Source organism: Xenopus tropicalis, chromosome 7 (genome assembly GCF_000004195.4).
Source record: "Xenopus tropicalis strain Nigerian chromosome 7, UCB_Xtro_10.0, whole genome shotgun sequence".
NCBI lineage: Eukaryota > Metazoa > Chordata > Amphibia > Anura > Pipidae > Xenopus > Xenopus tropicalis.
The window spans coordinates 84114622-84384627 of NC_030683.2; the positions used below are offsets into that span (position 1 = coordinate 84114622).

At 39.0% G+C, this 270006-nt stretch overlaps 4 protein-coding genes across 5 annotated transcripts; 3 read left to right on the top strand and 1 right to left on the bottom strand.

The window, feature by feature from the left end:
* The first annotated feature begins 479 nt into the window (after positions 1-479).
* On the top strand, positions 480-28872 carry c7h11orf88 (chromosome 7 C11orf88 homolog). 2 transcript variants are annotated; one of them, XM_018095988.2, is made up of 6 exons: positions 482-721; positions 8488-8526; positions 12514-12584; positions 22815-22874; positions 24415-24467; positions 28706-28869. In XM_018095988.2, the coding sequence occupies exons 1-6, from the start codon at positions 544-546 to the stop codon at positions 28767-28769; spliced, it is 465 nt and encodes a 154-aa protein (XP_017951477.2). In that variant the 5' UTR covers positions 482-543; the 3' UTR covers positions 28770-28869. The 2 variants fall into 2 exon arrangements, with proteins under 2 accessions (XP_017951478.2, XP_017951477.2); XM_018095989.2 differs by lacking the exon at positions 22815-22874 and having other exon boundaries at positions 480-721; positions 28706-28872.
* A 3712-nt stretch (positions 28873-32584) lies between these two features.
* On the top strand, positions 32585-55024 carry layn (layilin). Its single transcript, XM_031906341.1, has 8 exons — positions 32585-34395; positions 38278-38298; positions 39713-40010; positions 47553-47710; positions 48927-48968; positions 49277-49345; positions 50177-50273; positions 54464-55024. Exons 1-8 carry the CDS (start codon positions 34320-34322, stop codon positions 54825-54827), a joined length of 1125 nt encoding a protein of 374 aa, XP_031762201.1. The 5' UTR covers positions 32585-34319; the 3' UTR covers positions 54828-55024.
* Positions 55025-76873: 21849 nt separating this feature from the next.
* sik2 (salt inducible kinase 2) lies at positions 76874-179937 on the top strand. The gene is made up of 15 exons (XM_002932916.5): positions 76874-78077; positions 106843-106959; positions 108944-109007; positions 134989-135150; positions 145162-145286; positions 145729-145852; positions 152828-153048; positions 154371-154523; positions 162636-162800; positions 169512-169755; positions 170250-170531; positions 170964-171121; positions 171326-171439; positions 172765-172856; positions 173800-179937. Exons 1-15 carry the CDS (start codon positions 77943-77945, stop codon positions 174341-174343), a joined length of 2700 nt encoding a protein of 899 aa, XP_002932962.2. The 5' UTR covers positions 76874-77942; the 3' UTR covers positions 174344-179937.
* Positions 179938-223297: 43360 nt separating this feature from the next.
* ppp2r1b (protein phosphatase 2 regulatory subunit A, beta) lies at positions 223298-246703 on the bottom strand. The gene is given in 15 exon segments (NM_001006774.1): positions 223298-224287; positions 225371-225462; positions 227408-227550; positions 227774-227928; positions 230241-230301; positions 231844-232017; positions 232271-232405; positions 233656-233726; positions 234223-234337; positions 234787-234942; positions 235173-235320; positions 235466-235698; positions 239145-239245; positions 241067-241157; positions 246568-246703. Coding segments are annotated over 15 exon segments (1770 nt in total). The 5' UTR covers positions 246646-246703; the 3' UTR covers positions 223298-224270.
* Between the last annotated feature and the right edge of the window lie 23303 nt (positions 246704-270006).

Sequence of the window (270006 nt, forward strand, 5' to 3'; positions counted from 1 at the left end):
AGAGATTTATTTGGATAGTTTAGAAGCAGACACACAGGAACAGAGCTGCCAATCAGTGGGGAAGCTGCCCAAAACATAATGGACTTTATGTGAAGTGCTTTGCAAACAATTTAAAAAAGTAGCTCAGACAGTGATTTGTATTTACCCACAATTTTGCATGTTGGGGGTCACCCTCTTTTGCGCAGGGGGAGCCAAAAATTTTTTTATAAGGGGGCCCTGAATCCAAAGATATGCCACTGTATCCATGCCCCACTTACTGCTCAATAATAAGCACTCACACACACAAACATACAAGCAGTCTCACACACACAGACACAAGTAGACTGAAGCCATATTCACCCTCCGTCTCACAATCCCACAATAAGACTGTGAGTCCCAAAAGAAAAGTTATAATGTACAAGTCCCAGGCAGCTGCCAGTGAGACCGGCATTGTTATCAGGAGAGAGCCCCCTCCTCTGGACACCCATGTGCACTGTTCATTCTGTCTCTGCTTCCCCAGCTGTATCCAGGGCAACCGCCTGTAAACAAGTGAACTTGCCAGCAATGGAGGATGTTTGGGAAGATGATTCTAGTTATACAGTGTTCTCAGGCTCCTGTGAGCGGGACGTGAGCCTCTGTAAGATATTCTGGAACTCGGTCACTCTGCAGCCGCCGCTGGAGTCCCGTCTTGTGTCTGGGGACATAGAGCAGCGACTGAGAGCGGCAGGAAGCACAAAGCAGAGTAAGTTCCTTAGTGGGGGCAGGGACAGTGAGAGGGAACCATTGACATGCCATTTATATAGGGATACATGTGCTGGGTTAAGTGGGCTCTTGGCATGGGTGTGCAGGGGGGGCAAAGGGGACATTTGCCCCCCTCAAATGCACCACGTTCCCTTGATGGTGTTTAAGGTCTCAGCAACTGCAGATTCTCTGACACTCCTGGTAACACCACGTCTCTGGGAAGGGAGGGTGAATGTGGGTCTGGGAAGAAGGGGGTTAAACTGCTTGATTTTCTGTGTGTGACTTCGTGTGTGTGAGTTTGTATTCATTGTTGTGCTGTAAGTGGGGGTCATGGCTACCTGTGGCTGGGGCACCAAGGAAAATCCCAGGAGGTGGTAGGCTTTATTGTCTTTATATCACTTCCCATAATGCATACCTTCCAACATTTTGAAAATGGAAAGAGGGACAGAAAGAAATGCCACATGCAGCATGGCAATTTTTTGACCAGGCCCATTTTTGCAACCACCCCCCTAAATACCACTCCCAATTGACTAATTTTGCCAGATTATTTAAAGTTTGAACACATTTCTGGGGGTTTTGGGGTCTTGGTTTATTTGTGATTACAGTTTTGTTAAAAAAGCTGAAACTGCCCTTTAAGCTGCAAGTCTCAGTTCCCCCAACAGACCTAGGACGGCACAAATTGTTAAACTTTTTCTCCCATACAGAGCAATGGGGACCTCTCCACCACTGCGAGTATAAAGCCCAGCGCAAGAGCATGTGCGGGGGGGGTGTGGAGTGCGCGCCGATCACGCGTATGCGCATGTGCGCGCGCGGGGGGGGCGACGGACAGGGGGTGGCCTTGGGGCACCCGGAATACAAATCCAGCACTGGGTATGGGATCCGTTACCCAGAAACCTGTTATCCAGAAAACTCCAAATTATGGGAAAGCCATCTCCCATAGACTCTGTAATAATAAAACAATACCTTGTACTAGAGTTCTAGTGTCCTTCAGTAGGTCGGATACCCGCGGAATACTCACAAAGCGGCGGGGGCTTGGTCGGAATCTACTTGATGTCCCCACCTTGCAGGGGCCTGCGGGTACCTGACGCACTGCAGCGCGATGGCCATTTAAGGGGATAACAAATGAAAATCTACTTTTCCCAATGTAAAAACGACCAGCATGTGACGTCACTTCCGGATGGCGCAATGCTTACTGTTCAGTTAGACTTGCATTGGGATAAGATGGTGGGTAAGTGGTTGTGGGTCGGGCAGGAAAGGGTAGTGGCGTTTTGTCTGCCACTGACATCCAGAAAATAAACAACAGAATCCAGTGCTGTTTTGTACGCCCATCACCACTCCTAATATTTAATGTTAAGCACCTTGGCTGATGCACATAGAGCGGTGATAGGTAGACACTTAAGAAAGATGTTCAATCGAGTATTTATGCCTGGAGGTATACCTGCAAATACTTCATGTGTCAGCCATTGCATTCATCTTTACAAAGGGAAAGAAGCACACCAGTGTGTCGGCAATGCCTTTAAATCATTTATTTGTAGAAATGAACAAACAGCATTGCATTCACCATTAAATAACATTAGGTGCTGTGATGGGGGACAAGCTTGTATTGACCACTGACTGTTTCTGCCTTGCACATACTTGTGCAAATGATAAAACCAAATAGAGTTGATTCACTAAAGTGCGATAAGCATTATTGCATGCTTTTTTGCGGTAAAATTGACGCCAAAAAAATGCGCGATCCGCTTAAGTATTATGACATGCGTTAAGTCGCATATCGCGTGCGTTAAATAGCGCACAACCAAATGTGTTCATTTTAATGCGTTAATTAGCGAACAGAAATAGTATTAACGCATGATTCACAAATACATATAAAGCGTTAAACGCGCTAAATATCGCATTAGTCTATGCGAAAATTAATACCTACTTGGGGCAGGCGGTAATTATAGAAAAGTACAGTTCATGAGCTTTTGGCAACACAATATGGACTTTGCAGTGTGATTTATTCAAGTATGTGTTGGCCCTAGAGTGATGTAGCCTCCAGTTTGCAGGAAATGGTCATTTTCAGAATAGTAGCTTTCTGAAAGTAATGGCGTGTATGGCTAATATGGCGTGTGTTTTTTCGCACGCGGTGACAATTTGTGCGCGCTGCATTAATTAGTGCACGTTAGGTCAAATACCGCATGAAAATAGTCTTCTCAACTTAAATAATGCAAACGGTATCGCGTCTAAATTAACGCAAGTATCCTTTTAGTGAATCGTGTGTTAAGACGCGAAAAATAAGACGCGATAACATTTTTAACGCATGCTATAGATAGTGCTCGTTTTAATACACCTTAGTGAATCAACCCTAATGTGTCTTTTCTCCTTTTACTGCTTACAGAGTTGGCTCTTTTATATTATATAGTGAATAAAGTACCCCACTATTGTCAGCTTACCTGATACCCCAGGCCAGTGCTGCTGAATGAAAAAGCCAGCTTATCAATTCTAAGTTCACCTTTCACTGTACTGCACATGCGCCTGCCCAGGACAGAATGAAAAGATGGAAGAAACTGAGCAAGATGGCGACGAGAATCTTATGCAGAAATAGCCTAGTCCGGTGTAGTTTTTAGTGAACAAGAGTACCGGCCCAGGGTAGCAGGTAACCGATTTTAATCATTGGGGGTATCTAAGTTTTTGACTCCCTCAGTGATTTAAACTTTAGTTCTCCTTTGAAGAAACAGATTTTAAAACTTTGACTCAGGTCACAAAAATAAATATCCTGCAGTATACCCAGACTGAACTTTAATAAATCTACCCCAGTGCTATATCCATTATATGCACATTATATGCAAGAACTATAATCCATTCTCCGCTTACTGTACAGTACATACATCAGCATGACTAACAGAATGCTGTTGCACGCAGAAAGCTGCCAATACTATGCATTTTTATCATGACTAAGTCATTTATTCTTTAATTATTACATTAAAAGGCTCTGGGTACACAAAAAATGACAAGCTAAAACAGCCTGATCAGGGAAACTTGAATAAAAAAGAAAATCAATACAAATATGCTTTTACATATTGAGCTTTCATGGTGAATTCATTTTGCATTTAGCTTTAAAATATTTATTATTGTGTATTTAACTTATATTAGTTTGTTGCAGTACTAGATGCTAAATACTGTGAGTTTGGTGGGAAGCAATGTGGCTAAAACATACTGTACATCAATGTTCATTTTCTAAACACATCCAGAAACATTTGAAAAGCTTATCTCTTCATATTCAATTCCAGATTTTTCAATAGGGCCAGATTCAGTGAGAAACATTTATTTCACTGTACATCATATGGACCTTAATTAGGAAAAAGGATTTGTTTTCCTCAAACTGAATCTTGCCCATAGGTTTTCCCATAAAATACTGGTTTGGAAATAAATGTCAGGGAATTAAATCTGGCCCATAGTGTATTATTTATTTGTGTCTTTAGATAAACATATGTGTAGGGACCCATAGGGTTAAATGGCCCCTATGGCTTTAAATCCCTACAGTACCCTTAGGCTGATGTCAGACGTGGCTGAAGTCTCGTGTTTTTACGCGTATTTCGGCTACATGTGGCTGCACCCGAGCATATCTTATTCATTCAGGTGCAGGCACAGGTAGGACGCATTTACAGTAGCGGGGCATATTCTCGGCAAACGTTTTTCGGCTTGCCAAGAATACGCCACGTCTGATATCAGCCTTAGTTGCTGGGCAGAGGGGAATGTAATTAATTAAGTTCATCTACATATGTGTGCTATTGGCTTGCAGGTATGGTGACCACTTCTTGCCTCACTTTGGTATAGTGCTGGGAAAGGAGTGGCACCTTCCGCTTTGATTCCACCTGAGGATCAGAGTGAATGTGTGCTGTGAGCCCGGGGAACAGGCCTAGCTAATGTTGGGGAACAGGGCCCCGTGAATAAGCTATTAGATAGTGGCAGGTGTAGCTCCCTTTATAGTACATTCTTGGAGTGTAAGGCAGTTAGGGTTGAGCTAGAAAGAGCAGTTCTGAGTTCCTACATAGAACTGGTAGTTTTGGAGGTATCTCTCCCAGGCCATATTGCCTGTAGTGTAGGGACCCAAGTGACTAGGGTATCAGGATAGAGAATTCCCTGAGGGGATCCACTACAGGGTGTGGGATAGGTGAAGTGAAATTCCTGCCAAGTCTGTCTGCAGGGGAGTGTTAGTCTGTATTACACTCTACATGTGGCGTTGCCTGTACCACTGGCCTCTGAGAAGCTGTATTGTGAGTAACCCTGTGGATGTTAAATAAACACTTATTATTTTGTCGTTTGCAAGAACCTCTGGCGCCCTCTGTTTTAATTTTTCTGCATAGCAGCAAGACAGGTGTAGTTGCACAATACCCTCACCATCCTTTTCCACTTAGCGAAGGCCCATTCTGGGGGAGAGAGTACAGTGTAACCCATGTTCTACTGGTACTAGTTCAGGTAGGCAGCTATTGAGCTGAAATAGAGGTTACATATGTTTATATTCTTTTAATGTGACCACACATGGCCTGATAAAAGTTGCCAAAACATGTTAGACAGATTTTTAAAACTATACCCCCCAAGCAGTGTAGGTCTCTATAAAATATATTGCATAAACAAGTTCATATGGAAAACCTTGCTTCATCTAAGTAAATCATTTACATAAAAATATACTTACGCCCCACTACTGTAAATGTGTCTTACCTGTGCCTGCAGCAGAATGAATGAGATATGCTCAGGTGCAGGCACATGTAGATGAAATGTCTTATTTTTCGCGACTTAACGCATGATTCACTAAAAGCATACTTGCGTTAATTTAGACGCGATACGGTTGGCGTTATTTAAGTCGAGAATTTTCGTGTGGTATTTGACGCAACACGCGCTAATTAATTCAGCGCGCACAAATTGTCACCACGTGCTGAAAATGACCATTTCCCTGCAAACTGGAGGCTACATCACTCTAGGGCCAACACAGACTTGAAAAAAATCACACTGCAAAATCCATATTGTGTTGCCAAAAGCTCATGAATTGTACTTTTCTATAATTACCGCCTGCCCCAAGTAGGTACAGGTATCGGACCCCTTATCTGGAAACCCGTTATCCAGAAAGCTCCGAATTACGGAATGCCCGTCTCCCATAGACTCCATTTTAATCAAATAATTCAGAATTTTAAAACTGATTTCCTTTTTCTATGTAGAAATAAAACAGAACCTTGTAATTGATTCCAACTAAGATATAATTAATCCTTATTGGATGCAAAACAATCCTATTGGGTTTAATTAATGTTTTATTGATTTTTGAGTAGACTTAAGGTATTGAGATCCAAATTACGGAAAGACCCCTTATCCGGAATATCCTTGGTCCCGAGCATTCTGGATAATGGATCCTATACCTGTATTAATTTTCGCATAGACTAATGCGATATTTAGCGCTTTTAACGCTTCATATGTATTTGTGAATCATCCGTTAATACTATTTCTATTCGCTAATTAACGCAATGCGTTAAAATTAATGCATTCGGTTGCGCGCTATTTAACGCACGTGATATGCGACTTAACACATGCGACAGTACTTTAGCAAATCGCGCAGGTTTTTTTGCGTCAATTCTAACACAAAAAAGCATGCGATAACGCTTATCGACCTTTAGTGAATCAACCCTTATGAGTGCTATAGAAAGTTTATTGAAAACCATGCGAGACATAAGATATTAAGTAATGATATATATGTGTGCCAGAAAATCTGCAATGATAGACGTACTTGAATTTTAGTACACCTGCTCTGGCGATTTTTCTGGCACAAGTCATTATCATTGTATATCACACTTTAAAGGAACAGTAACACCAAAAAATGAAAATGTAATGTAATGTATGTAAGTAATTAAACTATAATGTACTGTTGCCCTGCACTGGTAAAATTTGAGTGTTTGCTTCAGAAAGACTACTTTAGTATATTAATACCCTGCTGTGTAGCTATGGGGGCAGATATTCAAAAGGAGAAAATGCGCAGGTTACATAGCAGCTAACAGATAAACTCTGCAGAGTACAATGATATTTTATCTGTGAACTGCTATGTAACCTGTGCCTTTTCTCCTTTTTTTCCAGCTTGAATGGCTTCCCCCATGGCTACACAGCAGTTTATTTATATAAACTATAGTAGCATTTCTGTAGCAAACCCACCAGTTTAACAGGGCAGGGCACCAGTACATTATATTTTAATTACTTTATTATTTGGTTCCTTTAACAAATGGACCCCTCAGTGTGTTGTCCTTGTATGGGGTAGATATAGATTAATAAGTGTATTTTATAGTTTTGTTACATGCTCCAATCATTACATGGCAGCAATGGCTAGAGGATTCGCTCTAGAAGATTTTGGAAGCAAAATGGAGGGAATTGCCCTAGGAAGTCTATAAAAAGGGAGAGAGTACTGTACTCAAGCCATTTAAGCTGATGACAGGGAAGAACTGATGGTTACATGAATTAACTCAATTTCATAATTGCATGGCAGAGGTTAAGGGGTAACGGATATGGTATTTACTGTCCAAAATGCTAGGAACTTAGGTCTTTTAATAATCTGGCACACTATACATAAAATACATTTAAAGATTTCTAAGTTACTGAGTAATTTATAGTTAAAAGTGCCTTTCATTTTGCTCACCCATGCAATAGCTGTTGTCTCTTCAGTCTCATCTGATAAGGTTTCTAACTCCTTTTATGTTGTCATAGGTCTCTTAGTGGTCTCCCTCAATAGTCTCCTTGCACGATCAGTCCTTGGAGGACTGGCAATCTATACATTCTGGAAAATGCCAGAGGGGCTGCTGTAAGATGCCATAGACAGTCACTATTTAGTGGGCTGGTGTGGGACAGTTTGGGCCTCTGTGTACTTGAAATGCCAGGGACTATTTTGAATCCCAGTCCAGGACTGAACAGCAGGTTCTGGCAGATTTACAGGTGTGCTTTAGGAGAATGCAAGTCAAAATTTAAAAAGCATACTGCCCAATAGTCCTCCTATTGTTTAGTAAAAACGCCACACTTTTGGCTCACCTAATCAAATATTTACTCAGTCACACTTACTTCACATTTTCTAGAACAGGCAGCCATCCTTTCCCTCCTTGCCATACTGCACATGTGTTTCATTCCCTCCCCCCCTCCCCTCTGCCAGATCCGCTTCTGATTGGCTGGTGGGCATGTGTAGCTCAGAACAGGAGACAGGATCAAGTTACACACATGCTCAGAGAATAGGAAGGCTGCCGCTGGCTGCCTACAGGAAGGACAGAGAGATTTCAGTGATGTCACTGTAGTCTTCACACTGCTGTAGGCTGCCAGCACCATATCTCAGAGAAGCAAGCAGGGATCTGGGAATTTAGATATGCAGTAAGTACTTAAAAATAATGCCTTTAGACTTACTTTTAATTTATATTAACCTTTCATTGTCCTTTAACACATTTCTTGCCAGTGGATACTTATCTGTATCCTAAGTTTGCACATAGCTTTGACTGCCATTCTGTTCAGGAAGATAACAGTGATAGTTGAAAACTCATATCCCACATAGTGATGTAGGGATGAAATAAATGCAGCATATGCTTTGGGAAACAGCCCAATTCAGAATTTTATTGCAACATTCTCATTTGGCCATTCGGCATCAGTTTTTACCAGGTCAGAAACTGGTCAACTTAATGTAATGTAACACCTTTTAAATGTGTAAATTGTATTAAATTTTTGTATATTTGTGTTTATTGCTCTCATTTTACATATTTTTATTTGCATTAATAGATAAGAATATTGCACACCAGCAACCTGTGGATAATATAAGTAAGTCACTTTTTTGTCAAGTATTTTCTAGTTTTTGCTCCCAGAATGTCCAATGACCTCATATACTCTGCATGCATAATAAGGTAGCACTCAGTAGTCTGATGGCAGACCCAGAGGGTAAGCACCCTTGTACAGTGACTGTTAAATAGCACTGTGGGGCTGAAATGTTTACACAGAACAGATGTACATGCTGCCATGTAGAGCAGTTCTATGCAGTGCTATAATAAATTGTTATTCCTATATTTATTTCCTTAACACAGGCTTTAAATTTTGGACATAAGACATTGTGCTTATTACACATGGCAGTGTTTGTAATCTGTATACAATAGCTTCTGTATAAATACATAATATATTTCCTTAAAGGGGAACTCTACGCAAATAATTTAAGAAAATGTAATGTTCAGCATTTTTTTTCCACTTTCATAATTTTACCCTGGCCATTTCCATGTCAGCTACGTATGGGTTAGTGCCTTCCCTTTGGCCCCAGACAGAAGACCCCTATCTCCCCTATAAAAAAACTTCAAAGCCTTCCCACTCCCTTACATAGGTGTCAATCTCTCTAGATTATTTAATTGGTGTATAAATGCAGGGCATATCACTGCCATCTATTTATTGTTATAAATGGTTAGGGATGTCAAGAAATTCATTCTGGGGTACTTCTGCAGTATTACAATGGCACTTTGAAACTCTTCAGAAAGGTGACATCTGAAACTCACAGAGGTGTGAATGCTGTGGAGTTACTTACCAAAGTATCATGCAACTCTTCAAAACAGGTGTTACTTGTTAGAGTTGCATGAATGGATGTGTGAAGAGTTCTGAAACTGCCGGGGTACAGATGTTAGAACAGCATTGTATGTAGCAGACAGATGGTGTTGAAGTCCCCCGCCTCTGTTTAGGGATAGTTTCTCCACTTTAACATGAATGGCCTCTTTTACACCTCTTTCAAACCAGCAGTCTTCTTTGTCCAAAATTGGACGTTGCTATTTTCAAAGGAGTGTCCCTTGTCTTTTAGACACTCATTTCCATTCACGCAACTCTAACAAGTAACACCTGTTTTGAAGAGTTGCATGATACTTTGGTAATCCTTTCAAAGTAACTCCACAGCATTCACACCCTCTGTGGGTTTCAGATGTCACCTTTCTGAAGAGTTACAAAGTGCCATTGTGATTGGATTAGTGGAAGAGTATATATGCTGAGGACTTCCCATACCAGTCTGAAGAAGCTGCTCGGATGAGTAGTGAAACGTCTTCAATGATTACTTAACAAGTCCAGTTGCTTTAGATTTATTTATACTAGATATACCATGACCTGGATGAATAAAAATCTTCATAGTCATGTTCTCTCACCTAGTGTACCTATGCCTATGTGCTCCTTTCTGGCCCGTCTTGTGTACATACACAGAATCAGCCTGTGAGCATGTACACTGGTGCATTTTGGTGTGAAATATTTTGGAGTATCTAGTAGAATTAAATCTAAAGCAACTGGACTTTTTTTAAAAAAAAAAACGTTTCACTACTCATCCGGGTGGCTTCTTCAGTTCAACTAAGTTGTAGGGAATTCCCTGGCATTTAAACCTTTGAGGGTAGTACAGTCACAGACATCCAATCACAATGGTTCTATTGAACTTATTCAGTTAGGTGAGAAACAATAACAATTTACATTTTGAGTCATGTACATTGAAAGATTAACAATATGTCTATGAAGATTCTCATTCATCCAGGTCATGATATACAGTATCTAGTAGAATTAAGTCTAAAACAACTGGACTTTTCTGAGTTTTTCTTGAAAACGTTTCACCACTCATCCGAGTGGCTTCTTCAGTTCAAATGACTGGTAGGGAATTCCCCGGTATTTAAACTCTTGATGGTAGTAGAGTCACAGACATCCAATCACAATGGTTCCATTGAACTTGTTCAGTTAGGTGTTAGCTGAAACTGACAGGTGTAAGAAGGTATGATCCAATCACAATGGTACCAAGATTCTCATTGATGAAGGTGTTAATCCTTCAAAGTACATGACTGGAAGTGTGAACTGTTGTGAAACTGCCGGGGTAAGGATGTCAACGTGCCATTGTATGTTGGTGACAAGCGGTGTCTCAGGCCCCCTCCTCTGTTCAGGGATGGTTTTTCCAGGTTGGCATAAATGGCCTCTTTCACACCTCTTTCAAACCATCTGTCCTCTCGGTCCAAAATATGCACGTTACTGTCCTCAAAAGAGTGACCTTTTTCTTTGAGGTGTAGATATACTGCTGAGTCTTGGCCTGAGGAGTTCGCTCGCCTATGTTGGGCCATTCTCTTACAGAGAGGTTGTTTTGTCTCCCCAATGTATAAGTCAGAGCACTCTTCACTACACTGGACAGCATAGACCACATTACTCTTCATGTGCTTGGGTGTTGGGTCTTTCGGGTGCACCAGCTTCTGTCTCAGGGTGTTGCTGGGTTTGAAAAACACAGGAATGCGATGTTTGTTGAAAATTCTCCTAAGTTTTTCTGATGTTCCAGCAACATATGGAATTACTATGTTGTTTCGCCTGCTGTGTTCCTCCCTTCTGTTTGTAGGTCTGGTCTTTCTGTTGGTCTTTAATTTGGTTTTGATGAAGGCCCAGTCTGGGTACCCACAAGTTTTCAGAGCTCCTTTTAGATGTTTATATTCTTTCTCAGAGCTCCTTTTAGATGTTTATATTCTTTCTCCTATATTCTTTCTCTCCCGGCAGTTTCACAACAGTTCACACTTCCAGTCATGTACTTTGAAGGATTAACACCTTCATCAATGAGAATCTTGGTACCATTGTGATTGGATCATACCTTCTTACACCTGTCAGTTTCAGCTAACACCTAACTGAACAAGTTCAATGGAACCATTGTGATTGGATGTCTGTGACTCTACTACCATCAAGAGTTTAAATACCGGGGAATTCCCTACCAGTCATTTGAACTGAAGAAGCCACTCGGATGAGTGGTGAAACGTTTTCAAGAAAAACTCAGAAAAGTCCAGTTGTTTTAGACTTAATTCTACTAGATACTGAAAGATTAACACTTGCCTCACTGGTACCATTGTGGACTGGATCACCCTTTCACACTCGGTGAGGTTAAAGGAGAAGGAAAGGCTAATAAAGAGTTAATCTCAAACTGCAGGCATACCTTTAATTGTCTCAATAGTGCCCTTAAGTCTCCCCATATTTCTCCCATTCAGATGACCAGAAGCCAAACAGGAAGAAAAAACGCTGAGCTGTGTAAAGAAAGTTCCCATAATGCCTCACTCCTGCACAGACTCCCAGACCAAGTGAACATGCTCAGTTAGTAACTATGAGTCTGCTTCCTGCTGATTGGCTCAGATCCACATTCCTAAGGGGGGGAGTGAGTTCTTAGCATTCTTGAGGGAGGGGGAAGCAGAAAAAGACCAGAAAGCAAAGAGCTGCGTGTCCCTGCACAGGAAAACGGACACAACTAATCTTTTGATAGGGAGCTCAGTGCAGCGTTTATGTGAGTGCTTATGGCTGTATTTACATAGACCTTTCTGATAAAGCTTACTTAGTTTTTACCTTTCCTTCTCCTTTAAGCCAACACCTGCCTGAATAAGTTTAATGGAAACAATTAACTCAAGGGTTTAAAAGCTGTGGAATTCCCTACCACTCAGTTAAACTAAAGAAGCCACTCAGATGAGTGGTGAAACATTTTCAAGAAAACACAGATGTCCAATTGCTTTAGACTTAATTCTACTTGATACTGAAATACTGTATATCATGACCTGAATGAATGAGAATCTTCATAGTCAGTATTTTGGAGTGAAAATGCATTATGCAAAAATGCAAAATGCATGCATTTTCTATGCTAAAATCTGCCCCCCCTCTGTGCACTGATCCTTACCTGCATACACAAGATACGTTGAACAGGAGCAGATCAGCCAAGTGGAACGCGGCCCTTAGATTACTTTAGTCTAAGTTGTTAAAATAATTAGTTGAATCTTTTTTTTTAATTTGATTTTCTAGAAATGGAATCATTATTATTTGAAGCTCAGCAGAGACAATATCTAAAGGAGAAGGCGATTTACTTAAGCAAGGTATAGACGCTGTAGCTCCCTACTTATTATACACTAGAGTCATATATATCTTGTAAAATATATGTTTATGCATAAATGCTGCATTCTCATGTCTTATAACTCTGTGCTGCTCATTTTTTTTGTTTTCAACATTTTAACGACATTTTACTTTGATATGTGTGTGCTAGTGGAGCTAGACTGTAGACAGCATTTTATTAAAAACAGTCCATCTTATTAGAAAGAAAATCATTCCACATGGAGAGAGAGAGACATACAGTGTTGTAGATTTGACTTCTGAGATTGATTGTTGTCAGAGAAACTCCAGGGTCCATTAAGTACTGAAGCTATTAAAATTTGTTAAATGTAGCAAATGATTGTTGATTTGGGTAACTCTAAGTACATTACATTGAAGATTTAACACTTTGTTGAAAGGGCAACTAAATAAAATAATACAGTTTGAGCTTGCTCAAAACTCTGCTCCCGCAGTATCAGGAATGATAATGGTAACAAGGCACTATGGGTATTTTGGTTCCCATGATTATTATTAACTCAGTGGTGGCACCAAATTGCCATGGTAATCTTATAAACAGCTACAGTACAAGTGCTTGTCAGGTGATTGCAGCCTGATAATACTTGTCAATGCCCATGTTGCATTATCCTTAAAGGTCAATAAAAGACAAAGTCACTGGGAGTGGCAATTCCTACTACTTACTAACTCTAATTGCTAACCTGGGATGTGGAATGGTATAAGGGGGTGAATGAATAAAGGGGTTTTATGGGGATTATTTTTGCTATTGTGTTCAGCAAATTAGGGGTTTCATCTACAGGCTCTTTCCATAATATAACCCAAGCCTCGAAGCTACTAAAGCATATTTACTATTGACATATGGGTGATTGTGATGAAATCACACATAAGGCCACATGCACGTCTGCAATGCACAATTTTAAGTGCAATTGCCATATATTTTCCCATAAGGCCAAATGACTGAATTAGCCCGATATAGCCCACCCTAGGTGGGCATATAGAGAGAAGATCGTAGAGAGAAGATTTGGTGACCTCGCCATACGAGCTGATCTTACAGTGTACAGTCACCTTTACCAAAATAAACTCATCAGCAGAGGACAAAGAGAAAAATGTCTTTTCCTGCCTATGCTTGTACAGACATTTTAGATTTTAGAGTGCCAGAAAAAAGGATAGAAAGGAATGAAGTCCTTGTCTAATATAAGCCTTATATACAAACACATCTTCAAAGAAGTGCAAGTGTTCATAGAGACACAAGGGAACTCTGGTGGAATTAGTAAAAGGCTTTCTGTAACTTCAGACTTTTGTCAGTGGGTTTTGTCAATGGGTTCTGTCAATAGGTGCAACTCATTTGAACCAGGTGAATAAAACACTAATTAATACTCATGTCTATAAAGCTGATGCCACACCAGGCGTAGGGCTGATTTTTTTGGCAAGCGGAAAAACGCTTGCCGAAAATTCAGCCCTACTCCTGCTACTTGTGCCTGCACCTGAATGAATGGAATACGCTCGGGTGTAGGCACATGTAGCCGCATGAAAACGCGTGAGAATGCAAAGTCTCGCGTTTTCGTGCGTATATCGGCTACAGTGCACACATTTTCTTTACTTAGGCTAGAGCCACTGGGGGCTGATTCATGGCCTGAGAATCAGCCCCCAGTGGCTCTAGCCTAAGTAAAGAAAATGTGTGCACTGCAAGTTGTTCCCATTTAACAAAAACTGTCAATAATTTGAACCTTTATTGGTGCAATAAGCACAAGTTGCACTTGGGGATAGTGTAGCATCCCACAATTGGAAATTGCTGCATTATGGATAAAAAACATGGTGATTTTCATTTGAACTTTGTGCTGCGGTCAGAATGAAGCTTTTTGTGAGTGGGTATGAAGGCTTGACTAGCACTGAAAAAATGGGATAGTTGTGGGAATTGGACACATTTCTGGATTCCTAAATGCTGCATAAAATGTTTCATAAATGTTAAATATCAGCTGTTATCTCCATAAAGCCAGACAGACGTCTGATGGGTTTTCATATGAAAAATATGAGATTTATCTGTGGGGCTCAGATCATTTTGAAAGAACTTTTTAACACCCATAAATCAGAACTTCACAGCCACACATTTCATAGAATTTCACATAACTTATTTCTGATAAGACTTATTCAATTTTCTGTCACTTAAAGTGTCCCATTTACTTTATATTTTCTGTATTCAATTAGCTCCGCAATGAATTTCAAAAAGAGCATGCTCCGTGGAGCTGGCACATTTTCTGTCATTCCAGTAAAATTTTTTTGCTCTTTAAAGAAAAAAAAAAGTGTATTGGAAGCCCGGGAAAAAAGCCAGCCCAACAGATCTTTATAGCAGACTCTCCAAAATGCTGAGCTCTGCATTTGAACGTGTTTTGCAAGTCAGCAAAGGGATGCCTTCCAATTAATTGCAGAGTAGTGAGTCTTATCCATTAGGAGGCATTAAACCTTCCCTTTCCAAATCGGATCAGCTAAGAAGCAATCTTTCTGTATTTTGTCTCCTTAATTCATTTCACAGCCATTTGATGGGAGAAGAGCAGAAGTTCTGAACTTACCACATTTGTCAGTTGTTGCTTAAAAAATTAAAAATGCAGAATTGCAGTTTAGATCTAAGTGAATGAGCAATATGTGTTGATACTGTTCTGTAAAAGGGATGCATTCCTATTATTGCTGTATAATTTATCTAGCATAAATGCTTTGTATGCTGAACTTATTTGTACTGGTATGGGATCCATTATCCAGAAACCCATAATCTAGAAATCTCTGAATTACTGGAAGGCCAGCTTCCATAGACTCCATTATAATCAACTAATTCACATTTTTAAAAATTACCTTTTTCTCTATAATAATAAAACAGTACATTGTGTTTGATCCTAAGACATAATGATTCCTTACTGGAGGCAAAACAATTCTATTCAGTTTAATTAATGTTTAAATGATTTCCCTTCCCAATTCTCCTCTGTTCCACCACAGGCTAGTGCAGGAAGAAACACACCCAATTCTTTCTTATGGGGCTGTACTAACACAGGCGCATGTAAGTGCTGAATGCAGGTGGAACACAACATTCTGCATCCTACCTGTGTTAGGCCCTTATATGCATCTGTGTTAGTACAGCCCCATGGGGTGCAGGAAGAATCACTTATCTGTATGAGCTCTAAAAGCAAATATCTTTGTTTAAACATATTGCTAGACAAACATTATTTAGTAAACACAGGCAACAGTTATTCGGCAAACATTCTTAAGGGGGTACTATCATGAAAATGTAACATGAGCTTAAAGGAGAAGGAAAGGCTAATAAAGAGTTAATTTCAAGCTGCAGGCATACCTTCAGTTTACCTGTTTAGATGATCAGAAGCCAAACAGGAAGAAAAAATGCCCAGCTGTGTAAAGAAAGTTCCCATAATGCCTCACTCCTGCACAGACACCCAGATCAAGTGAACATGCTCAGTTAGTTAGACTATGAGTCAGCTTCCTGCTGATTAGCTCAGATCCACATTCCTAAGGGGGGGAATGAGCTCTTAGCATTCTTGAGGGAGGAGGGAGCAGCAGAGAGGAGACAGCAGAGAGCTGTGTGTCTCTGGCACATGAAGTCAGTGCAGCATTTCTGTTAGTGCTTATGGCTGTATTTACATAGACCTTTCTGATAAAGCTTACTTAGCTTTTACCTTTCTTTCTCCTTTAATCTTATGGAAATAATAAACCCATATATATATAAAATCAGTTTTGTAAAGTTTCTGATGTTTTCTTCCTTTCTTCCTATAGGAGTCACATTTTGACTGACATTAACATCAGATACTGTACATGACATGCTGCCTATGCCTAGACAATATATTAGAGCAGTGCTGTCCAACTGGCGACCCCCCTCTGTGTGGCCCCCCACCTGTCTGGCTGCTTTGATGGCTTACCTTTGGGATACCTGCCCCCCTGCATGGTTCTCACCTCAGATTCAGGCTGTAATCCCTCTGTATTGTTTAAACATGTAATCCCCTGTGTTTTTCACACCTTTTAATACCTGCATTGTTCACCCCCTGCAGTGTTCACACCTCAGGCTCAGGCTGTAATCATCCACATTGTTCACTTCTTCACACCTCAGACATAGGTACTGTAGGCAGAGTATGGCACATACAGCCAGCATAGGGCAGGTAGAGTATGGCACACATAGGCAGCATAGGTCAGGGAGGGTATGGCACATACAGGAAGGATAGGGCAGGCAGAGTATGGCACACACAGTCAGGGTAGGGCAGGCAGAGTATGGCACACACAGTCAGGGTAGGGCAGGCAGAGTATGGCACACACAGCCAGCATAGGGCAGGTAGAGTATGGCACACACAGGCAGGGTAGGGCAGGCAGAGTATGGCACACAGAGGCAGCATAGGGAAGGCAGAGTATGGCACACATAGGCAGGGTAGGACAGGCAGAGTATGGCGCACACACAGACAGCATAGGACAGGCAGAGTGCTGCCTGTGTGTGCCATACTCTGCTTGCCCTATGCTGCTTGTGGGAGGTGAACCCGGCAGGGGTTTGTTGTGGGAGTTTGTTAGCAGTTGGAAATAGTCATTAAATGGTCCCTAAGGTGTGTAATTATGTACTGGGGGTTGTTCTGCTATCCACAGGGAAGGAGGAGGCATATGGAATTTAAGGGTATATCTTAATATGACATAATTCTTTCACATATGAATGATGGTTGATATCCCCACAGTAAGGACCAAGCATTTGGGATTTTGCTGTGCTACCACCATTGTGATAAAATAGGTGTGGTTTGAAGTGGGTGTGGTTTCAGAAAGGGGAGTGGTCAAAACTGGCTTCCATTAGTGGCCCTCCACCACGTATGGTAGAAAAATTTCGGCCCTCGGCACCGTAGAAGTTGGACAGCACTGTATTAGAGCATCATGGGGAGAGAAAGAATGCAGGTGGGGGGAATCAGGACTTGTAACTTCTAATAATATTTAGAAATATTTATATTCTATGACATGAAGCTTATTTTAATTTAAAATATAGCTGAGTAGGCATGATCAAATAGAAGTAGAATCACTATGGTTCCGATATTCTCTGTACAGGACCTGAAAAATGGTGGGCAAGGTGTGGATGGATTGGGAATGAGTTTGGTATAACTGGGCATGGTCATGTCTGGAAAGGTGTCCTAATTTGTCCCACATTTGACAATTTAAATGTTGGAAGGTATTGAATGAGACGAAGAACTCTAAAAATGTGGCTTAAAATATACCTTTACATTTAAATTTATAAATATTACTTGGAAAAAACACAATTACAAAGGTAATGCTGACTTTTTTAAATAGTTGACAATTACTTTACACAAGTCAGCACCTTGGATTGGAGGTCCTCTTAGATTTTAAGATTAAATAGATAGCTTCCACGTTCCCTCTGGGTGGGACTATTGCTTCTTCAGGAAACTAAGGGTTTATCCCCAAGGACTAAGAGGCTTAACAACCGTACAACACTGAACTGATTGAACTGTCATTCTCTGAAATAACCATTTAAGCTAAGTAATTTGAAATTCTACTACTTTTGTGTGTACTTGCATGTGTGTATGTTCTTGCTTATTAGCAGTACATCAGAATGATCCTGTGTTTTCTACATATTGGACCAGATTCAAATTGATAAGAAAATCTTATCTCCTAATTCAGTTTCAGATGTTTCCATAAAGCCAGATGCATTAGATCCTATTAGATTGATAAGAAGCCCTATTTCAAAACCTGACTTTTTACAGTTAATTCCACAGAATGGCTAGTAACTATCCTATAGCTGGCTGTGATTAGAGAGCAAAATTTTCCTGACACAGAGGGAAACCCAAGGTGATCATATGCAGGCTGATAAAATGTACTATCTCAGCCCCTCCAGACTAAATCAACAGCTTATCGCTCTGAGTAGAAGGCCCTCCCAGTGGCCTGCCCCACTGATATCTGACCAAAATCATCCAGATAACTATCTGGCAGGTTTCAAAATTAGTTGGACAAGAACTGCAGTAACATGTTGATGTTGTCCTCCTCCAACTGATTTTGTTAGGCCTGCTGTATGATCTGAATGTTTAGCCCAATTGGACCCTCTGTGTTGGTTGTCATAATAGGCAAAGATCCACTTATTTAGCAACCTTACCAAACAAGTGTATCTTTAGGAATGAAGCCAGCTTTATAGATGAACTTTAGCCTCACTTATTGTGATATGTATCTATTGAGCCACTCCTATTGTAACTTTTTGCAGCCACTTGTAACCTTTTGGATACCAAAGGACCTTTTAATTCCTAATTTCTGCTGGGGGATAACTTGGGAGCTAAGCATCAGGCATCATCAATAAAATGTTTGATTTCAGGGACATGATGAAAGAACAAAGTCCTGCCTTGCTATTTTATGCAATTTTTTACCATGCCAGCAACCATGTTGCAACTTATACCTCTTGCTGTCCCTGCAAAGCTTCCATGCTTGATCTTTTCTACCATATATGGCAACTCCTTTACTAACAACACCGAATGGCAGTCTAAAATGTATTTACTCATAATGGTGTAAAAAAAATGTATACAAAAAGAGAGGCTCCAGGTTGAGTTTAAATATAAGAAATATTAAAGGACATGTAAAGCCTACATTTGCCTACAATGTATATAAGTTGGGCACGTCTCCAAATGGCTCCATTTGTACTGCATGGATCCCCTCCTCTTGCCAGCACCATCACATTTTCCTAAAGCAAATAGCAGCTTTCACCCGGTGGCCATTTTTCCTCTGATACATAATCAGTTACATTTAAATCTGCAAACAGCATAGACACACACAGACCCTTATTCAGCATACATTTCATCAAGAATACAGGCTCACACAGGTACAACTGTCTCTGATAAAAGTTATGCTTTGTTTGAGCACTGTAATGGTAAAGCTGAGCTCAGGAGAAAAAAAATTGAAGCAGCATGCCCACAAGCCAACAGCCAAAGCAAATTCCTGAGGGAGGGGGCTGAGTGGGTTACAGGAGGAATAGGAAATCTAAGTGATTAAGGAGATGTTGCAGCCTTATTTAACCTCTGGACAACCAGTGTGGCAGGTATTAAAAGATTTCAAAGAGGCTGTTCACTGATTAAATTTTTGTGTGTGGGGTTTACATGTCCTTTAAAGCCATTTGACAACAGAATATAGTATGACAGACACACTTGACTTCTAAATCATAACAAAGAGCAAGGAATCAGCACTGAGACATGACCAACCTTGCAGAGCCCAGTCATTCAAGCTGTACTTATTCCAGTGCAGCTAACTAAATTAATGTATTTTTTTTTAATTATTGCCTTTCAGCTTATTGCTTTAAAGTAATAGTTCAGTGTTAAAATGATAAAGCAGAGACTGTGCAAAATAAAAATTGTTTTTAATACAGTTATAGAGGGGAGTACAAGACAAAGCACAATAATGCTGCAAAAGTGCTTTTATTGCTATGCCATACACAACATTTTTATGGCCCCTTCCGTGCCCTTTATCAAGCACGAAAGGGGCCCGAATCATGTTGTGTATGGCATAGCAATAAAAGCGCTTTTGCAGCATTATTGCGCTTTGTCTTGTGCTCCCCTATATATACTTTTTGAATTGAAATCAGCTGAGAGTGCGGCTCTGTCATTTGGGGGTCGATGCACAAGGTCTGGAAGGCAGTGCACAGAGGACCTATCTAATCGAGTTTCAATATAGTTAGGCAAAAATGTAATCTATAAAGGCTGGAGTGGGCAGATGTCTAACATAATAGCAAGAACAGCTCTCTAAGCTGTTAGCAGTCTGTAACCAATCAGTGACTTGAGGGGGGCATATGGGACATAACAGTTCAGTTAGTTTGCTTCTGAATCTAACCTGCGTGCTCACACACTAACTGAACAGCTCTCTAAGCTGTTAGCAGTCAATAACCAATCAGTGGCTTAAGGGGGGCATATGGGTCATTACTGTTCAGTTAGTTTGCTTCTGAATCTGACCTGCGTGCTCACAAACTAACTGTACAGTTATGTCCCATGTGTCCCCGCCTAAAATCACTGACTGAGAGGTTAGAGAGCTGAAAGCAGGATGTAGAGTTCTGGCAGTTAGACATCTACTCACTCCAGCCTTTATAGATTACATTTTTGCCTAACTAACTGTATTACAAATATTTTTATTTTGTGCAGTCTGTCTGTTTTACCCAGTTTAATTTTTACACTGAACTGTTCCTTTAAACTAGGCCTCCATTCACTACTTCTTTGCTGTTTTGTGTGATAGAATTAAATTGTAGAAGGAGGGTTGGGGTAGCTTGGAAGTTTCTTGGGCTCTATAAATTAACAATTCCATAACCTCACTGTAAGAACAAAAGGCTGAGAAACACATAAGGGGTATTATCTTTATTATTATAATAAGGCACAAGGTTTTGTCTAGCACTCCTTTAAGCTCTAGCTGTTGCTGATTGTCATTGGTTCTTTGAACTGGAGCAAACTTTACACCCATTGTTACATTATCTCTACAGTATGTTAATACTCTAATTGTTATAGTAGACTGTTAGTTCAGAACTTAACCCATTAGGCCCTGGGGTCATGTGGTCATGAGAAAAAAAATGCATATGAAATAGCCACTAATTTGTATGCCTTCTTTTCATTGATTCAGCCCATCACTCAGGTTAATTAACTCAGCTCTTTAGCAGCCAGTAATGAGATGATTGCCCTGGTGGCAATGTTATGCTTACACATGTACTTTTCATTTCAAGATTGTTGAAAGAAAATATTGCTTCTGCCTCTTCTGTAAGAATATTCTGTAAGATAAGAAAATCAATCAGATTTGTGCATTTAGAAGGTTCATTATCAGCATATTGTAATCGACTGTATGTAAAGTAATAGCTAAGCATGCACTTGCCGTTTATGCCTGAGCAGGTATGTATGCTTAAAGGGAAAGATCAATGGTCTATATATCTGCAATATGAAGCAGCTTAAGGTGGCCATACACGCTAAGATCCATTTACTTGCCAAATGTCCCAAACAAGCAGATCTTCTCCCGATATCCCCACCTACGGGTGGGTGATATCGGGCTAATTCGGTCGTTTGGCCCTGGGGCCAAACAATCAAATTAGAATGGCGGGTAAAGTCGCCCGTCAGTTCAGGGACCACATCAACGAGCCAATGCGGTCCCCAATCCAACTGATTTTTAAACCTGTCAGGTCAATATCTGTCCAATTTCAGGCCCATACACGGGCCGATAAGCTGCCGAAGCTGCCTAAGGGACCGATCCAGGTCATGATATACAGTATCTAGTAGAATTAAGTGTAAAACAACTGGACTTTTCTGAGTTTTTTCTTGAAAATGTTTCACCACTCATCTGAGTGGCTTCTTCAGTTGAAAGATTTATGCATTTTTTTCTTGGTACACACAATGGGAATGCTCCCCTCTATACTTATATCTCATATGGTATTTTTTGTAGCACAGATTTTCCACTGGTGATGAATCTCCCTTGTGCCATCACCCTAAAGAGAACCTTCTTTAGAGCAGGCACATCAGAATGGTGGAAGCCTCCCCTTTTTCTATGTTGTAGCCCATCGTCATACATTTACTACAGTTTTTTTATACTGTATATATCTACGTATTTATTTATATAGCACCACAATGTACACAGTGCTTTACAAGGCATGAACACAAACAGGGGTATCCTTATAATAAATTAGACATTAAACTAAATCAAGTCAGTGCTTAGGTGATTTTATTAAACAGTTCTGACGAGGTCCCTGTGCCAAAAAGCTTACAATCTATTAGGAAAAGGAGACAGACAGAAACATAAAATGTGGGAATAATATCTATTACAGTATAAAATCATTAAGACAATCTGCGCCAAGACCATGTTAGCATTGATATACCAGAATGAAAAACCAGGCAGAACCGTGGTTTTACGTTTTCCAGGGGGCAGTGTCAAAACAGGATCAAATCCCGAAAACTGTAATATGCATGTATGTAAAATCGGGGTTCTACTGTCCAAAAGCATCGTATGGATATATGAGAAGTATGTCACGTTAATACAACTGGATTATCACAAAAAGTAATTCACATATTTTCAGAGGTGGGAAAAGAAGGAAAAGATAAGTAAGCAATGAATCACAGTGTTGTATCTAAACAGCTAAATTACTAAAATGTTCTCATTATAACTATAAACAAACCAGAACTATTGTTTTTTATCACAGTGATAGGTCCCCTTTATATTTGTATGTGTTTTATTTTCATATATTATAGGCTAAAAAGAGAGAGGAAATTATAGCACTTTTGAAAAAACAAAGAGAAGAGCGAATTAAGGTAATAATGTATTCAAGAAATCTAGTTATAGTACTTACACAGCTGTATTAGGGATGCTTTGTTCTATAGTTATTGCCCTGTAAAGCCAAAAATTGTATTTAACAATTCTTCATTCTAATTTGGCCAGTAGGTGAACTGCATTATTGGAGTCTATAAATGCTGCTTCACTGGAATTCGGCAGAGAAGCAACACAACTCACACATATGTCTAAATACAAATATGTATTTAAGTAACTCTATCTATCCTTAATACTTGTGACTGTGTGTTTTATCAACCATTATTTATATTTTTTTCAAGCACCCTATTACAGATCTCTTAGATGCAGTAAAATGTTGCAGTATCACTTTAACACTGAATTTACTGTATATAAATATCCCTGTGTTACTACAGATAAACTAATTTATCATGCTACTGCATAAACATTCTGTGCCTGGCATCTTTAGACTTATGGATCCCTGATTAAACTGAGTATTAATAATTGATTAAGGGCCATCCCAGTGCACAACTGCTGCTGCTGTCATTACTGCTCTGAGATTAAAATCCAAGATCGTTCTGAGAGGCATATAAATGCAATAAAAAATTAAAGTAGATATTTTACACAACAGCGAATGCCAGAAAGGTTAATGCCTGTGTAAAAGTGTAATACAGAATAAGGGTGTTTCTGGCCAGCCCCAATATCAATAATGTAAATAATAGCTATTAAAATGTTGCTTGGAATTAAAGGAAAACTATACCCCCAGAATAAATATTTAACTAACAGATAGCTTATTATTATGTTTAGTGACCTATTAAAGAAACTCACCAAACTGGAATATATCAGTAAATATTGCCCTTTTACATCCTTTCCCTTCATCCACCATTTAGTGATGGGCTGTGTGCTCCCTCAGAGATCACCTGACAGGAAATAATGCAGCTCTAACTGTAACAGGAAGAAGTGTGGAAGTACAAGGCAGAACTCTGACCATTAATTGGCTGATGGGGCCTAGCATGCACGTATGCCTTGGCTTGTTCGTGTGCTTTGTGAATCCTATGATCCCAGGAGGCAGCCCTTAATTCTTAAAATGATTTATGAAAATGAAACAGGGTTTTACAATATATACAATATATTTTTATAGAGACCCACATTGTTTGGGGGTATAGTTTTCCTATATATATGTGTTGTCTATAATTGTATTTATGGTATCTAAGGGTTACCTTAATTCCTTCCATTCACATTGGCCACAGATATATGGTTTAAGGTCTAACTTGGCAAATATTGGGCTTGTCTAATCCAGTATTTGGCCCGCTAGCTGTCTATCACATAGATTTCTCAGGAGACCCTCAGTTCAGTTTTCAGTTCAGATCTTTCATTGTCCTCTCGACTACATAAGAAACTTGCACTGTGGGACCCTGATGCTGTCCTCATGCAACTGGATTTTCCATCCTTATTGATGAATATCTGACCAAGCCCTGCCTTCTGCCTTATGTATTATAATGCTTAAATGACTAATAAAAAAAGTTCTGTGTATAAATTAACAAATCTTACATCTCTTTCATTCAGAAGGAAGACATTTCACGACCAAATAAACCACAAATTACTAAAAATAGGTCAAGGTAAGTTTTAGAAAATTAATTAATATTGTTATAGAACAAAGTATAAAATGGAACCTGTTGTTTTTTGCATGCCCACAGTAGGAAAAGAGTTTGTTCACTCACTCTATAATAAAAGGCCACCAAGAAAAGGGAATAAAATGGAATTTCAAAATTGCTGCAAAAGGTGTACATCCTGCTATCCATGAGTTTTTGTTTCTTAGCCTGTTATGAACCCTGGCCTGTCCTGTACTATTGCCTGGCTTTGTACCTTGTTAACCCTCTTTAAACTTCTTTTTCTTGGACTTGTATGTATCTATAATTTTATTTATAAAGCGCCACAAGGGTACGCAGCGCTGTACAATCTTACAAAATACAAAATTACACACAGGGAGGACAAGTGTTGTATGTATGTATATCTTTATTTATAAAGCACTACTTATGTACGCAGCGCTGTACAGTAGAATACATTAATACAAACAGGGTTATTAAGGTAATAGATAAATACACAGTATAACAATAAATACGAATAAATAACTACATGATATAGTTGCAATAAGTTAAGAGTCAAAGACACAAGAGGATGGAGGTCCCTGCCCCGTAGAGCTTACAATCTAGATAATAATAAATAAAAACAATGAATATACTGTATATAAATGCATGGGGAATAAGTGCCATGTGGTATTGGACACAGTAGGAAGGAGGTCCCTGGCCCATAGAGCTTACAATCTAAGTGGTTGGGTAACATACAGGCACAAATTTAAAGGTAAGAGATCACCAGGTATGGGCATTTGCAAAGGGGTAGGGCTAGGCAAAATAATGTTTTAGTGCTCCAGAAGGTAACAGCTGAGCTTTTTCTTAATCACAGTTAGTGAGTGTTCCCTACAGAGGGATTCAGGGATAGAGTTCCAGAGGTAAGGAGCAGCAAGATAGAAAGGTTTAAGACGAGAGTGAGCAGTGGGTGTGGATGGTGTAAAAAGACGGAGGCTCTAAAAGGACCAGGAACGTGCAGGGAGACCAGTGAAGAAATGTAGTGAGGAGCAGAGGAGTGAAGAGCTTTGAATGTTATCATAAAGATTTTGTATGCTATCCTTTGCTTAACAGGCAGCCATGCTAGAGAGCTTAAGTGAGGCTGAGCAGGTTCCCTCTTCGGAGAGAGCAGGAGGATCCTGGCAGCAGAGTTTAAGATTGATTGCAGGGGAGAGAGGTGGGAATCCAGGAGGCCGGTTAGTAGGAGATTGCAGTAATCTAAGCAGGAAAGGATAAGGGCATGGATTAGTGTTTTAGCTGTTACTTGTGAAAGAAAGGGGCCAGGGTCGGACTGGGCCACCGGGACACCTGGAAAAATCCCATAGGGCCCCGGCGGCCCAGACCTGAGAGGATCGGAGAAGCTGAGAAACTTCTGACTCTGTTACATGATTAAAGGAGCTGAATAAGGAAAGAGGAGATTTGGGAAGGTTGAGATTACCGTTATCTGGGAAAATTGTTTGCGGATAGAATTGACTTTGCTTTTAAAGAAGTCAGCAAAGTCCTGGGGTGTATGTTCAGATACGATTGATTCATTAGGTGAAGGACAAAATAGTGAGTTAAATATGGAAAATAAGCGCCGTTGGTTTGATTTATTATTATTTACAAGTGTGTATATACTTGCTTGACCTGGGATAGGGCAGTACTGAAACACACCATAAGAAATTTATAGTGGAGGAAATCTGCTTTCACACTAGATTTCCTCCAAATGCGCTCAGCAGATCATGAACAGGAGCGCAGAAATGATATTACAAATATAATATTTATTCTAGCCTATACTCCACGTGTCTGAGTATGACATGTTATGCCCAGGGTTACAGTGCAGCCATCCATTAGTTTTTCCACTTTATTACATCTTCAGATACATCTTTTCCTATTGTTCTATGGCAAATGCAGTGTGCTGACCCTAGGGTGTAGGATAGTGGTGCATCAAGATTATTGGCTTTCCAGGTTACCAGATACATATACAGTACATTACACCCTGATTTTGATATTGAGGGTCTCACCCAAGAAACACCAAAAGGCAGTGTTGCACTGGGGTGTGTGGGGCCCACCGGGGCTGCAACCTCAAGTGTCTGTAGGGGATCAGAGAACTCTGACCCCTGTTTCTCAGTCTGTGACATCATCCAGCCTAGCTACAGACTGGGGAGGGACGCGATTGGTTGGATGTCCCAGTGCACTTGTGGGAGGAGGTGTGCTTAAGTTTGGAGCCAAAAATCCAAGGGCGGACCCAGCAGTTGATAAAGGGAGCCCCTGTTGTTTTGCCAGTATGTTGAAAGAGAGATACAAAGTGAGCAGCCAGTACCACTTGCTGTGAGGTCAGACTGAAAAGAGTCTGTAGGGCTGCCAGTGATTATAAAGTCCTCTGTGGAATCTCCATGTGTTGTCCCCTGATGAAAACAGGTATTGCTCCTTTGCCTGCTACGTGGGAGCAGCCACCTTTCCATAGGGGAAGGTACTCTGGGCAGGTAGCGCTACCTGGAGGGACTTAAGAGCTCTTCGGGAAGGGACTGAACTGATTAAAGGGTTGTGGTCTATCCAGATCCAAGTTGGGAATGGGCACCTACAGAGACTGTGCCAGGAGTGGATAGACTGCACAGGTTTCTCAGAGCAGGAAAATTCAGTTGTTCTACATTCTATTTCAACAGTTCTATAAAGTTTGATATTTCTGCAAGTGTGTGTGATTATTTTCCTAGTGGAAAGTCCTTTGAGGTGTGCTCCTCAGTGTCCACTAGGTGGAGGCACTGCGCTAAAATACCAGTTCCCAGTATCTTTATCACTCAAAGAGAACAAATTCTCCTGTAAACAGCCAAATTAAGTGAGTGTGCCAAGAAAGGGTTACATGTCCATCTCCCGGCTTCTGCCCTGTGCCAGCGATGCACCTCCTTCTTAGTCCTTAACTTGCGGGTCTGGGTCGTGGGGCCTGCCAGTCCAGTCTGATCCTGCGAAAGGACTTAAATTTAAAAGATATATAAATTGTGAGTGTTAGTGGGGAAACAGCAGGCCTATTCCATAATAATAATAAGTATAGGCTGTATGTTTATTTGGGTGTTTGCTTTAATAGATAAGTACATATCAGTATGTGCTTATTTAAAACATTGTAGTGATTTATGGTCAGAGAATCATGAATAACCAAAAATAAACACTAATGGGACCTTATAAATGGGCAATAAAAACCTTAAAAAGTTATTCAGTTAGTGTTTTGTCAGGATAAACCTTTTTCAATTTATAATGAGTGTATATAATCACTACAGTGTATATAATTATAAGACAAATTAAAACATTATTTTTTTAGCTTATCATTAAAAGGAAAATTTGAGGTTTTAATATGCTTTGGGAAAGCTAGGGTAAACAAGCCTGTGCGGCTGTCTGAGCTTTGTGAGAAGCTATTGATTCCTTTCCTATTTAATCACCAAGGTTCAACAAGAATTCTGCTCTTGCACTTGTCATGTCAAATATATACATCAAAACAAGTACAAGGCTCATAAACACAGTCAATTGGGAAGCAAGTCTTTATCTAACAGTCATTTTAACAGGGAGCATCAAGATCTCATTTAGATTAGGCATGAATTGTGGTATAGGCCACAAAAAATATTTGGCATTAACATTCAGTGGTCTTCCTTCAGGAGCTATTGTGCTGTATAGGAGAGAAAACTGGATGTATCCCTTGAATACTATAAATTAGATTCATTGTTCACAGTTATAACACTTTATGGCTTTTAATATTTAAGTGATTACTAGTGATGAGCAAATCTGTCCCGTTTCACTTCGCAACTATTCTTTTGTCGCCCGCAGCTATTCTTTTGTCGCCCGCAGCTATTCTTTTGTCCTGCGGCTATTCTTTTGACAATTCTTTGCGACAATTTTTGGACATGCAGCGAATTTATCCGCAGCAAATTCTTTCATCCGTTTCGCAAAACAATCCACCACTGGCGAAATGTGGAAATTCGCCGCGAATCCATGCCTGGCGAAATATTTCGCCCATCACTAGTGATTACTTTTACTGCAAGTTATTGTTTGATAAATTATTAATTAGCCTTTATGCATAATTACATTACAAAATACATCTCCTAAATTCATATTTTTTCACATTCCAAATGGGTAATATATATGTTGTGGTATGATTGCTTTTCACACATTATGAAAACTGTCAACATTACAAACTATATTACATGCATTTCTTGCAACATGAAAGGATAACACAGTAAATGATGTCTGGATATTGTTTCCCATAGGTCAGATTCTTCGGGGTATAATGACGTACAGGAAGAAATACAGGCTGTTCAGCGACTGCAGTGATTTAATGTGATTAAATTTGTTAGAAAAGCTTTTATATTTTCTCCAAACATTACTTTGTTTTAAATAAATATTATTGTTGTTTTATAAACAAAAAGGGATGTGTGAATTTATAAATCTTCTCTAATACAGGTATAGGATCTGTTATCCGGAAACCCTTTATCCATAAAGCTCAGAATTATGGGAAGGCCATCTTCTAAAGACTCCATTATAATCAATTAATATTTTATATTGATTATAATCAATTATCATTTTTAAAATGATGACCTTTTTCTCTGTAGTAATCAAACAGTACCTTGTACTTGGTATTAACTAAGATATAATGAATCCTTATTGGAGGCAAAACATACATATTGGGTTTATTTAATGTTTAAATTATTTTTTTAGTACACATGGTTTTAGGTCCAAATTACAGAAAGATCTTATCTGAGCATTCTGGATAACAGGTCCCTTACCTGTACACTAATAATGTTTGTTGAACTACAGTATTATGTAGCATTGAACACTCAATTCTAGAATGGTCATCTTTATTTATTTGTTCCATCCATGCCTTGGTATCTCGTGTGTGCGTGCGTGCGTGCGTGCGTGTGTGTGTGCGTGCGTGTGTATATAAAAAAAGTGTCCCAAGAGAGGAGCACTGGCAAACAATTATACAGAAGGTCCGTGTGCCAGTAATTTCTAATAGTCATTAAAAAGGTCATAGTAAAAAACAGTAGTCCTTAAAAAGGACAAAAGAATGTGTGCACCAGCCCCAGACCCTCCGCACAGGAATCTGCAATCCGTCAGGAACAAATCATGGGGCATCCAGGCACTCAAGGATTCCACTGGGTCACCAAAAAGGTAAAAAGTAAAAAACTTTATTCAAACTACATTAAAAACCATCATTCACTTAAAGAGTTTTGTGCCTTCCAGGCACTAAGTCATAGGCCTGCTACTATGTCCTACTGTAAGGAAATGACACAACAGCACTGTGCCACAAAAGTAATTTAAGCAATTAAGAATTTAATTCACCATTAAGGTGTCTCTGTATCATCCACAAGTGTGAGTGCTTCATTTCTCAACAGATTATTTTGTAAAGTGCCACAATGTGAAAATAGCACATTCAGCTATCACTGGAATAATGTGGGTTTTTTTATTTTCTGTTACCTTTAATGCTTGATTTTTAGGCTTGGAAAGCAAAATAATGGATTTTGCCTCATTTTTCTACATTAATACTCTAGACACAGTCCCCCAAATCTGTGTGCCTTAGCCCACGTCTTATTGTAAGCCACAGGTCTGTCAATAGATTCAAAACCCACATTAAAGTGATTTTTTTCTGCATTTGTTTGAATTTTACATTTCAAGTGTTCTGATAATGTCATCTGCTCCAAATAATAGTGTTTGGGTTTCTGCATCTATTAAAGCACTGTATATTATATGAAAGATCATTATATTTATAGTTTTCTTGCAGAAAGCACTTTTCTTGCTAAATAATTGATGAGCTGGCAGGTTAGCAAGTAAATAATGCCTTGAGATGCAACATAAAGTATTTCATTGCAAAACTGGTTAATTCTTTTCGACTATGCATTGCCAAATGGCCTTTGAATGAAGATCCCCAGTGTTCATTTAGTAGCTAAAATAACAAACTGTGGTCTATGTTTAGGCAGTTTGGTGTCTGTGATGATGCATCTCGACTGAAAATGTGTCCATTAGGTCACTATCCTTATGAAAGAATAATGGCTGGTGTGTGACTAATCATTAGTCAGCTAATCCTTACATTATTTTATTCAGTAGGAAATGCTGCTCAGATAACCATTTTGGAATTTACCCAGCTGATGCCATTTGTTGATAATAGATAAGGCTAATGGCAGACGATTCGTAGAGCGGATATTTTCAGCAAACGGAAAAACGCTTGCTGAAAATTCCGCCCTACGCCTCCTACATGTGCCTGCACCCGAATGAATGAGATACGCTTGGGTGCAGGCACATGTAGCCGATATATGCATGAAAACGCGAGACTTTGCATTATCTCATGTTTTCATGCGTATATCGGCTACATGTTCCTGCACCCTAGCGTATCTCATTCATTAGGGTGCAGGCACATGTAGAAAACATAGGGTGGAATTTTCAGCAAGTGCTTTTCCACTTGCCGAAAATATCCGCCCTATACCTCGTCTGGCATTAGCCTTAATGGCATAAAATATTGCTTTGGTGGAGATGCATGCTTTAGGCCTGGATAGAGACAGAGGGACGCAAAGAACAAAAATTGGAACAATGAAAGGGTAGGTATATAGCATTTTAGACTCTATATTGAAGAATACAAGAGCAAAATCAGGGCAACAATAGAGAATGGAACTATAAAATAATTAATTTATCTTTATCTTATATTTTCTGAATACTTATCTGTATGTGTGTGTGTGTAGTGGTGACTTAAATCTGAGCTGAAACATTAAATTTGAAAAACCTGTGAGTGCTTGATTGTTTTGGGCATTATATATATATATATATATATATATACATACATACAGTATATATATATATTTATGTGACTTTTCCTCTAAATGTTGTTTACTGTTTTGGTTTCCTATTGTCCATTAAACAAAAAGAATCCAACCAAACAGGATTTCCTTTCACGTCAAGCCATTTGAAACAATATATTAACTGGACAGTATTCCGGAAATTCTGTGCATCATTCTTTCTCCAGCTTTTTCTACAGTAAATCACAGTCATTGTCAAATGAGCTGGGAGCTCAAGCAAATATACTCACCTACCAATGTTTTCTGCATAAAAGATATATGTTACATAATAAGACAAAACTTGTGTTTGCGCAGTGTTTGTTTTACAACATACACTGTAACAATAAATAGTGTAACAATACAGTGTAACAATAAATATTTTCTGATGTATTATGCCATAAGAAAATCACTTAAATGCTTAGTATCAAACACTACATAAAAAATATTGTTGTAGCGATATGTACAGCTAAAATGAGTGTCACACTTATATATAGTGAGAATTTAGAGAGAAGAATCCAATCCAACCTGCAGCTTCAATTACACTGGCCAGAATCAGTGAAAGTCACAGACTTTGTTAATGCTACTTGAGCTCTCTGGGATATTGCAATGTAATGTTTTGGCACATTCAGTATGCTCCAAGTATAAATAAACTAACCCCGTGTATGGGTACCAAGAAGAACAAATTATAAGATTTGCAGGTAGGCCTTATAGTTTATGAAATTTGATGACACTTAAATAGATACCTTGAGAGTATAAACTACCAAAGGCTGGCTACATTAAATCAGCAGTAAAGCTATAATTAATGAGCATCATTTTGCAATTTTTGGGGCCATAACTTGAATTTGCTAGTTATGTCACTGGTTCATCCTGTCAGATGTGGCATCCAGCAAACAAGGTATACATATGCAACATATGTGTACATAACAACCACAGTTGTGGTCAAGCAAAGATGGCCAAAGTCATTGCAGGAATCAGCACATTGATTAGAGGTACTTGTATGTAAAGCCATGCCATACACTTCCACATAGTTGTACTGAGCATCCATTTATTCATTACACCCCTTATGAAGAATCAGTAGGTGCACCAGACTTGTGCCAAAAGAATTACACAATAACACCATTTAATTTGCCGCAAGTGATGCCACACCCATTCGAAGAATTTAAGCAACTTGACCGGATTTTTATAAAGGGTGGGGATTACAGATTTTCCTTAGAAAGTAATGTCATTACATTGGATATTCGCTCCTGGTCTAGTAACCAATTAGGTGTTTTGTTTTTAAACAGTAAGCCAGTATATACTAGCTGCTCATTGGTAGCTCTGGGTTAATACACCTGTAGAAAACTTGCACCTGTTCTAATGTTTTGCATTAGGTTTTATTATTGCAACATCTGTTCCCCTTTACAGTATAAATTGTTGCTTTGGGATAAATAATGGGAGCATACAAAAAAAAAGCATACAAAATCTCACACACGTGAAGCATATTTTGATTTTGCTTCAGGGAATTCCTGGAAAAGTAAATGGCTTACAAAGAAGAGTTGAATGCTATCCATGGAAAATTTCTTCTCTCCTCCCTTCCATTTATAAACAGCAGGATCTGCTTGCTGGAGTTCAAGCGAAATCATGTCACTCACTGGCGCTTCAGCAAAGGAAAAGGAAACAGAGTGTATTCGCTTTCAGTCTACCTTGTTGTGGAGTTCAGGGATCGGGAGAGACTAGAATCTGCACAGCTAGAATCTGCACAGCAAGCAAAAGCAGAGGGGGAATCTTGTGATAAGCCTTGGTGGCTTAATAAACCTCACCCCACTAACTGACATTCCCAGAACCTGTCAGTGCATTTGGATTGTGGCCTAGAGACGTCAGTTTAGCAGCTAAACCCACTGAACATTATCTGCTGGAAAACTTTTTTGCTGCAACGCCTCTCCCTTCACATACTCTGGATTTCTATGCAGACTTGCTGAAACAGCTAGAAGCCAAGGGGCCAAAGAGGAAAAATAAGCAATAATTTCAGTTACTGTGGATTCACCTTTTCTTTAAGGCAGTGAGAACCATTGTTGCTTGCAGCTGACTGAATATAAGTTAGTGGTCTAATATTGATGTCTGGAACCTTTGTTTGCAAGTAAATTTCTTTACAATCTCAGACAAGAGCCAATGTCTGGGGACCTCCAGTCTGTAGATAATTTATGACAGCCTAAAAATATATATGCATGCTCATAAATACAAATAATTGCTGATGTGGAATACTTTCCACTATATATACTATATTGGTCCTGTAAAACAAAAGCAATATGCCTCAGTATATATCAATTTGTGATGTTAATGGTATAATATAGTAAAACAGGCAGTTGTTATAGAATGTCTATATTTTGCTTGTTTCAGGATGAACCATTATCTGGCTGTACAATAAGCATTTTGTCATTTTTACCAAGCAACTTCCCTAAGATGTCAGAGATGTGTTCTGGTCAGTATAGGACAGTAGGTTCATCTCTGCACATAGGAATCAACAGAAATGCTGCCATGATAACCAATGAATTTGTTCCTTTCTGTGAGTGAAGTATCCCTGCAGTATTGCTAAAGGAGGCTTAAACGGATATTTCTTTAAACGTCCAGCACAAATCATTGGCGATAAAGAAAACTTGATAGATGTGGGTTTAAATTATATGTCAGCTACTCCTGGATGCTTCCCTAACAGCCATGACAATTTATCAGGGAGGTTTTAAGAAGTCCCTGCTTTCAAGTAATTAAACTGACAGTGCACTGCTTTGGGACTCTCTGCAAGTCCTTACTTTAATGAAGCATTAAGAGAACAGCCGCTGCTATTGGTTTGGCTGAGGTAGATCCTTCGCCTCCAGAATGCCTCTGATAGATTTGTATTGATCAGCACAGGCTGAAGGCTTCGGAATTGTCTGTGTTCAGCAGAGAGCTGTGCTACGGCTCTCTGCACTCTCATACCCTGCTACCACATTCCTCGTTCAGAGAAGGGATTTCTGGATGATGCTTCTCCTGCTCTGCACATCTGGACTATAACCAGTGTATTTAAGTATCAGCAGAGAGCAACATCATGGATCTTATCGCCATTTTTTCAACAATTCTGGTCGTTTTTCTTAATTGCTGTAAAGGGACCAGTCTTGAGAGTGGTAAGTGCAATATTACTATGCTCTGTATACCAACATACTATGCAGTGTGCAATAGGAAATAACATGCACAATATGACAAATACTTTGGAGACTGTTGTCAGGTCTCATTCTGCAGCATCAGCAGAAACGCATGCGTGGTTCAAAAAATCATATTGTAAAACAGAATAGTTACTTCCCTGAATCAGTTTTAATTCAATCAGTGCCTCTTTACATGACACTATTTTAGTGATTTATTCTGCATACAATTAAATTGCAGCTTCTTAGTGCTCTGAACTCTGCCCTCCTAAGGGAATGTATAAATACAACACGTTCTATTAAGAAAACTCTGTGAGTTTAATTAAGAACTAAAATATCAATTAGATGTATTTTTAAAACTATGCATAATAATTTGAATATAGGAAAAGACATTGTTATTGATAGATCGCCATATACCTGTACTAATTATATAAAATATATTAGAATTTGGTCTTACTGTTACAGATCAAACTAATCACATGCACCTTCTTTTCTCTAATGGGGGGCTGCCAAAAAAATCCCTTTTACCAGAGAGTATTGTAGTAGATGGTGGGCAGTCAGCTTTAAGATAACTTGGCACTGATGACTGAGGAGTATGTGTTGGCAGCATACCCAAAATGTGTGCATGGAAGCGCAACCAGGGTATTGTAAAATTAGCCAACTAAATGTGAATGAGAAGTAAATATCAGTGTACCTGGATCATCCTATTCTAAGTATGCTGTTGCTTGTGGCTAGGTGCATGTACCAATGAATCATTCTTTGCTGTGTAAGTCTATGTATGTGACAGTATAAGGATACCTGGATTGGTCTATACTGTATATGTATGTGTATGGGCTACTTGTATGTATAATTTCAAGTATGTGAGCCGTGTGTGTGTGTGAATCTTTTCTTGAATGTTTTGTGAGTTATATCTCCACTGTGTGTGTGTTGGATTTCACTTAAATAGCAGGGGGGATAATACCATATTCAATGGAAGCAACAGCAATACCCAGGGTAAATTTAAGTAGGTATTCAGCTTTATTAATAGCCGTTTTTTTCACAAAACAAGGAGCTTCTCAGTTTTATATAGCCAGACCTGGAACTAGGGGTGGGCAGCATAGGTGACTGCCTAGGGTGCAACTGGTGGGAGCGCAAGCTTGAAAAGGAACCCTAAGTTAGTGAGTGGCAAAAGACCCGTGATTAAGCAGGCAAGTGACCAGTGGGAGCAGATATATGGTAGGAATAGGAAAGGGGGGAATCCAGCAATCAGATATGATGGCAGCGGAAGGAGGTGGCAATGCAAGGGGTGTTGGGGGGGCATGGGATAGGTGCCTTTGGTGCTAATAGAACTTGTCCTGGAACTGTATACAGCATATGCAACCAACAAAATAAATTGTTCATGCAAAAGTAGACTGAACAACTAACTGAATTTCTAAGGAATCTGCTTTGCATTGTGCCTTAGCCACTCAGTGAGAAAAGTGCAATGTCAAGCACATTTCCAACAATCCAGAATTCCGGTGTCATTGCGCTGCCCCCCAATTCAATTGTTTCCAATGTAAGAAAATGGACACGGATGCACATATACATTGGTGCTAGATCTTTTCTAAGTCTACCTGGCATAATTTCCATTGTTTGATAGCATAATTTCCAGCATTCCACTGTCTAAGCTTTTGGCACAACTGTGCTGCAGCAATTATCACAGGGCACGAGTGCTACCACCTGCACCTGATTCAGAACAGACTGCAATAAGGGCTGAGCAGTGCCAAGCAAAACTATACAGATGTGCAAGGAGCGCATTTTGATGCAAATTTGAGTTACAACTTTTGTGCAGAGAAAAGCGCAAGTTGCCCACTGCACTTGCGGGCGTAAACGAGACCTTAAGTTTTTAGATTATTCCTGGGAGTATGTGGACAATTCTATAGAATATAGAATTATCCACCTGTGTTTTTTCTTCTAAAACAGCAGTGAGGTGGAGATCAACAATGCAGTTTGCCAGCATCCCAACACCCTTTCTTTAACACTTTATTCGGTTGCTATTAAACTGTACTAGGCCTTATTTACAGAGCAAGGTGCCAAGTTAAAAAAACGGGAGCTAAGTACCTGCCCTGCTCTTTGCAGAATAGCAGCAGGTCTTGTACACCAAAATCTACCCCATAAGTACAGAACTGTCTTCCTTTAGTAGGTCTGTATTTATGAGGAGCAGGAATGTATGTTTAAAAGATCCTGTATGAACCCATTATTCAGATAATCTTTGCTGTGAATTGGAAAGAAATGTATCTGAAATGTTCTTCTTTGTGTGAATCCCAAAAACTAAGCCATAACAGCCATAGCATCCAATTTTCCTGGGGCAAGTCAGTTGTTTCGATGGGTCCACCCCTTAAGGGGAAACCTGGAGTACCTTTGTAAATTGAATAAATGCATGTCCTTTCAGGCTTTGTATTGTCTGGGTAAGGAAGGTTAAGGGGTTGTTTAGTTGTTTAGTTCTACAGATACCAAATATATTGAATTTATGAATCACACTTTAATAGGTAAAAGGAGGAAATGCCTGCCTTCACATTTACACACCCAAATATTCAAATAGCTGAGTAAGCCTCAGCATTCTCTGTGCCCCCAAAGGGAATAGCTGCAATGAGCAGGTCTTTATCCTGGACTATCAAAATGATTTTCCTAGGTACAGTCCCAACCTCTGGTGTAATATCTATGGATGCACTGATGCTCACCCCTCTTTATAGCAAACAAAAAAAGTCCATACACTCATAGTTCCCCTTTGTAAACTCAATATGTTATCCGTTGGTGCAAATCCTCCAAGTGCACCTGGCTAAGTGCATACAGCAATAGGCAAAAGAAAGGAAGAGGAAATGCACACAAAACAATTTGCTGGTGTAAAAAGTATGTATGTATGTATAACTTTATTTATAAAGCGCCACAAGGGTACGCAGCGCTGTACAATCTTACAGAATACAAAATTACACACAGGGAGGACAAGTGATATAAGTGCCATGTGGTATGAGACACAGTGGGAAGGAGGTCCCTGCCCGGTAGAGCTTACAATCTAAGTGAGAGCTTACAATCTAAGTACCTCCAAACTGTTTATTGAGGAGTGCACATACAGACCAAACGGTTCAAGGGCTTCATCAGTGGAAAAAGAGCACACCCCTCTTTATAAGCCTGTTGAATTTTTTAAAGATACTGGATGCATTTTCACTGAGTTCTGCAGTATTAGTTTTGTTCTGAAACCCAAAGCATATAAAACTGGGGTGAAGGGATTGTGAGGTTCCCACTTGATTAAGGAATTAGAGATTCATTAGAGTGGATCTGCAAGCCATTCCTGTTGTCTTATGGCTTTTTTTTTACAAGCAGCTTCCTCCAGCATATGACAATAAAATAAATAATAAATTAGATCTAATTCATTATAATATAAAGGAATCCAATTACAGCTGTAGAGCAGTGAATCAGGAGCACTATAAAGATGCCAATTTTAATGCAATACAGCTTTGTTACAACTGACCACTTACCTGACACGGTTTAGCACAATAACCGTACAGCAATAATAAAACGGCAGAACAATACTGAACTTACCATTTTATGCTTAAAAAAAATAGAACTACATACTAGTAAAACTGCAATTAAATTACTATGAAAGATATATATATGGTAGAGTCTTAATCTGTGTGCTCTTCTAATGCAGATAATGGTAATACTTAATGCATTTCATTCAATGTTGCCTTTCAATATTGTCTGTTGGGTTAATTGTGCCTTGATTTATGTCCAATGTGATGGTTTCTTTCTGACATCCTCAACTGCTATTGCTTTGCCAAGGTATAAAGTGGCAGACAAGCCATTTAATGAATGGTTTTTGTGTTTGTTTCTACTCCATTGCTTTCTTAGTGGATCAGATCCCTCGGGCAGGTATGTATTTTTTTTGTTATGTTAACAGTTTCACTTTACATAGGCGTGATAACAAATAACCAGTGTTGTGTTTCACAGAAAATAAATTGAGATTATGTAGGAATTTGTGCCATACCATTACACTGCCTGAGTGCCTAGCTGGCAGACTAATTGGCCCTGAACAGGTGGTCACACTCCGCCTGTGATTTTAATACATATAGAATTACTGTATGAACAGGACAGGATAATGCAATGATAATTATAAAAATCAGCAGCTCCCTTTCTAAAGCCTGTCAATATAAAGAATATTTATTGGTAACATAATGAAAAGTAAGTAACATCATAGATATTAACTATATCACTAAAATAATTTTGTTTTCATATTTGTTTACCCCACTGCCCAATCACCTGTACTTTTCTCTCCTGTTCTCTCCAAGTAATACAATAGGGCTCATGTACATCCACAAGTGCAGTTGCAGTTCCTGCAATTTCCCCACAGATGGTTACACATAAAACCACTTCCACTGAATTACTTGTGTCAAAATGTAACCAAGCTGCTACACCTATTGATTCAGGGGAAACCTGAAGCTACTGCCACCTCCTTACCAGGCGTTAGCTCCAGGGTTCCATTTACACCCAGCATTAATAATCACAGTACACTTGTGCCTAAATAATAGTGCTCAGACGTCACTTGTGGATGTAATTGTCGTTGGTGAGCACAATTGCACCAAGTGCATCTTCCCCTTAAAACCGCATTGACACAGGAATTCTAGGGAAAATGTTGCATTGTGGGGAAAAAACATGGCGATTGCACTCAAAATTGCACTTTGCACACTGCATTTGTGGCCATTCGACTTTGCCAGGACAAGGTTGAATGTTAAGCATTGAAACTACCCCTCTGGCTCATTGTCGCACAGCCACATGCCTCTCTCACTACTCTGTGGTACTCGGGTCGGACTGGGGGGTGCAGGGTCGACCAGGGCTTCTGCCTCAGGGGCCCCTGCACACCCCAATGGCCCCCTCCCCCTTCACACCCCCCCCCCCCCGCAGGAGCCCCCAACACCCTCCACTCCCTCCCCCGAGCGCGCCTAAATTGAACTCACCTGTGGCGCGTCGGGGGAGGTAGACCGGCGGATCGTGTGATTGGCCTGGGGGGTTCGGGTCTGGCCTGCCGGATTTTTTCCTGGTGCCCTGGCCGCCTAGTCTGACGCTGCTCAGTATTAAAACAGGCACTAAACCTAACTTTAAACCTAACATTGTCTTACTAATACTGATATATACCCATGGTATTCAACATTTCCAATATTTTAAAAATGAACTTTTAGTCATCCCCTAAATGTCTATTGGTTTCATGAGAGTGATCAGTAAAAGTGTTGACAAAAATGTTTCAGGTTATTGTAGTTTAGCATTCATATCTTGGTTGCCCTTTATTTAGGACAAATTGTCTGTAAAAATGGAAGAGAGAAGCCATGCTACAAGGTTATTTATTTCCACGATACTTCTCGGAGGGTAAATTTTGCAGAAGCCCAGGAACAGTGCAAACAGGATGGGGGTCACCTTATGACTATACTCACTGAAGCTGAACAGAGTTTCATAGAGAGTCTCATCCAGAGCATGCGTGTGCCGGAAGGGGACTTCTGGTTGGGCCTCTGGAGGACAGAAGATGAAACCCAAAACTCCAGCGACTGCAATAGCTTGTATAATTGGGTTGATGGCAGTAAGCCTACATTTTGGTAAGTACCCCTCATGTATGATACAGTGTGCAGAATGCAATTTCAGTTCTGATAGCAGTGAACAAATGGGTAGAGATGTTTTTTTTAAAGTACATAATGGTGCTATGCCCTAGAATTATAGACAAAGTAGTAAAAGTTTAATCAGCAGAAATACTTTGAGACCAACCAGAGTCGGACTGGGGGATACAGGGCCCACCAAGGCTGCTGCCTCAGTGAATTAGGTGGAAAATGAAACATTTTCTTTTGTTAATTATTGTTATTTCTTTCCATATTTTAGAAATTACTAGCATTATAAAGGAAAGCAAACATGTAAAGAGCTCATTTACATGACCTTCTCACATGATCACATGACCTGCAGGAAAATATGTTAGGAGAATAAAAATGGAGTGAGATTTTAAATTCCCCTTTCATAAATTTACAGATTTCTTTAGAATGCTAAGTTTATCAATCATCGGTACTAAAATTCTATTAAGGGCTTTTACTTACCAACGTCCGTAAGCTTTGAAACATCACATCCAGGGAGGCAGTAGCTTGAAAGTCCCACAGTGTCAATAGGTGAACTTGCACATGATTCGTGAGTAGAGGCAGAATGGACATTATGGCACTTGGTGCAGCTATGTAGAATCGTGTTTGGACACAAGTACAGCTATTAAATGGCGTCACTACATGCAATATATGTATATATATATTTACACAAGTTCACTCACACTTGTGATTTGTAAATAACCCTTTATTTGTGCACAAGAATAAATGACAATAGCAACAACTAATAAAAATGTGCAGCACTACAATTAGCACTATATATAAGTAGTATTTTTATTGCTATCTTTTATTTATTTTTTATTTCCTTTAATGAATTAATTTCCATAGTGGTTTCTAATCAATAAATGGTATTTTTTCTGCTTACTGGCACCACATGCCAACACCAAATGCATCTATACAGAACTGTGCTGGAAACCACAGAAGGGCGCAGTATTCAACCACTGTCTACTTTCATAATGGAACTTTCCCAGATACTTTTTCCCAAGGAATCTCAAATGCAGACAATTTATCACTGCCACATCTGGAAGACTGCCATGTGTAGCCACTGAGTCACTGGCAGTTTCCTCCCCCCAACAGCAGCGTGTTATTTACTAACACAGCTAAGCAATGCTCTGACTCCCTGCCCAATGACACACTGCTAAATAGTCTAGTTGCACTTGCTGAGTAGCCTATAAGATTACAGAATATCATAGTGATTTTTTTTTGCAGGGGAGTAACTTTGGGGGCCTGGTGTCCCCTGCAAAAAATGTTTTTCATTACCCCAATTTCCCACACAAAATCATGGGTGACCTGTGCAAAATGGCAGACGCCCCCATTATCTTTTCTTGAGGGTCACATGCTGCCCCGTGCCACCCCTTGGTTGTGGTCTCAGCCCTTTATATTTATGCCACTGGTTTCTTGCAGAACAACCAGCAACTTTTCATGAAATTCAAGGTTTATGTGTCCCTGTTCTCTTTTTCCCAGATACACTACTGTTGTATGTCTACACAGTTAGTTAAAGCTCCATTCTGTTCACTGATGTGGGCAGTACGGGCTTTAAAATTCTATTTTATTCCTACTCTCCAAAGTGCCTTATAGATTATCTTATATAAAATGGGCATATATATGGAGAATCCACAGAGGTGAGAGGAGAATAATGTAGTGTTATGTTAAAAACTATAGGATATATATATGTGTGTGTGTATGTGTCTGTGTACAGCATCAAACTAGAAAAGTTCCTTGGTATTTTCTGCTCTGGGCTCTCTCCTCTCTCCACTCTCCTACTCCCTCCTCCCATGGCAAATCTATTGGCAGTCAACTGTCAAAATGACTTTCCTTCTCCTTTAACATTATTTATTTGGTCCCCTGAAAATGTAAAATGGGCATTCTAATGTATATAATTTTAGTCTGTTCATTTGAATTAAAAAACACCTGACCTTCCTTCTTTTACCAATTGGGAAAAATTATTTTAAAAAAGTATTTACCTAGTTGGAACTTTACTAAACTGTTTGCTGAGTTCTTTGTTACTGGATGTGTTTGTAATTCCCAAAGCGCAAATAATAATGAGAGATGATGATATAATGTTGAGCAATTATTTTGTATAACTATGTCCTTTTAAGGCCCAGGCACTTAAATATACATGATGAGCAGTGCAATATGTATTGTGCTTTTTCAGCAGGATGCCTAAAATCATATACAAACATAATTTAGCTGAACTGGCATGCAATAAGCAATTATAATTTGTCATTCTGGACCAGGGCTGCAAAATAAATGACTGTCTGAGCAACTTACTGTGTGCGAATGCAAAACGGCTGGTTGGTAGTAAAAGCTGAAATCCAATCAATTCAGTTTGAGTTTATTGTTGGATTGTAATGATTTTGATTTGTAAGCAGCTTTAAGTAGCCAAAATAAATTGCGAAGAAGGGCACTATGCTCTTATTTAAAGTGCTTACCTGTGACATCACTAAAACTAACATCAGTGAGCAAGTGTTAAAAGGGCCAGCATTCATTTGAACAGAAAACAGGTACCCAAACCCTCGTGATTCATTCTGTACTACCTATCCAGCTCCTTTTGTGCAACTAAGTTTCCAAGAGGAAAATAACACACCCCACCTCCACACTTTTGCCATGGGAACCAAAATCTCCACTTACTTCAGCCAGATGGGGTTCCTAAAAATTGCCCCACACCCATTCTATCACCTCATTTGTCTGCAAGTCTGTATTGAAATTAAAAGCTCATACAAAGGTCTAAGCAATACAATATGGATACAAAATGTTCATGACTCCTGTCACAGAGGTGAAGGCCCTAAACATATGCACAATTACAAATAATTTTTTTAGGGCAGAGCATCATAACTGGCAATGTTATCACTGCTCTAGAATAGCTGCTCTAGACTGACAGCTGCTATTGCCTGTATAATTTGCCCAAGATCATTACTACCCAATTGGTAATAACTTATGTGAAGTGCATAGCTGCCCAGAGAGCTAATACACTAACTATTACTTACTACTTCATGTAGCCTTAGTCTGCTGCTAAAAGTTTAGTAAAAACAGATTATCAGCTTATTTGTCAAGAGAGACACAGTTGTATTTATCCAAGCTACCGCAGCACTGTATTATAAAGCTGTGTCAGTAGTGTTTCACCAGTGTTTCTAAAGCTTTGGTAGAGCTACAGTACACTCTGTTCAGGGCAAGGGTATCATCTCAGAGTACATGTATGGGATATGGTGTATATATCCAGCATCGACTGGGCCGCTGGGGCACAGGGAAAAAACCCGGTGGGCCCCAGCGGCCCAGACCCGTACCCCCCAGGGTTCTCCTCCCTCCCCCGATCGCCACAGGCAAGTTTCATTTAGGCACGCTTAGGGGAAGGGGTCGGAGGGCGTTGGGGGCTTCTGATGGGGGGGGGGTGTGAAGGAGGCGGCCATTGGGGGGTGCAGGGGCCCCTGAGGCAGAAGCCCCAGTGGGCCCTGAACCCCCCAGTCCGGCCCTGTGTATATCAGTCATAAGTCAGATTGCCAACTTCATTTAATGAATGAAGCAAAAGAAAGAGGCCACTTTTTCTGTTCTGAAGCAACTAATTGCAGTGAAAAGGCAAAATAGTCCTTTTAACTGGTCTGCATGATGCCTTTTTAGATTTCAACACCCTGTTCCCAGTACATCAATCAATATATTTGATTACCGTATATACTCGAGTATAAGCCGATCCAAGTATAAGCCGAGGTACCTAATTTTACCTAAGAAAACTGGAAAAACTTATTGACTTGAGTATAAGCCTAGGGTGGGAAATGCAGCAGTTACTGCTAAGTTTCAATAATCAAAATAAATACCAATAAAATAACATTAAATGAGACATCAGTGGGGTATATGGTTTATTTAAAAGAAAAACAGTAAACTCTGTTCTCTGTAAGTGGAGAAGAGGGTCAACAAAAACAATATGGTATCAACAATGATACCCCCTTAGCTCAATCAGCAAAAATTCTTCAAAACTATATATATTTTATATAGAATATAAAGTACAATGTCTAGTGCAAAATGGATGCAAAAGTGAGGATGGTAGATGAAGATGAATTTGGGAGTGGGCCAGGGTACTGGAGGGTCTGGTTGCAGGTGGCCGAATTTGCACACAAAGGACAGAGGGTGCTAGTCTGGAGGGACCCATGGCAACCGACTCGAGTATAAGCCAAGGGTGAATTTTTCAGCACATTTTGGGTGCTGAAAAACTAGGGTTATACTCGGGTATATACAGTATATCTTTTAGCTTGATAATTTCTATCTTTGCCTATTCCCAAAAGTTAAAATACACAAATCATAATATCCCTAAGATCATATACATTTTGTTGCTGGTAATTATTTACCTCTCTTTTCATTGCTATCATGCAAAAAAAATATATGGTTTGTTGCAAATTTCATTCTTTCTGTAAAGATGAACATGTTTATATAATGAGGGCCACAAATAACATTTAAGTCTAACATTGTTTTACTAAATTGCAAGTACAAATAGTGAACATGTCTGATGCATCTGTTCAAGTATAGTGCCATCTTGTGGACAGATTACTATCTGCAATAAGAGGAACACGTATCTGTACACAAACTAAATTAATTATCTGGTACAATAAGGGGACACAGCATGAAAGTATCACAAGATTGTTACAGGCTAATATGCCCCATGTGCTTTATTCTATGTTCCTTCTCAGCACCCCTTCTGCTGCTGGGAGCCCTGGGCAAATGAACTGCCCTAAAATCTCACTGAACTGCCCTAAAATCTAAAAAAAACAGTGATTTAATCAACTAATAATTGTACAGAATCATGTAATTTACTCATTCTCAGTTAAACCTGTGTGCTATGCCCCTGAATCTTTAATAGACTGTACACAGTTACTACATAGACACATTATTACAATGTGCCACAGAACTCTAATATAAATATATGTTATACAATGAGAGCTCAATAAAAACATCCTTTGATAAAACTCCTCTAAAATGTAAGAGAAACATGGAAGTCCAGAGTAAGTGAAATCAACAAGCTTGAATGGCTCATTTACTATGGGGTGGCAAGGTGCAAATTGCAATAAATAGATAAAAAAAAAAACATGTTATTTACCCACAATGCACCTTGCCACACCACGTTACACCTTGGGCCCTTAGAGGCAACTATTTTTACTACCATGAAAAAACACACAGAGTTGTACCTTTCCCAGTATGCTGCATTGCCTGTATCTGCCAGCACTGTGTATTGGAGGGGTAGCATATGGGAAGGATATAGATGTGTTTCTTGAGTGCCCCCAAATGTCAGGCACAAAGAAGCATTGCTTAGGTCACATGTTAAGTACAGGGTTCCCTAGCACATGTCGCTGCTGTGCACTATACCCTGTGCTAGATTATTAGCCCTGCAAAAGGAGCCCCTGGCCCTCATACACTAAAGCTTGCATCCATTTACAAAAAGTTCTTATTTCCAGATATTGTCCACAAGATCTCACTGTGCCATATAAAGCTATAATTGGGAGCAACATGTCTTTTATTGTTCTCCACCACTTACAGTCATTCAAATGTGTTGCCTCTGAAGGGACCTAATGATCTCCCAAACATAAGTCTGTCCCATAATTTGCAATGCCCCTTGTGCTGAGATTAAGCCTTTTGATGCACTACCAATGCCAGGAAAATATTGTATAAGGTTTCCAGTAATAATAGTAATTGCTTCCACCAGGCCTGGACTGGCAATATGTAAATTCTGACTAATGCCAGAGGGGCTGCAGTAAGATCTTATAGACAGTCACTATTTATTGGCCTAGCGTGGGTTCTGTTTGAGCCTAGTTTGAATCTCAGTCTGGACATGGCTGGCAGTGGACAGTCAGGGGTGATTATTGTCCAGAAAGATGGAAAACCTTATTTTCAGACAGTAATTGAGCATTTGTGATTATTCATATTGATTATCATCATAATTACCATGTTTTCTTGCACCCCATAAATCCATAAATGAAGTTAGTTCTTAAGGTACAGGTTTAATGTAGTCAAATGTCAATATTGAGAATTGTCTGCTGATTCCCTCCAGTCTGAAAGCATATGCATTAGCATACTTCATATTCATTAGTCTCTCCATAAAACCAATATATCTGGAGGCAGACAGAAGAAGCCTATTATGGTTTTAGGGAAGATTTCCCCGAATTATTTTTTGGAAGAGAAGAGAAGCACTTATTGCAAATTATCCTGTCCAACTGCAAACTACAAGTGCTCTCTAGTTTTTTATGCTTTGTTTTCCCAGTAGATTATATATATTAGGGGGATCTCTTTTACTGAATTAAAACAAGTCTTTAAAAATCCATTCTTTTAAATATAGTACTTCAGTAAGCAGAAACTGTTACATTACTTTATGTGCTAACGACTAACTTAGTTGCATTCAATATGGGGACTATAATTACAGGTGCTACATCTTGTAACCCATAGCACCCGCCAAGATATTTGTCTTTAAAAAACAGAAGAACTGAATGCATGAATGTATGTAAAACAACAGCAAGATGCTTTATTCAGCATTCTCATTGGTGAATTGGTCATTTGGAATTGGAATTCCCCAACCTCTATAGAGGCTTAGGAGACACAGTGGGAAATTTTTAGGGTTTACATCCCCTTTAATAAATCAACTCAAGTGGGAATGCAGTGCAGTTTTGGGCTCCAGTCCTTAAGAAGGATATTAATGAAACTATGAGGTTAGACTGTCGAGGTTGGGGTTGTTTTCTCTGGAAAAGAGTCGCTTGCGAGGGGACATGATTACTGTACAAATACGTTAGAGGGGATTATAGGGGATTATGTTCTTTTTTCCCATAAAAACAAGCAGCGCACTAGAGGCCCCCCCTTTAGATTAGGGGAGTGGAACTTCCATTTTAAGCAGCGTAGGTAGTTTTCACGGTGAGGGCAGTGAGGTTGGGGAATGTCCTACCTAGTGATGTTGTAATGGCAGATTCTGTTAGTGCCTTTAAGAGGGGCCTGGATGATTTCCTGAACAAGCATCTACTAAAATCAACAGTTAGTATTGATGTTGTTATATATGGTTTATGTATGTGAGTGTATAGATAGGTTAGTATATGTTTGTGTGTGCTGGTTTTATTTTGAAGGGTTGAACTTGATGGACTGGTTATTTTCCAACCTTATGTAACTATGTAACTCCATAGTCTAGGGCTTCTCATGAACAAGCACTAGTCATTAAAACATGTCAGGCCATGCTATAACAAGAGAACTATAAATAGTAAAATATTTTACTATATGGGGACTAACTAATCTCTGTTAGGAAACAATGGTATATCAAAAATCAAAACATTGTGGTTACTAAAGGTATAGGTGCTTTAGGCAACGTGTAGTGGGCCCTGCACCATACTTTGCACCACACGAGTCTCTGGCTACATCCCATGCAATACCTTTATCATATTCATTAGGTTTGTTCTGCATACCAAAACACATGTCTAGCAGTAGAAACCAGGACAGCACTATGTTCTTCAGGCTAACTAATATCACCTACTATCCCCCTAGGAATTGGTACGCAGATGAGCCCTCCTGTGGCAGTGAGGCATGCGTAGTGATGTACCACCAGCCTTCCGCCCTCCCTGGGGTTGGTGGACTCTACAGGTTCCAGTGGAACGATGATCGATGCAACATGCGCAACAACTTCATATGCAAATATTCATTAGGTTAGTGCTTTTTCTCTCTGAGCTCAGTTAGAAATGTTTTGGTTTAACATCATACACTTGATAGTACCTGAATACAGTTTGATACATTGGGCATATTCATGTGGGTGTCTCTAGTGTTTGGAATTATTCATCTGTACCTTGAGGGGAACAGGTTTAGCAGCCCTGTGTTAAAGCTAGATTTACAAAGGCAGGAGGAATTTAGAAAGCAATTTGACATACAGTACAGACTGCCCAAGGTGTGGGCAAAGTAGAGGAGTCAAATAGTATGGGTTAGGTACACAGAGGTGAATTAAATTACACCATGTTATATACTGCAAATTCTCTGTTCATACACAGTTATATTGCTGAATGCTACTGTTTATTAAAGAGATCCTTGTACATTCTGAATTCCCAAACGACAGCCCATATACTAATCCAAATCATACAGATTCAGCAGTTAGCTAAATGATGGGGCAACAGATAGGGCATGCTCTAAATCATTTAATCAATGGCTGGTAACAACAAATCTGTACAATTAATTTAAATCCTATTGTCTGACAGATTTTAACCTTCTGGTCAGCAACTTTAAGCCTCCCGTAATGTACAATGAATGGTCTATTTAGATGATTACATTGTGAAAGAACCATATTGGTTAGGTAGAGAAAAGGCACAATACCCTTTCTCAAATGCAAGACAAGCACTAAGAGCCTTCTTAAAACACAAGGTATTCACATGCCTCATGCAACACACATGGAACTGCCTTAAAACCAAAAGTGAAAGGCTTTGACCTTCACTTATTACCATATTCCAATATCTTGCACTGATGAGACCTAAGAAGACAGACTGTCTGCAAGTTTGGATATATGGCTGTGAACTATTAGGCTGCATCTGTGCTATTAAACCAGCGGTTCTGAATGCACAGTTGGCCATAGGGATTCTAAGGAGTAATTTGCTTGTCTATGCCTATAATGCCATAAGTGAAGGTCAAAACCTTTATGAATGCTCTCAGTGATGATCACATTCAAACACAACTCAGCCAGCAACACTGACCTGTGTGTGGCTATTGGGTGCACTGGAGACATGTCTACAGTGTAAAATGGGCTGCTGCAAATTATATATTAATAACAACATAGTATTTTAACCTATTTTAACCATTGTTTTCGTTTACAGCAACATGACACACATAATTTGAAATTAGTCATTAAATGTCTGTTCAATATGGTGTGTTTTATTCTAGAAAAAACAACAGTTCATTCCTCTACCAATGCTCCCAAAATAGGTGAGTATGGGAATTGCAATGAGATATGTAATTAGATATGTACATGTCTTCATATGGATTAAAGCTATTTGCTGCTTTGGCACAACAGTCTTCATTGTCTATATTAGAACATTGCAATATAAATGACTTTTGACCACAGCTGATATGTTCAGCATTAGTCTGTAGAGAATGGCTTAGGCCATTACTTTGTGATCTAGAATCTGTAGATTTGAGAATTTAGCCTTTACATTTCTTTTACTGGGTTTCACCCATTATTGAAAGTCATGACATTTTACTGTTATACTTCTGTTTTCCAAATGCTGAAACAGACACAGTGAACCCTCAAGATCCAGAGGAATCCGTTAAAAAAATAAATGGAACCGACCAGAAAATTGATGGTACTGTATCTATTCATATCAAAATTGTTGTAAAATATTTTGCATCATACAGACTAAATAAAAATGTTCTTTTATTTGAATGTTAAAGAGTAATTTACTAAAATGCACATTTCCTCTTCATTCATATTTGCTAGCTCTGTTCATGGTCCTCTTACAATGGGAGTTGTGATTTCAATGCCACACTTTTTCCTTTTTGCCAATGCAAAAATCCAATGTATGTGCTCTGAGTAATCACATCCATAGATTTGCCTTAAAATCACATATTCTAACTCTATGACTACTTCTAACTCCTATTTAGTACAATTTCAGTGTAGGTCTATGGATGCCACTCACATTCTACATATCTAATGTTATTATTGTTAGCTTTAGGCTATGAGCACACAGGGCTGATTCTCAGTCTGTGGATAAACGTAACCCAGAATCAGCCCCTATGCTCCAAACAACCTTTCTTTGTACCTGTACCCAGGGCCACTGCATGTGCCAACGTGGGTGCTTTAAGGCTTAAGCCACATGGGGCTGATTCTCAAATTGTTTTGTGTGATCACACCTGCAGTAGCAATAGTAATAGTAAATGAACCCTATAAAATGGACATGCACCATGGACAAAAAGAACAATAGTAGCACTATACTTCTAAGAGAAGCTCAAAAGGAGTGGCAAATTTGAATGAATGATGTTTAGCAATCAAAATAATCCATAAAAAGAAAGATTTTAGCCATTTGAAAGTGAACAATTTTGTCAAAAGAACTTGTAAAATGCATACTGCTATATTATATTTAATCTTATGGTATGTGATAAGATTATTCATTGTTCGTTCTTTTATGGCATTTCAGAGAATGTAGTCCATTACATCCTTATTGCTGCAATCCCGCTGCTAACATTATTCGTGATATTCATTGGAGTGGTTTGTTGCTGTATTGCAGAAAAGAGGCAAGTTTCTTACTATTCTTTTAACTATTTATAAGACACAGAAGCCATAATTATCCTGTAAATTACATCCTTATAAAGTGTCATCAGTAATAATCGGTGTTTAGTGATGTAATTTCTGTCGTGATGACTCACTGAAACTTGTGTATTATAATAAATAATAAATAAATAAAGTACCCCCTGTCAGTGCCAGATTTGCAATGAAGGCACCCAGAGCCTGTCCCCGTTCCCTGACCCCCCTCCACCCCCTGCAGGATCGCACATGGGCATCCATTTAGCGCACAAACTGAGCTCTTTCAACCCAGTTTTTTTCTTGTTTGTCATGGTTCTCTTTACCACCGCCAATGCATACCGTATCCCAGCATTGTTATTTTCTGTACATAAAGCAATGGGCAGACATAACAGTTGGTAAAACCAGCTGTACGATACTGAGAGCTGAAGTTCAGGTCCAGCAGGAGAACCAAAGGTTTAAAATAAAGCCAATTAATCATTTATTTATTATATGGATACACTTAGGGGCACGTTTATCAAAGTACGACAGGTCCGAAATACAAAAAATACATATTTTTTTTAAAGGTTACAACTTTTGCGTATTTTCTGCGACTTTTTCGTACTTTGCAACAAAAAGGGCGACCAAAGTGCGTGACAAAAAGGTGACCAAAAAGCGTGACCAAAAGGGCAACCAAAAGGTGTGCCATTGAGTCCTATGGGAGGCTTCCAAAATCATGCACAGATGGTTTTCCCGCCATTTACGATCATTCGGATACAAAAATTTTGTAACTGTCGGATCGCCAATACAATATTATCGTGACTAATATGATTTTTTCGTAAGCATTTTTGTGATATTTGCGATGATCAGAAATTATCATATCTAATCTGAATTTTACCCATTTCGGGATTCGAACTCGGACTTTGATGAATCAGCCCCTTAGTCTTTGAGTTATAGACAAGGCTTTATTCTTAAAATGGGGACATTTTATATGGTCTAATTCGTTTTCTTCACTATAAAGTTCAGTCCCTCTGTGACAATGTAATGGGTACCTGTCATCCACACATAAAAAGCTGTGTAATAAAAGTCCTTTAAAAATTGAACATGATACCAAATTATTTTTTAAATTACATTATCCATACCTGTTATAAATGAATTTAAAAATGTGAGGTGTCAATCATATATTACCTACAAATTGATTAAGGTGTGCTACACAATGGACAAACCGGCTAGTTGTAGCCCCAGGTGCAAGCTGAACCCTCAGCCAGGGTAAAACAATATCCAGGATAAAATGAAAAAACAGCAGCACTCCGGAAATGTTGTAGAAAAAAGTGACTTTACTCAAGAGCACACAGCAACGTTTCGGGCTTAAACCAGCCCTTTATCAAGCCTAATCATACAAATACAATCAAGTGTTATATACCCACAGGAAAGGGAGGGACCATCACTCCAGCCCTCCATTTAACCCATAGTGTTCAATATACAAATTTTCAATATATAAATTCTCAAATTGCACATATCAAGTTTTCAAATTGCAAAAAGACATATAAAACAGCACATGTGTATGTCATAGTAATACTTCCATAATATACTCTAGTGTATCAAGTGCATCAAAATTTAATAGTGATAAATATACTGCTAACGTATAGGAACAATAAATGTCTTACTTTAACGTATTTCATTAAAAATAATTTCTTTTTCCTTATTTCTTTTTCTTTTTGGCTCAGATGTCAAAACTCAGGGGACAAATCACCCCTGAATTGTTAGGAATCTGGAGCTTCCACATCTCTGAATCTTACTGTCCTATAACGAAAACAGTAATAAACAAATTTTTAGATAAAAACAAAACACAATATTTGTTAAAACACAGTATTTGTTAAAAACAAGCACTCGTAATCACTTACTTATATAAATAGCATAGGGGTATATTCCCTGTTAAGGCCACCTGGTGACAAAGTACCCAATATATTTATCCAGCGCATTTCTAATTTCTTCAGCATCCACTGTCTATTACCTCCCCTCCTGAGAGGACCAACAGTATCAATAACCTGATATCTGAGTGAAATAGAGTGCTTCATCTCATGAAAGTGTGCTGGTATAGGAAGATGCAGTAGATTGCAACGTATATTAGACTTATGCTGTTTAATCCTGTCCTTGACCTTCTGAGTTGTCTCCCCCACATATGCAAGGCCACAGGGACACTTAATCAAATAAACCACATAAGTGGAGTTACATGTAAAATAATTCTTGATTGAAATATTTTTACCTGTATGTGGATGTGTAAAAAATTCCCCCTTAGTGATGTTATTACACTGTGCACATGATAAACATGGAAATGTCCCCATTTTATGGGTACCAAGAAATCTCTGACTGTATTTCTTTTCTGAACCTATGTCAGCTTTGACCAAAAGATCTTTCAAGTTTTTATTCCGCTTATAGGCCATCAAAGGTGGTGTAGAAAATTCTGTGACAGTAGGAATACCCATCTGTAACACCTGCCAGTGTCTCCTAAGAATCCTCCCCACATGTTCACTTGCTATAGAGAATTGGCTAACAAATGCCAACCGTTTCTCTTTTTCTTTTGTCTTTCTCTGTGATGGGGTTCTAAGCTGCTCAGTTGTCTCCTCCCGAATCTTTTCCAAACTTTCCTGTAATTTCTTTTTTGGATAACCCCTCACCTGAAAACGCTCAGACATTTCCTCCAATCTTTTTTCACACTGTGTCCTGTTAGAAACAATCCTCTTAACTCTTTTAAATTGTGTAATAGGCAGAGACTCAAGCAGGGACCTTGAGTGAAAACTTGTATTATGTAACAGATTGTTTCTATCTGTATGTTTTTGATACAAATCTGTTTCTATGTGTGAACCTGTTTTCCGAATAATGACATCAAGGAAATTTACAGTGTGTGTATCATAAATTAATGTAAATTTAAGAGTGGGGATTACAGAATTAAGATACTGATGAAACTCAACCAATGTCCCTGGAGGTCCCTCCCAGAACAAAATGACATCGTCAATATAGCGATAGTAAAGGGGGCAAAACTGTTGAAATAATGCATTAGTATAAACAGAAGATTTCTCAAAATCTGCCATATACAAATTGGCATACGTAGGAGCAACATTACTCCCCATCGCCGTTCCCTGCAATTGTTTGTAAAAGTTGTCACCAAACATAAAATAACTGTCATAAAGCACAATCTGTAACAAATCCAAAAGAAAAGATTTTTCTCCATCAGTGTAATCAGTAACCTCCTGTAACCAATTGTTAACTGCTGTTAACCCAGCCACATGTGCTATGGAGGTATACAAACTGGTAACATCCAAACTGGCTAGCAGTGTTTGATCCGTAACTTTACAGCTGTTTAGAATCTCCAGCAATTGATTAGTAAAAAAGATCATATATTACCTGCTCCACCTCAGTGCTTGAGGCATAGAGGTGGGGCTGACAATATATAATTGACACCTCTCATTTTTAATTACAATTACTTTAACTTTCTATTTAGCACTTCCTAGCTTTTACCTAGATGGCAAATGCATAAGATTTTGGGGTGATACAAAGCTTGCATTAATAACAGTGCTCACAAAATGGCACCTTCCTGTTTGCTGTGATTGTAAATTCCAGGACTGATGGGTAAAAAAATTGAATCATTTATATAGTGTAACTAAAGTTTATTTTGCTCAACTAACATAATAGAAAGGGATTTGGTATTATTTTGTAGGCTACCAGGTCCCCTTTAAGCTTGTACGCAGGGTATGATGCAGTTGGCCAGTTTAGCCAATTTTTAAGCAAGTTGCTTATTTCTAGGGTGATCGTATGACCTGAACGAAAAGAGCCTGCTCTCTGCCAGGACCCAGGACACATATAGGCAAACTGGGGGGGAAACGGTCCTGATGAGCAGAGACACATTGGTTTCCTGTGGAATTGGATATTTTGGTGTAAAATATATATATAATATTTCTTTTTGGAAGTTCAGATAGTGTTTATGCACATTTTCTACAACTAAATGAGCTCATGTCAAAAACAGGGTTCTCTTTTCCCTTTAAACAATTAATAAATGAGAAGCCATCTTAAAACATTTTGAAATTCTGTGTCATGTCAATTTTTACTTAAAAAACACAATTATGAAATGTCCTTTTGGAGACTGGAGACTGTTAGATTCTTGATTTCCATAAATATACATTCATCTTCTTTGATGTTACTGCAGGAAAGAGAGAAGCAGTGAAACACCTGTAAAAGAACCAAGTTTCTGGATGTCTCCAAACCGAAGGAACAGTCCAAATTTGGAGGTTTACAGCGTCATAAAGAGGCAAAACGAGGCAGACTTGACTGGGACCAGGCCAGATATCCGCAATACTTCATTCCGAGTGCATTCAGGGGAAAATTCCCCACCAGACAACCTCTCTGGGGACTATGACAATTTGGAAAGGCACCACTCGGAGAGCGGTTTTGTGACACTAGCCAGTACAGAGAGCGGATTCGTCACCAATGAACTGTATGAACTGTCCAGTGAAAGATTCGGCAGGAGCACAGAATCAGGCTGGGTTGAAAATGAAATCTATGGATATTAAAATAAATAACAAAAAACTATACCAAAAATGAGCAGATGTCAGTGGACATGCTAACTATTTTTTCATCAAAAATATATTGTCTTAAATTTGATCCTGCTATTTCTGAATGGAATGCTAATCATCTTGGACTGAACTCTTTGCAGTTATTCTTCCTAGGATTCCATGGATTTGCATTAAAGAGAAAATATAGAACACAAGTTAGAATTTGGTGTTTATGGTATATTGGCTTAAATCAAGATATATTGGTGTGATTACACCAGTGCAGTTCTTCTTACATATTGAAATGGTTCTGTTATTTTTATTATATAGGCATATATTCACAACTAAAGTCTTATTTCAACTGACAACAGTGGTGCCAGGTCTGGACCACGATTCAAAATACACCCTGGAATTTAAAGTACACAGAGGACCAAAGAGCACCCCACAAGCCCATAGTGACTGTCTATAGCATCTTACAGCAGCCCCTTTTGCCATTTGCCAGAATCCATTGGCAGTCCAGGCCTGAGAGGTGCCAAGGCTGAATAGGCAGGTTTGTGTATACAACAGATTGAAAATTCCTGCACATATTTTTTGAAATAACTCATAATAAATTAATTTATTAAATCTAATCATTTTCCTAGATACAATCTTTCAAGGGTTTCCCCCCCTTTATTGTTTATTTTTTCACAACACAATGAGAATATCCTTGTTGGGTTGTAACACCAAGTGCAGAAAGAACTGCAGCCTGATCCATGGTTAGCAGTTGTAGATTTAAAGGAGAAGGAAAGGTAAAAACTAAGTAAGCTTTATCAGAGAGGTCTATGTAAGTACAGCCATAAGCACTCACAGAAACGCTGCACTCAATGAAAAGAAACACAGGATTTTATGTCTCCTTTTTTGTAAACATGTTCGGTATCTGACTTCCTCTCTCAGAAAAATCCTTCATTCCCACGGCCGGAGTCTACGCAGCTCTCTCCTCTCCCATCTTCTGCTCCCCCCCCCCAATAAGAATTTAGAAGAAATCACTCCCCCTTACCTTAGAGATGTGTTATCTGCGCTACCAACAGCTAGAGCTGCAGCAGGAAGCTACAAAGACCAGGCTAAAATGGCAGCTGCTATCTTAAACATATGGAGCTTCTAGGGCTGTTTACTCACGTATGGTAAAGCTTTCTGCAGAATAAATATAGCATTCTAGGTGGCGCTAATGTGCCTCAGCAGTGCTAAATCTGTAGGTATGATTATACAAAGATGGGATCTGTTATCCAGAAAGCTCCAAATTATGGGAAGGCCATCTCCTATAGACTTTATTTTAATAAGGTAATTCAAATTTTAAAAAATGATTTCCTTTTTCTCTGTATTTATAAAACAGTACCTTGTACTTGCTTAATATAATTAATCCTTAACTACCCTATTGGGCTAACTGACGCTTCAACATTTTTTAAGCAGACTTAAGGTAGGCAGATCCATATTATGGAAAGATCCCTTATCCGAAAAACCCCAGGTCCCGAGCATTCTGGATAACAGGTTCCTTAATCATATAGAAATTAAGAGGGAATAGAGTCAAATACATTTAGGCTTAAATAATTATTACATGTATAGGATCCCTTATGCAGGAACCAGCTATCCATAAAGTTCTAAATTATGGGAAGGCCATCTCTAATAGGCTTCCTTTTAAGCAAATAATTTTTATTTTTAAAAAATGATTTCCTTTTCCTCTGTTATAATAAAACAGTACATTTTACTTGGTCCCAACTAAGATATAATTAGTCCTTTTTAAAGGCAAAACAATCCTTTTGGGTTTATTTAGTGCTTAAATGATTTTAAGCAGACTTAAAGTGCCCATACACTACAGATTTAAATCGTCTTCTTGTTTAAATGCAATGATCTAAAACTAACATTCAGACTGAAATTGTAGCATAAAGCCCTTAAAAGTTACAACTCGGAGGAAACAAGTTTGAATATGAAATAGTTGGCCCCAATCATACGAAAGTGACTTCCTGGAAATGCAATGTATGGCTCCCAGGGATATTGTCAGATACACAATACATTTGCAGATGTTATCGTTGTCCGACAGAAATTTTCTAACCTGTCAGACTGACTAAATGACCAATCGCCATGGTAGGAATATCATCGGAAAGATAATTCTGAGCCCAAAATAGTACAAAACGTAGTTATATATATATTGGTTAGCTTTAAGGTATAGTAATGCTAATTATGGAAAAAAATCCCTTATCTGGAAAACCCCAGGTCCATAGCATTAAGGATAATACATCCTATACCTGTAATAATATGTATGGCAGCCAGAACAAAAGATAATATACAACATACTGGGACTAGTGTGCAACTCAGACAGATTTTAATTCTCTAGGGAATATAATTAGAACATGAAAAAAAAGACTCAGGCTCAACTCCCCACCCATATACACTCAGGTCAGTACTTAATGCTAATGTGCAACCATATTTTTCAATGCCATTGTCAAAAATCAGCGTTGATGGCATTATATCCATTCATACAGTAAGGGGAAGGTACCCTGCCGAGTTACATGGCGCACAAGACACTTCCAGGACTATGAGGGAGTCTGGAGCTTAGGATCCCCATTTACTAATAAAAGAAAATTTAAAGCAAACCTACTTGTGCCACAAAACTATATGAAGTGACTTCTTCATTTGCACACATGCATCAGGCTGGGTTTCCTGTGAGAAGCTGCAGTTTGTTTTTGTCGTGCCAGTTATTTTCTTTGTCCAACAACGGGAACATTGGCTCCATCATTCTCTTCTGCTATCACTTCTACTTATGGTGAAACTTGCACTGTAAAATGTTCCAAACGAAAATAATCCAGGAGCACATTGGAAAAACTGACTGGTGACAAAAGTGATTTATGTGTTCAGCCCTATATACATACAGTATTTTGCATTTGGTACAATATTGACCCCAGAGCAGAAAACTAGGGTTCTTCCAGCTTTGAGCTCTCCAATATTGCACATTGCACCATGAAATAGATTTCAGCACTCAATGATCTATCTGCTTAGCAATAATGCAATAAATGTACTAAACTAAACTATAAGTCACTATCTAATGCCATACCTCCTGGCAAAACACAAATTAAGAGCACACCAACATGAAGGGGGTTACACTGGTGATCACACAACACAATACAGACTGTGCCAGATAAAACCTTTATTATGTAGTTTATTAATATAAATAGTTTAATATAAATGAATGTGGATATTTACTCTGGCTATCTTTCAAATAAGGGGGATGTAAACCCAAATCTAGTTTGTCAGGCTGTGTCATAACTCTACTACTTTGTTTGCCTTCTTGCCTGACAATTTCTTCATCTGTAGAGCTTTCTAGAAGGCAAACTTAGCCTATGTGAAAAATGTTCTTGGAAGTTGGGAATCCTGTGAGCACACATTTTGACATCCCACACTGCTTGTTTACCAGGTCCAGTTATGAAAACGGACCCTCACTGTCTGAGCAGTGATTTATAAAGAAGCTGAATAGCACGCTCAAGCATCAATACCATCTAAGCCCTTTAGTAGCCTTCACAAAGAATAAAATACACTATTAAAGGTGCATTATACAGTACATGTACTCAAGTAGACTTGAGTGCTGGGTGAGGCATTCCTATGACCGGTAGGGATAGGTCCAGCTATAGAGTGTTCATTTTAGGACAACCTTTTGCTAATTTAGAGTGCCCTCTACCCCCCCCCCCCCCCCTTAGAATATGGAAGAGGCCTGAGCATGGCCGCCATCAGGAGGGAACAGGGGGGACAGTTGTCCTGGGCCTGGTGGGGTTTTGGGTCCTAAGGGGGCCCCAGCTGTGCTACACTTACTTGGATTTGTTGGGCCATAGGCTGGATAACCACAACCATAGGCTGCTCCACTCACTTTCCTGTTGTGAAGTGGCATGTTTGAACTCTATTGTAATAAAGGGCACATCTATATAATGCATGTTGCATTTAAATTTGGTTGCAATCAATGCATCCTTACTGTACAGCGCTGCATACAAATAAAGTATAAGTATAAATAAAGATATACATACATCCCTTCTAGCTTCCCTTCTTGGCTTATCACCAAGTATAACACATGGCTGTAATTTATTAATGTGCCACTAGATGTCACTATAATCCAAGAACAAAAGCACTATAGCAGTCATTTACAATTTAAAACTGCAATATGAGGTCCCTCAGGTTTTCTTCAGTCAGTTGTGCGTAAAACCCCATTCATTAAAGTTACCTGCATTAAAATGTTCTTCTTGCATGTCAACCTTACTCAGATGCAATGGCATCTGATTTGTGATGAAGTGCAAGGGCAGTTGCATTAATTTTGACCCATTGTTCGCAATTTCATCAGGCACAAGCAACAATCTTTCATTCTGGGAAAAACATTGGATTGAGGGGAAAAAACATGGCACTTGCACTCAAAATTACAATTTGCTCACTGCACTTGTGGTCATAAAATACGGAAAAAGTATGTATATACTTTCTTGTATAAAGATGGTTTTTTATATATTACCCTAAGCTTTATACTGGAGTAACAAAGTATGGTTAGATTTATTTGAAATCTTCACCTAAAACTACAAATTTACCAAGGGACGAAACCCACCTTTCACCTTTGCATAAACCTAAACCTGTTTTCTATTGAAGCAACATTACAATAACTGTAGCTGAAAGTCTATTATTCACATTACATGTCCAATATTTTTTTTAGATTGTACTGACTGAGTAAACTATGCACTGGATAAAATATGTAACATAGTACTCAGTGCATTTCTTGAAATGGGAAGCCCTTGATTTCTCATAATGTCTGCACCCTGTCATACCAGCAGACAGCAGAGACATTTTTGACAGGTGAAGGTGCTATGAGCCTAGCAGCACAGTGTAGCCCTGTTGTAGCAGAATAGGTGTTTTGCAGACTCTCCAAGTGACTCAAGAGGAGAGATATTGTGAATATAGCAATGTTTACCCTGACTAGACATCTTGGCTTAATTCTCAGCTAGTAGATAGAAATATTCCTAGTGAGGGTGCTGAGTCTGTAGACACTAGCTAGGGGCAGATTTATCAAAATGTTTAGATAAAAAATGTTTAGATTTTTAGAAAATGTTTAGAGTTTAGAGCTTAATACATAAAACTCATGATCAATTCATTCCTACGGGATATTTAGAAGTGTATTTATTAAATGTAAGTTTTAATTTTTACCCATTGATAAATACACTTCTAAAAGTTACATAGAAATGAATAGAGTGTGGAAGGGTTTTATGTCTTGAACTCTAAACTCACATTTTGATAAATCTGCCCCTAGGTCTGTGATGGTCAGCATCTTTGTTTGTGCTGCACTACCAGGAGTATTATGCTCAGTTGTTTGTGGCCCTGTTGGCATTTCTCTCATTCTCTCACTGCCATTGCAGCATTTTCTTTCATTATAGTTGTTTATAATGTTCTACAGCTATTTTAATTTCATCTCTTGTATTATTAATTAGTGTTTTCTCACTAGCACTCACTAGCACTCATTAGCACTGGAACAAAATGATCTGGTTTACCAGGTTATTGGAATCCTCTACCGTTACAGAAGGAGATAGATGGACAGTTCCAATATTCCTGTGTCCCAATTTCAAAGGCAGTCTATAGCATTCTCTCCCAGCCAGTGTCGGACTGGCCCACCAGGATACCAGGAAAACTCCCGGTGGGCCAAGGTGTCAGTGGGCCCTCCTTCTGACCCAACCATTTGCCCTGTATGCCTCCACCATGGCCATTACCAATTCTATATGACAGAAGAAATGGAGGAAAGGATAGATAATAGTATGTAAAAATAAGTAATTAAGAATTTAAAGAAATTAAATGAACAGGGAAGGAAAGGTGGTCTAGAGAGTGGGTCTAAGGTCTAAGGTTTTCTGGTTGGCCCTTAGCACCCCAGTCCGACACTGCTCCCAGCCAGCCCCAGCGACATACTCATCCTAATGTGCTCTACACTCACCAAAAGGATTATTAGGAACACCTGTTCAATTTCTCATTAATGCAATTATCTAATCAACCAATCACATGGCAGTTGCTTCAGTGCATTTAGGGGTGTGGTCCTGGTCAAGACAATCTCTTGAACTCCAAACTGAATGTCAGAATGGGAAAGAAAGGTGATTTAAGCAATTTTGAGCGTGGCATGGTTGTTGGTGCCAGACGGGCCGGTCTGACTATTTCACAATCTGCTCAGTTACTGGGATTTTCACGCACAACCATTTCTAGGGTTTACAAAGAATGGTGTGAAAAGGGAAAAACATCCAGTATGCGGCAGTCCTGAAGGCGAAAATGCCTTGTTGATGCTAGAGGTCAGAGGAGAATAGGCCGACTTATTCAAGCTGATAGAAGAGCAACTTTGACTGAAATAACCACTCGTTACAACCGAGGTATGCAGCAAAGCATTTGTGAAGCCACAACACGCACAACCTTGAGGCGGATGGGCTACAACAGCAGAAGACCCCACCGGGTACCACTCATCTCCACTATAAATAGGAAAAAGAGGCTACAATTTGCATGAGCCCACCAAAATTGGACAGGTGAAGACTGGAAAAATGTTGCCTGGTCTGATGAGTCTCGATTTCTGTTGAAACATTCAAATGGTAGAGTCAGAATTTGGCATAAACAGAATGAGAACATGGATCCATCATGCCTTGTTACCACTGTGCAGGCTGGTGGTGGTGGTGTAATGGTGTGGGGGATGTTTTCTTGGCACACTTTAGGCCCCTTAGTACCAATTGGGCATTATTTAATTGCCACGGCCTACCTGAGCATTGTTTCTGACCATGTCCATCCCTTTATGACCACCATGTACCCATCCTCTGATGGCTACTTCCAGCAGGATAATGCACCATGTCACAAAGCTCGAATCATTTCAAATTGGTTTCTTGAACATGACAATGAATTCACTGTACTAAAATGGCCCCCACAGTCACCAGATCTCAACCCAATAGAGCATCTTTGGGATGTGGTGGAACGGGAGCTTCGTGCCCTGGATGTGCATCCCACAAATCTCCATCAACTGCAAGATGCTATCCTATCAATATGGGCCAACATTTCTTTCAGCACCTTGTTGAATCAATGCCACGTAGAATTAAGGTAGTTCTGAAGGCGAAAGGGGTTCAAACACCATATTAGTATGGTGTTCCTAATAATCCTTTTGGTGAGTGTATGTAGCTTCAGTGATACATACCCTTACAGTACCTTCAGAACGATAACAGGTTTCCTGTACTTACAATTTCTGTTTTCTTTTCTCATGTGCAAAAGTGCACAAGAAATTTCAGAAAGTCTTGAAAAAAATGAATTAGCTTGGATGAGTCCACCCCCTCTAATAATAGGAATCCTTAATTAGCTAAGGTGTAATCAGTCACCTAGGAAATCCCACACTGAGTTAATTGGTCTCTGACTGTGTTAAATTGTGGTTATTCACATGATTTGAGTATACATTTACATTAAATGTGCTCTTCTGGAAAGTGCATCTCAGATACGCAGCTGTAAGGCACATTGGGGAACATGACTGAAATTGCTACTTTATCCAATAAGGGCCATTTGTTGGCAGGGTGATTTTCAGCTGGGTCATGTAGGGATGGTGACTCCACAGGGTAAGACTAGTCTGTCAGCTTACCAGAGGAGCCCCCCGGTGGATTATATAGGCACCCGAGGCCCGTCCCCCTAAGGCTGCTACCCTTAGTACAGGCCCGTGGGTGCCTATATATAGATCCGGCCCTGTCTCTCAATGACAGCTTTGGTCCTCCACTAGCATTTTTTAATGGTGCTGGCAAAGCAATATATTTGGCTTAAACCAATAATATACCCCTGCTTAGATCCATTCATATATCTACCATTGACATATACCCTGAACACATTTCTTTATTAAGTTTTATACGGTTGTGCAACTTCCCCTGCTCATTATTTCTGTACTGTGTGAAAATAAAAAAAACCTGATGTTGAAATAGAGAAATAGTTGCAAACTTAATTGCAAGTAATTAGGTTACAAGTAATAATTGCAAGTTCTATGACTGTGCAAACCTTTACTTACTCACTTAAAACAACATGATTTTAATAAATAATCTCAATGAAATACATATATATCCTAAATTACATTAACTTTCAGTTATTTGTATTTCTTTTCTCCTCCGAAGCATGGCACCATCCTAATAAATGTTGGCTCTGTGTTTATAAAGGCGTTTATCTACCCTTGCACAATGGTACACAAGACACGTGGACATGTAGTACTGTAATGTTCTTAGGATTAGCAATTAGCAATGAGTTAGCCAACACACTTATCCCAAGCAAATCATTATCACGTTTATCATTAGCAGTAATCTTGGAATTAACAAGGCACTCAGGACCAAGTAATGTCTGCTTGACCCAAAAAACCCTTTGTGAACAGTTAATATATTCCAATATATCATAGTGCTAGAGACGAAACACCTGACAACAATCTGAAGCAGTACATTTTATCAGTGCTTCAGCTTGCACCCAGTATTACTCTATATAGGAATCTGACTGATAGTGACAGAGAGCTTGGGGTGAAACACATTTATAAAAATATGAACAACCATGTGTAGTGGACAACCTACCCAAAAATGAAAGACTTTATTGCCAAGCCAAGGATGTGGGGGAGACAAAATGTGAAATCTGTGCATTGAGATATATAGTACCCTGGTAGAGTATTTAGACCCTTGACCAGTTTTCTATTTTACTAAACAACAAATCGTATGCTGAAATTTTGTTCCGTGTGATATTTTTATTTCATATTAAGAAACTCAAAGTTAGCTGTTTGTTTTCAGTTTAACCGAAAGGTGCCAAAGGAACATCCAACAGGAATCCTGTCTTGTGTGCGCCTGTCTTCTGTTTTTTCATTCATGTGTTTCCATCAGGAGAAGTACTGGAGTGCTGATACAAGGTCCTGAATTAAAATCCTACCTGGACACTGGGGTTGATTCACTAAAGTGCAATAATGCTTTTGTGTGTTAAAAAGCATGCGATAAATAACGACCAATTTGGCATAGTAATTTCGCATGCGTTAAATCGTGCGCTACTGCAATGCGTTGTTTTTAACACAGAAGAAAGAAATAATCCTAACGCATGATTCACAAACACTTATGAAGCGTTAAATTTTGACGTGTGTCCTTTTAGTGAATTGTGCGTTAAGTCGCAAAAAATAAGAAGTGATAAAATTTTTAGCATATGCTTTAAATATCGCTCGTTTTAACGCACTTTAATGAATCAACCCCACTGTCTCCTACTCTTTAAATATGCTCCCTGTGTTTTGGGTTTCCCCCTACACTATAACAACACACAGACAGGTTAATTAGCTTAGATAACAAGCTCTACTGGAACAAGGACTGATGCAAGGACTGGGTAAATGTTTATATTAATCCTATAATATATATATATATATATATATATATATATATATATATATATATATATAATAGAAAGAGTGCCGCACACACAGGGACTTGATGCAAAAGAAAAAGTGTTTTTATTGAAAAAATTGGAATTTTTTCAATAAAAACACTTTTTCTTTTGTATCAAGTCCCTGTGTGAGCGGCACTCTTTCTATTATATTTTTGTTTTTGACCTGCACCAAGGGCATTTGGACTTGTATAGGGTGTGCTCCTCCCTGTGTACTATATATATATATATATATATATATTGAACTCAAGAATTTGCACATGCGCAACTCTCAAACCTACATTGTTTGAGGATATAGTTTTCCTTTAAGTTACCTTCCCTGGCAGCTTTAAGCCAATCAGAGTGTGATGTCACACAGAGGTAATGCATGGTATCCCAGTAACTAGCAACCAATCATAATACTGTGATTGCACTTACTGATACACAGCAAATAAACTCCAAAACTAAGCCATAGAACTAGTGCCACTGTAAAACTGGCATGACCCCAGACTGGACTCCCCCTGTCCCCACTGATGATGGCCCTGCTTAGATCTCAAGTCTGGTGGCCCACTAACTATAACTGGTTTACAACTCATTGATTTAATTTATTTGCATGATTGATCTGTAGTCATGAGCACATTTTTTCACCAGGCATGGAGTTACAGCGAAATTCGCATTTTGCCATCTGCAAATTTTTTAGCAAAATGGGTGCAAAATTTTGCAGCAGAAAATTCGCTGGCACATCAAAAAAAGATGTGGTTGCATCAAAAAAGTTGCGAATTTTTCACAGTTTTGTGAATTTTTCCAATGTTTCGCAAATTTTTCCACAAATCAAAAATGGGACACATTCGCTAAAAAGTGGGCTGACAAAAGAGCTAGAGTGAATACAATCCTCTTGAAATATCACTTAGTTGTCATTAAGTAGGATTACCCTAGTTTATCCCCTGAATTTTCAGAACTATCACAAATAAAAAGGGGTACAAAACTTTGGCAGACAAGATCAGTTGTTCCAGAAACACAAGGCAAACATTTGTGTCCATGTGGTGGCACTATTTTAGTTCAACATTTTATTGACACAGGAGACACAAAACCTTACAGGGGTATCAGAAAGAGGCAGAACTTACAAGAAGCAACTGTTTCACTAAGAAAGTGAAGTCTGTCCTAGGACTGGCAGGTTGTTACTGCAGTTTTATCCCAAATTTCTCTAATTTAACAGCTTCTTTATATATCGATATATATCAATTTATTGTGTTTGTATTTTGGTATAAATGCTTTTTTCTATCTTTTCTATTGCTGGACAGCAAACATTTCTTTTTGTTCACTTTTTCTTTCTGCAAAACAATAAACTATGCCTCCACACCTTGTCACACTTTGTCAAGCATCAGAGAAATCACTAATATAATGCTTACCACTTGTGTCTGTTCCCATCTAATGTAATATGAGCAAAACCTAAGCACATGATGTGTGCAGGTTACACGTCCTGAGCTTCGGTGTGTGAGTGATGTCTGAGCTTGATTACACTAGCTCCCCATCTTCTTTTCTGCTGATTCACGACACATGCTCTGTGCTGCTTTCTAGCTTAGGGACCAATGCACAATATATATAGAATATAAATGTTACAATATAAGGCTGATTAGTGATTAATACAGATAATTACTATATGACAGGTCTAAAACCAGTGCAGTTGGCATCAGAATTTAATAATCAGCCATGCAGCGTTAGCTTATAAGAAAGACCAGCCTTATTTTCTGCTTGAGGTTTTGCAGCGACCCTTAAGCTCAGCTACTCAATGGCTGCCATGAGCACACTGAGCATGTATTTATAGGAGAAGGAAAGGCATTTTGGCATTTTCTGCCAATAGATTAGCCATATTAGTGCCACCTAGAACACTATACTTATTCTGCAGAAAGTTTTACCTTACCATATCTAAGTAAACAGCCCTAGAAGCTCCCTCTGTTTGTGTGAGATAGCAGCTGCCATTAAGGCTCAGTCTCAGTAGCTTCCGTGCTGCATAACACACATTCTGATGGGTGGGGGAGTGAATTCTTCTGAATTCTAATGGGAGGGGGGTGCAGGAGAAGGGAGATCGGAGAGAGCTGTGCAAAGTTTGGCCTCGGAAATGAAGGATTTTTCCGAGAGAGGAAGTCTCTTATCATGAGCCCTAAGACCATAAGAACATGTTTACACAAAAGAAGACAAGAAATCCTGTGCTTCTTTTGATAGAGGACACAGTGCAGCTTTTCTGCGAGTGCTTATGGCTGTATTTACATAGACCTTTCTTACTTAGTTTTTACCTTTCCTTCTCCTTTAACATGGCAAGCTCCTAGTTTGTTAACTTTAGACAGATTCGGTAGCTTATCTGCCAGTGCTTGGGAGCCCCCGATGGGCTTCCCTGGTCAATATCTGGCCAGAGATCAGGCAGATTTTTATTGAATAGGTTTGATTTTTCTGTCAGATCGAGGACCGCATCGGCCCATTGCATTGATTCCTTCCTCAATCTGATGGCGCCTATGCCCACCATTGTCAACCTAGGGCTAAATAATTGAATTAACCTTAGGTGGGCATATCGGGAGAAGATCTGCTTATTTGGTGACCTCACCAAATGAGCGGATCTTATAATGTATGGCCACTTTAAGTACCAAGGGCCTTGGGAACTATGAACAGTGTTGCAGAACATATTGGTGCTGTATAAATAAAGGATAAGAATATTACCCTTTTTCATAAATAAATCCTTTAAAAGACTTTGGGAAAGTACACAAATGTAGAAGAAGTGCTATATAAAACTTGTATTTTGCAACTGGTGGCATCAGCACAGGGTTGGACCAGATCCCCACTGCTCTCCCTCAGACTCCTGATTTCCCTTCCCCATCGCATCCGAAGGTAAATATATTGTACACATGGGTGAGGGCGCTGGATGGGCGGCCCTGCACCCCCCTGCAGTCCGACCCTGCATCAGCAACCCATGAGGAATACGGGAAGAGGGATGTATTCACAGGAAGGATGCTGAATGCAGGACTTAAATTAGAGTTAAAGGAACAGTAACACCAAAAAATGAAAGTGTATAAAAGTAACTAAAATATAATGTGCTGCTGCCCTGCACTGGTAAAAGTTGTGTGTTTACTTCAGAAAGTCTACTATAATTTATATAAATAAGCTGCTGTGTAGCCATGGAGGCAGCCATTCAAAGGAGAAAAGGCACAGGCACATAGCAGATAACAGATAAAACACTATTGTAATATACAGAACTTATCTGTTATCTGCTATGTAACCTGTGCCTTTTCTCCTTTTTTCCAGCTTGAATGGCTGCCCCCATGGCTACACAGCAGCTTATTATATAAATTATAGTAGTGTTACTGTAGCAAACACACCAGTTTTACCAGTGCAGGGCAACAGTGCATTATGTTTTTATTATTTTAAAGCTCTTTCATTTTTTAGTGTTACTGTTCCTTTAACACAAGCATATATAGAAAGACAATCTTTGTCCTGTTTTTTCAACAGGGCGGGGGGGGTCGTAATATTCCTTACCTTGGTCCTGCTTTATACAGCACATAGAGTGGAGCAAACACTTCTGGTTAAATATTTTTAAAGTTTCCATCATGTTGTAGAATTCATTATTTATTATCTGTTGGATGGGATTCTTGAAAGAATTTCTTTGGAAATGATACTAAAGTGACAGGAATTTGTCACTGGTTTCCAAGTGGGGGGCTGCTTTTCTTCAAAGGCAGCCTTGGTTGTAGGGCAATGTCCAACCTGAGGAACTGAAGTTAAAATTTGGGGAGAATTCATAGGAAACTTTGGGCTACTTCAGAAAACAAAGGGCCCCGTAGCCTTCCCACTGGCGATTCACTTATTGGTATTGGGAAGGCATTTCAGGGAGATTAGTTGCCCTAAATAGCCGAGATTTAACCGCAGGCAACTAATATCCCCATTTGCCATTGCCTAAGGAAAAAAGGTATGTTTTTCTCAAGATATGAGGTTGCAAATTTCAGTATAAACAGCTAGTCAGTTATTTAGCACAGAAAACTTTTTCTGAGAGTACTCAAGAATTCTTACATAATCCAACATTTGAAACCCTCTTATCTGGGCACACAGGGTAGATTTTACCCATAAAATGTACACTTGTGTGATTAATGTATATTAAAAATTACATATACCCTGTAGGTTGTGTTAATCATTATTCAATGATAGGTTTGCTTTTGTAACTATTTGTTACCTGAAGTTCCTAAACCTGACTGTTTTGCCAACCTGACTGTCCCTTCTTAACATGTCAGTTACAGCTTCTAAAGCTAATGGACTACTGCTGCAAAAATTCCCCCTCATAGAGGAACATGGAGGATCATATAGGTAATGTGAAAGCACTGGGCAAATACTTTTATGGCTAAATTATAAAAAGCATGCAAAGACAATGTTGTGATAGAAGTAAAATAAGGTTGCATTTCAAGTGTCAGTATTTCTTGAAGGCCCAAGGGTATGACATTTGGTCAAAATGCTTATTTGAAGTCTAATCTGAAGAACTGCCAGGGAGAGATTTCATCTACTTTTCTGTCTTGCTAAATGTGACAATGAAATGGGTCATAGGGGTGGAGGGGTTGGGCTGAAATTACAGGTGTCAGAATCCACCCCCATCCAACAAGACAAGAAAGACAGGATGTATTCTGTAGACTTTCCCAGGGGATATCAACTTTCTATTACCACTGTTAGCAGGTGATTTAATGGTGCTGTTATGTGTATCAATACTAGTGATAGTTTCCTCTTTAAGCTTTTGTTTTTTGCACCACTGGTGCAGGCAAATCAGTGGCAGGCAGCACAGGCAGTGAAGCTAGTGGACAAAAGTCTGCATGTTTATGTTATCAGCAAAAGCTGGAAGCTCCATGGTTTTTATTAGTAATTAGCTAATTTAAGGGATAGGTGCCAGATGATCAGTGACCACAGTGAACATAGTTTGGTGACTATTAGCACTGGCTGTCATAGTTAAAATAGTCTAATAACTCCAGAAAGGTTAGCTTTCTGAGCAGTCAGATCTCCTGTAAGATTGTATAAACAACCTTTGAGCGATGCACTCAAAGACTTTTTGACCAAGGGTTAGCCTTCGACTTTGGCTTTAGGGTTTAGGGTTTTTTCTTTAGTTTACCAGCCTTTTTTAAAACTGTGGCACACATGACTATTACAGAACTGTGGGGTAAAAATGCCTTTAATTGTCTGTTACCATTTCCCAAAGAACAGTATTGGAAATAATCTGCCAAAGGCACACACTGGTGGTGACAACTGGTACTTCTCAGATAGGTCACAAGTTAGAAGCCTGTGAAAAAAGGGAGATTAAGTGGTTTAGGCAAGTTTGCACATTTACTTTAATTTTTTAAGATTGCCTTTGCAGAGACATGACATGCTCACAGAATTGACACATTAAACAGACCATTCTGAGAGTGACTGTGCAAGACAGGCATTAAGTACAGGGCATTACGCCCTTATTACAAGTGCTCATTGGAGCACTTTTGTGCCCTTTAGGGCTCAAGCCTTTGAGGTTGGTAATTAAGACAAAAATTGAGTATAAGCTAATGGAATATGAAATCTATGCATATTTATTTAACTCATTTAGCACCAGAATAGTGAGGGGACAATAAGGCACCTAACAAGCAAAGGACAACATTTGATTCTCAAGTTTCTTTACAGCTTACATATAATAAGACTCACAAAGAGGTTTTCAGAATGCATTATGGAGTTCTTGGATGCAAATGTGATTAAAATGAAAAAGGGTTGTATATGGACCTTTCTCCAGACCAACTGAGTAACAAACTATTAAAAGTTACAATCCTGTTAAAAGTTTCAATCCTTTATCCGAAAAAAATCTGTTCTATATAATCAAATAGTAAATGGTCAAGACAATTGTATGCAAGCAATACAGAAGATTTCATTTTTTTCATATTGCATCTCAATATGTTGAATGTGGGTATGGTTCAAGTTACTCTCAGAGAAGAAAGAGAAGATCTTGTACAGAAAACTATAGAGTGCCCATTTAGACCTTTTTTTACTACAAGTGAATCCTATCAGGTTGTATTAGTAATTTCCCTTGCAAATCAGTGAGCTGTCAACCCCCGTAAGACTTGAAAACTACATTAAGTTTGTTTTTGACTATTTTTTATGCAATATTTTTGCAAATATCCTTCAAAGTTTGAAAAGTAAAGCAATTAAACACAGACATAGCTATACTGCACAAATGCTTTGAGTACATCAGAACAGCCAAATTAGTTACTGAATTTGCAGTACCAGGGTTATATTGGTGTTATGAATATAAATAAAGTGCAGGCACTCCTTATCTTAAATTAAGGATTATTAATATTTGCATTTCCACTTCTCACATCTTCTCACAAGCATAAAGATAGATATAGATAGATAGATAGATGATAGATAGATAGATAGATAGATAGATAGTTAGATAGATGATAGATAGATAGATAGATAGATAGATAGATAGATAGATAGATAGATAGATGATAGATAGATAGATGATAGATAGATGATAGATAGATAGATAGATAGATAGATAGATAGATAGATAGATAGATAGATAGATAGATAGATAGATTAGATAGATAGACAGATAGATAGATAGATGGTAGATAGATAGATAGATAGATAGATGGTAGATAGGTGATAGCACAGTGTAAGGGGCAATAAGAGATCTTCTGTTGTAAAGATCACGGTGCACTTTAATAGTAAAAATATATGTCTTGCGCCTACTGTCCAGGTGTGTGTTATCAGTTTAATAACAAAATGTGGGGCACTCGTTTATAACATTATAAAAAAAATGCCAGTAAAGGCAATGGCACACAGGAAGATTCCCAGGGAATTACCCCTCCATTGACATTAATGGTGATTGTCTGATCTCAGATAGGTCAGGCATTTATCATTTGAAAATAAAGCGCTGAGAGCCTTGCCTTGGTCTAAGAAATCTTCCTCAGCACAAAAAAACAAAATGATCCTATTGATTTCTAAAGAAACAAGGAAAGGTTTTGGATAACATGTAAAGCGTAGTTAAGCTTTTAAATAAATTTTACTGTTACATGGACAGTGATATTCTGAGACTATTTGTTTGAGCATTTTTTTTGTGGTTTTTAAATGAACTTTTTGTTCAGTGGCTCTCCAGGTTGGAATACAGTAGCTATTTGGTAGCTAAGGTACAATTTACAACAACCAGAAAGTGATTTAAACAATTGATGAATTTGAGATGGACTGAAAGATAAGAAATCAAAATTAACAATAACAATAAAATTGTAACCTCACAGAGCAATAATTTTTTTCACTTCTGGGGTCGGTCAGTGACCTCATTTGAAAGTGGGATATGTGTAGTGGGATTGAAAGTGGAATATGGTTTCAAAAACCATAACAAACAAAAAATAAAGACTAAATGAAAAGTTTCTAAGAATAGAACAGTCTATAACAACTATAACTATAAATTAACTTAAAGGTGAACATACCTTTAAAGTCTCTTACATTGCCCTTGTTTTTCCATGAATATATGTGTGGATATATATTGTTTTAGTCCAGAGGGGGTATCTGTTAATACCTTTTTGAAGGTATTGAGAACCACTGTTATAACAGGTCCAAAATGGTTGTACACAGTAAAGAGTCGTTGAAATGGCAGAATAATATCCTATTTTAGTCTGCAAAGAGGAGCACCATGAATATGTTTCAAGTTTCATAGCCTCGGGAACTGACGTTTGCATTAGGGCTTATCTTTGCTGGGACTAAATAACACATTAGTACCTTTTAAAGTATCAGTGAACCTTTTCACTCTGTGATTTTAGTTATTCTAGTTCATGGGTTTGCACTCAGTAGATTGAGCTTTTATTTGTCATCATAACCAAAGTAAACTTTGCAAAAACTTTGCTGGCAACCTTTTTGTTTGCACCTTAGCCTTTAAGGGCCTCCTACACTCTGATGTGACTGTGGATGGCCCTGTCTGATTTAATGAACACAAATTGGTGTATTCACCAGACAGAAGAGGTAAGTACCTTGTTCCCCCACAACTACCACCACCATTGCATAGGCAATAGGTTAAACATCCTGTGTGCCATTGCCCTTAAGGAACATAAACCATCTTATATCTAGTATAAATAAATTTTTTGTTAAATACTTTTTGACACATTTTGATAGGTGTTTCACCTTTTTAGTTATTTGTTATTAATTTTAATGTATGCTGAATTTGTTTAATTATGCTGAATTTGGGGCCACTTTGTGAACCCTGTGTGATGTATTCATAAAGGTTATATATAGTATGTGCTTGCTGCAGGGCTTTAATGGTGGCCCTGGAATATGTATAAAATTAACACCTTTAGGGTATAAAAAGGAAGTGACATGTTCACACCACACTTCCTCTGATGAAGCACCTAATGGTGCGAAACGCGTTAGGAAGGAGAGTGGGTACCATGAGGCACTGGGTTTTCCTTTCCACTGTGGTATAGTATGGCTTATGTTTTTTTGAATTTGTGTTAAATCTTCTGAGCCAATAAATGTCTGTTTTTTTTCACTAAAAAACTTTTGCGTTGATTTCAATTATTTAATATTCAGGACCTTTTGGTGAAATTAACTTAAGTTTTTCTGCTCAATTTATTTTTTTCTTAATTATAAATAAATTTAAAGCAACTGGACTTGTTTGGTAATCATTGAAGACGTTTCACTACTCATCTGAGCAGCTTCTTCAGTTGAACTGAAGAAGCTGCTCGGATGAGTAGTGAAACGTCTTCAATGATTACCAAACAAGTCCAGTTGCTTTAAATTTATTTATACTAGATATACCATGACCTGGATGAATGAAAATCTTCATAGACATAAACCATCTTAAAAACTGACTTTCAATGTCCCCTAGTTCTCCATAGCTAGCATTCCAAATAAATTATAGATGCAAAGGAATTGTCCAATAAGAATAAGAAATCAACTTTTATAGTATATTTTACCTCCCAAATCACCTTTTTCCAGATATTCTTATTTTCTTTTTCCAGGTTAGACTTCATAAATGCAGACACAGTGCTGTTTAGGTTATTAGAGCTACAAAAGAAAAATGATGATTTTGTTTGAGACCAGAAAGATAAAGTCAAGTGTAAAAAGAGCAGACAGGGTTCTCTTTTGAGGATCGTCTTGTTTTAACAGGGCTGCTGGCTGTTTAAAATTTGTTTATACATTTTTCCTTTAAGAATCCTTAAGTGTGGTGGCTGGACTATCATGATATTTGACAGTATTCTGATGAATGCTGGGAGTTGTAGTCCAGAAAAATTAGGTATAAGAACACCATTATTGAAGGTTTATGACCCCTTTCACTTCTATTCAGTTCTATCAGTTGTCCTCATAAAATTAATAATATATGGAATGTGTACCTAGCCTTTTGTAAGCTCCACTTGGGCAGAATATCTCTCTATGCAATCTGTAACATATTGGTTCTATATAAATAAAGGATAATCTCCTATCATAATGGAAATATATTTGTCATTGTCATTTTTGGAACTGACACAAAGTATCACGGATAAGATAATGACAACTGTATCTTAATATTAAGATAATTTGTATCAATATGACAACATTATTCAACTGTTAAAAGAATACGGAACTTGATTTATGTAACGTGAAATGTTTATTTTCTTGCTATAAAACAATAAAAAACTATAGGAAAAAATTAATAAATAAATAAAGGATAATAACAATAGCCTGATTATCAGTTCTGCAATTCATTCTGCACTCACCCTCTTTAAAGAGAATGTACAAAGTTCAAAAACCCTAGAAATACAAGCATTATGCACTCACAAATATATAAAGCTGAGGTTCCAAGTGACCTGGATATGATCTACAAAGAGTTTGTCTACCTGTGACTGTGTGGGTTTTATCCAGGATCTTTAGTTTCCTCCCAATCAGCTAAAACATAGAGCCAAGTTAATTGGCTAGTGGTCCTAGTGTGTGTGCTGAGTAAATGTGATATGCTCCATCAGTCCCTGCTCCATTTGGGCAGGGTCTGATGTGAATGATGCATAATATGTAAAAGCTGTGGAACATGTTGCTGCTATAACAATAAAAACTGATTATAGAAATATGCAAAATTAACTAACATACAATCACATATATTGCTACATTATCATGTATTCCTTAACCAAAAGAACACTTATTTAACGTAGACGTCTTCTAGCCTGTTGTAATCTGGCTTAATACCGTGTCTGCTGTTTCTTGATCTGATTCTTATAATGAGCTTCTCCTGTCTAAACGTGACCTCTCTGTTCCAGCGTCAGATTAAGACTATATTGGGCTGTACTCAACACACGAGTCTTCCAGACACCATGCCCTAGATTGAAATCAGTACACTTTGGCATTTCAAGTATACAGAAACCTAAACACACCCCATAGGCAGAATATAAAATCTATTCTAGCTATTGGCAGAATATCCAGATTTACTGTCCATTCCTGTTTTACACCTTTAAAATCCAACAGGGCAATGCTATGCCCACATATTTTTTTGTTTTTGCAGTCTTTGAAAAGCAGTATACAGCAGCTTTATATCAGAAAATGCCTTTATTGGACTTGGCCCGACCTCAGATAAAGGGGGCAGTCTTGCACAAGTGCCCCACCATGTCTTCATTTAGCAGAAAGCACAATTAAAAGATCATTTGCCCTTCACTTGAATTTATACACTGTCTTTTAAGTTCTATTTTAATTTAACGTTTCTATAAACGTTTAATTGAAATAATTAACTAAATTGATTTTTCTGTACACTCTTGTGTATCTACATATTTGTTTTGTATGAATGACAGCTCCCATATTTAGCCAAAACATGAAAATGGAAATATTCTTGCTTACATATACTATTAGTGACCTGGACTAAGCAGATCACATACATTACATTGTCCTTGTTTATTAAGAAACAAAAGTTATTTCTTTAAGTAATCAGGAATTCTGCAAAAAATGACTCAATTTTTGCCTCAGGTAAACATCTTTTAATTCAAGAGTACATCGCTACTCACTCTGCCTCCTGGGTGCTAAATACTGCAGCTTCTGTAGAAAAGAGCTATGGATCCATCCCAGGTTGTGTGTAAAATTGCAGGTCACCCCTTTATAGAGAAAGGAAACCTTTGTCACCCTACTATTGTAATGCCACTGGGTCCATCTCCCTCTTACAGTAATATGCACCTGAAACCAAACTTACACACTTCATTGAAATACATAGAGTCATCACCAGTCCTCTGATATAATCAGAAGCAGAGGAGCAGGAAGCATTGAATGGCCGATGGGTGAGACAGGGACAGTCAATATGCCCCTGGATCAATTTGGATTTGGGCTGGCATCTCGGTTATTAAGCTTTATTTTCACGTTGATCTTATTCTTTTCTATGGAATTAATAAGACTACTTGCCTTATAGAAAACAATGAAACCACTTCCAGGCTGTATGCAGTGGCTACTTATTTTCTTGCTCAATTTACAGCCCTGTGTGTACAAATAGCTGTATATAAATATAAAATGTGCTTACATAAATCACCACATAAGACACCAGTTTATGTGTGTTGGTATAAGAGCCAATAGTTATTTTGGGCATGAGCAGCAGTTTTTCAAGAGACAGCGGCGTATGTAGAAGTTACTGCGCTCTTTATAAAAAATCATTTTACAGTTTAACTAAATATTCAGGGGCCTATAGTGTTAACATTCCCAATAGCTTTAAACCCTACACTTCCTTATTTCACTATTACTGGGCGGAAGCCCATGTATCTATCTTGCTATAAGGATGTTTTGTATCTTTGGCCCATGAGACTTATGATTACTTGCTGCACACTGTAACATAGTGTTCAGCAGGAGGTGAGAACTTCTTATTTGGCCTGCATCTGTTGAAACAGGTACATGATCAACAAGGCCTCAGTAAAGCCATCTATCTCTAGAGAAGTCGGGGAGCAGGGACCCTGTGAACGAGGATTTAGTAAGTGCAGGATATATTCTCCTTTACAGTCTCCACTGCCTAATTGAAGGGGCCACAGTTATAACAAGGGTATCAGGCATAGCCTTCTCCCTCATATATGTCTGCTGTTTGGGATCTGGTCCATTAAGGTAAGAAACTTTAAGGAAAAAGATGCCCTACAGTGGTGCATCTTTACATTGCTTGCTCTGCATTTAACGTGCCAATCTGTTGCCCTGCATCTGCATTGTGAGTATTACTGCATTAACCTGTGGACCATTTGTCTTGGACAAATAAACTGAGTTCTGTTTGAGTTTGCTGCAAGAACCATCTGGTACCCTTTATTTCTTTATTTTTGCACACAGCATAAGTGAATTGTAGTTGCACAACTACATGTCCCCCTTGGTCCTTTCACATAACAAAGGCCCATCCTGTGTGTTAGTCAAGTGTACCCCATGCTCCATAGCCCATCTAGCTGGTCTTTGTTTTGCAGCCAAAAAGGGGTTGCAATTATAAGATAGTTTCATAAAATGTTCATTAGTCAGTGACCCACTAGGCACACAAGCGGTAGCAGAGTACCTATTCCCCTCAGCTGACAGCCCGGTTCGACAAGCCTCTAATCTCCACACCAGCCCTGGCACAGAGAGATAGAACAGCAGCCCTAAGAGAGCACAGCTAGGGCCAGGGTAATGTTGCCTGTCATGCCCCACAGATGCCGGTGGTGGCGCTGTCTCTCCAGGAGCACCGTGCCCAGGGAACACCATAAGAACAAAGTTACTGTGCGAGCTACTTATTATTATAATAATTAATTAAGACCAGTAACATGTGCATGCGTTAATAAAGAGTGCTGTGTAAATGCGGATGTATGCAGCCCCCCTGCTTCCAATTGTTCGCATGTTTCTCGTAGCTCTGATCAGGAACTCCCTGAGCCCCGGTGCAGCAGCAGGCCCGGGGCTGCCATCCTGCCTCTAAGCTATAGCTGCTATGTGCGAACAGGCAGCGCCTCAGCCACACACACATGTATACTCTCCCTGTGCTAGCCTTGACTGACAGCTTCAGCAGAGGGCTGCTGACGTCAGAGCTGGCTCCGGTTGTCAAGGGCAACCTATTTGGCAAGCGAGCTGTGAAAAAAAGACAGGGAATAAAGGGCCCGCCCAGGAGGCCTCCTGCTGCTCTGACGTCAATGGACGTTAACTGTGAGAACATGATGCCTTGTGCATAGAGCGGTACATTGGCTTCCTGCTGCACAGCTGCCTCCACTCCCTGTGTCTGGTCGCACGCGTGCTACAGCGACTAACAATACCTCTGTGCAAGTGAATGGGAGCTGCACAATGCTCGTTACTTTGCAACACTTTAGCCGTAAATCTGCCTGCAACGACTTGATGAGCTGACTTTATCGGACCTGTGAAAACTCAGCCCGATTGGTTGCGTTTTGTTTGCATGTTAATGTCAGACGTTCCCACCTTGCATGGATGTGTGAGAGCTCATTCGGGTATAACCGTGCTGAACACATGGCAGGAGCTGGACAATGCAAGCAGTAACGCGTTCCATTTGGGAATTCTTCGCCACCATCAACTTTACAGAAAAGTCTTGCGATTGTATGTAATGTGCGGGCGCTAGAAGCTGAATGTAGTTTGCGTTGGGTTGCACTTGCCTATAAGGAATGGCTAAGGTGAGCCCCCTGTGAGCGCCTGTAGGATCTGCCTGCGATTCCTTTCACTGCGACTTGTTGGGGGGTGTGAGCACTAATCGTGCCGGTTGATGTCTGTTTCCCGTTGGAGCTTCCTGGCCCGGCTCCCAGCATGGTCATGGCGGACTGTCAGAAGCCTGTACAGAGGGGTCCTGTCCGGGTCGGATTTTATGACATAGAACGCACTTTAGGGAAAGGGAATTTCGCGGTGGTGAAGCTGGCGAGGCACCGGATCACCAAAACCGAGGCAAGTACTGGCCAAATGTCTGGCTAATAACTTGTGTGAGCTTCACTGCATCCCTCTGCTGTTCTTGCACTACAACTCTTGGCGCAAAACTGCAGCGTGTTTTAGCGCAATAACAGCTGGGAAGCCGCTTCTTTTACATTTCAACTATTTCCATTTTCTATTATGCCAATAAGGGCATTTTCTGCCTATTGCCTTATCCCTGCAAAGTGCTGGGCACCCAAATGTGACAGTGCTGTGTTCTGGTAGGGAGTGTTGCTGCTGAGGACTTGCTGGGCACCAACTTACAGCATTACCTTTCCTTAGCAAGTGATAATGCTGGACATGTAATTATGGCATTGGTGTTACCTGGTAGGTGCTGGGCAGTGGCACCTATTTATGGCATTGTTTTACAATTGTGAGAGTGTTTGCAGTGCACCCATACTCCTTTACACTAGTGAGGTCTTATGTTAGACATCCAGACATGCCTTTGCATTACCTTTGTAAGTACCATTACTGGGCTTTTAAATATGGCATTGCTTTATCCTGGTAAAGGCTTTTGCTGGGTTCTCCTATATGGCATTTTTCCCTTTAATGGTTAAGCTTGTGGTGTCTAAGTATGGCATAGTTTACAGGGTAAGGTTATTGCTCTAACTTGGTAAGTGTTATTTTTGGGGATCCAAGTGTGCCATTGCTTTAGCCTGGTAAGGTCTGCTGGTGGCCACCTAAACGTGACATTTCTTTTCCCATTAACAACTGGTGTCAACTATGACACTGCCAAGTAAGGGTAAAGATAATAAATAGTAAAAATAAAAACATCTTGCCAACTGCAATAATAAAATTTTTATTTTTTATTGATGCCACATTATATAACTATAATTTCTTATTAATCCAGAGTCTTTAAAATCACAGTACAGACCTGCTTTGTGTGGCACCATGGAGACAATAAACATATTAATTGGCATAGAAATACTTTAGCAAACAAAGTTTGGGTACAAACAGCTTTTATTTTGCTAAATCTCATTACATTGCTTACTGTTTCGTGGCCCAAAGACAGCAAAGTCAAACATAAAGTACCAGCATCTTCTGTCTGGGAATACTAGGGGTTTGGGTTCAACAACCGCTAAGGTTTGCCAAACATGCTGTTGCTTTTCTCACTTACAGCCAGAGTTACAGGTGACTGGCAAAACCTACTCGGCCAAGTATCTTATGAACTGCACTAGTAACCAATTTGTTCCCTAGAATCCAAGAACACCGGTTCATGTTTACCTGCTGATTTATGAGCCACCTAGCAGGTTTAGCCCCTCACTTAATACCGCAGGTAAAGCTGTGCATTAATCCATAGTACCAATCAATTTTTCCTGCTTTTTCCAACTGCATCGCACTGATTAAAGGTATATCTCTGGCTGCTATTGGTTACTGCAGCATTTCAGTGAAGCATCTCTCTTAGAGAATGGGTTCATGGTTTGTTTGTTTGCCCAGTGTGTAGTTTTTATGATAAGTCATCTGAACAGAACATGAATTCTGCATTTTAGTTATGTTGCCATAAAATGCCTTGTAGTCACAATCTCAGGTATAGAAACCAACTCCAGTCACACTACCAAGATTGAGTGACACTCTATCTAAAAGGTGTACACTGTGGGTTTTTTACCTGTTTCTGGGTCATGTAGTTCAGCCGATCAAACTGATACAGCTAAGAAATTGATGTCATCTGATGGCCATTTATATTTTCCTGAGACCTGTAGTCTCTTAGTATCACTTACACCAAGGCAGATTAAATGTCACCCCTTGCATCTTGTCATCGGACCTCTGTATCCTGTGGCAATGAGATGCTCTTACAGTTAGAGAGCTGGCAAGGGCTGAATGAGTATTCACACAACATTATTTTTCTTCTATCTGTGATGCATTACTGTATTCTATACATAATACTTTTACTAAACGTTTAAACATGTCCTTGTGTCAAGAACTAGTTAAATTGTTATTAAAGGGGATATAAATCAGTGAATAAAAGTTTGCCAGATTTGAGAGATGGTAATCCTAAGCAATTTTCAACATGTATATGTGAATTGCCTATTTATAATAATTATAAAGTTATTTTGTAAATATATATGCTATGAATAATAGTATCTGTTTGGCCCTTTGTTATTAGGACTTTTGAAACAAGGTAGCTGAAGCCTGCAAGCCATGCAAGGCTGACTTCTGTTACCTTGTTTGAAATGACAAAACGAGCAGTGCAGAAATGGAAAGACAAGTGCTGCTTTCAGTTGCAAATTACTTTAGAACTAGTGAAAAATTTTATGAAATGTATATTGGAAGGTTCCTTAGAATTAGATTCTTTTATTAGAAATACTTTTTTTGGACTGTGGGGGAGATATTTTTATGTTTAAATTTTAACATTCTGCCTTATTGTGGCAAAAACAGATTCATTTGTAATTTTAATTTAGTGTGCTTTTGTATGTAAAAATAATATAAGCATTGTATTGGGGCCTATATAGAGTTAGCACAGTTCTAAGAGGCATTTTTTAGTCTCCAGTTACAACTATACCTCCATACATCTCTGCACATTTCTGCCTCAACTTATTCCTCATGCAGGTGAATATCTTGCGAGCCAGGTTTGCTGCCAACAATATCTGTTTAGTTTAGATATCAGTGATCATTTTTGTTTGTGACTTGCAGTAGCAAGCAGTATTGAAAGCTGCCCTTTATGTACTCTTTGCTTCCTGTTGATATAAGATCGAGGGCTTCGTCGGGTCCTGAGACAAGTACATTTTGTTGCTAAACTTTGCATATTGTGTAAGTTTGTTTGACCCTGAATTCAGGTCACGGAACACTGTTCAGTTTTTCAGTTCATTTTTTTTAATTGTTGCACTATTGAAGCTTTTTGTGCTCTGTTATACACTATCTTGCAACACAAAATGCACAACACTTCTAATCAGCCTTTCCACCTAAATTTGCTAATTTTTGTGACCTATAGAAATGATTGTTGGCAATGAATACATTCTTAAAGTTACATTTACTTATTTACATGTTTATATTTAATGATCACATAACAATTAATGCTTTGGTAAGCCAACAATTAAGTACAGAGTATCTAACAATATGTAATAGCTACATTTTTTTCTAACTTCATGTTGGCATATTTAATACAGTAGAATTTTTAACAAAGAAGTCGTTCTGTGTTAAAAATGTAAACCTTAAATAAAAATATGATCTTTTGGCAGTTAGTGTGTGCAGTTTAATAAAGTCTGCACTGACAGTTGTACTTAAAGGCCATCACATGCTGCCCCTGGGATGCAGGGAATTCTACCCAATTCTGTCCCTTTCAGTTTTGTTGTATCACTTACCATCTATCTGATATAAGGTATTAATGTCCAAATGTAGGCACAACTCCCAGCACCTTTCAGGCAGCTACTGTATGTAGTTGTAAAATACCCTGCAGATGTGTGATTACTTCTTAGCAGTTTGTAAATAATTAAAAATGTAAATTCCCCTCTCCATGCTCAACTAACACAAGAGTAGTCTGTTGCTTTGATCTAATGTAAAACAGCCTACCTATCAGCATGACACATTGGTACACTTACCAGACAGTGCAGAATCACTTGGAGATAATATTTATGGGCAGGCTCTATTGCCTTGAGTTTAGATCAGATCCTGTGAAGTCCAAGACCTAACATGCAGTAACAGTTTTATGTTAAAGGGGAACTCCAGCTTCCAAAGAAAAATTTGTTAAAGAGCTCTACACAACACAGAAACCCTTAATAAACCTATTACTGTAATCTGTTCCTTCAAAAAATATGAATAAATGCCATCTTTATATGTTAAAAGCCAGCTGCAAAACATGTTACAAATTGTATCCGTTTCTTCACAATTTACAAATAGACAAAAGGAATTCTGGGAATGAATTACAAACGCCTAAAAAAAAAAAAAAAAAAAAATCCCATTTACATGGGTTCATCCTATAGGCTATAGGATAAACCCATGTAAATGGGATTTTTTTTTAGGAGTTTGGAATTCATTCCCAGAATTCCTTTTGTTTATTTGTATCTGTATGAGGCAGTCTCCTCAACTATAATGTTCTTACAGACAGCATGCAGGAACTACAATGCAATGCTCTGTGATGTTCCTTTCCTTATTGACATCACGTGAGCAGGGGATTGTGGGGTTTAGAGGTTGCAGGCTAAGGACAGTGGAATACTATTACATTTTTAGTAGTCAGCCAGATCAGCAGGAGAACAGGGGGCCAAGCTTAGGTAACTGTTCCAAACCATATTATTACATTAAAAATCATGAAAACACTGCATATTTTTTAACTGATTGCATATTGCAAAGTTGCTTGAAATTAAGCTTTTTTTTTTTTTTTTTACAAAAAGGTAAGTTGTGTTTGGGTGGAGTTTCACTTTAAAATAAAGAGGCACAATTCAACAAACAGTCATATACACATCTATTATTTTTCATGGTCTAGCAACCAAACATTTTTTGTCGGGTAAATACTTTTCATAATGTATAAAGCTTACGGCTGTATTTACATAGACCTTTCTGATAAAGCTTACTTAGTTTTTACCTTTCTTTCTCCTTAAAGTTATTTTTAAAGGCCTCCCTACATGAGCTGAAATGGTAAGTTAAAAAAAAGCTGATAATAGTGCATTGGCAATGGAAATTTTCAAAACTGCTTATTCCCAGAACTGACCAATATCCATGGTGCATGGATATCAGTAGGGATCAGCAGGCCACCATACACAAACCAAAAATCTTCCAAAACTTTATTTATATGATATTATTGGTACGTGCATGCCCAGCTTTAATTGTAACTGCTATTTAAAGCAGTACCAGTCTATCCTTTTTATATTCTCCAGTTTGGTGGTTCTGACTCTTGAAGCAATGTATTGCATGTTGACGGATTTAATAGACCTGTGAAGATGCGTTCAAGACTTAATTAATTTCTTCCTTAAGTCATATTATCACCAAAAGGTTTAGTTAATGTTCCAGTGATTATAATTTCCAATAAACCAGTTATCACACCACTGTTTAGTTAATCTGGTCCTGTATCTCAAATGTAGAAAAAAAATACTGTTGTAGTATGTTGAGTATCTAGCACAAAGTTTGCATAAAGGTTAAAGTCGAAACAAATCATAATGATAGTCCAAGTGCTTCTTTCCTTCTGTCACTGTGAGTTCCCATTAAATCCCTTGTAAATGAAAACTCTTTCACGCAGGTGCTCAAATCTCTTTAGCTTGCTCACACACAGGAACACATACTGAATAATTAGACCTGTGTGGAAAATTCTCTGTTTGGTAAAACAAGCATGCTAATATAAATGGCAGAGTGTCTGATATGTTTTTTTATTTTTCATAAAGAAAATGTCAGTTGACTCCCCTCCCTCCTATTATTATGACTTGGATTTAGATTTAAGCCATCTTTAACCATCATATCAGCAAGATCAAGGGCTTTAACTAAATGGCAAGTCATATCATCCTGGTTCTGGTTTACTTCCTGATTAAGTCCAGATTGCCCATGAATTCACTGGTTAATATGTGTTAAAGCTTGCCCTTCAAGGCAAACAACTGAATTGTTTTGACTGTACGCATTTCACAACTAGCTTGCAAATAAGTCACACTCCTATTTAATGCTCCGTGGCATCAGCATGTCAAACTTTCTACTGTTTGCAACCCTACAGCCTTTAAACTAGTAAATCAATTAATATCTGCAGACAACCTCTAAGTAAGGGTGAGGACACACAGAGCTACTAGTAGCAGCTACTTTTTCACGGCTACTAAACTCTAGAAAATACCCTGCCATAGGCCACACTGAGAATTGCCTCTGCTAAAACACACACACAAACAATTATCAGTTTATGATCTGCATTGTCTATTTTAGTAGCCACAACAAGTAGCTGCTACTATTACTTCTAGTAGCAGCTACTTTTTCATGGCTACTAAACTCCAGAAAATTCCTTGCCATAGACAATGAGAATTGCCTCTGCTAAAACACATGTAGAGACTGTTATCAGTAAATGATCAGCATTGTCTATTTTAGTAGCCACGACAAGTAGCTGCTACTAGTAGCTCTGTGTGTCTTCACCGTAATAGAACATAGGGTAGCCCTTTTATTATATAGGTTATCTGTGCTGCAGATATAGATTGGTCAGGTTAAAACTTTATTTTAGCCAAAATCAACCTTAGCGTAATGCTTAGAAACTACCTTTATGATCTTAAATCAAGTGTTTGGTGATAAGAGAAGCCTGCTGACTTCTGGTTAGTTTCCAATCCCCAGTATCCGTCTCCTAACCAGTAAATGTACCATTATGCCATAAGTTAGTGAAGGACAACCTATAATTCTCCAGAAATAGCTGTCAGCAGGGCTAGATGTTGTATTTCAGCTTTCACATGTGGTAGTTGTGCTTCCAAGACATCTGCAAAACACCTTCTCTGTGCAGCTACCTTAAAGGAAGCAAATGTGCGACTGGATGCTCTTGGTTTTCATGCTAATGTTGCACCTATACATGTGCTGATGGCTGGGGCATAACCCCCTTGACAACCACTGTCATTTTGTATCTAATGCATTTTTATACAAGGATTTCCACCAAAAAACTGTTTTGTTTGATGAAAATAGATTTTTTTGTACTGCTTTCTAAGCTGCATGTAAATTGCATCTTTAAATATTTCAGATCAGCCATACAGCAGTTAAAAGAATTGAGCAGCCCAAAGTATGCTGAAAAGTTAAACTTTAGTAAACTACTGTTAACTATACGCGCTGTTATTTATTTGTTTTGTTCGTTACATTTTAAAGACTTAAAGAGAAGAGAGTCAAGAGACCTGGTTCGTGTGTATTACAGAAGCTTTGGTATCTGAGCACTTGTGTCATCTCAGTATTTAAAATGTGACTGCCCTTTTTTTCTTCTTTTTTCTGTATTGAATAAATACCCAAGAGAAAAGCCACCAGGTTACAGTTAGCTACTTTGTCAGTTACATGTAATCATAACAGTAACCTTTTTTGACTGCTGCCTTTTTTTCTCTGCTGGCTTCCTTCAGTGTTAAGGATTTAGAAACCACTGATGTGTGTTTGTGCAGTAGTTCTAACCTTTCAGGCAATGGCTAGTGCTTGGGACTGTGAAGATTTAGCTCCATCGGCTTCTGGACTGTGTGTGTTTTGTTTGCCAGTCACTGCAAAGTCTGGAAAAGCTCTGAACAGGGATAGTGCTCTGAGTATCCTTTCATGCATCTTTACCCTTGCTCTGTGTTACCCTCTTCTCTTCACATATTTGCCCCTGTCCCTGTTTGCACATAGGTTCATTTACATAAGTGTATTTATTACTTTCAGACTGTCAGACTTTTACCTACAGGGGTAACTCTTTCCTTCCAAGGCAAATTCTGATAACTGGATCATCTTACTCTATGCTTCACACTACACCAGTTAATAAATGTGTTTTATATTCCAAGAGCTTTATAGTTTCTTTTAAATTTCAGACCCAGACTTTAGGCATTAAGAAGTTTAACTATTTTACTTAACCTTTGTCATCTTTATTAAGTACAATGACTGATGACCCAGTTACCTTTACCTGTACCTTTTCTGCTTTTTCAGACTGAATGGCTTTTCCCATGGCTAAACAGCAGCCTATTTATATAAACTAAATTAGTGTTTCTGAAGTAAACTCAACAGGTTTACTAGTGCAGGGCACTATTCTATTATAATTTAATAGCTTTAAACCACTTTAATTTTTTGGTGTTACTGTTCCTTTAACAAAATTAGAATATGCACATAGATCTGGCATGTTAGTTCCATTAGCCTTATGGACAGGCTGCACATCCTTTATTCAGTAGGAACTTTCTACCTCAGAAACTTCTGTTTTGCCCTGTCAAAGTAATTTTATACACCCAAGGTAACAGGAGACAATAAAATCAAATTGAGGTTTTTAGTGCATGATGGGAGGTTGATGGCATCTTGACAGAGTTGCCAGTGTGTTCTTTATCACTTTGGGGCATTTGGTATTACTCTTTAGTCATCTCTGAATGACTGGAGTAAAGTTGATTGGGGCCCCTGCAGCACTGTACCCCTGTGGAATCCCTGATCACCACTATTCTCATAATCCTACATAATCTGTGTAGAGTGATGAACCTATTAATAGTCACTTATATAGGTTAAGAAATAAAGTACTGGATACAACATGTAGATGAACTAGGTTTAATGATTAGTTTATAAAAGGGTCTCGAAATATGTTCTGCTATTTACTCACTTTCACTTCTAAAGTTTTACTGTAGCTAAATCTTGAATTAGAAAAGAGTGCCTCTGAGAAAACTGGACACAATGCCTTGACCATTGGGCAGGTTTTAAAATTGCAGTTACAAGACACCATTCGTTATACCATCATTACAAGTACATTATACAAAATCCGGTTTTGACTTTTATCTTTATCCTTGGTTAGCAGATTTCCCTACATGAATTGTACAAATAGCACACAAAATTATTAATAATTAGAGCACTGCTTCCCCACATAAAGTATGCAATTTATTTGTACAACTATAATTATAAATTCATTATTTGTTGTAGAAATGTTTTAGAAATGCCAACTGGCACTTTACATACTGCATACTGTAAAGTATAATATGCCTACTACTTTGCTTTCTATGCAAAAAATGGCTTTTCTTTGCAACTGTGTGCTTGTTCAGCTCCCACTGTAACCTTGATCTGCGTCAGAGGTGTGTGTTCGGCACAAGAATGTACCACCAGCTAACAAAGAAGTAGAGCATTAAATCATTATCGTTATCGAAAGAAAGAAAGATATGAGGTTTGTTGATTGCTACGACTGCTACATCCATATTGAAGACTGGTAGCACTTGTAAGTACGGAAACCTCTTATCGACTTACGTTACATTTTAATCTTGGTGATAAGGGAACAATGCTCTTTTGTGAATAAGGTTGGAGGGAAAAAGCTTTATGAGGAACCAAGTGGTACTGCCTAGCATATTTTTCCTTTACAAAAAGGTATATTTACAATACATGTATGAAATGGAATACCAAGTGCTGCAATCTTTAAGGGCAAATAAAGGCTCCTGTAAACAGGCTTGTTTCTATTGTGTCAAAGTATAATGTTGCTGTACTGCTTTCCACAGACAACAGTGCTTCCTGCTTCCACCCTTTCAACATTGAGTTTTGTGTAGTCCTTTCCATTTAAAGTGATACTGTCCTGATTTTTATGGAGTACTATTTATTTCCAAATTACACTGCTTACATAGCAAATAATTCACAAATGTATTTTTTGTAGGCAGCAGTCTCAACTTTCAGAAAGAGCTAGCGCTACACATTAGAACTGCTTTCAGGTAACATTGATTTTCCTACTCCCATTTAAAGGAGAATGAAAGGGAAAAACTAAGTAAGCTTTATCACAAAAGGTCTATGTAAATACAGCCATAAGCACTCACAGAAAAGCTGCACTGAATCCAAAGAAACACTGTATTTCTTGTTTCCTTTTTTGTAAACATGTTCCTCCAGTATCTGACTTCCTCTCTCCCCTCTCCTGCTCCCCCTCTCCCAAAAGAATGGTAAGAACCGCCTCCCCCATCCCTTAGGAATGTGTGATCTAAGCTATAAGGGCTAGCACAATACAGCAGGAAGCTATGAAGACCAAGCTAAAATGGCAGATGCAATCATAACCAAACGGAGAAAGATTCTAGGGCTCTTTACTTATGTATGGTAATGCTTTCTGCAGAATAAATATAGTGTTTTTGGTGGCAATAATGTTGCAAATCTATTGGCAGTAAAATGCCAAAATGACTTTCCTGCAACTTTAACTGGAGGAGTTGCAAGCTAGACTTGGATTTCATGCTATTGAGTGCTACTCTGATATCTAATGGGAAGCTGCTGGGGGGGAAGGGAGGGGGTAATATCACTTCAGTCACACTTTACACCTGAGCTGCAAGTTTATTAGAGCACAGGTCACATGATTGTGGCACCCTGGGAAATGAAGAATATGGCTAGCACAATATGAAATTTCAATATTCGATATAAAAAAAAAAAATCTTTTTTTGAAAAAGGGATTTCAATGCAGGATTCTGCTGGAGAAGCTCTAGTAACGGATGCATTTTTAAAAAAACATGTATTCCCATAACTGTAATCCTTTAAAGGAGAAGTAAAGGCTAATAAAGAGTTAATCTCAAGCTGTAGGCATACCTTCAGTTGTCTCAATAGCGCCCTCAAGTCTCCCCATATTTCACCTGTTCAGATGATCAGAAGCCAAACAGGAAGAAAAAACGCTGAGCTGTGTAAAGAAAGTTTCCATAATGCCTCACTCCTGCATGGAGACCCAGACCAAGTGTACATACTCAGTAAGACTATGAGTCAGCTTCCTGCTGATTGGCTCAGATTCACAAGGGGAGGGGTGAGTTCTTAGCATTCTTGAGGGAGGGGGGAGCAGGAGAGAGCAGAGAGCTGCTTGTCTCTTTCTCTCTTTTGAATGAGAAGTCAGTGCAGCATTTCTGTGAGTGCTTATGGCTGTTTTTACTTAGACCTTTCTGATAAAGCTTACTTAGTTTTTACCTTTCTTTCTCCTTTAAGCTCCAGTTGTACTTTGGTGCAACGCTCTGTGGCACTGGTAAGCACATGCAGTTTTGTAGCCCATACAATTAGCAATATCTGCCAATTTGATATGGGTCCATGACCCACGCTTTTATTCACTGCCCAGTTGCCAGATAATTTTATTTTGCAATGGAGGTTTTCCCCCTACAAATATATATGTGAAACTGTAAAGCTTTCTAATTCACCCCTTAAGGCCAGTGCCTGTCTTTTATTATCTTTATTATAATTTCCTCTCTTGCTACTGGTCATACAAAGAGGACCTTTATCAAGACATCACAAACCGTTCCCCACACAGCGAATTTTAATTCTTTATGATGCAAAAAGAACCAATGGAACTCTGTGGGGAGGGTGTCGGGAACACTGTCCTGAAGACATCTAGGTAGTAAGCTCTGAGAGGGCTGAACGATTGGACTAAATACGGCAAGAGTGACTTTGTAAGCCATTCATATTTATCCTTCTGTCGCTGAAGTGCCTATAAAATGACTTGTGTATTGTGGAACAAGGGTAGTTCTGGAGGGTTTCTTTCTTGTTTCAGCACAGAATTTTTTTTTTTTCTCATCTGTAAATATTGGGAAAACTGATGGCATTAAATGTACATATTTTGCATATAGGTGTTTATAACTGCATCAGGCACTTGCACTCTCTAATTTTCAAGTATTCCCATTTTGTAATTGTATCAGATGTTGTCCATCAGCTAAATGGCAAGCTTATCAGCCAGTTTGATCCAACAGTATATAAGGTGAATGGCTGTTATTTTTAGCCAACATGCAGCATTTTTTTTCTTGTGTGAATGCAGCATTGACATGCATTTAGTCTGTTTTTCCATGCCAGAGTCACGCAGCATTCTCCTGTCTTTGTAGTGCAGTCATATCTAACATACAGCTCATACCTCACTGGAGTGAAATAAGCCTGAACGAGATTGTCCAACTAAACAATTCCAGCAGGCATTCCAATTAGCCCCCTGCTGCTGCTGCAGAAGCTTTTGGAAACAAGAGATGACATTTATGTATCCACTTCTCAGGCTGTGGTATAAAATGCTTTGAGCACACTGCAGCAAAATAAAGTGTAAAGCATGTCCTTTGGGGACAAAACACAATTGGGTATGTTTATCTTCACCCACTGCTCCCTGTTTGGCTTCTGATGTTGCAGAACTACAACTCCAGCATGCTAAGATCAGTTTATCTGCTGGATGAATGGTGTGAAATATAGTTTTGCAGCATCATTGTAACTTTATCAGAGTTTGTGGCCCAGTTAAGACAATTCATCAAAATTTTAGAATAATATAGAAAGCAATATTCTAGAAAATTAGTGTTGGCTTTTTTTTTGGAATATTAATGTCTTTTTATTCGGCAGCTCTAAGATTTTTAGGTTTAATTACTCTAGCAACGAGGTAGCAATTAGAAGGTCAGTATGGAATAGGAACAGAAGGGATATGCAATGAAAAATAAGAATAATAATACCATCAAGACATTACAGTTATTGTATATTTTTGTTGCCAGGGTCACTGACCCTGACAACCAGCTAGTAATTTCAGCTACAGTCTGTGGAAAGCAGGATAGAAACATTAGTAACTTAACATTCATGCAAAATAAAGGCCAGCAGAAAAGTAGCTTTAAACAGGTTTGCCTTTAATATACAGGTCCTTCTCAAAAAATTAGCATATTGTGATAAAGTTCATTATTTTCTGTAATGTACTGATAAACATTAGACTTTCATATATTTTAGATTCATTACACACAACTGAAGTAGTTCAAGCCTTTTATTGTTTTAATATTGATGATTGTGGCATACAGCTCATGAAAACCCAAAATTCCTATCTCAAAAAATTAGCATATCATGAAAAGGTTCTCTAAACGAGCTATTAATCTAATCATCTGAATCAACTAATTAACTCTAAACACCTGCAAAAGATTCCTGAGGCTTTTAAAAACTCCCAGCCTGGTTCATTACTCAAAACCGCAATCATGAATAAGACTGCCGACCTGACTGCTGTCCAGAAGGCCATCATTGACACCCTCAAGCAAGAGGGTAAGACACAGAAAGAAATTTCTGAACGAATAGGCTGTTCCCAGAGTGCTGTATCAAGGCACCTCAGTGGGAAGTCTGTGGGAAGGAAAAAGTGTGGCAGAAAACGCTGCACAACGAGAAGAGGTGACCGGGCCCTGAGGAAGATTGTGGAGAAGGACCGATTCCACCAGACCTTGGGGGACCTGCGGAAGCAGTGGACTGAGTCTGGAGTAGAAACATCCAGAGCCGGCGTGTGCAGGAAATGGGCTACAGGTGCCACATTCCCCAAGTCAAGCCACTTTTGAACCAGAAACAGCGGCAGAAGCGCCTGACCTGGGCTACAGAGAAGCAGCACTGGACTGTTGCTCAGTGGTCCAAATTACTTTTTTCGGATGAAAGCAAATTTTGCATGTCATTCAGAAATCAAGGTGCCAGAGTCTGGAGGAAGACTGGGGAGAGGGAAATGCCAAAATGCCTGAAGTCCAGTGTCAAGTACCCACAGTCAGTGATGGTCTGGGGTGCCATGTCAGCTGCTGGTGTTGGTCCACTGTGTTTTATCAAGGGCAGGGTCAATGCAGCTAGCTATCAGGAGATTTTGGAGCACTTCATGCTTCCATCTGCTGAAAAGCTTTATGGAGATGAAGATTTCATTTTTCAGCACGACCTAGCACCTGCTCACAGTGCCAAAACCACTGGTAAATGGTTTACTGACCATGGTATTTCTGTGCTCAATTGGCCTGCCAACTCTCCTGACCTGAACCCCATAGAGAATCTGTGGGATATTGTGAAGAGAAAGTTGAGAGACACAAGACCCAACACTCTGGATGAGCTTAAGGCCACTATTGAAGCATCCTGGGCCTCCATAACACCTCAGCATTGCCACAGGCTGATTGCCTCCATGCCACGCCGCATTGAAGCAGTCATTTCTGCAAAAGGATTCCCGACCAAGTATTGAGTGCATAACTGAACATAATTATTTGAAGGTTGATTTTTTTTGTATTAAAAACACTTTTCTTTTATTGGTCAGATGAAATATGCTAATTTTTTGAGATAGGAATTTTGGGTTTTCATGAGCTGTATGCCACAATCATCAATATTAAAACAATAAAAGGCTTGAACTACTTCAGTTCTGTGTAATGAATCTAAAATATATGAAAGTCTAATGTTTATCAGTACATTACAGAAAATAATGAACTTTATCACAATATGCTAATTTTTGGAGAAGGACCTGTACGTACAATTTATATAAATTACTGTCACCGGATTAATAACCTATTCTTTAATGGAAAGAACATGTAAAATAAAGCCTTTTTTATTAGTGCAGTATATTCTGCATTCTCCAAATTATGAATTATTGACATTAGTGTATTCATATTGTAAAGATTTATTGACTGCACATGCTATAATCTTGACGATATTGAATTTAAATCTCCCAATTAATAACATGTACAGGTATGGGACCCATTATCCAATAAGGGTTACTTATATCTTATTTGGGATCAGGTACAAGGTACAGTTTTATTATTACAGAGAAAAAGGAAACCATTATTAAAAATGTGAATTATTTAATGATTAAAATGGGGTCTATGGGAGATGGCCTTTCTGTAATTTTGAACTTCTGGATAATTGGTTTCTGAATAAGGGGTCCGATACCTTTTACATGTATTCTCTACTGGCCAGGCCAATAATACAACATGGAGCAACCTTGACCACTCCTGAGAAATAAAGTGCCATTCTATGTTGGCTGACCCATTGCTGCCCAGCACATATTGCAGAGAAAAATGATAACTAAATTCCTTCTCTTTTAAAGCCTTTGCCATTGATGCTTAGAATGCTTAGAATCTTGACTGACGTCAGTTACCTCTTGTTAGTAAATACCATTTCTTGTCTATCAAATGCTGTGCTGCTTTTTGACTGTATCACATTGATTTCTACATTTACTGATCTGCACATTCCAGAAATTCTTCTGGATGCTTAATAATGTTTACAGAGACATGGGCTGAGAAGCAGAAAACCTGCATTGCACGTAATACATGAGTTTCTGTAAATGTGGAGGACAAAGCGGTTAAGGAACAGTTGGTAGCTAAAAATAATTCCTTAAATCCCTTTGGTGCATAGGGTACTCCTAGGGTGCTGTGATAGGGATGCGGTCTGTGTTCTTATCCTTAGTTTGTTTTACAGAATACATCTCATGTAATTTTTGCTATATTCCTAAATCATAATCTGTTTATAGTTCCTTTTGCTCTCAGCAGATTAATACAACAGTATTTTTTGTTGCTGTGCTGAATTGAAACCAGTAGTTCCTTATACAAGCAAAAACACTTGGCACTTGTAAACATTACCCCAGCAATACAAACTTCTTAATATGGAAACACTGAGGGCTTTATTAGCTTTAATTATTATTATTATTATTATTATTATTATTATTATTATTAACATATATTTATAAAGCACCAACTTATTCTGCAGCTCTGTACAATAAGTGGGTTTATACATTAGACTTACAGAATTACATACAAAGCAACCAATAAGCTATACAAAAATTGTAGAGGGCCCTGCCCAAATGAGTTTACAGTCCAAGGAGAAAGGGTTGAGACACAAAGTGTGGACCTTAAAGGAGAAGTAAAGGTAAAAACTAAGTAAGCTTTATCAAAAAGGTTGATGTAAATACAGCCATAAGCACTTACAGTACAGAGTCCTCTATCAAAAGAAACACATGATTTCTTGTCTATTTTTTTTGTAAACATGATGTTCCACTGTCTGACTTCCTCTCTCAGAAACATCCTTAATTCCCTGGGCCAGAGTCTGCGCAGTTCTCTCCTCTTTCTTCCCTCTCCTGCTCCTGCCTCCCACCAGAATGCTAAGAACTCCCCCCCCCCCCCCTTAGGAATGTGTGATCTCAGCTATAATGGCTAGAGCTGTAGCAGAAAGCAACTTAAAATGACAGCTGTTATCTTAAGCAAAAGGAGAGAGCTTCTAAAGCTGTTTACTCAGGTATGTTAATGGTTTCTGCAGAATAAATATATTGTTCTCTGTGACACTAATGTGGCAAATCTATTGACATTAAAATGCTAAAATGACTTTCCTTCTCCTTTTAATAATTGTAAACCCTCTCTCGAGGGTGTGTGAACCAGTGGAAGCTTGAGCAAAAATTAATTCATCAGAAGGACAACAATCCCAAACACATGTCAATGTAAAGCTGGCCATACATTATAGGATCTGCTCGTTTGGCAACCACTTTCCGGGATACAGGCCATCTGGATGAGGACTACATAAATGAGCCAATACAGTTCTCGATCCAACTGGAAAATCAAACCCCCATAGAGGGCTTCATATGCAGGCAGATAAGCTGCTAAATTGATCTAAATTGGCCAAATCGTCAGCTTAAATCTGCCCATGTATGGCCACCTTAATATTGAACTGTCATCCGTGCTAACATGAATAGCATGGAGCTAATTTGCTTGAAACAATGGGCCAAAAGACTCCAGAACAGCGTACTTATGTATGTGCTCTAAAACATTTAAAACTGATATTGCTGCAAACGGTGGCTCAGCAGAATATTAGTGTGTGGACAGAAACCAGCAATTTTCAACCTGCCGCCATCCAGATTGCACATTATTCTGCTTAATCTTGCCACTCACCCCCTGCCTTTACCTTACTGGACAGCAAAACCCATCTTGGCAGGGCTGTTTTCTTAGTTTAAGGACAGCCACATGTAGGACTTTGTCACCCGCGAGTGTTTTACATAACAGCAATTCCAATTCTTCTAAAATAAAGGGTATTTTTGGACACTTTGTTGCCCATGGGAGAGGCGATCTCCTGTGGACAACAAAGCACTAGGTGTGCCATTGCTTTAAGGGTTAAACAATTATAAAACCTCCCAGTACCTCCCTGTTTGAACCCAGTGTGTAATAATCCAGGTGTCTGAGGACTTAGTATTAAAAGCACAACACGCTCAGCTTCCCCCATGGGAATGTATGAGCTCAGCAGTGGAATCTGTCCCTAGTAATTTGCTGTATGCATGTTGAAATGAGACCAAAGATAACAAGAAGGCGGTTGGTTACTCCCATAGAGGAGCCGTGCTCTCTCTATTAAGTATGATCATTTTTTTTCTTAGCCTCAAAGAGCTAAGTATGCACACAATTTTTTTTATATCCAGACAACACGTGTTCCTTAGTAGTAAAATAACTCAACTGCTGAAGTGATTATGGGATTTTTATGCCACTAAATAAGAAAAGTATAATACATGTATGGGACCCATTATCCAGAATGCTCGGGACCAAGGGCATTCCGGATAAGAGGTCTTTCCGTAATTTGGATCTCCATACCTTAAGTCTACTAAAAAAAATCAATAAAACATTAATCAAACCCAATAGGATTGTTTTGCATCCAATACTGATATTTTATATCTTAGTTGGGATCAATTACAAGGTACTGTTTTATTACTACAGAGAAAAAGAAAATCAGTTTCTGAATTATTTGATTAAAATGCAGTCTACAGGAGACTGGATTTCCATAATTCGGAGCTTTCTGGATAACGGGTTTCCAGATAAGGGATCCCATACCTGTAGTATACTTTGGTCTGCTTTATTTAAGGATTTAGTATTTGCGTTTGGTGACATTGATGTGTTGATCCTTAGAAATAGCGTTTTTTGTTTCTTTTAGAACAACGAGCCAATTTGTAAAGGGGATATTATGTCAACTATTATGTTCACCTAATTCTGCTTTTATATGTATATTCTTATTTTATCTTTTTTTATATTATCTTTAGTTTTTCTGTTGGGTAATGGTTAATTGTCTATAGAGGGTTGCTCTGATTAGAAATAGTATGGTAAATTCCACTTAATTAATATACAAATAGTCATCAGGCAATATAGCAGAATAACCTGTGCCAGTTTGTTTTATACACCTTATAAGCAAGGGTCTCATTTGTGCCCTATTAGGGGTATACATACAATTTGGGATACCATAGGTTCATTTTAGGTAGATATGAAAAATATCTTTCCAGCTTTTCAATGACTGAAAACATTGTGTGGAGAGTACACAAAAGGTTGACGTGATGGAGCTGTTTGTGGACATTGCTGGCTTGATTTTTACCCAGCTAGCTGCCCAGGATTGCATCACGCTTCCAAAAAAATAGTTCTCTGCTTAAGGGTTATGATATTTATATTTATACAGCATGTTAGCCAGTGCTTTAGTAGTAGTAGTAGTAGTAGTAGCCAGTACCAATGCATTGGTTGACAAGTTGTTGGCTTGCTTCCAACCCTATCTGTCTTGACACAACCTATACCTAATCTGACCCTACCATGCCTTCTTGTACAGGTATGGGGCCTATTATCCAGAATGCTCGGAACCTGGGGTTTTCCGGATAAGTGATCTTTCCGTAATTTTGATCACCATACCTTAAGACTACTAAAAAATAATTTAAATATTGAATAAACCCAAAAGGATTGTTTTGCCTTCAATAAGAAAAGATTATATCTTAGTTGGGATCAAGTACAATGTACTGTTTTATAATTACAGAAAAAAGGAAATCAATTTTAAAAATATTTTCTTATAATGGAGTTGTAACTGGTTTCCACATAAGGGATCCCATACCTGGTCCTGCCCGCTTCACATCGCTTATGTCACTAGAGGCTGTAGGCACAGCTATATAAATGAAAGCCAGTAGAGGGCGGAGTAAGAATGCCGAAGCTGGACTGAGTTTTGGGGTGGGAGGGACCATGGGTTTTGGATCAGCTCTCTTAGCACTACGCTAAAGAGATTATTTATCATTCACATCAGTCCTTATCCCAGGGGGGTTTATACAGGGTAACATAATAGAAGGCTCAAAGTTTGCCCTCATCTAGAAAGCCATAGACACCAATCATGTTTGTCTTCAGTCAGCTGATCAGTATATGTTACCTGCTGACTGGTTGTTATGGGTTACTAGTCCAATAGAAAACTTTGCACCTTTTGCATTGCTCCTTAACTCTTATACACAAGTTTACTATACAAAATATTAATTATCCAAACTAAGAGTGAGTGGCCTATTCTGTCTAAGCCAACAAATAATTTATATGATAGGGTTCAGCCAGCCACAGAAGAGATTCCTTTTGCAATAGCCAGTGACCTAATCATGTAGTTATCTGATCTTATAAAAAGCCTTTACCTTGCGTGAACTGTGGTTTCCTGGTGACATAACGCATTCAATAAGCAGTTTCATTTTGAATACAAACCAAACAAGCTCTTGAATAAAAAGAAAATAGGGAGGAGTAGAAATGTGTACAGTAAATGTCACATTACGTAAATAACACATTCCTTTAGCTGACAGCTTTTCTTGATTGGCATTAGAATATGCAATAGATGTGTGGCTGTAATTGAAAGAAAAGCTAATGCATGTAAGGATATTATTGGCAAACATTGACAAACCACAGCAGGTTTATCCTCTGAATATTTAGCAAATTTTTGAATCCTTCAGGTAAACTCCTGGAAAGCCACAGTTCTCCTTCTTTAGTTGGCCATTTTTTTTTGTTTTTTTAATGATAAAGCCCTGTGTAAGCCCCTAGCTCACTGTAATATGCTCTAGGAAAGCCAAGGAAGAGCGATGACAAAACTGCTCATATGAACATGTATAACTTTTTCTTACTATTGTATTTAAATATTATTTTGTTGTAAAATTCAAAATCTACTTGGCTTATAGATCCCGAATTTACACTTGCAGATGTGTGTATGGGAAGTCTCATGCAGTTCAATCCGTGCTCTTTTACTGTTTAGGCACAGGATTATCAACCTGTCCCTCTGTTGCTGAACTACGACTGTAGAGCAGTTCGTTTTGGGGAGTGATTTATCAACATTTTAATTCAAATTTTTTTCCATTACTATTTTTTTGAGCTAAAATTTCTAAAATTTCAATTATGGTTCAAAAGTGCAAAAAATCTGAAAATTTAAATGTAAAAATGCTTAAATGCTTTCGAGTTTCGAGATTTGAGTTTTTTTTTCCAAGATATTCAACCATTTTTTGTATTGGATATTTAATAAATGAATAAACTCACAATTTACAAAAAAAAAACAACTTAAATGTTTGCATATTTAAAGAAGAAAAAAATTTTGTTGCACCCTCATATTGCATTCAGCTTGTGTTTGGTGCTTACATGCACCTGTGTGAAGGCACATTTGAAAGTAAATTCTGTTTTGTCCTTCAGTTCCCTGAAGTGGAACGCAGGTGTGCTCCACTGCAGGGAAATGCAGGTCGAAATGCCCATGAAGATGAGCCCTAATGCAGCTCTAAATACTGGCCTGCTCATTCATGGACGTGTTCCTGTGGCTTGGAAGAGTAAACGTGCTTTATAGCAATTTCAGGGCATTGATGATTTACATAGTCTTTGCAGAGAGCACTTACATAGTTCCCTTTAATATATTGGTAATATTTTTAGCTAGCATAAATCTATGGGTAAATATTATATTTTTCCTTTATAATTTTGAAAGATGCCATATATTTCTAAACCTAAGGCTAATGGCACAAGGGTCATTTTCTCTGCTGGCATGTATATGACCTGTGTGCTTTTAGCCTAAAGCATAAGAATTTGCTTTGCATTCTGTGGGGACAGTTTACCTAAGATGTATAACACCAGATTTTATATGGATTTCCATTCAGTCCACTCTATAACCCGAATTTAGTTCCTGCAAATGTGTGTCTTTATTTGTACAAATACCACCTGGCAGGTTCTGGCATTTTTGCTTGCACTGGGGAAATATAGATGGCATTGCTACACTTTAATAAAGATTACCCCAGACTGGAGCCTTTTTTCTTTGAGATGGAACAGTGGAATTATGGAAAATAAAATTTCATAATGACAAATCATATAAAATTAAATGTTGGCATAAGCACAATAAAAAGCCGGTTCACCCATAGAAGTGTGCAATGCTTCGCATACCCATTAGTCACCAACCAATCAGGAGTTGGTTTTGACACTAGAAGCTGAGCCATACCGCATTCAGAGGGTTGAGTCTTGTTAATCTTGGCAGGACGGCCTGTGGTAGAATAAAAGCCGTGTTTACTTAGTTCAAATATTTCTCATTTTTTATATGTATTCCAAACTCCATGTTTATTTACTCACCCTCGTTTTATCTTCGTTCATCAGCAATTACATAAAGCCTATGTTGTTATGTAGCCAGATCCCTGGCTCAAACATTAACTCCATGGTTACCTGAGGCCTGCACTGTGTTGCTGTGGCAACTGCTCTGAAAAGACTTCTGCGGTCATGCTAATTTCTGCTAAAGTAGCTTATAAACTCTTGTTTTCAAATGTGTGTATAGAAACGCATTTATAGGAACCCAGATGTCTATCTCTATAAAGAGGAGCTTGGCACAAGGGATCTTACTTCCTCTGGCATCAGAAAATGACAAATGAGAGGATATTGTTCATGTTTTATAGCTTTTCAACTTCAAACTATCAGAGACAGCTGAGTCTTCAGAGGCTTCATATTGGGAGTTTTTCCTATAAATGCAAAAATAAACAACTTTTGTATTAAATTTAACTCCAAATTCCATACCTATATGCTCTGTATTATCTGGCTCATGCTGGGAAGGAAAGTCGCACAGAGATGGAAGAGCTTCCTCTCAAAATCAAAACCAGCATGTTATAAGGCCTATGGGACACTGAATTCTTTCTGCAGATATGGTCTGAAACCTTTCTGTATGTGTTTGAGAATCTGTAGGTCTTTGCGCACTTGAGACTATTTATTATGCTGTGTTATTGAAATTTGCTGAAAACCAGTGTAAAATAAACTGAATTTTAAGATGGGTTTTTTTTTTTATTATGCCATCCGAACACCAGATTTGCACTGTTTTTTTTTTTTTGTTTGTTTGTTTGTTTTTTTTTCAAATTGGCTTATTCACAAAGGGTCTATAAGTGTGAAATAAATTAAGGACCATAGCAAAATTTAGTATGCATTTGTGCCTCTCAAGTAAGTGCAGTATGCTGTGCGTTAACATCACATAATTGTTAAAATGTGCATAAATCATTGATGAAATGCGAGACCAGTACTGGTGCTTTCTACCTCACATATTTGTTGATAACACAAGTGCTCATTTACGTCAGCAAGTGCAGTGGGCAGCTTGCCCTTTTCCCCACAGGCAGTTGTATGTAAAATTACTTTCATTAAAAAGTGGTGTATTGTGGAGGTAGAAATAGTGATTGTGCTTGAAATTGCACTTTCCTCACTGCACTTGTGGACATAAAAGCCTTATGCTGTATTTCATAATGACTAGACTGCTTGGTGTGGCATAGACCTAAGCACGTATATATACCCCTGCTAGGACACCAAGAAATATGTACTAATTTGAAATAGTACTAATATACTAATTGTAACTGTGTAATGTTAATTATAGAATAAGATTATTTAATGTTAGAACCCAAGCTTGTCTGTGCATAGGATACATGTGTATAAAGCTAGGGGTGTCCCACAGAGTAGACCTGTTTAAGAGTTGAGGCAGAATGACATCAGTGAGAATTTAGGATGTAGACAAGAGGAAGGGATTTGTCTGGGTCAAGAACTCCTTGTCAGTGCTGTATCAAAAGGATTTCAGTGTCTGGAGCATGCTGGCTTTAAACAGCCCATTTGGGAAGGGTCCCATGTGTGCTTGGCTTCATTCTACTTAGTCATGTTACATTTTTAAAAGCCAGCACCAATTACTTTTCCAGTCTGAAGTTATTGTGGCATCTTCTACAATTTTGAAATTACCTTGATAATTTGTGGTGGTCTAGCATCCAGCAGTCTTATGCTTTTAAATGGATGACCATTCATTTTACCTGCTGATTAGTTATTGTGGGTGCAAAGTTTGTAACTTTGATTACACCAGCATCTGGATTGTAAGCTCTGTAGGCATAGCAGTTCTTCATGCCTTGAAAGTCTATCTGCAGTGCGGTGTGATAAAAGGATTCATTTTTAAAATGTTCCAAACCAAAAATGGATTCATTTTTAAAATGTTATTCAAACCAAAAGTTCATTAAAGGACATGTCAACCCAAAAAATATGTTTTGCCTAATGAAAGAAAGCATAATTTTAAGCAACTGTGCAATATACATTCATTACAAATTTGTAATGGCTTTTAAGTTAATTGTATATATAATTGCAATTATTGTGTTTGTCTGTCCTTTTTTATTCTCTGCCCTGGTGATTCTGGCATTTGAAACAATCTAACACAATAGTGGCAGGTCCTACCTGCAGTACAGGTAGGACCTGCCAAATGTTTGAGGTTTTAGAAAAAAAAAGACATTTCACACTCACAGCTGGAAGTAACATACAACGTCATTAATCTACTCTCTTTATTGCATAGAGACCTGATACTTGCCCGCTAAGCCTTTTGAAGGGACAATGGATTAACCTTGTTCCTGAGTGATATGTTTGGAACATTAATGAGGCTAAGAAGTATATTAATCCGCTAAGGTTTTCTGTCCTCTGTGACCAACAACACATACAAATCTCTGACAAGGATAATAGTGGATCAAGACTGCTTGACGTAGGTCTGGGATTTCTTTGAGTGTCTGAGCCTGTTGTCGCATTAATTTTGTGGGTCAGTATGTCAGTGGGCCATTTTAATTACAGATATATTTAATATAGCAGTGGTGTCAACACATCAATGCGCCTTTGTGTTCCTCTCTTGACGGGATTTTTATACCTACCTGAAAGATATCTGGTTAATTTTGCAGCCTTACATTTCTTTAAGAGTTCTTTTGTAGTGAATTAGTCATTGATGACAACAAGAAAGCCAAGCATTGACAAAGCAACAAAATTTATATTGATTTCTTAAGAGGCATGATTATAAAATATGTGGAATTACATGGAATTATGACTATTTTATCCAATATATTCTCAAAAGATTATGGTTTTATTTAAAAGGTAACCACAGTATGTTGTGGTATAGTCCCATTATAGGAAATATGCCTAGAATTTATCACCGTTCCCCAGAGTGAAATTCTGCCACTTACCATTCATTTCTGTGCATGGTAGCAAGCTCTAGTTTGACTATTTTATGAATATGCCCCATGTTTCCTTTTTCAATTCCTGCTCTCTTCTTAGGAACAAAAAATGACAGCTTTATATGTTTAAAAGCAAATTTGATTTAAATGGATTTTTTGTGCACAAAATAATCAATGTATTTTAATGAAGGAAATTAATATTTATATACAGGTATAGGTTCTAGAAAACTCCAACTTTTATGAAGGTCATAAAAAAAAAAATTAAAAACATTTTTAATGATTTCCTTTTTCACTGTAATACTAAAACAGTACCTTGTACTTCATCATAACCAAAAAGCATAAATCCATATTGTTGGGTAAACAATCTTTTATAGGGTTTATTTATTTATTGTTTAAAAGATCTTTAGTGGACTTAAAGAAAGAAAGTTACAATCACTGGGGGTGGCAAATGCTAGGCTATTTGCCAAATATGACTGTTTAAATATGGATTGGCCCATTGATTTATCTGTCCAATCAGAAGCCCTTTATGTTTACACAGCAAATACATAGTAATTTTTTTTTTTTAATTGGTTTTGTATGGTGTAATCCACATTTATCATTATAGTACCTGTACTATAGTTGTGTTTATAATTACTGATATATTTCAGTTTATTTATTAAACTTTGTTAAACTTTTAACATTTTTTAAAAGAAACATTGCCTTATTTCAACCCAAATTAACTTTTTAACCAGCCACCCATAATCACATATGTAGTCATTTGTCTCTTTGCTGCATTCATGTTTCTCATAATATATACTGTATATTGCTAACACCGCTCATTGTTTCGTCATTAGTAAAGTTAATTAACATCCCAATAAGGCTGCCTAAAACCTACAATACGATCTTTAATTAGTACTTGAGGTAGGCTGTAATTGCATTTTTCAGCTACTGTGTTCAGTAAAATGGTTTATAATTAAATTTCCCCAGTTCGGTTGTAAATTCTGATGTGCAGTTTGATTTCAGTTAGTTTAGTAAATCTTTCTGAGTAAAGTATTTTGTGAATCTAAGATTTTAGTAGAGACCCTTAATACACAGCACATGATAGTACTTGACTGCTCTCACTGATACACATAGGGCTTCATTAACCCATGCCCTGCACGCAAGGACTAAAACATTCAAAGGGAAAAAATTGCATCCCTTTGGGCCTATGTTTTATGGTGTGTTTGTGATGCACTCAAAACATTACACCAAATTACAATTCAATAAAAATGATATTTTAGCATATTCATAGAAAGTTAAACACTGCTAGGTTGCTTTAAAGTTTTTTTTATCCTTTCAATTGCTATGTCACTTTTCACATTGGAAACTTAAGCAGGGATTTTTTTGTATTCTACTGGTATATTACTATGAATAGTAATGAGAGATTCAAAATCAGCGCTGGCATTTTAGGTACACAGCAGCTTAAAAAGTCCCAATAAATAATGAATGTCTACAGCATGCCACAATAGCCCCTCTTGTAATTGCCAGAATCTAAAAATTGGCAGTTTGGGTTTATATATAGAATATACATTTTTTAATTAATATTTTTAGATTTCATCATCATTGAAATCCGTAGAATATTCCTGACTTTCAAAATTTTACCATAAACTTGAATTATGATAAAGATCCCACTGTTTGAAGAACTTTTCACAGCTGTTCACCATGGTCAACTTTGAAGTTTTTGACCCAATGATAAATTGAGAAATGTATTTTTTTTTTTTTATTATTTTGGTATGCTCTTTTGTGCAGTGGAGAAACAATGTGAAAAGAGAGGATGTTGTTTACCTGACAGTACACATGCATTATACTCCAACAGCAGCTTTCAGTTGAAGGATGCTGGGAAATGTAGTCCAGCAGTTTAAGGCAAGCAGGTTGGACATTATATACGCATGACAAAAATGCCTTTTTAATGCCTTTTTTTAAACAGCTTGTTGTTGCTGCAATTTGTGTACTAGATTGTAACATGAATGTATTTTAACATTTAGTTTTGATCCTGTAGGGGAATTATAATGTGAGCCTGAATCAAAACACAAATAGAACCCTAAGCAAGTCCAAACAAAGCCCAGTTGTTTGTTTTATTATTATTTATTAGCCCTCATTATTTAACCACAAGGCCTTTCCTCCTGCTTTTGGCTGCATGTTTTATATCTTTTTGGAAGCACAATCACAGAAAGAGCTGGAATGTAATGATCGCAAGGCCGGCTCGGCTCCAGACTAGGATCCAAGCTGTTGGGCCACGTCCTAGCTCTGAGCACTCTGCCAGGAGTTTTATGTACCAGAGGAAGCAGGCTTGATTTCTGTGAGGCATATTTAGGCAACTACATGCTGCTTATTGGCACATAATCTCTGCTTTTAGGAATCTAAGGCTGTTTATGCTTATAGATGTTCTATTAAAGGGGTACATTTGTTATTCGGAAAAAAAAATCACTGTTACAGTACTGTAGTAGATGCTTAGTACTTTTTCACAAACGTTTTTTTCTTATTATTAGTGTGCTTCCTTAACCAAACATTTTTTCCTCCGCAAACAAGCCAACCATGCTGTTTGCCAGTAGTTCATTGTAAATTGCTGACTTTAGCTGGAATCAGTCAGTTATAGAAGGTGAATCTGTTAGTGGCTTGCAGTGTGAGTGTGTTGCTTGCAGCCAGGAAAAAAAGTTGGTTGAAGAGCCCCCAAATTATTAAATATTTATACAACTATAAGATATTTATTAAACATCCTCTACAGTAAAGTGAATTTTCTAATAGTGATTTTTTTGCAGTGATGGCTGAGGCATTTAGTTTGCTGCACTTTTTTGCAGTTGCGATTAGCGATTCCTATCTTCCCAGTATTGATCTCTCTGCAGCTTAAAGCTTATCACATGTCCACTTCAGTTTCTTGGAGAAATATACATATTAGGTAAAACACACATTGCCATTTGCATTTTCATGCGCTGTTTTTGACAACAGACATTCTTATATTTGAGATTTTCATTCTGTTGACCTTTGGAGAGCCACAAATGACATGTAACCCCTATTAAAACAACTGCGAAGAACAATTCTATTTTTCTGCAGAGTTTATCTGTTATCTGTTGTAAACCTAAATTATTTAGATTGATTGTTTAACCCATGGCTACACAGCAGCTTATTTATAAGTTTGGTAGTAAAGCAAATACATTTTTGAAGTGGTGAATGAAGTAGGATATATTTGGTATGATTTGGTTTTTTGCTATCACATAACTGATAAAAACATCGTCATCATCATCAGAAATCTTTCTGGCAATATGCCCCATGCTGTCTTGTAAGTGGTGAAATATTGAAAACTACAAAGATGTTTTGTAGCTCTATCCCTTATAGTACTAGTGAAAACAAAATATACTATACACCAAAGCTACGAATTTACATCCAAATATATCCTTGTATTTGGTGCTAAGTGATTTTGTTACTTCTGTTTGGACCTTTGTTGTGTTACTTGTTACTGTCTTGTTGGAGTTTGTATATTATGAGAGACTGAAAATTTGATGTCACCTAGGTTTGTGTGAATACTGTGTCATGAGAGAAAATATAATTTGATTTAACTTTCCTGTATAAAATCTTTTTAAAAGTTTTGGGGGTTTTTTTGGCTATTGAAAGCTGTATCTCTGACCCTTGCTGTACTATATTTTTTGCACTGCTGGTTCAAGCCAGCTGATTAACCAACCTGCAAAAGGGGCATGCAAAGCACTGTAAGAAATGGATTTTTAACTGGATGAGAGCTGATTTTTCTATATTGTCTTAATAGAAAAGCAGCCTTGTTGTAGCTATACTTTTTCTGGATTTTCTGCTTATGAATTAAAGATAAGTACAAAACCTTGAATCAAGCACAAGATAAATAATCATATCATATTCTGGCTTGTAAATTATGTAATAGTGAGTGCATGATTTTCAGCATGACTGCACCCACATTATAATATGTGCATTTAATGATGTAAACACTATCTGAAAAAAACAGCCTTATCTGAAATGATTCCCCAGTGCTCATTAAAGGGCATCTGTTATAGTAAACAAGGTGCTGGTTTATGGAGCCTATTCTCCGGTTGGGGGGAACAGTGCTGTTTGGGCCTCAAAACTCTCCTAGCAAGAACTATGCTGCCTGCACTGGAGCCAGGAGCTACCTATAATAAATTATTTCCAAATAATTAAATCACCCCTAGTGAATGTCAAGTGTGTGTGCACATATAATATATCTCTATGTACTCTGTGTATGTACTCATGTTTGTGAGGTTGTTTTTTTTTTCTTCAACAATTTTTTCATCTGCTGATCCAGTAGCCAGTGTTTTGCATTTGAAAAACATAACGAGAATTCTCTGTGTGTCTCTAATGAGGGTATATGTATTTGATAGTGAGCTGCACAAAACAAAACTTCAGATATGTTTAATATGGTTTTAATCTCAGTGTCTTGTAAAAGCATGCAAATCATCAGGGATAGAATGTGTGCTCTCACATTGTCCTATGAGGGGCTCCTCAGGCTGGCACTCAAGCAAATCTCTATCTCGAGAAAAGCTCTCTATCCTTCTGGTACAGGGCCCCAGAGGAGTTGAATACAGTTTTGAGAAAAATCTCGGCAATGTTATTCATGGTGTGACACAGGGCACAGGTTCACGGAGAGGTGGTTTTAGATAGTTGTATACAAATGCTGGCAGTGACTATTTTTTAGTCATTAATCTTCCTAAAAAGTACTAAAATGTAATGATTTATTATGAAAAAGCCTATTCTTTTACTGAATCAGCTGAAAAATCAGGGACACTTCTATTAAATGCAATTAGCTGGTTGACACTGCTCCTTCCAAAGAAACTCTTAACAACACAAATCTTAATAGACCTTTTGTTTATAGGACCGTGGTGCTAATTGACATCACTGTATTGAAGTTATGTAGCAGCTATATCGCACAGCAGATTGCCATGTTTGAAAATATTTGGGATACTGGCACCCTTGAGATCTTGTGCAAAAAGAACTGTTTTATCTTGCTCATATCTAATATCTACTATTCTAAGGCTATGGGCACACAAGGCAAAGAAAAGGCCATTCTGAATGCACTGGCATGGCATTAACCTGTTAGCGCACGCATGGTGGATTTTGAAGCTTAAATACAAATGCCATCAAACAGGGTGCCTGAGCGAAATACAATGGCAGGTGGCAGTTGTTTATAAGTTATGTTATTAAGCCCCATCACTGTCAATCATTTGATCACTAATATAAGTTTTATGGTTTAAATAGGTTGCAATAAAGATCATTGACAAGTCTCAGCTGGACTCTGTGAATTTGGAGAAGATCTATAGAGAGGTGCAGATAATGAAGATGCTGGATCATCCCCACATTATCAAGCTTTACCAGGTATTCCCATTATTCAATAAAAATCAACATTTTGCACCCTCAAAATGTTTTGCATTCTTTTTGCGATGTAGTGGAACTACTGTTCTGTATGGGAAGAAGTTGAATTTAACCGGTTATTCTTTATTGGCTTATTGAATTTAATTGTAGTTACAATATTTCAGCTGTTCAGTTAAAAAAAACTCTTCGTCAGCCATGACTCGCAAATATAAATCCAAAAGGAGCGGTTTCACATGAAATAATATTTCGGAAAGCAGAAACTAATTAAACTCTTCCTACCTTGTATAAATTGACTAGTAACCCTGTGCTACACTGATGGGCATGAGCAAAACCAGCCTGTACTGGGATCTTGTCAGAATCTACACCTAACCAAAATTTTAAAGCATATATCATGAAAATACAAACTTTTCTTTCCAGAATACTTTCTATTTTGAATACAAAAATGATTGTGTTTTAGTCTCTACTCAGTATAAATGTGCTGTTGTGTTGTTATAATAATTTGTTTTAAATGAGACCAGTATTCTGTATCACCCTTGCATTCAGATGCTACACCTGTTTGTTACAGACAAATATCATTTGACTGTCTGTTCCAGTCATGTGAAAATAGGGTTACAGAATATCTGCTTGTGGTTAAAGGATTAATTTACATAATTTATATAATGCTAATCTTTGGCAAATAGGGAAAACATTTCATGCACTGTATACAGAGGTTAACTCAGGACAAGATAGTTAGTACTTGGTGAAATAATGAGTTAGCAAGTGATATCATATGAATAAGATCGGCCAAGTTTAAGCAAGCTTTGCGTGTTTGAGCAAGAGCGGAAGGATGTAAAGGAGACATTCAGCAACTGTTCCTTAGCTATAATCAGTATCATATTTCCTTGCATAGTTTTAACCTTCTAATTTGCACCTTTTGTGATCAAGTTAATCAAATATTGGCCAACTATGATGGTATTGCTTATTAAATCAGCAGTTGGAAAATAATTACAAGCCTCGTTGCAACAGAGTAATGCAAAGGATAGGAGCAAGTCCTTAAAGCAGTGATCCCCAACCAGTTTATCGCGAGCAAGATGTTGCTCCCCAACCCCTTGGATGTTGCTCTTAGTGCCCCCAAACCAGGTAGTTGTTTTTGAATTCCTGACTTGGTGGCAGGTTTTGGTTGAATAAAAACAAGATTTACTACCAAATAAAACCCTCCTGTAAGCTGATAGTGTGCATAGAGGCTGCCTAGTAGCCAATCTTAGCCCTTATTTGGCACCTCCATGAACTTTTAAGGTGCTTGTGTTGCTCTCCTAATCTTTTTACATTTGACTGTGGCTCATGAGTAAGAAAGGTTGGGGACCCCTGCCTTAAAGGCATCCTCCTTTCAAATGTTTTTTCTTGCATACTTAAAGGAAATGGTTTTAATGGTTTTACAACTGTAACTGCTGTTTGTGTTCTCTGCACTGCTGGTTCTGACGTCTGAAACAATGTAACAAGCAGCTGATTTATGCTGATGGCACATGGATCGTTTTCTGGAGTATATTTGCAAGCGGAGAAAAGTCATTTGACTGCCTTCTTCCCCCCAATCTGTTTGCTCTGGCAAACACAGAATTTGCTTGGGGAAGCACATGTAGTGGATTTCAGAGCAGAAATGATAAGAACACATTTTCACTCTGAAATCCACTTTGTGTGTTCACTCCCAGGTACCTGTTGGTGCTCTCACATAGAGGAGATTGAAGGCAGCCGAACGGTTTTTCTCTACTGGGGTATCTATGCCAGTAGAGAAAACAACCAGTGTACTATTAGCCTAAAAGACTATTATGAAAACTGAGTTTACTACATTGTTTCAAGAGTCAGAGACGGAGAACAAAAAAAGGATAAACAAATATGGCTTTCAATTGCAATAGCATTTAGAAATAACTAAAACTGTTGGAAATGATATGCCTGGTTTTTAGATAACCATTTGATCTTTTGTTTGAATAGTAATTATGATTTTACTTTGCAGGTCATGGAAACCAAAAACATGCTGTATCTTGTGACAGAATATGCCAAAAATGGAGAGATTTTTGGTAAGCAAATTTGTGAACTGGGCCCCTATCATCTGCATACCCCAAAAAAAGTATTTGCAAAATTAGTGTAATTCTTTGGGAGGTATCTTTAAAGGGCAATGTGTGACATAGTTACCATTGCTATTAATCTCTCATTTACAGTGGAATAAGGGAACTTTGCTTATTGATTAACCCAGTTTAAGGATGTCTAATTAATACATTGTCCCTGTAACTATGAATCTATTAATCTATGATCTATTAAGGGCCGCCTGATGAATCTGTGCAGTCACAATAGAGTATCGTTAAGTAGAATTCGGGAATACAATTTACACTTGTAGATCATGCATAGCAGATGGGTGATCTGCACAGAAGATGGATAGGTCCTCATTTGTTGCTGGGGACCAAGGGCTTTGATACATCAAAGTCTACTGTTTGTGCACACCCCTACAGCATGTGTGCCTCTGTCTTGGAATGTATCACAGGATGCCAAACCAAATTAACACCAGTGCAGAAACACATACCCGCCACAGTATAATTAGTTTTAATTCATCCTACATCAGTTAATGAATTGGTACAAAGCGTAACCTGTTTATAATATGCCCTATATTTGTAAATCATTCTTTTAAAACCTATTAAAATACGCCTTAATAGCTTATTAGAGGTTAAATTTATAATAAAATATAGTCTGCAGGAAACGTGAAAACATGCTGTCACCCATGCAGCATATCTTCCATGGTTGGCAGTTTTGAACGAGAACCTAAAAAAAAGATTTATAGTTAGAAATACTATGTTGTGTAGTAAACCGTGATGAGCGAATCTGTCCAGTTTTGCTTTGTTGAAACTTCAGTGAACCTGTGGAAAATTTCCCAGACCGGGGGGAATTTATGTGAACTGCGGCTACTGTGCGATTTTTTTTGATGCACACAACTTTTTTTGACAGAACCACAACTTTGTTGATGTGACTGTGACTTTTTCCTTGCTCTGTGAATTTTTGTGGCGGTTTTGCAAGAAAATTTGCAAATGACCAAATGCAGAATTTTGCTGCAAATCCATACCTGCAAAAAAATGTCCCCATAACTAGTAGTAAAGTTACTGTACCATCTCAACGGTTCAGTAGACATATGACAGTAATATTTCATGTCTTCAAAGTTGTCCGCAGCAGCTCCTGATCTTTAAAATGTTGGTGGTAGGACACCTACTCTGTGCCCTGGATTTCTGTTGAGAAGTTTGGCATGGGGGTTGGCAAAAATGAGCACAGGGCTGCTGGAGAATGACCTGGTTTCTATGTTGCCATGTAATGTCAATATGAATTTATTACTCGTTTTATTGTACTATATATATACTATATTTTGGCAGTTGACCCCTAAGTCCTGGTAACTGCTAGCAGACCAGTGAATAGCCAGGGGATCAGCTGCCAAAGAAAACTATATGCACAAAGAGGAAAACTGAAATGACGATTTTTGATCTTTTGGGCAACCATCGGTCGCCCAATTGGCGAGTCGACCAGTATCAACAGCCTCCTGCGATATCAGTCGCCTCGCGACTTTCCATACACGCACCGAATATCGTACAAAATATTATCGGTGCGTGTATAGCCAGCTTTAGTGATCATGTATTGAACTTCCACTGCTTTTGAAACATAGGCATGCTGCAAAACAAACCCACTCAAGACCATTAAAGGCCATGAAAAGTGTTTTCCAGTTTAAAGTTTCAAAAAATTAACAGAGCACACAATTTTTGATGATGTGCAATTGTTTAACAGATTTATAGCTTCTCATCCCAGCAGAAGCAATCTATTTCCTCTGTATGGCTCTTATCCCAGTGCTAGATCTGCCTTCAATCTCTCCATGCTTCATTACTCCTTCATGTGGCTGATCACATTTTTCCACTTAGAATGTAAGACGTTTAAAATCCCTGTTATTGTGCAGGCATCATGGTATAGTCCTACACAGGACCAGATGCGAGGAAGTCGTATATTTGTGCCTTTAAAAAGCGTGTGAAATAATACTAGTTTGCCCTCACCATGAATTACGTTGTTCTATCCCTTTCATCCTTCTGTATCTACACCAGGGTAAAACAAGCACCCTATTTTATTCCCTAGTTTCAGCATTTCTCAGATGGTGGTCCTCCAGTTAAACTTTTTGGACCCCAGAATGTCAAAGAACTCCATAGGTCTTTTATGTATGTCAACAGGACAAGGAGAATCAGCAGCTTAGGATCTAACTAGTGCAAATATGGTGAGGAATATGATGGTGTAAAGCATAAAGAACTCCCACAAAATGGCACATACTTCTGCATACACTGCGTTATATGTTGGCCAATTTTAAATACGTGTCACAGAAAAGCAAATACAATTTTAATAATAATCTTAATGATGATGATATTCTATCCAGGTGCTGCCTAAATATGCATAATATATATATTGTGTCTGAAAACTCCCAAAACGAGCCACATGCACATGTTCTTTATTCAATTTTTCCCGAATGGGAAAAATTTGGATTGGAAACGAACATTTCTGAAGATTGCAAATATCACGAAAATGCTTACGAAAAAATCATATTAGTCACAATAATATGGCATTGGCGATTCGAAAGTCATTAAATTTTCGTACTGAACGATTGTAAACCGTGGCAAAAATGATCTGATTTTTTCGCGGAAAATACGATTGGATCGATCGAACAAACGCTCACAGCGTTCGTGGATAAGTAAATGTGCCCCTAAGACTCTCTCCTGAAACAATTCAGAGCAGGTGTCAGGATATCAGCCAATGTAGAAAGCTTGTGACCTGATTGGTCAAGTCAGTTCATCATAACATACATGAGTGGCTGCTTTCACTATAATACAACTGTACATCCTGCTGGGTTGTATTTTATGGAACCCTACACAAGTGTGGCTAGCTCAGTACAAATCTGAAAGCTATTACTGTTGGGAAAAGCTGAAATACTGATGTATAATGGGCTAGTGCGGAATCCTGCATAATTGTGGGATTTGCTGGGCTGCCACAGGTTAGAATACCATTGCCATTGTAACCATGGTAACATACAATCCAGTAGTTCCTTGAGAGTTTTATCACATCTGTAACAGGGGAAACACTAGCACCGTATTTACTTACTCTCAATATCTAATATAAGTAGTGTAGGTTGCTATAACACTGAAGCATGTTCATGTACACTTGCATTTAATTCAGATGTGAGCAGTCAGCCTCTTACTATCGTACATTTCCATTGTGTTGCATGGGATGACAAATCAGTTCAGATAAGACCATTTGTAAGTTTTCGGTAACTTTATGGTAAAAGGATATTTCCCTTTAACAACTGTATCTCATTGCAGCCAGGTGAGGTAGTACAGGTCAGGCCAGGTAGTACAAGGCCATGGGTCAACCATTAATCATCAGTACATTTTCATACTGTCCTAGTAGGCCAATGAGGATTTTGATTGGATAATTAATACTTATACAACTAAAGCTGGCCATACACGTGGCGATCTGACGATGTTTCTTGCGACCATCGGTCGCACGAAAAATCGTCAGATCCGCCACACACAGTCAGGGCTGAAACAGCAGATAAGGAGGTAGAAACAATAGGATTTCTACCTCCTTCTGCCGATTCAGCCCTGACGGCAGATTTTGGTCAGGCGCCTTCTATGGCGCCCGATCAAAATTTTCTAACCTGCCCGATCGGCGAGTTGTCCGATATCAGCAGCTTCCTGCGATATCGGTCGGCTCGCCGACATGCCATACACGCACCAAATATAATACGAAACGAGGTTTCGTACGATAGTATCGGTGCGTGTATGGCCAGCTTTATACAAAAAAACATCTGGAAACGTTTGTTCATTTTGCGTGATTTCCCAAGCAATCTGATTAACACACGAGCCAAAGCAAAAGAACCCTGACCTTTTCCATGTTCAGGGTCCTTCAGAAAAACCTTTCTGTTTGTTTTCCAGCCCGACTGCACATGATTAAAGATATCCAGGAAGCTCTAGTGACGTTGCTTTCTACCTGACTAATTCATTCCTGTTAATTGTTTTAACATTTGTTTCCTGTAGTCCCCCGCTCGGAAAGAAGGGAATCTCGTCTATGTTTAACCTTAAGTGATCACTGCTTCTTATTGCTTCTGGTTATTTTTTGCCTGTTTATTTTTGCTGAATTGTTGAAAAAAAAAAAATAAGGATGAAAAGCTAGATTATTGTATGCTTTTATTTAATGTCAATAGGACATAGCTAATAATGTTCAACCCAATTTAATTAAAACACAAAATAATGCAAAAGTTTCTGTAGTGAATTCTCAGATGTTACATGCATAATCATGTGTATAGTAAAAATGTAACTTTTTGCAGATTTCCTTTACATAAAGATATGGAGGTCTAGACTACTGTTGCATTCCAAGTTTCTGAATATATTGCTAGCTGTTGGCTTTCCTAGGATCATGAGAATTGTAGTCTATCAACAATGGATCAGGTTTTTTCTAGCATGCCTATGACCATTTTTTTTTTCCAGTTAGGTAGGTCTGGGCCAAATTCCTGACTGAATAATTCTGGGCTCGAAGGAGCAAGTTCTTATTTAGCACTGAAAAGTACCCACTTTCTCTTTAAGCTGGACATTTTAGGTGGGTAGGGTGTGGGTATATTTAAGTAATTTTAGCAAAGTGGCGTGGTTGGGTAGGCTCATTCAACACTAATATACACGCTAACATAATAAAAGGCTCCAAGTTTGCCAAGACTTAGTAACCCATAGCAACCAATCAGGTAGGTGCTTCTAAACAGGTTACATTTAATTGCTAGCTGCTGATTGATTGCTGTTGGTCTCTAGACCATTATTAGATTTTGCACCTTAAATTACATTACCCTCATGGTGAATTTTTTTTATAGAAATAAGTTCTAGGAGGGACTGGTCTATGACTTAGCTAAAGTTCTCACTCACTAATATCAGTATATTGATTGACAAACCTCTTTGTCAATGATAAATACATAGTCCGTTTTTTCATTTACCAAAATCTTAAATGTTAAATATTGCTTTGTTGGTTTGTAAAGCATATGAGCTTTGACCTTTCAGGAGTTTAATCTGTGGTTGCTCCCTTCTAACATCACTGCATATTCACTATGTTTGCTCAGATAAATCCCCCTGTCTTTCCTTCCCTTATCTGAATTAGCTCTCCGATAAGGGCGGGTCAAAGAGAAACTGTCAAAATAAAGTTTTGGGGGTTTTTTTGTTTGTTTGTTTTTTAATACAAATTTATTGTAGGAAATTTTACTTAAAAAAAAAAAAAGTGCTGACATGAATATTAACTTTTGGCAAAGGGCATTAGCTATGGCAAATGGGGCATTTTAGAATGCTATGAAACCTTGCTACTGTTGTGGCGCAAAGTACATGTGGTAAAATATGGTAATTTGCAGAAGGCTCTATTACCCAGAATGTTCAGAACCTAATTAGATAGAATAAGAATCATTTTAAAAATTAGATTATAGCTGCCAAGCAATGAAAAAAGAAGCCATGTTAGCTAGGGCTACCTATTACTGCAGCCACAAAAGTGAGTCACTTGAGAAAGTCTTTTATAAACTCGCAAACAGTGTTGATGTGAATGATATATAATCTGTCCCATTTTGCTGCGCCAAAGAATTCTCCAAACTGCAAAAAAATTGTGGAATTTTGTTTTTTGATGCAGCTGCACCTATTTTGATGCTACCTCAAATTTTTGTGGCACCATTCGCAGAAGTTTCAGAAAACAATTCGCCAATAGCAAAATGCGGAAATTCACTGCAAATACATGTCTAGCAAAAACATTCGTTCATCGCTAATAATCACTATAAAGCACTGTTGAATGTGTTGGCACTGTATATAGAAAGAAGAAAACACAATGGAGAAGCAGTGAGAGTAAGCGAACAGAACAAGAAGCATGCAGTGTTTCTACCCACCTGGAGTCACTCCTGGCCGTAATTCTCTTTCTCAGTAAACTAGGTGCCTATTGAAGTTGGGTAGGTCATCCAGTAAACAAACATCTTGCTTCTTTCTAAAAGAAAAGAGAAAATAAAAAGTTTGCATTAAAGGGGCAATTTACTGTACATCTAAAAATACCTTTGGTAAAAATTAGCCCAATAAATTGGATTTATGTTGAAATTACAATCTGTCTGCTATTATAAAGCACTCATTTGAAAGTAAGGCAGTTTAAGAGTTCCCTATTTACCTTTAGATAAACAAACTCCTCCCCGTTCAAAGCAGCAGCTTTTGAGAAGCTCATTATCAGGAACTTGTTAGTTTTATCTGCTTCTTTGAAGCACTTCAACATCAGGAAGTGACAGGAAGTGCTAAAGTGAAACTGGCTTCATTTTCTTATTTGGTGTCAGAAATGATAGAATCCATAACTGTACAAAGTAGCCATTACATAGGACTGTTGACTACACTGACAACTGTTGCAGTGATCCCCAACCAGTGGCTCGTGAGCAACATGTTGCTTTCAGTGCCCCCAAACCAGGTAGTTATTTTTGAATTCCTGACTTGGTGGCAAGTTTTGGTTGAATAAAAATAAGCTTGGCCCCTATTTGGAACTCCATGAACTTTTATAATGCTTGTGTTTCTCTCCAAGTCTTTTTACATTTGCTCATGAGTAAGAAAGGTAGGGGACCCCTGTCCTACTGAGACCGTAGTATTACTTTATACTCTGTACTACTTTTTGTCCTTTTTCCAGTTGGCAAGAGTTTAATGATGGAATTACTCCTTTTCCTCATAATTAGTAAATTAAAAGCTATCTTGATATCATGGTAGATGGCAGTTCATGTTCTTTCTGGAATAAGCAATTGCTTTTCCTTTCTGTATTAGCAGGCTTATTTTCAACTTGCACTATTAATAAATATTCAGATGTGCTTTATTTTGCGTATTTAATTTCAGAGAGGTGAGGGTATAGTGTATATCACTCGTCAGTATGATTTTTGATATTGCATGCAAATAATCAGGGGGGCGCTTTAAGAAAATGCCTCTGTAAGAGCAAAAGTGAAAGTATTGGCATGTTTTTTCTCAAATTAGTGGATGAGGGGACCGGGCAACCTAAAATGCCAATTAGGGTAAAATTTGGGGTAAACTATGACAAGGTAATTGTTTCAACAATGCTTTTATGCATTTTTAAAGGTGAAGGAAAACTACTGAGATATTTTATTGCCAATAGATTAGTCACAACAGTGCAAGCTAGAACGCTATATTTATTCTGCAGAATGCTATACCATACCTGGGTAAACAGCTCTAGAAGCTCTCTCTATTTAAGATAGAAGCTACTATATTAGCTTTGTCTGATGTCACTTCCCTGCCTGCACTGGAACAGCAGCTGCCTGGAACTGCTCTCAGCTCAGATTACAGCAGAGATGGGAGGGTGGAGGAGTAGAAGGGAGGGAGAGAGGAGCAAACTGAGCAGGCTTGTGCCGTGCCCTGAAGGATTTTGCTGAGAGAAGGAAGTCTGACACAGCAGATCATGTGTTCAGAATAGAAGGAAAAATCTTCTTTTTTTGTTTGTTTTTTCACTGAAGACAGCAGTTCTGTAAGTGTTTATAGTTGTATTTACCTAGACCTTTCTGATAAAGCTTACTTAGTTTTTACCTTTCCTTCTTTAACCATAAAATCTGGATGGGGTAGAGTCCATTGAATTCATTAAAACACATTTACTTGAAAAAAATGTGAATTTGATACCAACGAATGCACTGTTATATTCTGCTTGAGATTTTCTATAAATGGCATTCAAAGGGTTAGTTCACATTCCAAACACTTTTCAGTTCACTTGTTTTCAGATAGTTCACCAGAAACACATACTTTAGGTTGCTTTGTATTCTTTTTATATTTTAAGTAATATTGAAGTTTAGAGTTCTGTGGGGCTCTTAACAAATATTGGTTCAGAAGCTTTGAAGTTTAAACTTTAATATTAGTAAGCATTAAAAATGACTGTCTTTATTTCAAGTGTGCTGAACGGAACAAAAGTGTGTGGAAAGTGAAACCCCCCTTTAAAGGAGAAGGAAAGCCTAAGTCACTTGGGTGTGCCAAAATGTTAGGCACCCCCAAGTGTCTTTAATCGCTTACCTTTTACCCCGAGCTGGTGCCCCTGTTAAGAGAGAACAGCACTAGCCCAGGGTAGCTGTGAGTGCTTCCTTCTTCCACGTTGGTGCGCTGGCTCATGCGCAGTAGAGGGAAAAGACTAACTTTAACAAAAAAGTCGGCTCTTCACTCTAATGCGCATGCTCCAGCCCAGGGATTTTGCCGCAGAAGAACGCGGAAGGAGGAAGTGCTGCGCTACAGCTACCCCGGGCTGGTGCAGTTTTCTTTTAACAGGGGCACCAGCCCGGGGTACAAGGTAAGAAATTAAAGTCACTTGGGGATGCCTAACATTTTGGCACCCCCAAGTGACTTAGCCTTTCCTTCTCCTTTAATAGTCTCTACCAAGCCAAATAAACTCATATTTTCATATTTATTTACTTTATTTTATCCCAGTCACCTAGCAGAATATCTTACTGTGGCATATCTGATTGTGCATTCAGAATAATTATGTTTAAATATTCATAGTTCTGCCTACTTGTTTGACCTTCCGTAATGCAAGCCTAGTTACTGATAAAAGTTTACACACATCATTCTCATGGAACTAAACATAAGGTGCCTTTTGCTAGTGTTGCTTATTGCGCATTTCCCAATAAGACAAGCAGTTTGTGCAAACGTACGTACATAGAATTTGTATTTTTCATACTTTTAGTATTTAGTATTTCTATTAAATAATATATTGCAGGTAGTTAGGTTTCACAGAGTACCTACGTAATCTGCACTTATCTTTTTTACTTAGATTGTAAGCTCTACGGGGCAGGGACCTCCTTCCCACTGTGTCTCATACCACATGGCACATATATATATATATATATATATATATATATATATATATATATATATATATATATATATATATATATATATATATATATATATATATATATATATATATATATATATATATATATATATATTTCTCCAAAAGTTATGTGCACTCCAGTGTAGATCAGTTAGCTTTATTAATAACTTACATCATAGCTCAAACATCAACGTTTCGGTTCCGGGTCTAGGACCTTGTTCACGATGTTCAAACCCCACAGGGGGAGAAATATACAAGGTACAACCCTATGTAGCACCCGCTCATTCTGCCTAAAGGATTAATTAAAGGGAGTGCGGACCTATTGGTGTATTATATATATATATATATATATATATATATATATATATATATATATATATATATATATATATATATATATATATATATATATATATACAAAATTACACACGGAGGACAAGTGATATAATAAATAAATACAGTAAATATATATATATATATTTACTGTATTTATTTATTATATCACTTGTCCTCCCTGTGTGTAATTTTGTATTCTGTAAGATTGTACAGCGCTGCGTACCCTTGTGGCGCTTTATAAATAAAGTTATACATACATACATACATACATACATCTTCAATTAAGTTTTCAGTTATGCGTGTGGTGAGAATTTACTTTTCTGCTGATGTCTGTGGGGAATTATTTATGCTTTTACTTGATGGTGATTCACTCAAGCATGGTTCAGCCTTTTCCAGATGACCAGTGCTTGTCAGTGATGTATGCCATTGCCATTAAGGGCTAAGGCGCACAGAGCTACGTAGTAGCAGCTAATTGTCACTGCTACAAAATACCAGAAAATACCCTGCCATAGACGATACTAAGAATTTTCTCTGCTATAACACACGTATCCCTAATTTATCAGTAAATTTATCAGCATTGTTTATTTTTTAGCCGTGGCAAGTTGCCTAAGTTGCCATTAAAGGAGAAGGCAAGTCATTTTGGCATCTTACTGCCGACAGATTAGCCACATTAGTGCAAGCTGAAACACTATATTATGCAGTAAGCTTTACCATAACTTAAGTAAAGAGCCCTAGAAGCTCCCTCTGTTTAAGATAGCAGCTGCCATTTTAGTGTGGTCTCAGTAGCTTTCTGCTGCAGCTCTAGTCGTTGGTAGCTCAGATCACACATTTTGATGGGAGGGAGTTCGTATGCATTCTTGTGAGGGGAGGGGGCAGGAGGGAGGAAGGAGAGAGCTGCACAGACTCCTGCCCCGTGAATGAAGGATTTTTCTGAGAGAGGAAGTCTGATACCGAAGAACATGTGTACACAAAAAAAGACAAGCCATCTTGTGTTTCTTTTGAGTTCTTATGGCTGTAATTACATAAACTTTTCTGATAAAGCTTATTTAATGTTTATCTTTACTTCTCCTTTAGGTGGCCTGCTTGCCATCCATGCAGACATATAGATCTGCTTTAACTTCAGTTAGCTTTTTTGTCTGTATTTATTTTTGCTAGTTATTAAAGAGTGTTACAAACGAGTGTACTGTGTCTCAAGTCAAGCTGATATAATTTATAAAAAAGCACACCTGATTTAATGATGTTGCCATTTGTTGGTGTTGTTGGCATTGTACATCAGTGCTAAGATGTAATGATACAAAATACACAGGTAATTTAAGGTAAACATAAGTGATTCAATGTATACCTTTGTGAATGTATATATTATAAATGCTGGGTAAGTGCACACAATTTGTTTTTCCTTTTCATATTCACTTTCTGGGAAAGGTATGATGTGACATGATCCATTCCCCTCTTACTTCAGTGGTATTTTCCAAGGTTTAAAAATATTGTTTTTACTTGGTGTTTAAAGCCAGTTATAAGCTATAAACAGTCTTTCTCCTACTTCCTTTTGGAAGGACGAATGAGGGAATTTTGGCACAATGATTAGTTTCCTTGAAGGAACATTTTAACACCGGCGTGTATGCCGGTGATTGCTTTCTGGAAATGACAGATTTCCAGTTGAGGAGAGAGCTCCATTTTGGATGACTCCCTAGTTCTAGTGTAAATAATGAATTGGCCCACAGAATGTGCACTTGCAAGGAGAGGAGAAACAGCCCATCATCCTATCATTTACTGTTTCATGGCTGCATTTTTCTGTTTAACCTCATCTCTGGTACGAAGATGTGAAAATGTGTTTTTAACTTCAACCAAATACCCAAGGGGCAGTATCTTTTCAGAATTACATGTTTAAAGTTCACCATGATTTCCATGTACATTTGCAGGTACAGCAAAATGAAGCTAAACGGTAACTGTTGAGGTTCCTGCACTATAATGTGAATTAAAAACAAACCTTTTAAAGCACTTTAAGTGTAATCCTAACTGCGGTCTGTTGACATTATTTTCCCAAAGTTTGTCGCACCATGTGATTAGCATGAGAAATTCCTAATTATTCTTAGAAGTACTAGTAACCATGTGTCGTTAATTCTCTAAAACCCAGTAATTCTAAAGCAAACAGCAAACACCAATAAGGTGGAATTTTACCCTAGTGCAGTAAACCACAGCCATTATTAACTTTCATTACCACATTAGACCAGTTGCAGCTGTTGTTTGGTTGCCATGGACTAGTTTGCAATGTGTTATTACATAAGCTTGCGTGTATTTATAGTAGCAGTGACTCAAGGCCCCACTATAGGTAAAATGCATTTTCTGTTAGGTGAAAAACTGTTAGGTACCAAAGCAAACAAAAGGAATTCTGGGAATGAATTCCAAACTCTTAAAAAAAATCCCATTTACATGGGTTTATCCTATAGGCTACAGCTCACCCACTGGGTTTGAAGCTGAAGCCAGGATAATAGCTGATCAGATTCCCAACTACAGACCGGAATCTGATCAGCTATTATCCTGGCTTCAGCTTCAAACCCAGTGGATGAGCTGTAGCCTATAGGATAAACCCATGTAAATGGGATTTTTTTAAGAGTTTGGAATTCATTCCCAGAATTCCTTTTGTTTGTTTGCTTTTGTCTGTATGAGGCAGTCTCCTCAACCCTATTTATTTGTTTGTTAGGTACCAACAAATTGTTACATATTTACCCACAGTGCAACATCCTAAAATAAACGTGCAGCACTAGACATTAGGTACTTTCTTCCTTCTTTTTTTGGGCCCAGTAATTGTAAATGACTGGGAGACAGAAATATTATGCAATATTAAATTTAAACGTCTTACGTAAATGTAATGTGGAAGTCACTCCCCCCCCCCCCCCCCAATATAAACTTTATTGAAGCTTTGCTCTTGCAATGCGTTCTTGTAGCAAGACCAGAGTCACTTAGTTTTGTTTTGCTGTACAAGAAGCTTTACATTGAGTAAAATATGAATTGATTGATTTGATGACTGTGTAACAGGTGGAGCATTACGTTCCACTATGCATGCAATGGGAATTTAAGCTGGCAGGCCTTTTGCTGAGCAGCGCTTCACCAGAAACTCCGTACCCAATCAACAGGAATTGTTCTTGGAAATTTTCAGTGTTCCTATTTGAAGTGACGCATATACATTGGCAGGGCTAAAACCCTAGAGTGTTAAAAAATAACCTGATGTGCTAGGAGGCAGCCTGCTTAGGATAATCTCTCCTAGGAGCAGAGTGAGCTTTTAACAGTGTTATTTTCACAGCTAGCAACAGAATGGGAGTGCTGAGGCTGTCTATAAGGAATGTTTTCTATTCCGACAGCTTTATACATTGCCTTTTTTTTCCCTTCTGTCTTTAAATGAGCACGTGTGAAAAGATCAGATTTAGTGTCTCCCTGCTTAACACATCCCTATCTGTAATCCTTCATGCCAGAGAGCACATTGAATGGTCTTGGGATGTTCATATTATATTATTTATTTACTTTTGTCAATACACTAGCCTGATTTAGCCTTAGGGACACTAATCGGATCATTCGAGAGCTCAGTCCGTTAATTATTTGTTTTTTCGACCATCCCAGTGTGTATCTAAAAAAACTCCTTTCTTGGTAGGCAATCTTTTTGGTCCAGTTCTGGGCAACACGCCTCTAAAAGGAAATCATGGTACACGTATAGGACCCGTTATCCAGAATGCTCGGGACCAAGGGTATTCCGGATAAGGGGTCTTTCCGTAATTTGGATCTCCATACCTTAAGTCTACTAAATAATCAATAAAACATTAATTAAACCCAATAAGATTGTTTTGCATCCAATAAGGATTAATTATATCTTAGTTGGGATCAATTACAAGGTTCTGTTTTATTTCTACAGAGAAAAAGGAAATCCGTTTTAAAATTCTGAATTATTTGATTAAAATGGAGTCTATGGGAGACAGGCATTCCGTAATTCGGAGCTTTCTGGATAATGGGTTTCCGGATAAGGGATCCCATACCTGCATATAGAATACAATATAACAATGTTAGAGGAATATTTGTGAAGTGGAAGTAATTTCTACCAGAAAACAGACACTGCTGGTTACATGTGAATAAGATAGAAGATCTTTAAAGTACAAACCACTTTTAACAGTTAGCTTTTTTTTTACTGGTAATCATGGAAGTTTTGTTTCCTTTATTGGGGATGAAGCGGCACAAAACACCCACTGTGTAAGCAATTGAAGGTTTGATTTGTTGAAAGTGTAGGTATCTGTGTATATTCATTATTAATGTGAAGACACATGGAGCTACTAGTAGCAGCTACTAAAATATTCAGTGCTGATCATTTACTGATAAAAGCCTCTACATGTATTTTAGCAGAGGCAATTCTCAGTATTGTCTATGGCAGAGTATTTTCTGGAGTTTAGTAGCCATGAAAAAAGTAGCTCAGTGTGTCTTGACCCTGAAGGCACACACACTTATTGATCTTGACATAAGCATCTAGTTTAAAAGGATTATTTTGCATTTAATAGTGAATTGAGCGTAGACCCAATTTCCCTGTTTATTAAATGATTTGCTTCCAGCACCCACACAAACTTTTTTTAGTGGTTATATAATATAATTATGGGTTTTACTGCCTCCAAAATCTTGTGATCTTAAGAACATTAACAGCCTACAGTATTGGATAGGGTGCATTATCTGTGTAGTTATGCAACAATCAGATGATATGTGTTTTCACAGCAGTATTAAAGTAAAATGAGAATGATGCATAAGCCAGCCTCATATCCCAACCATATTTTACAGAATAAGCAGCAAGAGAGCAAGTCCAGTAACTCTGTGTTCTTGGCATCAGACAGCACAGCTGGGCTGATGTCATTCCCGGTGAAAGTCCTTAACCAGTACAAGTTGAGCGAAGAATGAATGCACTAATGCAGAGAAATTTAGTCACAGTTGAGCCAAGAAATGGCAGTTCTAGACAAAATTATAACTGCTATCTACTTAACTGACTTGTCTTTGTAAAAGTGTTAACTTATTTTTCTGGATGTGTACATGGATTACCTGAGACATCTGCATGACTGCTGGTTTTAAGGATTGAGATCAACTGATTTCAGGAACATTTTTCTCACATTTAAACTTTATATTTTCTATAATTGCAACTATGAATTGCCATGACAGTGTTGCCCATACGAACTTCTAAAAGTATAAAAGCTAGTTTACAATGACTGAACACTGAGAATTTGTTTGCATTACTTCCTGTCAAAATAATTTTGAATCGCCATAAGAATGGCCCACGAGGGTGAATATATCCTGAAAGCATGCACTTTTGTATTTTGTATAATTGGCACCTGAATACATAAACTGTTGACAGCAGGGAAGTTGTCCAAGAGGTTACAATTTCCCTTTTGTAAAGTATCCCGCTCAAGTAATTATTGGTCTAGAAACTCTCTTTTGAATGCCACTAGTTGGATCTTCTATTCCACAGTCATGGGTTGTCCATCCGACCCAGCCAACTTTTTCTGATTTCAATAATCCGCTTCCAAGAAGAACTTGCCCTCCATAGTTACAGACATGAGTTTATAACATTCTAGGCCCAAACATTTATACCAGGTACATGAGTCTTAGACCCATCCTCATTACCGTATGCATGAGGAGCGAGTGTCCAGGAACTTGTCCCTTGGGACGCCCTGTAGAGAGCTGCACTTCTCAAGGCAGTTTCTTGTCATATAATATTGGTACTTGCCAGTATCCAATATTATTATGAAAATATGGGCTTGCTTTAACCCATATGTGGTCAATCATAATGATACCAAACATGAGGGGTGTCTCATGTCCCAGTCCCCCAGAAATTATCCCTCCTAACAAGCAGTCCCTGTTTGGTATCATTAGGAAGCATAGGACCTCCTCATAACCAATATATGATTTATGAGGATGTGAACCCTAAAGCAAAGGAGATATGGACCCCTTTCTATAATCAATATTTCTCCTAGCTGCTTCCTCCTGCTGTTCTTAGGTCCACAATTTCTTGTCTTTGATCAACAGATCAAAGAAACCAACAGCTCCCAGCTTCCCTGCCCCAAATGGCTGGCTCCGAATTTTCCGATACCCCAGATGAATTTGTCCCTTGTTGCGTATTTAATTAAGGGTGTCGTGTGGACACAAAGCAAAATGTTGCCAGGTTTAACCCTTCACAATGCCAGGGCAATACTGCTGGCATGACATCATGACTCACTCATTTGCAAGTCTAATTTACATCAAGTGTCTTCCTTTCAATGCATGTTTTAAATAGACATTTTACAAGTATGTAAGGCTAATCTATATCTACTTAAAAATATGAAATGGCTCATTATGTTGATGAGTTTTGGTTGGGGTGTCTCTAGCAGTAAAAACTAATATCAAATGGCTTAATTCTCTTTTAAATAAATTTGTCAATTAAACATAATTAAAGGTTTGTTTCCCTTACACTTTTTAGACTGATCTCTTTAGCTTATGAAACCATCATAGGACTATCTAGACTTGTAGCAGGGGCCTATAAGTGAACCTATCCTGTGCTTGGAGTTTGGAGATATAATAAAGATTAGCCGCCTTTTGGCTTGAAGCATGTGCCAGTATGACAGACATGCCTACCTGTGACTGTAAGCCTAAAACTATAATGGTCTATTTGTTCTTGCAGCTTGTTCCTATAAGACTGAAGAACCCACCTTAGAAATGGGATATTGGTCTATGTAACAATTAAGCAGTTAGCTGACTGTGAGCTTGATTGTTTAAAATTTGTAAAATGTAACTTCTTATTACCCAAAAACTACTATATTAATAGACTTTACGGCTAGAGGCACAGTACAATATGATTTTCTTCAGTCTAACATAATGAAGTATACAATATCTTTAGTACAAACATGGATATGCCACTAAAGTAGACTTCACTTTGCTTTAGTCTGGCCATCCCTAATTTATATTCTTTGCAACTTAATAACCTCTTTCTGTATCAAAATATTGGAGTTCTGCGCAGGCCAAATATAGGAAAATACTTGTGAACAAGATCATTTTACTGTAATTGTTCTGTTTCTGCTTTATATAACCAGAATTTGTAAGTTCTACAGGCCAGAAATCGTGCTTTGGGCTTAAAATTATTATTAATAATAATTAAAATTTAAAATATTAAAAATAATAAGTCTGTGGAAAGACTATTTCTTTTACACTCTGCATTTCCTGCCTGGGCAAGTGACCCAGCAAAACTGCAGTAAATTACAAGTGCTGAGTTGAAGTGCTTGTGTATGACGTGGAGCAAACCCTAATAACATGCAGCAAAGCATTATGTGGTGTATGAGCAGCTGGAGACTGGGTGTGCAAGTATTGCTATATTCAAAGGGCTCAAGTCCAGTTTATCTAAATATTGGCACGTGAGCATCTAATTTTATTGTGGGTTTTATCACCTCATTGGCTAGAGATTGCTTCACTGATTGTTGGTTTTACTCCTGTTGTAACATTTTAATTCTTGCTTTAGTCAGTCACTGCTTCTGCAGATCTTGGGGGGGGGGGGGGTGATTTTTTTTCAATGGAATTCTCGGCACACAGTTTAGCAGTTAGTGTTGATAGAAAAAGAGACATGCTGGAAAGGAGTTTCTGGGAGGAATTTTAGATTAAAAGCGTGGGAATTTTTTTCTTTGTTGTTTTCTGCTGTTAGAAAAATAGCACTAATGCACAGATATTTACATTGTCTGCAGTCCCATTAATCAAAATCAGGGTTTTTTCCTAATTGCTTAGAAGCATTGTCCATATGACTGCCTGTTCTGCATACAGTGGGTTTTATGCTTCTTCTTATTCTTAGCGCCCCCCATATTCTAAACGCTACAGTTTTAGTGGTACAACACCCAAACTCTTCACACTTCTTCGCCCTATAGCGGAGCAGGTTGCTTGTGCGACCCCCGTCCCGCCCACCGTCTTTTTGTGGCGCCGCTCCGAACCCCCCAATTTTCCCATTGACTTTGACAGGGAAGATTTTCAAACTGCTGCCACACTTACAGCTTTGAAGCTACACCCCCCCCCCAAACTTGAATAACATAATCATGGGGTCACCCCAAATGAAACAGGGACATTTGTTGGATGACCCTAAAGTGGGAGGGGCCAACAGCAGCCAATCAAATTTCACCCTTTGACTTTAATGGGGAAATTGAAACTGCTGCCAATCTTACAGCTTTGAGGCTACACTCCCCAAACTTGAATCACATAGTCAGGGTCAGCCTGAATGAAAATATGATGATTGTTGGATGCCCAAAATTGGGCGGAGCTGTGAACAGCCAATCAAATTTTACCTATTGACTTTCAATGGGGAAATTCAACCTGCTGCCATTCTCACAGTATTTACACCAGGGTCCCCAAACTTTTCACAGTTGGTCACTAGGGAACTTCAGTTTTAGTTTTCAAAAAGTGGGCAGAGCCACCAACAGACAATTCACCTATTGACTTTTATTGGTTTAAACTTAAACTGCTGAGTCCCCAAACTTTGCAAAGTTGGTCACTGGAGGACTGCAGTTCAAACATAGTAAAAGTGGGTTGGGCCACTAACAGCCAATCAGATTTCATCTATTTAATTTTATTGGTTTAAATTTAAAATGCTGTCACTCTCACACTATTTATGCCAGGGTGCCCACTGTTTGTCACTGAGTGACTTCGACTCAAGGTTAGAAAACCACAATTCACCTATTGACATTTATTGGTTTAAATTTAAACTGCTGCCGTTCTTTAACTATTAATCCTAGGGTCCCTAAACTTTGCAGAGTTAGTCACTGGGAACTGCAGTTCCATGTTATAAAAAGGGGCGAAGCCACCAACTGCCAGTACACCTAGGTGCCTCCACCCACCTGCCCCTTTTTAAATGGAGCACAGGCTAACTTATGGACTACACCTTGAATCAAGTGCAGTCTCAGTCTTCTGTTTTCATTTTCCAATATATAAGCGTGAGGGGTTGAATTATTTTTGTTTGTGTTGTGTGTCTTTTTAAATTTTTACATCTTGAAATTTCTATTAGTTTGCTAGGGCCACTGCCCCCAGCAGCCAGGCACTGGTTTGCCTGTTATGAAATGTTCCAAGGAGAGAGCGTGAACAATGTTTTAAAAAAATAACCATAATATTATAGCCTCACTTTTTTTTTCAGTTGCCAGGTATAAAAGGGTTTGTTCACCTTTGGATTAGCATTTCGCATGAGGAAGAGTGCTATTCTGAGACAAGTTGCAATTGGTCTTCCTTTTTATTTGTGTGTTGTTTTTGTTTTGTTTGTTTTTTTTAATTATTTAGCTTTCTGTTTAGTAGCTTTCCAGTTGGGAATGTCAGCAACATTACCCTAGCAACCAGGCAGTGGTTTGAAAGAGAGACTAGAATATGAATAGAAAGATAAGTAATAAAGTAATAAAAAAAAAAAAAAAAAGTGTAGCCTTACAGAGTAATCAATTATGGGCTACTGGGGTCAGTGACCCCTATTTGAAAGCTGGAAGTGTCTGAAGAAGACAAATAATTCAAACTATAACAAATATACAATGGACAGTTCCTAGCAACTTTCCAGTAGGTTTTCATTTTTTAACATATGAAAAGTTAAGTTGAAGGTGAACCACTCGTTTAATGAAGCGATAACCTGGCCCTTTAAATATAGTCTTTTGATTTCTGTAACAAAAAGAAAAATTCACTATTTTTTTCTTAATGAATATTATTTTTAGTTGGCTCACTGTTTTTTTGCAGTTATCTTTATTGACTTGCCATCTTGCACAGAAGCTATAATAAAAGTTATAGTGCTACCAATGATGTGTTTGGCCTTTGCAAATGGCTAGATTCAGTAACACACACACAAATATATTTTCTAGCCCTGCTCAGTTTATGTTGCTACATAAATATATTTCTGTTCTGCGGCAGAATATAACCAGACTATGCTTCCCAGTGTCTTTAAAAGATGTTAATCAACCAATCAGCTTCCAGACATACTGGTGCTTGGCATCTTCAAGTTTAGGGTAGGACACTAGAGTCCCATACAAGGCTGAGTAATTAAAGGGGCAGTTACCCCCATGTTCAATGAATGTGGCTTGTGCTGAACATTTTTTGCCTGTTCTCTGATGCATGGTCACAGGTCTGTAAATCAACTGATTAGTGTATTTCAAAAGTGCTAGTTAGTCTATTTCAAAAGTCAAAACTACCATGGCCGACAATTGAATAGGACAGACATTTACTGATTTCAGTATAAGTGATATAACTTTAACACCATTGGAAATGTGTCATTAATAAATATTGGTGTATTACTTAGAACTGCATTATTTTCAGCAAGTGTTATTTTGAATTTATATTCCATTTAAACCAGCTTAATTGTAATGCTACAGTTTATATTTTTTTATTCATGGCCTCTGCCTAAGCTTAAATTCCAAACTGGACAAATGCAGAATAAGAGATGAAGGACAGTTGCAAACAATGAGACAGTCAACATCATATAAAATGTTTATGGTACATTTCCCCTCTAATCCAATAAAATATTTCTACCCACGTCAGCAGCAGGTTGAGCTGCATTTCTTGGGTAACTGCAACCCTTTTTGTTCTCATATGATAGTTACTGTGCTGATTAAAGCCTGTTCTCCACTCCTAATCCTGCTGCTGTTTTCTTGTATCAGTATCCTTCTTTTTGTCCCCTCGGTGTCTTTTATATAATACGGAGGCTGATGTGATTATGCAACAAGATGTTTTCCAGTACACTGGAAACGGCTCCGGGCTTTGGAAACTTTCCAGGAAAACGGAATAAGCTGAAAATTACTGGACATACAATAGATGAGATGAAGTGCAGTGATGATGTTACTATGGCAACCACTAGCTACCAGTTAGCGTGTGTCTTAACCTTGGGGACTCAACAAGCACTGTAGCCAGGGCTCTGTACAAGATACCACAAGATACAAGATTAGGAACAAATCTATAATGTGACATGAATCTATAATTAACTATAATTACTTGCAGTAAAATTTGGTCATGTGTGGTTTCATTTTAGCTGTGGGCATAGACCTTTATGCTTGTATTATCCTGGTTAGTTACTTTTTCCATGGTTCTGTAGTTTGCCAAGTCTCTGCCAAAATGGAGTACTGTCATTATATTACAGAGACCCGTAATACTGGAAGACATTGCTGAACTTGTCACATTCCTCTGGAGTGTTTCCTTTCAGACACCTGACTCCTTATGATACTGCATATGAGCATGATATTTATCACATCACCTATATCTGTGTTGTTCTAGTCATGCATACTAGTCATTAGTTATTAACAGACAGGTTTAAGGACCCATGGGTAACTTCCCGCTGAAATGTCTTTTCACCAGCAGCAATGGGAGTCGCTGGTGGAAAGGCACTTCAGATTGGTTAGTCACCCGTGATAGCAGCAATCTTTCATGGGCTACTCACTTGCTCCGTGTTGCCCATAGCAACCAATCATCACTTAGATTTAAACAGTCACCTACAAACTAGAAAACAAAAGCAAAGCTGTGATTGGTTGCAATGAGCAACATGACTTGTTGACTGTAATGTTGGCTTACACACTATAATAAATATGCCCCTATGGCTGTGGCCCCATATGTGGTTTATTAGACAAATCAATTATTTTGGAAGGGGGCACACACATTAATTTTCTTTCATTTTCTGTCCTATATCTGTTTATGTCCCAACCAGACATTATCCTCCAAGTCCTCATCCTTTTTATTATTGCACAATGTGTAATCTGTGCAATCTCTTACCTTTTGTTTCCTGGGAAGAATGATCTCAAACAATAAATCTGCACTCCAAAATAACCTTGGGATTGCAGTTTCAGGTAAAACTGTGTCACATTTAAAAAGTAGTTTCATGTATTTAAACGTTAAATAAACCTGAATGAATGCATTTTAGCTGAGTATATCCAGCATTTAAATATTTCAGCAGAAGCTTACAAAGAGCTTGTTGGATGTAGTCTCTAGAAGCATAGAGATGAAATGGCAATTCCATTGTGATATCTTAATTGATGTGCCATAAGGGACTGAGTGAGGAATGTTTATGAATATGTAGCTCCCTGTTACAGAAAGATTAGGTTCATTGCTGCTTCAGATCCCTGGATTTCTGGTAATATTCCTTAGTCCAGCATGTAATATCTGCATTCCACCACACACAAGGGATGCACTGTGCTGATTTTATGGGACCAGCCTATTATTTTAATTGCTATGTAACAAAGATGTTTTTTGTTCCCCTAAATTGTGCAAGGATAATATTTAGCATGAAATGTATTAGTATGAGTATATACTATCTAGATCCTCTTTATCTTAGAAAAATGAGAATTTCACATTTTCAGTGCAAATAAACTCAAATCAGATTTTACCAAACTCAAATGTTTTCTTATTTATTAAAAAAAATTGAATACAAAAAACTAGTTTGCATTAAGCTGAAAAAACTTTTTAAAAAAATGAATTACTCGAATTGAAAAAATCACAGTAAATTTTGCCTAGGATGACTGCCATTGACTTCTACATGAACTGAGAAGCTTTTGAATGTCAAATTTTGCATGCAAGTTTTTTTTTTTTTTTTTAATATTTTTTATTTTAAATATCAAACATTTACATTTTGGAAACCCTAATTCGAACTTGGAAGTTTTTAGCAGTAATTTGAATGTTGATAAATCAGCCCCATAGTGTCCCATTTAAACAAATAGTTTTGTTTTGTTAGATCTGTTTTGCCTCTGTAATTCAAAAAATATTTTCTTGTATATGATGCTGAGGTTTTTTTTTTTCTTTTTTATACATGATGGTTATTTCACACATAGAGTGTTTTCCTCCATTGGCATATATTTGAGCACCTGACACTAGTAGTACAGGCAGTTCTATGATGTACATGCTTAGGCTGGAAAGCACCCCACATAGAGGTGTGATGTGGAAACTGCCAGAGAAAACACCTTGTGTGCCATGAACCTGCATTACAACTCCTCTGTATTGACATATTAGGGGAATATTTGCTAAAGTGTGAATTTTCCCATCTAAATCTAATTTGCCTTAGTACGTCAGGCATATTTTCACAACAGCATTACCGAGTTGCGCCAAAATGTTGCTGTTGTAAATTCTCTAAAAAAAAAAAAAAAAGTCTCTTGCCGAATGTTCAGTTTTACTCCTGCAAAATTTGTCCTGGTCAAAAGAGGAGAATGGTTGCCAATGTAAAGAGTATTCTTCAGTACAAAGTTAATGCCAGAACTTTACAAAATTTACATTTTTGTAAAAAAAAAACCAAAAAAAAAACTCTCAGCTTTGCATTTATATGCACGAATGTAGTGGATCTGGCACAAAGAAGTCTGACAGAATAGCAGTGAGTGCACAGACTAGCAAGGTTAACATTCTATTTAAGTTGCACTGGCAAGAATATGTAATTAATGTGTACTGGAAATTTTCTTAGACCTGCATTTTTTGGCATTAGAAACGAATTTTGGGTTTACAACGGTTTGTTTGTTTAAGTTTGTATAAATCTTTATCCTCCATCTAGTTTCTTGTGTCCTTGAAAAAAAAATCATGATGTATAATTATCTGTGTATTTATATCTTTTCCTATATAGAGTTTTGTTTTTGCTTTTATATTTGTCTAATTGAATTGAGAGCTATATATAATTTACTCTCTACTGATTCATATTTCAATCCGTTTGTCTCCTTTAAACTCTGGCCATTACAGCCATTTCTTGTTACTTCCCAAAAACCTTCTGTCAGTTTTATTCCCCATAAGAAGCCAGAAGTGGGGTTTAATGGCTCTGAGGGCAACGTCAAACAATACTGACATAGCCAGGAGCTAGTGTATAATAATTAAATCAGGTCCAGACTGGCAATGTGTGATTCTGGCAAATGCCATAGACACTATATATTAGGCTGGAGGAGGGCTGTTTGGGCCGCTGTATCCTTTAAATGCCAGGGCCTCTTTTGGATCCCAGTCCAGGCCTGAATGGAATACCCCAGGCATAGCATTTGGAAGAGCAGCCCCATTAGATTGCGTGTAGATTGTACAAAGAGCGAGCGTAAATCTGTTTTTAAAATGTAATTGTCTCCTGTAATCAGCACAATTCAGCAGTACAAAGTATGTACTGAATGCAGTTTTGAATAATTATACATTCACAAATTTGCATCATAGAATTCACATGTAATTTTACCTGCTGAAAAAGCCCCAAATGGCACAAGATATTCTCATTTTGCTTGGCAGCTCTTCTACTTGTTTATTAACCCAATTTACCTTGCAGATTCCCAGGCATAAGTGTAAGAGCTGCCAGGAAATCAAGGGTAATTTTCCATGCAGGTTTCTGTATAAAGATAGATAAATATATGTGTAATGTGTGTGTGTGTATATAATGTATATTTATAATGTTTCTGTGTGTGTGTGTGTGTGTATGCATTTACACAACTATACATTTATATAAGGTGTATATTAGTAACATGTTTTACTATATAAGGCCTGTGTTAGTTTTTCTTTTCCAGCTTCAGAATGTAATCTCTTCTGTGACTTAAAAGGTTCACAGTCCCACCTCCCCCTATTGCTAAATTCCCCTGCCGGACGAAGAATAAGTATCACAGACAGATGCCAAGAGCCTGCCTGCGTCATCCACAGCACTTTGTAAATATTCTGTTCATAGGGCTGCTAACAAGCCATCATTTATCACCTCCCAGTTGAAGTGTAACGTGAGACCCATCCTAGCTAAGAGGTCACTGTTCTAAACCTTTGGATGGAAGGGAGACAAGGAGAACATTGCTCTGTAAAGCAAAAGAGTTCTATCAACAGAGCAGTTTAGGATATTCCAATATAATGTATGGTCTGGTGACCACTGATGACGTTTAGATTTTAGGATCCAACTATTTTGCAAAAGAAATGTCCAGTAGACGCAACAGTGTTCTACTGTTGGTGCAAGACAGCCAACAAAAAAATTGCCACATCATCTTTTATCAGCATACCGTGATCTAGGCCACGAAGTATGGGAGACTGCAACTTGGTATGTTTATGGAAAATAAAAGCTGAGTGTTCAATAACATTTCTGCCATACAGGACAGATGTACTGATCAGTGCAACCACCATGGTTGAGTTGCTCAACACACAAACACCAATAGATGTAAAGTCCTGGTAGTTGTGCAATAATATAGTTTTACCCTATATTAGTTATTAGGGATGCAGTGAATCCACTTTTTCGGATTTGGCCGAACCATCAATCCTTCGATGAATCCGTTATTTAGGGTTTTTACATTCTGATCTGACCCTGCACCTGACGGATTGAGTCAGTGGACACTTTAATTGTCAGTTTGGTCCTCAAACTGTTTACTCAAAGGTATTAAAGGTTCACATTGAGAAAATGTTTAGTGGCATTTTAATTAATCTATCTTTGTAAATAAACACCACAGTGTTTGAAAAAGTAATATGAGAATATGAATAATTTTAAAAAACAAGGATTAGTTTTCTGTCTGTTGCCTACACTCTGACAGATGGGTATGGTAGATAGATATCTTGGTGTGGCTATTGGCATTCACAGAAAAAATAAATCAGGACCAAGACCATACTATAGGTTTTTTAGGGCTTGTCCATCTAAAACCCTAGGGACTTCATGTGGTTCTATAGGACATTTTTAAGAAGCCCAGCCTACCCACATGCTCAGTCACCTACTTTGAATAGCACCGTGATTTGTATATTATAATCCTAGCTGCACAGCATGTGCAGTATTGAAAAACTGGCCCTTTCATGGAAAATTCTGGATACTGCTATAGGGCTAACAATGACACCAAGTCATACACAGGGGCATTAAGCACAGATTATTTCAAAACTGACGTGGTTGCCTGTATCATTCACCCAGGTCATTAGGAATAGCTCAGAGGAGGTTTGAAGGTCAGTATTCTCCAATAGGGCTTCCTCTGTTAGAAAATTATTGTAATTAAATACCCTGGATGTTGTTCCAGGTCCACTAAAACACGCATTTCATTATTTTTTCTGTGCATATTATTTTTTTCTTCGAGCCCTTTACTTACTTTTTGATATTATGATTTAAAGTTTTGTTTTTCAAGTTATGCACTTCTCTACTGTACATGCAAATCTCTATTGTACCTGCTAAAAGCTGTAGATTATACAGATGCGATGTAGCCACCTGCAGTTTTCTTGTAAGGGAAGCAACATTTCCTTTCATTAAAACCTTCCAATTTAGAAGAAAAAGCAACTTTTTTTCTTTTAGATTTTCTCAGATGGTGGTTTAGCCTCAGGAGATATATATGTTGCTGTACTTGCCTCTTGTGCTATAAAGGGTAGAGACAGGGGCACACTTTAATTCCTGTTCTGTTCACCTGTGGCACAATCAGGTTGCTTGTAAGTGTGATGGGAAATGCCTAGTGGGGTTTTTATATGCCCACCTGTCCCCCCCATCTCTTCAATGGCAAGGATAACAATTTTTTTTAAGAAGGTACGTGACTTTCCCAATATTTAAATGACGTTCAATTTGAAAGTTTTTTTTTTTTGTTTTTTTTAATTAGCCATTATCAGGTGCTTAGGCAAATTCTAGTACAGGTATAGGATCTATTACCCGGAATGCTTGGTGTTAATTTCCCTAGGTATTTAATTTTGATAATTCCAATAACGACCAACTGCCACTTTGTTTTTAGAGCTTTAAATGTGATATTTGTCTGTTGTGACCAAATGAGATATTTACGTTTGTATTTTCATTTAACACTGCATAAAGATATTTATTTTTGAGGGTTACATCTGACTTTTTAATATTTTTACTTTTACAATATAAAAACCAAAGCTGTCTCTTCTCCACAGATTACTTGGCTAATCACGGGCGTCTCAATGAGCCAGAGGCTAGGCGGAAATTCTGGCAGATCCTCTCTGCAGTTGAATACTGCCACGGCCGAAACATAGTGCACAGAGATTTAAAAGCTGAAAATCTGCTGCTGGACAACCACATGAACATTAAAATTGCAGGTAAAATGCAACCTCTCACACAGACTTGTACAGTTTTATGGAAAAGTTTTAGAACATTTTATGACACAAGGAAATATAATTTACAAAACATTAACACAAAATAGGGCCATATAACCTCCAATCAGCAGGAAAACTACTTCTGAAGCAATCAACAAATCTAGAGAACCACCTTGGACCATAATAATAGTTCTTTATTCAGTCATTCTATATAGCAGTGGTTGTCAGACATTTTTAACCTTTGTTAGGGCTCCCCTAAGCTCATAACAAATTTTCAGATATAGCTAAATGTCTGTGTATAAGCCATTTAGCCATAGTTCCAAGAATATCTAGGAAACTGGGTTTTAGGACTACATATAATAGAGAAAATGAGCATCAAATCTTACCCAAACTGACCTTCATGTTGAGCCCTCAACTGCCACTGTGCTAAGCCCCCACATAGACCAGCCCCATGGTTTGAAATCCACATGTACGTTAGAGGTACCTTACTGATAATATGCATGTAAATAAATGTGTATTTTTGACTTGCCTCCTCCCTTCCGAAACACATGTGTAGGTCTAGTCACTAACACTAACAATCATTAGATTTTTCCTGCTGAGGAACTAAAATATAAGGCTGTTTCAGAAGAAGACTCTCTTTATTGTTGGTCATATGACTGGCTGTTCTTTAGCGTTTGTTTCTATCTATTAATACAAAGTGATAACACTCTTAAAGTTGCAAAATAACATGAATTACAAGCATGCATGCCCTTAGATACTGCATTTTGTCTGCATACTCAAGGTGAAAGTAGTATGGGAGGGATTTGGGTTACACATCCCTGTGTTACAGGCATAACCATTTGTTAGAGAATGTGAGGCTCCTCATAGGTTTAAGGTGGGAGGAATGAGGGTTGGGGCTGTGGTGTTTTCATTTGTGAAAATGATTGTCTTGCAGGCATTATGAGTTAATAAATGACCACACAGAGTGGGTTGGTTATGAGGATGGGATAATTGTATAAGGCAGTGCTGTCCAACTTCTGTGGTACCGAGGGCCGGAATTTTTCCAGCCTCCGTGGTGGAGGGACAATAATGGAAGCTAGTTTTGACCACTCCCCTTTTTAAACCACACCCACTTGAAACCACACCCATGTTATTGCATGACCATAGCCATATTAATGATGGTAGTACAGCAAAAACCTGCCATAATCTGCCTTCCCTACCCTGCCTGTGTTTGCCATTCTCTGCCTGCCCTACCCTGCCGGTGTGTGCCATACTCTGCCTTCCCTACCCTGCCGGTGTGTGCCATACTCTGCCTGCCCTACCCTGCCAGTGTGTGCCATACTCTGCCTGCCCTACCCTGCCAGTGTGTGCCATACTCTGCCTTCCCTACCCTGCCTGTGTTTGCCATACTCTGCCTGCCCTATTCTGCCTGTGTGTGCCATACTCTGCCATCCCTACCCTGCCGGTGTGTGCCATACTCTGCCTTCCCTACCCTGCCTGTGTGTGCCATACTCTGCCTTCCCTACCCTGCCTGTGTGTGCCATACTCTGCCTTCCCTACCCTGCCTGTGTGTGCCATACTCTGCCTACCCTACCCTGCCTGTGTGTGCCATACTCTGCTTGCCCTACCCTGCCTGTGTGTGCCATACTCTGCCTGCCCTACCCTGCCTGTGTGTGCCATACTCTGCCCGCCCTATGCTGCCTGTGTGTGCCATACTCTGCCTGCCCTACCCAGGCAGCATAGGGCAGGCAGAGTATGGCACACAGAGGCAGCCTACCGTGACACAATGCTGGCACTCCTCCTACAGTCTGCACAATAACTATATATTAAAAAAAACTTTTTAATTGCAGTACCACCACAGTATATGTTCTTTGTATAGTGTGTAGGGTTTATTTGTGGGTTACTACTGCTCCTACAGTCTGTCTGAGGTGTGAACAGGTGAAAAATGTGGGTGATTACAGCCTGAGCCTGAGGTGTGAACACTGCAGGGGGTGAACAATGCAGGGATTAAAAGGTGTGAACAACACAGGGGGATTACATTTTTAAACAATACAGGGGGTTTACAGCCTGAGGTGTTAACCATGCAGGGGGCCAGTACTGATACCATTTAAAGCTTACACAAAGCCATCAAAGCAGACAGACAGGTGGGGGGCCACACAGAGGGGGGCCAGCGGGCCGCCAGTTGGACAGCACTGGTATAAGGTGTATAAAGCAGCCAAAACAGCATAGTTTATATCTGTGTCTGTGAATTTAGTTTACTAATTTGGTCAGCCAATTGAGTAGGTCATAGGCATTCAGTGTGCCAGGTTCAGCTTAGTAAAATAGGCCTGAACATTATGCCATGTACATCCTTGTGGGAAGTCCATGGCTTTGACACATTCATGTGGGCATTAACTCAGTATGTGACCTTGTGGTTGCTCCGCACCATTAATAAATGAGCCATACCATGCCTATAACTGAAAACATAATACAGAAAGGATAAGTTGACCATGTTAATCCAAAGCCAGCTACTGGGCCAGACAGAAAATAAGTCCTTTTGATTTGATAAGGTCATTAAGAGTCCTCCAATAAACTTAGTGATACATTGTAATCAAATTCTTTTTACATTGTGTATCATGTGTTTGCAAGATCATTGCAAAGGCATGCAGCCTTCAGAAGTCTGTGCTGTTTCTCACAAGATAGTGTAAATGAACATTGGTATAAATATGACATGAATCAAGCTTACGTACAGGTACTCACATGTATTTTGCAGGGGTCTTATACCGCAAAAACAATCTGAAGTTAGAAACCAGTGTTGAACGTTAAGATCCCCTCGCTTGGCAAGGTTGCCAAGCAAGCGGATCTTCTCCCGATATCCCCACCTACAGGTGGGCGATATTGGGCAAATTTAGGCTAATTATAACGACAGCAATGGGCGCAGTCGGTTCAGGGACCGCATCAACCAGCCAATGTGGTCCCCGATCCGACTAAATCTTTTAACCTGCCCGAACGATATCTGGCCAATATCGGGCCAGATATTGGTCGGGCATGCCCGCCGTTGCTGCCCCTACACTGGCTGATAAGCTGCCGAGTTGGTCTAAGGGACTGATATTGGCAGCTGCAATCGGCCCGTGTATGGCCACCTTTAGGGTGAGTTCACACTGATGGTAAAGTCCACCTTTCTTTGCCTGTGGTTTTTAGGCAGGTGAAGAAAAGCAGATTCTATACACTCCTGTGTGTAGCTAAACTGACACAGGCACATCTTCGGTCTGAATACTGCTACACAGAGCAGAGATCAGATTTAAGATGACCATACAGTGAAAAAAAATCTGCTCATTTGGTGAGCTCACCAAATATACCCACCTTACAGTCTGTTGGATCGAGGACCTGATCCAGTTTTCGCTCCGACAGGAAAATAAACCTTTTTTTTTTGATCAGCGTGCATTCACTAAACAAATCTGCAGGCAGAATTGTTGATTAAAAATTAACATTATTGGAGTACAGCCTCAGGAAAATGAAACCTGCTCAATCAACATTGGCAACCTTTATTAGTCTGTGCATGCCCACCTTTAGCAGCCAGTTCAGGCTCAGGGAGTTTCATTTCAGATTAGCAGTTGCATGAAGTCTGTTTTGCATAGGAAAGGTGGTCTGAAGCTGAATATTAATGCTGTGAAAATGTAGGGGTTTTTTTGTTTTTTTGTTTTTTTTTGCATTTCATGGATTATTAATGCATTCTGATTTATAAAATAAGATTATCATTGTATAAATACCACCATTTCCATGGTAAATACAGTTTGTATTAAAACATAAAATATATAACATTTAAAGAGTTAATATTTAAGAGTCTATTTTTTAGGAAAACTTTTTTTTCTCTGAAAAAATAAATAACTTTGCTAGCCTAGAAGTATTTTAGAACACCTAATCCCTTTGGTGCCATCGAGGCCTCCAGAGCATTGCAAATCCAACATCATAGACAATGCTTTGTGTTGCTTTTTCCATCTGTGCATCCATCCAGCTGTAAGTGAATCAAGGTGAAAGTGAGTTTTCTTTTTGCAGCTCCCCCGATAGCCGGCTCCCTCTTGCTGACGGACAGCTAGCTCAGCATTGACGTCAAGCACGGCTCATTAACATTCAGGGCATGAAATGGGTCAGCTCTGACAATTAGCTGTCCCAATCGCTCTCCTACCTTCCTTTATCAGCCGTGCCTCCCTGCCCAATCATCCTTTACCTCAACATTATCATATTCACAGAGTGTGCAAAATGCCGGTAATTAAGCTTCTAATGATTAACTGTATCGGTTCTGTCAGATTGTTGGACACTGTCCAAATGTTTTATGAATTGCATGTAAGGGACTCTTAAATACATGCGAACATTGATTCGATTCACAGTAGGCTGTACGCTCATATACCTCATTAACAGGTTTCCCCTATAATGTTGTATGCTTTATGTAGCACAAATGTGTTTTTGCATAGGTTATTTATCATTCATATCAGTCACTGCTTACAGTCTAAAGTTTCCATAAGTCAGTAGACACTGTTCCTGGTCTGACCTGCATCTGATGTAATGACTGTACGAGTTGCACTCATGTGAGCCTGTTAAGCACATGTCCTGTGGTTTATCTTGTGACTGCTGGCAGGTCAGCTGCATAATGTAAACAGCTCACCTACCTCTCAGTAAGCCCTGCCAGGCAACTGGGGGAGGTGGCATTGCAGCGTTCTGCTTGATAGACCCCTTATTTGAACAGTAGATTGAGAGTTATTTGCTTTCATTGCTGAATTTATAAACTCTCTTGTGATTAATTTAGAAGAAATCGTTTTGTTCCAATGCTTGTTGTATTTTGTAATTCCTTTCCGACAGGTTTTATTGCTAACTTCGTAGAAGAATAAATTAGTTTTAATACACATAATAGCCCTGTGATTTGACGTTAAATGCACTTTTATTCTTCCTCTAGGGATCACATAGCCCACCAGAAAGAAAGGCTTAACGCTACAGTAGAAAAGTATAAGAGGTCCCAGTCAGTCTCTTGGAGTGGGTCTACACATGCATATTTAACAGCAGACTATTTCAAGATATCATTCTGCCTCTTCTACCTTTCTAGGTTTATCTAGAGCAGTTGTTCCCAAACAGTGTGCGGCTGGCCCACTGGATATATTTTGGGACATTTATTTATACTGGTATTTACACTGGCAAATACTCCCAGAAGACCATCTTGCAGCTAAAGTAAAGCAAGATTTCTTATATATTACATATATATGAATTGCATTATTTTTGGTATAAATTCTTGTTGAATGCTGGCCAAATTTCTATTCTAAATTGTGTACCCTACATTGGAATTTTGTATATTGTGAGGTAGATGCCATGCCCTGCTTACTTGTATGACACAAGCCTAATATTATGGCACAACTTTTCAAACAGGCATTTAAGATTCAACCAGATTTTACAATTTTTGTAAATACACAATTTTATTAAAATACCCCTATGTATGTTTCACTCAATATTATGGCACAACTTTTCCTGAATAGACCTTATAATGAGCAAACCAATTAGGCAGCAGAAATAATTCAGTATTGCTGCCTTCACCCATTTTAAACACTTTGCAGTTTTTGTAGAACATAGATGTTGGCAATGTGAACATTTAGAGGGTATCATGCCCCTTGCCAAAGAATCAAGGAACAATCTTAAATACAACTAATGGCAGCTAATGGTTTGAGCAGACTTGTTCCTTTTTTTTCCTGAAAGGATCATAAAACTGTTATGAACAGAATGTTAAAGTACCCATTAAGTAAAAAGTGACGCAAATCGACGTCCCTAAATGTAATTTGCGGCACGTTCCTTTATTTGGGGTCCTTTTCCATGTTGGCAGCAAGTAATTAAGACTGATATTTGAATCACTGGAACACTGTTTTCTTCATAGCCTTTCCCTAACCCCAGCTATTACTGATTCTTGTTATATAACCTATGTAATGGAGGAAGCAGTCAGCTGGATGATAATTCAGCCCCTGGAAATCACAAAGCGAGCAGTGTTGAGTAAACATGGAGATGCAGTGAAAGATGTGTTGAATTGCATGTAACAAATGATCACCTTCTATTTTTAACTAAAATAAGTTATAGATTTTTTTTTTTTTGTTGCTGATGTCAGTGGAATATAAATAGAGGCAGGGCAGTGGTTTTCACAAATATTCAGTTTATTTAGTCAAAGCTCTCGGTAACTTACAACAGAATTACTGATACATGAAACATTTATTGATTCTTAATTTCAAAATAATTTAGAGCAGCAAGTAGGCATTCTCCTGAACCTAACTGGCCTTTTCTGGGCAGGGGACCTCCGGAGGGATTGCCCAAATTCACTAAAACACTTTATTACTGAGTGTCAAGTCTGAATTGGGCTTATCATTTTGCATGGTCAGTATGTTCAAATAATGCAAGCATTCACATTTATGAGGAAAACCACCTGGCTGCCAGTACATCTCTGATGTCTATGATATATTGCCTTCCCCACCTTTATGCCTCAGGCACGAAATTACTTTCACTTTTGATTCAGCACTTCCTAGTGCCCACAAAATGGTAACTGCCTGCTTGCTGTAAATTTTAAAATACTAAAAGGAAGCAAAATGTAAATAATTTATATAGTGTAAGTAAAGATTTTGCTTAATATGATAGAAACAGATTTGGAATTATTTCTTAGGGTGACAGGTCCACTTTAAAAAAATGACATATAGTCAGAAAAAGCAAATATGATATTAGATCTATTATTCAGAAACCCAGAAAGCTCTGCAAAAAGGAGAGCCATTTCACATACCCTTGATTTATAAGAAAAATAAATCTTTTTTTTTAAGGTTTCTTGTTCCATGGTTACAGTGTACAGCTCCATTGCATTCTTCAGACACCTAGTGCTACTCTAGGGCCAGCAGGTAATGCAATGCTTTTCAAAAATTCATCACTACCTAGAAGTACCATGCCACCAATGGTGCAGGTTTCCTGAAGGTATAATCATTTGCCCACACAAAAATCAATATCAACCTGAAATCAGTGGTGAGCAGACTTAAGCTGGCCAAACAAATGGATCTTTCCCTGATATACCAACTTAAGGCCCACCTAGGGTCAAACAATCGGGTCACACGGATATAGGCCTTTTGGGCAAGGAAGTCAGTCTTAGATCTGACAGGAAAGTCAAACTTGGCCAATCGACATCTGCCCTAATTTTTGGCCAGATATTTAAAGTAGACCCCTCCTAGGGCACCATACGCAGAAAGCTAATCAACAGCTTAAATCTGCCCATGTATGGCCACCTTTAACTCCTCTGCCCAGCATGTTCTAGTTGACTGAATATTCAGGTCAATTTTTCACACTATTGACCATTGAAAGCTTATTTTACATGCTAACCACCAGCTGGGAGGGTTACTGTACTGCACCTGTGTGTTTGTAACTTTTGGATGGACTGATTTAATTGGACTGTATCAATTACCCTTTATTAATTCTGTTTTTTTATCATCTGTTGCTAATTGGATGGAGGTTTGCATACAGAAGCAGTACTAAACTGGGTGGATATTAACCACACAGGACATATGTTCGCTTCTAGGCCACATGGCATTCACATGGTTCTGAGCAATCTGGCTGGGCTGACACATTTCAGTCAGCAGCCCAGATCAGTCCACAACAACACAGCTGCCTTTCAGTAGGCTTGGCTTAGTCACACGCACAGTCCCAAGGCACTGTTATTAACCATACTTTTACCAGAACAGAACAATAGACAGTATGTCTTCTGCCCCTCCGCAGTACTTTGTTATCCCCAATAAAAAGCAGCTAAATGCAAATAAAACCGAATAAAGTGAAAAAACCTTTCTTCTTCACATGGGTGGGAGTGCATTCTAGTGCATTACTAGTTCAGGGGTTCAGGGGTTACGCTGCACTCGGATAGCTCTGCGTATGTATTTAAATGCTTCTAATGTTCACATCTCAAACCCTAGCATGAAGTAGCTCTTTACAGACCAACCAATCCTTGCCCTCCTCTCTCCCAGCCAATACACTCCCTCCTTTTTGTTGTCAGTTTAACCCTTACAGAAGAACTGTGAACATACAAAACAAAACACAAAAAAAACGTAAACTGTAGTGGATTTTTAATAAACCTATTTTCACAAACCAACCACAACACTCATGCCCCCAGTCATTGACAGGTTTCACCTGCTCCAAAATTCCAGCATGGCAACAATTTACAATGCACTATTGGCAAACAGCATGGCTGTGATGTCTGCAGTAGGAGAAAAATGTTAGGAAGTAACATCATAAAACATTTATGAAACAAAAACTATAAGGATAAGAATTTTAAAGCATTATATGAAGTTTTTTTTTTTTTCTTTTAATAGCGACAGTTTCCGTTTAATAACACACCCACAATCCCATGTGTTTTCTCATGCAAGGTGCTTAGGTCCCCTTTGTTATTCTGATAAATTATTGCTTTGGGGGACAGGACAGTTTGTGTGTGCTATGTTTGAGTGATGCTTCACCCAAAAGTTATTGTGCTTAGTTACTCTGCTGATTTGGCCACTGGAGGAGGTCACATTTTTGTTAGTATTAAAATAAGATTACCTCAGAAGATTACTCAGAAAAAGGTTAACTTACACACAAGTTCACAAGTGTATTTCATATAAACAAGGCAGGTTTAAACGAGTGTACATATTTTTTATTGCTGTGAATAGTATAGCAACATGCCACTTCAGTATCACAGATAACTAGTATTAATAAGTGATGTGTGCTATTGATAGTGTTTGAGGAGTATCTCTTTGCACTTAATTATTTGCATCATAAAAGGATCCTATATAGTGCCGTATCACATTGCAGTTAATAGTATGTTTAATATGATTGTACCATTACAATGCATGGATAGTAACTTTAGATTCCAAGTACAAGCAACTGTGTATATGTAAACTACATCTCTACCAGTAACCTAAATATACCGCATGCCTGTACATTCCAGTGAAGAGTCCTTTTTCAACAAACCAATATTACTATTAAACCAATGAACTCCTAATTGTAAAACTAATGTCTATTACTTCATACGTAAATACCCACAACCCATAAAAATATACCTGAAGGTGAGGGGGCCCCTTCTGTTAATTTAACAAAATGGTTAAAGCCACTTAACACAGTAAGAGTGAAGACAGATGGGGCGAGTAGTCACCACAAATTTTATAATCTAGTTGCGGCGACTTGTTTTTTATTTTTACATGGAGTTTAGTCCCTGCGACTGTGTTTTCAGTCGCCATGACTGGGGTTTCTTAAAGCACAGTGACTAATTACCTGATCTGTCTTTGCCTTAAGGGGTGTATTTATTAACACTGGAGACAAACATCACCGTTGATGTTGCCCATAGCAAACAATCAGATGCTTTTGTTTTCTAACTTGTAGGTGTCCATTTAAATCTAATTGCTGATTGGTTGCTATGGACAACATATACAGTGATGTTTTTCTCCAATGTTAATAATACGCCCCTAAATGTAAATGGCTAAATGCATAAGAGTCTGGTAATTAGCACAAATGTTCAGTGCACATACATGCTATTCAAAGCACTCTCCACAGTCGTACCTTATGTTAAATTTGATAAATGATATGCAAGCTATTATTCGGCTATAATAGAGGTAAGGGCTCCAAACGGACAAATAGTGTTATGTATATGATGACATTGCTGGCATAAACTAAGGCGTAGGCCTAGGTCTGTAGTCCTTATGTGCAGTAGTACAATGCCAAGTGGAAAATGAAAGTACACAGCACTATGTAAATGATGCAGTGAATTATGGTCTAGGTGTAATGGTCTACAAATACACATATTTGCTGTTTTTCATTGTTCCTGTTTCTGTTAACAAGGAAGCTGGCCAGGGGAATAAACCACAACAACCATTATGCCATTAATGTGGCATTGTCAAGAGGACTGACGAGCAAGAAATGCTATATAAATATCTGCATGTATATGTATTATTTATAAATATCTGTATGTTCAGTCATATTGCATTACATTTAAGGTGCAACACAATTCTAACTATTCACTTTCTTTTCCATTAGATTTTGGGTTTGGCAACTTTTACAAGAATGGAGAACCTCTGGCCACGTGGTGCGGAAGTCCACCTTATGCAGCCCCAGAAGTTTTTGAGGGTCAGCAGTATGAAGGACCACAGCTGGATATATGGGTATTTTTTATTTTTTGCTGTATACTTTGATATCATTAAATACATAGGCATAGGATATTTCATGGAAATTATCATGCTTTTCTGTGTTATCTTTTACTTCTGCCCAGGTACAGTAAGCCTTAGCAACCAATAAGATGTTTGCTTTTCAGGTGACCTGTAGTTGCAACCTGCTGATTGGTTGCTATGGGTTACTGCACCTGGGCAAATTTATGGTATTATTTATCATTTTTCGATTTTGTAAATTCAAGTTTGTTTTTCTAAATCAAATAAACTTGCATATTGAATGGTTGCTTATTTATTCATAAGGAAAACTCATTTGAATAAAAAAACTCAAATATCTGAAGAGCCAAATGTTTGTTTTTCTTTCATGAAAATTCTGCTCTGCACTGATCTTTCTAATTGAACACAGTTGACATCATGGTACTTCTTTTTTTTTTTACAGAGCATGGGAGTAGTACTGTATGTCTTGGTGTGTGGTGCATTACCTTTTGACGGACCTACGCTGCCTATCTTGAGACAGCGAGTTCTAGAAGGGAGATTCCGGATTCCTTATTTTATGTCTGAAGGTAGAGTATGATTTACTTTGATCCTCTACAGGAGAGCTTGGCAGTCTTCAGCCTTTAGCCATTGTAGAACCTTACAGCAGGTTGCTGAAGATTGCTTCTTGTTTTACAACATTGATGGCTGTTCTTTTTGTGTGCTTCCAATTTTTACAGGCCAGTATTGAATGTTTTGACTATAGTATTCGGCACCTGTTAAGGTAGGCTGCAGTGGGAACCCTGGCACTACCGTCACCAAATAGGTGGGTAAGTGCAGGGCTGAGTGCAAGAAGTTTCCTAACTTCATCTAATGTTGCAGGGGTGAAAGATGTGGATGTGAGTGAGCTGAAAGTTAAGTTGAGATTGTCATCAAATAGTATGCTCTGTCTAATAAAGTCAGTTTTGTCCTATCGATAGAGCTCGATTGTAGCAGGAGAGCATGTACTTGAAGTGGATAAAGTCAGGATCAGTTTGTGACTTCCTCCACTAGCGTTCAGCTGACCCGATACATCTTCTGAGGTACTGTGTTAAGCTAGCATGCCAGGTTTGGGGTTTAGATGGTTGAAAGTGATGGTTGGTGGAAGGAGCAAGGTTGTCAAGAGCTGACAAAAGATCATCGTTATATAAAGAAGCTGCCATATTCTGACAGGAAAGGTTGTTTATATGACAGATCTGAGGTATTGCTGCTGTTTATAGTTGTACGTCAAATGCGGTAAGATTTCTGTACGTGTGGTTGGAGAGAGCTGGTTGGGAGAAAAAAGTTGAACATGTTGTCTGAAAGGAGAGCAAGTAATAGTCAGAAAGGTAGAAGGGAAAGTTAGTTAGGTTGGAAGGATGGCAAGAGTGGCAGAATATAAGATCAAAAGCATGGTTCTCACTGTGAGTAGGTTAGTCGGTCTACTGAGACCAAAATTACTAAACCTACCCATGCTTCCCCTTAAGTGAATGCCCTGATATACAGCATAGGAGTCGCATGGGAGAAAGTGGGTAGGTGATTAAATAAGACTGGCCCAAAGACACAAAGCAATCCGAGTCCAGGTTATCTAATAGAACAGTGATTAAGCTATTAAGAGGACCAAGCCAGATGGGCCAATTAAATGGACATACCAACCCCTCAGTTAAGCAAGTAGGGAAGGTTTTTTTTAGATAAAATTAATACCAATAGAACATATTGCACATACTCCACAATTGAATAATTGGCAGTGGTATTAAAAGTTACCCCACAATTGAAAACCTTGACCGTAAAACAACTGCTTTACAGTGACTTTTGTGCATATAAAACTCTGTTCCCATCTGAATTCCTGTTCTCTGTTTGCTTCTGCCTTTATGCCACAGAAACATTACAGTTGGGATATAAACCTCAAGATAAGACGGATATATACAATATTCTAAAACCTTTCTTTAACATCTTGGTTCTCTTTTTAAAAAGTATGTGATGTTTAAAGAGAACAACCGTTGGAGCCACAGGAAATAAGGATATTGAACACAGAGTTCTACAAAGGTTACCATTCATTTTTAATTTGCTCTTCAGAAGTATCTGAATGAGGAAAAAACACTCTGAGGTTTAGCCTCTTAACTAGCTTGAAAACTGACATGAGTTACTCCCATCATCAGTAGTGCTCACTGTCATTAAGTTGACGGCTAATTGCTCCTCAGTTTGTAAGGAGCTAAACTGCATTTTTGTTGAATGCAAGTGTCCACCTGATAAATGTATGTTGCATGTTAAACTAGAATGGTTTGTGTACAGGGCAAATGTTCGGTTGAGCTTCCCAGCTTACACAAACTGCCACATAAAAGTTATTCTCTAACAGGTTAATGAGTAAACAGCTCAATGTCATCTTTATGGAAGTCTGACGTCTAAAACTGATCATCTTACTTTGGGTACATCTTGCTGCAGTGAGCAACAGTCATAGACTAGATGTGAAAATATATGCATCAGCATAAGCTAAATCCTAAACAAATTGTTTTAAGGAAATATAACAGTGATGTTATTTCATTTTGACTGCAATAATGGAGAAGGACAAATTGTTATTGAGGAGGTTATGAATATATGATATGGTCAGTGCATTCCATAGGTTTTGGTAAAAATAACAATCAGGTTTGTATTGTCATAAGTCAGTAAAGGGCACAATAAATATATTAACCATTCATGGAACATGGGTTTATTTGCATATTTACCTTTTTGGATTCTAGATAGGTATAATATATTGAGTGCTTGTTATATAGAAACTCTTGATGACAGAACTAAAATGCCTTGCCATGGAGAGAGCAGTAATGATTTATATTGTATACGTGTGTATTGATTTATACACAGAAAGGATTGTATACACCCTGCTGTAATATATAGGGGTAATAGATTTCACTAAGGAGTTTCCTGACCTTATAAATCTACAGGTAACACAAAGCTCCACTGCAACTTTTAATAGACTGTTAAGTTTTAGCAAAGTAGCATGACTGCATTATTTTTTCAGTGAGTCATGACGCAAGTAACTAAGCATTGATAATTATAAAATTGTAAGAACGATTTATAGGAAAATATTTCAAGCTGTTTACGCTATTTTGTAATTAAATTTACAAGCTCTGCATAGATAAAAAGACAGACAGACAGGTAGTTAAGCAGGCAGACATACAGATAGATATATCGCTCTTATTTACCTTATCTTCCCCAGAAGGCACATTACCTTGCAAGACCTATTAATGTAGCAAGCAGGGTTTTCACTGACGCTGACAAAACATGTTTCCCAAGAAGACTTTGCATTAGTAATATTTATTTGGGCCAATATAGTTAGAAGCTAAACGAGGTGTTAACACACTTCATAGTTAGATGTGGGTGGTTGCTGGGAACACAGAATTGGGACAAGAGAATCTATTATCTTGGGTGTTGGGGAATACACTGTGAAACTATTTTAATATCTGTTTTAAAGCAATATCGTTTTCATCATTAGAAACAAATAATATAGCTGTATGTTATATGATCATTGGGGGGGGGGGGGGGGGGGGTCCATATGTACCAAAACCAATGCTGGAATTAGGGAGGGATGTCATTCCTCCAATAACTAGGGGTAGGCAGAAGAGGCACATAGGCACATACCTAGGGTGCAACAATGGGGGAGGGCGCCAGGCATTTACCCCTTCTGCTTACGCAATGACAAGCAGCAGGATTAGGGTAACACCCCCCAAACCTAACTGCAGATGCATGTGGTTATTCACACGTGCATGCGGTAGGAGGGTGCAGGGACAAAGTGACCGGCCCAGTTGCCTCGGGTGCCCAGCCGGCTACGTGGCTGTACCCAAACACTTTGTGGAGGAAAAAAATACAAGCCATTTAAAGTTGTAGAAAGTTTGACAATAGCAGCACTGCAGGTTATGACTGAATTAGAGACTAAATTAGTGGAAAGAAGAAAAGGAAGGAAATGAAAATATAAAACTAAAAGCAGAAAAAAAAGAAATGGTAAATAAACAGAGGGGGGGGGGATAGCAGGATAAAGTGAGGGAAATGTGCTAAAAAGGCAAAAAAGTTAAAAACAAGAGGTTTGGAGCACAATGAAAACCTTTGATGGGTGGGGCTTAATTTTGCCAAAACTTCACTTCCGAATTGTTATGGGATGTGCAGGTCATATTTAACTGATCAATAAAACATACGGAAATTGAAATAATGTCTATTAAAGCTAGGGTGCTGCACTAGTCCTATTTTGTACAGAGGAATGTGTACATAAATGTGGTGGCATTTTATAAATTCCTGGTGATAATATGTTAGAGGCCTAGTGTGACACTGCACACAAGTGGCAAAACACCTAGAATTTGTACTGCTTCCTTCCTATTAAAGTAACAATGAATCATGGCAATTAATGAATGGACCATCGTCCATTTCTACTTAAACTCTGAACAAATAATTTGTTCTTCAATAATAAAATAATTTTATTTATATAATATATTTTTGTAGACCGAGATTGTAAACAGTTTTACCTATAGACAATAGATTAAAAGCATTTTGTGGCAATGTGCTTTTTTCCTAATTAGTCAAAAATTGTGTTAAGAGTAACAGTTCTCTAATTTATCCTTTGTGACTCTTTGTGGTAGATAAGCTTGGGGCATTAACAAGGCTTGTTCCTATTATCAAATAAGCTCCTAAACCCAAGGGCACAGAATCGGGGCTGGAAAAACTCTGTTTCTGTTTTCCAGTATAGGTTACAGCTTCAGTTAGATAAACCATGATCTAAAAATCTCCTTAGGCAGCAACATTTGAAGTATAATAATCTGTTTCGAGACGGTGAACTTTTATAGTGTGACCAGAAGTTGCAGCCCTGGCGTCTGCGGCATGACTGACCTGCCCATATTTTCTCCTTCTTTGCTGTCTGATATTAAAAAAAAAAAAGCCTTTTCACGAGAAGCAAGAGTCAGGGGATTAATGGTGGAAGCAAAGTCATGATCTTTCTGCAGAGTCTTTGTAGTGGAAACTAAGGCCCCAGGCTAAAGAGAACAATTAAGTAAGACATCCCTAAAGATTTCAATATCTTACTTAAACATGCTTCTCAAGTAAGCGAATTCCTCATAATGTTGATAAGATTTATATGCTTAGGCCATTTAATGAATGATTTCAAACTTCTTTGTAGTCCCGATAGTCCTTCCATTTATAAACCCTGCCTGTCCTTTTAGTGTCCTGATTGGCAAGTAATATTTAACACAATGCTTCTTAGTAGAACATAAAAAAAAATTATAATGCCATTAAGATTAGAAAAATGTTGGTTTTGTATGGAGCACAACTTTCTTGTGGAAAAAGATACAGAATAATGTGTATGTGCTTTTCTCCTAACACAGGAGATGTAAACATGTGCCACTTAGCCAAGTGTTGCTGGACTACAGTTCCCTGCATACTTCAACATATTCTCATAGCTGAGAGCTCTAATCCAGTAATATAAGGGAGGATTCTTAAAGCAGCATTATTTGAAAAGGATGATTTTTCCCATCTCTCCAGCTGATGCATCTTCCAGTCAGTGAGAATCCTACCTACTCTCTGTACTGATACTTCATGTTCTTTGTACATTATTTTTCTGTCACTAAACACCTAGGAGCACTATGTCCATTTCTCCTTTGATATGTAATATTGGCATGCAAAAATTGATTATTAATGTTAGATAACTGCAGAAAGACCGGTGAAGCACTAATTGCTAGAATTCTCAGTGAAGAATCCTCTTAAATCTGAAATAAAGTTTTGACCAAAATTTTTATATTTTTAGAAGTTCCCCCAGGGTATCAGGTATGCAGAATCAAAATCTTTTTTTTTCCCACTTGTTCTGGGCCAGTTTATGCACAGTAGAGTGAAAAAAAAATGCCGTTTGCATTAAATTCGGCTTTTCCCTCTACTTCACATGCACACCAGCAACAAGTAGTACTGGAGGAAGATTGTGATGTAAAGAATCTCAGCCTGGGGTGTCTGGTAAGCTATAATAATCACAGAGGGCACCTAACTTTTAACTTTCCTTCTCCATTAAGAACTCTACAGCCCTTTTGATAGTGTAACACTATTTTGAACAGATAGGGTACTTTGTATAACCTTCACACTTCAGATTTTGCCAGACAAATCACAACTCTCTGCAACTCTTGGTAGAGCACAAATGACATGGTCTAAGTTGAGACCTCACTGTAAAAGCGCACAGGTATGGTTTATTACACTAAAGAAATAATTTGGGTGCTAGTGGTGGTGTTTTTGGGGGTACTGGTAGTTACATAGCCTTTTAGGTGGTACTGGTACAATTACATAGCTTTTATGGTGGTACTGGTACAATTACATAACCTTTTAGGTGGTACTGGTACAATGATCAATCACTTCATAAATGATTTAGACAATGTCATCCATTTAATGATATTAAATGGGTATGGGGCACATTTACTAAGATCCGATTTTTTTCTGGCTTATTTTTCTGGTTTTATCGTTCGTACGAATTGCATTGCGAAAGTCACAATATTTTCGTGCAAAAAAGTTAGTTAAGCCACGAAAAGCTTTCTGGCTTTGATGCCTTCCATAGGGCTCAATGGTACTTGACAGATCAAATCTGGCAAGGAAAGTTTAACCAAAGTTTTAAAGAATTCTGAAATGTTTGTAGTCTTTGCGTAAAATACGTTTTTTTTTTTCATGGAAATTTAACGAAAACCATGAAAAACTTGTGGAATTTTAACATACTTTTCCCATACATTCCGAAATGTTCTATAAGTTAAAAAATACGAAATTATCTCAAAATTCTTTAGTAAATGGGCCCCATAGTGTTGGCAACAACCCAGAGGTAATACTTACATACAGGTAAACTAATCCCCAGCACTAGTGGATTTTTGCAGTGGATCTTTTATTTCTGAGCCTGACTGCTTCAGTTTCCTTGCTGGCAGCATTGACACTGCAGGGTAATAACCCTCCTGGTCTTCTCAGTGGAGCCGCTGGCTGCTCTATTAAAGGAACAGTAACACCAAAAAATGAAAGTGTTTTAAAGTAATTAAAATATAATGTACTGTTGCCCTGCATTGGTAAAAGTTGTGTGTTTGCTACAGTAATACTACTATAGTTTATATAAATAAGCTGCTGTGTAGCCATGGAGGTAGCCATTAAAGTTTGAAAAAAGAAAAGGCACAGGTTACATAGGAGATAACAGATGACCTCTCTAGAATACAATAGTGTTTATCTGTTATCTCTTATGTGCCTGTGCCTTTTCTCCTTTGAATGGCTGCCCCCGTGGCTACACAGCAGTGTACACAGCAAACACACCAGTTGTACCAGTGCAGGGCAGCAGTAATATTTTATTCTTATTACTTTTATACACTTTCATTTTTTGCTGTTAACTCTACTAACTGTATTGGGAAATAGCTTTTTTCCCCCCACCAACAGAACCAACTGTTGGGTGCCTTAAGTCTTATGGACACTGCACATGTGAAATATTTGTCATTTGTCCTTGTGTTGGTTTAATATTTTTGTCAGATCAATTAAAGTTCAAATCATTTTCTCTTTGCTTTCAGAATGTGAACACTTAATACGAAGGATGCTTGTGCTGGAGCCTTCAAAACGTCTCTCTATTGCACAAATAAAAGAGCATAAATGGATGATGGCTGAAGTCCCTGTGCACAGGCCAGTTCTCTACTCACAGACCCAGGATAAAGCGGCTTCGATTGGTGAATACAATGAACAGGTTTTGCGACTCATGCACAGCCTGGGGATCGACCAGCAGAAGACTATCGAGGTGAGATGAAAAGAGTGAGCATTTAACCTGATAATGCATTTTAATATATGCATGAAGGACAGAAAACACAAGTACGCTTTTATTTGATGTTTATTGTAATCAAAAAATGGCCTTTGACTTCCGGTAAAATAGCTGTTTGTTTTCTTATTGACAGCGCCGGATTTCTACTGAAGGCGCCCCAAGGCCAAAACTTAAAACGCCAAACTTAAAACTCCCATAAGGAGCAGTAGGGAGATGTCCCCCTGTGTTTGTGCCGCCCTAGACCCGGGCCTTTGTGGCCTCGCCACAAATCCGGGCCTGCTTATGGAAGCACATTAAATATACATGTCCATTGAAGAAAGGGGGAAAAAAAAAAGCTGTGGCTTTAACTTTTTATTTTTAAAGGAATGCTGACACTTGGCATCTTGGATATGCCCCTGTGCCTTGTAGAAATGTGTTCTGATTTAATATTATTAGATAAAAAAATACCACAGCCTGATATTCAATCATATGTTTTTTCCTGACCCCCTGAGAGGCCTGTTCCCTGCCAAGTAGTCATTTAATGAAAGCTAAAATACAAGGTGCTGCTATGCAATAGAGGATTTGTGTTAATTAACAAAGCCTAGCTCTGTTCACTTGCACGCTTGAAGAACAGTATTTAATAGAATCCCTTTGACTTTTTAAAGGGGAACTATCATGAAAATTGCAATTTATTATGAGCTGCCTTTTACTGAAAAAAAACGTTTTTCTTAATTTAAAAATCCTGACCCTTTAAGAAATAATCAAGTGACTCTGTGCCCCTCTCTCAGCATCTTTCTCTCTTTGTGCCAAATTATTCAAGTGAGCTCTTAGACGTCTGCTAGGAAAGGGAGCCCCCCCAAAAGATATATTAGCTCTAACTGTCAGGCCAATCAGACTCCCCACTCCTGCAGGAGAGAATGAAGAGAAACAGATGCTAAGAGGAGGATAGTGAAGAGAAACTTGATTACTTCAGAAACAGTACAGAATTTTTAATTGAGTATGTTTAGAAAGTTCTTATTTAAATATAATGAAGCTTATATACATATATATTTTAATTTTTGTGATAGTTCCCCTTTAGGTATTTTTGCTTTGCTGTTCCCATTTAGTATTTTTCACCCGCATGATGTGGCAGTGGCAGTGTTAAAAAATGTGTTCGCTTTCAGACATGTCACTGTATGTCAGGAGCTCCTATGTAGATGCCAATTTTCTTGCGTGCTTATGTGTGTATAAGGTCTCCATCCATATAAACCTGCAGTGTTTGGGTTGTCCCACTGACATACCTGTTTCTCTCATTTATAACAACGGTTTTTGTGTATTTCCAGTCACTGCAGAACCGTAGCTACAACCACTTTGCTGCTATATATTACCTGTTAGTGGAAAGGCTAAAATCTCACCGCAGCAGCTTCCCTGTGGAGTCCAGAATTGACGCACGGCAACGTCGGCCAAGCACAGTCGCTGAGCAGACAGTCACCAAGGTAACACTGCTCTCCCAGCTGACAGATTTGAAAAGACCACTCCACTGGGCACTGAGGGTGACGCACCTAGCTGGCTTTTTAACATTACACCACACACCGGAATACTGATCTTCTAGGCAGTAAATGCATAGTCCTATAAACATTTGATTTTATTATCTATAACATACTGACTGATGGTAGAAAAAGGTTTGATGGGAAAATGTACTGAATCTTGAATTGTACAGTATCTCTATGTTGAATTTCAACAGCTATCTGGTTGCTAGGGTCCAATTCATCCTAGCAACTAGGGATTGATTTGAAAGAGACATGAACATGAGAGAGAGGCCTAAATAGAAAGATGAGTAATCAGCTAACAATAAAAGAATATCCTAAATAACATAATTGTAGCCACACAGAGCAATCGTTTTTGGTTGCTGGGGTCAGTGTCCACCATTTGAAAAATGGAAAGAGTTAGAAGAGGAAGCCAGATTATTCAATAACTATAAAAGAAAAAAAAATAAAGACCAATTCAGAAGTTGCTTAAACTAGGCCATTCTGTAACATACTAAAGGTGAACCACCCCTTTAAGGGAATATAAATGAAATATAATGCCTTGTCATTCCTTCAGAAATCATTCCTTGTCTAATTCAAACAGAATTTGTTAGTTTGCCCTATGGGTCCATGACCATCCATAATTGACCGCAGTATCTGCACTTTCTACATATGTGACCTCTGCAGTCAGTCCACCCAGAGACCGATAAATGAAAAGGTATGGTGCACAGCATTGCTAGCTAACTGCAGTTGCCTGGCCCAGCTTGTAGCTGCAGCTCGGAGGCCTGGCCTCGCTTAGAGATGACTAAAGAGATCTAGCAAACAGGAAATACAGGCTAGCATAAAAGTCACCTTGATTCTGTGCCTTTATTTGCTGTTCCCTAGGGGAGGGCAGTGCCATGGGGTTACAAATGCAGCCCCTGGCAAACAGCCTGGTCAGCCTTTGACTGACGCAGATCTGAGAGTTTTTACAACAGTATCCCTTTAAGTTACGGGAACAGTGATTGATTGAGCAATGGAGCCAGCTGAAGGGCCAAGTACCATTAGACTCATTTAGAATAAGATAATTATTGGTTTGCTTACGCCTCTTGTTTCAGGCTTACAGTACCAACAATATGTAATATTAGAGGTTAATGCGTAAATCACTAAACATGTGCAGACTTGTGTACTTCATTGTTAGTTTGATATATTTCCTGTAGGTATTCTTAGTATCTATGTATCGGCCTCTGGGCAGCTTACGTGCTGTGTGTCAGTCAGTGCAGCACTGTTTGCATTTAACCATGCATTAATGCATGTGGTTTGTATGTAAATGTTTGTAAATACAGGCTGATGCCATATACCAACAAGTTAATGTATGTGTGTCATCTGTAGCAAGCTGTTCTAAAAAGGTACTGTCCGCTGTTTGTTTTGTTTTCCATGGGGCTGATACGCGTTTGTACTGGCACTGCTATTTACTGTAAATTTGTGTGATGAGTGCATATGTATATACTTACACAGAAACAGGCATCTGCATGGGAAAAATCAGAGCATAGTAAAATAATATTACAAATTATTTTTGTAATAGTTTTGAAGAGAGAAAGACTTGTTTTTGGCAAGTTGTGATCTGTAAGGACTCACTGGATTTTTGCTAGTTATGGTATTTTAAAGATCTAACCTTAAAGCTATGTGACTTTTTCTTACCTCATTTTCCCCAGTAAATATGAATCAAAAAAACATACAAAATCCCCAATAATCAACTCATGTTGCCTCCCTCAATCATTTTGCATAAATATCAGCACAGGTAATTTCTATGTGACCAAATCTGTGCCATGCACAAGTGCAATTGCATTGTATGAAGTTGCCCACACAAATGAGTATCCTAGGAATGTGGTTGCCACATTTTAAAACTGTCCATCTGAGCACCCCAAACCACTACATTTGCCACACGCTTTATAGGAGCCCTAGTGTCCTCTAGAAAATCACTTTGCAGCTATTTTCTGTTCATAAGGAATCACATGACTGGGTTATGCAGAAAATTGTGAGATCTGTTCCATATGTCCTAGCAAGATATCCTCCATAAATCACTGTTAGACATGTTGAGGCTGAATTCCCAGAGACTTTATTAGGGATGTGCAGGTGTGTGCAGCCAGGGTGTGCTGTGATCTGAAGGGTGTCACATAGAATATATCGTATAAAAATAATGCTGGGCACCACCTTACTGTAAATGCCACATGAACACACAAGGTCCCTCGACAATTAATATGAAAACAAAATCATCTCAATTTGTAAATAGGGTAAGAATGTGGAAACTAAACATGTTTCTGTGTACATCCACAGTTCATTCCTTAATTTAAATCATTTTACCATGATGTAAAAGCAGTGAAACCTGCTATGTGAATTCTGTGCAAATCGATGCTAAGTGTCATATCAGCAGTCAAATGATACAAAGGGGTGCGAAGCGACTCTCATAGATAATCACAATCTTATGTGAAGCTATTAATGTCCCAACTTGTATTTCTACTATTAATATATTAAAGTTGTTAAACCAGATCCTTCAAATTATAATTGCACACCCTTTTGTTGCAGCAGCTGACTAGATCATGACCCCCTCCTATTGCTCCGCTTATATATCCTTACTCTAAACCAGTGCTGTCCAACTGGCGGCCCGCGGGCCGCATGCGGCCCGCGACCCCCCTCTGTGTGGCCCCCCACCTGTCTGGCTGCTTTGATGGCTTACCTTTGAGTAAGCATTAAATGGTATCAGTACTGAGATTAACTAACTGGCCCCCTGCATGGTTCTCACCTCAGATTCAGGCTGTAATCCCTCTGTATTGTTTAAAAATGTAATCCCCTGTGTTTTTCACACCTTTTTATACCTGCATTGTTCACCCCCTGCAGTGTTCACACCTCAGGCTCAGGCTGTAATCACTCCCATTGTTCACTTCTTCACACCTCAGACATAGGTACTGTAGGCAGAGTATGGCACATACAGCCAGCATAGGGCAGGTAGAGTATGGCACACACAGGCAGCATAGGTCAGGGAGGGTATGCCACACACAGGAAGGGTAGGGCAGGCAGAGTATGGCACACACAGTCAGGGTAGGGCAGGCAGAGTATGGCACACACAGTCAGGGTAGGGCAGGCAGAGTATGGCACACACAGGCAGGGTAGGGCAGGCAGAGTATGGCACACAGAGGCAGCATAGAGAAGGCAGAGTATAGCACACACAGGCAGGGTAGGACAGGCAGAGTATGGCACACAGTGGCAGCATAGAGAAGGCAGAGTATGGCACACACAGGCAGGGTAGGACAGGCAGATTATTGCACACACAGACAGCATAGGACAGGCAGAGTGCTGCCTGTGTGTGCCATACTCTGCTTGCCCTGTTCTGCTTGTGGGAGGTGAACCTGGCAGGGGTTTGTTGCGGGAGTTTGTTAGCAGTTGGAAATAGCCATTAAATGGTCCCTAAGGTGTGTAATTATGTACTGGGGGTTGCTGTGCTATCCACAGGGGAGGAGGAGGCATATGGAATTTAAGGGTATATCTTAATATGACATAATTCTTTCACATATGAATGATGGTTGATATCCCCACAGTAAGGACCAAGCATTTGGGATTTTGCTTTGCTACCACCATTGTGATAAAATAGGTGTGGTTTGAAGTGGGTGTGGTTTCAAAAAGGGGAGTGGTCAAAACTGGCTTCCATTAGCGGCCCTCCACCACGTATGCTAGAGAAATTCCGGCCCTCGGCACCGTAGAAGTTGGACAGCACTGCTCTAAACCATTGTGTTCTTTTCTCATATAACAAAATTGCAATATAAAACTAACAATTTGGCTGTTAAATTGATCCCCGATCATATTATACCCAAAATCGTATTGTGTGTCCCTTTCCTTTAGTTATATCTGTTCCATGGGACAACTTTAGGGTTTGCTTCCAAATCAATTCATATTTGCTGCAAACTCAGTGGCCACATTTTGGAATCTGTCCTCAGTATTTAATTTTACAAGTACAGTACTCTTTAATGGATGCTAGTATGAGGGTGCTAAAATGTACACTAATGATCAGTGTACAATAAAATCTTAATTTTACATACCCTGATTTCCCCGGATTTGACACTTTTTTTTTTTTTTTGGTTCCCTGAAAAACGGAAAATGTGGGTTTTATTGTATATGTGGTGTGTGCTCAAGTTGGAACTTCTTCTTCCCCAGTCTTGTTATGATTGGTTGCTGCAATTTGAATTAATCTTTAATGGTAGGATATTTACAGATCTGACAGGAATCGACTCATGGGGGCAAATCGCCAAAGCAATTGTAAGTTAGGGGACTTGCAATCAGCAGGAAGAGTAGGTAGCATGAGGTGGGGGTTTCAAGTTTATGTCAGTCCACAGATCTGCTAAGTGAATTTCTATGAAAATGAGTTAAGGTAAACATTTGCTCTTAGCTTCTTTTTAACTCTTATTAACTATTATTTTCTCTATCCTTGGTTCTAAGCAAGCAGTGGCTTGGAAATAATTAATTCTTTTTTTTCTTTGCATTCCTTGCTAATCTGCTGAGCTCCATGGCCTATTAGCTATGCCAACAGGAGTTAATGTGCTGTCAGTAACAATAATTACTGTAATATTACTGATAAACTGGTTGCTACCTAGCACACTGAAAGTCGAAAGCAAATATGTAGCCATAGAGATTGGTCGTTGCTGTAGGAGTTTGGTGACTGACTGTGGTGTTAATATCAATTTCCTTTTTACATTGCAGACAGTTTGATTTGCATGAAATATTTAGTTGTGGCAAAAATAATCAGTGGATTTATTTGCAGTCTTCTGAGCTGTTCATGTAGTATTCTTCTAATATTTTAGTGCAGGAATATAAAATGACCTTGCGAATATCAAGAATCTTTTTTAATATGTCTTGCATATGTTGGCTTTTTAGTCATACTGTTTTGGGGGACAGTTGCACAGGTTTGCCTTAATATTGCCACCAGTTCTCATTGGAAGCAAACATTGGCCTTACTAATATATTATTATAGTACTGCAGGTGTCATTAATGGAAAGCTAAAATGTTGTTGCTGTTATGTCCTTGGTACAGGGGAATCCTGCATCTTGTTATAGCCACATTCACTAGGCAATGCAATTGCTCTGAGTGTTCAGCACCAGAGAACATTATACATCTATTCGCACAGAAAACAATGTACAACAGTATGAGTATAACCTAGCTGTAGATCTGTACATAAATTGAAACTCCCAGCATTCCACTGGCAAGGAGGGTACTAGGACTCAAAGTCTGGCCACAGCTTGAAGACCATTGGTAGCTCTGAAAATTTTGTAGTAATACATGCTCCTCACAAAAAAAGGATAGCCATTATCATTCTCCAATTCCTGTAAAAACTCCAGGGCACTCCCGATATTTTTTTTTTTTTTTAAATAAAAGTAAGTCTTTATTAAATAACTAATATAAAAGTTAATAAGCTAGCTTTATTTTCATTAATAATGTAGATTTTTATACTTACTCTCTGTATTCTTGTGTATCCTATGATAGGGGTTATGTAGACTTCACTTCCCCTTTAATGTGTCCCTGGTTTTTTTTTTTGGTTTTTTTTGCCAAATAATATTTTTATTAAACAACAAAGAAAAAAAGACAAGGTTACAGTATGCATTGCTATTTGTTGGAAGTTAGCACTTCTTGCGGTTTAGTCCATGGGCACTCCTCTTAGCGCTGGGGACTAAGGAGTTGTTATTGGGGATCCATTGCCATCGGTGGGGGATCTGCTGGGGGAAAAGGAACTGGGGTGCCAAAGCAGTCTTTCCAGTGCATATAGGTAAGCATTTTTCCTCCGCGGAGCCACATCTCGGGCACAAGGGTGAAATAACAACTTTCATAGCATACAATCTTTGTAAAGTATAATAGGCCCTGTGTATTAAATCCAGTTGTAGTAGGTTATGCCTGTATGAGAATAATACAAGCTTAGGGGTGGTAAGAATCCATTCTCATTGAGCATCTCGTTCTCCCAAGCCTCTCAAGCACGCAGTTCAGGGTCTATATATGTATTGGTTTGTGCAGTTGTTTGTACAGGGCCGAGATCTTGCCCTTATGGACTGGCGCTAACAGGGTATCAATTATTGGAGAGTTGGCCACCGTGATGATGGAGCGAGCAGATTGGGTGGTGAAAGCTATTGATACCTTATGGTATGTGAGCCACTGCATGCATGGAGTTGTCTGTCATCACATAGTTGTTGTAGGGGTATAACTTGGTTACCAGCCCAGACACTCCCAATCATGGTAAGATTTAGGGTGTGCCAGATTCTAGGAGGGTTGTGTGGCACCAGTTGGGGGAAGTCCAGGTTGTGTCATAGAGGGGTTTGGGAAGGGTATTGTACAAATTTCATAAGCTTGTGCCCAGCCTGGAATATTTTGCTTTGTAATAGCAGAGGGTGAGGCCTTTTTAGGTAGCTTTTTGGTCAGTAGCGAGGACCAGGGGTGTCCCTGCTTACCTATTGCTGTAGCCCACAGTTGATACAAGGGGGGGGGGGGATTTCTGGGTGAACCAATTTGTCCCTGTTTAAAAGAACATATTGATGGGTAATGGTAAAACATCTATGGATTGATTTAAGGATTTCTTTACCTTGGGCTAATTAGTTTCATTGTATTGAACTGTACTTTAATTGGAATAGATCTGGGGCTTACAAATACGCAGCTAAAGTGCCCACAGTGTCTGGGACTTACATAAACCTTGTTCTTACATCAGTAGCTGTTAAACTGCATAGGAATAATTCACACACTGATGTTGCATTCAAATTCCAATAGTTTCTTTAATGCCAGGAAGTTTACAATTTCAACACTATAATAATAAGTAATCTGTACTAATGAGCTAGAACAAGTATTAAATGGTGTGTAACAAGATATGCCATAATTGTGGCATTTCCATCACATTGCGATAAGCTTCATTGTATATTTATTTGCAGTACTGCACATTTTCTGTAGGATCAGAGCATGTCACTTGGGTACTTAACATTATTATGATATGGTTTTATGTTGGCCCATAAATGCTTGCAAAGTACAGTTTCATCATATTTATAAAGCTTATGGGTTTAAAAGGGAGCTGCCACATTTATACTGGTTAATCCAGACTGCAAGGGATGTTTTATAATCCATTCCACCAATAGGTTTTATTAATGCTTTTTTACAGCTTTCTATACAGTGCCATCTTTTGCAGCAATAACAGCTTTATACTATGGGCTAAGTATGTACCAACTTTGCACACTATTAACGAGTGAGTTTGCCAGGTTTCATCAGCAGGGGCTGGAACAAAAAATACAGGAAATATTGCAACAAACCTATTTCAGTCAGATAAAAATCTGAATCTAAGTTAAATGTTCATATTTCAAGGGGAAGATGACAAATTAATATTACTGACTCCAGAACAAAAAAAGTGAAGGACCTTTAAAGGCCAAGCCAAAGTCAGTTATAGCTATTATGAACAACAATTTTTTATGATTTTTGAATTATTAGCCTTCCTATTCTGCCTTTTTCTGCCTACAAGTAAAAATGCTATTTGGTTGTCATGGGGACTTATCTCTGCAACAACAAAAAAAATCAGACTGGGAGGCTTTCATTTCATTCATATTTTTGTATTGTGTATTCTATCCTTCCACACTGCTGCCTGGTTGCTGGGGTCATTGAGCCCTAGCAATCATACAGCTGTTAAAATATCAAGCCAGGCAATAGTTGAATGAAAAATGTAAATAATTCAAAAACCGCAAAAAAAAAAAATAAAGACCAAAATCTAATTGGAATTGAAAGCTGTTATTGCTATAAATGTGGCTTCTACAAAACATATATGTGTGGGGATGGAATACTTCATGCAAACAGCTTTTTTCAACAAAAAAGTATATCATATGAAACCAAATGTTAGTTTTGCTGATTTGAAAGAAAAATATCGAGAGAAAACATTTCAATTTTGTTAGTCAAAAAAAAAATCAGCCATGGGTCTGGATATTTTTGCAAGCCCAGTGCACTTACATTATATTATGGTTTACTCACTCAGTCCAATATTGTTTTTCTTGCAACAGGTTCCTGAAGTTAAATAACATGCTTTTGATTTAACCGTAGGCCAGCACTATCGTCCCTCCCGTGAATCTGCTACCCCAGAATATGAGGTTACTGAGGGCTCCGATTCTCCCAGAAGCCTCCCCTGCAGAAACATTCTCCTATCCTCAGATCAGCAGCCAGGCTGAGTCCACATTCCTAGAGGAGGAAAGTGTAAACACACCCCCAGTAAGAATTTTTACTTTTTTCCTTTACTTATAATTAACAAAAAAAAATACAGGTTTGGGACCTGTTATGCAGAATGCTTGGGACACTGGATTTTCCAAAAAAAGTGATCTTTCCATAATTTGGATCTCCATACCTTAAGTCATTGTTTAAACATTAATTAAACCCAATAAGATTGTTTTGCCTTCAATCAGGATTGATTATATCTTAGTTGTGATCAAGTACAAGGTACTGTTTTATTACTACAGAGAAAAAGAAAATAATTGAAAAAGTTTGAATTATGTGCTTATAATGGAGTCTATGGGAGATGGCCTTCCTGTAATTTCGTAACTTTCTGTATAACGGGTTTCCGGATAACTGATCCCACACATGTATATACCTATATATATTGGCACATAATAGAAAAATCTGTATTTAATCAAAATAAAAATGAAACAAGCTTTGACGTGTTTTGATCCGCTAGGGACCATCATCAGGATGTAGATATATACTCATTTATACATACTATAGAAGAATAAGCACATATAAATACAGCACAATTATAAATACAGGATTAGATGGGGTCTTGCTCTTTGTTACATTTTAGGCTAATGCCAGATGGGCTGATATATCCACAGGTCATGAATCACTGTTCCACTCTGCTGGCATTAACCTTTCCCTGTTCCTGCACCTGAAGCCATTGCATCAGCCTGGGGGCAGGCACATGGAGCGAATTTGGGCACCAAAACACTCCGTTATGCATTTTGGCACCAAGATCTGCCTATATCTAATATAAAGATTGAGATAACATTTTGCAGGATGGATGAAAGTTCATGGGAAGTATTTTGGGGCCAGAATGCATACTTGAGAGTTTCAGACGCCAAATCCACTCCATATGCATGCACCCGGGCCAATGCAATGGCTCTGCGTGAAGGGAAAGGCTTATGTCAGTGCAGGCGCTGATACTTGGCCTGCGTTTATCTGCAAGCCAAGAACCAGCCCAGTCTGGCATTAGCCTGAGGCAACACAGCAAGTATGTTTGACAGTGTTAGTCTTTCAGGATTGTTTTCTCTTGCCGATCTTCTCACAGTCTCCCAGCTGCACACAATATCACAGAATACTAAAATAGATCAGCACCTATAGCAACAGAGAAATCAGGAACTCTTATAGTGAATTGTATCAAATACACTTAAGTTCACACCCAGTGTTATAGAAAATGCCAAAGTGTCTATTCCTTTTTATATTCCAAACAGATTCAGTGTGTAGAATCAGATGGGTTCATGCTGTTACAGATAGTTATTCCGAACACCATTAATAAAAATCCAAATAGTATAATACTGTTTAATAATATATCGCATTTTGTCGATTGAGATCAGTCTTATAAAATACACCAGTTTGCATGGCTACTGTCCCATTCCAAAGGCGGATCCTGCCGGCGTGTATGTTCCACTTGTGGTGTTATTCTCACCTGACGCATTTCGCTGACCGATCAGCTTTCTCAGAGGAAACTGATTGATTAGCCTGAGGCAGTCAGTTATGTGCTAGCCTAATGTGCTGGACTAATAAGTGGCCAACCTGGTCCTATTGTGTATGGCTGCTTTCAATATAGAACCTTCTAGTTTGTGTGATCCTAAATTCTTTATTCTGATGCAAGGAAGAACTGATCTCAACCTCTGTCCTGACTTCCTGCAAAATGTTTTGGAATCTTTATTACAGTGACAGGACAACTCTTTTACAAATCTTGCTTTTAGCAACTGTTTCCTTTATAGAGTTTCCACATTTAGTCCTTGAAGCTGCACATTTCTTCATTATTGCCAAGAGGCGCCTTGCACTGGGAAACATTTTTACAATGCTTTGTATTACTTATAACTGCAAAATAGTCTCAAGACAATAAAATTCATGAACCCTTTTTAATTTCATTAAAAAAAAGGCCAATAAAAATCCCAATGATGCCAATCCATGATTAATAAAAAAAAAAAAACATACTACTCAGTCTAACTTGCTTAGACTTCCACATACTCTGAAGTAGTATTGTCAACATGACCCATGGCTTGTTCAAGGTCAACCAGGACATTCAGGCACAGTTCTTATCACTCACTTGAGTATTGTGGTCCCTTTAGAAAAGCACCTTTGTCAAGGGCACCCTTTGTGGCTCCAGTGAGGGGGAGGTAAGAATAGGTACATTAACATTTCAGTAAAGAACAATTACTTCAGAGTCGTGATAGTTCAGCTGCAGAAAATCTCAGCCGAGCTGCTGTGAGAGCTATAAAAACAATGTGTAATATCCTGTATTTTTAGCTTAACCACAGGGAACCTCTCTGAAATGCTGCAGCTTCTGCAAGCACAGGGAAAATCATACAAACTCCAGAAGAAAAGGAAGGAAAACAAACCTTTCATTTTAATGTTTGGCTAAACCATTACCAAGAGGGATTTAGAAGAGGCATGGTGTTCTACAGGTCAACACAGTTATAAATGCATGCAGCAGCTTTCCTGTTTTTTAACTTTTGCTTACAGTCTATGTACATAATCCAGATCACTTGATCCAGTGCAGCATCCACCTGGCTCTACATATCCAGACCCCCAATCTTCCCAAGCTTCTCACCTGCCCCAGACAATTCTCAAATCTTATCTCAGTGCCAGATCCCATCCAAACAGAACACTGCATCTCTCTTTTTCACTAGTGCATAAACAGTATGAAATCTTACATTATACATACGCTTATATCATAATAACAATCTCACCAGATAACGGATTAATTCACTGGATGTGAATCAACATAACTACTTCATTTGCTTCACATCCCATTGCACAGCTCTCTTTATTTACAAATAAAGAGCTGATGGTTTAATGAGCAAAATGTCTTTTTATACTAGTGCCAACTTCTTAACACCTATAGTGGTATTTCAGTTCAGTGGCACTGATACATTTTCATGGCACAGCTGACATTTGCCTAAATGTTTTCGCCATGTTTTCCCTTTCATTTATAAAAGAGCTGTGTTTTATGCACCTGCAAGCCAGATGTTTCACAAAGGGGCTTTGTTTTCTGAATTAATCAGTTAATCAAAACTTTTATGATTTGGCAGATTGGCTGCTGATGCCCTCTAAACTGGCATTCATTTTCATTCACTAAAAAATACTTATTTTTAAAGTTCTAAAAATAATAGCTCGCCAGCCTACTTGTCAATTAAAGGTTATAAACACAGGCAGTACGTCACAATCACAATTTAACCATCCATCAATTTACAGTACTTATTTAGTCCCCCAGTTCATATAATAATATTTAGCCTATAGATGTTGTGAGCAGTATAAAATAGTAAGCAAGGATAAGTGGCACTGCTCAGCTGATTGCTTGTGCAGTAGTTGCAGGAGAATTAGACAGGTGCAGTTCTTTTGAGGCCCACTAAACTATGCGGCTTTCCCCTGGTTACCCCCATATACAGTGGCTTGCAAAAGTATTCGGCCCCCTTGAACTTTTCCACATTTTGTCACATTACAGCCACAAACATGAATCAATTTTATTGGAATTCCACGTGAAAGACCAATACAAAGTGGTGTACAACATTGCCTGATGAGTGCTAATGACTAAATAGAGTGCACCTGTGTATAATCTAATGTCAGTACAAATACAGCTGCTCTGTGACTGCCTCAGATGTTGTCTAAGAGAATATTGGGAGCAACAGCACCATGAAGTCCAAAGAACACACCAGACAGGTCAGGGATAAAGTTGTTGAGAAATTTAAAGCAGGCTTAGGCTACAAAAAGATTTCCAAAGCCTTGAACTTCCTACGGAGCACTGTTCAAGCAATCATTCAGAAATGGAAGGAGTTTGGCACAACTGTAAACCTACCAAGACAAGGCCGTCCACCTAAACTCACAGGCCGAACAAGGAGAGCGCTGATCAAAAATGCAGCCAAGAGGCCCATGGTGACTCTGGACGAGCTGCAGAGATCTACAGCTCAGGTGGGGGAATCTGTCCATAGGACAACTATTAATCGTGCACTGCACAAAGTTGGCCTTTATGGAAGAGTGGCAAGAAGAAAGCCATTGTTAACAGAAACCCATAAGACGTCCCGTTTGCAGTTTGCCACAAGCCATGTGGGGGACACAGCAAACATGTGGAAGAAGGTGCTCTGGTCAAAATTCAAAACGCTATGTGTGGCGGAAAACTAACACTGCACATCACTCTGAACACACCATCCCCACTGTCAAATATGGTGGTGGCAGCATCATGCTCTGGGGGGGCTTCTCTTCAGCAGGGACAGGGAAGCTGGTCAGAGTTGATGGGAAGATGGATGGAGCCAAATACAGGGCAATCTTGGGAGAAAACCTCTTGGAGTCTGCAAAAGACTTGAGACTGGGGCGGAGGTTCACCTTCCAGCAGGACAACAACCCTAAACATAAAGCCAGGGCAACAATGGAATGGTTTAAAACAAAACATATCCATGTGTTAGAATGGCCCAGTCAAAGTCCAGATCTAAATCCAATGGAGAATCTGTGGCAAGATCTGAAAACTGCTGTTCACAAACGCTGTCCATCTAATCTGACTGAGCTGGAGCTGTTTTGCAAAGAAGAATGGGCAAGGATTTCAGTCTCTAGATGTGCAAAGCTGGTAGAGACATACCCTAAAAGACTGGCAGCTGTAATTGCAGCAAAAGGTGGTTCTACAAAGTATTGACTCAGGGGGCTGAATAATTACGCACACCCCACTTTGCAGTTATTTATTTGTAAAAAAATGTTTGGAATCATGTATGATTTTCGTTCCACTTCTCACGTGTACCCCACTTTGCATTGGTCTTTCACGTGGAATTCCAATAAAATTGATTCATGTTTGTGGCTGTAATGTGACAAAATGTGGAAAAGTTCAAGGGGGCCGAATACTTTTGCAAGCCACTGTATGTACCTTCTAAACTGCTTACATCTCAATGGATTTTACTCCTAAACTATCTTACAGACAGAACAAGGACATTTTCCAGAGAGAAGTGCAACACAGATAAGTTATAAGGACTATATAGGATGATTTTTAGAGTCCTACTACTCCGCACTCAGAAGCAGACAGGACTAATCACGATGACACAGATTACTAAAGGGACTAATGACGTGCATAGCTTGCACCGCTGCAAGTCACACCGCATTCTGTTTTCTTATGGGACCCTTTCAAGCTAATTATCTCATTCCTGTGCACATAGCTTGCACATTCCTCCTTTGAGAACTGGGACAGTGTTGCCCCACAATGTGGTTGCATGAGAGCGCGATGTGCACTGGCATTATCAGGGCCGGAAAATAATTATTATGCAATGGGGGCCTCCTATGGGTTTGAAGTTCATAGGATCAGCTGTTCACAGATGCAGTTTTGCTCTGGAATGATTTCTTAGTCACATCCTGGGGAGAAATGATTAAATTCCCAAGACTCTGGCACCATTTCCTGCACAGTTTTCAGTTAACCCCTTTCACTGCCACAGGCAGCAAACCTGTCCAAACATACTCTGTCGTCTTTGCTTGTTCATGTACAAAAATCTTTTGATTTTTAGCTGTTGTGTTGCTAGTGAAGAAAGTTGACCTTGACCATCACATGTTATATGATGTCATCAGACGCCTGTAAATGGAACTAATTAATCCTTTCAAGTACCCCTTGGTGTACGTGACCCTTTTCTCCTGCAGCTACTGGCTTGCCATATTATCTCTTCCCAATCACGCGTGTCAGCACAGAGACGTAAATTAGCTTCGAAATGTTTGGATTTGAAGGTCAGCCTAACAGTATTAGAATACTGTATTAGCATTTCCAGGATCATTCTAATAAAAAGTAATGAGCCTTTCCAGGGATACACAATAGCTTTTCCGCTTCTTCTGTGCACATGAAACATATCCTAACACCTGTTGTTTTACATTCTTATTACTTTGACAGTTGGCATGTACAGCTACCTCAAAACCACCATATACAGAAGGGCTTTAAAAAAAACTTTCTAACTTTTTTTTTTTTCTTTTTTTAAACTATTTTAGATTGTTTTGTACATGTAACAACAATTCTGGCTTCTTTTATCAGTCTGTACTTGTATATACTCTGTTTGTATGGTTTATGTATAACCTTCTCCTATAGAACAGCACTGCAGAACATATATATATATATATATATATATATATATAGACAGAGCGCCGCACACACGGGAACTTTGCAAAAAGTGAAAAAATTTAAATTTTCACTTTTTGCAAAGTTCCCGTGTGTGCGGCTCTCTGTCCTTGTATCTTCTCAATTTTGCCAGCACCCAGGGCATTTGTACCCTAATAGGGTGTGCTCCGCTCTTTTTTGTGTGTGTGTGTATATATATATATATATATATATATATATATATATAATGTAATATCATATTATTCACAATATACTCTGCTCTATATATGAAATCTCAGTAGCAGGTTCAGTGTCTTGTTGGGTAAACTTTTTGCCAGAGTGCCACCCAAAGGCAGGGTGTTTGCCATGTCCCCTTAGTCACATTAATGTATTAAATGACCAAGAATCACTGTTCATTTCTGTGAAGTCACAAAGTGGATGCATTGTAGTATTCATGCGATCACTTGGATATAATTTAAATTGGAAAGGATATTCTTCATTTGTGGTTTTATTTTTTTGTATCGAAAATAGACACATCAAAAATGCAGATGCATATGGAGAAAATACACTGGTAGTATTGGACAGAATGGCACCATATATAAGGTCCTATGTATATATGTTCTATCCTCCAGGTTAATGGCTGCCTTTTGGACCCATTGCCTCCGGTTACAATAAGGAAAGGATGCCAATCATTGCCCTGCAACATGATGGAGACATCTATCGATGAAGGCATTGAGACAGAGGATGACACTGAGGAGGACCCAGCTCAAGCATTTGCAGCTTGTCAGGGCAGGCGTAGTGGACAGAGGCGACATACTCTTTCTGAAGTGACCAATCAAATGGTTATGCTACCAAGTGGTGGACCAGACATGGAAGGTACTAGGCAAATCTGTATTACATGTTCTATACTAGAATCGAAGATTGCATAAAAACAACAGTCTGGGTTCATCACAAAACTGTGCTCAGGGATATAGAGGGTCCTTGAATTACTGCAAAGTAATGTAATACAAAATAATTGCCCAGTCCTGCTTATTTTTAAGAACCCACCTACCATAGCCCTTGATTTAAGTTCCCTAGTGCCCTTTATTTGAATTTCTTTACTTTTTATGGCTTCCTTCACATGTCAACCAAAGCTCTTAAAGGGGTAGTTACCAGGTAATTACCAGGTTCAGAACATCTTATTAGTTTAAAAGCGAAGAATAAATGAAATTTATGTAACAAAGTTCATAATTTAGGTCTATGAATACATTGTTTTTATATATACAGCTCTGTTTATAAACTGCTTTAATTGGTCACAGAAATGGTATTGAATATATGACCAGGAGAAAAGTCTACTGTGAAATTCACCTCTCATTTTATCTTTGCTGCAGGCAAACTGTTCACCATTGGTAACAACCCATCTCTGGGAAGTGTTGATTCTGAATATGACATGGGATCTATTCAGAGTGATCTCAGTTTCCAAGATGATGGGACCATGAATGAAGTTGTTATGGCAAATCAGTCAGTCACCAGGCTAACACCACCATTCATAGGACTGCGACCAACAAATTTAGCTATGCCCACACTTCCCTCCCAAAAACGGGAGGCTCATAACAGATCTCCAGTCAGTTTCCGAGAAGGCAGACGGGCATCAGATACCTCTTTAACACAAGGTAATTTTATCTGTTTTGGGATTTTGCCTCATTTATAATAAGCCATTTCTAAATGTTTATGTGTGGATAAATATATACAGTGAAAGATCCAAAATGGAATCTTCATTTAGGGTCCTGCATTGCTTACATGCTGTCTTCCTGCAGGGCTGGCCAGTTGGAAAAAGGCCCTTTCTTTCTCTCTTGCTAATATTCCAGTTTATATTCCGTCTGTGTGAACATTTCAGAATTTATATATTATATTAAACTATAATGGTGGCAGTGCTTTGTAGCTGTGAGAAAGTGCTTCAGTGGTAGCCATTAAGAAAGACCATATAATTTCATTGCATATTGCAGGCATTCTCACATTTCAGAGAATATGCACTTTGTGAAATTTGGTAATTTCATGAAGAAAACACTAATGTACTGAAGCCAAATGTATCATCAACTGTGTAGGTATTGTGGCCTTTCGTCAGCATCTGCAGAACCTGGCCAGGACAAAGGGCATTCTAGAGCTCAACAAGATTCAGATGTTTTATGAACAGATGGGACCTGATGAGGAGCAAAATGTCACTAGCGTTCCAAACCAACTCCAGGACCACAACCATCACCCGGTATGTAAATCCTTCCCTATTCTGATGGGTCTACAAATACTAGACCTTGTTGTGCTCATTAACAAAGATACAACTATATCAAACCAATCACTGCTGAAATTGTCAGCATTTTTTTTACTTTTCTGCCAGTGGCAGAATCTAGTCTCCTCACGATGGATCTTCAGAAGGTCAGGCCAGTTTGTAACTTTCATTTACTCTTTGCAGCTGGATATGTCTGCGCAACTTTCAAATGTATCCACGTTCCCCAATGGCATACACCCACATTTACTCTCTAGACGCCAGAGTTTGGAGACACAGTATTTACAGCACAGGTTACAGGTATGTTATTTAGTAAGTAATTTTGCAGGGGTTGCTCAGTTTTGATAATGTGCATAAAATATCCACTGCATACATAATTAGTGCTATATAAATCAAAATATTTATACGTACGTTTATTAAACCTTATTTGGAGGAAGGACAGGTGTCCACAAAATATGTAAAATTTATCACAGTATTTCAGAAAGGAAGAACCCATTGGCCCACTGAGGCACAGGCCACCACTGTCTCAGTACCAACAAACCTCAAATGGATTGCTGCCTACTCAGGACTTTTGAACTTTTTATTAGAAAAAGAGTTTCTTGTGCACTGAATGCTGCCTAGATACAGCATGCTCTGGCCATTTTCACTCTATAGAAAATCTGGTTTGTTAATGGTTTGCTTATTGTAAAACAAATCCGGACATTACGCTGAGAGATAACCTTACCAATAAACAATTTTCAGTGAACTAATTCAGAATGGCTAATGGATTACAGTGTAATTCTAAGCAACTAAGCAATATACATTGATTTAAAAAAGTGCAGTGGTTTATTTGTAAATGTAATTTCTATTGAAAGCATTATTTATCCCTTTCTATTCTCTGCTGGTTCTGACTTTTGAAACAGTATAGCAGAATCCATCTGATCAACAGTCCTGTAAAGAAGCATGCAAGGCTTTGGTTAAAGTTGAGTCTTGGCTGGAGGAGAGCTGGCTTCTAGCTCAGTTCTTGCAGCCAAAATGTTCTTTACACCAGAAGAGCAAAGGCAATAGTAAACCAAAACATAATATTTTTGGATAGGATCTCTTTACGTTCTACTTTTCCCAGATTTTAAATCACTATTTTTTTTATTTAAGGACTACTAATATGCATAATTTGCTGCTATGCAAAAGGAGAGATTCCTATTACTTTAAAATGATATTTATTCCATTATTTAACTACGGGATAATAATGGGGTAAATGGAAAGGCTCTGTGACCTGCCTGCAGTCACATACATAGCCAGTAATGAGTGACGGGAATCCCAGACTTCCCTATTCCCCACTGGCCATACAGTACACCAGGATGCCTGCCAGGGAGTGAACACCCATAAATAAAGTGAACAGTTGAGATGATTTGTTTCCTGATAAGAATACTGAAAAACTGTTTCCTTTTCTTTGTTGCTTTGCTTTTTGTTATGGTTTTTACCCTAAACACTGTGCTTTGTCCGCATATAATAACTTTCTTGTGTGCTTAATATTATAAATTGTTATATGCATCTGTGTGTGTTTAATCTGCATAAATTCATACACAAGTGCAGTATTATATAGGGATTGATTTGCATTTCTGACGTCCGTCTTGGTTCTGTTACAGAAAGCAAATTTGCTGGCCAAAGCCCAGAACAGCTGCCAGTTGTATTGTAAAGAAACACCAAGGAGCCTGGAACAGCAGTTACAAGAACACAGGTAAGACTGTGGAGTAGAATAACAATATCTGTTTCATTATAATGTTGCTAGATCTGGGATGGAGCATGCTCTGACACCTAAATGCCTGGCCTAAAAATGGAGAGTTGATAAATATACCGGAGGGTTTGCTTTATATTTACACTGCTAAGGCTAGTTCTGCCACAGGGAAATGTCAAAGCAGGACTAAAATTGTAGCTAATTGCAGCATCCCCTTAATCACTAATTCTCCTGTAACCCACTTGCCCCCCCCCCCCTCAGGTGTTTGCATTGACTTCTGGCTTGTGGGCATGCTCCGTTGTTCTAAGCTCAGATTACTAAACACGCCCTCCAGTCTAGCAGCCAGTGCGCTAACTGTCTGCTTTAATTTCTTTTTCCTAACCTTCTCTCCTGAGCTCAGCTCAAACAAAGCAGAGCTTTCATCAGACAGTTCTGCCTGTGTGAGCCTGTATTCTTGATGAAATGTATGCTGAATAAGGGTCTGTGTGCGTGTATTGTTTTTTTTTTTTTTTTTTTTTTTATATGCATTTTGGGTGGGGGAGACCTTCCCAACAGATATACATTGTAGGCAAATGTAGGCTTTACATGTCCTTTAAGCTGCCCATACGCCTAAAGAGTCTCCAAACATTGATCTTAACTGATTTGGCACCCATGTGCTGGGCCAAATTGGACTGGCCTTTTAGCCCACAGGCTCGGTTCGTACTGCATACTATGGATACCACTTGGGAGCGGATCTCATCAACATACCAATGCTTTCCTCACTCAATGAGAGTCAGCAACTTTTATTGGCCCTTGTATGGCCACATTTTTACTCTTAGGTATAATCTTGCTATGTGAGGGACAGAATCTGTCCCTGCTTGATATGCTATTTCTGTTATAACTTTCATGATTGACCAATTCTGTCATTTATTGTGAGATTAATTTACTTTTTTTGTTCATCCAACAGACTGCATCAGAAGCGTCTTTTCCTTCAGAAGCAACCACAACTGCAGGCTTATTTCAAACAGATGCAGATAGCTGAAACCTCTTATCCCATGCAGACACAGCAGCTGCCCTTGTCTCATCAGGAAACCGTGCAGCCCGCGCAATTTGGCTTGTCACAGCCACTTAGCCCTGTTATGGAGCCTGCTTCTGATGAAATGCAATATGACCCCTTCTTAAGCCAGTATCACAAGTTACATTCCCAGCAGATGCAGAACCTGGTGCAACCTAGCCAGCCACAGATACCTGTGCAGCAACCACCTTTGCAGTATGCTTATCAGACCTGTGAAATATCAGGAGTGCCATCCCATGAGCCTGAATACACAAACCAGTGTCAGTATTCTATGAACTCAACGCAACAAGGTGTTATGACTTTGCCTGAAAACCAGAGTCATCTAGCAGGGCATGACCCACAGTCATCATATGAAACATTGGCTCTCAGTGAGCCATGTGACTGTGAGATGATGGAGACTGTTGACTCGCACAGCGGATATGTCTTGGTCAATTAGACATTGCATGGACTACTGTGTCTGTGATTATGCTTCAGGGCAAGGCTGAAGAAATGAAGGAAGAAAGTGTGAATTTTTAAAAGCTTTTTATTCTTGTTGTCCCAAATAAGAAAAAAAAATTCATTGCTTATTCTCCTACCCTTGGCCTCATTCCAGCACTAAAGGCTGGTTTGCTGAGATTCCAGATTTAATGTCCTGTGTCCTAGAAACCTGAGGTCCTGTAGAGGAGAAATTACAGGAATATATCATACCGACCTCCTACAGCACAATAAGACACTGGACTTTATAGATGACTCCAGATCCAAAGTTGTGGAGTTCATATTTTATTGAGCAATATTCATTTATGGGAGGGGGCTGTTCTTTGTAATGTAATCATTATTTTAAGAAAAAAAACAAAAAACATTTCACCAACATTGCAGAGAATCTGACTGTATTTTAAGTTACTGACTTTGGCAACAAGCACCTTGCAGTACAACAAGGAGAAGCTGGGAAGCCAAACCAGCAGCCTGATTTCTACACTAATATTGTTTGGAGAGACAGACTGGTATAAGCCTCGGGAATAGTTGGGGCTTGAATGTGAATGTGCAGAATAACATTTACAGTACTGTTTTTGAAATTAGCTTAAGCTCTTGGAAAAACCTATGATAATAACAGGAGTGTTTGGACTTGAGAACCAAGGCAAGACATACAATGTTCCTCATTGTAGTGCCTCAAACGCGCTTTTTGGAGACACACAGCAGCCTTTGGAGACAAGAGACCATTGTTACAAGGCGTGTCACTTTTTAAGAATACAATGAAGAAATAATAATTCAGACTATGTTTTGAAGTCACTGTAATACTGTATGTTGCTGTTTGTTGAAGAAGCTTTGTACATTTGGTTAACTATCTAGATTTTAGAATCAGGAAATCACAAAATGAGCTACAAAAATAATGTGTGAAGTGTGGTAGTTATGTGCCTTTTTCGGGTTCTTTTTCATACTAGATTCTACTTCTTTTTTTTTTTTTTTTTTGTTTTTTTTTTTCAGATGGAAAAAAAAATACCATACCCCATTTATATCAATGCTACATCCAAAGTCAGTTCAGAGTCTGTGTGTATGTATGTTTGTTCCACTGTGTGGAATGCTAAATTGTTTAATGAATTCTATGTCTTGATTGCTCATGTGTAGAGAAAATGTTTCAAAAAGTATTATAGCAATATTTAATTCTATTTAATGTCATGAACTGTTGATATATTAACCATGGAAATGGATGTTCACACAAAGCTAAAGTGAGGGAATAGTGCATAAATGCAAATCATGTGTATAGCGTTCTAATCAGAAGAGGTTACCTTAGCTGAGTTTGTAACTTAGATACAGCAGTGTGTCCTCATTCACAATATACGTTGCACTTTCTGTAAATTCAAGATTTAAAATAGCCATATTGTAATAGAACATCCCATTAGATAAGATGCATTATAGCAGAAGAGAAGCTAGTAGTGTTAATTTAATTTTTTTGTTGCATTATAATAGAAGGACTAAGCAGGCATCTCTTAATTCTGACCCAGGACGTCCCAGTACACTACATCATTGATCTGCTCTGGCATTACTGCCTGACATTCACATCCTACATGTCAGCCCTATTTTGGCAAAGTTAAAGGGCCACAATCTATAACATAATGTTTCGTTTTCCTTATAGATTTTTCCAACAGAAATATGAAGAGCTGAATGTATATTTATTTTCTAGTTGTCCCATTTCTATAAAGGCTTTACTGGTTTAGGTTGCAGCCAGTGTCTCACTGTCAGGCTCGCCATAAGGTTCCTCATCATATTCCTAAGGCCTTCTTTTGTATACAAACCCTTACAAAACCGTAGGAGGGGTCATGGCCTAACATGGCATGAAGTTATAGAAAGCAGGGGACATAACTGGCACTCTTTAAAGCAGTAGTAGTACTAAGTAATGTTTTTATATACTGTACAGAGAGATGCCAGAAGAGTATTCCCCTGTATTAAGCACAATCATCCTGAATATTGTTGGGGTCTAGTGGTCTTTTTAGTTTTCAGTTATAAAAATTACCAACCATCTTACTTTATTTAACAGAGACTATTGTTTGTTTATGGTACTCTATAAACTCTCATTCTACTCAACTAGAATCTTGCCTCTCCGTCTCAGTGTTCCTCCTCACTGGTCTCTATTTATAAATTGCTTCCATGACATGTGGTCTGTCAGTTGCTTTCATGGCTCCAATAATATTTCTGATTAAGACAATATGCATAGCCCTAGACCTGTGCTTTGACAAGAAATGGGAAGCAATTCTGCTACAGTTATGTAGGAAATAAATGAGTTTTGTTAAAGTGAGTGCCCATTACATACATTGTATAATTTATCATTACTTGACTGTCCCTACACTGAGAATTCCCACCCACAAGCAATACAAATGAATCATTTGGTTTTACATTACAAACCTCATTTTGCAGTATATTCTTAACCAGGCAATGTTGTTGTAGGGCTATAATAATGATTATCATTGCTCTAAAATGACAGATACGCCAGCATTTTATTGTTCTTATTTTAACACTTAAAATATTGTCAATAAAAGCTGCCCTTTTCATTCCATTCCCATTATGACTCTCGTCTTGCGTTAAGCTGGCCATACACATAAATATCCAAACAAGTGGATATTTGCCTAATTTGGTCAACTGTGTGCAGCTTGGGGATCATAACAGAGCAGTATACATGCCGTTGGGAAAGGACTGCATTAAAGCACAGATGCAACAGATCCAACAGGATTTTCAAACTTGCCCGATAGAGATGTATCTGCAGTTATTTTTGAAATATATTGTAGATTTCCAGCATCTGTCGAGAAGGACTATATGTGGGCAGAGAAGCTGACTGCTCAGTCTAAAGGGGCCAAATTGGCAGCTTCAATCTGAGTGCTGTTAAGTTTGCTCTGTAATACTGTTTAGAATCATCCTGTAACCGCAGTTTTGCAGGTCCATTTTAGAAGTTTTAGTAGAGTTTTGGTAAGGTGGGGGAAGGTGCTCTTATTTTTGTTTTCTATGCTGCTAAAATAATTTAGGGGCAATTTTCTTTAATTGCCCACCCCCCTGTGACAGACATATAGGAAGTCTGACCTCTTCTAATATAGACTTTGCAGCATGTTGTACATGGAACCTGTGATTGTTTTAATCTGGGTAACTTAAAATGATGGTCATGAATAATGATAGCATCCCTTTGAAAGTCATATGTCCTGTACTTTTATAAAATAGTTTGCTTTAGAAATTTAGAGTTCCAGAAATATAGTCTTTCATCCACATCATACAGAATTGTCTGTTCAATAGCAGCATTTCTTTTGTAAAGGCAGTGGGAATTCTGTATTAATATAGCAGAGAACAAATTCAGATTATTAAGCACTAACATACATAGGGATACCAAATCCGTATTCTTTTTTTGTTTGTCTGATTTTTTTCATTAAAATATACTCTAAACAGCAAATGCTAATCATAACACAACAGGTTATTTTAAAAATCTTTTGAAAAGATACATTGAATTGCAGTGGTATACATTTCCTGGTGCTCTTTTACCAAGTTGTGCAGCACTAAAATCAAAAGCACCCTATATCTGGACTCATTATCTCAGGTCACGAAAATAGGGTTGATAAAAATGATGCATGGTTATTTGGTTTCATTGGTGCTGCATTCCTAAAAAAAAGTATTGTGCATTGGCACGCTGTAGCACAAATTGATGTAGGACCAAAGGTACCATTAGAAGTGACACTGGCTTTCATGCAGTGCTAAATTGGATTTAAGGGGATACATACTTTTGCTTTTTTTGATGAAATCACAAAGAGGTGAATGTATTTATTTTTAATGTTTGCTTCCTATATTTATATGTTATTAACTAACATGAGATAACGTGGCTATGATGTCACTGTTTTCACAGCTCTCCTGCTGTGTTATAATCCCCTTAGGGTGAAGACACACGGAGCTACTAGTAGCAGCTACTTGTCATGGCTACTAAAATAGACAATGCTGAATTTTTACTGATAATTGTATCTATGTGTGTTTAGCAGAGGCAATTCTCCGTATTGTCTAAGGCAGGGTATTTCCTGGCGTTTAGTAGCCATGACAAGTAGCTGCTACTAAGTAGCTCTGTTTGACCTCAACCTTATAAGGCACTAACAAGGGATGCTGCCTCACAGACCAGGGCCATACATATGAAGTAGGCAGCCAGAAACATTCATAAATTATTTGCCACAATTATGACTAGCAGAAATAACTTGCCAAGTGAAATTTAGGAGGAAACTTTAAAGGTATAATGACTCTTTAAACCGGGAAATCACCCTTTGTTTTTTGAGGGAAATTGATGTTTTATTTGGCCAAGAAAATGCAGGAGTGTGTACTACCACCTGGCAGGCAGCAGGATTAAAGAACTGACTTACTCCTAGTTTTCTGCATTACTACTTATTTAATGCTCTTTATAGCCCTACATAAGGTCTCATTAATAGCAGAACTTTAGCCCACTGACCGATATTGGTGTACTTCCAGTTAGCATTGGACATGATCAAGGCTGTTTTAAGTAGCGTGCTATTCCAAAATGCAGTTTTAGCTACAATTTTTACTACACAACACATAAGGAACAAAAAAAATAATTTATTAAATATCTGCTTGTTTCTTTTATTTTTTTTTTACTGATTTACAATATATGCTATTCAAATGCATATATATCAATCCAGTTGCTTCTTTATGCAGATATATATATATATATATATATATATATATATATATATATATATATAATCTCTCTCTTCTTTTAATATGTATTGTATATTTAGGAGTGGGAGGTGCAATACTGCTTACTTTAGCAGAGATATTATCTATAGGCTGCAACAAAACAGCAGCCCCTGTGGCCAGAAATCGACTGATGGAAGCGTGAATACCTGTGATAATGCAAGCAATGTGCAAAACCCGCTCACATATAGATGTATATATTAAAAGGACTACTCTGTACACACAAAGAAAAAAAATAATGTATGTAAAAAATTTCTTTTTACCCCCCCCCCCCACCACCTTTTAATCTACATTAAAGTGCCCCCAGATAAGCCATGTGTGGAACAGACCATCATGCCCAGCATGTATATCAGACATGTGAGATTGTTGAACCAGAGTTCACAGGGTGGGAAGGCAACTTGAATTTTCTTTAAAAAAAAAAATATACATTCTTTTTTTTTGAGGTTTTTTTTTTTGAGTTTTTTTTACATAAAATAAGTCTAGCAATAAAGCTAACCATTCTTATGGGGGATTTTTGTCCCTTCAAAGAAATCATCCTACAGGTTCACAGTATAGGAAAGCCTATTTATGCTAATGATGTTTAATGCAATAAATGATATGTAACTACCTGCAGCTGAGATGGAGCTCATAAGAGTATTTAGAATAATACTTGGAAAGGTTCTGTTTATTTTATGTATAGGTTGTACTGGATTTTATTATAAAACATCCTTATTAGTCTGCTGATTGTTTTGCGCTCCACGCACAAGGGACATTGTCAATTACAGTTTGTCTACGTAATTGAAGAAGAAGTGGATAATGTGGTTTGCATTTAATAAAGGTGTTTCAGTACGTCTTGTGTTTTATTCTATGTACATTGCATGCCAGATTGGCTAAAGCACCCTTGTGGTTGTTTTTGTAACTTGGAACCAGTCAGAAGGCGGTGATGCAAAATATGCCCTGCATGGGAGGAGGCCACAGCCAAGGGGCAGGGTTTGGTTTGTATTTGGAACAAAGCTATGGAATAATAGGGCATGTTTATGTAGTATCAAGGCAGGGTTAAAAGAGGACAGAAACCTTGCATGACCATTTTCCTCCAGCTAAATGTGAATGGACTACACATCCCCACATGCAAAAATATATATAACAAGCATGTTTGTCACTAAAGTCCAGTAAGCGTACAGATGGATTCTTAAAGCAACACTGCACATAAAACTTTTTCTAGGTTGAACAGCAAATGCAAGAGAATTTTTCAATGAGGATACTGCCTGCTCTGTTTACTTTGCACCAGTGATCCCTAACCAGTAGGGGATATTTAGGTCACCTTTAAATGTAACCATATACAGCCTATGCTCTCTACTGAAGGTGTCGCTATACACACATCTGGCCACCTCCCTATTGTTCCATTTGTCTGGGTCAACAGCTTGAACTACTGAAACTGCAAGAAGTGAAGTGGATATGCAACTGTTCCTGATCTGTAAATACACCATTTACCTGCCAACATAGCTGATCTGTCAAAATGGCTCCCAAGCTGGCATACTTAACAAAGATGGCCTATATCAGCCAAGCTGTGAAATCAAATCTAGGCATTTAGGTAGAGCTGAAGGGAAGCCAACTAGTGCTCACCAAATCTTTCCGGCTTACAACTTCTAAATATCTGTTATGCTGCGAGATGTAGAACAGAAAGAAATATGTGTTAATAATAACAATTGTCAAATAAGGAGACATTTCCCCAGTTGCGCAGGCAAGGCCCGATGTCATGACACATAAGCTGTAGTGGGACTTATGTGACTGGTGTATGTTGAATATACTGTACATCTTTGGCTACAAACATCATTTGATAGTAATCGTTTAATTAAATGTAATGTCAAAGTCATTGAAATTACCAGCAAATATATTTGAGGCTGTTTGCTGCGATTAGCAGTTGGTCCTCAGTTTCCGAATTGTGAGCATGTTGTGACAAGCTAGAGGCTGGGGCAGGATCCATGCACCCACATAGACTTCACAAGGGCATAAAGTGAATGAAGTACGCTCCATTAGCCAATCACACCTCAGTAATGTGCCTAAATACCTGCACAGTTAATGGGCAATAAATGTTCAATTAGGATTCTAAGCATGTTCCTGTCAAATTTTATCACGTTTATTAACCTTTGCCTGACATTCTATAAAGTTTCAGTAATTTCTCAAAAGAATCCTTTAAAGGAGTAGGAAAGTCATTTTGGTATTTTACTGTTTCACTTATTTTTCAAAACATCACCCACATACCGCACTGGCTTATTCACTAGAAAGTGGGCAGCAGGTTAATGCACTGGAGATCTATTACTTCTTAAAGGACATGTCAACCCCCCCAACCAAAAATTTTAGCAGAGAAAAGCCTCACAGCACTGTAAATACCTGCCACTCCTGTCCCTCAGAAGCAAATACTGAAGCTGCAGCGATCCCTTGGAGTTTCTCTCACTGCAGAGCTGGATAACTCCCTCTCCCCCCTCCCTTGAGAATCTCCTTGTCTGCCTGGCGTGGTGCACATGCCCAGTTCCAAGCCATTTTAATGAGCATGCTCACTTGAGATGGATCTCTTCTCTACACAGCAGACAATTGAACTCTTTAACCACGCCCACAGTCAATCCTACAATGAGCCGATCGCATAGGCAGTTGCTATACTAACTCTGCCTTTGTAAACAAGAGCTCTCTGCTCCCTCTCTTGGAACAAGTTCTTCTGACTGCAGGCAGGAAAGTTTAACCTTTTCACCGCTGAATCTGATCTGCAGGCATTTTATCTTGTCTTGCAAGCTTAAACAGTGTTTGCTGGAATATTTAAGCAATGTACACTTCATTCCTTTTTAATTTTATTGTTGTTTAATGCCCTAACAGTTTCATTTTAAGGAAAAAGCTGTATATACAGCTTTGTTTAAGAAAGCAGAAGCTTGAAAAAAAAAAATCCTTGAAGAGGTCAGGCACACGCTCTCAATTACATCACCCGGCAAAATGGCCACCGGGTGACACGCAAAATGGAGCAGAAAAGAATGCAGTGGTGCAGGCTGTAGGAGGAGATTGAGGGAGCGGCACTTATGCGGTTTAAGTGGGGGTAAGGCGCCCTATCCATTAGAAGTGAAATTAAAATTAGGGTTGACATCTCCTTTAAGGGCAGAAATCTATCATGGAACAAGCCCAGTTTTTGGAATGTGTCTCTAGTAGAAAACTGCCTGGCCCAGATCTCCATATTAGGAAATCCAGGGAGGAAGTGAATGAGGTAGCAATCATCCAATATCTGATTGTGGTGTCAGTACCTCCCCCTGATGTCACAGACCTACCCATGCAACGTTACTGCCCCCCTGACATCATCCACCCCCTGCCTAGACTTCCCTGCCACAAAAGTTGACAAGCCGGCAGTAGTTTTTTTTTTTCAGTGTTGATCTACCCTATTTAAGAAATATAGATCCTTGCCTTCTAGTTTCTATGGCCTTTTACAACTAATAAACCTCTAAAGAGATGTCCAGAGCCTGTAGCAGATTACTATAGGCCAAACTGGGCAGTCAGCTGGGACCCAATGATCCAGGGGAGGTCCAGCACAGTAGGGATAAGGGGGTGGTGCTTTATGATTTTTTAAGGTGAACTCACAATAAAGCAGATCGGTTAATCTCCATGCAAATGAAACAAAACTCAACAGTTCATAACTATCATGTGATAGGATTTGTGCAGATATATAATATATAAAGATGTGCACTAGCTAAAATGTGGAATGACATGATGATAGGGAAAATGATATTTGTACAGTGGCGTGACTGTACTGTATGTTTTGTTTTAGGGAGAATTTCTGTATACTGTTTCTTTTTAGTAAAAGAATGTATTAACATGAAGCAAAACCATAATGGTATATCAGAAGAGTATTCCCTTAGTTGTTAATCACACAATTTAATGATTAGGTTCCAAGAACCTTTAAAATGAACATTTGTAAGCCTTTGCTTGAGATTAAATATAAATATATAAAATGTTAAAATTAGAAGAAGTGACTCGGGTTTGTCATGCTCTGATGTGGTCAGGACCTGTTCTGAGGGTGTATAATGTTACTGCATCAGAACCATATAAAACGACGCCTAAGAAATTAATTTTGTTTTCCCTGACATTAATCATCTGGGGGATTTCTGTCACCACCTACTGTGTGTTATGTGTCAGAAGGTAATTCTCACTTTGTGTTGAGTATCTGAAAGTATGAGTCAGTAGAGCTAACCTTGGCAAGAAACAAAAACACTTACTCCTCCTACCCACCATGCTACACTTGAAGGGATGCCTGCTTTCAATAATTTCTCATTAGGATCTATTTTAATTAAAGGCTGTGTTCTTTCATTGAGTTCTAATGAAGAGTAGCTCATAATTATTGGGACTGTCACACCAGGACTGTCGAACTGAAAGCAGAAGCCAGAAGGTCCCCATTCAAGATTTATTTTTGAAGATGCAGTCTGTACGTGGGCCAAACTGAGTTATTTAATAATATCAATTTTTAAATAGAGAACCAAGCAGTCTTTTCCATCTATGGCCTTTCCAGTAGACCTTTCTTTCCCACTTTCTATTAGATTCTCCCCCAGCCCTTCCAGCACTACCAAGTATGAATCCTGAACATAATTTCAATTTCATTTTCATTAGAATTCTGTGTTAAAAATGCTGCCTACAAAGGTTACATCAGCCATCTTGTTATCTAATGTAAGGGAATTACTGTTAGAGTCCCCTTGGGCCCTTGCCTAGGGAGCCAGTTGAAGAGTAAATACATTTAAATAAAATTCTCCCCCTGCCTGCCACCAGGTAAATCCAGCAAAAGAGCTAATGAGGCTTCCCTGTGCCTGCACTGATCAGTGAGGGTAGGGGCTAGGCATTGGTCTGCTGCCCAGGGCAGCTCTGTACTGAAATACAGCCCTGATTACTGTTTCATGTTTGCTTACAGATAGCGCCCTGTAATCAAACCTCAGAGGGGCATAACCATTGGCAATAAGCGGGCAGAATTGTAGAAAGTGGTGGAATTTCATTATGGTGGACTGTGGCAGACTCTAGTTTTACTCTTTACATATGGCTACATTAAATAATATGCTTGGTTATACTTTATACATAATGGATATTTGGTAGACAGGGTCACTGCTAATAGAAATCAGAAGACCAGCTGCATAGTTATCTAGGTTCATTTACCGTATATACTCGTGTATAAGCCGATCCAAATATAAGCTGAGGTACCTAATTTTACCTAAGAAAACTGGAAAAATGTATTGACTCAAGTATAAGCCTAGAAATAACTTCTATTTGTGAGAGTGCATCAGGGTAGACTTACAGTTTGTGCAGGTTCACAGGGGCCTTATGCAGCCATGGAGAAGCCATCAATCGCATTTGTGCAGTGTGCACTCACATCTTATGAACCCGTGTTGTGTGTGCTCCCAGCACATGAATCTAGCCGTCCCTGAATGAAGCCAATTGCAGTTACAGTGCCATGTAGTTTCTAAATACGCAAATCTCACCCAATGCAGTCTTCTGGTTTTGCCTTAAAATTTGGGAATCTAGTGGCAATAAGTCTAAAGCAATTCAAGAATACTCAAGGTTCAGTTGCTTTTGACTAATTTCCATTACATACTGTATATATTTTTTCCCTTTAGCAGGCACCTTTAAACCACATGCTGTGAATTCATTAAGAAACTATATACCTATACCAATATATACCTACAGTATATTAGCTGTGGTGAAGAACATACTGCTGTTCTGAGTAAGGTGAGACATAGTAAGGTGAACATATTTGCAATGTTATACGGTATTCTAAAAACTTTGACAGTTCACAGTTTCCTCCTCAAGCAGACTGTTACTCACTTTAGATTGATTTGCCTTTCCTCTGCAATGAGAGTATAACTCTTACTTGAACTGAACAGCACCTCAATACGAGCGCGTTGGTCTGAGCACACACACATAGCAGTGCACGGCAAACGGGTTAGTGGGACGCAAGCGCACGCATGCCTGCGGTGGGGTGCGCTCGCGCACACGCGAGTGAGTGAGCGAGCAAGAGAACGGACGCCCACGGGGTGGTGGTGCATGCGAGACCAGGAACGGACGCCCACGGGGGGGGTGCGAGTGATCACAGGAACAGACACCCATTGGGGGGTGCGAGGCGAGCGCATGCAGGTATGTACCCCAGTATACACTCGAGTATAAGCTGAGAGCGACTTTTTCAGCACATTTTTGGTGCTTAAAAACTCGGCTTATACTCGAGTATATACGGTAGTTAAATTCAACTGTAACATACTGAAAGTCTATTTTTAGGTGAATTTACCCCTTATAATGTACCTTTTTGCTACTACAAGGGGCCTATTTATTATGCTGTGTAAAACAAAATTCGCCAAAAAAGCTGTATAAAATAAATGGTGAATTTAGACAGATTTTACTCCATTATTTTATGTAAGTTCCAGCAAAAGAAAAAAGGCATAAAAAATTGATGCCATTTTTTACGCAGCAAAGCCTGGCAAGGTGTGGTGAATTTTGTCACCGTTCTTTGCACAGCATAATAAATAGGCCTCTTAAAGTTAATTGTTGCACTATTGCCTGTTTATAACCTGTAGAAATAATTTCAGCTTATTTTAAAAATGTCTTTCCATGTGTATCTTGCGCCTGAGATTACATAGAAAACTTACTCACAGCCCACTATGGAGCCAGAGAGATGGAGCCAAAAATCACCCTCACGCTGATGCATGAGTAGGAGGAAACAACTGTTTGTGTGTAGGTTTGTATTTCTCTGTATTCTTATTGTACCCTCATTAGGTTATTTAAAAAGCATGAATGTGGTACAGTCACTTGGCAAAGAGAAGATAAAAGTTTAGTTATATAAATACCTCAAACACCAAGCAAGATGAATCTTCAAACCCTTTTCACTAAGGGGCCCATTTACTTACTCACGAACGGGCCGAATGCGTCCGTTTGCGTTTTTTTCGTAATGATCGGTATTTCGCGATTTTTTCGGAAAATTATCGCAACTTTTTGTCGTAGTTTTAAAACTTGCGCAAAACGTCGCGCCTTTTAAGTTTTAACGCTACGAAAAAAGCGCAACTTTTCGCGCAAGTTTTAACGCTACGAAAAAAGCGCAACTTTCGGAATGGCTACGAAAAACTCGCGTTTTTTCGCGCAAATCGTATTGGTACCGAAAAAGTCGCGATAATTTCCGAAAAGTCGTAAAGGCGCCGAAAAAATCGCAAAAAATACGAAAAAGTCGCAAAATGTTCGTTTTCCAATCGGAATTTTTCCAATTCGGATTCGAATTCGTGGGTTAGTAAATCAGCCCCTATGTCTGTTCCCTGTTCTCTCTGGTGTTATGTCTAGTGATGAGCAAATCTGTCCTGTTTCGCCAAAAAAATTGCGAAACTTTGTAGTTCATGAAAATTTATGAAATGCGAAAAATGACACACGTCATACAAATTGTCACGCAATTTTTTTGACACATGCAAATTTTTTTGTCGCATGGTGAATTTTTGCACCCATTTCACCAAAAAATCAACCAATGCCGAAATACGGAAATTTGCTGTCAATCCATGCCTGCCGAAAAATTTTGCTCATCACTAGTTATGTCACTTTCCCAGGAAATACAGGATTTGTGCCCACTTGGCAACAGCCAAAATTGTGCCTTTTTTCCAAAACAACGTTTAAACCCACCTCTTTAATGCTGTGTACGTTTCGCTTCTCATTTCAGTGAGTTCATCCCCCTTCATATTTTAGTGGTAAAAAAGTGGAAATTGCTTTAATAATAAATGTAATCACTATAGGTTGGTTTAGAATAATACATATGGATTAATCTTACTATGTATAAAATGAACATTGATCGATATTGATACTTATCAAATTATCAAGAAAAAAGATGATGATTATGATTATTCCCTATAGCTTCCTATGACATATGAAACCATTTAATCATTAAAACATGAAATAAACCCATTAGGGTTATTTTGCAGCCAATATGGAATCATGCAGCTTAGTTACCCTCATGTACAAGGTGCTGTTTTATAATTACATACAAAGGAAATCATTTTTACAAATTAGGATTATTTGTCAAAATGGACTGTATGGGAGATGGCCTTCCAGGAATTTGGAATTTTCTGGATAATTTAATTTCTGGACAAGGAATCCTATACCTGTAATTGTACTCACCATTCCTCATGCTGAATCTGAGTATTTTGCAATTGAATTCAGTAAGAAATTTACAGCGAGGAACAAAAGTGCAAAATGTGATATTTAAACTCAGAGACATTGTGTGAAGGATAAGAAGCCAATCTGCTATTTTACCAGACCCTAGTCAATGTCAATTAGTTTTATTAAATTATCACTTAAGCAGGTTATGTGTCAGAAGATCAAGATAAACAATGTAGTAGTAAATGCTTCATTGCTGTGATTCTTCCCACCTCATATTTCTAATATCTAATATCATTAAGAGCTGCTTGTAAGCAGAAAGGCATGATTGAGATGGGTTAGCTGGTATGTGTGCTTATTAGTGACTAGAATGAGAACTGGTTTCCTTTTTCTTTGTAATAATAAAACAGTGCCTTGTACTTGATCCCAACTAAGCTCCATGAATCCATATTGGAGGCAAACAGTATTATTTGGTTTATTATATATTCAAATGATTTTTAGAAGATTTAAGGTAAGGTGATCCAAACTATGCAAAGATGCCTTTTCAGGAAAACCCCAGGCCCCAAGTGTTCCAGATACTAGATACCTGTATAAGAACTTGGACACATTATATTACAAAAACAACATAAATATAATGCATTAGAAACATTTCCTTTTTGCCTTAAATAGGAAAGTCATTTTTTTGCCTTTAGTGTTCCTTTTTGAGTAAAGTTGGGTACTCACCAGGCACTCTAATTCATTTTCCTATCACATAAAGCAACATATACCCAGTGTTTTCTTTCTTTGTATACTTAAAATGACAATATTAGGGAACGGCATATAGTGTAATACATTTATTATAGGACAAATCCTTACAAAAACTGTTCCTCACAAGCGCTCATTATAAACATGGGTCAGTTTCTTCTTTATAAAAGGTCCCTTAAAAGTAGAATCTGTATAAGTAGATACTCAGCATGTAATGTCACACAGGAGCGCACAGTTTGGAAACAAAATGCTATTGCTATAACCAATGGTTTGGGACCTGACCCATGAGTGCCAAGAGTAGACCAGGTACTTTTCTGAACAGGCTTAAATATACCTCTTAATAAATATAAATATACCTTTTAACATAAGCTCGTTCAAGTTAGGCTTTTGTAAACAAGGTGCATAAATATTATTTAAACTTCCAAAAATAAATATAAATGCTTTTATGTTTTTATACAGGCATACCTGATTCCACAGAAAGGAAACTATGATAGTTTAGAGTGGCGTAACTAGGGGACCACAGACCTGGGTGCAAAAACTACCTAGGGCGGTACCAGGGCAAAATACAGTGATGGTTGGAAGCATTAAGTACATTTTTCAAACCACTGAACAAGTCTGTACTTTATGACCATGTCTGATTACAGTGTAATATAGCCACTACCAACAAGAAAATAGACCCAGTTAAAAAATGTGCACTCAGACATAGTCTTAATGGAAAATAGCACCAATCTCAGGGCCTTTCACTGTCACCCCAGCAGAGAAAAAACTAATGCTCTGTAAGGCTACAGTTTTATTGTTATTGTTACTTTTTGTAACTTTCTTTTCTATTCAGGCCCTCTGCTATTTATATACCAAACCACTCCCTGGTTGCTAAGGTAACTTGGACCCTAGCAACCAAATAGCTGCTGAAACTCCAAACAGTATTTGAATTGAAAATAAAATAACTAAAAACTACAAATAATAAAAAATGAAGACCAATTGCAAATTGTCTCAGAATATCACTCTATGCATCATGCTAAAATTTAACTTAAAGGCAGCGCTGGATTTCTAATCCGGGCACCCCGAGGCCGCCCCTCATTCTGCGTCCAACCCCCACCCCCCGCGCATACACATGTGTGAGCACAACCCCACTCCACACCGCCCCCCACGACCGCGCATGCGCAAATGTTTAAACTCTCCGTATGGGAGCAAAAACCTAAACAACACAATAACTAACCTTTAAAATTTCAAGATAATGCTAGCAAGCAAAATGTATGCTAATATCAACAAGTTAAATTACAAATAGAAGACTGGCAGAGGGCTAGAAGTACAGTATAATTCCCATTGGAAAATCCTCTTGCATCTGTAATTAGGTTGCAGTGCCTACTCTGGAGGGCTAGGGGGTGCAAAAGAGTCAGCTTATATCCTGTTTGATTTTTAGACTGCTTTTGCCTCTCTCTCATGATCTTGACATAAAATGTCCTTTGCATAACTCCGCAACAATAGTATTACTGTAGAAACTTGCATGAGGTTTAGTCTTGGCAAACTGACTCCCCTACCAGTTAGATATCAAGAGGGGGTCTCCTTTATGTGTGTATTCTAGACCATATCACAGCTATTGTATTTTTGAAATACAAGCTATTGTATGTAGAAACAGCATCAAGGAGCACTGTCTCTATTCTCGTTAACCTCTTCATCACTTACAGCCAGTCATTATATGTCCCTGGTGGTTTACATTGTTTCTAATTAGACTGTAAAATGATCAGTAAAGGAATTTTCCCAATATCCTGTTGGGTGGTTTTTGGAAGGAATAGTTTTAAAACTTGTGCCTTTGACGTAATTATTATTTGATGTTCTTAAATGTTCCGGACACCCAGCTCCTACTGAGTTTCTTATTAATAATTCAGAGTCTGGTTTATTTTTATTTCAAGCCTGGACAGTGGATAAGATTCCTTCATTGACGTCAGTCATGTTACTAATACCCTCAACTCTTGTAATCACCTGAATATGGTTAAAAGATAGAAATCTATAAATTTGCATTACAAAGCATATAATAATCCTTTTGTAAAGTGTCATCTATTGAGGTCAATGGCACGTGGGAAGCTTTTGGGCTCCCACAGTTTGTAATAGCCGAGGATGCAGAAGTTTCTGAACATGTAGAACACATCTGAGCAACAGTTGCCTGACGAGGGTTTGCATGTTTACATTCAGGCTATTCAGCAACCCATCATGTTGTTCCTTTTCCCTAGGGCTGTGCCAGTCTATCTGCTGCTATTTAAGATAGAGAATTCACTGTACAATTTGGCTTCATCATTGCTTAGGTATTTGGGAACCTTATAAGCTATTGTTTTGTTGTAGTATCGCAGCCCATACAATAATGCTACAGTTGTTTCTATTTCCACTCTAATGTTAATGCAAAGGCTACATTTCTAAATCAACAGGTCCCCAAGTCTTTGTAAAATATGCTATGACCTATAATCAGAGGAAGGTCCTGGTGTTTGAAAGGGGTTCCTCCTATTCAGTCATTCTGGTATATGCCATTTGATCATATCAGGAAGACAAGACAGTATAAGTTGCAATAACAAGCTTCATATTGTCCCCTGAGGATCCATGGGCTACTCTTACATTTTGGGTTAAGAATTGATGACCCACGCTTAATTACAGATAAAAGAGAATTATTCAGGTGTGGGGTTACTGCAGAGCTGTTAACTCTCCCAATTTTGTTGGTAGTTACCCTATTTTGGCCCCAGTCTCCCATCACCATACCTAATTCTCCCAGTTTTACAGGTTCTTTAGTGATTTTCCTTGCACTTCCTCTGCTAGCAATGCGGCCTCCCTTTGACCCCCTCCAGCACTGTAAAAGTTAATATCGCCCCTGCTTTGCAACAGTTGTAAGAAACCAGGAACAAAAAGTCAAATGTAAACACAGCAGGCAGGAATGGCTTTGGATAGTCTTGCATCATCAGTTGGGCCACTGGTCCTTGAAGAATAACGTTTAAATGTGTAATGATTGCTAGAATACAGCTCCCATCATGCTTTAGACCTTTTTAATATGTTTCAAAATGCTGTAAAATATAGTAAAGCAACATTTTGGAGCAGCAACAATGCTTTGGAAGGTGCATGTCCTATTTAAGTACTGTGATTTTACTATTCCGTATTGTGCATTTTTTTGTCATTTTCCTCTGTTGGGAACTTCTGTCAGATTAGAAAAGCAATACCTGCAGAGAAAACTCTTCATTAGGTGATATTGATGCTGTGTAGTGGGTTAGAGTTGGGAATGGAATGCAATTTGCATTGATTTGGGCAGTCATTGTAGACAGGAAATCTGTAAATGTGGTGTACATTTTCTGCTTACAGGAATGTCATTTGTATCTTTTGCCCCAGAAGCTGCAAAGGAAAGAGACATTCTGGGTGACAAAGTCAAAGGGACAAGAAAGAGTGAATATATTTGATACTGTGGAAGCTATTATCATGATTGCCAAACAAGTGTATGAAAATCAGTATTTACAGTTCAAAGGGCACTATGATATCCTTTACTATATCTGACATTTTTATTTTATTTATTCATTATAGTTTTTGTGCTATTATTATACACATTTCCTTACAACACTGCATATCATAAGTACAAACACTTAAAGGGCACCTATCATGCTAAAATTGCTTTCCCCAACAGAGGTGCGGGCTAATAGGGGAAGCAATAGTTTTTTTTAAAAAGAAATACAGTCCCCGCTGGTGTTAGGTCACCCGTACAGGAGGAAGCTCCAGGTGCAGATGGCTAAGTTACTTAGCATTATGAGCGCATAATGAGCAAGCCCCACCCCCCGATCGCTCATTTTGCACATGTGTGAATGTGACTTACCCACCTACATCACACACATGCTCATAATGAGCAAGTTATGGCACTCGTTAGTTATGCGCGGGCAGGCTAGCACTGTAGGGGGCTATTTTTTCTTTAAAAAAAGACTATTGTATCCCCAAACTGGAGTGCAGGTTTTTTCATGGTAGGGGAAGCAATTTTAGGGTTATAGTTGCCCTTTAAGGGCAACTATTGGTGGGAATTAAATCCCCCCCCCCAGGGAATGTGTGGGCTAATAAACCCTGTACTCTGGATGGGGGGAAACAATACAATTTTGTGCAAAATATGCTCCCAATATACAATATCTAAAAAATGAAAAAATCATATCTTCTCTAATATAAATACACAGTAGAAACATTATTTATTTTATGCATGAAAAACTGATTTGGAAAGTCCCATGGTTCCTAAACTCACCAATAGCAAATATATACAGTGGCTTGCAAAAGTATTCGGCCCCCTTGAACTTTTCCACATTTTGTCACATTACAGCCACAAACATGAATCAATTTTATTGGAATTCCACGTGAAAGACCAATACAAAGTGGTGTACACGTGAGAAGTGGAACGAAAATCATACATGGTTCCAAACATTTTTTACAAATAAATAACTGCAAAGTGGGGTGTGCGTAATTATTCAGCCCCCTTTGGTCTGAGTGCAGTCAGTTGCCCATAGACATTGCCTGATGAGTGCTAATGACTAAATAGAGTGCGCCTGTGTGTAATCTAATGTCAGTACAAATACAGCTGCTCTGTGACGGCCTCAGAGGTTGTCTAAGAGAATATTGGGAGCAACAACACCATGAAGTCCAAAGAACACACCAGACAGGTCAGGGATAAAGTTATTGAGAAATTTAAAGCAGGCTTAGGCTACAAAAAGATTTCCAAAGCCTTGAACATCCCACGGAGCGATAATTCAGAAATGGAAGGAGTATGGCACAACTGTAACCCTACCAGGACAAGGCCGTCCCCCTAAACTCACAGGCCGAACAAGGAGAGCGCTGATCAGAAATGCAGCCAAGAGGCCCATGGTGACTCTGGGGGAGCTGCAGAGATGTACAGCTCAGGTGGGGGAATCTGTCCATAGGACAACTATTAGTCGTGCACTGCACAAAGTTGGCCTTTATGGAAGAGTGGCAAGAAGAAAGCCATTGTTAACAGAAAACCATAAGAAGTCCCGTTTGCAGTTTGCCACAAGCCATGTGGGGGACACAGCAAACATGTGGAAGAAGGTGCTCTGGTCAGATGAGACCAAAATGGAACTTTTTGGCCAAAATGCAAAACGCTATGTGTGGCGGAAAACTAACACTGCACATCACTCTGAACACACCATCCCCACTGTCAAATATGGTGGTGGCAGCATCATGCTCTGGGGGGGCTTCTCTTCAGCAGGGACAGGGAAGCTGGTCAGAGTTGATGGGAAGATGGATGGAGCCAAATACAGGGCAATCTTGGGAGAAAACCTCTTGGAGTCTGCAAAAGACTTGAGACTGGCGCGGAGGTTCACCTTCCAGCAGGACAACAACCCTAAACATAAAGCCAGGGCAACAATGGAATGGTTTAAAACAAAACATATCCATGTGTTAGAATGGCCCAGTCAAAGTCCAGATCTAAATCCAATCGAGAATCTGTGGCAAGATCTGAAAACTGCTGTTCACAAACGCTGTCCATCTAATCTGACTGAGCTGGAGCTGTTTTGCAAAGAAGAATGGGCAAGGATTTCAGTCTCTAGATGTGCAAAGCTGGTAGAGACATACCCTAAAAGCCTGGCAGCTCTAATTGCAGCAAAAGGTGCTTCTACAAAGTATTGACTCAGGGGGCTGAATAATTACGCACACCCCACTTTGCAGTTATTTATTTGTAAAAAATGTTTGGAATCATGTATGATTTTCGTTCCACTTCTCACGTGTACACCACTTTGTATTGGTCTTTCACGTGGAATTCCAATAAAATTGATTCATGTTTGTGGCTGTAATGTGACAAAATGTGGAAAAGTTCAAGGGGGCCGAATACTTTTGCAAGCCACTGTATAGCTCTATGCAGATTTCTGTTTTATATTTATGGAAAGTACATATTCTGACATCCAAAATGGGTAAATTGGTCTCACTATCAAACTGCTTTGCTAAAGGCAGTGGTTTTGATTGACTTTCTACAAATTTAAAAAAATGCTTCCCAGAACTTCCATTTTACAGCATGTTATTTCCTTTTTTTTTAGCCATTTACTGCTGCTTACCCTGTGTGCATTTTATAAGAGACCCTAAGAGTATGCGTACCCCTTGAACCATATATTTTTGGAAAGTACACATGCTGGTGAATCTGAAATTGGTAAAGACATCTTTCTGCTCCAAACTACAAACATTTTACTAAAGGCAGCGGTTTTTAGGACATTTCTGAAAATCCCTGAATATTTAAATTTGCCACATTTCTCTCACACAATTTCTTACATACAAGGATAAAACATTCTAAATATGAATGCCAAGGGAGCACTAAAAAGTACTAAACAGTATGCATAGATTTCCCAAAGTATGCGGCCTGTAGGGACTCTAAAATTAACATGTGTTTTCTTATTGAATAAAGCCTCCTGCCGGCATATTATGTGTTTTAAGACCCCCTAACAGCACAAAGACCCCTAAAAACCAGGAATTTATGGAATACACATTCTGAAAAATCCAAAATGAGTAAAAATGTATTTCTACTCTTTACTATCAAACTGTAAAGCAATGATTAGAGGCAGAAATTTCTGAAAAATTATGGCTTTAAACCCTACCATTTCTTTTTTTATCCTTTTACTGGGCATAGGCCCATGTATCTAGAGTTCCATTAGCATTTGTGCCTTATTGGTTCATAGGTAGACCACTCCCTTTGCACTCTAATATAGTGTTTAATAAAAGGGGTGGCTCATCCTCTTTGGCTGCATCTGTTGACAAAGGTGGAAGTTCCACTGAGTCTGGGATCAACAGGGCCCCAGTAAGCCATCTACCCTAGAGTCTGCATCTATCTCTAGTGAAGTTGGGGAACAGGGACCCTGTGAATGAGGATTAGTAAGTATTAGGATAATATCTATAAGAGCACTTTCTAGGAAAGTGAGATAGTGAGATTAGATAGAAAGAGCAGTTTCTGGCTCCAACCTGGAGAGATTAGCTGGAAGTACTCTTCCCTACAGGCACTGTTGCCTGTGCAGGACACAGTTAAGACACGGGTATCAGGCTTGTTGCAGAGGGGACTGTGCGCACATTTGCTAGTGCAGAGAGAAACCCATTACTGTGAAGGACATAGGTACTATGTGCTTGGCAGTTAGGACCTTTTTTTTTGCAAGCATGTAATACCTACATGCTCAACAGGTTAAGGGCTAAGCATAGTTTTTCCAGAACTGAACAAGTTTGTTCTGTATCCCCAATGTCTGATTACCGTGTAATGTAATAAATCCAAACATGACATGGCCATCTGCATGTAAATTTTACAAAGGAATATATGGAAGATTTAAATCTTTAGCTTTATTGTTTAGCACCTCATTCACATGATGTGGGTTTCACTTTCAAGTTAGCAATGCACCCCGGCTGCTTCGGCCTAGTACCTGCAGACCTAGCTCTAGTTCATAGTCCATTAGGACTTCGCTTTCAAGATAATATCTTTAATGCAAAATGTTATGTACATGCTAATTACTAAAATAACCCCTTTATTGCAACAGAGTGAACTGAATGCACTGGCTGACTCACAGAAATGTATAATGATGAGAAGACTTGCCAGCTAGTCTCATACAAAGAAGTGAATGTGATTGCAATCATATAGCAAATAACAGTGTCCTCATAAAGAGATGGAATCAGAAATAAGGCAGAGAGCATGAACACCAGCAATGCTAACCACAGGCAGGGTTTACTCTTATAGGTGTTACACAGGGATATGGCTACTTACCCTTAATATTTTTACTGCCAAGCTAGTTTTTATTTCCCAGTACCTCCTTCTTAAACAAAAGTTTAGAAGGAAGGAGTTGGTCAGTTCCTAAAGGAGAACTAAACCTTAACTAAAGAATAGGCTAGAAATGTTGTACAGGTATAGGACCCATTATCCAGAATGCTCGGGACCAAGGGTATTCCGGATAAGGGGTCTTTCCGTAATTTGGATCTCAATACCTTAAGTCTACTAAAAAATCAATAAAACATTAATTAAACCCAATAGGATTGTTTTGCATCCAATAAGGATTAATTATATCTTAGTTGGAATCAATTACAAGGTTCTGTTTTATTTCTACATAGAAAAAGGAAATCAGTTTTAAAATTCTGAATTATTTGATTAAAATGGAGTCTATGGGAGACGGGCATTCCGTAATTCGGAGCTTTCTGGATAACGGGTTTCCGGATAAGGGGTCCGATACCTGTACTATGTTTTCGGTTTCTGTACCAGCCCAAGCCAACTACATCCATTTAGCAGGGAAGATCTGTGCCTCCAATAATGCCCCAAGTAGCTCCCCATCTTCTTTTCTGCTGATTCACTGCACTTACTCTGTGCTGCTGTCAGTTACTGATCTTAGGGACCGACTCACAGTATACTGTATATATAGGATATAAATGTAACAAATGTATAATGTTCAGATTCACATTATATGGCAGCTCAGAAACCAGTGCAATTAGCATCAGATTTTATTAATCAGCCCTGTAGCATCAGTTTATTTGAGATATTTAATGTATTTGATCATTTGCGACAACCTAAGCTTATCTTCTCAACAGCTGCTCCGAGCGCACAGGCCCGGATTTTGGGAGAGGCCCCCAAGGCCCGGGCCTAGGGCGGCAAGATGTTAGGGGCGGCAAACAGGCGCCCCTAACATCAACTGGGTGCTGTGCCTGTTCTTTATTTGTGGTGGGCGGCAGGCAGCATAAAATAGTTAAATAACATCTTGCCTGGCCGCCCCAACTCCGAAAACTGCCGTGCACATCTACTTCCTGGTCTGTGACGTCATCACGCCATGCACACGCATCATTACGTCACTCTGTGCGCGGCGCAGCCCTACGGGGGGGGGGGCGGCACAGCAGCTGGGCCTAGGGGAGCACCAAAGATAAATCCGGCCCTGCGAGCGCACTGAGCATGTGTACTGTCCTGGACAGTTCTAACAGAATCCATGATAGAAAGCTCCTGTGACAACTGTAAAGACCTATATCACTACTACTATAGAGATGCAGAAACTTGAAACTAGTGCAAGTCAGTTTATTATATAAAATATGGCATTTCTAGCCATATTCATCTTTAGGCTTTAGTTCTCCTTTAATTTATTTCCCCAGACTTGCTCAGTAAAGGAGCACTAAGGGGTGCACTTTTGTGCATCTTAGGGCTATTGCACTTGCGTCCAGGGCTTTTCTCTAAGCATAAAAGTGTAGTTAAAGCTGGAAAAGAATCTGCTGTTTTACATAGAAACTGTAAAGAACATCACCATGATGTTTCCTCATATTGGACTCATGGGTACTGAACAGATTCACACATAGGTATGTGATTTTTGCAATTGCAGTGAGCAAAGTACTATTCTGAGTGCAATGGAGGAACCAGTTAATGAAGGCTTACTTTTTAATAGACCCAGTTCTAGTAATATAACTACTGATGCATGGGTCACTCAGAAGGAAATTAAAAAGAGGTAAACAAATACACTGCATATCACAATAGTATGAGTTTGTGTCAGAATGGTTCTATATGTAACAGATCTTGCCAAACTAATTTAATTCCCTGATATGGAGGAGGTGGGCAGGAACCTCAGCTCTGGGATGGCAGTGGATGTGATCTACTTTGAACATTTTCTAATCAGACCTGTGTTTTTAATGGAGTACTGGAGTGGTCTGTCCTTGGATCTTTGCTTTTTAAGTCAAGGTGAACATTGGCCTGGAGGTGGGCATTAAAAGTACTGTGTTTTTGTTGGTGATACTAAATTGTGCAAAACCATGTTCCATGCAGGATGCTGCCACTTTGTATAGTGATTTGACAAAATTGTAAAATTGGTCAGCAAACTGGAAAATAAAGTTCATTGCTGATAAATTCAAGGTTATGCACTTTAGTAGAAATACTATAAATGTATTTAAGAAGGATATTAATGAGCTGGAGAGAGTGCAGAGACGTACAACTAAACTGGTTAAGGGGATGGAAGATTTAAACTATGAGGTGAGACTGTCGAGGTTGTTTTCTCTGGAAAAGAGGCGCTTGCGAGGGGACATGATTACTCTGTACAAGTACATTAGAGGGGATTATAGGCAGTTGGGGGGTGTTCTTTTTTCCCATAAAAACAATCAACGCACCTGAGGCCACCCCTTTAGATTAGAGGAACGGAGCTTCCATTTGAAGCAGTGTAGGTGGTTTTTCACGGTGAGGGCAGTGAGGTTGTGGAATGCACTTCCTAGAGATGTGGTAATGGCAGATTCTGTTAATGCCTTTAAAGGAGAAGGAAAGGGTTTTACTCATGTTCTAGTATGTAATAGAGGGACCCTGCATGTACCTGAACACTGAAATAATTTCTTTTAAATAATTTTTGAATATTTGAAATATGGGGAGACTTAAGAACACTAGGTATGCCTGCAGCTTGAGATTAACTCTTTACTAGCCTTTCCTTCTCCTTTATGAGGGGCTTTGCTGATTTGAATTCATATTATAGATACTAAGCCACAGCATCTGTCATTTTGGTTACTGCAATTTTAAATATCTCATATGCCCCTTCTCTGTTATTATGGCAGCATGCTATTATCAGATTTGGTCCTGAGATTATTACATGTGTTTTGTTGTTTAACTAAATTTGGACTATGTAAATTATCTCCATCATTTCATTACGTCTTCAAATGGCCTTCATTAACTATGCAAATGATTTCATATGTTTATGTATGGCTAATCTGTCTAAAGATGGTGTCATGGCAACGCATGCTGAATACAGGATAAGATTTGTCTTCTGTGTTTGAAAGGCGCCTAACTTTCATAGCCAGCTCCATTTCCTTACATTTCCATGGCGATGCGAAGTGCCTTGTTCTTAGTATCTTTATGTAAATGGTTTTACTGGATTTATTCTGTGTTTTTTTGATTACACCACACCTTTATTACTGTCCCACCACATGTGCAAGAGTAATATGTGGCACAATATTGTGTTCCGCACTGCTCCAGCATGTAGCACCTGCATCTGGTGTAATGACTGCAGATCATATCAGTGTAATGCAGAATTGTATGTCGGGAGGTAAAGGTTTTGCCAGCCTGTATTTCGGGTAGTCCCCTAGTAGGGTTTTGGTCAGCTAAGTGCTGATCCTGATCTGTAGGTGGTGTTGTTTCCCATGCTGTAGGGGGTGTTGTTTTCCATTCCTAGGTTAGTATTTCCCTGGCAGTTCAGTAACTGGCCAGGGGGGTGTCAGGGTTCCCTAGTTTTTTGAAATAGAAAGCCTCCACTACCTGGAGGAGATGGCGTGCTAAAGGACCTGGGGTAGAGGTTGGCTGTTAAAGTGACAGGAAGATTTGCAATAGGTAAATGTAGGAGTGAGATACATGGTTAGAGTAATAAGTCGAGCATCCAGAGGCTCCAACAATGTTGTCAGAAGGTTTAGTACCCTGCTAAGCACTCAAGTGGTTAGGTTCACAGATAGGACCAAATAAGTTTTGCCCAAATAAGTGAGTACTACCTCTATGGTGTTGTAAACACTACATCTAAAAATAGTAAAAGTAGTATTCATGGGATGAAAGGGTTAGCACCAGCCAAAGAGATTGTGAGCCTTGTTGGCACCCACAATAAACATGCACTCAGTGTGCACACAATGCACATTTGCAAACGTGCAACATGCCCTCTCAAAGCATTCATTCCAGGGACAGCATTTTTGCATTTGTGCATCCTGTACCTTGAGTAAGTTTCCACCTCACCCCTTTAATACAGGCCACATATTAAATCCACATCCTGTCTAGTTAGCAATTCATGCACGCAGCATGGCTGCACCCTTAATCAGTTCAGTCTGCAGCATGTATCTAAATGAAATGCAGGATGTGGATTCATTTTAGCACACTCATGTGTCACACATAGGGCACGGATTAACAGTGAATTTCCATGTTTCGCCATTGGCGGATTTTTTGTGAAGCTGGCAACAAAATTCACCTCACATCCAAAAATTGTCACCTGCATCAAAAGAATTGCAAATTTTCTGACAACTTTAGTTTATACACCTAAACAAAAAATCATTTCAAAACACATTGCTTGATGTAACTGATGTTTTTGGATAGCTGGATAGCTATATAAATATAGGTGGGTTTTTTTGCAAACTTTGCAGGTCGAAAACTATTTTAATTATTCAAAACATACAAGGTTGTAACAATAAATTAGGGGTGGGGGGGTTAATCTTTCAGTAGTAGAGTGGCTTTACAAACATGAAAAGGATGTGGCTTCAATAAGTGGGGGGTTAATCAAGTGGGGGGTAATCAAGGTAATCAAGGTAATCAAGGGTGCAAAATGGTGAGTTTGCTTATTACGTTGTTTATGGGTAATATGCAAATACAGACAAGCATATATGGTGTCCTTATATCTGACACCTCCCATACACATATATTGACTCACTCCTTCTCTTCTCTTATCGGCCACTGAGAAATCATCCTACCCACAGAGCATAGGTTCCACTTACACAGTAGGGTTGGGGACGGTTACCTCCTTCATATCCCCTACATTATCTATGGATTCTGGTAATAATGAATCCTGCTAACAGTAACAGTTTATGTGCTCAATTCCTTATAAGTCAGTAGAATCTTCATCTGAGATAATCGTATAGCAATGGCAATAGCAGTATGACAGTAGCAGAAACTGCAGTATCAGGGGTATTTCCCTACAATCTGTGGGTGATAGTGAAAATAGCTTCTTTTGCACATAAGGGAGTTTTCACAACAACCTTGGCAGAAGCGTGGGTGTGCCAGGAGATTGCGTGGGAGGATCAAAAGCTTTCTCTTAACACAAAGCCACAGACACTTCTCCGCAATTTGTTAATAAAAGGGCCCTTTCCTCTTACTTATTAATAACATTACATCAGCTTATTAACTCACTGGCAGCAAATCTGAGAAATAAACCCCTTAATTTAGAACCGATGTTAATCTGCCTCTGCAAAGGGATTTTTTTTAAGTCTCTTATGATACTTTTTTTGCAGTTACATTAGGTTGGTAGGTACCAGCTATGTGATGAACTCTCTCTTCAAAATATCAGTGCCCACAGGAAGCTAGAGGTAAAGAAATGGGGTTAATAGATAAATGGGGGATGTAGAGCCTTTAGCTACGGCATCTATTCTCGAATGGTCAGTAAGATGCACACCTGTAGGACAGCAAGATAGTCAAACCAATGCCTTTCCACCAGCAGCCCTATGTCTTCCTACTAACCTCAGCTCTGAACCTTTCCACCAGCTCCAGCCCTAAGCCTTCCCACAAGCCACAGTCTTACACCTTTTCACCAGATGCAGCCCTAAGCCTTCCCACAAGCCACAGTCTTACACCTTTCCACCAGATGCAGCCCTAAGATTACCTACTAACAGTAGCTCTATGCCTTCCAACAAGCTGCAACACAACAGGCTGATTTGAGGTATTCCTGTTGCTTTGTCTCCCATGGGAGAGGTGATTTCCAGCTGGCAACAAAGCGCCCCTTTTGCCATTACCCTTAACTAGTAATGGTAACGAGATTAAATTACTCTCCCACAATTGCTCAGAAGAACCAGAAATGCAACGGGCAAGTGAAAATTAAACATGTTTTTTAAATACAAATATGAAGTATGTGATCCAAAATTAACAAAAACTATCGATTTTTTAAAGAAATGGGTGGAATGCATTTTAATGTAGTAACAGTTGCAAGGTTTCATGCAATTCTAATAGCTAATTGGCAGACAGCATTTACTGGTCTGCTGTATAAAACTATATAAAATAAATAGAATTGGTTGCTATGGGTTACTAGACCTTTGGCAAACATTGTGTGTTACATTACCAAAAGGCTACTGGTAAGACCCCGTTAACTGTGAATGTTACTATATATATATATATATATATATATATATATATATATATATATATATATATATATATATATATATATATATATGTATATATATATATATATGTGAATGTTACTATATATATATATATATATGTGAATGTTACTATATATATATATATATATATATATATATATATATATATATATATATATATATATATATATATATATATATATATATATATATATATAGTAACATTCACAGTTAACGGGGTCTTACCAGTAGCCTTTTGGTATATATATAGTAACATTCACAGTTAACGGGGTCTTACCAGTAGCCTTTTGGTAATGTAACACACAATGTTTGCCAAAGGTCTAGTAACCCATAGCAACCAATTCTATTTATTTTATATAGTTTTATACAGCAGACCAGTAAATGCTGTCTATATATATATATATATATATATATATATATATATATATGATGCAATAAGGTGAGGTTTATTGATCCTACATTTCGGTTCTTTACTAGAACCTTCGTCAGGGAAGCAAGTATGTGTACAGAGCAGGGTTTAAATACAGTGCTTGGCGCCAAACAGCGCGTTGCTAGGCAACCATACAGTAAAAAACCAGCCCCAAGGTGGTAAAGCAGGAAGAAATAAAGAATAAAGAAAGTTTATTTACAAACCTATGCATGGTGTCATTATTATGCCAGACTTCCTTCATAATAGAACTAGCGATCACCATTTATAAGTGGGCCCCGTGCGCGTGAGTGTCTCCTATGAGCCGACCTGTCCATCAAGCTAAAGCACCACCCACGTAACCCCCTTGGGGCGCTCCTTAGCAACGGCGCGTATATCCCTTAAGGGGTTAAGGGGGCGCACATGGAGCATAGCTATAGTGGGTACGCATCTGCCCCCCGCGGGGCTGTCATACAGGGTTTAGTGCTCGTCTTGGCACAGGCGATACAGCGGGGTGAATTGGGGTACACCTGCTACCCCTATATTATGGAGCGAGTCAGGGTACACCTGCTACCCATATCACAGTCTCACCCGTTTCTGAGACTGTGATATGGGTAGCAGGTGTACCCTAACTCGCTCCATAATGTAGGGGTAGCAGGTGTACCCCAATTCGCTCCGCTGTGTTGCCCTGCCAAGACGAGCACTAAACCCTGTATGACAGCCCCGTGGGGGGCAGATGCGTACCCATTATAGCTACGCTCCATGTGCGCCCCCTTAACGTGCAATCACACACCCTCGCATATACCCCTCTAAGGTGCATGGCAATTGAAAGGTGGCGGCACGGCCGGTTGACATTCCTGGCTAAAACCAGAGATGTTTTACCGTCGCCAGCACCGACCGTGTAATACTGCACCAGCAGCATAAGGGGTTCAGATTGCATCGGCAATCTGAACCATGCATAGGTTTGTAAATAAACTTTATTCTATATTTCTTCCTGCTTTATATATATATTTATATATATATATATATATATATATATATATATATATATATATATATATATAAAATGCTTTGCCTTTTAATCCGGCATGAAAAAGTATCTTTAAATCCTGCATCCCCTAAGGATGATTCTGTTGGAAAGGGCATCATTAATGCATAGCCTAAAAGGACACCTTTATCTCCAAGGTGGAGAGCTCCTGCGTCACTGATGCTGCATTCATTGTTGTCAGAGAGATCCATGAATGATTCAGTCTAATTACTGAGCCAACAAAGCTAGTGGCTGGTACCGGGAATGTTGGGTCTCTATTGTTATACAGGAACGCTGCTTATTATAAGCTATTTAAAATGAGTATCCAAGGAGCACTTGGTATGTCAGCAAATCTCCTAGAAGATAACATTTAAGTAATGACAATAGCATCTGCCCCTTACCTTAACCTTTTCCCCTATTCCCTACCAGGGGATCCCACAGTAATTGGGAAATACAAACCCTGTGACATGTAAACACTCATTATTTGTAATCTAACCAATTCTTTAAAAGTCACATCATTGGGAAATGATTCTCACCTAAAATGTATGTTCAAGTTAGTTTCCTCCTCTGGAGAATATTTGTGCTTTATAAACATCTTGCATTAAGTGCTTTTTTTTAAAGGGGAAATGTACAGCTTTCTTACAGCTGTAATGTTATACCACAAGTGTAAAATGCTAAAACGGACCCTAGACTGAGTGCTCAGTGATGCCATTCACAAAGGCACATAAGCCAATACGTGGTTCTACCAGTTTGCAGACAGTGGCACAGAGCAGACAAGCTGCGGCAGATGAAGATAACCAACACCCACTTTTATGGTGGAAATCTGGGGGGGGGGCTGCATTGTGGGTAATAAAAATTGCTATTTGCTTCTTAAAATTGCACTTTGCAACATGCACTTAATTTGTAAAAGAGGCTTTAGATGTTGTTCTTCACTGCTTTTGTTATCATAAGAGCATGTTCACTGATGCATCAAAATGACAGAAATACTCATTTGGTTGTACCTGCAAAGCATCTCTTACTTTGTAGCATCTCAGGGAAATATTAGGCTAGGGAAATGTCAGTCAGTTGGTTACACCTGCGTGTCATGCAGTGTTTAATAATCATTTTATAATAAAATGGTACCATACAATAAATAAGCAAACAGGGTTAAGGGCTAAACTCACACAAGCTTTTGTAAGACTTTTTGTAAGTGTTGGATCGACAGACCGCATCCTAAAATTCGGATGTAGACACACAGGCAAAAAATAATGGGACTGATAGAAAAATCTGATGTGTAGACTACATGGAAACTTTGCCATGTGACGTGATACACCTCTAGGAGGGAAGTGCTGCATGCTCCGTCTTTACCCGATAAAATCTGATGGTGTCTGAAAGACATCTGAAATACATGCACTGTTGGATGCAGACACTTGGACAAAAGTCATCATCTAACTTTATCTGATCCGACTTACATTGCAGCTGTGAAGATCAGATTTTGTTGGATCCTACAGCAACTTGTGCTGTTGCATAACAAGATTTTTTTGGTTCAGATAAAATCTCCCTTGGAGTTTAGCCTTAACAGATACTCATAAGAGATTCTCTTATACTGTTGTATGGTCTCGCTTACTCTAGCTACTAGTAAATGTGTTAAATAACAAGATGAAAAGACAAACTAAAAGAGAAACGAAAAGAGAACTAAACCCTAGAAATAAATATGACAAGAAATGCCATATTTATATACTGAACTTACAGCACCAGCATAAAGGTTCAGCATCTCTATAACAGTAATGATCCAGGCCTTAAAGGTTGTCACAGGAGCTCACCATCTTGGATACTGTTAGAGGTGTCTCTGCACATGCTCAGTGTGCTCTGAGCAGCTGTTGAGAAGCTAAGCTTAGGGGTTGTTGCAAATTATCAAGCAGAAAAGTGGCTCACATGTCAGGGTTAATTATTAAACTCCGATGCAAACTGCACTGGTTTCTGGACTTCATGTACAAATAATCTGTATTTATTACTAATTAGTCTTGTATTGTGACATTTATATTCTATATATACAGTATATTGTGAGTACGTGTCTAAGCTCAGGGAACTGACAGCAGCCAGGGCTGTATGTATATAAAGGCAACTGGGAGCTTGTGCCTAGGGAGGCAGTTTTAGGGGGTTGGCTGTCGGTCACCTATATAAAAGATTATTTCAAAAAGAAAAAACCTCCATGGCTGCCTCTGGAGACTTGACTTGTAAATCTGGCAGCTGAGCGGGGATGGTGAGGGTCATCCTGACGTCACTTCCATACGCTGGGGGTGCATTTAGGTCCAGTACCTAGGGTTGCTCTTGCTGGGGCATCTTTGGAGGCACAGACCTTCCCTGCTAAAACTTTTCCCCAACTAGATAAGGAAAAGCCACAACCCTCCACCTGCTGTCAAATAAAAATGACAAATATATCCACCAACAAAATGTGGAATAATTCTTCAGTATTTGTAACAATTTATGCTATCTGCAGTGCAGCCAGGGCTCAGAAGCTTTGGGTTCCCTATTGCCCCGAGGATTGGAAATTGTTATCTTGCTTTGTGACAGACTGATGGGTTAGGGGCCCAAAACAAACACACCCTGGGTTACTTCAAAGTCTTATTCCTCTGCTCTTTAGTCTATTTGTCTGTTCCTCTATAACTTATCACAAAAATGTACAGGTATGAAAGACATCAGGGACAGAACTAGGGGTAGGCAGGATAGGGAGCAGTTGCCAGTAAGTGCAAACCCCCCCCCCCCCCCCAGCTCCTTCCCACCCTGGCTTGCTTTTAGCTGCAGAAAGGGTGAGCGGGAGCAGTGCACAGACCTCAACAGTGCTGTTTTTTCAGCGGGTAGGTGAGCACTATTGGGAGCTAGGACAAGAGGCACTTGCCATCATATCATACCTATGATTTGCTTTATAGTTTGTTTTGGACACAGCTGACTGGGCCACTGATGGACATTAACATTTTTGTACTTCAGTCACAGTTACTTTGGAACAAAAGAACTTACTATGACTTACTATGACCCTATACACTATTATAATCAGTGGTGTAACTATAGAGGAAACATACCCTGCAATCACGGGGGAGGGGCTGGGGGACAGGGCGGGAACCTAAGCCGCTGGGTCTGCTTCCTCTATAGGCCAAAAAATCCACCCTTTCCAGGCACTCATTTAAATATTTGAAGGATCACGAGAGGCAGCAGGTGGGGGGGGCTCCTGTGCGCACCAGGCTCTTTTGAAGATTTATTTTTTGCGGGGGGTGGAGGTCAGGCACCCGCTTGTTACCCTACTCATTATTATGAACAAATGGGGGAATGTAACAAAAGTTACAAGTGGAATAAATATTTGCAATACAATATTGCGACAATATAATATTGATAGTTTCACAGTATTACATAAAAATTGCACATATCCCTATTATTAAAAAATGTTTGAAATGAGTGGGATTTGTTTGATATTGCAAAATACTGACTTTCACTGCACATTGGTACACACTAGAAAAGATTCTAAATGTGCTGCTAAATACCTTTGTGACTTCACTTCACATAATATCAGCAAATGTAGAAACTGAAAAGCCTCCATCCTCCTTTCACGGCATCCTGTAGAGATGGGAAATGTGCTGCCTTCGGCAGTGATTTGTCTCTCTTAGGCAGAACATATATCTTAATGGCAAGTGGAGACAAGGAGGGTAGGAATGTTTTGATGTTTTCAGCCTGTTTTCCAGTTAAAACGCCCCGGGTGCCATGGGCCTAGAGGGATATAATTTGTGTGTTATTTGTGACTCTCTCAACATATTTTTTTTTTTCAAGACAAAAATGTACTGTTTAATTTTCTAATAGGCTATTATAAGTCACCGTGGAGTTTCAAGACCATATAAAAGAACAAGGCTGAAGACCAAGTGCTTTTATCCAGGTCATGGAACTCCAAGGTGACTTCTAATATCCTCATACTTTAGGGGGTATTTTATTTTAATAATACAAGTTTTAGTAAGTCACATGATAGTAATGATATTACTAAGCATAATTTATAAGGATATAATTTACAGGATATTCATGGCTCTTGTGTATTATATAATTATATACATATATAATTGTATTATTTCAACCTTCTTTTCTTGCTGTAATTAGTGGGACTTGTAGCTGTAGCTTGATTTCCATTTGATGGCTTGTTATGCCGCCAGCACTGTTTCATTGTTTGTTTTACACTACCTACTGGTTGCATTAATGTTTGCTATTGTTGTTTTGTGAAATGTCCTTCCTGGGTCACCCACCATACTTTACCATGTAAGCTTGTGTAATCCAGGAAATGATTAGTATAGCTGCCATCGTTACACTGTTACCAGTTATGGCATTCCATCTGCAGTAATCCGACGCTATCCAGCCTTGTGGTAGCATCATTGGTAAGTAATACTAATTCCTAATTCTGGTGCACCAATATAATAAGTTATTTTTCAATTTCTTAATGTTTAAGCCAGTTTATGATCAGGTTACATGCCATCACCACATTGTGGTCTCATATAAGTCATTGCCCAGGCATCTAGGCCTTATTCTATCACAGTTGCCTCTCATCCTTTATGCATTTATATATAAAATCATAGCTCCCAACTGTCCCGATTTTTGCAGGACAGTCCCTCTTTTGACAGCTCAAGCCGCAGTCCCCGGTTCTTACTGAAATGTCCCTCATTTCCCTTTGATCTCCTGCACTGAACGCTAAAAAAATACAAATTTAATTAAAAAATAGCTTTTGGCAGAGAGCCCAGAAAGTTAACAAGCTACACCTGCACTTAGATACAATTGTAACTAATAAGCTAAACAGGTCTCTTGGGGGAACTGAGACTTGCAGCTTAAAGGGCAATTTCAGCTTTTTAAACAAAACTGTAATAACACATAAAACCCCCAGCAATAAAACCCCAGCCATAAAACCCCCAGAAATGTGTTCAAACTTTAACTAACCTCGTCAAATTTTGTCAAATAGGAGTGGCATTTTGGGGGTGTGGTCACAAAAATGGGTGTGGTCAGAAAACTTTTGCAGCACGGAGCGTGCCATTTCTTTTTGTCCCTCTTTCCATTTTCAAAATGTTGGGAGGTATGTATGTTATTGTTTGAATATACCTTACAGTGTTTTAACCCTTTAAGTGCAAGCAGAAATTCAGTTGCACAAAATGCTAGACGTTTTTGGATTATTTTGTGCTCTCTCATTTTAGGGGCATTTCCAGGGGGAACCATACATCAGGGTTTATTTCCAGGAGAACCTACGCCTTCTGGAACAAGATTTAGAGTGCAGGGGCACCTGAGGCAGAAGCCCTGGTGAACAGTTAGATTCCCAATACGCATAGATTTACCAAACTATGTGGCGTACAGGGGCACCCAAATTGATATATAGCAGACAAAATTTCCATGGGCTAAAACAAGTACCAAAGAACAATGTGGAATGCAATACAGTAATATCCAATAAACCATTAAATTAATATACTTTTTTCACCGAGTATAATCTGAAGTCAGGATCACAGTTTTAATATTTTGGCTTGGGCAAATTAGTTCTATGGACAAAATGGAAAAAATGGCTGAAAATGCACCAAAATCTCCAAAAATGTCATATAAGCACCAAAATAACATACAAAAAGCATTTCACAGTGCAGTTAGCAGATATGATATTCACAATGGCAAAAAAAACATTTCAATAAAAAACAAAGCCACAAAACTGTGTAATTGTGTATATGTGTGTACACTTGGCAAAATGTGTGTTTTATGTGTGTGTGCATGTGTGTAAGTATGTGTGAGTGCTGTGAATATGTAAATCTCCAAAAATGTAGGTGTGTCTAAATGTGTGTATTAGTGTGTGTTGTTTTGATGCTAACATGGGCTTTGCAGGCAGATCTGGATGAGATGCAGGAACTGGAGAATTCCTCTTCTTGACTTGATCCGGTGAGTGGCTGGCACTGGCAGAAGCGCAATTGCGCTCTCTGCACTAGAAGAGCCGAATTTCCGGTTTAAAAAACGGAAATTCGGCTCTTAAAGTTACCAGGAGCGGCTTTTTGCCGCCCCTGGTAACTGGGGCGCTTCTGCCGCCTGAGGCGAGTTTCTCAACTCGCCTAATGGCAGAAGCGCCCCTGTTCACTACATGCCAGCTCTGTTATTCCTACTGTGCAATACACACAATTCTTCAGGAATATTTATAAAAAGTAGCCTTTCAGTGTGCTCACCATCAACTGCTAATAACTAGAATTCTTGCCTGACTGTATCTAAGGGCTACTGATTAAAGTCTTAGGTACCCTCTGGGTCTGAGGCACATTAGAGGGCAGATTAATCAAAATGTTTAGAGCTTAATAGAAAAAAAAATCACCCACATTCTATTCATTCCTATGGGATATTTAGAAGCATAATTTTAAATGGCGAGCTCTAACTTTCACCCATTAGTATATACGCTTCTAAAAATCCCATAGGAAGGAATAGAACGTGGGTGAATTTTTATCTATTCAGCTCTAATCTCACATTTTGATAATTCTGCCCCTACAAGTGCAGCATGTCAAATTTGATGAACACCATGTTATGTTTACCTTCCCCAAGCAAATTATGGCTTCTGTGTTGTCTGTTCAGCTCTGCATAACAATCTTTCTACCTGGAGTTTGGTAGCTAATTAGAAGGTTGTCTTCTTCATGTGACCCAGGTAATTTTAAGGTGCAGGCAAGTAGAAACGAGTGGTGAAATTAGCAGCCACTTATCTGTAATTATTACAGTGAATACACTTCCTAAGTACTGGTGTTCTACTTTTTGAGAACATACTTTTAAGGTCAAACTGTGCTCCTTCCTACGGAACTAATCCAGGGGAAAAAAGATCATTCTTCTAATGTTCTAGCTTATAAAAAACATTACAGTATAACATTCAGCAGTGAATAGATTTCAGTCAGAATGTCAGTGCCCAAAAAAATTTTGAAGTTCCCAGTTGTACTTTGGACAGAGTACAGAGAAGCAGATATTGGTGAAGACAGTTGCTAAGGTCTTAATGTGAATAGAGAGTACTAGACTTTAGGATTAGTGATGTGATGGCCAGCCCAGAACCCACAGGAACCGTACATTTACCCGCAGATTGGGCTGGTTCAGGCTGCCGTCCACACACCTCTCGTGGATGGGTTCTGGGTGAACCTCCATACGCCCACCTTGCCAGAGACCCTTCTTTGCCCTGCTTCCTCCTCCAGTGCTCTGTATTTATAGATTTCTGTCATCCCGCCATACCCTTTTCATGACATCAGAGAGGGGCAGGTCGGACGTGGTTCTATAAATACTCAGGCTCAGTGGGTTAGGATTGGGTGTAGGTACTCTTTAATAATATGTGCCACTGGGTAATCCTAAATAGAAAATTGCTATTTTAAGGGCTGCTTCCTGGGATCATACCATCCATGATGCACACAAACAAACCAAGGGCACACATACACACTAGGCCACATCATCCAATTAATGGACAGAGTTCTGTCTTATAGCACTGTAACCCTTTCTTGGCACATTCACTTAAATTTGGGCTGTATTTACAGGAGATGTGTGTTCTCAGAGAAATATTGATACAGGGAACTGGGAAACAGCGCAGTGCCTCCACCTAGTGGGAACACACCTCAGGGGGATTTCCACTAGGAAATAATCACACACGGTTTGCAGCAATATCAAACTTTATATAACTTTTGAAATAGAAAGTAGAACAGCTTTAGGAACGACTGATAATCCTGTCCTGAGGAACTTGTGCAGTCTATCCACTGCTGGCAGTCTCTGTACTTTGCCCAGCCCCAACTTGGATCTAGATAGACCCCAACCCTTAAATCAGTTCAGTCCCTTCCCCAAGAGCTCTTAAGTCCCCCCAGGTAGCGCTACTTGCCCCAGAGTACCTTCCCCTATGGAAAGGTGGCTGCTCCCACGTAGAAGGCAAACGGGCAATAACTGTTCACTCCAGGGGACACACACAGAGAGTTCCACAGAGGACTTTATACACCCTGGCAGTCCTGCAGACTTTTATTCTTTTTAGCTTGAACTCACAACAGTTTGTACTGGCTGCTCACTCTAGCTCTCTATCTCTGCACTGGCAAACAACAGCAGGGGCTCCCTTTATAAGCTGCTGGGCCCGCCCCTAGATTTTTGGCTCCAAAACTTAGGCACACCTCTCCCAGAGGTGCACTGGCGCATCCAGCCAATCGGATCCCCCCCAGTCTGTAGCTAGGCTGGATGAGATCACAGACTGAGAAACACAGCCCATCACTAAATGGTGGATGAAGGGAAAGGATGTAAAAGGGCAATATTTACTGATATATTCCAGTTTCTTAACATTCTTTGATAGGCCACTTAAAAGAGAAGGAAAGGCTAAATCACTAGGGGCCGGGGGCCAAATGTTAGGCTCCCCACAGTGATTGTAATCACTTACCTGAAACCCCCAGCTGGTGCTCTTGTTAGGAGGAAACTGCACAGAGTAAATGCAGGTAGGTACCCTTCCCACATTATTACATCATACAAACTGACCCTAGCATGTGTGAATATGAGAATTATGCGTAGAGTTCAGCGTCAATGAGCTAGTCCTGTCCATACAGCCTGTCATAGGAGAATAAATTGCATGTTGGCACAGGATAAATGTGGTACCTGCATTAAATAGAGCACAGTTATGTTTGAATGACATGCATGCTGATACAAGTAGCATTCTCAACCTACACTACCAGTACATACCAATTCTGTAATCATTGCCTTCAATACCCAGCCCGCATCAGCCTCTAGCTGAAAAACTTTTGAGAGGCACCAAGCACAGGATTTCAGAACTGTCAAGATTCCTTCATAAAAAAAATTGATAACATTCTTAGCCATTGCAGACATTATAAAAGAATTGATCCTATCACATGATCCTATCATGTTTTGTTATACTTCCAGCTTTTCACTTTGCCACGTACAAGCCGCACAGACTACCCGTACAGGCCCGGATTTGTGGAGAGGACACAAAGGCCCGGGCCTAGGGTGGCACAAATTTGGGGGCGGCTTGCTGCCCTGCCACACCAAAATCTTAAAATTTTGCTTCCATACGAAGCAATGGGGACTTTTCCCTACTGCTCTGTATGCAAGTGTGGCCCTCCGCGCATGCTCACTCGTGGAGGGGAGCGACTCGCAGGGGCCAGACTGGAAATCTGGCCCTGCACTTAGTCTAAAGACTGTCATCGATTTACAGCAGGCTGTCTGGAATTTCCATGCCCAAAAAAAGCCTATATACTAAGAAGATATTGTTACTAAGAAGCTGTTGCTCATCAAAAGAGTCCCATTTCATAATAACTCTGTGGGGCGCAAGAAATAAGAACAAATTTCCATCTTCAGCCTACTACTGAGATGCTAAGGAGTCAAAAAATGGAGAGAGGAAGCAAATGAGTCACCTGATCAACTTTCAGTGGACATGAGTGTTATTTTGCCAGTTAGCCATTAGAAAGCCACATTTTATACCTTATGTTACCTTTCTACTTCTACTAGAAAAGCGATGGCATTTAGGCTCTGAGACTCTACAAAGACACTAAAGTGATTGACTATGAGAGTGACTCCCGTTCCGACTCTATAATTCCTAAGAGCCTATTAGACACTATTCTTGGTAATGAGCATCTCAGCGCACTCCACCAGAATTCTAAAAACATTTATCTCTAATATTGTGATGCCCTTGGGCAAAACTGGTGTGTAGTTGGGAATCTGATCAGCTATTATCCTGGCTTTTGCTTTAAAAACCCAGTGGGTAAGCTTTATGCCTATAGGATAAACCCAGGTAAATGGGATTTTTGTAAGAGCCTTAAGGAATTTGTTCCCCGAATCCCTTTGACTTATTTGCATTCGTATGAGGCGGTCTCCTCAACCATTTTAACTTGTTTGTGAATCCCCACTCCTGGCTCTACCTAAGCTGATCAGAAAACCCTGCACTACACTGATGAGCCCCAAGAAGGGTGAAACTGGTCTGTAGTTGGGAATCTGATCAGCTATTATCCTGGCTTTTGGTTTAAAAACCCAGTGGGTGAGCTTCTGCCTATAGGATAAACCCATGTAAATTGGATTTTTCTAAGAGCCTTAAGGAATTTGTTCCCAGAATCCCTTTGACTTATTGTCTTTTACATAAATGTCTAAAATAGCTATGCCCTTTCATTGTCTTTAAGATTTACTTTATTTCCCCAGCTGATGTATAAATCTTGGCCAGAACTAAAATGGATGAACATAATGCTACAACAGACTGTAAGTCACCTAAGTAGTTAATTTGGGACCAGGCAATTTATGGAGAGAACTATATTATGGAATAACATTGCTAGTCAGAAATGCAGCCGATAGTCCTTTCAAAATGCTGTGTGAGCACATTGTTCATAGCAGGCTTCACCTTTCCTCCCTCCTCTTTTCATAGCCTTTCATAGCCTCACATCCTTCCATTGTGCCTGTGTGGAGCTGAGAACTAAAGCCATTAACCTTGAGATTTCCTAGTGCTCCTGTGCACTGCCCTGCTGGGATAAAAGCTCTGTTCTGCAGCTCTGCTGGCAGGCAATAATTCTTACCTTCCGTGTTGTGATCAGCAGACACGTCACAGCTGAAATGCTGAATTACTTATGCTAAAGGGAGCTATCAAGACTTATCCGTCAGTTCAACCCCTGCCACCTTGACATTTGGTAATCTCTGTTATATAGGTTTTTGCTCTTTGGTGCAGTAGCTAAAAGTGAATTTAGTCTAGCATTTGTATCTGCAACAGAGGAGGTTTTTGGAGCCTTTTTGCAAAATCAGTATATCTGGTACTGTAGGTAAGCAGGAAAGGATCTTCCTACTTACAAAGTGCCTTATAAATACAGCAGGTAAACAGATATTGGTTAAAACAGTCAATAGTCAATATAAAGGTACATCTAAACCCTGTGGCTCTGCACTGCTCAACCACAATTTACCAGGGCTGTGTTTAGGTCCAGTGCCACCCTAGACACCGGACCGAATGCACCCCCTATGTTGCAGAAGTGACGTCACACACAGCGTTATGTTACTTCCATAGGGGTGACATCATGTGCCATGGCACGAACCCCTTACCCACCAGGTCCATTGGCAGATTTCCTTAAGAACTCTGTGGCAGACTGGGGGATTTTAAATTTAAAAAAAAAAAAAAAAAATTCCATATATAGGAACCTGAGGACCACCCCCCAAAAACTGCCACCCTAGGCACAGGCCCAGAGGCCCACGGTATAATGCACGTTGGGAGCTGTAGTCCAGCAACACCAAGTTGTATTATTAAAGCAATATTGCACAATAACACTTTTCCCCAGTTCAATGAGAATTATATGAGAATCCCACCTATTCTGTCTCTATGTTCTTTGTTCCTGTAGTTGGAGTTAAAAGAGTTAAACTCGTTTTTTTTCTAGCACTAAACAAGTCTTTCCTTTATCCCCATGTCTGATTACAAAATAATGAAGCCAAAACTGTACAGTTATCTTACTTGTTTGTAAGATAACAGCAAGATGCATAACATAGTGATAATAAAATTAGTTCTTCATCAACTTCTGTAGAAAACTAAGGTGGGTAGTGGGAGAATAAGTTTTGATCCTCTTTAAAGGGGAGGTTCACCATTATGTTAACGTTTAGTATGTTATAGTATGGCCAATTCTTAGCAACTTTTCAATTGGTCTTCATGTTTTATTTCTTATGGTCTTTGAACTATTTGCCTTTCTTCTTCTGAATCTTTTTAGCTTTCACTGACCCCGGCAGCGAAAAACTATTGCTCTGTGAGGCTACACTTTTATTGTTATTGTTACTTTTTATTTCTTATCTTTCTATTCAGCCCCTCTCCTATCATATTCCACTTTTTTAAACCACTGCCTGGTTGCTAGGGTAATTTGAACCCTAGCAACCAGATACCTGCTAAAATTCCAAACTGGAAAGTTGCTGAACAAAAAGCCAAATAATTCTAAAAGCACAAAAAATAAAAAGTGATGACCAATTGTCTCAGAATATCAAGCTCTACATCATACTAAAAGTTAATTTTAAGATGAACAACCCCTTTAAACTAGCGCCCAGCTTGCCCAATATTATGGCAGCTATCTGCTCACTAGGAGACAGGAGCATTCCTACAGAGTAGACAGGGGCTGGCAATCAGACTGCAGGGCTTACTAATACCTCAGATAACATAGCCGCTCAGATAATTTCTCAGATATATTTTTCATTAACTTCTTTTAAGAACGCCACTCAGTTGTCCTCATAAAATGGCACCTCATCAGCATTTAAAGTTTTCTAACTACAATAGCCACCAGAAGGCAAGTTTAAAATTGTAGCAAATGCCAAAGTCATTCCAGCCACATATTGTGTAAAATGCAGAGCAATCTTTCTGCCTACTGTGATAAAGAGTATAGTCAAAGAAAGGGGTTCTGGTTCCCCCACTGCATGTACATTCTTCTTATCCTGCTCGGAATATTACTGCAATAAAACATTTAAATGATTTGTCTTCTAAAGCTTTAGGGCTCTGGCACACGGGGAGATCAGTCGCCTGCAACAAATCACCCTGTTCGCGGGTGACTAATCTCCCCGAGTTGCCATCAGTTGCCATCCCACCGGCGAACATGTAAGTCGCCGGTGGGATGGCACACGCGGCGGCGTGTTTTCGGCAAATCGCCGAAAATGCCTCGCGAGGCAACTTCGGCGATTTGCCGGAATCGGCAGCGCAGCGTGTACCATCCCACCGGCGACTTACATGTTCGCCAGTGGGATGGTAGTTCGTGGAGATTAGTGCCAGAGCCCTTAGACTTATCCCTCTAATCAATTCCCTGCATTTATCAATCACCTTCATCTGCAGTACCGAAAACAATAGGGATGTGGCTTTAAACTAATAAATCTAGGTCTCAGCTATACAAAGAACTTTTTTGCAGGGTACAAAAAAAAGAAAGCTGAAAGAAGACATAAGCATAACTGAAAATCCCCCCAATCTTGTAGGCAATAATGATGAATAATATATGTGCTGACTCATATTTAACGGGGATACCTATAGCTCTGCTATGGTCCTTGTCTGTGTTTCAGATGAGAGATGGGAATGTTCTAACAGTCCCTCCCAGAAGCACAGTAGGTTGGGTTTCTGCCCGAAACACAACTTTTCTCAAAAATTTCTTCTATATTTAGAGGAGTATACTGCACTGGCACATTTTTGTTTTTTACACAATATGTCTCCGTTAGAGCCAGTGCAATCCATACTCTTCTTATTTTATTGAAAAACATACTGCAACCATTAGCAGGTATATATATATTTAATGTTATTTCATACAGAATACAGATCAAAATATATGTCTGTTGCAGAATCCAAGACAGTAAAGGCAGCCATACACAGGCCAGCTTATCCAGTCATATTACAGTCAGCTGGTTTATATCAAATTATTATGATATAATGGGATCTAAGAACTGTCAGTCAATACATCCAGAGGTGGCAATAGATGCCAAAGCTTGCCATCATGGTTTATATAAGCCAAGCTGTCTACGGTATAACTCAATACAGTCTAGTTTTCGTGAGAAGATGAGCTTTTTGCTGGTAGTGATTAAAACTGTTAGTTAACTGCTGTAAGTAATTTGAACATTGAATTACTATTGAAATGGGCCAGAGGGCTATAATTAATGATGTCCTATGGATAGTGGTTCAAACTTTGTCACTTTGCCCACAAGAAACGTAACAAGAGAGCACTGCCCCCCCCCCAAAAAAAATCTTTGGTGGGGCCTGCCATGCACAGCAGCTTCCACCCACCGCACCCCACCTGCTCACACAGTTGCAAATATTTAAAGAGGTACACCTGGGAAGGGGGGATTTTTATACTAAAGGAAGCTGACCCCTTGGCCTGTTGCCCACCGCAACCAAGGGGTCTAGGGCTTGGGGGGCATGGCTACATGGCTGCTGCATCAAAGGAACCCACCAAATCCCTATCTGACTACTCTACATTTATTATATGTGTTTATCACTTATAAAGTCTCTTATGCCCTGACTCAGTCTCCCTATTTATTGGCAGCTCTGTACTGCTGTTCTGTTTGCCAGTCCTGCTTATAAACTATCCCAACTATCTGTCAATATACACATTTATAAACTATAAAATATATATAATATAACACGTGTACATAAACACTCTCATATAACCCATATAGTGGGATTTTTGGTCATTATTAGCCTCAGCTTGGATAGCCACATAAGTGATTGTTTGCTTCTGGTTGAAAGTTTCTCAAATACATTTTTACCTATTAGTTTATTATGTAGAGTGCAGCACATTCTCATCATTTTATACCCTAGTTATTTATGTAATTAATGTAAGTTGTGAGAAACTTTCCTACAAACTTAGCACCTAGTTATTATATACAGGCTTAGTCTAGAAAAACAGGTTGTTTTGATTGATGAATTTGTGCCCCTTGGAAACTTTTCTGCAGAGCCAACTGCCAACTCCTATCATCTGTTTTGGCCCTAATGGAAAATTGATTAATTCTAGAAGTGGTCTTTATGTAACTATTGTGGGAGAGAAGTTTTCTTAAGAATTTCAAAAGTTCCAGATTAAAAGAATGAACTGAATCCAGCAATCTGCATATTATAATGTATATTCTTTCTTTGTTAAGGGGTTGTGGTGGTGTGCTTGTTTATTCTTTACATTTTGAGTTAAAAGAGCTACTCCAGTTCCTGTATATAATAATTCATTATCTATGTTTTTTTTGAGCAAATTCTGTTTAGTCTGATAGCAGATTTGTTATTCTTGACATCCTCTATGGCAGAATAATATTAATATAAAATTGCTCCACCTTAAACCTTTCCATGACCTGCCTTAATAGTTTTTTTTAATATACAGATACTCATTTCACTCACCAATAACTCATTTATGATGGTATTCATCATCCATAAGCTCAGCAGACAGCTGACACCAGGTGAAATTGCCCTGCAGAAGGTATCATTTTACCTTTACACATATTAGGTGCAGTGAGATGGACCTATGAGAAAACAATCACATTGTGAAGCACAAAGGGACCCACAGCATAGTACTTAGTTTCAGGGCCAGTCACGGGCTGATGATATGTATAAGATTTTGCAGGAAACAGGTGCAAAACAAGACTTTTACACAGAGAGGTAATTATAAAGAAACGTGTTTTTTTTTTTTTTAAACCAAATCAAAATGAGAGGTTTAGATTAAAAAATACTCAGTTCTGTTCAATGTAAGATGGCATGGATTTATCCAGGAAATACGTTGTAGGTACATGCGTTAAAATGTGTTCCCTGCACTTCTGTATAGTTGCGCTCAGCACTGCTCAGTCTCCCCTGCATTCTGTTGGTGCTGCTGCACCTATTGACATAAGGGGACTCTGGCGTTAGCATCACCCCGACCATGTTTCCTCAGAACCCTACGTCAATAGGCACTGCACACTTGCCCTAAAAAAATAGGGCGCACACAGGGGCAGGCCAAGACAACTGGGTGCCCTAGGCAAACTGGTCAGCCTCCTCGCCCTTGCACCCCCCATCCTGCGCGTGTGCAAGCGCACTGGCATCCTGAGGGGGGTCATTGCGCAATGACAACAGGCAGAGGCAATAACAAGGGAGCACGTACTAGAGGCAGCAGGAGAGGTACCTGCCTGAAACCCCATTGTTGCACCCTAGGCAGGTGCCTCTTCTGCCTAACCCTACTTCTGGCCCAGGGCGTACACATTATGCACACAACAAAACATTGGAAATTATGCCAGGCCTGCAGAAGATATTTGGAGCAACTACAGCGACTTGCTTTACTCCACACAGGCAGTTTACGTTCATTTTGGTAAATCAGATGTAGCTGTGGTTGGCACAGAGCAATTTTGTCAAGAGAATTATCTGCAATGATGCCACAAGTTTTAACTACAGTTAGTGACTGCCAGAAAGAAAATGTTATCCTTACAGCTTCCCAAAAAAGAGAAGGAAAAATAGTATGCTTTCTTTCAAAACGCACACATTAAGCCCCCTTCTGTTCAGAATTAGCTGCATATGTATTTGGTTCCTGAGACATAACAAGGATGACATAGGAACTGAACCCAGGGATCCCTGAGTTACAGGTCGGACACTTCCGCTCTACCTCCCCTGCATAAATATTTACGTATTTGCCGCTTGAAAGTATAAATCACACAACAGCACTCTTTGAACTCATAAAAGTACTGTTTAATTCAGATCAGCATGAAAGACTCTCTACGTATTTATATGGAAAAAGATTAAAGCAAAGACTTGAGACATTTTCTGCAGCAAATTGCAGAAAAAAATCAATTTATTTATATTTCCCTGGCTGTCAATTTCCACTCTCAGCTAAATGCAATGTCCTCACAGATGCTCTTTCCTGCAATAACAAGGGTGACGTCTTTCGTTGCTCTGGAAACACTGTTTTGATTTTAAGATGAAAAAAAAAAACGCATCTGAGGGATTTTTTTTTTTTTAATTCAATAAACAGATAGGTTTCAAACATAAATGTACATTTTTGTACTGTCTGTTTAGCACACATGATAAAGCTTATATTATTCATCATGTGGCTCCTTCCCTTCACTAAATGTTGCTCTTTGCAGCATAACCTCTCCGTCCCTTCCCTGTGAAGCAGTGAGGGGAAAGGTGAGGATTGCACAAACCTCCCAAAAGTATTTGCGGAGAATATCACAGGCTTTCTCCTTGGTACTGTGCAACATAGGTCACCAGCTGTTATATGGCGGCAAGCATTGCTTCTGGGTGGAGCTGCAAATGGCATGTTCCTGGCACAATGAAATATCAAAGCTTAGTCCATATAACATGCACAGCAATGAGTTTGTATTAAGGAACAGCAATATAGCCGTCAGCACTGTTTTAACTGAGATTTACAGCACTGTTTTAGATAGAACAAAAGGCAATTAAAATGTAAACATATTTGCCATTTACAAAAAATTAGAACCTATATAACCTACCCAGTTGGCAGTTATTTGGCTGATGTGATATATTTCTGGACAGATATACATTTAAGTACTTGTACCATTATTGCTAGACAGACGGTTATATGGTAAAGGGACAGAAACTGATGGAATTCATCCAAATAACAGTACATAAGCACACATGGCAGTAACTGTGATCGCAAAACTCTTTAGGGGTAATTTACAATGGGGATCGGGGGGCACAAGTGCAAGACCACCAAGGGGCGCATTAAACCACCTCCAGTAGTGTTTATGGTCTTACCTACAATCCTCTGCATACCAAACTTTAGGGTATTCCTCATGACAAACTAGAATTTGTGTTTTCACTTTTTAAAGTACAGGTATGGGACCTGGTCCCCAGTATGCATCTCCATACCTTAAATTTACTAAACATTAATTAAACCCAAAAACAATTGTTTTTGTTCAATAAGGATTAATTATCTCATACACACAGGCACCTTTGTTCGTATCATTGATACAGCATTGCCTAGCATTGGGACTTTGTACTAAATCAGAGATATATATATTTTTTTAGTTTTTTGTTTAACCATTTATTTTCAGCAAGTGTCTGTAGTGCAACGCACAGTGTGGTTGTTTCGGGTCATGCTCTTTGAAAATGTGTCTGATCCTAAAACCTAGGGAACATAATCACCAGAGATAGTACTACAACCAGTGCAATAGCTTGTATCTCACACTGCCTGCATATGGCTGACTTCAGCTAGATTTATAACTGCCAATAATGTGTGCTTCCTTGTATAATGAGGAACATAAGTATTTGAACACCCTGCGATTTTGCGATTCTCCCACTTAGAAATCATGGAGTCGTCTGAAATTCACATTGTAGGTGCATTCCCACTGTGAGAGTCAGCATTTAAAAAAAAAAAAAATTCAGCAAATCACATTGTATGATTTTTAAAGAATGTATTTGTATTGCACTGCTGCACATAAGTATTTGAACACCTGGCAATCAGCAATAATTCTGGCTCTCAAAGACCTGTTACTCTGCCTTCAAATAGTCCACCTCTACTCCACTCATTAATCTAAATTAGTAGCACCGGTCTGAGCTCTTTAAAGACACCTGTCCACCCCAGTCAGTCAGACTCCAACTACTACCATGGGCAAGACCAAAGAGCTGTCAAAAGACACCAGAGACAAAATTGTGGACCTCCACAAGGCTGGAAAGGGCTACGGGGCAATTGCCAAGCAGCTTGGTGAAAATAGATCAACTTTTAGAGCAATTGTTAGATAATGGAAGAGGCTAAAGACGACTGTCAGTCTCTCTAGGACTGGGGCTCCATGCAAGATCTCACCTCGTGGGGTATCACTGATGATAAGAAAGGTGAGGCATCAGCCCAGAACTACAAGGGAGGAGCTGGTCAATGACATGAAGAGAGCTGGGACCACAGTTTCAAAGGTCACTGTCGGTACAGCACTACGCCATCATGGTTTCAAATCATGCATTGCACTGAAGGTTCCCCTGCTCAAGTCATCACATGTCCAGGCCCGTCTGAAGTTTGCCAATGACCATCTGGATGATCCAGAGGAGGCATGGGAGAAAGTCATGTGGTCAGAGGAGACCAAAGTAGAACTTTTTGGTCTTAACTTCACTCGCCGTGTTTGGAGGAAAAATAAGGATGAGTTGCATCCCAAGAACACCATCCCTACTGTGAAGTATGGGGGTGGTAACATCATGCTTTGGGGGTGCTTTTCTGTGAAGGGGACAGAACAACTACACTGTATTAAGGAGAGGATGAATGAGGCCATGCATTGTGAGATTTTGAGCAACAACCTCATTCCCTCAGTCAGAGCATTGAAGATGGGTCGTGGCTGGGTCTTCCAACATGACAATGACCCGAAGCACACAGCCAGGATAACCAAGGAGTGGCTCCGTAAGAGGCATATCAAGTGGCCTAGCCAGACTCCAGACCTAAATCCAATAGAAAATCTTTGGAGGGAGCTGAAACCGTGTTGCTCAGCGGCAGCCCTGAAACCTGACAGATCTAGAGGAGATCTGTGTGGAAGAGTGGGACAAAGTCCCAATGTGTGCAAACCTGGTACCAAATATTAACACTGATTTTCTCAAGTGCAATACAAATACATTCTTTAAAAATCATACAATGGGATTTCCTGATTTTTTTGTTTAAATGCCGTCTCTCACAGTGGGAATGCAACTATAATGTGAATTTCAGACCCCTCCATGATCTCTAAGTGGAAGAACTTGCAAAATCGCAGAGTGTTCAAATACTTATGTTCCTCACCGTACCTGTATGCATTTACATTGTTTTACTAAGCAAAATCTAAAATACAAACACAGACTGCAAGGATTCTTGCAAATGTAGCTTTTCTTTAAATTCCCAAATTTGGTTAGGCCATCATTTTAGTGTCAGTTGCACTGCACATGCTCAGTAGGCTCTGGGTTGCTGCTGTGAAGCTAAGCTTGAAATCAAGTGCCAGAAGACAGATAATCCCTAAGCATGTGATCATAAAGACATATCTGGGGATTTTTAAGGGTGCTGACTATGTGGTCAATGTAATTGCAAAATTGATTTTTGAGGTAATGTTGGGTATAGGCCCACCTACCCAACCAATGAAAAGTGCAGCTTTTCTATGGTATAGTTATATAGTGCCAGCATACACTAGTGCTTAACAAGAATTAAACATCACTCTGTCCCTGCCCCTAGTGGAGACTGCAATCTGAGGCCATGCATGCACGCACATGTCAATTTTGCCAGGAGCCATCTAACCTGCCCAGCCTATGCAAGTATAAGGAAAACATACAAATCTAGGACCCCATAGCATTGCAAGCCATACAAAGGCTAGCCATTGAACCATGGTGACACATTGTGTCTGGCTCTTTCAGTTGTTAAATTACAATACACAGTATTTAAAAAACCTGTAGACTTTTTTTTTTTCAGTTTGGTTCTTCCAAATATGATTTAATTCAAAAGCTTCTCCAGTTAGCTATAGAAATACAAGGCTAAGTTAATAAAAGTAGCTGATCTTTTAAATGTTTTAGTTTGACCTTCCACTAAAGTAAACCCCCCCCCCCCCCCAAAAAAAAAACAAAAAAAAAAAAAAACACAGCTTTCATAATATATCAGTTCACTTTTTTGCACTTATTTTGTCAATCTCAAAAGATTTCATAAGAGACAACATGCACAAGTTTAATCTTTATTTCCTTTTCACTGGGCACATACATGACAATTTCTACAGTTGATAAGAGTGCAAAGCAGAACAGCAATATATACTATGAGGGAATGCCTTTCTGACCACTATGGAGGCAGTAAGTCAAATTAGAATCTAAAAATTGTGCTCATCTGCTCTATATCCCACCCCAATCTTGCCAAATAAGCACTTCATTAAAAGAAGAAAAAAAAAACCAGGAACAATTTAATTTGCAGCATCCTTTAAATTTAGGGTTATAAAGGACACAGCCGTGCAGCGGGCTCACATTTTGGTAGAAGTCAAACAGAAATGGGTCACTCATTTACAGTAGTTCAGCATGTTAGGATGCAAGTCCTTTCATAGGCATTATGCCAGAAGCACTATTTGGGAGGATCTTGCCATTTTAGATTTTCCTATGCCAGACAAACATGCATATTATAATGCATAACTGAAGTGGCCAGTCAACTGCAAGCCGGCCAAGAGATGAGCTGGAAATTAAGGAGAGCGTTTGCTAATCCATGGGAGTTCACATATCAGGCCTACCCCTGCTCTACTTGACTCCACAATTAAAAAAAAACAAACTGCTAGCTTCACTTTTACAGACAATTACAGATTTAAGCTTTTATGAATATAGCAGGTGCAGCCTGTTGCAGTCTCATGTTCAAGTTAGTAGGTTTTGTGCCCAGGCAACTTTCGCCACCACCAAAACAGCTTTGAAACACTTAGATGATACACTGAGCCACCAGTAAAAATAAGACTTTCTATCAATAAGCAAATAAACAGTAACAGAAAATGCATAAATAATTCTTAAAAAAAAAACGTTTTGTATTTTTTTTTTCCAGAAGAGGCACATGTGTGGGAATGTGGTCTTCCAACAGTAGTTGCCATTTGTATCCATGAGGTCTCTAAAGGTTGTTTCCAGATTCATACAGAACAGAGAGCAGGGCCGTGTTTCCTACGTCTTCCTTATGCCAATGCAAGAACTGCAAAGTAAGAGAGGGATCAGTCATGGAACTTAAATTTACTAGAAACAATTTGATAACATACAAAGCAAAACAGAGCCCAGAATGGCAGGCAGCCCCCACTTGATAAATAATTACCTTTTGGTGGTACGCCAAACGGTAAAGGGGGGACCATATCTGTGGTTTGTAAATCCATTACAATGTAGTGGGCAGTTTTTAAAAGTGTCTTTACTAACATCGTTACTATAAAACTGCCATGCAAATGTGTTCAGAGCAATAGGTTGTAACAAGTAGAAATAGACTGAGGGACTATGTGCTAGTTGGTAGATTTCCCTGGTGTCGCTGGAATAAGCCAGAAATGCAGAATGGAAAGCGTTCAAAGAGAATAACTACATTAGTAGGGGAAGGAAAAAGAGAGTTTGGGTTCTAGTTACTTTAGTTTTTTGTTTTTTTTTTTAAGCTGATAGAATATACTAGAAAACTATTTAAACATCAACTCTGGGGACATTCACCCTAGTAAGTAAATGTAAGTTGAGTGATGTTTTTATTATTTACCAAAAATCTGTAGTTTATTGCACTACAAGCATACAATGAATAATGGATACAATTCGCAGCACTTTAATAAGATGCAATTTAAAAATGATTTATATTAACGGTATAATTTCATAGCTCAAATGTATTGTCAGCTATCTTTGCTAATGCTTGGATGCCCCTGGGTAACAAGCAGTAGAAAAGTGCAATCACCCAGACCGGCATTTTAGGCCTGGTAGCATTTCATTATTGAGTGAAAATTGATTCACGCATACTCGTTCATCCATGGTATTCCATAGAAGTTAAGGTACCTGCATTCCAGCTAAACCGATTAAATATACACCCCATATCCAAACCAGCTGGTTTATGCTATGCCACAGGCAAGCAGCAGTTACAAAACATCCTTTACTCTGACATATACAACTGTCAGCTTGGCAAGTGGTCGTTAACCCAAATTGATGAACTGTCTTTGGTGACAGCTACCAATGAAATTGCATGCTCTTAAAAGCCTTTCTTTGGCTTTCGAAATCAAGACCATATAGAATATAGTAAACAATAGTTAAAAGGGCTTACCAGTCATTGCTTCCTGCGCAAAATATTTCACATCCATATCTTCATCCTGTCCCAGCTTCAGCAGAATGGGTTTGACATCAGACTGCAATGTTCTAAAACACAATTATTCTTTAATATTAATCCAAAGCACAATATATTGAACTGAAGAAGCCACTTGGATGAATATGAAATGTTTTCAAGAAAAAAAAAATCTGAAAAGTCCTACTAAATGACCTTAAAGGAGACATTTTATATAAAGTTCATATTCAGTTATAATATTCATCCACCCTCAAAATGTGAAATGATGCAGAAAGAAAGATGTTTTAAAAGCATTTTACCTCCTAAAACTGCCATTATATGAGAGCTGCAGAGACAACCTCTCTAATCAGAAGCCAGAGCAAAATGAGACATGGGAGTACCCTTCAGTCTCCCACAGGAAGTGGTCACAGCACTGACTGACAGGCTTTACTCAGCAGCAGCAGGGAAAACCCCTCCCTCCTTCTGTGTCTCTCTGCTTGTGCTGCTGCCAGGGGAGGCGGGGGGAGGAGTGAGTAGAGCAGGAAGGGACTGTCTATGAGCTTGCTAAGCCCCACCCACTATGAAAATTCACTTCACTTTAAGAAGGTGAGGGTGTCATAGAAGTCTATGATGGCTGGTGGCTCTGAGCCAATATACTGAATAGTCTAAACCAGTGCTGTCCAACTTCTACGGTGCCGAGGGCCGGAATTTCTCTAGCATACATGGTGGAGAGCCGCTAATGGAAGCCAGTTTTGACCACTCCCCTTTTTGAAACCACACCCACTTCAAACCACACCTATTTTATCACAATGGTGGTAGCACAGCAAAATCCCAAATGCTTGGTCCTTACTGTGGGGATATCAACCATCATTCATATGTGAAAGAATTATGTCATATTAAGATATACCCTTAAATTCCATATGCCTCCTCCTCCCCTGTGGATAGCAGAGCAACCCCCAGTACATAATTACACACCTTAGGGACCATTTAATGGCTATTTCCAACTGCTAACAAACTCCCACAACAAACCCCTGCCAGGTTCACCTCCCACAAGCAGCATAGGGCAAGCAGAGTATGGCACACACAGGCAGCACTCTGCCTGTCCTATGCTGTCTGTGTGTGCCATACTCTGCCTTCCCTAAGCTGCCTCTGTGTGCCATACTCTGCCTGCCCTACCCTGACTGTGTGTGCCATACTCTGCCTGCCCTACCCTGACTGTGTGCGCCATACTCTGCCTGCCCTACCCTGACTGTGTGTGCCATACTCTGCCTGCCCTACCCTTCCTGTGTGTGCCATTCCCTCCCTGACCTATGCTGCCTGTGTGTGCCATACTCTGCCTACAGTACCTATGTCTGAGGTGTGAAGAAGTGAACAATGGGAGTGATTACAGTCTGAGCCTGAGGTGTGAACACTGCAGGGGGTGAACAATGCAGGTATTAAAAGGTGTGAAAAACACAGGGGATTACATTTTTAAACAATACAGAGGGATTACAGCCTGAATCTGAGGTGAGAACCATGCAGGGGGCCAGTTAATCTCAGTACTCATACCATTTAATGCTTACACAAAGGTAAGCCATCAAAGCAGCCAGACAGGTGGGGGGGCCACACAGAGGGGGGTCGCAGGCCGCCAGTTGGACAGCACTGGTCTAAACCGAAAGCTGGCATAATGTCTGGGTAGAGCACAGTTTTCAAGCAGTTATGGAAATATTTGAACCCAAAGGTATTAAAATAAAAGCAATTCCTTCTATTTTACAGTTTTTTACATGGTTTAGCGCATTGTAAAAATTTATGGTATATATCACCTTTATTTTACACAAGATGCTGCTTGCTAGGTCTGAGATGGGACACCTGTTATACACATTCTAAAGGACCCAAGTAAGCTCCTACACTGCAGAAATTGCAGCCTGGGTCAGAACCACAAGCACACTAGAGTAACAAAAACTCTGAAATGGGAATCTCTCACAGTAACTTAGTGTCTACAGACAAGAACATAGGATTCTTACTGTATGCCAATTTTAGGGTTATACATATAATACTTACGTGCCATCCAATACTGGGCCTATTCGTTGTAGGGATCTGGCCACATTGAACCGTACATTTGCTACCTGGTCAGCTGCCATTTTTAGCACAATTGGGAGCATAAGTTTGGTGGTTATTTCCTTTCCGCAGGCCTCAGACAGGGCCTAGTGACAAGAAACACAAACAACTAAACATTATATTTATCCAAAACAAACAGTTAAATAACTTAAGACTCCAATCTAAGGCAGCAGACAATTCCTGAGCTAACTGATCCCCCCACCCCCACCCAATGTTGTTGGCTGGTTAAAGTATGTTTGGGTAGCTTAACAGAATTTACATCACAATCTCAGAAAGGCCGAATATTAAAGTGTTGAGCCACATACTCACATTGACACAGAAGAGTGTTGTCATTCGATGCAGGTAGTTGGGATCATTTGCCATGGCAAGAACCTTGGGAACAATGGTGTTCTGGGCCCATTCAGCTCCAAACTTTTCCACCAGCTTCATAAGATTATTGGTTGCAGCTTCTCTGATAGCATAGACTAACAATGAATGGAAAATAACAGGCAAAATGTCAATTGCTGAAACAATGCCACAGCTAGAATTCCTTCCATACCCATCTGTAGATACCACAAAAGCCTCTAAAGTGGCCCTGGCCTTCAATTAAATATTTGTGTGCATAAATGAACATTATATATCGATCCAGCCAGTCTGCCCCTAAATTATACATTACATTGTTAGTTTTTTTTTTTTTTTCTTAAAGGAGAAGGAAAGCCTAGTAAAGAGTTAATCTCAAGCTGCAGGCATACCTTCAGGTCTCTCAATAGTGCCCTTAAGTCTCCCCATATTTCACCTGTTCGGAAGATCTGAAGCCAAACAGGAAGAAAAAACGCTGAGCTGTGTAAAGAAAGTTCCCATAATGCCTCACTCCTGCAGACACCCAGACCAAACTGAACATGCTCAGTTAGTAAGACTATGAGTCAGCTTCCTGCTGATTGGCTCAGATCCACATTCCTAAAGGGGGGGGGGGGGGGAGTGAGTTCTAAGCATTCTTGAGGGAGGGGGGAGCAGGAAAGAGCAGAGAACAGAAAGCTGCGTGTCTCTGGCACAGGAATTACAGACACAACTAATCTTTTTTCAGAGAAGTCAGTGCAGCGTTTCTTACGGCTTATGGCTGTATTTACATAGACCTTTCTGATAAAGCTTACTTAGTTTTTACCTTTCTTTCTCCTTTAATAAATCCATAAAAGTAAAATCATACCTTACACACAAACACATTTTAGCATATTATTTGTGGAATAAATCCTTCTCTCATTAAATATTTTACTATATTTATTTTTGCTACATCTTGAGCATTAAACTGCATCCTATTTATCTTTGGACAGCCTACATTCTGAGCTGCAGATCAAGGCCAGTTCTGCGACTTGAAAAAAAGCCTTATAATGCTTGCCATAGAACTGAACAGGGTTATTGCTCTGAATGCCATGGTCTCACAACAGTTATGTAGCAAGAGCCAGCACTGCTCTAACAAGTTACCTATATACTAATCTACTGCATGAAAGTAGTAACTTGCATAATGCTTTTGCACCCAGTAACACAGAAAATGGCCTTTAACTATGGCACTTCCATATATAAATATAAGTAGTATCTCCTTCTGTTATATATCAAGATATAAGTTAATGAGTTGGTCCTTGGCTATAAAAAGACATGAGATACTTATTAACGGGGGATTTTTTGTTAATAGTTCATAAGTTTTAATCACCAGTATTCCCTATTTAATATCATCTCAGTCTCTAGGCAACTATGACGTGTAGTGTCTTGTGTAAGTACCACCCAGGATTTTTAAAGGAGAATGCAAGTCAAAATTTAAAAAGCATACTGCCCAATAGCCCTCCTGTTTAGTAAAAACACCCCACTTTTGGCTCACCTAACCAAATATTTACTCAGTCACACTTACTTCACATTTTCTAGAACAGGCAGCCATCTCTAAAAAGGTATTCTGCCTTCCTTTCCCTCCTTGCTTCATACTGCACATGTGTTTCATTCCCTCCCCCCCCCTCCCCTCTGCCAGATCCACTTCTGATTGGCTGGTGGGCATGTGTAGCTCAGAACAGGAGACAGGATCAAGTTACACACATGCTCAGAGAATAGGAAGGCTGCCACTGGCAGCCTACAGGAAGGACAGAGAGATTTCAGTGTAGTCTTCACACTGCTGTAGGCTGCCAGCACCATATCTCAGAGAAGCAAGCAGGGATCTGGGAATTTAGATATGCAGTAAGTACTTAAAAATAATGCCTTTAGACTAACTTTTAATTTATATTAACCTTTCATTGTACTTTAAATATTTTGTTGCGTTACAAACTGGAATACAAATGCAGTTGGGACTTTCACTATTTAAGGACAACAAAAAGCAGACAATTGTTGGTTGAATAAGTATTCATCCTCTTTTGGTAAAAACGCCACTGACTGCAATAACTACTGACAGTTTTTAGGGTCAGCCTCTAACAGCTTTGCACACCTGCATCATGCAAAGATTGGGTATTCTCACTGACATAACTAGTCAAGCTCTGCCAAGTTGTAAGGAAATTTTAGCTTATTACAAGACTTCTGAAGATAGTTGGTTGCAGAAGTAGAGTTAAAATGTTTCACAGCAAAGGTGGTAAATAATTACGAAACAAAGACTTTTCAAAATGTAGTCAATTGTTTCCACTATTAACCCATTTTGCATTGATACAAAATCCCCAAATAAATCACACTTAATTATAGGTGTTAACAAAAACAAGGGTAAAAAAATGCAGTTTCTAATGTGATGTAAAGGGACAAAACAGGATGGTAAGAGTCTTTTAAGGCTTACCATGATCAACCAGCCATGCCATACACAAGGAATTCAACTTTTCATCGAAAAACTCCACGCCCTATGGAATATAAAAGGCACAGAGCAATTGTACCGCCAATTAACTTTCCCTTCATGCTTGACATTTTTAACAGCGACTAGGGCATAAAAAGAGAACATTTTTTCTGCAAATGTGTTAGTTTCTAAAGTGTATATCAATTACTCAAATTTTTTCCAAATATGTGCTTACTAGTGTTAGGTAAATTTGAGTGAAATATGGGACACGGACAGTATACATTTTATTATTGTAACTAACATTTGTTGTACCTTTTCCTATGAGACAGTTTGTAGTATACAAAAAGCCCAATATAAATTAAAAATATTCAATCACCTTAGTTATTTGTATATGTAACTGCAACTGAAAGTATGTTTATTCCTTACTGTTTTGTGGGACTGACTCTTGAGGACCGTGGCAGACGGGGAGACTAGTCGCCCGCGACAAATCTCCCTTGTCGCGGGTGACTAGTCTCCCCAAAATACCATCCCACCGGCGAGTATATAAAATCGCCGGTGGGATTACAACTTCCACGGTGCTGCGTATGCCATCCCACCAGCGATTTACATACTCGCCGGTGGGATGGTATTTCGGGGAGACTAGTCGCCATCAAGCTGTTCTCCAAGTGCTTACCCATTTCAACACAACCACTAAAATAAAATAGTGAAAGTAGTAACTCTTGCTGATGTAAATTATTAACTCCTCTCCATACAGGTAGGTAAAGCAACTACAATGCAAGTTTATAGAAATAGAAGAAAAAACTTTTCTAGTACGAAATCTTAAGTCAGGGGCTGTTTCAGTGCAAAAGATGGGGGGACTTAGTGTTGATTTCTGTTGCATAGAACAACTTACAAGGCATGACTACAACAAAATAAAAAAAAACTTGCCCAAAAACTAATTGCACTTAAATTAACAATGGTTACTTCTACAATGAAAATCAAAATAAAATATATTCCACCTTTTTGAGCCAATTTAGTAATGCTTATGTAAAAAACTTGCATTAGGAGCTGAACTTCCAGAAAGAAATATAAAATGTTATTTCCAAAATAATTTTTTTTTTTGTTTGTTTTAACACAGATGTGATTTCACATAAAGAAACTACAGTAGTCAGTGCTTGCTGTGACCTGTTCCCCAACCCCCTTTGGCTCACAGAATGATTCAACACCTCCCACCTTGTTTCACTGTGACGTGATTGATTCTGGGATTTAAGGGGCGCGTTTACCAAGACTGATAATAAAGATCACCATTGATTTTGCCAATAGCAACTAATCAGCAACTGCATTTGGTAAGGTAGTGGTTTCAAAATAGATGGTATAGCCCCCATGCAAGTGAGGGAGGGCTACAGTACAGTCACCTTCAACAAATCAAAAGCCCCTAAATTCTTATTTCCACTGTGGTTGGTACATAGTTTCTCCAGAAAGCAGAGGGTCTGTGCAAGTGAACAAAAAGGTTAACCCCAACCGGGCTGGCCGGATGATGTAAATAATATATCTTTCCTATATAGATTATCTTAAGGTTACAAATGATCTGTATATATACAGTTTGTGAAACTAAGAAGTGAAAACTTACCAGCTGACCAGCAAGTAATGGCATATACTCAATGATTGCCAGCCGCACTCTCCACTTTGTATCCTCAGCCAACTCTACTATAGCTGGAAGGAGGGACTGAGAAAGTTGGCGGATTCCAATCACTTCATTCACACAGTCCAAGTTAGATATAATATTTAGGCGCACTTCTGGGCACTAAAAAAGAGAAAGGATAATGAAAAAAAAAAAAAAAAAAAAAAAAAAAAAAATTTAAAAATGTACATTACATGGATAAACAATTTTGCCTAAAACTTCATCTTGGCTAATACACCAAAATAAATGCAGTTTATTAGTTACAATAAAGTATCCTAACTTATTGTCACACATGATCTCTAAACACAATGAAGGGAAGGGAAGTTTATATGGATCATTTTTCAATAAATTCATGAAGCAGTTTGCCCGACATTACCTCATCTTTTAATTGGGCCAGGAAGAGAGGCAGGAGGTGTTCAATTGTATTATCTTTGCCTAAAATTGTGGATAATCCCATGATTACAGAGGCCAAGGCAGATTTCACATGCTGGTTTGTGTCAGAAACCAATTCCTACAAAACATTACAAAGACTGTGGTAAAACAAAGAAAGGTGTTATTAAACATATAATTTACATGGATGATGAGAGGTACTGAGATGAAATAGTGCCAGAATGAAGCTCATAATAGGACACTGAGCTAGGCATAGTCAACTCTTTCTTGTAAAATGATAAACCAAGGCTTGTTCAAAGGAAAACGAAAAACTAAGTAAGCTTCATCAGAAAAGTCTATGTAAATACAGCCATAAGCACTCACAGATCAGTTTTCCTTTTTCAGAAAAACCCTTCATTCCAGGGCTGGAGTCTGCGCAGCTCTCTCCTGCTCCCCCTTCCCATAAGAATTCATTCCACCACCCATCAGAATGTGTGATCTGAGCTACCAGCAACTAGAGCTGCCCTTGGAAGCTACAGAGACTGAGCTAAAATGGCACCTGCTTTCTTAAGCAAACAGAGGTAGTTTCTAGATAGGTTTACTCAGGTATAGTAAAGCTTTCTGCAGATTAAATATAGCAATTCTAGTTTTCCCTAATGTGGCTAATCTATTGGTAGTAAAATGCCAAAATACCATTCCTTCTCTTTAAATGCATTAGCAGTCCTTGTTAAATGATAGCATCGTAGTACTGCCCTGCATGCCATGCCATAACAGAGCCTATGGCATCCTGGGCAATTCTTGAAGGGTGCTTAACCACCCTCCTGCCATAATACACAGCATAAAAATGCCTAAAACTGCCTTTGCCTTCCACATGGTTATTGGTTATAGATGTCAATTGCAAGAGAATTATTTTACACAGGCTTTTAACCTGGTGTTTTTACGTGACCTCCCCTTGACAATGCAGGGGGATGGTTTCGTTACCAGGTTGTAAGGCAAGAAAAAACACCAAATATCTGACATCACAGATCTTAAAACAGCCACCACCTGAAAAGCCTAAAAAACATAAGGCCAAAACATCTAGTAATGGCATATCAGGCTCTTGACAACTCTTCCTCAAGATGCCAGAGGCAAAAGTCTGCAAAAAACATCTGAGTATTAATATGGGCACCATTCTCTGAGGGGATGTTAAGGGCATCAGATTTCAACACAAAGAACTGATCCACTATAAGAACACCCTGTAAGCCGTGTGTAACGCAAGACTGCAGACATCAATCCAAATGAGCATTTAAACTCACTATGATTTGGATAAGCAGCGAAAAAGATCAGATAACAATGAAAACAACCCTTTAAAATGCAGCAAACTTCAGTCATCTTCATTTTGGCAAAACGTACCTTAACATAAGGTAAGATATGATTCATTATAATGGTCTCTCTTCCATCGGCTGGCAAATTTTCACAGAACTCTAAAACATAAAAGATTCTTATTAATAAAAAGAAAAAAAACACATTCCTAACTCATGGCTGATTCATGGTCAACTGAACACTTTGGTCCAATAATCACCACTTATAGGCATTCATCTATCTAGTTTTGCCTAAAAGCACTCATTCTATGAGAAGTTCTGTCAGAAATACAAAATACTGTTATGGCTATTTAAACAAAACTAGGTGAAGTGGTATATACAAGAGTAGATTATTTTGATAATATTTAAACAGCCATGTATCAACTTATTATCTTTAGTGGCTAAGCCAAAAAATCAGTGATTAATTACACTTCAATGCACCACTCGTGAGTTAAAACACGCAAGCCAAATGTCCAATGCTGCTAAATCATATGCATTCCCCTCTTGGCTCACAGAATTTCATTTGTACCAGATTTTGCCATAAAATACATTTGCAAATTAAAGTAAAATAAAAAGCAGAAGTAAAACATTATACTGCAGTTAATCCATATCCATTCACCTTTAACTTTATGAGCAGCAGCTGCCCGCACTTCAGCTTCGCAATCTTTGAGTAAGTTCTGAAAAGCTGGGACAAGGTCATTTTTAGTGATCTCTGGACCAACAGCTTTCTGGAGCTGAAAAGAGAACAGTTATGTTACCCATGTAGTCACTAAGATATCTGTTAAGTTAATCACTAAATCTTCCAGCAATGCAAACAGGAATGAAAGTTTTCTGGACAAAAGTTATGGAGCAGGCTTGCCTTAATTTCATATTGCAGTTCTAGTTACCTGAACTATGGCAGGATCGTTCTGAGCTATAGAGGGGCCTGACCAAATTGGGATGACAAAGGTTAATAAGAATCCAAGAAGTCTCAAATCAGTGACCTAAGTTTTATAAAAAGGGTAGCTAATCCTGACTCAATTTCAAATATTTAAAACTATTTATAATAAAAGTAGGGAAACAAGCCATGGAAGCTAAATGAAACATAAAAAATATATAAATATACCACCAATTAATAGCATTCCTGGGTAGTAAATGGCAAACTTAAAAATAAATGTAGGAATTGAGAGATAAATAGCCTTGCCTCAGAAAACTTGTCTGCAACCATGTAGCGGACACGCCACGATTTGTCCTCTGTGGCTTGACGTAAAGTTGGCATCACAAGTGCTTCCAGATCTTCTTCAGGCAGTAACTGAGCAATACTTACACATGCTTCCACTGCCAAGAGACGCACAGAGTCCTGTGCAATACAAAACAAAACATCTAGATTTTCCCCCAAAGCAAAACATAGGGTTTTTTTTGTTATTGATTAAACAGTAAATAGTCACCAGAACTACTACTGCCCCATGTATGTACACAATGTTTATATGCAATGAATAGCTAGCTATCGTCTACAATGGGGGACCTATTACAAGATAATTATTCTAAAAGAAAATATTTAAAATCAGCATTCTTGGACTTCCTGCTCACCTGTTCATCTGAAGCCAGATTGGTAAACAGTGGAATGAGATCATTCTTCACATACTCAAGCTCAAGGACTTTGGCAAACTCTCCTAGTTTGGATGCAGCTGCACGACGCACCATAGGAGTGTCATCTGAACACAGATTGCGAAAATGCCTATAAATTAAACAGAAAAATATATATATATATATATATATATATAATGGGGGGTGGGTAAGGAAGAGAGAAAAAGCAACATATACTTCAGGTTGCTGCTTAGAACTGCATTGCAAAACCAACATCCACTCAGCAGGATACTTACTGCCTTATTTCTGCTTTAACTGTACTAGACACCCTGGGATAACACACACTGAAAAGGCCACAAGCAGATGTACGAGAAGTGAACCAATCCCCACTGGCCAGACGTTTAACCAGTGGCACAAAGTGCGCTTCAAGATCAACAGGAGAATGTTCATTGGAGATCTTCCTTAAGGATTCCACTGCTTTGTCACGAACTACTGTTTCTTCAACAGTTGCCAGGCTTTCCAAAGGGGGCTATGCAGAAATAAAGTAAACAAATTTAAAAGAGCTTCAGCTAAAGAATGCCTTCTGGATACCCCAAAGCAATTCATATACTTCATTTACAGCACATTTTAATGTGTGTATATCATTCATTATGAGCATGTTAACTAAAACGTACAAATTGACAATGATTTGCAGTGAAGTCTTTAAAGGAATTAACTTTCAATATAATGTAAATAATTTGCAGCTGGTCTGTTTAAAGTGTATTTGTAAATATTAAATTTACTTTTTTGTTCTGCATCTCTCCAGTTTAGAATATTAGCAGTTAGATTGTATATGTCAAGTTTATATGGGGTACATTAACTCACAGCATGATAAACTGTATTGTTTGCCTCTTCTAGAGTACATTTTTGCAATTTTGTTACAAACATTTGTGGGAACTACCATACTGTTTACGCCAAAGTAAAAATTCTCAAAGGGCACCATATCTGTCTCCAAGCTCTTTGTTCCAGCAACTGGAGCTGGAAGGTTTAAGCAGAGTTTTCACAGCACTGAACAAGTATGTCCTATATCCCCATGTCTCATTACAGTCTAATATACTATGATGTAACGTTTTGCTTTTTTATAAGATAACAGCAAAATGACTGCTCATTACCAGCATTGGGTCATTCTTACTCGTGAATTGTCTTCTCTCTCTCTCTCTCTCTCTCTCTCAGTAGAATTCTCACTGGTGGGATTATTTTGAATATGAATTAAGCCGAATACTGGAGTGGGGGGGGGGGGGGGGGGGGCAGTACTCAATATAGCATGAGTTCTCAGTTTTGGAATTAAAGGACTTTTGAGCCCCTTTGCTAGAATGTGCACAAGACCCTATCACCGATTACCTTAAATTCAATAATGTAAGCTTAATGTGTGTATATTGCCACCTGGGCCTGCCTGTTTTATTCAAGTTTATGCAGCAACATCTGCTATCAACCCACATAAATTAGCTTTAACTGGGCTGGTGACGTGGAGAAAAATATTTAATGGCTGCCAAACTGAGCTCACAATTGGGAAAGGCGCCAAGGAAGCAGGGCCCCCCAGATGGCACCTAATGTCTCAGCAGCAGCAGCACTTGCAAGGCGATTGTTCCAGAAGGCAGAATAGGCTCACAAGAGATCTAAGATCCTGGCAGCTTTACTTGCTGACGCACAAAGTAGATTGGCAGGGAAGTGGGGAGCCAGATGCGACTTTGTAGCTGAAGCCAACAGAGGACAAAGCTCGTCTACAGAGCAACTTTTATGTACGTTTATGAAATTGATAACACATTGGGGTATAGCAGTATAAGTTCCATCTGTCTTTTTGTTTTACACACACATAAAATAGTATGAATCTGTGCAAACAGTTAGATAAAGTGGAGGCCTGTAGCATACAGGTGTTTTTATCAAAGCAAGCTCCTCCTCTCATCTGCACTCAAATGTGCAGGAAGTGCCCTACAGCAGTTAATGGAAATCAGATCATGTGGGCCACAGCTATTAAGAAATTTCTTTTCCCCAGGGAAAAGCCATCAATGAAAGTGCTACTAAACCTCACAGAAAATACCCATCAAATTGCTTTTGGGCACTTATACAATTTACCTTAATATGAAAATTAACAGTTTTACGATGTTAAAGGGGTGGTTCACCCTTACATTAATAATGTCCTACTCCTAGCAACTCTCCAACTGGTCTTCATTATTTTAAACCTGTAAATATTATCGCCTTCCTATTCTACATTTTTCCAGCTGTCAAATGGCGGTCACTGATCCAGACAGCCAAAAACCTTTCCCTCTCCTATTCATATTGCAGTCTCTCATTAAAACCACCCCCTGGTAAACAAGAACCTAGCAACCAGTTACTAAAATGTCAAACTAAGAGCTGCTGAACAAATAGCTAAATAAAATACAAATGAAAAAAAAAATGCAAATTGTCTCAGAATATCACTATCTGTGTCATACTAAAAGTTAATTTAGGAAGGACAACCCCATAATATATTAGTTTTTCTACAGAATCTCGGGTGTTGTGCTGGCCACTGAAAAGACTAGTGCAGGCCACTACTAGGTATCCAAATAGCATTTTAAAATTTGGCTCTACTAGGCTGTTAGTTGGCTCATTCCCACCCACACGTTTCTCCCACAGACTTACGGCTAACGGGATACGAGGTATTTGGATCAGGTAGAAAGCAGCAACCGTCAAAAAACGTTTCAAAAAGCCAGTCACTAATTTCCATAGTAATCTATGAGAAACAGTGCCTGAAGAACATGTAGCAATGACAGATCTGCTTAAAAATGCTCATGGAAGCTACTAAAGGTAGGGGACCTGTTATCCAGAATGCTAAGGACCTGGGGTTTTCTGGATTTCGGGAAATCGCTGCCCCTAGAGTACTTACAACACAATTCACAGGCTGCAAATGAAGACACAGATATTTCAACCCAATAGAACATTGAGGCAATGGGAGGAAAAAATACTAAGAAAAACGAACTGTCTGTTGTCATATGGTCTAAAGTCATGCGATTTTAACAGTTGAAAGTTGTTTTGATCAGGCACTGAGTTTCAGGCAAATGTCATGAAACAATTTGGGAATCAGCAGAAATTGATCTTGGGTGGATTGCAAAAAAAGACATATAAAAGGCATGAAATTCACCCTTGGAGGTACATTTCAGTGTCCATGATATATGTACAGGCAGCCTGCTACAATGAAGGGAAAATATACCTTAAAATGCTAACCTTGCATTTCACTATAAATGTTACACTAGAGACACTCTTCACAGCAAGCATTAGTGAACTACATACAGTATTTGTATAATGAATGCAAACAACCAAAAAAAGAATCAGGCCAAGTTTAAATGCTCATTTATTTTGCAGGCCAAAAAAATTTTGGACTCTAAAAGTAAACGGACTATTTAAATAGCAATCCAGAAACTCACAAAAAAAGTAATGCAATATATTTCTTGGGAATGATAGCTGCTTGAACAAACTTTACAAAGACAGATTATTCAAAAAGTCACTGTCCAAGTGGAATTTACAATCTAATTCCCCCTTACATTTAAACACTAGAGTCAATCTATATTACATATCTGGAGGTAATTAACCTGCCTGCCCATTTTATGGAATAAAGGAGGAAATTGTAAGAAGCGGGGGTAAGAACACAAACTATTTACTGGAGCTGATCATGCCAGTGGTTCTGCCTGATAAGTGGAGCAGCTGTCTTGACTGCGATCTACTTATTACAGTACACACTATATATGCACCATCACTTAAAGTAACAGGCAGTATGCATTCAAGACAGTTACTCTCCACGCAGGTGGTGTGTTTCTGCTACCTGTAAAAGGGGCCTAAATGCTACAAGCACGCATTTATTCCTTTTCAAGATTCACAGCTTCACAATTTCACAACAGCTCATGAATGTCCCTTTAGCAAATTAGTTTTAACAGATCGTAATCATGAAAAAAAAGTACTTACTAGAAGACAATGAACAAATTCTGAACCACCAACAAGGCTAGTGAAGCTTCCCAGTTGTTCTGCGAGTGCCAAAAGAACCTCATCTTCATCGTATATAGTATCTAGAATTAAAAGTACACATTAATACCAAACGAAAAGTTAAAAAAAAAAAAAAAAGCTATGAAGCAAAAGCAATGATTTTATGGCTCTACAGCAAAGTTTAATTATGTTTTTATTAAATGCCAAAGAAAAAAAGTCCTTGAACATCTGCAATATTATGCACCCTTATGGGGGTTGCACCCTGCCCAGCCATACATTCACCTATTTTTTATTTATTTTTTTTTGAATATCAATAATAACCATTTTCTGTGAAAGTACAACTGGCCCAGCAACAACTCAGTGCAGGGTAGCCACAAACTTCATATCAACTCCCACACAGCTCCTATTGTATTTACAATACCATTACAAGAAACCAGAAGCGGCATGGAATGACATCACTGGGAGGCGTGACATGATATCAATGTGTTGTGACCAATCAAATGGGGTCATAGACTGCCGTTCACACAAAGGGAAGGCTCTGGATTTTCTCTAGGAAAAGGCAGATAAATGGGTCCCTGAAGTAGATGAAGGAGAGTAGGATAGGCCTTCCAATTTGTACTCTATTTAAGCTGGCCATACACGTGGCGATCTGACCCGCCACACACCATTCAGGGCTGAATCGGCAGGTAAGGAGGTAGAAACAATAGGATTTCTACCTCCTTCTGCCGATTCAGCGCTGAAGGGAGATTTTGGTCAGGCGCCTTCTACGGCGCCCGATCGGCGAGTCGGCCGATATCAGCAGCTTCCTGCGTTATCGGTCGACTCGCCGACATACCATACACGCACCGAATATCGTACGAAACGAGGTTTCATACAATATTATCGGTGCGTGTATGGCCACCTTTAGAGTGTGCATTTGCCCAGTTGAAGGGAGCTGCCCGATTAAGCAGCAGATAAGCAGCAAATAAGAGTTACACAGTAATTCTCTCCAGAGATCTCCTTGTGTTGCAGGATGTGTGGTGCTGCCAGCAGGTGAGCCTGGCCAGTGGCAGGTGAACTAGAAGGGGAGAGTTAGCAGGGCTCTGTAAGAAGCCCAAGTCCCCTAGCGTGCAGGTTACTGGGGATTGCGAGAAGCCCCGAAAGTTCCAAGAGTGTAAAAGTTACCCTGAATGGTGGTTGGGAAGAGTAAAAATAAAGCCGTGTTTCTATGCTCCTGATCCTCTTGTTTACTTGTCTACCATAGCTTATTCCCCCCTGAAAACTACATGTACAGGCAGATGGAATATAACAGCTGGTAATCTATCTACCTCACAAGGACCAAACATGAAGTAGCTTCAATCTCCAAATTTTTTTTAAAAAAAACACAACAAAAAATGTATTAAAACATTAAGCATTAATCTAATGGCAAAAACTGCTCATTTAAAAGGAGCAGCTCAACTACAAATACTTAATGGTTTTTTTATTTATTTGTATATATAAATGCTATTTAAAGCAGTGTCTGCCTTGTCCTTTCTATTCTTTGCCCTAGTGGCTCTGGCTTTTGAAACATTATAACACAAGCCAGTAGATTGACAGACCTGTCTTGTGTTGATAAAACAAGAAAAATAGGTTATATCTACCTCAGATGTATGAGGCTTTACGCCTAAATAAAGTTTGAGCGTAATGTACTCACTGAACTACGTACCGATAATCATATTGGCAGCAGTTATGGGGATAATAATGCAAATGAAAGACTAAGGAAAGGCATGAGCTGCACGGCTTTAAACCTGCACTGCCTTGAATCATGATTTTCTCTGCCTCTAACCATCTACCTCATCTATGAGGACAACTGAATGCAGTTATAGGGGCAAGCACACCCAATATGGGGGTAGTCAGACCATGATTCCGTCCATTACTATACCCACCTGTAAGAAACGGCAAAAGCTCAGTCCTGGTTCTTTCAACTCCCAATGCTAGAGCGATGGTGGACAGCTTCTTGATACTATTGAGGCGCAGCTGTGAGGAAAATAATAAATGAATATGATAAAACGGTTACTTGGACCATCAGGTGGCCATCCATAGGCAGATTCAACCTTAGGTGGCCAAACAAGCAGATTTTACAGCGTATGGCCACCTTTACACCCCATGAGCGGCAGTGCCATTCAACCAATTTTTCTATACACAAATTTTCTTTCCTCCTAGCTCAGTGTTTGCCAAACCATGGGCAATGCAGTTCTCCATTATGTAGACAAGAACAGTTTTAATGCCTAGGTGCCAATAAGAATCCACTCTCTGGCTTCAAATGACATATTAGCGGGTTCTACTGAACTGGATGCCCCACAGTACATACGTTTTTCGCTTTTTTTTTTTTAATTTGCTGTATAAGTGCACCTTCACAACTGATTAGGAAAGCACAACCATGGGTGCCACTAATGTTTGTGCTATGCTACAAAAGGTCCCCCTATGACAATGCCCCGGTTATCCTGAAACTCATGTCTGCGTACAGCTCACTGGCTAGAAGAAGAGTTAAACAGTGCAATGCCCCATTAGCAAATCTTATGCATAAGCAGCATACAGTTTTTGAATTACTAGAAAGCCTAAAGGTGTTCATCAATATGACTCAATGTGGCCCATTTATCAAAGTACGATTGCCTTTGAATACAAAATTTTTTTTCATTTTCGTACCTTGCGTATTTTTGCCGATTTAGTCGCTATTTTGCGCAACTTTTTCAACTGTGTGTCAAAAATTATGTGACAAAATCGTATTGTCGCGCCAAGTACGAAAGTTTCGTGACACTTATATTGCCCTGTGTGCCACAAGATGTGGGGTGTGTTAGCAGTGTGAATACAGACTGTCATGCCACTCACTAGAGTGGCACAACACTATGTACCATTCCCCTAGGCTGGAAAATACCTTTGTCTTGACAAAAAGGTAATCACACGGTCAGCAAGTGTTTCTGCGTAGTATTCACCATACGGTTAGGTGCAAGGGCAGGGTTTGCTTGATAACCGTTGCCTATTTTTTCCAGCATTTTGTGAGCACCCGGTTATTACTCTTAGGCTCTGAGTTAAGAAGCAGCTCAATATGCAAAGGGGTAGTAATATGGACTAGTAATTTAACTAGTTCCCCTCCTGCATATTAAACAAGCAAAAGGTGTGTACAATTTAAGTTAGTATTCCATTATGAATAAAACCATTAATAGAGAATAGAAAGTTAACAAACTGATAGTTATGCAGCTTTCAGAAGCAAAACCTTTAACATAACCATTTTCATTGAGAATGGATATTCTGGAAGAAAAACTGTAATAAAGTGCTTTAGGTCAATGTTTCCTCTTAGCTGTGCACACACATACATTTTGAGGCCACCACACACAACAAATTGCGCACAAAAAATTTTGTGCAAAAACACAAAAGTTGTATTTATTCTGACCTGAGCACACAAATTAAAAATTAATTCTTTTGAGCCCATAACTAAGACAGAATTAAAGTGGCCATACATATTAAAGGAACAGTAACACTAAAAAATAAAAATGTTTTAAAATAATTAAAATATAATGTACTGTTGCCCTGCACTGGTAGAAGTTGCGTGTTTGCTTCAGAAAGACTACTATAGTTAATAGAAATAGCTGCTGTGTAGCCATGGGGGCAGCCATTTAAATTGAAAGAAGGAGAAAAGGCACAGGTTACATAAGAAGATACCAGATAAACTGTGTAGAATACAATGGGAATCTATGCTACTTATCTGTTGTTATCTGCTTAGTAACCTGTGCCTTTTCTCCTTTTTTCAATTTAAATGGCTGCCCCCATGGCTACACAGCAGGGTATTTATATAACTGCAGTAGTGTTTATGAAGAAAACACACAACTTTTAGCAGGGCAGAGCAATAGTATATAATATATTAATTATTTTTATACACTTTCATTTTTTGGTGTTACTGTTCCTTTAAGAATTTTCTCTCCCTACTGACCAGGTTCAGTGTGACAAATTATCATAAGGGCACTGAACAATCACGCATATAGCATTTTTTCATCTAAAATCAGGCAGGTTTGAAATTTTTTGTTGTTTACAATGATTTTTGTCATTGTCCAAATGTTTGCAGGATCAAGCAGGCAGTTTTACTAGCTTCAACTGGACAATATCGCTTGAAATGGTCATTTTTTTCATGGACAAATCATACTTTTAAACAATTCCAGATAAGCTTGGTCCTAAGATAACTAAGATTGTTTTAAAATCTTAACATTTATGGCCAGCTTAAACCCTTTCACTGCCAACAGCGTATGGATGAAGACTGAAGCAGTCAGTAGCAGATCAGTAATACTAATACTGTTTTTAGCATAGCTTTGTCATGTGTAATTTTGGTGCAGAAAAATAACTTATGCGCTATTTTCATTTTGGGGTCAGTACACACCACAGACTTTGGGATATCTATGCATATTGGGCATCAAACTGTTCAGTAGACCTTAGGTGTTTCTATTTGGGGTGATTTGCCTCTGTATGCAAGAAATTGTGTAAGATAAATGCGGCAAATTGCAACTTTTTTTTCTGAAATGTCATAAAAATCGGCAAACAGGAAAGCTTTACGGCTTGGTACTTTGGAGTAAAAAGAAATGTGTACCCATTATAGATTCAGGGGAATGTGTACTTTCCAAAAATATATGGCTTTCTGGGGTGAGTGTACTTTTTTTTTCCATTATCCCACATAAAGATGTAAAAGGGGCCCCTACATGCCACATATTTGGGTAAACGTATACACACTGGGCATCAAACTGTTCAGTGGACCCTTGGTGTTCAAATTTAGGGTGTTTTATCTTGGTACCTAATGCTATGTGGGAGATAAGATGCTGCAAAGTGGAAGCTTTGAGGGGATTTTTGGAAATGTCATCAAAATTGCTACATTTAGAAAAACTTTGCGGATTGGTACTTTGGAGTAGAAAGACATGGGTACCCATTTTAGATTCGGGGGAATGTGTACTTTCCAAAAAATATATGATTTTCTGGGGTGAGCGTACTTTTTACTAGCTTTATCCCACATATAATGATGTAAATGTGTTGATTTTGCCGGAGCTGAAATGACAGAAATGATAGATCATATGGTGTTATGTTCACTTTGGGGGCCCTACATGCCACATAATTGGGTAAACCTATACATATTGGGCATTAAACTGTTCAGTGGACCCCTGGCGTTCATATTTAGGGTGTTTTATCTTGGTACCTAATGCTATGTGGGAGATAAAATGCTGCAAAGTGGAAGCTTTGAAGTGATTTTTTTAAAAATGTCACAAATTTTGATGATAATAATAATAAATTTAGGAAAGCATTGCGACTTGATAGTTTGGAGTAGACAGACAGTTGTGACTATTCTGGATTCCCCAGAATCTGTTCTTTCCAGAAATGTATAATTTTCTGTTAGTGGATTTTTGGCCTTGAAATCTAAATTACGCAGCTTTCTGAAGCAGTGCTTTCAAAATTTGGTAGTGTACTGCTGGGAGTTTTTGACCTATACAAGTGAGAAATCTTCATAAAGCTATATATATTTGGTATTGGCATGTTCAGGAGACATGGGACTTTCCAAATCAGTTGTATTTTTGTTTCTGGTATGTGTGTTAATATATGTGATTTTTTTTTTTCATTTTTAGACATTTAGAAGCCTATATCTTGTCACAGAGTTGGAATTACACCAAAATCTACCATATTTTGAAAGCTTAGGTTGTCCTGAAAAAAAACAATATATTGTTTTCCTGGGTAAACTAAAAGTCCACCCGAGGAAAGGCCCCTAAACTGAAACAGTGCAAAATGTTCAAAAACTGTCTGGCAGTAGAAATTCCGCTTTGACCAAAACCGCTGGCAGTGAAAGGGTTAAAGGGAATATTGCTCCAGGCAAAGTACTTCCAAAAGACTAGAGACAGTGCAGTTAGGGGTGTGCATTTTGACTGCTTCTGTTTTCCACCTCAAGATGGTCGAAACACTGTGTGACACATTAGCCTAAGGGGTTCAAATACCAACAAAAAGACAGAACATAAAATGTAAAATTGTCTATTAAAATTGCTTTGAATAAATTCTGCAACTAATAAAACCCTGAAAATATCAAAAAAAATAATCAGCACCCATACTAGCAGGAACTATGGGCAGTCTTTTAAAGCATGTTAAAAGTACAAGGAAACCCAAATTCACTTAAGGGTGGCAATATGTTAGGCAACACCCAGTCAAATACATAGTTTAGTGTGGTCCCTGGGCCAGAGATTATTTTGAGGGGGGGGGGGAACCCACACACCGGCCCAGCTTAAATGCAAATACACACCAATATTGCCAACTACTTGCCAGCAACAAGTTCCCTAACCCCTTAGATGTTGCTCCCAGTGGCCTCAAAGCAGATGCTTATTTTTGAATTCCTGGCTTGGAGGCAAGTTTTGGTTGCATAAAAACCAGGTGTCCTGCCAAACAGAGCCTCCTGTTGGATACCAGTAAACATAGCCAATCACAGCCCTTATTTGGCACCCTTATGAACATTTTTCACGCCTGCGTTGCTCCCCAACTCTTTTTACATTTCAGTGTGGCACAAGGGTAAAACAGGTTGGGGATCCCTGACCTAGGCCAATGCAGACCCATCGGGAGTGGGCCTTGTCAACATGCTGATGTGGTCCTTCCTGATTTTCAAACCTGTTCGATAGATATCTGGGGTTTAGCAGATTGGCACCCCTCTAATGAATTTAGGTTTCCTTGACCTTTAAATGATTTGCCCAGCCATAGAATACAAGGATTTTGACAAAAAAGGCCTATTGCCAATACGATGTCACAACAACAGTTTGAAAGAGTAGAATATTTGTCTAAATACAGTGTAAACTACAAAAAAAGCCTTAAAGAAGAATACATATTGGGAATACCAACTGTAAAAGCATGGCTTGTAATCCTTTATTTACAAGAAATCCCACATTTCCCAATGTAACAAGGATGACAAGAAAATGGGCTGAGGGGCAACACATGCCAAATGAATGGCTACTGGGATGCCCCTACATGTATGTAATTGCCAGTCGCTATTTAAGGCCGTTGCATAGCAGGCATTAGAGAAACAAGGCTGAGAACACAATGACTGGCACAATCGCTGCTCGCTATATTGCTGGAACCGCTAATCTCCCAGCATGATCTGAATGCTCTCTTATGGTACGAGCCCGGGGAACTGCAGCATCATCCCAACACCAGAGCACTCCAGCGGAACCAATGGAACGTAAAAGAACTCGGAACAGATAGAAGCCCAAGGTTTCCATATGAAAGAACATTCCTGTACAACTGCTAAAACTGCCATGACAATATCGAATGCACACACACACGCTATGCGCAGAGCCACCGCAGCCCCTCCATGGGTGTGCCCTGCACCACTGACACGCTAGGGGGCTCAACACAGAACTGAGCCGCGGTATAATCGCCTCACCTGTACGTCCTCATTCCTCAGCTCATCGATAAGCACCGCAATGGGATAAAGCGAATCGTCACCGTCAGCTCCTGCCATCTTATCACCGGTATAATGTCGTCCTATTGTCTCGGCACGCCGGCCACTTCCTGCCTAGAAATGAAGCCGAGAGAAGACGCAGGCCCTGAAGCGGATATGACGACACTGGCGGTATAAACCAGGTCACTGACACGCCCCTTTTCGCTTAGGCTTCTTTATAAACAATGCAACGCTATAGAACTGCTGGGAAGTGTAGTGGTTTACAAAGAGGTGCGGAATGGGGACGCGGCACCTGTGCTTAAATGTCCTCATAGTTATATTAATAAGGCGTAAACCTCATTTCCAGACAGATGTGCTGCTCTGCATAGTCCTTATGTTAGTGACCAGAGGTCTATTTATATTTAGCAGACTGTGTTTGCTTTGATCAGGGGAAGTCTGGGGGGAACTGCCTGTGAGCTGGGTGGGTCTGGCGGATTTCCAGATAAACCTCTGTGAAAGCCATGAACTCATTCATGTATTTAGTAACAGTGACACAGAACTTTTGCTTTGCTAGACTGTAGGCAAGGAACATTCATCTGACCCCAGGCACGCCTACTGGCCTATTTCTAATGCCATATGTTTTACACCATAATTTTATTCTTAGAAAACACTTGGTTAAAATAATATCTCTGCTTTGTTAAAATGTGTCATTATACTTAGGGGCTGATTTACTTACCCACGAACGGGTCGAAATGAGTCCGATTGCGTTTTTTTCGTAATGATCGGTATTTTGCGATTTTTTCGGATTCTTTACGAATTTTTCGTTACCAATACGATTTTTGCGTAAAAACGCGAGTTTTTCGTATCCATTACGAAAGTTGCGTAAAAAGTTGCGCATTTTTCGTAGCGTTAAAACTTACGCGAAAAGTTGCGCATTTTTCGCGTAAGTTTTAACGCTACGAAAAATGCGCAACTTTTTACGCAACTTTCGTAATGGATACGAAAAACTCGCGTTTTTACGCAAAAATCGTATTGGTAACGAAAAATTCGTAAAGAATCCGAAAAAATCGCAAAACATACGAAAAAGTCGCAAAATGTTCGTTTTCAAGTCGGAACTTTTCCAATTCGGGTCGGATTCGTGGGTTAGTAAATCAGCCCCTTAGTGTGAGGTGACCTGACTCTAGACTGGCACAGAGATTTACTTAACAGCTGGCACAGGTCATGATCTTGAATTATTATATAGTGTCCGCAGGTTACACAGCCCTTTACATTTATTTATAACAAAAATGGTTTTGGCAAATGACTATCGCATGACAATTGCAGTGTACAAGGTATAAAGATATAGCTATACTTGCAGTTACATCTGCAAGTATAGTTTGGGTCTTGACAATTTCCACACAGTCAGTTTTGCTTTTATTATAGGTATGTACTTTAAAATGAGCTCCTTGCACTTAGTTGGTGCTGCCCAGTCCTTTCATTTCAAATTGGGCACTGCTGTGTCTACTGACACAGTTAATCACAAAACAAAAACTGTAGTATTGTGTTAGGCAAAATATTTTAGAGCTCCGAAAGCTTGCAGTGTATTTTTATTGTTAGCCAATATAGGTATCATTTCTACAATACTCTTGTATTTGTGTTTTTTTTTTTATTATTACTGACCCAGTAAAACCCTGAAGCTACACCAGCCCCCTAACCAGGCGGTAGGTCCCGGGCTCCCTTCGCAAGCACAAAACTGAAGGCAGGAGGGACCAAGAGGTGCAAATAAAAAGCTTTTGCATGCAGCTGCCTGCAAGGAAATTGCATTGAATCCAACAGTGCTTGTGGACATTAATGATCCCTAATGTGTTTTATAAATGAACCACTGAAATTATAGTATAAACTTCATAATAAAGTAATACATAAAAAAGCAATACTAGCTACACTGCTGTGTCAGTCCTAATATGTTCCGCTTCTCTTGTGAACAGAAAGAGCAGACTTGGATAATTATCTCTTACATAGAGAGATATATGGATACAGTCATAGAGGAAAATTGCCAATTACAGCAGCTATGTAACCCGCTGCCATCAGCCTTTTCCTGTGACTGCACCTGGAGCCACTGTGTTTGCCCAGGTGCAAGCATGCGGAACAGATTTCACCAAAACGTTCAAGTATGCATTTCAGTGCCAAAAACACTCCGTGTGCCTGTACCTGGCCTGACATAGTGGCTCCTGGTGCTGTCACAAGAGAAGACTGATGCCTGCATTTACCCCTTTGCACTGTGCAAGGAGTAAATGCAGGTGCTTAGTATATAGTGCTCATTAAATGCTCCAGCTCTTCCGCTTACACTTTATTAAATGAGCTAGCTCATCTCTAGTACTTGCAAATAAAATGCAAATGTGCAATTGGCATTATATTGCTGTATGTGTAAGAACTGGGAAATGCTGTTTGTCATGTCACTATTTGCTTTGCTGCCAAGGAAGTCTGGGTGAAATGTATTTTGTGATAGGAGTCACTGTGGCAAAGGGGGCAAAGGATTTACATGTATTTTATAATAGTAAGGTCCATTTACCATCTGTGAGACAGATAAGTAAAGTGACCATCCTATTTCATTATTTGTTGCTTTTTATATAACTGTTATGTAAATATTTCATTGTAAAACCCATCCAAGCAATCCAGTTTTAAAGTTTTTGTTCTATGTTATGTGAACCGTTATATATCTCTCTATTTAAGTCAAACATAATAAAGAAGTTATGGGAAGTAACAGTGTTTAGAAATTGACGACCTACAACAATAGAAAATCCCCCCTCACAATTAGGAAAATGCAAAACTGGAAAAAAATTTGAAAAAAGTAAGTCAGGGTGTACTAAAAAAAACATTAGAATGTAAATTGCCATTGGGATGGCATACGCGTCACTGCGATATCCCGCAGTCACCCCAAGTTTCCTCTGAAGACACCTAAGATTTGTCGTGGGCGACTAATCTCCCCGCAATGCCATCCCTCCGGCTAGAATGTAAATTGCAGGTGGGATGGCATACGCGTCGCTGCAATGTCCCGCAGTTGCCCAAAGTTGTCTTTATACATGATTATTACAATGCCCCAGATGCAGGCCCCCTTAAGGTTGAAGACACATGGAGCTACTAGTAGCAGCTATTTGTTACGGCTACTAAAACAAACAATCCTGATTATTACTAATAATTGTCTCTGTGTGTTTTAGCAGAGGCAATTCTCTGTATTGTCTATGGCGGGGTATTCTTTGGCATTTAGTAGTAGTGACAAGTAGCTGCTACTAAGTAGCTCCGTGTGTCTTCACCCTTAGGGCAATGGCAGGCAAAGAAATGAGCAAGTTCTTAATAAAGAAGCAAACTTAATTTGTTACATATTTACAGTATATTCATTTATATGCACATATTTTAGGACGATGAATAAAGCTGCCCTTTCACAAGCTGACATTCGCTGCCAACTCCATACCAAATTGGCAGCTTTATGGCCCGTATACAGTGCCCTCCATAATGTTTGGGACAGTTGGCTCTACAGGTGTTTGTGGTAACTCAGGTGTGTTGCATTGCTTAATTAGTGTAGAGATAAGATACCTAGGCTGCTTCTACCAATTGGAGTCTGTAGTTGCCTTTGTTCAACATGAGGAGAAAAGCTGTGGCAAGGAAAGTCAAGGAAGCTATTTTGAGGCTGAAAAACAAAAATAAAACCCTTAGAGACATCAATCAAACCTTAGGATTACCAAAATTATCTGGATTATTATTAAGAAAAAAGAATGCACTGATGAGCTCTGTAATCGCAAAGAGACTGATAGGCCAAGGAAGGCCTCCACTGCTGATGACAGAAGAATCCTCACTATGGTAAAGAAAAATCGCCTGTCCAACAGATCAGAAACACTTTTCATGAGGTATGAGTGTCAGAGACTACTATCCACAACTATCCACTGACTTCACGAACGGAAATACTAAGGGTAAACTGCAAGATGCAAACCACTAGTTAGCCACAAAAATAGCTAGGTTACAGTTTGCAAAAAAGTACTTGCCTGCAGAATTCTGGAAAAAGTTGATATGGACAGATGAGACCAAGAGTAACCTGTATTAGAGTGATAGCAAGAGGAAAGTGTGTAGAAGAAAAAGGAACTGCCCGTGGTGGTTGAGGGTGTTATGGCTTGGGCATGTTTGGCTGCCACAGGTACTGGCACACTTATCTTTACTGATGATGTAACTGCTGGTTCACAATGAATTTTGTGGAGTAAAGAAAAATCTGATTTGCTCAAGTTCCAGTAAATTACTTCAAATACATTGGACGGCCCTTCATCCTGAAACAAGAAAATGATCCCAAACATACTTAAGGCAGCACAGGATTTTCTCAAAGCTAAAAAATGGAAAATTCTTAAATGCACAAGCCAGACTCATGATTTAAATCCAACTGAGCATGCCTACCATATGCTGAAGAGGAAATTTAAAGAGACATGCCCCGTAACAAGCAGGAGTTGAAAGTGGCTGCAGTAGAGGCTTGGCAGAACACCACCAGAGAAGATACTCAGCACCTGGTGGGGTCTATGAATCGCAGAAATCTAGCAGTTGTTGCATTCAAGGAATATGCAACAGAGTACTAAACACGACTGCTTTAATATACCTACCATTACTTTGTCCCAAATATTATGGTGCCCTGAAAAAAGGGGGACTGTGTATAAAAAGTGTTGTAATTTCTATGTGGTGAAACTGAAATATATGCAAATAACTTTAAGAGTCTGGAATGTGCACTTTAATCACGTCTGAATTGTTTGATTTAAAATTTTACAGAGGCGTAAATCAAAGAAAAATGTGTCTTTGTCCCAAACATTATTGAGGGCACTGTATAGGAGCTAAAATAGCTGGTTCTTTGACTTGTATATGTTCAATGAATCATGGCTTCCTGTTTTAAAACTGTGTCATGTGGCACTGCACTGCTATTACAGGAAATGGAAAGTTAATTTAAAAATATAATTTAGTATAGATGCAATCCTTGTAATAGACATATGTCTATGTCTACCTACAAATCTAAGCTACCTTATCTAACTACCACTCTAAGCACATACGCTGGGAAAAGACTGATTTCTTTATTTTGTGCTCAGTGCTGGTAATTGAGCAAGCAGGGCCTTACAAACCTTACGAGAGACTCTACAAGGAAAATGACTCAGCTGAAGATAAAAGAAAAGAAAGTATAAGAGCTTAGCATTCATATCAGCTTCTTTCCATGGTCTTGGAAACCTTGTTAATTGCTGACACAGATGCTTAAAGGAGAAAGAAAGGCTAAATCACGGGGGTGTGCCAAATTTTAGGCACCCCCAAGTGATTGTAATCACATAACTGAAAACCCCAGTTTTTATCCACTGGGGCGTATGAATGAAGGTGCTACATAGGCTCTAAATTGCAGTTGACAGTAGCAATTAATTTTGAGAAGCCTATTGCAGGTTGGAGTAAAGCAAAGGCCCAAATGAAGGGCTAATGGTGGGCCATGGGCAAATGCCCCTTTAGCATATTGACCCTGATTATCTGCTGCTATGATAAGTTGACATAGCCTCATGAAGGGAGACAATAGAGAATTTATATAGGGTACTAAGCTGTTCATTCATACATGCTATGATCAGGATTGCCATAATTAATTGGTGACACTGACACATGCCTAGCCATGCCCTGGCCCACCCAATCCTGCCCTGATCCACCAAACCTACCTCAATCTGCCCAAGCCCCACCCATTACACCATAAGACAAGTCTCCTTTCTTTCACTGGGTTCCTGACAGGACTCCTTCTTGCCCTTTCCCACCACTGTTGGCAGTCCTGGCTATGACAACAGCACACGCACTTCAAATTATAGAGCACACTGAAAATGCGTACAGTTTAGTGCGTTTCATGATATTTGCTCAGAAAACATTATTTGGTTGTATTACCCCCTAGAAGGAAATTAGAAAAAATTCTTACAACCTGCACCAGTAAGAGGGGAAGAATGTAATGGTGGTAACTTAACTCTATATGTAACAAAAGCTTAAACATTTAACTTGTGTATGTTTTTAATCTGCATTATTAAATTTTAGTTAAAGATATGGGCAAGGTTGGACTGGGGGGGTGCAGGGTCCATCGGGGCTACCAGCCCAGAGTGCCCCCGCTAGCCGCGTCCCCTGCCGCGCTCCATCCCCCAACACACCCCCCTAACTCCCAGCAGGGGCCCCCTCCTGACATCCTCCCCTGCGCATGCATAAGTGAAACATGTCAGGGGAGAACAGTGATGACTGGAGGAGCGGCAACAGGCATCGGGTCTGGGCCGATGAGGTCCACTAGGACCGGGGCCCCCGGGTTTTTTCCCAGTCCGACCATGGAAATGGGGATTCTAGTGCTATGTAAAAATCAACTTAATAATTGTCCAACCTGTTGTCAACTAGCTTTTGCTGAGTGAGTAGAGTGTAGACTGAATGATCCCAATAGCCTGAACCCCTTCCCTCCTCCTATGTCCTCCAGACTTCCTGCACCAGCTTTTCTGTTGCTGAACGAAGGAATATTTATAAAATTGATTTGAAGCTTTTTAGGGAAATATATTAAGATTAAAATATGTGGCTGTCACCAGAAACGATTTTAACCATGTATGTAACCTTTTATGTCAACTCGAAATAAAGAAGTTATAAAAAAAAAAAATATGTGGCTGTGATGTTGAGTGAGTGTACAGCAATGGCGGAGTAACCAAAAAGTGGGCATAGCATAAAGATTTGTGCAGCATATTGTGTACACTGCAGGCCCCTTCCTGTCCCTGGACTCAAGAAGGGGTGGAAAAGTATTGATGTACAAAAGATGCTGAATGGATTCCATCTGGCTGGCATTAGCTTCAGGGCATATCTGTGATGCTGGGTTGACTGGATACCCTAAACCTGAACTCAGCAAAGATGTTTTCATTAGTGCTATTGCTGGTCATGCCCCCAGTTATTGTAAATGTGCCCCAAATTACATGTGATATACATTTTCAATTTTATGCTTAATGGTCTGTTTTTTTCAGGTTAATGTAAGGAAATATGTGACAGCATATTAATCCCGTGTGAAATCTGTGTACTACATAAACCTAGTTTCATAACAAGAATGACCTTCTTCCAGTATGGTGATGGGGAGTACAGCTGTCAGTCACACATAACATGCCTCTGCACAGAGACGTTTCCATGGATACAAATAACCCAGATTCTGCAAGATTGCAGTAGCACGATGGCATGTCCCCGGGAGTTCCCTACAGTGGTGAAAGGAGGGGTTGGCCACTAAATGTAATAACAGTACAACATATAATGGAATAATCTTTACAAATGAATCATTCTTTCAGTTTGTGTAATGCCCTTATATTGGCTGTGTCTCTGTACATCAGTCATGTCTCTGTTCTTCACAGCTGCCAATGCCATCATTTTTTTCCAGGAAGATGGAGGAATAGTCCGGACTATAATAAGAGCAAAGCACTCTGTCTGTACTGAGGTTTCCAGTGAAGATTTCTTTTATATAATAGTTTTCATTACATAACAAAGATAGAACAATGGCAGAAAAATAGGCATTTACATTGAGGCCTCGTTTACATGGACCTTTCATACATCAATCAGGCAGCACAGTTACATCACAATTACATTTTAATATTTAAAGATTTTTACATGAATTTGAATGCATTGATATTGCATTTTAGCTGTTTTTTAGTCCTAAGCTTCGTACTAGCCTTTTAATTATATAAAGACTTTGGTAAATAAGAGGCATGAATCCCACATGAAGGAAGATTTGCTTTTGTTGCTACTATTGTTAAGAAAAATATATAAACATAGGGGGTTGTGTAATAAAAGGGACAATGTTTGCTAAGGTCCAATCCCCAATAGCAACCAATCAGCAGAAAGCATTTACTGGTCACCTGTTTAAAAACATACTTTTTATGGGTTACTGCACCTTAGCAAGCTTTTGTCACATATGGTCGTTATCGTGTAATTCTGCTTAAAGACTCACCTGGGGCCATTATAAGATCTTGTCTAACTGAATGAGGATTAAGCAAACAAACCTTCTATAAAATCAGAAAAAGGATGTTGTATTGTGGACGGAGAACAGGAACATCCTTCCATAAAATATCACTTTTATTCAAACAATTAAATCCATCACGGAGTTAGGCACCCACAGCTTTAGCCAATAAAAGTGATATTTTATGGAAGGATGTTCCTGTGCTCTGTCCACAATTTATCTATGTTTTCCCTGGATCGGGGCGTGTCTGAGACGTGGCAGCACGGAGTGCCTAGTTGCAGTTCAACCCATCTGGTGAGTGCTCCCCTGTTTTGCTATTTCTCAGAAAAAGGATGTTGATTGTGACAGTAAGGTGCATCATGAGATGGGGCTGACCAAAGGACACTGCCCAAGTACCGAAGCAAAAAAGGTAGAAAATTGTGTCACTCTTAGAATTGTTTATTAAAGGGACAGTAACACCAAAAAATGAAAGTGTATAAAAGTAATTACTATATAATGTAATGCTGCTCTGTACTGGTACAACTGGTGTGTTTTCCTTAGAAAGACTACTATAGTTTATATAAATAAAGCTTCTGTGTAGCCATGGGGGCAGCCATTTACAGGAAAAAAGGCACAGGTTACTTAGTAGATAACAGATAAAACCCCATTATATTCTACAAAGCTTATCTGTTATCTGCTATGTGCCTGTGCCTTTTCTCCTTTTTCCCAACTTCAATGGCTGCCCCCATGTTGACATAGCAGCTCATTTATATAAACTATAGTAGCGTTTCTGTTGCAAACTTACCAGTTTTACCAGCACAGGGCAATTGTACATTACATTTTAATTACTTTAAAACACTTTCATTTTTTGGTGTTACTGTTCCTTTAACAATTTTGAGTGTGCCATGGGTTTCTGATTTTTATTAACCGATCAGACAGGCATGAGAATTCAGAAAAATGCTGCACAAATGCATCTAAAAGTGCTACTGCACATGTGCTTATCCAGGGCAGCATAAAGGATGCTGGGGTACCAGGAGAGTATGGTGCCATGGTGCTGAGAAGAAATGTACCCCTGGTCTGTACATTTTTAGGAAGAAAAAGACCTCTGACCTGGAGTCTGACATAAACATGCAGGTGTTGGATTTTAATTGCCACTTAGGTCAGATACATTGATGTGTGCTCCCTTTGCCTAGACAATGTATTAAAGCTAACCAGAATAACCAACTCCAACACAAAGCAGAATATAGAGACAGATTGAAGGAAAAAGTGATGGATAACTTGATTGTTTCAGAAATGCAGATCATTTGTAATGGTTTTTATTGGCACAAGGACAGCAGCTCTGAAATGGGGTAGATCCCTGGCACTCATTTTGATAGTTCCCCTTTAACGCAAACAGGAGGGACACATATATTCATCAACAAATCCTGTCCAAATGCCCAGGCCAGGTGCTAAGAAGTAATTATCAGGGCAAAATCCTAATGTTCATTCCACCGCACTTACAATGAACATATGCTATGCATACCTGGCACTGGAAATAAACACACCAGGAAGTTTTCAAATATTAAACAGTGGGTCTAAAAGTGAAAGCTTAGAAATCTCTCCCAATTTTCCTGTCTAGTGGTCGGTATATATCATACCACAGAAAAGGGTGACATTGGGGGGATGGGCACCTTTCACTTGACAGGATTAGGTGCTGTACCTATTCAGTTTAAATGGCTCTCACAATTGCTATCATTTTGCCCCCTCCCATGGAGCAGCATAACATTGGAGCATCAAAATGCTAAAAATCTTGTACTGCATATATCACCTTAGTTTCTCAGCACCATCACATTTTTCTAAAGCAAATAGCAGCTTTCACACGTTGGCCATTTTTACTCTCAAACATAATCCGTTACATTTAAATCTGGAAACAGCATAAATGCACACAGACCCTTATTCAGCATACATTTCATCAGAAATGCAGGCTCACACAGGCAGAACTGTCTGTTATAAAAAAAAGTTCTGCTTTGTTTGAGTACTGTAATAATTAAGCTAAATAGGAGCAGACAGCTAGAGCAGAGTTTCTATGGGACCCAGCAATACCATCTCTTCATTGGCTGCTAGACTGGGGGGTATGTTTAGTAACCTGAGCTGAAAAAACTGAGCATGCCCAGGAGCCAAAGCAAATTCCTGAGGGAGGGGGCTGAGTGGGTTACAGGAGGAAAAGGAAATCTAAGTGATTAGGGAGATGATGCAGCTTTATTATTAACCTCTGGACAACCAGAGTGGCAGGTATTAAAAGGTCTGTGTGTGGGGTTTACATGGCCTATAAAGAGAACTACAATACGAATAAGGTTATAAATGTCATATTTTATATACTGAGCTTAAAGGAGAAGAAAAGGTAAAAACTAAATAAACTTTATCAGAAAGGTCTATGTAAATACAACCATAAGCACTCACAGAAAAGCTGTACTGAGTCCTCTATGAAAATAAACACAGGCTTTCTTGTCTCCTTTTTTGTAAACATGTTCTTTGGTATCAGACTTATTTTCTCAGAAAAATCCCTCATTCCAGGGGCCAGAGTCTGTGCAGCTCTCTCCTCTCTCCCTTCTCCTGCTTCCCCCTCCCTTAGGAATTCATAAAGCTCACTCCCCCTCCCTTAGGAATGTGTAATCTGAGCTACCAGCCTCTAGAGCTGCAAACAGGAAGCTATGAAGACCCAGCTAAAATGGCAGCTGCAATCTAAGCCAAACGAGGGAGCTTCTATACTCAAGTATAGTAATGCTTTCTGCAGAATAAATATATTGTTATAGGTGGCACTAATGTGGTGAATCTATTGGCAGTAAAATGCCAACATGACTTTCCTTCTCCTTTAATGCACCAGACCAAATGTTCAGCATCTCTTCAACAGGTCTTTAAAGTTGTCGCAGAAACTCCCCATCTTGGATTTTTTTTAGATATGTCAGTAACACTCACATGCTCATTGTGCTCTGGGCAGCTGTTAAGACATTTAATGTGGCTAATGCCACATGGAGCGTATTCTTGGAAAGCTGAAAAACGTTTGCCAAGAATATGCTCCAATGATTGAAAATCATCTTACTTGTGTTTGCACCTGATAGCATTGAATACGTATGGGTGCAGGCACATGTGGCCGATATCCACCAAAAAACACGAGACTTTGAATCTTTGCCAGATATCAGTTACATGTGCCTGCACCCGAGCGTATTCAATGCTATCGGGCGCAGGCACAGGTGGGAGCATTTTTAATAGTGCCGGGCAAAGCCGGCCAGGCGCTCTAGACAACTTGATCGGCTTGGTCCACCCATGCCAACAACCTCCCCCCGTGTGCACCAGCACATGGCACACAGGGTGGCGGGGACCGCCGGGACCACTGTACAGTGGGGGGAAAGGGTCCGGTGGTAAGTGAAAGGAGATGTACCTGCCTGGTGCTCCCCCCCATTGCGCCCTAGGCCGGTGCCTCTTCTGCCTACCCCTGGTTCCAGCCCTGATTTTTATGCGTATGCAGCGTATTCTCGGCAAGCAGTTTTTCGGCTTGCAGGAAAAATGCTGCATACTCTATGTGTGGCATTAGCCTTGGGGCTAATGATCAAGTGGGAAATAAAGTTTGCCTGTTAGTAAAGTTGATGCTACAGGGCTGATATTAAATTCTGATGCTAATTACACTGGTTTCAGAACTGATAATCTGAATCAAGAACTAATCAGCCTTGTATTGTGCCATTTATATTTTATATACAGTATATTGTGAGTTAGTTCCTAAGCTCAGAAACTGACAGCAGAGCATGTGCAGTGAATCAGCAGAAAAGAAGATGGGGGGCTACTGGGGTATCCTCAGAGGCACAGATCTTTACTGCTAAAGGGCTGGTACAAAAACCTAAAACATAATATGCAGCATTTCTGCCCTACTTTTGTGCTAAAAATCATTTAAACATTAAATAAACCAAAGAAGATTATTTTGCCTCCAGTACAGATACATTAAATGTTGGCTGGGATGAAGTACAATGTATTGTTTTATTATTACTACAGAAAAAAAAGTGAATTGCTTTTAACATGTATACTTTTTCTCAATAGACAACTACACTTGTTTGTACCTCCAGTAGTTTTTATTATATAAACAAAACATGAACATAAACAGTTTTAGTAATCTACAAAGGATATATAGGTCTAAGCATTCTTTAGTATAAGGTAAGCTTACCAGTGTACCAGGTTGGTCCAGGTTCTCATGCCCCAGACCCTCAGCATAGGGGAGCCCATATAGAAAACAAAGATAACGAAGCAGGCAGGCACTCCAGGATCACCAAGAAGTAAATGTAAAGCTCAGGTATGAAGTAAAATCATAATTTTATTAGCATATTAGCATGATTTTACTTAATACCTGAGCTTTACATCTACTTCTTGATGATCCTGGAGTACCTGCCTGCTTCGTTATCTTTGTTTTCCATAAACAGTTTTGTTGTGCAAGAACAGATACATAAGACCTTTATTCAAGGATAAAAAGTTTGAACAGACAAAAGTATAGACCCTATTCTAGATGCATAAAGATAACTGTATCCAAGCTGAACAGCTGTTACATTCCTATGATGCTATGTCTGTGTATTTGCAACATCTGTAACCTGAACTGATTGTATGTTATTTTTATCATAATAATCCACAAAAATAGGTAGCCCAGTAAGGGATTTAATTTTAGAGTATACAGAGATAAGACTTTCTCATGATATGTAACCAGCAGGGAGCTATGGTGGCTTGGCAACTTTATGATCTCAAGCCCCTGTTTTGGAAAATGTATGCACTTGTCATGAACAAATTACCAGTAATGGCATCAGAATGTGCATTGTTGAATCTGTTTTGTAGGTTATGGAAAGGGCAGCACCTTAACTACTGAACGCTTTAAAGAGGTTGTAAAATAAAAAATCATAATCCGTGTGTGTGTTATTTAGACTAAATGAAACAAATCTGCTATATAAACTCCTCTACAGTTTTTTTTTAACTAGAATCCTTCATATTTTGCATCTTATCCTATTCCTCTGACACCAGCACTGCTGCCAACATCAATACTAATTGTAGATATTAGTATCACAGGAGCCTTGAATATAATGCTTGCTCAAGAAATCATACAAACCATATTTAAAGGCATTAACAGAATCTGCCATCTCAACATTACTCGTTAGGACATTCGACAGCCTCACTGCCCTCACTGTGGAACCCCTTTTTTAAAAAGTTATGTGCGACTGATACTGGTTACAAAAAGTCTTCCAGAAGCAATCATGGTTGCTAATTATCACTCTTGGCATATCAGATATTATGAGAGGTCAGAGGCCAATGTGAGAGGGGGTGAAAGGAGCACCCTAACTCTAAACCCTAGCGGTGTAGATAACTGCCTTTGAACAAAATGCTTTTTTTCCCTCAGTATCATGCTTACTTGATATTCATAGATAATTTGTATGCAGAGAGATGACGGAGGAATATTTCCAGCTAACTGCTTACAGTAACCTTTGCCTCCCAATCTACAAGCCATGAGGCCTGTTTGCAAACACTCTTCAGATGTGTGAAATTTTCCCTGGTCCGGCTGCTAAGACAATTAGGCTTCCCTTCAATGTAAAATTTAACCCAATTCAACTGTCACAATGCAAATGGTCTTTAGTGAAAGTGCAAAATGAGCACAATGTGCAGCTGCTAATGGATGAGCATGTTTGTTGTGTTAACTTTTCTCTCCAAGTCACTCTGAATTGGATACACATGTGGGGACTTGGCTCAGTTACACTGCTGACAGAGACAGATCATTTCATGCTAATAAGAACAGATAAAAAGAACGTATGTTTCAACTTGGAACCCTTCTGGCTTCTATTTGACCCAGAAAATACTGCTGGGCTTTATCGAGTTTAGTTTTGGGATTAGTGCATTAATTATATTGTTAATGTTTTACAAAATATATAAAACCTTTATTAACCCTTTAAGTGCCAGCCGAATTCGTCATTTCGGTTCCCCCCAGTGCCAGACGTTTTTTAAGCATTTTGTACTCATTCACTTTAACAATGTTTTTTGGTAGGAAAACCTCCACGAAACTAGGGAAATTATATATCGTTTTTTTCGTCACTAATTGGGCTTCGACATACATACCAAATTTTATAACTTTTCTGGAGATATGATGTGTATTTTGGGTGAAATATGTAAAAAAAAAATAAAATTATGAAAAATTTCTGTATATTTTGAGGTTTTTTTCCATAGAAAAGTTAATTTTACTCACTTTTTTTTATTGTTTGTAAAAGCCCTGATACTCCCAATTCCAACGATACCAAATATGTGGTGGTACCCCACAGTTCCTGTCCAGAAGTAACCCCCAAACTAAGGCAATACTTAGTACAATATCACACCAGAACAAAGCAGAAAAGCGCTTGTAACAGTTAATGCAGCATAACTTATATGTAAATCTAAAATATCCCCTCATGTTTGGTATCTTTAGAAACTACAGACCTTCAGGTTTCTAGGTGCAATGTAGTTTTCACTCAAAAGCCAAATACCTTTTGTCAGTGCATTGTGAAATTTGGAACTTTTTATGACATTTTTTTTTTTTTTCTAAAACGTAAACTTGGACGCATGATCAAATGTGGATTTGACAAAAAAAAATCTCATAAAAATTTTCTAACAAAGGCATATTTGAAAGACAAACTTCTCCTGAATAAAATGATGCCCCATATGTATGGGTACACATAAAGACATGGGCACCAAACACTCCAAAGCAGGGGCAATGCACAAGGGCAATTACAGCTAAAAATGTGGGGGCTGCGCTCTATGTGCACTTCCTGCAGTTTTTCAGTGTTAACCCCCCCTACCTGTGAAATAACCCCCACAAACTATATATTTCTGAAAAGTGCACACCTTCAGCTATTCAGAGACACCACTCTTCTCTTTCTACATGGAAAATTGTGGCCGCAGTCCCTTGCAGAAGTCAGCGCTTTGGTCAGAAATCAAGGAAAAACCAGATAAAAAACCTAGATTTCTCCCCAAAATCTCCATGGCAACTACCAAAAACTTACTAACCATCAATCTGCAAGTTCCCCTGAATAAAACGATACCCCATATGTATGGGTGCACATAAAGACGTGGCCACCAAATGCCCCAAAACAGGGGCAATGCATAAGGGCAATTTCAGTTGAAATTTTGGGGGCTGCGCTCTATGTGCACTACCTGCAGTTTTTCAGTGTTAAGCCCCCCTACCTGTGAGATAACCCCCACAATCTATATATTTACGAAAAGTGCAAACCTTCAGCTATTCAGAGACACCACTCTTCTCTTTCTACATGGAAAATTGTGGCCGCAGTCCCTTGCAGAAGTCAGCGCTTTGGTCAGAAATCAAGGAAAAACTAGATACAAACCTAGATTTCTCCCCAAAATCTCCATGGCAACTACCAAAAACTTACTAACCATCAATCTGCAAGTTCCCCTGAATAAAACGATACCCCATATGTATGGGTGCACATAAAGACGTGGCCACCAAATGCCCCAAAACAGGGGCAATGCATAAGGGCAATTTCAGTTGAAATTTTGGGGGCTGCGCTCTATGTGCACTACCTGCAGTTTTTCAGTGTTAACCCCCCCTACCTGTGAGATAACCCCCACAATCTATATATTTACGAAAAGTGCACACCTTCAGCTATTCAGAGACACCACTCTTCTCTTTCTACATGGAAAATTGTGGCCGCAGTCCCTTGCAGAAGTTAGCGCTTTGGTCAGAAATCAAGGAAAAACTAGATACAAACCTAGATTTCTCCCCAAAATCTCCATGGCAACTACCAAAAACTTACTAACCATCAATCTGGAAGTTCCTCTGAATAAAACGATACCCCATATGTATGGGTGCACATAAAGACGTGGCCACCAAATGCCCCAAAACAGGGGCAATGCATAAGGGGAATTTCAGTTGAAATTTTGGGGGCTGCGCTCTATGTGCACTACCTGCAGTTTTTCAGTGATAACCCCCCCTACCTGTGAGATACCCCCACAATCTATATATTTACGAAAAGTGCACACCTTCAGCTATTCAGAGACACCACTCTTCTCTTTCTACATGGAAAATTGTGGCCGCAGTCCCTTGCAGAAGTCAGCGCTTTGGTCAGAAATCAAGGAAAAACCAGATACAACCCTAGATTTTGGTCAGAAATCAAGGAAAAACCAGATAAAAACCTAGATTTCTCCCCAAAATCTCCATGGCAACTACCAAAAACTTACTAAACCTCAATTTGCAAGTTCCCCTGAATAAAACGATACCCCATATGTATGGGTGCACATAAAGACGTGGCCACCAAATGCCCCCAAACAGGGGCAATGCATAAGGGGGGGCTGTGCTCTATCTGCAGTTATTTAGTCTAAACACCCCCATACCTGTGAAATAACCCCCGCAAACTATATATTTCTGAAAAGTGCACACCTTCAGCTATTCAGAGACGCCACTCTCCTCTTTCTACATGGAAAATTGTGGCCGCAGTCCCTTGCAGAAGTTAGCGCTTTGGTCAGAAATCAAGGAAAAACCAGATACAAACCTAGATTTCTCCCCAAAATCTCCATGGCAACTACCAAAAACTTACTAACCATCAATCTGCAAGTTCCCCTGAATAAAACGATACCCCATATGTATGGGTGCACATAAAGACGTGGCCACCAAATGCCCCAAAACAGGGGCAATGCATAAGGGGAATTTCAGTTGAAATTTTGGGGGCTGCGCTCTATGTGCACTACCTGCAGTTTTTCAGTGATAACCCCCCCTACCTGTGAGATACCCCCACAATCTATATATTTACGAAAAGTGCACACCTTCAGCTATTCAGAGACACCACTCTTCTCTTTCTACATGGAAAATTGTGGCCGCAGTCCCTTGCAGAAGTCAGCGCTTTGGTCAGAAATCAAGGAAAAACCAGATACAACCCTAGATTTTGGTCAGAAATCAAGGAAAAACCAGATAAAAACCTAGATTTCTCCCCAAAATCTCCATGGCAACTACCAAAAACTTACTAAACCTCAATTTGCAAGTTCCCCTGAATAAAACGATACCCCATATGTATGGGTGCACATAAAGACGTGGCCACCAAATGCCCCCAAACAGGGGCAATGCATAAGGGGGGGCTGTGCTCTATCTGCAGTTATTTAGTCTAAACACCCCCATACCTGTGAAATAACCCCCGCAAACTATATATTTCTGAAAAGTGCACACCTTCAGCTATTCAGAGACGCCACTCTCCTCTTTCTACATGGAAAATTGTGGCCGCAGTCCCTTGCAGAAGTTAGCGCTTTGGTCAGAAATCAAGGAAAAACCAGATACAAACCTAGATTTCTCCCCAAAATCTCCATGGCAACTACCAAAAACTTACTAAACCTCAATTTGCAAGTTCCCCTGAATAAAACGATACCCCATATGTATGGGTGCACATAAAGACGTGGCCACCAAATGCCCCCAAACAGGGGCAATGCATAAGGGGGGGCTGTGCTCTATCTGCAGTTATTTAGTCTAAACACCCCCATACCTGTGAAATAACCCCCGCAAACTATATATTTCTGAAAAGTGCACACCTTCAGCTATTCAGAGACGCCACTCTCCTCTTTCTACATGGAAAATTGTGGCCGCAGTCCCTTGCAGAAGTTAGCGCTTTGGTCAGAAATCAAGGAAAAACCAGATACAAACCTAGATTTCTCCCCAAAATCTCCATGGCAACTACCAAAAACTTACTAACCATCAATCTGCAAGTTCCCCTGAATAAAACGATACCCCATATGTATGGGTGCACATAAAGACGTGGCCACCAAATGCCCCCAAACAGGGGCAATGCATAAGGGCAATTTCAGTTGAAATTTTGGGGGCTGCGCTCTATGTGCACTACCTGCAGTTTTTCAGTGTTAACCCCCCCTACCTGTGAGATAACCCCCACAATCTATATATTTACGAAAAGTGCACACCTTCAGCTATTCAGAGACGCCACTCTTCTCTTTCTACATGGAAAATTGCGGCCGTAGTCCCTTGCAGAAGTCAGCGCTTTGGTCAGAAATCAAGGAAAAACCAGATACAAACCTAGATTTTGGTCAGAAATCAAGGAAAAAACAGATAAAAAACCTAGATTTCTCCCCAAAATCTCCATGGCAACTACCAAAAACTTACTAACCATCAATCTGCAAGTTCCCCTGAATAAAACGATACCTATGTCTGGTTGCACATAAGTACATGGCCGCCAAACCTGAAAATGCATAATATTGGGGCTGCACTCTATGCACCCCTTTTTTTTTGCCTGCACCCGAATGAATGGGATACGCTCGGGTGCAGGCACATGTAGCCGATATACGCATGAAAACGCGTGAGAATGCAAAGTCTCGCGTTTTCATGCGTATATCGGCTACACATGCCTGCACCCGAGCGTATCCCATTCATTCGGGTGCAGGAACAAGTAGCAGGCGTAGGGCTGAATTTTCGGCAAGCGTTTTTCCACTTGCTGAAAAAATCAGCCCTACGCCTCGTGTGGCATCAGCCTAACCCTTGGCAATAGAAACTACCAGAACAATCTTAGCACCTCTGGACCTTTCTAGAACAACTGAAATCAAATGGAATAAAACCACTAAAAGCAATCAAAGAACAATAGTTGCAATGAAATCGGTAAGAGCCCTGGATCCACCAATGTCACTGCAAAAGCAACCTTTTTGGGGGCACTAAACACACAATAAAGAACAATGCAAAGATAAAACACCGTAAAATCCAATAAAACCACCTAAACCAACAGAAGAACAATAATTGCAATGAAATCGGTGGTCAGAGCCCTGGATCCACCAACGTCACTGCAAATTCAGCACCAAATAGCAATAAAAAAAGTTACAGTGCAATAGAATAATTCAAAAACAGAAATCAATTATGAAAATGCCAAAAAAACACTAAAATGCAACCAAATAAATCAGATAATTATAGAGCAAGATCAGAAATAAAGTTTTAGTAAAAAAAAAGACTGCCAAAGAAAGCAAAGACAGAAAGAAAAGAAAAGAAAGAAAGAAAAAAAAAAAAAAAAAAAAAAAAGTGTAAGTGTAAGTGTGTGTGTAAGTGTCTGTGTGTGCTTGGGAAAGTTGTAAATAAGTGTGTATGTGTACAAAAGTGTAATAATGACAAAGATAGAAGAAAAAATGCAAAAAAAAAAAAAAAAAATTTTTTAGACAGTTGAGATAGAAATAAGCAAAATAAACAGTGGTAGAGAGTTGTAGTTCAGCTTACCCAAGGCAGGCAGACGATCAGGGGCGATCAGGGGCGATCAATCCAGCAGGAAGGCAGCAGGGGAGCTCCATCTCGTCCGAAGTGCGCAGCAGGAGTGAGGGAGCCGACAGTAGGCGGCGCTATTTAAAGGGACAGCAGTGGACACGTCATCAACGCGTGTCCACTGCTGTCATTGGCTGGCGACGCGATCGGTGCGGCTGGGGGACCCGGATCGGTGAGTATGTTCTTCATTGCTCGTTGCCTAGGGGGATCTGAGGGGTTTACAAGCGCTGCGCTGCTTTAAAAGCGAGCGCAGCGCTTGTAAACCCGACAGTGCCATTGGACGTAGATTCTACGTCCCATGGCACTTTGGTCCCTTGGTACCTGGGACGTAGAATCTACGTCCCTTGGCACTTAAAGGGTTAATGCCAAGTGGGTTCATGAGGTGACTGGGGCAAGCAGAGTGCAGGGGCACAAACCAAATAATGGTAAATTGTGTTTGCTAGGGCGGATATTTTCGGCAAGCGGAAAAGCGCTTGCTGAAAATTCCACCCTATACCTCCTACATATGTTTGCACCCGAATGAATGAGATACGCTCGGGTGCAGGCACATGTAGCCGAAATACGCATAATAATGCAAGACAATGCAAAGTCTTGCGTTTTTATAATATATCGGCTACATGTGCCTGCACCCGAGCGTATCTCATTCTCGCCCTACACCTCGTCTGTGGCCGCAATGCAAGCCCTGGCTTTAAAGTATTACAAGGATAAAACACATGCAATGTTCTGGTTGTTTGGGGTATTAATAAACAGCGCAAAGTGCAAAGTTTCAGTAAATCTAGTGTTAGTAGCCATTTTTCTTCTCATATGGGCAGAAGTGCCACACCCAGCACCTTCCATTGGATCATTAATATACCCTATGTGTCGCGGTGCTCAGGGGAAGGAATACATATGTTGCAGCTGTGGTACCACAATTATTTAATTGGGGGAAAACATTATGGTTGATCCACTGAGGCACCACCTGCATCTATGTTTCAATTACAGGAAACCATGCATTTTGCAGCTTTTTGAATCTTTTGGCCCTACATCTGATAAAACAGTAGTTTGCAGAATTCTTAAACATGCAGACCTTTTGTTTATATTTATTTACTAACAAGCCAGCATTCTTGTGAGATGAAATGGTTAATGTTGCTGAGAGAATGCATTATATTCATTTTCTTCATATAAATTTAACATCTATATAAGCAAAGACAGAAAAGCACCTTATCACCATGTAGTAATCAAAATAATTTAAACATATACCGGTACATATTTGCCTGGAATTGTGATATTGGGGATACTGGCTACTTTCATAGTGACAGAAGTTAATAGGGCAGGGTCCAGCAAAGAGCTTAATAGACAATAAATTGATGATACACCTCACTCTGATCGTGATTATTGGAAGGACTGCCATACAGTCCAGTGCAATTTATTTGTGCAGCAACCAAGGAATTCTGTGCCTGCTGGTGCAAAGTAGTTGGTCTAGAAAGGGAAGCCGCTCTACCAACACTAACAACACTACAACACTACAATCTAAATTGTTGTTTTTCTGTAAATTTTTTAATGAAATTTTTAAATGAAATGTAAACCCTCAAAACATAATTAATCTGAGTATTTCTGTAATTCACATTCATATTTTGCTCTAATTTTCTTACTGCTGCTATAAACATTTGCAACAACAGTGCCACCTGCTTTTCATTTTGGCCAACTGGACGCAGTCAGCAGAAAATGAAGTAATCGAGAAAAGGAATGTCTTATGATGCTGCTTACAAATGAACAGAGAAATGAGATGTCAGATGATTCTTCTGTGCTCATGAACTTTCCTTTTTTCCACTGACTACTTATTCTTCTACTGACCACTCCAGTTGGCTGAAAGGAACAGCTGATGGAGCTCTTGTTCCAAATTCATTATATTTGTGGTGTAAAAAACACTAATATCCACCATTACACCCCCACAAAATACCAACTTCTTGTTTTTTGTGGGGTATAAAGGTGATTTGGGTTATGTACACAGTTAACTGAGCACCAGAAGAAGGATCGCTGGATCCAAAACATGTTGTTCATTATTTAATAAAAACATGGCTGGATGAGTTACACGGTTCTCCAGAGTGAAAGAGTGAAATTTGTCTGCTGATTTATTAAGTTTGATAGGTCTGACGGAACCTTTACTCCAAGGTACTTCTACTGCTCCCTTTTTCTTTGTGACTTTTCCTATGTAAAACACCTAGTGCAAGAAATTGTGGTTGTGGCACTCAGCTGATTATGACCTTTTGCACTAGCTCTATGGGAAACAACAGCACGACCAAAATACAGGCAGCAATACACATGAAATGAATCTCTGTGCCCTTTGAGGCCTAGCACAAGAACCATTCTATTCACTGAAACAGGTACCTTTCGATTACAGAGGCTTTCAATATATTGATAAATCTGCTTGAACTGTGTTGTTAAAGCCTATTTTAGTGACCACAAATTGCTCATATATATGTATTTCTCTTTTTCATATCACTTTCAAGCCCTATTACATGACCTTAATTAAACTTTATGATATGTGTTATTTCTCCATATCTATACAGGCATTAAGTACTGGATTCCTGTATCCATGAACACAAGACCAGTTAGCAAGGTTATCCCTAGCATATAGATTATGCTGCATGGTAGAAACATTGGGCTCTATTGAAAGCAAAATATAAAAACCCCTTTTAGTTGTATGTAATCATTTTCCAGTTGAACTGGCAACATGTTTTTCCTTATTTAAATGTCCTTAGGAACGCTGTGCTGATGCATCTTGAATGCTAATTACAGAGTCACCTCGTCATAGAAGTGCTGGCGTCACCTAAATACCATGGAAGCAGTAGGTCGGGAACCTGTTATCTTCCTTGCTAATGAAGGGAGCAGAGCTTATCTGCTGTCGAACAAAAAGAATTTGCTGTCACTGCTGCTCAGTCTCAGACATACAGTATCTCTATAAGGCAGTAATACTCTTACATGCAAAGTCCAGTGAACCAAAATGACTACACAGCATCATCCAAAAATGTTTTCAAGCAACATTAATCAGAAAGTAATGTGGTTATCTAAATATGTGTGGAAAAATCTCTGCTGTACAAGATAAGAAAATAAGTGCATCAAACTGTACAAAGTTTTTTATTTGTTTCTAATGACGGCACAGGGACAATGCACAAACATTAACAGCATTAGGCAGCACAAATGAGTAGCAATAGGCAATCCCTAAAGTGCTGATACTCAGGGCTGTACATTCAGATGTAATCTGTTTAAAAACAACATCAAAATAATATTAATAGGCTTATTTAAAATAGACGTACAAAGTGAAACTATTTTGCACTTTATTTTCTGTATTTGGACTATCCACCTTCTGTCTTAAAGGAGAACTAAAGCTTAAAGTGATACTGACACGAAAAAACAACTTTTTCAAATATGAATCTACATAAAAAGTTGCCTATAGGTCATGTTGATAATTTTTTACTGATATGGCTGCTTTTGTATGTAATTGTTACTTGAAATCCCAAAACCTGACTGTTTTGCCAACCTGACTGTCCCTTCTCAGCCTGTCAGTTATAGCTTCTAATGCTAACGGCCTCCTGCTGCACAAATATGGCCGCCCCCTCATAGAGAAACATGGGGGATCAGATAGGGAATGTAAAAGCTTGGACAAGTACTTTTATGGCAAAATTATAAATAGCATGCAAAGACAATGTTATGACAGATGTAAAAAAGGTTTCATTTCTGGTGTCAGTATCTCTTTAACAAAGAAATAAGGTAGAAATGTTGTACATTATTTTTTGGGGTTCTGTGCCAGCGTAAGGCAACCACAGCCCTTTAAAAGTGAAGATCTCTGCATCCAAAGATGCCCACAGTAACTCTCCATTTCTGCTGATTCAATGCACATCCTCTGTGTTTCTGTCATAGTAACATAGTAGTAACATAGTAAGTTACGTCGAAAAAAGACATCTGTCCATCAATTTCAACCATAATGCCTATATATAACCTGCCTAACTGCTAGTTGATCCATAGGAAGGCAAAAAGCCCTATCTGAAGCCTCTCAGAGGGGGAAAAATTCCTTCCAGACTCCAAGATGGCAATTGGACCAGTCCCTGGATCAACTTGTACTAAGAGCTATCTCCCATAACCCTGTATTCCCTCACTTGCTAAAAAGCCATCCAACCCCTTCGTAAAGCTATATAATGTATCAGCCAGTACGACTGGTTCTTTATTGGTT

Excerpts from the sequence above, each read along its gene's own strand:
- c7h11orf88 (XM_018095988.2), top strand. The coding sequence starts at position 544 with ATGGAGGATGTTTGGGAAGATGATTCTAGTTATACAGTGTTCTCAGGC. Across the intron at positions 12,585-22,814 it reads AGGCGATTTACTTAAGCAAG|GCTAAAAAGAGAGAGGAAAT; the intron begins GTATAGACGCTG and ends CATATATTATAG. Across the intron at positions 22,875-24,414 it reads AAAGAGAAGAGCGAATTAAG|AAGGAAGACATTTCACGACC; the intron begins GTAATAATGTAT and ends TCTTTCATTCAG.
- layn (XM_031906341.1), top strand. The coding sequence starts at position 34,320 with ATGGATCTTATCGCCATTTTTTCAACAATTCTGGTCGTTTTTCTTAAT. Across the intron at positions 47,711-48,926 it reads CATATGCAAATATTCATTAG|AAAAAACAACAGTTCATTCC; the intron begins GTTAGTGCTTTT and ends GTTTTATTCTAG. Across the intron at positions 49,346-50,176 it reads AACCGACCAGAAAATTGATG|AGAATGTAGTCCATTACATC; the intron begins GTACTGTATCTA and ends ATGGCATTTCAG.
- sik2 (XM_002932916.5), top strand. The coding sequence starts at position 77,943 with ATGGTCATGGCGGACTGTCAGAAGCCTGTACAGAGGGGTCCTGTCCGG. Across the intron at positions 153,049-154,370 it reads ACCAGCAGAAGACTATCGAG|TCACTGCAGAACCGTAGCTA; the intron begins GTGAGATGAAAA and ends GTGTATTTCCAG. Across the intron at positions 171,122-171,325 it reads AGGACCACAACCATCACCCG|CTGGATATGTCTGCGCAACT; the intron begins GTATGTAAATCC and ends TACTCTTTGCAG.